Source organism: Xylaria bambusicola (assembly GCF_022495145.1).
Source record: "Xylaria bambusicola strain CBS 139988 unplaced genomic scaffold F5B22scaffold_14, whole genome shotgun sequence".
Lineage (NCBI taxonomy): Eukaryota > Fungi > Ascomycota > Sordariomycetes > Xylariales > Xylariaceae > Xylaria > Xylaria bambusicola.
The window spans coordinates 7,866-244,638 of record NW_025953567.1 but is presented as its reverse complement, the minus strand read 5'-3'; the positions used below and the strand labels follow the sequence as shown (position 1 = coordinate 244,638).

Below are 236,773 nucleotides of genomic sequence, written 5' to 3'. Positions count from 1 at the left end.
CCACAGCCCCCCCCCCCCCCCCCCCCCCCCCCCCCCCCCCCCCCCCCCCCCCCGCCCCCCCGCCCCCCCCCCCCCCCCCCCCCCCCCCCCGCCGCAACGTCGAATTTCAAGGACCACAGCTACCTAGCTGATAGTCTCCCTGAAGTTTATCGCGAAGAAACTGCGACGACGTAACGAATCATCTAGCAACGTCATAAAATAATACAATGGCGCAGCATGCGTAATGCGAAAGTAGATACGAAGTAGTAAAGACATAAAGGGGTGTCTCAACGACGAATCAAATAGCCAATGCCGCGAACGATGAGTCAGCGTCGTTGATACCTCGCCCCTATATGTTACATGTCTTAGGTAGGTATTATGCGAGACATTTGCACGATGTGGATTCATGTAAATACTTAGATATAGATATCACAAAGGCTGCCATCATACGAACAGAAGGTTGTCATTATAGATCTGCTTGACTTTAATGAGCAACGTTAACACCAGACTACCTACAGCATGACGAGAGAGATGTTGAGCCATCAATAGGCTTGACTACTGCGAGTGATGTAGACAGACTGGTATAATCTGAATAGACGTGGGGAGAGTGATAGGAATATGGCCCATAAGCTCTATAGTCCATTCTTCGGCCACCATATTGGCCAATTCTGGCAGTATGCGACACATTGAATTCGAAAGCATCACCAAACTTAGCTGTTTTAGCACGTGGTCACACAAAATGCACCCAAAACAGATCAGATGTGCTAGTATCCTGGTGTATTAAACCCCGACTTGAAAAGTGAATACAAATGCTCTTCTACGGTATCAAATATGACCTCGTAGATAGACTCGATTCAACGGCCATTGAACTTACAAAAGAACCAAAAGATTCCACTGAGCTTTACAAATGTCCTGGGAACGAGAGAGGTTGGGGAATGCACACGGCACACAATTCTGATAGCAGACGTTAATAGGACGCGATATTGGGTCCTTGAGCCCGATTGTTAGGCTCTTCTGTTAGCCTTCGCTTCTAAGTGAGTCTGAGGGTATCATAACCCATGTTTCCTATACCGTACGCCGAGCTGTTCACTAGCTAGCTATCATGTAGTACGCCAACGCCTTAAATGATCATGCTAAAATCTTGAGTTTTCGATAGAGTACCAAGACTCTTTGTTATTCCAAATATCACGCCAACAACAAATCCCACACGTCGGCGTCAGGGCCATGAGCGCCTCCCTTCTCAAGCGCCCTGTCGTTCAACTGGTCCTCAATTGTCAGGGAACTTAGCCCTTCGAGGACGCGTTCGGCCTTGTCTTTAGCGTCGCGGATCGCGTGTGTCTCAGCTCGTGTCCGGTCTAGTTGGGACTGCATCATGGAGATGAGGGACTCGCGTGCTTGGTGCGGCCGATACTCGTTAATGAGGTGGTGGAAATTAATGAATAAATCTCGAAGGTCCGTGATCTTGTCCTCTGCCTATAACCACCGTGTTAGAAATGGGATTCCACTATAGACTTTCTGTAACCTACGGCTTCAGGGCTCGTAGCTAACAAGCCAGTGAGCTCGAGGAAATTCAACAATAACGATTTGGCTAATCTTTTGAGAATGGTGGCGCGGTCGAAGTGCTTGCCATCCTGATCCCTCTCGTCAGGGTCTGGGAATAGCCGGCGAATCTCTCCATCTTCGAGATGTGGAAGTTCATCTTTCAACCTATACTTGTCGCCAAATACCCGCCATTCTCCATCCTCGGGCTCCGACGGCGGCTGGAGATTGCGCAGCTCACGGGGTAGGCTGGTGAGACGAGCATTCGATGAATCTTGCAGGCCAGAGTTCTCAGCAGCCTCTTTCCGTAGAGCATCAATTCGCAAGATGTTCTCGGGCGTAAAGGCTTTCCAGAAAGGAGGCGGTGGCGGCCAGGTAGAGGCGATTTGTTTTTCCTCGTCCATAGCGAGATTGGCGAACCGGTTTGTCGGAGGGAGTGCGGGATCACCCGTCCTTTGCCATCTTCGAGGGTGGCGATCGAGGAAGACATGGAATGGCCCCGTCGTGGGAAAAGCGTGGAGGCTACTTACTTAGGTAGGTACCCTGGCTAAGGACCTGATAGGTATCTGGGCAGGGCGGCATGGCTGACATGTACCTGACAGACCCTGTAAGAAAGTACCTGCCAGATACCTGCCTAGTCCAATTTACAGGCTACAGGGGACTTAGCGCGGGGCATTTCTCCGAAGCCCCAGGCAGTACCAGGTCAACCCAACTGTGGCTGATGGAAGACCTCACCAAGTTCCGTCACCTCTCTTTGAGCTTCCATGACAACAGCAACAGCAACAGCAACAGTGTAGCCTATCCCCATCAACGTCCAGTTCGACAGTGGCATCTGACTCTGGAATTCCTTTGCCGCCGGGAAAATATCATACATATCTACGTTACCGGTCGCAATGGCTGACGCCCGTGCTCTGCTACGCGCCCATCGCGCTGAGAACCGTATCAAGCACCCCCATGCCGCCTACTCAGATGCCGGGAAACTGCTCTGCAAGGTGTGCCACGATGCAATAAAGACCGAATCGTTATGGGATACACATATCCGTAGCCAACCTCATAAGCAAAGGTTACAAACTCTCCAGCGACAACAACAACAACAACCCAGTCCTCCTTCCCAACCTACGGAGGAGACACAGAAGCGTAAACGAAATGAAGATGACGATGAACACATGTCCGATAATGATGAGGAGGAAAACGAAACAATACGTGCGAAGCGGAGCAAGACTGATCCTGCCGTCAGCCAAGCGTCGGCGCCCAATGGTGCTGGGACTGGCGTAGAAGGCAATAATAAGGAGAAGACACAGACCCCCCCAGGCTTGGCACGCAGAACATCCGGGACGCCCGTGCACGGCGTTGAAATCGCCATACCGTCGCGGCCTGCGACACCTCTCGCCGGCTCTAATTCTACCGTCTCAACGCCCAAGGCCATATCGATGACACGATCTCCTCTCGCCGGCTCAGACAGGAGTTCCGTATCCGGAGCCTCAGCAGCAGCGGCGTCAATACCCATATCCACCGATACGCTCACTGTACCGGCACAAACTGCAATGCAGGCGCCATCCACCAGGAGCGATGCCCCCACAGCACAAGCCTCCTCGGGTGCTGTGAACGAGGAGGAATGGGCTGCCTTTGAAGCAGAAATGTCGGCCCTCGATGCCCCAGCACCGCCAACAGCCGTGAACGGCGCCAGTGCGCCGAGCCACCTCTACGCCGACGCGACCATCTCCGCACCGGCGCTGAGCGCCGCACAGGTCGCTGCCAAGTCGGAGGAGGAAGAGCACGAGCGTCGGAAACACGCTCTGGAAGCCGAGATCGCCGACGAGCGCGAGGACGCAACCCGCGCTCTCGAGGCCGAATTCGAAGAAATGGAAGAGCTCGAGGGCCGCGTCCGCAGGCTCAAGGAGCGCCGCGAGGAGCTGCGCAAAGAGAGCGTGATGAACCTCCGGGGGACTGCTGCCACACAGAAGGCGGGTGCTGCGGAGGGGAAAGAGAACTCGCCAAATGGCGATCTCGATGAGAAAGACGAGGAAGAAGAAGACGACGATGACGAGGAGGAGGATGACTGGGATGGCTTTCGATTCCGCGTGTAAAACGGCGGGGCGAAGGATTACGTCCCCATCTTCATCGTCATACGAGATAGTAAGTGCCAAGGTACCTACTATCTCCATTACTTGTAATACCACACACCAAAATAGCATCGAGGCGGGCATCATGCATTTAGCGAGAGTTAGGAGTCAAACTACAATTCGCCATCCTGGTCTCGAGTTAGATCCTGGAATCTCAGGTGCGAAGAATATGCATTCTATAATCGGTTGAAAAAGGGGACTGGAATGCTCAAATATATAGCCCTGGTGGGCATTGTACATAATAGCATGGCATTGGTCTTCTTAGCCTTGGAGCCGGGCGGGACTTGTATAATACAAAGAACGTAAAATGATCACTATGGATGCCGTGGCTGTTCTGTTCTCTTGATCAATGCCATAAATGTCTCTGGGTAGGTGTACGTATGTTCTAGTTATGGGTTATCAAATCACTGTGGTGAGGTCACCTAGATAAGTAGAATAGGTTCATCACGGACTATCGCAGGATGTAGAAAACTAAGATTTAAATGTAGATAGGATGTAAGCCTTTGGGACTATGAGGTTAGCAGATGGAACTATCGAAGAGATGTGGCATTGTAGAGCCACGGTGTCAAGTCGAAGCTGATCGGGCACTACCTAGGTAGTTTATATCCATATAAAATGCCAACGGTTAAGTGCCATTCATACAACGAAGCCATGTTGCCGCATCCAATACAGGAGGCGAGTTTGAGCAGCACAACTTGTACATTGTGTTTTAAATTACATAGCAATACAATTTACTTGACATCTAGCCCAAGCAAGCTTCATTATCATGTTCCATGCGTCCATTATCGCTGCCCCTGGCAGCCATTAACAAGTCCCATGCATATTCCAGATACACATGACCATCATCCACGTCCCATGGCCCAGCACCATCAACTAGTTATCCAACAACTGTGGAGAACGGGGGAATCCAAGACGCCGAGCAGATACAATCATGAAACAAATGAACAAAAAAAAAACAAAAAAACACGTCGTGTACATATGGGTCGCCCGAGCTCGAGTCAGACCTCGTCAAATTTACCTCGGCACGATTACTTATGCAGCGCCCTGACCAACGCGTTCCCAGAAGCGACGAAGTCGCCAGACTCTCCCAACGCCGGCACGTTCCTCCCACTTCTTCACGCCCTCGCTACGTTCCTTGACCTCGCCGCGCCAGGCACCGCCAACCCAGCGTCGAAGGCCATCCTTGAGCTTCTCCTTCTCAACCGCACGTCTCTTGGCCACGAGAGCCGGGGCAATCGGCCCGCGGCCCCAACTGGACACACATTCCGCGGGCAGTACGCCGCGTTGCACAAGGGTCTCGGCCGAGGGACGCTGAGGCAGACGGCGGGACAGGCGGATGGCCACGAGGTTTCGGGCAAGCCGGCGTGAGATCAGCGTTGTGGGCGTGAGGAAGATGTGCCGGGCTATAAGTTGTGCAAGCGTAGGCCGCGAAGGCGAAGTCAGCAGTGGTGGGAGAAGAATGCGAGCGCGCTGTAACCGGTAAGTGTGCAGGATCGGGGCCAGCGAGAGGGTCCGGAAATGGTGGTTGATCTAGGTAGTCGTGTTAGTTACCACAAAAGATCTAAACAAGCAGGTTTCGACGGGCGCTTAGTGTTGTGATGAGAGAATGAAAAGATATGTGAAAATATTCCTGTACTCTGATACGGCATGATGTTCTATGAGTGCACCTCATGACTCAGAGTTTCTTATTTGCGCTGGTGGCAAGCTATGTATAGAAACTCGAGGTGAAGAACGAGCACCCAAGCCCGAAAAGAGAAGGGGATGAAGAGGTCTCGGTAAATTCTAGGCTCTTCTTTTTTGAGCCTCAGGTTGTGAGGAGCCTTATCGCTTAATAGAGGCAACTATACACCAGACTTACCCTAGACGTTGTGAGAAGGTCGCATACGTCCAAAAAGCCGAGAATTTGCATCAATATCTCATTTGGGAGACAGTCCAAGCTGATCCCGTCCAGCCCCCACCGCAATAGTGGTAATGAGGTGTCCACGGCGATGACCTGCAAGGAGCTTTCTCCACTCAGTTGCGCTGTTGGCATGCGAGTGTTATCTGAAGGTGAAGCTAGCTCAAGGTCTGCGAAAATTACCTCGGCAGAAGCGGCTGTCGTATTAGCAGTATCAACCGATGTCGAACGGGAGAAACTATGTGGAGTCCCTGAACTCTGTGCCTGGCACATTTCTTGAGCGTGAACCGCCCGTGTCACGGTTAATTGGGCATCAATTGCCGTGGTGGCCGTTTCTGGGGCCAGCTCACCACGACCGCTCGTGGGTGAGGTGGTACTACCGCATTCGGCAAGCGGTGGTGTTGAAGGAGGGTAGCCGAATAACGCGGCCATGCTAGTCGCTGCCAGGGCGAGGTGAACTACTCTGTACTCACAGCTGCTGAACTCAGGTCATAAGGCTGGCCCCCAGTAAGCTGCATTAGGAGGCTTGACTCCGCGCTCACTGACCGAGAAGATCGGCCCACCGCACAAAGCTGGCTGCAGGAGAAGAAAGGTGAAAGTGGTGACGACCGGCGGGGGGTTATGGGTAGGTCAGGACTAGAACCAGCGTACGGCGTAACAGTCCAGACTGGCTCGGTTAGCCTATTCGGTGCCCACCTGGGAAGAGAGAAGCAGCCGCGTGCATATGAAGGTTGAAGTATCCAGCAGGGCAATCATTCACTAGCGGCTAGAGACAAGATGAGAAGGATGCTATGCTATGGTGAGTGTGCGATGTCCCATGTCCACAAGCGCTATTCTCCGAGTGGTCCACGGCACGGCTGAGCAAGGGTGCGTGAGTGGCCTACTGCGATGTACTATCAGGAGGATTCACCTCGCGATGGAAAGGAAGTTAACGTGCGTCTCTGCAACAACAAGAATCGGCAACGCTTGGGGCAGAACGAGGAGGGGTTAGAAGGCGCCGTGAGAGCCGGGAAAGCCGTGAGAGATGGTTTTGTGGGAGTGATAAGAACGGTACCAATGATACCAGTGACGCCCGGGGTACGTAAGAGTCGTGGTTCAATAAGATAGACGAGGGGCCCCGCGGTAGCCAAGGAAGCGGTTCGGGGGGTGGTTCGTCTGCGCGTCAACGCCTGCGCTACGGCACAAAATATGGGACGCGCCTAGGTGGTAGCGGAGTGGGAAGAATGAAATGGTCCTAACAGAGTACCTAGCTGAAGCGTCGCGTCGCGTAAAATGCGATGCTGTCGGTCAGGAGAGTGTGTACATCCAGTACGGTGGACATGGGCTCGTAGGCGGAGTCCGGAGGACTTGAGATGTGGGCGGGCTATGAGACGTCATGCGGGATGGCTGCCCCTTGCAAGCCGGGGTGCTACCCCAGGCAGCACTGAGACAAGACACGCTACCGACAGCGATGCAGTACTTACCAAATGACTTCCTATGGAGGTAAGTAGATAGCTAAGTGAGGCGGGCTGGATTGCGCGATCAACACAGCCAAGAGAAACCGACGAGGGGCATATACTAGGTACTACCGGTATGTAGTTGGGATAAGTGCCCCCCAAGTCCTGGCTGTCGGTTACATTCGTGAAGCACAGAGGCCCAGTCCACGTAGGACAGACACATGTATATCTCCCATAGGAAAGGTGAGGCAGGGTACGATAAGCCAAAGGCAGCGTAAATCGACCTTCTACATGTTGTATGTATGTAGGTCATGATTCATCGTGAATCAAACTTGCGACCCTCTACTGTACAGTATGCGGGTCACATAGCGATACCCTTGGTAACATGTAACAGAAGCATATTACCAAAAGTATATTAACAGAACTTGGAAGTATATTCACCTGAGAATAACATCCTACTGTAGGCAGGTAGGTAGCAATGGAAAGGTATGGATGCTAAACATTGACAACGCAACAATTACTACATGCATTAAGTATATATAGCATACCTCCGATAGCATATAATTACTTCAGTAAGCATGTACTATGTATGTATCTCGGAGGAATTTCCGAAGCCACGTGAAACATGTGGCCAAGGTCACATGTAGGATACTGTAGGGGATTGCCTGCCTACATCACGCAGTGTCCACGGCCCGGGAGTTCTCTCTACCTATGGACCCTATGGACTCGATGGGCTCAATATGTAGCACATGTGAATACCTAGGTATCTCAGATCCTTCTATCAATACATCGGACGAGATTACCAGCTATGTAGCTCCGTGATGTGCCGTTGAAGCGATCCAGGGTCTCATGACCTCATTGCACCTCACAGTAGCACTACTGTACGTTCCACTGTACGGGCTCATGTAGCTCTCCGTTGTCCGGCGAGGCTCTCGTCTCTCTCTCTCTCCAATTCCGCCAGGCAACGAATATCCTGATAATGCCATTGGCGGCCTACAGATAAAGCGTCTGCCCGTTTATGGCTAACATGAATTGCAAAAAGGTAGCTTTTACTTCCGACATACCAACAGATACTACCCCGCAGGTAACAGCCAAGAACAGAAAGGAACCCCAGGGCTCTCTTGAAGCCCGCAAGCTCGGAGCATGGTACGATGCTGTTGTGGATAGGTACGCATCAATTGTGGTCAGCAGGTTGGTCGAAAGTACCGTTTATGCCGATATATGCGTGTAAAGATGTAGATTAGGTAGGTACATATGTAGTCAACACGAAGAGTGGTATAAGCGATTAAACCCAAGTACCTTGGTAGGTGCGGGCTGCTCTGGCTGTTCCTGCCAAATTCAAGTCCCGGGCATTTGGGGTAGGTGAAGCCCTTTAGCCCGTCCAAGTTTCGTGGCCTAAATATTTTTAACCAGGTATTCTGGCAATGTGGCACAACAATGATGTGTCCATGCATTTCTAGGCCTCAAATCTGGTTCTCATGAGTGCCTAATCATCGTCTAAATCTACTTGTCTACCCATGGTATGCAGGTTCGCCCGCACGTCACCTCAAGCTGTGACATATCACATTTTCTCTCTCCGGCTGAACGCTGAGACTCGAGATAAGGCCCGCTTCCGTTTGTACGAAGTACGTTAGCTGTACCTGGCAGGTTCCAAACCGCGGGGACTACAGGGCATACACAGTCGAGTCGCTGTACGTTGGCTGTTAGCCATGAGCTGTCGGGTTGGCCGTGAGATGTGAGCTGCTGCGTATCTATTGTGGCTGTTAGTTGTGCCATATCAACAGCATCACCTGGACTCCATGGCTTCGTGCAGCTCGGCTACAGAACACGGCAATCATGTGGTTCACCATGTATACTACATACCTGCATGTACCATCTAGTCGGGCAGCATGTCAAAGCGTTAGAAACCCCAACTCTCTGTAATATGGGGTATAGAGCACCTCGGGAGGACGGTGTAGTAGGCGACGAGAAACATGGTGGCGAAAGCTCTCTCTAGCCCATCGGTTGACGTTACGTTGGATGTGCGTCCACGTACTGATGTGCGCGGATGAAGGCGAGAGAAGCACAAAGTCGTATGTAGTGTTCGCCAACCGACGAAAACAGTTCGCCATGAGACACGGCGTTTGGCTTTACCTGCGTTGACCGGTGGCCGCAATTTTGGGCCGGGCACCCCCGTCAACTAGGCCGTAGTCCCGGCCGCTGAATATCGACATACAGTCTTTTGTTGTTGCGACCCTTGATTAGTGCCCAATGACTCGCGCAACCAACTCTTTAAATCGCCCTACTGGCCAATCTCGCCCTTGGGCTCCAGTGCGCAAGGTGGTGCAACAACCAAATTCAGTCATTGATGCAGTTGCATATGCGGACAAGGCGTTCAAATCATGACAAGGCTGCCAGACCCCGCGAATCGCTGTAGCTGGTCCTGGTCCTAGCTGCGCAAGGCTACAGCGTAATGTTGAGCCACGCCTCAGATTGCTACCGTCATTAGGTGGTTGCGGGTCGCCAAGCTGTGATAATGCAGTAAGCAGCTGAAGTTGAACCTTTAAGACAAGGACGCTCGATCCTAGTTATTGTTCTGATTACATATCGCAAATGGGGAACAATGCCCTGGGACCAAGCTTACCTACCCAATTATAGCAGCCATGCCTTACCATATCGCAATTAGAAGGACTAAAACCCCTGCCAATGTATCGCCTGTTCGACTCGAGGCGATTTAACAGGGAATAATAACCGGGAGATTGAACAGCAGCCCATTCGCAACCGGCTCGGTCGGCTCGGTATTAAGGAAAGACGGTGAGGACGACGGAGAAATAGGGCTTGCAGGGTTTCGTTATTGATGCAAGGCAGCGATCCTGAATATGGTTGGTTCGTTCGAAAGCGCCCATCAGTTTCACGGCAGCTTAGGAGACTCCTGGAACCCAGCTGCAAATTCCATTGTGTCAGCCTCTGCGTCACCGTCTCCCAGGCTCCGTCACTTGGGTACCACTGCCTATTGTTTGCTAATACTCTGGAGAAATAATGACGTGCGACACCTGCATAGAAGCAGGAGGGTCGCCAAATAGGTCAGTGGTAGGTTCCGAAATGGTGGCCCTTTTACTACTACCCTCATCCAATAACCTGGCAAGACTACAACTGTTGCGGCTTAGGATGAAGCGTCTCTACTCGCAGACGCTTGGGATCAATTCCTACCTGTTTGTGATGTTGTTACATACCGGCAAGGATTAAGGTCTGCTTATTGGGTAGTACTCCCCACCTTCATCAGCATGTTGCCACATACCGGGACGGAGGTAAAGTCAATCTCCATGATGGGGAGGTAGTATCGGGTTGGATTAAAGGCACGGTACTTTAAAGTTATTATCTGACTGCGTAGTCTACGCATATTGTTGATAACACATGACTCCTTATGATGTGGCTAGGGTATTATTCCTCGGTAAAGTGCCTAACATTGGAGGGGCTTACTAGATTGGGGGTTGCGAACATTCCGAAGTAGCAGCATCCCTTAGTTCTGAAAGAAGGGCTTAGTCGTGTGTATGGCGTTTCTAGATGGTTACTCGAACGAGACCCACGAAGATCAATATGTACGTAAGGGGACCGTAGGTGTGACGGCACGGGCCGAGTGTGTCATAACCAGACGTCTCCGGCACGATTATTTGCAGGCATGCAAACTCCTGGCCTCCATAAACGGCCTGTCTGTGACGACCAAGACCTGCTGAACTGCAAAAAGGAGAACGATATACTACCCTCTACGTTAATTGTCATAAAAACAAAACCAACCACAAGAATGGCATCCAGCTTTCGTCAACCTTCTTTTTGAGGGGCAGAGACGACGCGCAGTGCTACCTTGAAATTTTCATTGAATCGGATTTTAAGGATCAACCAAGATACGCTCGGTCTTTATGCAATGATTTTCGACTGCAGCCCTCATGCAGAGAAGCTCTATTTGGTCGGTATGTTTTTTGTGGACTCGACGAGGCACGCATTGATGTCGTAATAACATTGCTCTGGCAAAAGAATATAGGTGGCTATCTGTTGACACACAAATAGCGACGTAGCACTATATATCTTCTGGGCCGAAAGAAGGAGGAGCAGGAAGCTTTCTGCCCAGAGACCAGTCAGTTAAGTCAGCGATGTTCCCTCTAATTCTGTAGAGTTGAAGTGAAGATTGAGCGAAACCCTAGTTATGAAGTGATGGATCCCCTGTATATTAGTTTATTCCATCGTCAAGTTAATTAACAATCTTGAGTTTCATCTTGTGACTTCTTTTGTCCCATGGACGTTGAAACGGCCAGCGATGTTGCGGCTAAAGCCGCAGCCAACTTCTGAACCGCCCCGAGCGAGGGGAAATTAAAAAAACAAAAAACAAATCCGAAACACAAATACAAACAACACGAATAAGTATAGAAGTATCTCTGATGGTTGCCCGACTCAAGCTCTTGTGTGCTAGGGTTGAGCTCGTGGCGGTGGGCCAAAGCCGGCCATAAAAACATTGCCACGTCGCGCCTAAGCCGCGGGCCCAACCATCCTTGGTAAGGAAAGTATCCATGGCCTGCGCCTTATGCTGTATATTGTGTCGGGCTGGGAGAAGCTTCGATACAAGCTTGATATCTTCTAGCGTTAGCAGATACCTGGTGGTGACCTTTGGCCCCTCGTTTCCAGGACCCTGCGGCATGATAGCATAGCTGCGACAGAATCAACTACCTACATCAACAAATTAAAGCCAACACTCGCGCCTTGGCTACATCTCTCGCCATTGTCCAACCGTCGGTTTATATGTGGATCGATACGTACGGCCACCACGCAGAACCAGTCAAAGCCCTCCGGAACTGCTACTGCCGCCTGTGTCGAAGAGGAGAGGCCCAGGTAGTCGAACCATAAGTCATGTTTCCACCGTTGGCTGCGGCTTTAAGTCTCGGTCTGGTCCAGACGGCATTACCCTTTGACGACGTGGCTTGCTGATCGGGATCGTACAATGGTATGACGTGAGTCTGGTTAGTTAGACCTCTCTTTGTGAGGGGATAATTCTCTTGCTTGTTTTCTTTCCCCTACTGATGCAAAAGACGTGCAACAGCACAGAGACATGCTGGCACTCATGTGATCTGGCGCCTTCTTCGCATAATGAGGCAACTCGTGGCTTTCACAAGTAGCAGCACAGTGGCCGGGAAACACCTGATTATCCTGTTCTCTCGTCATCGTGTCATTGGCTCCCCGAGCAATTCACTGAAATTTAACCCTCAAGATACCCACGCAAGTCCAATGAACCCCCAACTCCGGTACCAGCCGACGCACTACATTTAGAAATGACTGGGCATAGCATTTAACACGACCGCAGTGAGGATATGTAGTGCTACAATGCCAGTTTGCATGGACTGTCGGTAGAAATTATAGCATGAAGACACTTTCCAACTCGCCAGGGCCAAGCAAGACCCTTGGGCACACATCCCCCTCATGTTTACGGGTACATTGCGCATCCAAGCCGTGGGCTCTACGAAACTGTCGACCGCAACCGCGTGTCATCTTACAGTCCTCGAAAACATAGAATTCTGATATAGATGGCCATATGCCATTATATGCCTGGGAGCTTCCCTGGATTATGTAGTAAGGGAACGTCATCCGGAATAAAGCCGTGAAGCCGTAATCCTATCCTCGTTGCCAAGAGAACGAGACGGGCTTCTGACTGGCTTCGGGTCGACTTCTAATCCTGGTCTAAACATTGAATCACGTTCCAGTGATCGTCCGAATATGCCAGTCTCGAAGAGTAGGTGGCCCGAAACGGCAAAGATTGGTACCTAGCCGTGGTGGGCTAGATGTGGCCTGCATATCGGGTCGAGTGGGTAAGCCCATCCCGGCTGCATGCGGGAAACGATCGAATGCCAGGTGGGACGGATAGGAAGAGGGAAAGAACAAAATAAAATTCTTGCAGGGTCTTTCCGTTAGGTAGTCGAGGCTGAATAGTTCCCCTTCCCATGCATGTTGGTAGCGTCCGCGAGGGTTTGTTATCCCTCCTCCTCCCGTGCCTCCCTCCCCTCCCCTCCCCCTCCCCCTCCCCCCTTGCCCCCCTTGCCCCCCTTAGGACGTCATGGAATCGAGCCAATGGGGAGGCGGCGGGAGCCAGAAGAGAACGATGTTGGCTTCTCGTGCTAGGCCACGCCTTGTTAGGTAGAGGGAAAAACGCTCGACGTCAACGGGTTGTTTAAGGGGCGACCGTCCATACCCTGGTGGGGAAACCGGCGTAGGTAGAACCGTAGCCAACGTGGCACTCATACAGCGCCAGAACAAGCGTTTCTAAAAGGGAATGATGCGAGCTGGCATGCAACCTCAATCAGTAGAGAGGGCCTGAGTTGTCATTCACGACTGTTTGGTGGCTATTTGTGTTGGTTTGGGTATATTGGACGCCAATATGACCTGACACAGCTTGCTCGATGGATAGTTAGGACTATAAATATCTTTTTACCACCTCATGACACTGCTGGAATTCCGAAGAGACTTCACATAGCAAGAGAATTGACACCAGACAATATCATCGCATGATTCTTTCACGATAGAGAACAACTAGTGATCATTTGAATCTAGTCGCCTCGAAGTCCAGAATCCAGTATATTGAATCAAACCAGTGACTGGCGGACGACAAATTCGGTGTTAAACGGATTCTTTGTCGCCAATCCTCGTCGATTGTTTCAACATTATAGTCACCATCAATTCATTCCTCGTTAGCACTCTTGATTATATTTTCAGGAGGAAGGCCCTTCGCCACTGGCCAGCTCCCAAGCACTACGCTTGACACCTTTTCTCGTGGCCTTGTGCTGCCACCCAACAATTTTCTTTTCTCGCCTCCATACCGCGGCCACCACCAACAGACATCAGGAACCATGTGCTTCTTCGATCAGACACGCTGGGCTTGTGGGTATTGGAGGTGGGGTCACTTTCGAGAGCAGTGTAACAAGGAATACCGGACGGGAGAGACATGTGGTCTCAAATTCGTCTACAATACGATCCGGGACGACGAGGTCTGCAAGCTATGCAAGGATATCGAGAAGAAGCAACGCAAATACAACAAGTTGAGCAGCGATATCATGCGATGGTCGAGAGAAACGAACCGCAGTGCCTCGATAGAGAAGGCCGAGAGGGACATTATGGAAGTCTGCCAGGCCATCAACAACATGACGGAGCAACACCAGACACGAGCATGGGCTACGGTATAGGATTACTGAGCCCGTGGGATCGGGCCATGATAGAGAAAGGAAGAGAGTGGGACAGTCAGGAGCTTTTGAGAAAGAAGAAGGGAGAAAGAGAACGCACGAGAAATCTTATCTTACAGAAGAATTGTGCGGGCTTAGAACAATTGTCCCAAAAAGAGCGGGTATTTTTCTTGGACCATTTTCTTATGTCGACAAAACTGGTTTTAAATGGGGGTTACTGGACTTTCAAAGATGGGGTTTCTAAAGCGCTCGAAATCCAAATTAGGAAACCGTTCATTTTGTATCTTTTCTGAGGAGCTTTCATTTTTCTGTTGTCGAATTTTTTTTTTTTTCCCTTCCTGTTATCTTTTCCCTCCCCTTGTCTGATCGGTGTCGAAACACGATCGTTTCAGGGTTTCCACAGAACACACACAAATCACGCATCCCGTCGCATTAGGCATGGTCGAGTTGATGGTGAACGAGAGAAACAGAGAGAGAGAGACAAAAGAGAAGAAAGGGGAAAGAGGAAAGAAACGCTACATTTGCCACAGCATCATAGGTTGGACCCTTGGTAGAAATTCGGAGACATGACCCGGCAAAGTCACAGAACATTTCGCAATATATCGTAGCTAGACCAATCGTGTAGACAAACCGGGAAAACCAAGATGGGGGAAGAGAGAGAAACGAATGACATGGGGGCTCGAATGCCTAGTTCAAATGCGCGCGTTGCTTCTTCAAATTTCCTACACTACTGTGCCTCGTTCCATTAGGTAGAGAGACCCATCTCCAATGACTTACTATATATGTAAGTATTTGCGTGAAAGAGTGGGGGATGGAGACTGATGTAGTCTTAACTAGTAGCGACTGACGATACGAAAGAAGACGATAAAAAGAGGAGGGAGGCAAGACGGATAATATTACTCCTAGTTCGAAGACCAGCCGAGAGGAGATAATTTACGTAGTAGGAACAGCGGGATGGGTCGACCCTTGCGCGTCCCCATACGGCCCCATGCTTTCTGACTGGCTCTATTCTGCGCGGTCTTGGGATCTTCGCGAACCTGAGAAGCGTATCCATCGACGTACAGAGCGCATATTTTCATGTGGGTATACAATAGCGCCAACTTAGGTCGGTGCCGAGACGGTACAACCGTATGCAGGCCGAGACGGGGCTGGGCTTGGTTCTAGTTGTATATAATTGGCACGAGGTTGCTTTAACCCACGAGTACCATGAAATCGTAATGAGGTGGGACTCGTGGAAATTGTTTTTGTCTTCAGCTTATTTCCTTGCTTCCCGAATGACATGACCTTACTGTCGTGCTAACTGAGATGCCGATGAAGCGTAAGTTGTGCCGATTCTTGCTAAGCACACGAGTGCTTCACGAGCTGGCTGCTGTGATATATCGGTTTATTAGCTAATACGGTTCTCAAGCTTTTCACAAATGTTGAAAGCGGTAGAGTGCCTAGTCTTTGGTTCTATTCATATAACTAACTGATTGGGTATTATAAACAAACCAGAATCCTACACCAAAGTGGATTCTTCGAACATAGTGGAGAGCGAAGCGAAGAACTTCTCATGTCTTGGCCGCGCTATTCATATCGCGCCATATCCCGATTGAAGTTCCCCGGAAGGTGACAAATGGTATAGTGTTAGCATAACCTAATGCAATATTGTTTCGGTGTTGCGTTTGGAACATGAGTCCCTATGACGGCACCGCAAATCATTCGCAGTGCTTCCATAATCTAATCATTCGTTAATCGCAGACTCATGCAACTGCAGCAACTGCATCGGCGAAAGTGCCGACCAAGGGACCAGAAGCACCCTCTTTAATGGTAATTTTCTGCTCGGGTACATCGGGGGTATCTTCCTCGTTCAATAACCACTCAACAGATCCTTGATTGCCACCTGCCGCGGCCACCCCTTCATCAGAGGACAACTTAGATAGTATGTTTTGGTACCGGGTGAGACGAGCGTCTTGCTCGGAAAATAGCCCTGGATGCGCCCGTTGTGATTCTTGCGGGACGATCTCGAATACATCCACGAGATTGCTGAAAAGCTGATTAGCATTTGGGTAGATCAATGGGTTAGAAAGTTGGACGGCATACTTGGATGTCCGCGCGACGATCCTTTGTAAAGCCTCGACTTCGCGCTGCGACTCGAGGGGATCGGCTTGAGAGTTTAGGTTGTGGTCGCCAAAAGTATTGTACTGTATGTGATTGGGGTCATCGAAAAGCAGGCGAGAAACGTCATCCTGTAGGATGCACACAATTAGTGTGCGGATAGAGGAGAGGGAGTCAGAGCGACAGTCTGTGCGTAGCATACCTCGTCAATGGAGTCGTTTCGTCGACGGCCCAGACACGAGGCGCAGACACCCATGACGACGAGAGCAGCGCTGGTGTAGCAAGGAACAGAAGATGCGAATGGCTGACGCTGGAACAGGAAGGACGAATGTCCCGTGTGAAAGGCGAGGCAGTTCAAGTCATAGGGTAAAGACTGTATAATCTGCCTGGCCGGAGCTGGCGAGAGTTAGAAGGATGTTTGCTATGCCCTGAGGCTGGCGGCACGGATGAAGTTAGATGAACAAGCCGAAGCGGAAGCATGTCTTAAAATCAAGTTGTTACCTACATGGATATGTATCTAGAGTACATGGTACCTACCTATATACCTGTTTACTACATATGACTGCATCCTGGGAAGTAACAGGCTACATGTAATGAGTACCTTGGTAGGTACTTATTTCTGCTTGGTACCTGCCAGGGCAGAACTTGAGGCGACTATATCAGCACATGTAGCATTATGCGCCGCCCTTGAGCTCGTACCTGTACTTTCTAGATAGATACCCTCTACCTGGATGGAACACCCCCCTGCTTGCATACATGCAACGGCTAGTTGGATATCTGATGAAGGACATTTTCCAAAAAGTTTAAGCGTTGAAGCGACCCGACAAGACCCGCCTGTCAGGCTCGAGCCGCGTCGCGCGACTGGAGAAAGAGCTGATTGATGACTGACTGGCAGATCGATCGGCTTGGAATTGCGCCTGTGCGGGTGGCTTCAGACACCCAACTCGAAACCGCCGGCCACCAAGAACAACCACTTTCTTCTGCTGCTCGACCATCCTAGACCTGCGTATCGGTATCGGTATTAGTATCTCGCGCGCGGGTTGCTGTCGCTGCTTACTCCCAACAGTTGGATTCAAACGTGTCGGCGAACACCTTTTACCTCATCCCGCACCTCCTACAGACTGCTTCATGTCGACATGCCAATTATAAGCCTGGACTTTAAGTCACCATGCGCATCATCAAGCCATCATGGCTGAGCCATAAAGGTGCGACTGCGCCATCACGAAACACCTGGAGAAGAACGCGACCAGCTAATCTTGTGAACAGGCGAACAGAAAGACTTCGAGGTGTATAGCTGTCATGTGTCGCCAGATGGGAAGCGCCTTGTGACCGCGGGCGGTGGTATGTGCCCTCTCCCCATCCGCATTGATTATGTATATAGTCCATTCTTTTCTGACTACTCATAATTAGATGGCCACGTTCGAATCTGGTCAACCGAAGCCATCTATCGCGCCGATGATCCTTCTTATACCGGTCCCCGGCAGCTTTGCCATATGAGCCACCACCTGGGCACCATTCACTCCGTGCGCTTCTCCCCTAATGGTCGATATCTGGCTTCCGGCGCCGACGATAAACTTATATGTATATATCAACTTGAGAATGGTCCTCCAGCTATTGCGCCCTTTGGCACAAGCGGCCCGCCGCCCGTTGAGAATTGGAAGACGTCTAAGCGGTTGATAGGACACGAGAATGATGTTCAGGATTTGGCATGGTCCCATGACGGCTCCATCCTGGTGTCTGTTGGGCTCGACTCTAAGGTAGTTGTCTGGTCCGGACATACCTTCGAAAAACTCAAGATACTTTCTTTGCACCAGAGTCATGTTAAAGGTATCACCTTTGATCCCGCCAACAAGTTCTTTGCCACTGCAAGCGACGACCGCTCTATCAAGATCTTCCGATTTACTTCGCCAGCGCCCAATGCCACTCAGCATGACATGGTTAATAACTTTCAGCTTGAGACGACTATCAGCGCGCCTTTTAAATCTTCTCCCTTAACAACATATTTCAGACGGTGTTCTTGGTCACCAGATGGTAACCACATTGCTGCGGCCAATGCTGTTAATGGCCCTGTTAGTTCCGTAGCTATCATTGAACGCTCTAGGTGGGACAGCGAGATTAACCTCGTTGGACATGAAGGCCCAACCGAGGTCTGCATGTTCTCGCCCCGGTTGTTCCACACCAAAAAGCCCGTTGAGAGTGGCACCACCAATGGCCAGTCATCTGGCGGTGCGCTTGTTACGGTCATTGCATCTGCCGGCCAGGATAAAACCCTGAGCATTTGGAACACTAATACTTCTAGACCCGTAGTGATATTGCAAGACTTGGCTTCAAAATCTATATCTGACCTTGCTTGGACACCCGATGGGCAAACTATATTCGCAGCGAGCCTTGATGGAAGCATTGTCACTGCAAAGTTCGAGACTGGTGAACTAGGATGGGTCGCAAACCTTGAAGAAACGGATAAAGCGCTGTCAAAGTACGGCGCATCCCGCAAAGCTATGGGTATCGCTGAGGATGTTGAAGGCCTGCACCTGGAAAATCATAGTAAAGAAGGAGAACGGAAAGGTGCCGAATCCAGGATGGGCGCTCTGATGGGTGATTTTCAACCACTTCCCAAGGCTGCATCAACTACCAATGGCGTGAAGACCGGGACTGCTACACCCACCGCGCCGCCATCTACGACCGGGCAAGCCGAAGTTGAGCCTGAAAAAGAAAAGGATCAAACCGCAGCAACGCAAGAAGCAGCTGATAAAACCGCCCAGCGAATCAACGTACTCAAATCCCGAGTTACAATCACGAAGGATGGTAAAAAAAGGGTGGCACCGATGCTGATATCCTCCTCCGGCACCGGCCAGTCCTCTCTTCCCCAGACACAGCTGGTTGGTTCCAGCACTTCTAAAACGACACAAAACGACACACCGCAGACTATATTAGACCTTTCCAAGCCATACGACGGACTTCCTGAAGGTGGCCTGGCTGCCATGCTCCTCGGTAACAAGAGAAAAGCTATCGCGGTCGAGGGAGAGGACGATGAAGAGAACCCAAGTAAACGGCCATCCACCGGGCCCAGGCTTATCCAACGTAACGGCGTCGACGGTCTCGAGAATGCAGCACTCGAGCCACCTAGACATGGGCTAGCCCCTACGCCAGAATTCCTTCGACCTGCAGTGCTGAGTCCTGTCATAGCCATATCACAGGTTCGACTTGCGGTGCCTAAAGTGAGGAGCCATATTCTTCGACCCCTAGAACGAGGAATTCTCCTCGAGGATGCCACGCTAGAAGAAGCATCGAAGATTCCAGAAAACATCATTCTGGAGGCTCGAAATCCGATATCACTGCGAGATCCGTCACACATTACAGCAACCAAACGTGGGAAACTACTATGGCAAGACTATCTTCCAAGGGCGGTTCTTCTAGTGACAGGCAGCAAAAAGTTCTGGGCCGCTGCGTGTGAAGACGGCAGTCTCTATACATGGACGCCCGCGGGCCGCCGTCTGATCAATGCTATGGTGCTCGAGTCCCAACCGGTCGTTCTTGAATGCCGCGGTTGGTGGCTACTGTGCATTACAGCAGTTGGTATGTGTTATGTTTGGAACATCCAAACCCTCTCCTCGCCTCACCCTCCCGTCTCTCTAGGACCTATCCTCGAGATCGCCACTAGTTCCCTTCAACCCCACGGCGCTATGCCCGCCCCAGGGGTTACCTCGGCGCACTTGAATTCTCTTGGCCGGATAGTTGTAACTTTAACCAATGGAGATGGCTACCACTACTGCCCCGCAATGCATATTTGGCAACGCCTCTCGGAGTCTTGGTGGGCTGTTGGGAGCCAATACTGGAACAGCAACGATTCTTCTGTTGGGTCGCTTCAGACCACAGCTGTTGGCTCTACAACACCCAAAGATGATAAAGGGGATGAGAATATTGTCTCAGCTGGCATTATTCCCTTCTTAGAAAGACATACTACCAATGAATTCCTGTTGAAGGGTCGAGCCTACACGCTCCAGCGACTCATCAAAGCACTGTTATCCAAGGACGGGTTTGAGAGCTTCGAATCCAGTGTAAGCATTGCTCACTTGGAAAATCGTATTGCCGGGGCGCTTCAGCTTGGGTCGAAAGAAGAGTTTCGACTATATCTACTCATGTATGCGAAGCGTATCGGGGCAGAAGGCCACCGTGGGAAAGTCGAAGAGCTCCTGAACAGCCTCCTCGGTGGTGTCTTACAAGACAAGGTCGGTGAGGGGGACGACAAGGGCCAAGGTTGGAACAGCAAAGAAATAGATATTTGCGGGTGGGACAGAAAAGACTTGCTCAAGGGGGTAGTAATGATCCTAGGTATGTTTGTAATGGACCCGGTCCTACGGTTTCAGTGGGGACTGACGAGATTACACAGGAAAATTCCGGGAACTACAGCGACTTACTGTGCAGTATGCGCGTGTGCTAGACCTCACGCTCGAGGAAGATCCGGCAGCAGAAGATGCTATGGTTCTTGAAGAGGCATAGAGGGCAATGGCGACAGTGCCATGACATGTTCCGGCGTTGGGTTAGGACAAGTATTTTTACATTGGGGTTTATCGCTCTCTCTCACATAGCTAGCGGGTTGGTGATTGGGGCTTGACTCGAGGAAGCTGATATCAATGTATTATTATAGGCCAGAGAATTGGCTCTGTGATTGTACAATTCGGGGGTAACGTATCCTGGTTCAATGGATATACGTTTGACAGTCGATAATCCATAACAAAGCATGCTTAGAGTGGCAGTCCGTGTCATTATGTCAGTTTCATGTGGGATTCCCACATCTACCGGGTTCAGATGTAATTTTGGCGGTGTGAGTGTTATTTGATACACAGCAGCATGATTGCCTCTCAAGATTGCCCATGCTACACGAGCATGGGCTGCTGGCTCCCAGCTTCGGGTTGGACTTCAACCCATGGATGCCTATATGGTATGTACCTAATATCCATTAAAGGGGACGGACCAGCTGTTATAGCTGAGTAATGGCCCAGACAGCATGGCGGCAAATGGCCTACCGAGGACAGGCGAAGAACTGAGGCCATTGGGCGGTGCAGAAAGTGAGGACGTAAGAGATTTGACTTGGACAGACATGACGTTGTTCCACCTACTTACTTGGGCATGTGATGAGGCTGTTTTGGTGGTTATGGTGCCGTGACGGCTTATCAATCAGCGCTGATGGGCGTCGTGTTTGCCATTGTCGCCTTCTGTGAAGACCTCTACGGATGATCCGTGCCCCCTAGCCCTCTGACGCAGGTCCCGACTTCCTGTCAATGGAGATACCAGATGTATTCACCATGTATCTCCCATGTATTCAATGTGACGGGACCGTCCATTATGACACCTACCAAGCACTGCCTGGACCTTGCTCTGCCCACTATTGAAACCCACCTCGGACACCAAGTGACTTAGAGTTTGGAGGAGGCTCTCATATCCCCTTATCGCCAACATCAACCGCCAGCACATCTTTCCCCCCCTCCCCGACTTCACCCTCTTCCACCTCACACACCTATTTTACATCACCTCTCTCTGCATAGCAACGCTCTCCCCCTCTTCACGCTGCCTCCACATCGCACAGCACGACACACCGCATCAGCAATATCACCTCACCAAGCTTTGGTTCTCTTTAGGCAATCGCTCATAGAACCGGCCCGTTCCTTTCTTTACCCCTCAGTCTTGCGTTTCTCGCTGCTTCTCACGCGTCGCAATCGTTTCTGGTAGAGGCTTGAGACTCCGTTTGGCAAAGAGCCCGCCTCAATATTTGTTGGAACTATCGTGATTGCTTCCTGAACAACCCCAGCATTAAGCCCGAACACCAAACTGACCGTACATTACTCGGAACATGTAGGTTTCTTCAGTACTTCTTCCTTCAGCTCTCTCGCTTGCGTGTCAAGCTTTGTCCCTTTTGGACTTCCGTCACTGCCTCTCTCCAGCCTTCTCTCTTTCCTCGCCTCATGAACTTTCCACGCTGCTGACAAGGCCATCAACAGTCCTGCAGGCAGAAAGCAATGCCTGCACCCTACCATCGTCATGCAGCTATTACAGCGAGCACTGCAACGGGATCGGGTGCGCACGTTGCTCATCGGCCAGGTGTGAATCGCGGTCACGTTTCTACATGGTCAACTTCAAGCAACGACGATCCTACCGTCAAGCCCATGAGTCTCGCTACTCCAGATGACGACTTCTCCAACCCAGCAAGCACTACGACTTCCTTACTGGATGACTCTCACACCAAGCAGCAAGGACCCAGCTGGTCTTTTCTTACACGCCGCGTTCGGTGAGTCGGCTTCTCCGCATTAAAGTAGCGTCTCCCCAGTCTTGCCTATATTAATGATACTGGACTCGATAATAGGCCCTTCTCAATTCGGAAATTCTTCGTTCTCCTATGCCTAGTCTTCATCCTGTTTGGTAGTGCCTGGGTCATTCGTAGAGACCATGCGAGACGAATGGCCCAAGAAGCCGCCACTATCGACGTGTACCTCCCTCCGATCGCAAAGCTCTCCGGCCCGGAAACCTCGGCGCGACCCGACCCATTACGCTGGCTGCGTCAGAATACCATTGCTGACGTAGATGGGATGCCCCAGCAGTACCAAGAATCGCTGTTGGAATCACGTCCCAAAGCAGCCTTTATTGCCCTAGTTCGGAATTCCGAGGTCGAAGAGATGGTGTACAGCATGATTCAGCTCGAAGCTCGGTTCAACAATCGCTCGACCCATCAGTACGACTGGATCTTCTTCAACGATGAAGAATTTAGTAGTGAATTCATGTCAGCAGTTCGAGACGCGACTAACTCGCAGTGCTATTTCGAGATCATTCCCGAAGAACACTGGAGCGTCCCTTCCTGGATTGATACTACTCGATTCGACGTTGGTCGCCAATTCATGGGAAGTATCGGGGTCGGAAAGGCATGGCTTCAAAGCTATCACCATATGTGTCGATGGAATGCCGGCCTATTTGCTCGAGAGAAGCGTCTTGCCTTCTACGAATTTTTCTGGAGAGTCGAGCCTGGAGTAAGTCTGGTGTTGAGACTGCTGTATCCTTGCAATCTAACGACGTTATCGCAGGTTGATTTTAGCTGCAACATTAACTACGATGTGTTTCGCTTTATGCGTGACAACAACATGGCGTACGGGTTCAACATGGCCATTCTTGATGACGCACGGTCTTTTCCTTCACTATGGGACAGGACGAAGATGTTCATCAAGAACAACAAGAATATGATCCATGAAGATGCCGACTATGACTGGTTACTCCAAGAGCCTTTCCATGGAAACGGTATTTCGCGGCCCACCATTGACGATGACACAAGGGATTTCGACCGTCTTGAGTACAACAACTGCCAGTTCTATTCCAACTTTGAGGTTGGATCTCTTGCTTTCTTCCGCAGCGAGGAGCATAGAGCTTACTTTGAACATCTTGACAGAACAGGAGGATTCTACTACGAACGCTTTGGCGATGCTCCTATTCATACTCTCAGTGTTAGCTTGTTCCTCCCGAAAAGCCGCATCTGGTACTTCCGCGACATCGGATATGCCCACGGCCTATGCGAGCAATGCCCCCCTCATCAGGTCAGACTCACTGCTGATCCAGAATCACAACAGCAACCTCAGGCGCGTGCGGTATTCATTAACGAAAGCCTCTCAAAGAAACACCGTCGATGGGAGGCCATGTCCCAAGACGTTATTCGCCAGGGAGGCATACCCGGTCTGGCCTGCGGCTGCACGGTTAGCGCCATTGATCATAACAATGCCAAACTCGTGCCTTTTGAGTCGAAACAACAGAAGCCGGAGCACCCGTGCATACGGCTGTACCTTGGCGGTAAATGGCTCGAGAAAAGGGCTGACTGGGACCCAGAAGCCGAGATTGCAGCTGGTCGGGATGGTTCAGGAGGCTACCTGCTCGACGGCCTAGAGAGCAACCCTTTCTTGCGCAGCGACTCCAATGAGCCAAAGTGAAGGGAGAGTGCAACAGCATACCCATCTCCGCGGCGTTACTCTTCCGTATCGTCATCCAAAACAGGCTGACTGTTAGTAGGCAAAGTTATCTGCGAAACCCAATCCTGCCCCAAGATTCCGAGTTGAGCTCATATACCTAGGACGACTTGAAGGTACCCGGCGTAGAGTCCTTGCCAGCTGAGATGAACTATGTGAAGGGTGTCTCAATTAAAGAATTCAGTAAAGAAGCAGCATAGAACAGAGGGCAGCGAGTGCTTGCCATGGTGACTCAACAGCCCGATTTTATGATGTGTATTGTTGTCTTTTGCTGGGGCAAGGTCAGGATCATTTCATGAGGACGTAGGTTCTTTGATTAGCATTTCTTACATGAACCTAGGTACCACAATTGACGATCCTATTTCCTCCGGGCTAGGTGCGCTGTACTCTAGTGAATCTTCTCAGAGACTATGGTGACATCCTTCAGTATCACTTGTGAACTACTGAATGGCGGTAACGATGTGAGCGTTCCTAAGCATGAGTGATACAATGCGCCGCCGAAACAGGGGGGCATCTAGTGGAGCGAATCTCGCAGGTCATGTCTGCTGATGATCTGTGGCTGGCAATTAGCTGAGGTTGAGCCTCGAGTCATATCGTGATACTGCCCCCCGAGGGCCCCGGTGTTCATGGCACGGTGAGTTTCGGCGTTCGTACTCAGTACTTACGCATCTAAAGCCAAGCCGTCGGCAAATCAGAATGGATGCGTTTGTATGTCAGCTTGTTTAGGAAAGTGATGCTAATCTGCTAAATACGGGAGAGACATGGCTATTCCCACTTTAGCTACCCCAGATTCACTAATTACCCCATGCCAGCCCATGTCTTAGGTTCTCAGCCTATGATGTCCCAGCGTCTCAATAATGCTGGATTTCCTCCCCACGTCATAATAGCCCCCTTTTAGGGAATCGGCGTCGAATATCATCGCGCATCCCCGCAATCCGGGGTCATGTCGACCAACGCAGGCGCAAGGGAAGAAAGATGAGCGCGCGGCTCTGAGGAGAATATTCTTCCTATATTTTTGCTGATTTATTCTTGTACTCATATTAGGCGTTCGCAATTCGCTTTTAATAGGTAGCCTGTTATTCGCTAGTACTTCAATTGGTTTAGACCAGCCATTTATCAACTACCTAACAAACACGCGACGAGACAAGCTTTCCGCCGTCATGCGCTTCTCCGTCACGGCCGTCACAGCGGCACTCCTGTTCGCATCATCAGGTCCCCTGGCACTTGTCAGCGCCAGTGCCGACGCCGAGCCTAAGCCCGATACGACGCCCGACTCAACGCCGACGAAGACAACACAACAACAAATCAAGCCACGCGAAACGACGCCGAATCTCCTCTCCGCACTATACCAGATAGCGACTGAATTCGGCCTGCGCGCGTGCATACCCCAGGCCCTACCCCTCGTCACCACACTGCCTAAGATTCCGCCGGGACTCCTGGTGGGAGGCGCCGTGTCGCAGGCGTTGACGCAGAGCACGCGGGAATTGGAGGATGTGTGCGAATTCTCTGTTACAGGGTCTGTGGGGGATACCTTCACGAGCTTTCTGCCGACCTGGTATGAGTGGTATAATAAGTACTCGGATCGTATCCAGAGCGTGGTGACGAGGTGTCCGAAGGCGGCGAAGCTCGTGAGTACGGTCGAGGCATATCAGACGTGTCCGCAGGTTTTGGCGCAGATTACGGCGGCGGATACTAGCACGGCTACTACTGCTGGTGATGGTGGTAATGGTGAATTATCGGAGACGGCAACGGAGACGGAGACAACGGGCGCGGCGCATGAGACCGGGATTCTGGGGGCTGCGGCTGGTGTTGCGGCGGGATTGTTGGGAATTGCTGCTGTGCTGTGAGGTAAGTGGTGTCGGTGTACATGTGTATATACGAGAAATTGACGCTCTGTAGGATAATGATTATTTGATGGCTTCAAAAAGTCGCAGCTTCTATTTGATGTATATAACCTAATTTGAAGTTTTGGTGCGAAAGCCCTGACTATAATGGAGGCATGGGTACTAAAATTAATGAGACGGTGAAACCAGGAAAGCGTATTTTACACCCGTTCTTCCGTACCACCACACCCCGCCCAGCCTGCAACTTTTATACTTCCAGACAGAGCTATTCGTGTGTACGTATTGTGTATATATTGAGAAGATCTACGTATTTAGTTCATAGACAGCATGTCTACTCCGGAATTTACTGTATGATGCTGCTAAAATTAGTGCATGTGTGATGTATACGTGGGTTACTAAAATTTCCCAGAAGGCTTATTCACGAACGCGGGCGTCGTGAAGATAAATAAAACTATGCTGCCCATGTCACTTCTCTCAACCCTCCTGATCAGTGAATACTCCGTATTCAAGCTAAGTAATCGACAGTCCGGGATATCTATACCCGGCTGGAGGTTACTTTTAGAATCCGAATAAGGGAACTTCTCCTAAGTTTGTGTATCTTCAAGCCATGGTCCAGTATCCTCACTCAGCCGAATCGAGCCGCATACCCCGCACACGGCAGTTACATGGTTCGTCCGTAGCCAAGCTGCTTGTATGCATATGACTTGTGGTATAGGTAGTTATGTACTGAATAAAGACACGATGAATGGTGAACTGGACTATTCTGCAGAAAGCTCGCTTCAGGCCGTCGTGGTGAAGATAGGTAAACTCCTCACGTCTACGACAATAACTCAGCGAAAAGGGGTTATCTAGTTATCTTCGATACTAAGTATAGCCCTCACTACGAATCCAATCAATTCGTGATTGGTGGAATATATCGATTAAAGCGAAGAAAAGGGACGTAGCGCGAAAATGCCGGGTCTTCTGGAAGAACAGACGTTCAAGACTATCGAGATCAAGGAGCTACATCCGACTTTCGGGGCTGAGGTCTTGGGCGTGAACTTCGAAGATGTATCTGAAGAGCAGTTTTCGGAGATTATGGCTGCGATGACGAAGGTAAAGACACTTCAAATTTGGCTTCTTAATTCCTTTCTCGCTGTGTTTCTTTTTCAGCGATGATTTTTAATACACTATATCCATCACCAACATCCCCTATCTTCACGCCCTCGAGAGATACGAGCTATCGTCCTCGCGCTAAGAATGTTAACGAACGTACCTAACACTCACAGTACGGCGTCTGCGTATTCCGCAACACGGGGCTCACGGATGAATCACACGTGGCCTTCTCGCGGCGCTTCGGCGAGCTTGACACCATCCGTCGATACATGCCGCCGGGCCGCCGGCCGCGGTACGGCTTCTACGAATTATTCGACGCGGGCAACGTGTCGACGGAACCTACAGGGTCCCTCAACCACAACGGCGACGGCGAGGAGACCGCGCCGCGCCCGTTGGATCCATCAAGTTTGCGCGCCCACACGAGTCGCGGCAACGGCCTCTTCCATGCCGACTCGTCGTTCAATCCGCAGCGCGCCTCGTTCTCGCTCTTACGAGCGGCGGAGTTGCCGCCGAAAGGCACCGGGGCGGATACCCTTTTCGCGGACTCGAGGACTGCAGCTGAGGAGTTGAGCGAGGAATTACTTCAGATTCTCTCTGGGGGGATGAAGGCGGATAAAAATAATGACGAGGAAGGAAACGAAAGAGAAAAAATGGACGACGGAGGTAGGGATGGAGCAGGGAAAGGCTTGATAGGCGTGCATTCCATAGCGCACTCGCGCAAACTCGGGTCGCCCGAGTTCTTCGCGGACCTCGACCCGACGCCCTTGCCAATGTCGCGCCACCGGATCCTGCAGCGCCACGAGCCCAGCGGGCGGATGAACCTGTACGTCGGGGCGCATCTGCACCACATCGAGCACGACGAAGACGGGGGGTCCGGCAAGGAGATACCCGATTCCTGGGCCCTCGTGCAGAAGCTCAATGCCCACGCCTCGCAGGACAAATACGTCATATCGGTGCCGTGGAACGACCCCGGGGACCTGGTCATCTGGGATAACCGCGCCGTGCTGCATCGTGTCGGGGAGGGGTCGTTTGAGGGGAAGTATATACGTGATTTACGACGGACTACGGTCCATGATGATTCACCGACGGCTTGGGGGTTTAATATTGTTGGTGCGGCGTTTCCCTCGTCTCTTACTGGTCCGAATGGAGAACCGCGGTGATAGGGGTTGGGATGAGTTGTGAGGATTCATGGGTGGGTATTTAAGGGGTCGTTGATTCAGCTTGGGTTGTATTTTCCTTGATCGGGATATTACTGGGTGTACTGTAGGCAGTGAGAGGAGGCAGGGTGCGTGCGCCCGCTGTATTTCTCATCAATATATCTTTTATTTAGTGCTATTTGAAAGCTAAGTAAAGTATCTCATCTACTTCTTGATTGCACTGCAACCCCTATAAAAACCTTTATGAACCCTTGAGGAAATAATCTCGACTTAAGGAGAATTTTAATACTAAACTATATACTTGAAGCTATATACGATCTTGATTGAGTACGGCGAGTAATATTTTCAATGCTATTCTTTTTTTCACAAGCACTGGAAATAGTAGTCATTTTGAGCGGTGCATGTGTAGGGGGACACGCACGTCTTTGGTCCGCTGTAGCCAAGTCCTCCACATTGCTGTTAAAAGAAGCGTTAGCATAGATATCAGCATTTACCAATTTGGATTCTAAGATGTCATGGGGGAGAAGGTATATTCTCCTCGGGGTAATGTTTTACTTACGCCGTAATGCTAGAGAAAGGAGGTGTGAGCTGATGCTTCAAGTTCTGTAAGAGTAGTTGGAAGATTGTAAAGAATCACTTACAAGTACAGTTCCAGTTGGCGTCGCGGTGCTTGAAGTGTTAGTCTTACTAGTGGTAGTTGTCGTCGGCGTCTTAGTCGTAGTCGTGCTCTTTGTTGTTGCCGTTGAAGCTTTTGTTGTGGTTGATAGAGTTGTCGAGGATCTAGTTGTAGTCGTCGAGCCACCACTGCCACCACTTAAGGACCCGGATGCGTAGAAGACACCACGGCCGTTTGTACCGACAAATACCTGGTCAGCAGTGTTACCGCTACCAGCGAGCTTGCAGCTGTCGATAGCTCCGAAGCCCTGTGTTGCACCCTGGATATCAGTCCACGTAGCTCCGGTATCACCACTCGCATAAAGTCGAGCACCTGCGGAGCCCGTGCCGAACGCGTACACGTTCCACGTGCTGCCTGACCCGAGACCAAGCGCAATCTGGTAAGTGTTAGTGAGAGCTGTTGGGACCTTGGTAAACGTGGCGCCGTAGTCTGTGGAGCGGAAGATTCCAACGTTGGTCGAAACCCACACCTCGCCAGCTATCTTGGGATGCGCCGCAATATCACGGACGGAGGTAGCGCCTGTTAAAGTGCCACCAGCTGCAAACGTCGTCCCTGTGTCCTTACTCACATAAAAGGTAGCAGCGGATCCGGCGTAAAAGTATGCGTTCTTCTGCTTGTCGGCTGCGATGATGGTAGAGGCAGGCAATGAAGATACGCGAGAGAAAGAGCTTGAGTGCTGGGAGCGCTGTACACCATTTGCTGAAGTCGACCATAGAATAGTGTCAGCATCAGCTGAATACGCGACAGAACCGCCTGACATGCTCGTGTCGGCGCCCGCGTACGCATACCAGCTCGCGCCGCCATCGTTTGACAAAGCCATCTGCTGCGTACCAGCTGTGCCGCCCACGCGCACCACACTCTTCACGTTGGCACCGGCGTAGTCGACGCCAACAGACCCGGAGAACATCGGGTCATTCCATGGCTTCTGGGGAGATGTCTTGAGGACGCTGGAGGATGCAAAGGTGAAGCCGCTGTCGTCGCCGACTCCTACAAGGAGCTCGCTTCCCCCGGGAGCCGAGGCGAGATCTTGCACGGAGAACTCCTCAATGCCATCAGCTAGCACTTGGATCGTGATGTTATGAGTTGAATCCCAGTTGGTGAGATCGTGTCCGCCGAAGACGGTGAGACCCGTCGAGTAAAGCCAGTGGTCGCTATCCAGGGGGTCGATGACAAGCGATTCGATCATCCAGCCCAAATCCTTCGTGTCGACATCTAAAAATCCAGCCTTAATCCATGGGGCTTTTGTAGCCTTGTAATGTAACAGTCAGAACTGAGTTTTCTTCTTTTTTTTCTCCTTTTTCTTTTGGAAGCACATTCAACTCACCGACTGGCTGTAATACAGATTCATATCGGGATAGCTGGCCCATTCCCAGAGTTTGGACCAGGTGGCACCGCTGTCTGTAGAACGAAAAATCTGTGCGTCGGGCCACCAGGAGTTCAAGCTGGCTACTACAATGGTTCCAGGGCTTTGCATGTCGACGCCCATACCGCCAAACCCGAAATAGATATCGCTACCTGAAACGGGTGTAATATTTGTCCAGGTGCCGGCTGTTATGTTGTACCGATATACAGCTCCTAGGGTGCCATCGTACGGACCCGTGCCATCGCTGTAGGTGAGATACAAGACTTTCTGGGTTGGTTGCAGTACAGCCTTGTGTGGGAAGTATGTCCCGGGCTGACCGGCGGCTGCGGTCCACTGTGGTTTATCAGCCTTTAATCCACTTAGATATTGCCTATGAAACAATGCGTACCGTTCTCCCAGAATCCTCGGTGACCCAAACACTGGATGTAGTGTTGTCTGCCGTACCAACAAATATTCTCGAGGTAGCACCACTTGTAGTTCCGCTTGTTGAGTCGAAAGTCACAAATGCAACTCCTTGCGGGTCGCTGTTGTAGCCGGTAGTATCAGTCGGGTTGGGAACGAATGATCCCTTGGCAGTGAAACTTGAGACCTTGGTGAATGTCACTCCGGCATCAGTACTCTTCCATAGTCCATTACCACTGCGAGCTCCGAAATAAATAATCTTGGAGTTGGCAGGGTCGACAGCAAGACGTTCGCCCATACCGCGGCCGGGCATGTTGCCGCCAACCTTGAAGGGTAGAGTCGTCGACAACCAGGTCGCGCCCTGATCGCTGCTGCGAATAATGGCGCCATTGTTGGGGTCCCTATAGATATGTTAACCGGGTTAATTCAGTATGGACATGCAGCCGTGGATCCAACCAGTTATTTGTGTATGCGCCTACGGCAGCATATACTTTGGTATCATCCTGAGGATCGAGCGCCAATGCATCAACACCCCATTTGCCCCAGTTGGCATTGTCGGCAAGGCTATCTGTCACAGCAGTCCAGGAATCGTCGCTATTGAGCCGGTAGATACCACCAATATCCGTTCGCGCGTACGCGACGCCCTTGGTGTTGGGATGGAATACGAAGCTCGGCACGAAGCCACCACCACCTCCGATTTTGACATTCTGCCAAGTAAAGGCAGCCTGAGTAGGAACTGCAACCGCTAGGAGAAGCTCAGTTATTGTGAACAGCTTCATCGCCAAGACTTGTCGTTAACTGCGATGACTGGAGGCTCAGGGGTGATCAGCACTCGCCTGTTGCTGATCGCCTCCTCAGAGGGCATGTTTACTTTATATGTGTTTCCAAGAAACCGCCAAATGCAGGCTAAGTCCACATTGCGACGTCAGCATTGACTGATTTAACACTGCGTAGGGGTGTCTCTTCCTCTACGGTCGTAGAAGTTCCTTGGCCGCCGGATGCCATCCCTAGTGCCCCCAAATTGCGTGATGCGGTGGGTTTGGTGGAGGATGTTCAGAGAATTTCCCGCGAATAAAACATTTGAGTGAGCACCGTATTGACCCCGATCGGGCAACACGGGTGAGTCTCCGTTGGCCTATAGGGCCGGGGTCCCCAGTCCAGCTTAGCAGAATGCTCTCAAGCTCCGTGCACTCCTAACTTGCGCCGATTAAGATGTCAAGGCCTTGACTTTTTAGAAGCTTTTTGTGAGTGTTTATTTGAAAGTCCGGTAGGGTCTAGGGTCACCCGTGGTACGCCGTTTTCTCGCCACTAATATTTTGGGCATACAGACAAGTTTGCACAGGGATACTACCCTATAGTCTGTCTTCACGTACATTCTCCTTTCTCAAACGCGAGCCCCAGCTTTTTCTTCACTGTAAACTCTGCCAGTCTGTCATTGCAATATCCTATCATAGAAGCTACATCCGATGTACTGAAACTTGGCCAACGCAAATCGGCGTGAATTTGATGAGCTTCCTAACCCAGCTGAATAAGCGCGCCGAGCTTCCTCTTGCAATTCAACTTCCATTTGGCTGCTTGTACATGTGGTTTGGATATGTCGCGTGGTAGTGGTAAGGATAAGGGCGGTTGAGATTATACTCAACTCTTTACCTTTTTGTATATCCCCTGTTTGATTCCATCGTCATGGATTGAGCCCAGATGGTGTTACATCACCAATCTGCTGGTTTCGATGAGTATAATCACAAATGTCCTTATATAAAATTGGGCTATTTTAAGAAATGGCTTTCCATGTTTTCAGAACATAATTTACTACATGAAAAGCATCATGTAGCTTATAATCCACAACATCTACTCCATGAGCGCAAGTAATAATGACTTACCAACTTCTCATCTATTTACTTGAGCGATGTAAAGATAATGAAATTTTTTTCCAGCGCAAGGTCTTAAATTCGATTCTGGACTCATATCAAAGACGCACAAGCAGGCGCCTACGAATCTAAGTGGCCCTGCTTCTCATCTTCATGCATAGTCTTACACGTGATGAAATGAGTTTCCATATAAGAGAGCGATGTAGTCCTCCATATGCATAAATTTCATTCTTTACAAATTCCGCAGATTACAGGCTTTTCTGATTTTATCCGAATGAAAGCCTGCCCAATTACAACCGGACAGATGTTATGTGATGAGTTTTGTCTGTTGAAGTAGATAGTGGTACCAAGGTAATCGAATTCAAAATCATGTTTACATACATATAGGCATGGTAAATGAGCTTATAACCATATCACTGAGAATGCTTCGCGTTAGCCCTGCTTCTTCGCTTGTGTCTCGTGCAAGGTTGTTCTTTGACAGAAGGCTTCCAAAGGCAATTCGGCTCAGTGTCATTTCAATTAGAAACTTCTGGTCAATGCTAGCGGACAAAGTGCCATGACGCATTTGATTCTGATGCTGAACGGAGAGTTCTATCATCAATAGGTCAATTTTCGTGCCTTGCTCACTTCATGGGTCAATGACTTTTGGTTATCTAGATCTTCCCGCTCTTTATGCTAACGCTGTGGAACATGTCAGTGTGAATAGCAGAATATCCACAGGCATAAAAGGGCGCTCAAGGACTTTTTGCCACACCTTTGAACACAGACATGTCTAAAGCAATAAGTTGTATTATCGGAAATAAAACTCACCAAGTTGTATATGGTGTTGTTCTAGGTTTTCCCTATGCGACAATCCATCTCTATCCCATGTCGTTCCGGCTCTCTCCATCTCATCAGAGCTCAATGGAACCTAGTGACTTCAGTGCAATATGTTTGGACCAGTGCCTATCACAATGTGCAACTCACTATGCAACGTCGTATACACTGGTGTGCTTATCGCCTCATGCGTTGGAATAATGTTGCTCTATCTCTCCCCATCTCTCAGACTTCTAGCAGCTGGTCTCTGTCGTCGGAGTCTTTCCAGTCTGACCAGAATCAGTGAACACATACTTGAATATCGATGGAAACAGCAATTGGTTGAGCGTGGCGTTCAAACCTCCGATTGCGAGAATTGTGTCTGTTTTTAAGAGCGAATCACTCGTCTAGAAGCTGATATACAGAAGACACAAGACAATGAAGAGGCCATTGCTACCATGGCGCGCCGGGAGTTATTCAACGATAACCTCAAGCTCCAGAGCGAGGTCAAGAAAACCCGGAAAGAGCTCAAGCGGATCATGAACCTCCTCAACATCGCTAACGACCAAGCAAATCAGAGCCGTGCCAAAATCCGTTCCCTCGAAGATGAGAATCGACGTCTCATAATAAGTAATCTTCAGCAAAAGAGCAACGCATTGTCGCAGCAACGACGGGCAGCGAGGGCCGAAAGGGACTGTGAGTTCAATGGGGACCGGGCCAGAACTCTAGAGAATTCGCTAGCGAATAATCAAAGGGAATTACAAGCGACGAAGACGGCAAAGACAGCTTGTTCATCAGACGAGGAGAGCCGATCAACAGCGAGAGGCGCGGGTACGTTTAGGGGTTGAAAACCAGGAACTTCGACGAGCGAGACCGGTTGTGCAACGGGAACGGGAGACCATTTCACTTGATTTGGTTGATACAATGCATACTTGAACAGCTATGGTTCCTTTAGCATGTGGATCAAGTTCAAATAAAATTGGAAAGCGTATTCCTCTGGAAAGTTGGTGTTAAAGCCTAGAAGTAAAGTTTGCATACCGATGACGACAAGTTTGGGCCACTGGTGTCTCTGTACTTTATTAACAAGTCTGACATGCTATACAAGTCCACCCCTGAATATTCATGGCGCGTACTAAATCCTTTTTCAAGACGCAGTCATGTAACGTCCGTTGATATCATGCACATGAATAGGAGGATACTGTGATACTTGGAGTCGGGTTTTGCGAGATGCAATAACTAGTAGCAACCCGAATTAACTCGGTTTCTTCACTATTTACATATTTCCTCTGAATCACTATCAATGGTGTTAGGCGGGCGGGTAATGAAATCGATGAGAGTAATCAGAATGATTGGTCTGCGTGCTGGGACCTATTCAGCCGGCAAAGATGCGATATGACCTCGATTACGGACGGCACTTTTCGACCTACGCTCGGAGGACGCAGGCACCGGAATAGGCTTTGTGGAGGTAACAGATATAATGGCTAACCGGCCTTGAACTGCGCACGTCTGGAGAAGAAGCCCGTGACGATCTGGACAACTCTTATTAACTTTTGGAATTTTGAGAGCATCATCTCCATCGCCGTCATCGCCACCGTGATACTCAAAAATGTTGCTCAAATGGTACCAAGGGCTATCATTAGCCTCATTCTTCGCTCCGGGATCTGCACTGTTGCGGTTCTCCTGTTCCCAGCTTGTGACCGAGCGTCTGGATCCGTTGGTTAACCCAGGAGTAGTTGGCTCGCCGCATTTACACCAAATCATCGGGGGCGTTAGTCATCCCGTACTCTCACTTCAGCTACTATAGAGAAAGCAGCTGTGGACTCACTTGACTAACATGTCAATACTAGAATACCTTCAATGCAACCATGGACCCCAAGACGTTGAGCATACCCGACGCCGCGACCTGCACGACATGTACATTCGCAGAGGACTTCAGCAACTACTGGACTGCAGTCCTCTTCTTCCGCGCACGAAACGGCACATACAAACGTGTGCCGCAGAAAGGCAACGTTTACTTCGAAGAGTCAACCGGGGGCATGACTATTTACTACATCCCGAGCTACCAGAACACCAAGGTCACGGCGTTCAAGCCCGTGAGTTCTACCAGAAGGATCCGGAGGAAAGGCTTAGTATGGTCTTGAGAGGTATATGCTAAGACGATATGTGTGCGTGTCTAGGGTTTTCGAATGATCACCGGTAACCCGACGATTCGAACGCAAGAGGAGGCGGCAAAATATAGACAACTCACTTAGTAAGTCACCCCTTGATGAAATCACAAACTACGCACGTCTTGGCTCTCGCAGTTTTGTAGCGGTTAAGAAGATGCCCATAGAAAATCAAAGCTTACAAACGATTTCTACACCTAGTACTTGCCTCCAAAACTCAATGACGCGCACAGGCGAAACTCTCGACATGCCCAAGAAGCCTTGTCCAGCAGGGATAATGGCCAACCTGCGCTTCCCAACGTAAGCGGCCTTTTTTCTTCCTTTTTCTTTCCCTTCATACACCCCCTTTTTCTATCACTCGCGATGTATTAACATAATTCCCGTACTTAACAGCTGCTGGGATGGTGTCAACCTCGACAGCGCAGACCACAGCAGCCACGTCTCATACCCACAAGGCGGGACTTTCGAGAACGGCGCTCCCTGCCCTACCACGCACCCGGTTAAGATCCCGCAGCTATTCTACGAAATCGTGTGGGACACGACGGCCTTCAACAACCCGAAGGACTGGCCCGAGGACGGCTCGCAGCCGTTCGTCTGGAGTTACGGGGACGCGACGGGGTTCGGCAACCACGGGGACTACGTCTTTGGATGGAAGGGAAGCGCGCTACAGAAGGCCATGGATACGAATTGCAATGGGGATAAGTGCAATGGGCTCTCGTATCAGGCTAGTAAGTCACCTATTTTTGCTTCGACGGTGTGCTTCCGAGCATGTTGAGAGTAAGCGCGCATGTGTGGCGATGATGGCTGACAACAGAATTTTCGTAGTCAAGAATGGTAATGCTTGCACGAAGAAGCCATCAGTGAACGAGGACCTGAGCGGCTGTACGTAACCTATCCCTTATCTTCCCATTCCACCTGTTTCCCTCCTCTTTCTCTACAATGTCGAGCATGTACTAACCAATCTTCATCATCAGGGCTACGAGAGCTACCTGGCGGGATGCCCGTGACTGATAGCAGCGGCAAGGTGATTTTCTAGGCGAGATTCTACCTCACTGGTTGACTTGTAGGGTTATCACGTCGGGACCATCCACTCTGTCACATGCCTACCACGGCGGCTATGAATAAGACAGCGGCGGGGGGCCGGGAACAGTGTAGGTATTCGTTAATATCAGATCTTTCAGATTGAAGACAGACATGGCGTTGGTCTTTCACGCGTGACTTCGCCAATACTGCGGTACGGTTACAGAATCTAGATAATGGCATTCACTCCCACTCCTTCACGGCCACTTAGCATTTGATTCATATCAGACACTCATGAGATGCCACTCACGGTAGAACGTAACTATCGAACTGAATATTCCATGGTCAGACAAATGATATCACAACGACTTACGTGTAATCACAAGCAAACGTGGAAACAAACACTGAGCGAAGTACACATGGGCCCCATAGAATTGTACAAATACACAGCCTACAAACCGAATACACTAGCAGCAAATCGCTCATCTGTAATAATAAGATTGCGTCTGTGCAGACAAAAGAGAGAATTATGCATATAACATTAACGCCAGCAGATCTGATGAAGACGAGTTGTAGAGGGGTATCCTCGACTCTTCCTTTTCTTGTCCCCCACCTCGCCTCTGAAAGTAGCAAAGGATATTTTGTTTCCGTACAAAGCCACAAATGAACTAGTGTACAACGAGTTAATGACATAACCTATGAGTATGGATAGAGTCGCTGTTCGCGATCGTTCTATGAAGCAGGACCACCGCCTCGTGGCCTCTTTGTTCCGTTGCCAACTTCTGAGTCCCCTCTAGGCCGTTTTGCGCCGGGCTGAAAATTGTCAACCGACGGGTTGAGACTTGTACGTCCTTGATGGCCGCCGCCACGTCCCCGATACTGGTTTGCTCCACCACGTGCACCTCCACGAGGTATCTGTTGGCCGCTTGGTTTCCGTGCCCCACCAGGAAGGGGAAGGTTAGACGCTTTAGGAATCTGTGATACAGACGGCTGCGTAGGCTGTGGTATCCCTGTGGATGCAGTCTGTTGAGGCGTTGGTAGACTGGATGGTGCAAATGGATTAGCTGCTGGCATCTGATCTTGTGCAGCAGTGGCGAATGGGTTGATGACTGCTGGTTGAGGAATAAAAGGAGCTGCGGGTTTGGGGGGGATGGTCGTGGGTGGTGTAGGCTTGGCTTCCTGGGGAGCGGGTTTGGATGGCGTGGACTGGTTCGTTGGCGCTGGTTTGCTAATTAGCTTAGGCTATCATAGTTGAACAAAAGAACATACCTGTGGTGGCATTGGAACTCGTGGGTGTCGCCGAGGGGGCTGTTTGCTTAGGGGGCATCGGTGGTGGTTTTGCATTTTTAGCAATCTCCCATACCTCCCCAACAGGCCGTTGAGGCGTTTCCGTCGCTGCAGTTTCGACTACCTCAATCTTGGCATTTGCCATTCGAGCCCGATTTTCCGTCATATTCAACTTGAGGTTCATCTTGGACGTAGCGAGTTGTTGAGCTGAATCTTTCGCTTGAAGAATCTTCAGTTCCCACTCCGCCTTGGTAGATGCTTCGTACTCTTCCTTCATCTTCTTGGCCTCAGCCGCGAGCTTGTTCTTAATATTGTTCTGTACAATGCTTCGAATAGTAGCATTCTTAGAAACTAGCTCGCGAATTTCCTGGTCACCAAGATTATTGATATCCGGAGCAGAAGTGTTGGGTGTGGAGACTGGTGCCTCTGGCTTCGGTTGTTGGGGTGTGCTGGGTGGCTTTACGTCGTTCTGTAGGCTGGCTTGTTCCGTTTCCCAGATTTTTCTTTCTTGCTCCATACGTAACTTAAAGTCAGCATCCAGTCTCTCCTTGTCTTGCTGGAGCTGAGCTCGTTCGCTCTCCATGGATGCTTTGAATTCACTGAGACGCTTATTGAGTGCTTCCTTCATCTTGTCACTTCGGTGCTTAACAATAGTATCTTGATTTTGCTCAAGCTCTCTGGCCTTCGCTTCCCACTCGGCAGCCCGAGCTTCCGCGGCAGCGATTTGCTCTTCAAGCTTCTTGCGCTCGTCATCTGACAATGGCTGAGTTCCTACTGTGTTTTCAGTTGAGCCATTCTGGTGTGTCGAAGCATCATTTTCCATTGCCGAGTCACCGTTAGTTTGCGTATGAGCTTCAGCAACATCTTGTTCTTTTTCGGCAGTAACTGAACTCAACTGATCGCGGGTGCTTTGAAGCTCTAGCTCAATCCTGACCTTTTGTGACGTGATCTGCTCTATTTCTGATAGTGCCGCAAGAAGCTGGCCTTGAAGTTTAGACAAGGCATCCTGCGACTCTTGAGGCTCTGAGGATGGTGCGGGGGTGGCAGGAGTAGCCGCCTTCTGAGACTCGGCCCGTAATGATTCGACTTGTCGCTTAAACTCTAAGACATGTTCCTCCAGCTCGGATTTGGCCTTCTTAAACGTTTCCAGTTCTTCCTTGGTGCTGGCAAGCTCACTAGCAGCTTCTTCAAATTTCTGTTGAACCTGCTCTTTCTCGGCCACTACCTGATTCTTAGCTGTTGTAAGCTGTCGGGATCGTTCTTTGGCAGAGTTGATTAATCTTTCACGGGTTATTGCCCATTCGGCTTCCTTCGTGGCTATTGAGTTCTCTAGTTCTGTAATCTTCTCTCGGAGTGGACCCTCGGCTTCTTGTAACACACTACGTTCACTTTCGAGACTGGCAACCTTCTGCTTCAATTCTTCGACCTCGGCTGGATCAGCCCGGCCATGTTTTGATAAAATATCCTCAGTGCGTTTCTGCCAACGGTCACGATCTTCTTGTAACTGCTTCATCTCAGCCTCTTTGAATGTTTGCTGACTCTGGAGCTCCTCGATTTGAGCTTCCAGTGGCTGGATGGTTGACTCTAGCTCCGTGATCCTAGCGATCCTTTCTGTCAGCTGTGCCTGAGCTTGGCGCGCTTCAGTTCGCAAAGCAGCATTGCTTTCACGGAACAAGTTCAGTTCTTCTAGCTTGCTCATAAGATCTTTATGAGCCATCGTGTTTCGATCGTTGTCTCCGTGAGAGCTACGTTCTTGCTCAAGCTTGAGCCTGGCGTCGTCAAGCTGAGATTGAGTATATTCCAATTGCTGCTGTAGTCTCTTGGCATCTTGTACCTTGAGGTCATATTGTACCTCGAGAATTTCCTTCTCACTTCGAAGATAGTTGCTTAGCTCTCGATATTTGTCGGCATCTGCGCCACTTGGTTGGGCTGATATTGTCTCAAGTGACTCGTCGCTTGAAGCGCGGCTCTGCTGCAGCGCTGAGATTTGTGCAGTTACATTCTCGAGCTGCTGGTGCAAAAGCTTATTTTGCGCATTTGCATCCTCCCAACGGCTACGAATCTCCGAAATCTCTTGCTCAAATTTCTGTCGACGTTCATCCCAAGAACTCTCGCTCTGCAAGAGAGTAGCCTTAGCTGACTCAGCTTCGGCCTTGTATTTTGCCACCGAGGTCTTGAGCTGATTGTATTCGTTTCGGACATTGGACAATGCCTTCGCAGTTTCACCGTGTTTCATAACCTCATTTTCGTATGCCTGTTGTGCACTAGCCGCGATTTCGGCTTGAGCCCGAAGATCTTGTTGATGGAACTGAGACGATGATCTATAGTGCTCCTCGTCACCCTTGAGTCGCTTCACTTCTTCTTCGAGAATACCTTTCTCTTCTTCGAATCGGCGGGTAACGTCTGCCTGAGAGTCACGTAGGGCAGAGAGTTCACTGTTTGATCTGCTCAACTCAGAAGATAGGTCTTCTATGCGCTGCTCTAATTCCTTGATGGTGGCTTCCTTGGTGGATAGTGTGCTATCCATCTCTTGAGTATACTGCTCCTGGGCAGCGTTCAATCTTTCGAGTTCCTCTTCAGAAGCCTGACTGAGTTCCTTGTATCTCTCAACTTGTCCTTGAGCATTCTCCAATTGGGATCTTGCCATCTCCAGATCTCGTTTTAAGTCTGTTGCCTCGTGAATTAGTTCCTGGATGCGTTCATCGCCGTCTTGCTGCGTGGCAGATTCGTCGAAAATCGAGACCATTGAGCCTGGTCGCGGAGTTGGCCTAGGTTGAAGTCGTTCTGCGCGTTCGTCTGCGCTACGTAGTTGAATCGTCAACTCATCAACTCTACTCTGCAGATGATCTCTACTTGTCTTTACCGCCACTAGCTCTTCACGAATTTGACCAAGGTTAGTAGTGAGTTCGTCGATTCGTTTCTGTGATTGTTGGGCGTCGAATTCTTTTCGGAGCTGTGCTTTCTTAGCCTCCTCAACCTCTTCGGCCAGTTTCCGCTTCGTGCTAGCCACGTCTGCTTCTAAGTTGTCGATAGTGGCTTGAAGACGACGTTTCGTTTCACCATCAGCGAGTTCTCGCTCATTTTGCAACGTCTGATGTGTCGCAAGCAGACCATTCAGGCGGGATTTTTCCTGCACCAAGTTCTCGTTATCCCGGTTAAGTCGATCCTGGATGTCCTGCCAAAGGTTCTTCTCAGCCCGTAGATTTGCATTCTCACTGCGCATGCTCTCGACCATGGCCCTAGCTTCAACAAGTTCCTCGGCCACATTCTGTGTTCTGATGTCCTGCTTTGCAGCAGACTCGGACAGGGAGTTATTTCTCTTTTGCAGCTCTTTGTTTTCGTTGTCGAGAGCAGCATAGTTAGACTTAAGCATATCAAACCGTTCTGATGCGAGCGATAGCTGGCTAGTTATCCTGGATACCTCACTTTGTAACCTGGTTCGGTCTGCTGATAGTTTCTCAATCTGCTCCTTCAGCGTCTTTCGGTCAGTGGTTTGTTCCTTGCGGTAATCCTCAAACTCCTTCCGGATATCCTCGAGTAGAGTTGGATAATCACCATCAGCAGGGAGGTTTTGTTCAATGCTAGTGAGAACACCGTCTCGTGCAGGATGGCCTAGCGCAGATGCCATCTCATCTGCCGACGCACGGGATTCAACTATGCGGCGGAACATATCTCTTTCTTTAGTGATACTCTCGGTCTTTATCTTGAAGCCTCTCAGGGTATCTCTGAACACTTCTAACTCTTCTTGAAGTCGGATGCGCTCTTTATGATCCTCGACAGCTTGATTCTTAGCAGCGATCGCCTCCTCACTTTCCATATTCTGACCAAGTTCATGCGTGACTTGGAGAAGCTTCTCGTTCTTTTCTTGAAGCTCCTGGATATCTTTGAACACGACCAGACGTTGAAGAATCATGCCATTGATGTTATCCGCATTACCCTCAACCTGGCCTCTTTCCAGCTTTTGGAAATGTAAAGTTTCCTCGATTGATAGCTCATCAAGACCCTTCTCTTGGCAATGCATATTGAATAAAAGCATTTGAATTTGGGCACCGAGATCTCTGAGTTGGTTCCGTAAAATGGCGATTTCAGCCTGAGCTTGTGAGGCAGCGCTTTCCGCTTTCCGCGCTGCCTTCTTAGCTGTGTCACGCTCACGGAAACTTTCGTCAGAGAGGTGTGACATATTTTGAATTTCGGACTGGAGACGCTCATTTTCGGCATACAATTCCTCAAGTTCAGGTGCCTTGGCCTGCAATTGTTCAAGCACATCCTCGAGATCCTTGGCAAGATTGTTGGCCCGTTGCTTCTCAACGTTTAGTTGCCCTTTCACTTTGTAATACTCGTCCAAGGCCTGCGTAGTAGATATTGACTTGCGCATCGATCCCGGCGTTGTGAACGGTGAGCTAGGGCGATATATAGACCCGTTCAAGGGTCGAGGCGTCTGGGGCGCAGATCCCGGTTGTCCAGGCGGCGAACCTCCAGAACCACTGGCAATCATAGCCTCTAAGCGGCCGACCTCAGCTTGTAATGATTCATTGGCTTGAGCAAGTTCTTCCTTATCCATGTTAAGGCTTGCTATTTCTTTACTAATCTGTTGGACCTTTTCTTCGCACTCTCGCTTCACATGACTCTCTCGCTCCTCCATAGTGCGCAATCGATTCTTCTGGGTTGCATTTTGCTGCTCCGTCAACTCATGAAGTCGTTGTAGTCGATCGACCTGCTGCTGGAAGTCTTCTTCTCGACGGGCAGCAGCTTCTTCTAACTGTTGGACCTTGGCGAGAGCGTCATCAGCTTTTCTCTGGGCGTCCTGAAGGCGTTGTCGTAGCTGCTGCTCGCCACGCTTGAGCGAATCGACCATAGATGCAGCATCGTCATTCTGACGCTGGAGTTCGGCAATGCGCGCGCCCTTCTCTTTCCGGTAGTTGAGGGCGTCGGCGCTCACTTTCTTCAGCTCTTGATCGGTCCATTCAATATCGCGCCTGGCTGCCTCCAGCTGCCGCTGTAAGCCTTGCTCTCGAATTTTAGACGAGCTGGCTGCCGCATTAGCAGTCTGAACGGCTTGCTGTAACGCCGTAACTTCGCGGTTGAGCTCCAGTGTTTTTTGGTGTTGAGCCTGCAATTCTTGGGACAGCGCTTCACTCGTTGCATTTTTGGTGTCGATGATTGCGAGAGATTCCCGGTTCGAGGTTTCGAGAGACGCGATACGCGCACGCAGGGAGTCAATGTCGGATTGTGAGGTCGAGCTAGAAGATTTGAGTGTTTGTAATTCGTTCTCGAGGGTTTGCCGCCGTGTTTCTGATCGAGTGTGAGAATTTATCCAGAGAACAAAGAATATTTTTTGAAATGTCGAGAGGTCACGATACCTTCTTGGTTGAGTTTCTGACGGATTTCCTCTACGTCCTTAAGGGCCTTTTTCGCAGTCTCATTGCTAGCATCGCGTTGGGCTTCAGCGCTTCTAACAGATGTCTCAAGCTCGACCTCGAGCTGAAGCTTCTGGGAGAACAAGGTGTCGAACTCGTGGGCCTTGGTTGCTACAGCGGCAAGAATAGCGCTGACCAAATCGGCGGTGGGATCAGAGATGGCACCCGAGATATTGGTCTCCGGCATACCCAGATGGGTAGCGAGATAGCCTACGTCTACCCCCGCAGCCGCCATCTTGTTAGGTAGAAGCCGGTAGGTGCAGCCTCATGGGGGTCTATCGATGGTCGAGCCGCTTTTGGGTTCGTACGACGGAGTAGAGCAGGATTGGTTGATGAGGTAGAGTCACAGATGTCGGTATTATAACGGTTATCGATGGTGGCGGGTGTTGACTCTCCTCCCTGGCTTCGGTTGCTTTGTCTGCTTTGTCTCGGAATGATGGTGAATGAAATTTACTGGGAGCTGAGAAACAGTCGCCGCGTCGCGAAGAGCATTTGCAGTTGACTAAACCAACAGCTAGGAAATAAATCAATAGTGGCAGTGTGCAAGAACACAAACACGATATCAATATGCAACGGTCAAAGGATGGCGGTGAAGAGTTGGTGAAATGGCGCCGACTTGGGCTTCAGACGGCGTTTCTTTCACAATCAACCTTCAACCGAATGAAAGTTGCAGGAAACTAGGGAAGGCATAGCACTGCTTTCGGTGAAGGCGCGACAAGGCTGGCTCTCTCGGGCAACCACGCTACTTAAAAGGAGCTTGGACCATTTGGTTATCGAATGGCCCCACTTTGTTATCCATGCAATGCCTCTGGGCAGTTGCATCATGGATAGGTACTTATAATACGTACCTAAGTACTTATGTTCCTAGGTACCTAACCACAACCCGTCTTGTACTTTGTAAAAGATAGCTGGAGATGTTCAATTCGCGAAAAGGAATCACAACTAGACGTGCCATGATCTTTGACAGATGGAATCACTTCACTAAAGTCATTCATCCTTCAGTTGAGTAGGTAATAGATAGCTATCATAATAAAATGAAGCTGTGTTATTTATTTCATTGCATGCCTGCAGTGACAAGAGCTCAATATTTCACCACCTTCTTCCAGATGGGCACGTCCTCAATACTGTGCAAATTCCAACGGACTATGCGACTCTCATCAAGCCACGCACCTTCATCACTAGCTCTCAACCCAAACTCCTCGGTCTCGCCAACTTCAACCTTGCTTGCGCCCGCAGGATCACGGGGCATCCAGATCACCGGCGCCGGCGAGGTCAGAGCCGGATGCAGATAAGCCCGTGTCAACTCTTCCTCGGTATAGTCCGGGATTTCCAAATCTTCGTGGTCGAGAACTTTTTCCTCGCGGACCCAAGACTTCATGAAGTTATAAGGCATGAAGACAGGAAGTTCGGAGGCCGTTGATGACGAGGTAAATGTGCCTTGGCCCTCCTCTATGCTCGAAAGAAGCGGTAGTGATTCCTCTTCTCTCCCTTTTGAAGAGGCTAAATCAAATGGAAATCGCTTCTCGAGAGGTGAGATGTATCTATTCATCAGCACACTGTAAACGATGGTGAAAATGAAGAGCACCCCTGTGATAACGCTGGGTCCATTGGCTTTATGCAGACCGAAAAAGCCCATCAGCGCTAGCTCCGCGATGTAGACACCGATGAGTAGATGTCGAAGCGCAAGCGTATATGCTTGGCCCTGGGTATCTATCAGGGGTTTGATGACGTAAAATAGGTTATATCGGTACGATAAGTAGTATAGGGAAAGTCCTGCTGCGGCAAACCCAAGAACTAGCGGTGCGATGCACGAATAAGCGATTGCTAAATGGTACGTTAGCAAGCGCTGATTTCTCGAGGTTATAAGACCTTACCAATGACAACAAAGTTGGTGAACTGTTACAGGACGTTAGATTAGCCCTTTCTCAAAAAAAAAAACAGTGAAGATCTTACCTTCGGGAACACTTGACCCCAAGCAATGTCTTTCATGCTTGTATGTCGTTTAAACTTTTGGCGCGGCGTCTCATCGACCAGATATTCCAAAGAGAGGTGGTTAAGCAATTCCGAATAGTTTAAGAGGTTATCTGCCGCAGATGTGATTCCCTGGACAATGAAATATGTAAGATAGTAGTTGGACGATTTTGGAAGCTGTGTTGCCAGCAATCTTGGTATAGCCGTCATATCTCGCAGGTTTTCAGAAAGTTGCGAAACTACCGTTGCCGCTCCTGAGAATACAGCTGTTACTAGGAAGACCTATGCAACACATGTTAGCTAGGCAAGTAGTTAGATTCAAGGTTCAGCTGGTTTTTACCTGCGTAACCTGGAAAATGTGTCCCCATCTTTGAACATTCAGTTCATTTACTGTTTGTGTAGGCCCACCACAAGATGTGAATATGTCTACAATATGATATGATGATTAGTTATTAAGTGAATACACTGGGAAGGTTTACTTACTTCTAAACAAAAGCGGCACGTCTTTGATTAGATAACTAGTCAAGAGCGGCGGAACGAGGCCCGTAAGCAGATCATTGAGAGGTCCAGGCAGATCGTTGAGGAAACCCAACGACTCGAAGTTTTCCGCAAGAGAGTCAATATTTGACACGAGGCCAACGAGTCCGCTAGGGACAGACCAGAACACGATGGTCGAAGCAACCATGGCGAGGGCAACGCCTGACTGCGATATTCGCCGGATAGGAGGAATGTTCAGGTTCTTCCAAATGATCTCGTTCGGTTTTACACCAGCATATCTCGGCGTCAATGTCAAAGCATCCGGCGACTTAACATGTTCGCAGGATTGCTGGGCTTCGGCCTGTGTTTTGAATTCAACAAAGACAGCTGCTGTGCCATGAGGCTCCTCATCATCGTAACGTCTGGTGGTCTCACAAATAAGCTCCTCTTTCTGCTTTATTAGGTCCCGAAGCGACTGTATTGTATCCACCTCTTCACCTTGCGCAAGTCCAACATAGGAGCCGAAGAGAACTTTTTTAGGCTGAGATCGCAGGCGCATTCCCATTTTCACTAAGTCAGGAATATCAGAATAGCTTAGCATATACCTCGTCTTCCCGTCAGCACCCCTATGAGCGCTCAGCGAGCTAGCCTTATGAATCAGAACGGCTTCTGCAGATTCAAGCTTCTCTACTAAGTCGTCTCGTTCCAAAATCAGTGTCTGCAACTCTTCCAGCGTGTCTGACTTAGTCACAGGCCAGATACGCACGGCTCCGTCGCCAAAGAATTGTTTCATATTGTTCTCGTCCAGGGCATCTGCAGGGGCCGAAAGAAAAAGCACGGTTTTAGAAGAGAGGCGCTTAGCGTTCGGCGTTGAAAGAGCCCACGCCTGACGAAGGTTGATAAGCCAGAGCCGCTCTCTAGTGATAGTGAACAATACGAAGCCGAGAAACACCCAGGCCATGACTGCGTGCGCGTACAGGTGATTTGTCTTAGTGACATTACTGATGGTGATTCTGTCGAGTTCGGTGGACGATCCGCCGCCTGTCGCATTCACTGGCATTAAGATAGGCCATGTCAGGCCAACGCAGATGAATATTATTGTCCGTAGAAAGCGAAGATAGAGATAGGTATCTAAGGACTCATGGTATAGAAGGAATTTATCGGGAAGTTCTCGCATATTACGCAGCCAGTCAATGCCATATCCGACCGAGGGTGTTCTGTCACTGCTTCTGATTAGGCCACGGCACCAGATCCAATAACGAAACTTACTTTTCCGGTATGGTTCCTAAGAACGTACGGGGTGCATATAGGATTGGAAATCTCCGCCGGACTAAGAAGAATACTCCCACAAGTGACAACCCTGCAATCTAACTTCATAAGTTCCAATATGACAATGGTATCGTGTTGCTATGAACTCACTGAGGTTGGGACAAGAGCAGCGACAACCGCTTCGAGAGAGGAGGAACCGCCTGACTACATTGAAAACGTTTATTGTTAGTATCTTAACATATCGTTGGATAAATAAATCCGTTGATATGATTGATAGCATGATTAATCCTCATGCAATGGATCAGGCTTGAGAGATACTATACCTCAGGATCCATGATTGTAGGCTTGTCTCCCAGATCACCAAAACCCTCTGTGAAATTGACTCGCGATGTTCAATAGTGCCGTGCCTAAATCACAGTTCTCACTCAAAGTTAGAGTATCATAAAGCCAAGGGATAGTTTCTGACTGCAAGAGTGCCCAAAGTATAACAGCAAACTCTCGTGGACTGCCATTGAGAGGTATCAACCCCCGGATCTCGGCTCCACTGTCCATATGCAATCATGGTGTTGCGGTGAATACTGTTCATCACATATCGTACCGGTGAAACCTGTGTTGTATCCCGAAATTGCGTGTTTGAGTACGACATGTCACTATCCCTAACTGGAACGGCACTATTGAATGGTACCGCCCGATATTTCTTTTTAGATGGATTCACTTCCCGATATGGTGTTAGGGAGTTTTAAGCTCAGCTGGCGTCTGCCAATCTGTCTTGCCCAGATCCCCCGAGTGTCTATCTCTGATACGGGCATTCTATTACTGTATGTATGTACATGTTCCGAATCACCAAACCGACGAAACAAACCAAGAATATCTTACGAATTAATCATAACTTTGATTCACCGTTCAAGCCGTGCTACCGTGGCTGCTGGTTCCTGATATCGCTGCCGTCCATCTCGTAGGCCTGTGGTATAGGCCCAGACTGCCATCCCATGCCTTGGAGCTCAGACATTGGTTGGCCATGTGCCTCGGATATCACCGGTCGAGTCTGTCCCGGCGCTTCGTATACCTGCTGGCTGTAGGCCTCGTAGGCAGTTCGCTGTGTCTCTCGTCCCAGTAGTTCCGGCGTCGGAGGAGGCTGGTTGTGTAGTTCTGGCATCGGTGGTGGCGCGTAAGGACTAGATACCGCGGAAACGGGGGATACATCTTCCATGCGGCCTTTCATTATACTAGGGCTAGGACTGCCGGTCGGTGGCTGAGTAACAGACGTGCTATCGAGTTCCGGTTTTCCAGTATCCGACACAGTCGGGGCAGCAACGTTCGCCTGCTTTGCTTTTTTCGAGCGACGGTACAGCAAGAATGCTACGAGGGCGATGAGTGCTGTGCCCGCTACGGCACCAACCACAGCTCCGGCTATTAGACCAGTGTTTGGCATTGCATTATTGGTGGTCGTCAAGGTGGAATCGTTATTATTGTTGCTATTAGCACCATTTCCGGAGCCGGATGCGTTAGTCTCCTGTGCTCCGTTTGAACGAGTTTCGGACTGAGCGGTGGAGGAGGCGCCTTTCTGTGATACTATGGTATGTTAGTCTCCATATGTCCCTAAGTCATGTGAACACAGCCTCGTTGACTCACCAGTCTCAGTAATGCCGGCAGGTGTTGTCAATCCTTTCGCAGCACTGCAGTAAACATCCCAGACATCGAGAGCTGATGAAATATCGTCAGCAGCGGTCGAGTCACAGTAATATCGGGCATCCGAAGTAATCAAGCTGCTGATGCTTCCAGTCATCTCGCTTCTTAAACACAAGCACGAGGCCAATGCCTTAGGTCCAGAAGGACAGAGACTCGACATTTGCTAACATTTTTACGTTAGTCTCATCCTCAGCAGATCTAGACTCCATAACTCACGGCTTGGACATTGTATGAGACAGCGGACTGGGCGCAGGATGCTAGAGCCTTGTACTGTGGTAGAGCCGTGATATAGTAATTCACTATTAAACAATATCTGTTAGTCCTCGTGAAAATGCCGAGGTGACAAATCACAAACCGTCTCCTGGAGGATCAGTAGTCTCGGGGAATTCACTCGTCCCATCCACCAGACCACAGTAACCCGAAAAGACACCCTGAGCCGAAACAACATCTTTGGTGTGGCTGTCGCACCAATACTTGACAGACGAGTCGATTTGCGCGCTGGCCCATGCGGAATTCTGGTTCTTTTCACAGGCGCACGTTGCGAGAAGACTGGCATCCTCTTGGCATCGATCCCAGGTCTTATTGCGAAGTTAGACAAAATCTCCTATATATGTGACAGATCAAACTCACCATACCCCTGAGACAGTCAGCGTTTTCTTACACAAGGAATCGGATATATACACTGAGATTCAAACTTACAAGACCACTCCCGCAAGACCACTTTGAGCACACGGTGCGAGATCATGGTAGGCCGATAAATCCACGATATAATCATTGACAATATGGCTCGGTTCTGGAAAGGGTGTTATCGCAGCCTGGTTACAGTATCCGGCAAGCACAGTGGAGGCACTGGCGTGATCATCAGTTGCTGTCGAACCGCATGCTGTTAAGAGGTGTCAATAGTCTCTCTCTATCACTAAAGGCGGATACATTCGAAGGATCAAGGCACGAGTCCTTTTGCTTCCTGTCCTAGGAAGCGATAAGGTCACATACTATGTCAAGATGTTAGCTACAGCCCTGTCGAAGTTCTCACCAACGAAGATCCAAGACCACGGAATAAGTGTTCTGGTACACACCTGTAGTCAATAGATTCAGAGATGGCGCTCGATATTGATTTTAAGTTGCCGCCGTTGTTTTTCGAACAGATGCATGACTGTAGCGCACTCGCTCCCGAGGGACAGTGAGAGACCGTTTCGTAGTCTATGACTCCTGAGACGGCAGCCTGCGCGCAGGGTGCCTACACCGATCTGTTAGACGACTTGCGATATAGAGTCACTTCATCTGTACGTATTCAATGCCCACAGACAACCTATAGCCAATCAAACTGTCTTTCACATTGAACATGCAGCCAACGAAAACAGTCTCATGAGCGCTGTGGCTCAACCAGAGGGTAGAAAAACACTGCGATATCCTCCATGTAGCGGCGCATTAACTGCTTTCCTCTGTGGCAGAAGACTAGACAATTCCGTCGAAAGAAAATGGACCTACCAGCACCGTAAAAATCGATAAATCCGTCACGAATACAACCTCAGTAGCAGCGGCAGCCGACACGCTCCAACCAACTAGCGCCAAGAAAGCGCGTGAACCGAGCATATTTGCGAAGTGAAGTCGCAACAGCGACTGAAAAATGAGCGACACGAAGCAAAAAAGAGCGGACAGCGTTTGTGCAAATTGAGATGGTCAACACGAACACCAACAAAAAGAGTGGAATGAGCGACGAGGAGGAGAAGTTTGCCTACTTGCCGCGCCCGTTCCTCTCACCGTGGGATTTCTTCCCCATCGCAAACTCGGCTGGGAATGCCTATCCTCAGAAGGGTGGTCATGATGCAGGGGTCATGCCATCGTGAAATGCTAACCGCTTGGCAGCTGAAAAGCACGTTGAACGTTTGAGCGTTCGCTTGACCAACTACGGAAAGGTTTAGCACCGATGCTGCAAGCTATCATTTAGTGTAGGCGTACTCCTAAATTAAAGTAGAACTAAAAAGGGTCTCTTCCAGATTCCTATATTATTCACGTGGTTCCTGCGTTAAGATCACTTTTCATATCAATCCTAAGGTATGCAATCATTTGCAAATGTTGCGTCTATTACCTGGCTGTAATTGAAAACATCACTCGCGTTTGGGGCGCAAGCTATCGTGGCAGGAATCCTCCAGCTTCACCAAGAGCTGAAAGCAGCTGTGGACCCCTGACTTTCTCTTTCGGGATATAAAATGCCGATCTCTTTCAAGATAATTAAAGTCTTGGACACTTTCGCAGTCCGGCGCGTCCTAGAGGATGCACGTGTTGGCGTATCTATATCAACAACCATTGATTCTTAATCGCATGGTAGTATGAGGTGTAGGCCGAATACCCTTATGCTTAACACAGGGTTATCAGGTAGGACTTGGGTTAATCTAGCTTGAGCTGAGAACTTGAAACGTTCTCATACAAGCACTAATTGGTTATCAAAGTGCAACTTATCCATACAATCTAGTTGGACGGGGATGAAATAATGTGAGCTTAATCTGCTATATAAATATCTAACCTACTAACTCATTAAATGCTACCTAGGTAAAGCTTGTCCTCTGCTAACGCATGCAAGCATGAGGGTTACGTAGTATTGCGATGTCAAACCCACATATCTTTGAGTAACTACTTGCCGATGTATGCAAATCGCAATTCTTATTGGCGCCAGACGGACGGCTTTCAAGACGTAGCCTCGTTTGAAACGACTTAACCTTAGGTACTCTAAGAAGCAACAGCGTCGGCATACGAGTCTCAGAGGGCCCGGAGTCGAGGAAACTAGGCGACGTCATGGTCATCGTCTAATGCACTAGCTTTCTTGACAAAGCAGTATAGCTTTCCGTCCTTGAACTTCATGTTAGTGGTCGGGACTTCGACATGCAAATGTGGTACTGCATTTGCTTTGACAATACAGTCCGGCTTCACACCAATTATAACAAGGGCAGAGATCTGGGCTTAGAACGTTGATGCTATTCACAATATAATGATCAACTAGGGCTACATGAGTCATTGACCAACCAATTCCCTCCTGGCCTCGGTGGCTTGACTCGACTCTATATACAACTGGTCTGTCAGCCCTGACCGCCTAGGTCTTACTGGCTTGTTTCACGAAGTGAAGTCTGAATAACCTCACTTTTCCAAAATGGCCCAATATTCCCTGCATGTCTTATAAAGACCATGAACAGCCTGCAATGATCCTTCGTATGGCCGAAGTACAGGGCAAACTGCATGTTCCGCTTGTACGCGTGTAACGCCAATAAAAGTAACATAGACTAAGTGTAACCTGCACACTAGCTATTGCTTTAGACAGTCTGGATTTTTGTAGACTAATATCTAGTCACGGTTAGTTCATTGCTCATCGCATCTAACAGCAGCTTAATACCAAGTCGTGCTTGCAGTTGTACACCATCACGTGAGACTAAACACATCAACCTTACCCTTCATGAACACGTTGAAACTAACGTCTTCCTTTTTAGGCATTAGGTAGAGCGGGGTTGCCGAGACATGTGGCAGTGAAGCTCATAAGTCCACTGACCGTCATCCAGCATACGGTGAAAAGACGTATCGCCCCGTCTTTCGTGGGGATGACTGGGACACTCGGTGTGCATACCCGCCCTTTCAGGCGTGGCTTTTGGCGAATTAAGGGCTGGAAATGTATGAATTTTGATTGAATAGGCTATCAAGACGGGACGCTTGCAGAGTGCCGTTGCTGACAAGCATGAGACACCAATCATAGGGTATGCCTACTTATCCCAGTCATCATATATTTCGGACTAGGTAATCGGGTAGTACGAAGAGGGGAAGGTCAAGTTATAGTATAAATACGAGCTCTACAACTACTTAACGCTCTAGTCCCTCGGATTGAAGCCGCTATAGGCACAGCAACACTGAAAAACACCAACAAAAAACAATCGAGCCAAGGAGAATGGCAAGCGATCCTGTGGACAACACAAAGCCTGGTATCGTTCTGGTAGCCGGCGCTTGGCACGTGCCACTACACTTCGAGGTCCTCCGGGTCGCCCTCGAGGAGCAAGGATACGAGACTTACGTTCCCAGACTTCCTACTCTCGGCCGCACGGGGTTGACATGGAAAGACGACGCTGAAGCGATACAGAAGGCGGTTGAGAAGCGCATGGACGACGGCAAGGAGTTCGTAGTAGCAGGACACTCGTACGGTGGCATCCCCGGCTGCGGTGCAGTGAAGGGTTTTACCGTCCACGAGCGGGCCGCAGCTGGGAAAAGGGGCGGTTTCCGAGCGATTTTGTTCATCGCAGCCTTTGCAATTCCTCAGCCTGGTCTCGATCTCCTGACGGCCTTCGGCGGCAAGTACCCTACCTGGGGCGATTACGGGACTCCGTACGCTGGCGTATGTACAACGTGAAGAGAGATGCTCAAAGAATCGATGGAAATATATTCACTGACGCTATTGCCCTTAGAATGCTTCGGCTTTTGTGTATCCGATTGCAAAACACGCCTTCTACAACGATGTCCCGGAAGATGATGCTGAGAGATACTTTGCGCTCCTTGAGAGGCAATCCCAGGACGCATATGAGACACCGGTGGATTGTGTTCCCTCGAACTGCGGCATTCCACATACGTTTCTAGTCTGCGAAAATGATCAGGCCCTGCCTTTGGCATTCCAGGAGATGCTTATTTCCAAGATTCCGACGTTTAAAGTCGAGAGAGTTTCTTCGGGACATAGTCCGTTTATTACGCACCCGCAAAGAGTGATCGAAGTATTGTCTGCCATGTGAGCAGATATAAGAGATATATGTATCAGCTTGGTACAGATACCGGCCATCTCAGTTCAATCCCAAAGAAATTAAGAAGTTAGCTTGTCATCGATGTAGTGATAAAGCAGCATCGAATATGACCAGAAATTTGGTTTAGGAGTGTAGAATGACACAACCAAGTGGCAAATATTCATTGACGATTCAATCCAGTTAAGCTTGTTCAGCGTCAAATAGTAGATCGCACAGAATATCAAATAATTGACTCCAGAATTTGGAAGATGCCTAACACCTAATATTTGGACATAATCAGCGATAGGAGGTTATTGAAGATGTGGGGTGACCGATCTCGGGCCATAGAACAAACATCTCACAACCACGACCCCAAGCCCTTTGAATCTTTGACTTGTATAGGCCTACCTAGACAGAGGTTTCAACAACAAATTCGAATTATCGTGAAGTTGAAACAGGGAGGGACAATGAGTTATCTTGCAGGTCGCCGTAGGCCCGTAGCCAGTAGGCTATCAAAAGCCTGGTTGCGAGGAGCATGCATCCCGTACACAGCACGTCGCGCATTTAGCGTACAAGTGACAGGGAGTCGAACTACAGATATCGAAGCATTGAAAGTGAACCAACAAAGGCTGATGGAAACACTGCATCACACCTGTTCATGGGGTACAGGAAAGCGATGGGGGAGGTACGCAACAACCCCGCACGCGACGATCAAGCTACGGTAGTCCATCTCGCTGATGTTAGAATGAGCCTACAGCGGTTCAAATGATACTGGTATGTCCAGGCTCGCTCTGAGCGACACAGACAAGCAAGCCCGAGACTGGTTCGTCGAGACCACCTCGTCGCTAGGCTGCGATGTTAAAGTCGACGCCATGGGTAACATCTTCGCGGTGCGACCCGGCCGCCGAGAAGGTCTAGCTACATTTGCCGGGTCTCACCTCGACACGCAACCCAGCGGTGGTCGATACGACGGCATATTAGGCATCTTGGCCGGAGTCGAGATGTTGAAGACGCTGAAGGACCACCATGCGGAAACGGAATTTCCAGTAGGCGTCGTCAACTGGACTAAGTATGGATTCCCCTCTAAACAAGTGATTCACGAACTAACAACATTATTATTTCTACAGCGAAGAAGGCGCGCGCTTCCCAATAAGCATGTGCTCCTCCGGCGTCTGGGCTGGAGATATCCCTCTGGAGACAGCCTACAATCTTCGTGAAGTCGGCGGCGGAAACGCCACGATGAGATCAGAGCTCGAGCGCATAGGATACCTAGGCTCGATTCCCGCAAGCCACAAGAGCACACCGATGGCTGCGCATTTCGAGCTGCACATCGAGCAAGGCCCCCTATTAGAAGCCGAGAAGCAGAAGATCGGCGTCGTCCACGGCGTCCAGGCGTATCGCTGGTTCACGGTAGAGGTAGCCGGCCGAGACGCGCATACAGGCTCAACACCCCTCGGGAACCGCGCTGACGCAATGCTTCTCGCCGCGCGGCTCATCACGCACTCGCATCGACTGGCGACGAAGCACTCCGCGCTCGCATCAACAGGGATCCTCAGTCTCACGCCAGGCAGCACGAACACGATCCCAGGCTACGTGAGCTTCACGCTCGACGTGCGCGCACCAGCTGACTCGACGGTGGAAGCCATGGAGGCGGATATGAAGCGCGACTTCGCGGCTCTCGCCGCCGGCGAGAATATCCAGGGTCTTCTGGACGGGGCAACACCCAGTCGTCCCCTCGAGGTGTCGTGGCGAACCGACAGCGTCTCCCCGGCCACTCTATTCCATCCGGATTGCATCGCGGCCGTGCGCGCATCGGCAGAAGCTGTGACGGGCGACGAGAGCCTTGTGCGCGATATGACGAGCGGCGCCGGCCATGATACCGTGTACGCTAGTCGTCGTTGTCCTGCGAGCATGATCTTCGTGCCTTCGAAGAATGGCGTCAGCCACAACCCTGAGGAGTACACGAGTCCTGAGGACTGCGCGCTTGGTGCTCAGGTTCTCATGCAGAGTGTGTTAAGATTCGATCGCATGAGGGCCACGAATTAGTGAGCCTGAAAAGAGAAAGTATAACTATCCGATTATTAAAAGTAATAGTCACATAACATGAAGTATGAAGAGCCGCATGTATGAATTGAACACAACTTGTATGGCATGGCAGCTCAAAGTTTCGCATATTGACATGGAGTTACTTAATTGATTCAATTGTCTTCACATGAGGATCAAGATGGAGTTTGCAAATGATATGGATCATTAGCATTTAAATCATTTTTATTTTGAATCTTTACTTGACCTGCCGTACATTGACATTAATTCGCTTATTTCGCATCCATCCTCTCCAACTCTCGAATTTTCCATCCTCAGCAGGCCAATCTTCCAGGAAGTCTGGACAAGTGCCTTTCAGGACCTTGGGCACACCATGCCAGGCATAACGAGATTCTTGAGTCATATATATAGCATCGCCAGACCGCAGTCGCAGGAGGAGATACTGTTTCTTTGGAGCGTTCCCATCTTCGTTTTCTTCACCTGCTCCTAGTTTCCCATAATCATTGGGAGCAATCATGAAAAGTGCGTCACAGCCGAAGCTGAGGCTGACTAGGCCTTTATCTGTCTGTTCACTCACGTCCCGGTGCATCATCATATTATCTCCGGGTGAGTAGAAGTTGACGATAGCTGCCTGGGCTAGTGTCGCTGGAAACAGTGTGTGGAGGAAGCCTGCGATATCCCTTGGGAACTCTGGGGGTAATTGACTGGGATACTCCCTCTCCGTCCAATTGTACTGCCCGCCCAGGGTGACCCAGGAGAGACGCCGTTGAAGTACTTGCTCGATAGTCAGGGGTTTGTGCGCCTCTGGGTTTTTGGGTGTAATATTAGCAGGCGTATCAGGGCCATATGAGAAGAAAGAGCGTGAGCCAACGTCATCTCCCTCTCTATAAGGAAGATTAAAGTGAAGGTGCATGTTGGTTTGGTGAGCTGGGTTGGATAAATCTCGGTGTATCACTTTAGACAAGAGTGACTTCTGTACATCAGGGGGTATCAATGCAGGTAGAATTAATAATCCTGTTACCTCGTTAACGTCTTTTCAATATTTGGTGTTTCAACCGGAGATGGGGAAAAGTACCAGGCAGCAGTGGATGAAAGTATATTGGGACATCATTTGGTGTCCCTGGTGCATTTTCATCGTCGCCTTGGAGGATGCGGAAAGACTCTTTCAGTTTTTCCCCAGGAATATTTCCATAAAGTTGAAATTCCCCTGGATTGGATACATCTAGCTCATCTATATCTGGGTGGTTGGCGAATTCGGCGTGGTCTGTCAGTTTAATTGCCTTCCAACGCGCCCTCAGCTCATCTGAAGGTTGCTCATGGGCATCTAATGTGGTCAAATCGAGTGTCATCTTATGTGTCAACAAGTAGTATATGAAGATGAGGCTAACAAGCCACTAGTGGTGATGTGAATGGCTTATCCGATGAGATACCTAGATTATTTATTGTACGAATCTCCTATGATGATACTTTTGGGATGCCTTCAATGGAGGGGCACTTTTTTTCTGGTGGAGGGGTAATGCTTGGGCACCTGTCTTTGGCTGTGATCAGTGGCATAATAGAAGTACCTACAGCTGGATTAGCGTACCTAATGGGATCCTTTGGTTTAACGAAGCACCGAAAAGGTACACAGCTGACACTGTACCTAGTCTGGTACCTAATGCTGCGCTGAAAGACATGTCTAGTACAATGTCGAGGCCCTGTAGGCACCTCATTGGCAAGTACTATGTAGGTAGCATCAGCCACATGCACACAGCTGCAGGTGTAGGTTGACAGCCCGTGTTGATTTACTCGATTCACGCGTCAACTGTTTACTACCCAAAAAAACAAAGACGAATTACTACCTGGACAACCATATATTGATCAATTTGTCACCCAGGCGCTTAGGCAATGTGCGAGGTCCTGTCCCGAGTCTGAAACAGGTCTATCACGATAATCTTTCCCCCAATCTCTCAATTGGCGTTTTCGTGAAGCCTGTAGTCGCACCGCTTCGTTTATTGTTGTACCCATAGTCAAACAAAATCCTTGGCCCTCGCTCTGACCACCAGGGGTCAAGAACCACCCCGCCAAACGCCAACGATCCGACCGACCACCGATACCAAGAACATTCAACCACGGATCTTCAAGTGACCTGTCAAATTCTACCATAGAAGTTTGGCGATCACAGTCAGTCAGTTAGTAGCAGTTTCAACATAACCTCTACGAAACGCTAAAGAGCAAGGCAAGATGGAGAACTATCAGAAGCTGGAGAAGATCGGTGAAGGTACAAAACACCTACCTAGTCCTGCTTTATGCGGCCCATCATGCATGCGACGGTTTGAATATCGCATTCACCAAACGCTTGCCCCATCTGGTCATTCTCGCTAAGCAGATGCCTGTGTCTAGGTACCTACGGTGTTGTTTACAAGGCCAGAGATCTCCAGAACAGCGGCCGTATTGTGGCCCTCAAGAAGATTCGCCTCGAGGCTGAAGATGAAGGAGTCCCTAGCACCGCCATCCGCGAGATCTCCCTCCTCAAAGAAATGCGCGACCCCAACATCGTCCGGCTCTTCAACATCGTGCACGCCGACGGCCATAAGCTATACCTCGTGTTTGAGTTTCTCGATCTGGATCTGAAGAAGTACATGGAGGCGCTACCCGTCAGTGATGGCGGCCGCGGCAAGGCACTGCCGGAGGGTACTGGCGTCGAACTGGGACGCCTGGGCTTGGGCGATATGATGGTCAAGAAGTTCATGAGTCAACTGTGCGAAGGCGTTCGCTACTGCCATAGTCACCGAGTTCTTCATCGCGATCTCAAGCCCCAGAATCTGCTCATCGATCGGGATGGCAACCTCAAGCTGGCTGATTTTGGCTTGGCCCGCGCTTTCGGTGTCCCGCTCCGAACTTATACCCATGAAGTCGTGACGCTTTGGTACCGTGCCCCGGAAATTCTCCTCGGTGGTCGGCAATACTCGACCGGTGTGGATATGTGGTCAGTGGGTTGCATCTTTGCTGAGATGTGCACCCGGAAGCCTCTCTTCCCAGGTGATTCTGAGATCGATCAAATATTCAAGACATTCCGGTGAGTGATCTCTCTACCTTGTGTCGTAGAAATGTTTCACAGAACTAATATCTTTCGCGATTTAGTCTCTTGGGAACCCCCACAGAATATGTTTGGCCTGGTGTCACTTCGTACCCCGACTTTAAAGCCTCATTCCCCAAGTGGATTCGCGATACGTCGCAGCCATTGTGCTCAAATCTTGATGATCAAGGTCTAGACCTGCTTGAAGCCATGCTTGTCTACGACCCAGCCGGCCGCATATCAGCGAAGCAGGCTTGTGTCCACCCTTACTTCCGCGACTTCGCCAAACCTCAGAGCAACTATAGTTCCACTGGTTATGCCTAGATGGCACAAGTGGTTACTCATTAGATACGCATCGAGGCTATGTGGAAGTATGTGGAAGAGCCTGCCAACGCTAAGTACTTTACTTTGGCTATCTGAATATTGCTATTTGTGGCCTGGCCGCCGGACTCCGATATTCCCTACGCTTCATTGGCTGCTTGAGCGTTCCTATAGCATGCTTTGCTTGCGATTGCGCCTCGCATATACACATGATATGAGCGGTTCGTTCATGGAATTTGAGCCCAGTTTATAGGTATTGAAAGGGATATGAGCAATAGACTGGAACTCGTGGGCTGAGCTGGCTTTTCCGAGGGCATAGACGAGGCAGGATTCCTGCTTCGCGGAAGGGTTGGCAGCCTCGGGTTTGATGATATGATGATAACGCTTATGCGGTTAGAGTAGTGGTAATTCTGTTTGTGTATAGTTTTTTTTTCTTCTTCTTTCCCTTTGCCGGACAAGTTGATTATGTGGATTGCGCCGCGAGACGTACCAAGATACCAAGATACCAATTCAGGCTCTTTGCCTTGCAATCAATACTGAAACTAAAGGGTCAATTATACCTGTACCGCCTACTTTATTGCCGTGTATCACAGATATTGATATGTGTGAACCCGAATCTCCAAACCGGAATCCATGAATGCCTGGGAAGATCGCGGGTACGCGGTGCCATAATTGTGCAATCTTCTTGCATCATATCCTACCTGGGGTGTTCGCGAAAACTCGGCGCGTTACACAATACGAAACATATTGCCGTCGAAATAAGACTTTTCGCTTTCCGTAGCATTTGCGGCCGGTACTTTGTAGTAGGATTTTTTTTTTTTTTTTTTTTGCGACCGTCCATTTTACGGATACCTACCTACCTACCTACCTACTCGATCATTTATTCAGCCAGGCCTTTATTAAGCCATGTACATACATACATACATACATACATACATACAGACCTACAAAATGCTACCTAGGGTAAAGGAAATACTACGGTCGGTCGGTTGGTACGGTAGGGTAGCTTGCATGACGCCGCCACAGACGGCTTGCTCGGCGATGTTCTCTTCCACGTTTTGGATAAACGCCGTTCGAGAGTTTCTCCCTTTTCTAAATCCGTCCGACCCGTCATCATGAGAAAAAAAGTAAACAAAGTGGAAGAACCAGTTAGCCGCGCGGAGCTCGGCAGAGCTGTCTGTGCCTCGCGGTGAGAAATCCTAATACTTACTTCAGGCCCCATATGGTCTGTAAGTAGTGTAGGTGGTTCAGATGATTTAACCGCCGAGGCATATCGGAAGTGAAAAGGTAGGTAGCGCGCGCGGCTATCACACATATGGCTCTACATATGATGTTGTCGGTGCGCCGCATACCTACCTAATCCATCTATCCATCTATCTAACCTTAGCATACCACGGCACAGCGGTGTAACTACATATGTATGTATCTACATGCCATGTACGGAAACTTTCATGTACGCTGTGACGCCGCTTGGACGTGGGGGACTAACTACACATACCTACATATCTAGGGTCTGGAAGGTAGGGATTGTAGCAAATAGGCGCGGCCTGGGGCGGGCGGGATCGACGTGTGATTGGCCTTAGAGCCGCAGATCTAAATCGGAAACGGGGCCAATCTTCAAAAACAGCGTCTAAACAGACATGCGGCTTCTCATTGGCGAGCGAGCAAGCAAGCCAAACCCGTTTATGTAAGCCGCAGATTTGTTTTGTTGGAGGACGCACGAACGGCGACCAGGCCAGGCCATGTTTACTTAGGCGCGCAATGTTGGGTTGGTTCCGCATACCTACCTAGGAATCCTGGGGGATTTCGCTCGGAAGCAACCGAGGGCTGAACAATTACGGTTATGTGATTATTTTGTGACGTGGTATTGGATCCAATGGCTCAGGTATGTAAGTACCTAGGTACCCTTACCTGCGCTACCCACACCAGTGTAAAAGGATGGAGGCGAGAAGAAGAATTAAACGAAGCGGAGAGATTGCAAGCGCGGGTTCCTCCTGGCGCTTCCAGAAATTACAAGCACTACAATAATACCTTAGGTATGTATGCACTACCAGTATGTTCTACTACTACTACTACTACTACTACTACTACTATGACTACTAAGTAGGTATGTAGGTATGTAGGTATGAGAGAGGGCGCGCGCGCACGCACGCATTGTGCAGCACGCAAGCACACAGACACCTGAAACGAACCTATCTGTTCTCGCCTCTGTCTCCTTGTTGCTCGGCATCCGGGATAAGAATAATTGAAAAAACGTGTCTCTAATGAAATCGTGCCATACGTGCATACATACATACAAATTACATGCATCTAAGATTTCACAATAAGGTTAGGTACTCTATCCTAGGTCTGGTATGGGAGATTAAACGAATGTGTTGTTGCTGTTGTCGCGCATTCTGGAGATTGGACAAGACAAAGGCCGCATGTTTGAACGGGCTTTATTTGCTTTTGGCCCCCATCACATTATTTTGAGGTAACTCGAGAAGATTTTGTTGTTGATTTGAATTATGCCCGTCTGTTGTGTCTCCCTGGATGCATGGCGCGCGCCGTACTACGTACAGCGACAGCGATTATAGTCGCAGGATGCGATCGTGGCGTATTACAGCCATTCGGCAACGCGGTCGCCCGGGGCCGGGGGTTTGTTCACTAATCGAGCTGCCATACTGAGGATTTTCCGTCTTAGATTGTTAGTTTTCCCTCCTGTTTGTCCTGGCGCATGCGGCATAGTTTTAGAATCTATGCGGGGGGCAGAGGATTCTGCTGTTGTGGTACCGTGTGACACCGGATGGTTATGATGGCGGCCGCGGATGCTGCGAGCGATCAGTGGATTGTTACAATCGGCTGTTTCTTCCTATGTAACTAGTTGCATCCAAAGGCTGGCTCATCGCGGTCTGCTAAAAGGACAGCCTGGCGAACAACTCTTCGTGAAGCATTGTGATAGTCGCTATACATGTCCCGAAATAGCTTCCTTGGGCAGAGTCGAATCTGCTGTAAACCTGATATGCTGTTGCCTTAAGATGAATGTCGTATTGTTTACAAGGCATGCTTATGGTTACTGGAGGCCACCTTCGGCGATTCGCGAGACATGCATATCCTCTCCGGCCGAGTGCATTGCAACAATCATTTCGCCAGCGGGGTTTGCTTTGCCAATCACGAGGCACATAACCAGTGTACTTCAACCCCCCCTCGGTGCATAGAGTCCTTGTGAGGCGTGCTGTTGGGCACCTCTTGATTATTTTTGTATCTCTCCTATGTTCCTGAATGGCTCGATGCTGCTGCTGCTGCTGCTGGCTGTGTGCCTCAGGGGCAGACACAGGCAAGATTATCCGAAAAGCCAATTAATAGGAGCAATACGTAGAGGGGTCATGTCAGAATTTAGTAGATGCTCGGAAAAACTGCAGATGGCGGATTCGCTGTGCTGCAGGCCTGGCCTATCATCGATTCTGGGATGGTTGTGACTACATATGCGCGTTCTTGATTAAGGCAGGTTGACAACTCGACAAGCCGGCCACACCGCAAGGCAGAGCTTGGGCGATCTTTCATACAACACCGCAGTTCTGGCCATAGGTATAATGTTCTACGAGGTGCTACATCTTTCTGATGGCCTCAACAGCCAAGATGCTAACTTAGGCGTAGGATTAACGGGTGTGCCGGTCCCTAGTGGCTCGCTGGAGCGAAGTAGTGTAGTAAGATGCGCCAGTACGGTGTGAATGGGTTCATTCACTCTGGTCCCGTTCAGAGCTCCTTAAAACCTGTTTAGGGCCGGCAAGGCCTCCGGGGCCCTCGGCATATTGGCACATGAGGTTACTTCGTTGAAGATTTTTGGCCACGGCGGGTTGAGTTGTGCAAATACCTACCAAAATGGATGATCCAAGTGTTCAAAATTGGCAGAGCCATGTTGCACTCTGGCAAATTTGCATCATCGGTGACCATCAAAGTGCGACACGCATTCAAGCGGGTTCGTATCCGCACCTCGGAGGGTCAGCAGAGTCCGGTTCTGTGGGAAACGGGACCTCGGAGTGGCCAGCGCGGGGTTTGAGTGAGACATGTGTGGTGATATCGAAGTTGCTAAGCCACGCAGTCAACTGCCAAGATAGCGAAGGCGAGTGAAGCTACAGGCTCTGAGGGCTTTTGAGGATTTTGTTGAGAAGCTCCTGTGGCTGAGATGTAACCACACTCTGCCACACTAACCTAAGAGGTTCAACTAGATCTGGCGAGATGTGGCTTTCAGCACCTTCGAATGGGCGGGGAGAGTCAAGCCACACCCAACCCAAGTCCCACTTACCGAGATTCTCTAACCGGCAGCCGAGGCCTTGTGATCATCGGTCTTGGCGTCGATGGCAATCCGCCGGTGGCCTCTCCCATTGGCCTTGTTGACACCCATGATCAACCCTAGGATGTTTATTCTCGCGGCCGGAAGCGGTCATTTGATGGGCGTAAACATCCAGATCGGTACCCAGATCAATGCGCATACCACGTTATGACTCACTCAAATAATCAAGGTGTTTTATTGCGGTGTGTTGTCAACCGCTGATTGATATGTGTTCATCGTCCACGAGGTCTAGTCGATCTAGCAAATTCTTTGCCAACTGGGCATCAAAGAAGGTTACTGTCGCATTCGTATGATACCTAGCCCGCTAGCCTTAATATAAGAGTCCAGTCCAATCATGTAAAAATAACGTGGTTGAAGAGGTAGGTTGGCATTGCACATCCACAGCATCTAACCAGCTCTAGCCACACCAAGACACTGACTCTGGGATTTCCCCTCCCTTACCGGAAGTACAAGTGCGCAGTACATGTACTATGTAGTCATGGATGGATTAAGGGTCTTGCATACTATCATGTATGTACTCACATATCCAAATACCTACTACGCATCTACCCAACGCTAACCAGGTACCTCCTGCCTAGTACTTTATGAGTATGGCGAGCATGGCAAGGGAAACTACTGCAAGGAAACTACCTAGGTAGTCTCTAGATTCCTGGTAGTATTCGATCATGCAAGTTCATTGGATCTCGCCAGACTCTGGGCATAGTCTGAGAGCGTTTTGTTTCAGGATACCCCGGCACCAATGACGGCAGTCACTGCTGAACTGGTTCGGGGTATCCCCGACACAGGACCGTGCTAAGCGTCACCGCTTCGGGTAGGATGTTGATTTGTACGTTTCTCTATGTCTGGGTCGAAAGTTCGACCTAGATGGCATGCATGATTATGCAGACGTGAGAACCTCAAAGGAGTCATACACATACTACGTATGCACATCTAGAAGGAGCCGGGACAGCGGTGTAGAATTGGTAGGACTTGTCTTCCCTTTGCCTGTATCTCTTACCAACATTAGTGGGATCGAACAATAATGCGCGACGGCGTTAGCTGGGTCCTCGATGCCGTATGGCGGCACAGTGAATAACCGCTTTCCGCTTCTGTAGAATGCGCATGAATAATTGTAAGGTGTTGTTAACAGCAACTGCCAATTAGGATTCTGTGATTTGTTATGTGTACTTGGATGACTCCAGCCTCCCCAACTTCTCTTGGCCGAGACAAATTGGTCGAGGCCAAGAAACCAGCCCCAGGGCGCCGCGTAAACAAGAACTAGCAGGCATCAGTATTTTGAAGTATTATGAATTGCGAACTACAGTAGATCTCTCCCCCGCGTCTTCTCGCGCCACATCGTGCCTCTGCCTGGCGTGAAAATGACGATGGGTGGCTGTGACATTCAGCAGGTCAAGCATTAGGAGCGAGGTTAAGCTTGATACATCTACGCAAGCTCCTCCACAAAATAACGGGGTTCCCAGCAATTCCAAGCCGGTCGCACAGCTCTGTCCCACTGGGGTGGCGATGGTCTACATTCCAACCATTTCTTCGTGCGATGGAACTCGCGGACAGATCATCGCTAACAATACGGTCTGTTGAATTACTGTTGCCGGTCATCGTTGGACAGAGCAGAGACAAAGAGCACCGAATCCAGGAGGTAGCTAATGAAGATAGGCAGGAGATGGGCAAACCCGAATCATCGGGGAAATTCTGAAACGCCTGCTTTTGCTATGTAAGACCTGGACTCCAGATTCTGTCCAGATTAGGCAATACGCTGACTCTTGTTTTCCAACAACAGTACTGTCGGTAGGTCGCCAAGGCCTGAATAGATAGCGTATGCTCCCCAGTACCCATTGCGATCATACGTAGATTATGTGTACCGCTCTTTTGCCATCGTACTTAGCGACTTACTATGAGATATTTGTGTCTTATTCCACCCTTGGATCTGCCGTACGTAGGAACTGAGTAGTGATCGGAGACCGGACGTGGAGAACAATATTGATAAGGGGCAGCGCTATGCGGCCATTAGAAGATGCTACGCCTTGGAACAGACTCGGGTCTGCTCGGGCGAATACCTTGGAACAAGCAAGTGGTGAAGAGAGTTATGGTTACATGGGGAAAGTCATTGTCTCTCCTACCTCAAGCAGACTCAAGCTTCGGTGATATTATTTAATAATTTAATATAACGTAACATTACAACTAAGCTCAAACAACCTAACAATCTATAGTAGTATATATCGTGAAGACGTTATGTGCCGCTCGCCTACATTGATAAGGATAACCTTTAAAAAATTAAGAGCCCCCAAATCTGGTTCGTATTATAATGTATACGCCTGCTTGAAACAACGGGATGGTTCAAGCTGGCGCATATTGAGCAGGTCATTACGACGACGATGGGGGACACCGAGAAACGAACGAGCGTTTCGTTTCAACAATACTCACTATCGGACGACAATCCCTGATTCACGTACTTACTACACAGGCGGTAAGAGTAGGGATGGTGTATGATACTTGGCACGGAAGACCAGAGGCCGGAGACCCAATAGAATGTAACCCTATAAGGACTCCGGCGGCCCCTCGAATATCTCCGTGGAATTCACGAGTGCTTTATTTTATAATTATCTGCTCTGGCAGACACTTTTGGTATTTTAAGACCGGGAATTCATGCATTTTCAATCCTATTGTCAACATTCATGCAGGGTCGATTGACGGGGAGCTGGAGGAGGATATAAATGGTAAGATAGAGCTACCGTTCTACCCGGTGGCTCTACACCTATGCCCAGCAGCTAGGTAGTTGAAAATTGAAGTCAGTTAGGTAGGTATCAACAAAGAACAGGTCCCGACGGGCCGGCCGCCGTCGCGATTCCGTCCGATATCTCGATCATGTCCTAGGCCGACTCGGAGGGTGAATACATACTTAGTATACAGACTCTGGACAAATATGCGCTTATCATGTGGTCGCGATAAATGCGGCCAGCTAAACAATCCAATTCGACGGCTTTGGATCCTTATGCTAGATAGCTGCTGAGTTGTTTTCGCAGTGAATTGGGAGGTTCTGGTGTTGGCATGTGGTGATTGGACGGCTTGCCATGTTAAGCCAGCCACCGAATTTAGAGCTTCCAACTAACACTGACAAAATGTGCAGCATTTGGCTGAAATAGTAATGTCGCAGCAAACGTGCATCGTTAGCAGCGGCTCGAGGGAAGTGAAATAAGACTCATTCATAGGACTGGGCAGAGGACTGGGCCATGTCAACTGGCAGCTGTAGGAAATTCCCAAGCGATACGGTAGGTACATACATGGTCACTTACAGATAGTGCATTCACTTAGGTAGCTAACCGTGGTAGCGGTGGATGAGTTGGGCGTCTGGCGCCCAGTAATCCAGTAATCCAGTTGGGTAGTGGGCTGAGGATCCACTACCTGGCGCGCCCATCAGCGCCCATCACAACTAAAAGAGAAATCTGATAGGCGTCTGTCTGTCTGTCCACTGCACACTGCACTCTCAGGTAGGGCAAGTATGTAAGTACCGGTACTGTAGGTACCTAGGCACTGTCCTGATACTAGAACGAGGACATGCAGCAGCACGCTGCAGCAACAAGCAGAGCTTGGCTGTCGCTCAACGACCAGTGCCCAGGACAGTCCAGGACAGCCCAGGACCCCCCTCGTCGCTCGCTTGTTTCATGTCTTGACGACTCAGGACCACTTGCGCTCTCCAATGACTGGCCGGCGTTTGTCGTCTTCCCGCCAGCACGCAGCGCGTGTGTCCTTGTCTGTCCTGAGCAGACAAGGACGGACGAGGACGGACATGGGCACACATGGGCACACATGGGCCTCTCATCACCGCGCGGCCATTCACGGCCACTCGTTTGCCTCGCACGCTGCTATTTTGGGGGGACTACTACGATGACCAGGCCGCCTCATGGTTTGAGGAACCGCGGTGTGCAAACCGCCGTGGTAATTTGTGGTGGTCTGCTGCCCAGAACCGCAGGGATCGAATAGATCGTTGATTCATGTTGACATAGTCGACACCATAGTCTGCTACCTGTACCTGTGTAGTCGTCCAGGGAAGTGTGCGCAGGTATAATAGATATACGGAATCCAGGAGTCAATGTGTCTGAATCCCCCAGTTCCCTTCATCTATATACCTCCCATCACCATCACCACCATCATCATCTCATCCCTTCGTCGCCTTAGACACACAGACAGACAGCCTTCCGGTCGGGAATGAGAACTTGTGTCTTTTCGATTCTATTGTCCAAGGGAAGCCCAAATAGATCCTGTACAGGTCTTGTCTAATTAGCCATTGCGACTTGACCCCACCACCGACGTCCACGACGGGTAATACGAGGTTCACGACAGCAACGATTTTCATTATCCATTCTGCTTTTAGTAGTTCGATAGACTCTGGCTAGTCTACGATTTGGTCAATATTCCTTCAATACTGCAACAAACCCCCAAACACGCCCTCGAGCACTCTAATACTTGCACATACCTTATCAAAATCCCTTCTCGAGTCTTTTAATTTGTTATCAAGTTTCACCCGCCGCCGCCGCCGCCGCTTTGGAAGGACTCCAGAGGATTCTATATCAGGTCGCACATCCCAGCAGGTTCTTGGGTCATTAATACACTCCACCAACACGCAGCGACAGACAGCACACAAGACACAACACACCTCGGTCACACTGGTTACACCGCTCGCCTCGGCACCTCATTGGAACACTCTGGTTGCAAGTCCTTTCCTACGTGCTCGTGTGACGCAGTCTTCGAGCATCATCTCGCCAAATCCTGTGATCCTCACCTTCCCTGGTCGCATTTGAAATATAATCTAGACCCCGGATCACCGTGCCTCCAGAACCCCAGGAGACCTTCAAATACCCAGCGCCAACCGCAATCGTCAATCCTTTCGGCACATATACGCACACTTTCGCCTGGTCGACTTCACACACTCTCTTTCCGTTTACAGATCACCACCCCACCATCCCACTAACACGGGGTAACATCTAGAGTGACAAGTAGAGCCAAGCTGACCCAGCTGACTTATGCGCACCCACGGCTGCATTATAACTGATACTACTTTGGCATTGTCTTCGGCTTTATTTATCAGGCACAGATCCTGAGGTTTCTTGACCGCATCCAGTCCGTAGTATTGTCCAAAACAGGCACCGTTCTTTTATTTCGCTGAGCACCGACGCCGGCGTGAAAAGTAGCCAAACCAAGGGCAAACGAATGAAAAGACGTTGACCAAGGCCTCGAGTCCAGCCAGCTCATTATCTCACTCGCCATCTCGGATCTTTCGCGACTATTGTCCAGTCGCGAGTCAGTCAATTTTTTTCTTCTCTGCTACGGAGAGAGCGAGAGGCACGAATTGTCATCTCTATCCATTCAGCTGCAGCAAACCGCACTACTCACCTGCACTACGCCGAGTCTCCGACCTCCATCCAACCTTTCTCCTACGCGTGACAGGTGTCAACGACTATTTGCCTGCCTTAGCACGAAGCATTGGCAACAAGCTGCACAACCAAGCAAACCAAGCAGGGCAAACGGAGCACCATTTCCCATCACCAAGGCCCCCAACCCCTGCATTCCCTTGGCAAAGGTACGTACAACGCTACAGGCATCGGGTACCCGGGTACATACCTAGGTAGTACTTTGGTACTTTGATCCCAACCGACCGCTGGTGGCTGGACCCGCTCTCGCCCTCCTCCCCTCCTCCTCCTCCTACTCTCTCCTCTTCTTTTGCTGACCGTCCTTTTAAGCCAGCCCATTAGCCACCTTGGAGAAACAAGACCAGTTTAACCCTGCATCGCCGTCGATTCCAGCCCAGCCCAGGCACTTCGTGTCAGCCGTCCGACCCAACGCCCGCGCCGATCACGAACCCCTTGTTCCCACCAGCCCTCTTGTCGTGTACACCAGTACATCGTACCCACACACACTAACTCACTCATCCTGGTCCATCGCCAAAGCGAAAGGGAGCTGGCTCAGCCTCGACTATATCACGTCACGTACTTACGCACCCTGTTTAGTATTTGTTTATTATACATACTGCTGGTACCTCTTCACTCTTGACTGCGCCTGCCGAGTCTCTAGGTATTTAGGTATTTGATTCTTAGAAAGGGAGTTTGCCTCGGGGTACATCTCGTTGCTTATTATTCCTCTCTACTTATCTACACCAACACTCACTACACTGGTACTCACTCACTTATACATACATACATCCTCTCTCTACGTTCATATATACCAGAGTCCCCTCCCACCATCATCGACCTCTACCCCGGACTCTTGACTTCTTAGTCTATCAAGCACTAAGGAGCTTATTCATCAACAACATCGTGGTGTTCGACTCGAGGTTCTTGTCACATCCACGCACTCACTCCCACATATTCCATAACATGTCTTCGAGGTCGATATTAGGTATGGACGAGCTCAATGCCGCCGCCTTGGATCACTTCATCCGCCTCCCAGTCAGTCATGCCATGATTTATCATTTGGCAGACGCCGCATCAAAAGTTATTCAATGCGATCCAACTATGATGCCCCCGCCACCTCAGCATGAGACGAAGTATCCCACGCCGCCCAGGACACCGTCGCCTAAGGCGATTCGATGCGATGACAGTGGTCTTCCGTCTTTGGAAGAGTTCATCACACAATTGGTTGTGTCATCAAACGTGCAGGTCTCTACTCTGATGTCGACTTTAGTCTACCTGACCAGGCTCAAGTCCCGCCTCCAGCCCATGGCCAAGGGTTTGCGATGCACGACCCACCGCATCTTCCTAGCTGCACTAATCCTTTCTGCCAAGTACCTGAATGACAGTTCCCCCAAGAACAAACACTGGGCCAATTACAGCCACATTCAGTGTGATGGCTACAGCTTCGGTTTTAGCCGCACTGAAGTGAACCTGATGGAGAAGCAGTTGTTGTTCCTATTGGACTGGGACCTGAGGATCACCGAGGAGGATCTCTACCGCGAACTTGATGTATTCCTGGCGCCGATTCGTGATGACTTTGAGGCGAGGTATATCCGACGCATGCAACGCAGGAAGCAGAGGCAGGAGGAGGCACGCGCCTGGGCTGAGGCTGCTGCGCTCCCCACGCCCCCGACGTCTCGCGGCAGTTCACGATCGCGGTCACGGCAGCGATTGGCGTCGCCACCTAAAGACACGACTATCCGCATGGTGCACGACAACGTGTCGGAGTCCACGCCACCTCCCGAACTGGCCTACAGCTACAGCTCGTCTGGTAGCAGCTCGGGCAGTTCATATGCCTCTTCTCTCTCTTCCCGTCAGCACTCGAGGTCTTCAACCCCTCTTTCGGACCTTGAGACAGACCCCTACGTTGCGTACATGGATGGTTCTCTCCACGAGTCTCCGATTGAGATTGTACTCGACATGCCGGAGCCGGCTATGGTACCGATGCATAAGGCCGCCTACCGCAGGAAACAGCTACTACCCTATGAGATTAGCGCCGATGAACTTCGCGAGCTGCAGGACGGCACTGCGAACGCCAAGCGGGCACGAACTAATCGTGGAATGTGGCATCGTATGTTTGGGGCTCAGGCATAAATGCATCTAACTACTTCCACGCCTTCTTTTCCTTTTGTCTTCGGAAGCATTGGGCCGGATATACGTGACACGAGACGACCTTTCTCAGCATTTTTCAGTGGCATATAACGGCGTCTTTTATCGGCATTGCTCAGCATCACTAGCAAGGAGTTTTGGTGAGGGGATTCAGGCGAATTCAATCAATATTCAGATTGATGCATGGAGCCCCTTATGATTTATTCAAAAAGTCTGATTTATTCTACAATGATGTTGATACTGGGGATGACTTTGCTTTCTGCTATGGGTTTTTTTGCGAGGCGTGAACGGGTCTCAGGGTAGATCCCCCTTGCCTGGGTTGCTATAAACAGTGATTTTCCAGCTTTATTCTACATGATATTAAGAAGCATTAATCTGGTGTTCAGTGGTAGGGGAAGGGGAATGGTAGGCCGGATAATTGCATGGCATGAAACTGGCCCGGTATAAGGAAGCAAAGCCTCCTTCAAATTGGGTGGCAGTGAATGGATGGATGAACGGGTCAGCATGAACCTAGATAGGTACCCAATACTCATAATGATGCATGCATCAAATCAATTTTTTAAAAAATGAACCAGATTCATATCCACTTCCGCCTGCGACATTCTCGCTCTCTCTCATGCATTCAATTTGTGCCTACATAGTAAGCCGTGGCAAGTGACATTTGTGTTCTTGTTCAAGGCTCTTAGGATTATTGCAGATTTGACCCTTTTTTTTTTTTTTGCGCCTTGGCCGTTCTGCCCATATCCCGCTTGCTTGCAGGCTCCTTGGTTGGATTTGGATCTGCCTAACTGGGAGCCCAACAAGCGCCAAGACATGCGTTAACACGTGCACTTATGCTTAAACCACGCACGGGCTGACAGATTCTTTGATGTGTGAGTGATAGATAGCCAATGGGAATTAAATGCCTCTAGCCTGCTTTCCTTTCCTTTTATTATTTTTTTTATCCCCCGATCATAGCGTTGCAGTCCATTGATTCTTATCTTGACCGCAATATTGGAATTAAACGGACGGTTGTGGGGGTTTAACTTGCGCAATACCTAGGTATGTATGTAGGTTGCGAGGTAAGTATGTAAGGAGGTAGGTAGGTGACTCAACTTACTTAGGTAATCCGGGATCGGGGTTTTCGTAACCAACCGAATTCCCCCTCTACCGCATTATATTGTCTGTATTATTATTCCTCAGCCATCGGCTAGCTAGCTAAGCTATCAGCCTCCCATCATCGTCATCGTCACCATCAGCAATCGTATATTTAATTTGGTTGCCTATATCTCACATCATCTGTCATCCCATCATTTCACTATTCCGGCGATAACGGGAATGACTGGGGTGACGAAGCTTAGTCTTTTTTTTTTTTCACCTTCTTACAATTGTTGCTTAGGTTCAATTCCTAAAATCCCCGAAAAAAAAGAGTTGGTAGGTATTTGGGTACATGCTGCACCCCAGAATTTAGTAATGTGCGCCTCCCTCATCCTTCCTTGTAAGACCTAATTTAGATTTCTTCTTGGGGGGGTTTTTTTTTTTTTTGAAAAAATCCTGACTGGGCCCGCGTTGACTAACATGACATAACACGGCAACCCATTGTGAATGCCTACACTAACTAGAATCGATTCCTACATCCTGCTATGCCCTGGTACTTGGAAGAAAGTGCCTGAATGGATTCAGTTGGTAGGAAGAAGGTGGTGTTTGATACATACATGATGTAGGTGGGCAGGGAGGTTTAAGTGGGTGAGTGCGTATCTCATGCGACCAACTCACGAGCACTAATGAAGAAATTACTGTGCTTATGGTTTTGCTTTTTTTATTTACTATTGTGTCTTTTCGTTTCATGTGTGATGATGTGCCTTGCCCGGGCGCGTATGTTGTGTTCGTGCATATGTGCACTTATTCTGCTTATCATGTCCACCTCGCGTAGGTTGTGTAGCCTAGGCACTTTGCCCCATCGCCAGGCAGGATAGCAGCTCAGTCTAGCCTCGTAGCGGCTTAAATGATACTATTCACGGACTCCGGAAGAGAGCGGCCACGTACATACTAGAGAGAGCGTGACCCAACGGTGTGGCACGGGTAAGGGCTTATGTAAAGTCGAACTAGTTGGTAAGAGAGAGTATGACGATGCGCTAAGTGGAAATATTCCCAACTGACGTTATCAAGCCCATCTTTATCCGCCGCATCGGGACCGACGTAACACGGTACGGGAAGTATCGTGGGAAATTGATTGCGCTCTGCCAAGTACCAAGATATCAACGTTATCTGCTTGGCTGTCCGAGGTGCACGGCGTAGGGAAACTAACAGTGAACACGGGAAAAGACCACATGGCCTGGTGCGGCTGATACCTATCTTTGTCTAGTGATGCCGTGCTAGCATCGCTTAGGCATGCGTTCCGCCCTGCCTGCCGAGGTGTCAATGATCGCTTGCGCTACCTACCATGGGCAGACCTGTTAGTTTACTGTAGGTTAGGGACGTCTACGACGTACAATGTAGGGCTCGGTACTCGGGCAACGTGGAGATATACGAACGCCTCCTCGGTCTGAGGTTCAGCTTGGCAGTTCAGCCGTGATATCTTATCAGTTGACTCCCCTTGCAAGCTGTAAGAAAAGAGGGGCCACTATTAATGCAATCGAAATAGCTGCGACGCGCCAGGATTTTAATGAACCCCATCATCAAGAGGAGGCTATCTGCAATTAGTGACGATCCTAGGTTCGCGGCATTGATGGTTCGGATCGAAATAGTATACTACGATGGATCACCTAATGCGTAGTCAATACATCACATAGTACCAGTTCCTTGTTATGAGCATGACTAAGGCGTGTGGGTGTTTTGTGATTCTCGAAATATTGAAGGGATCCTTCACGTTTCGAAACGGGCGATCTCGACATGCTGATAGGCTGGATATGGCAGTTGGACCGGGAGAGATGCGCGTGAGCGTCTTCCAGAAGGAAAGAAACGGAGGCAGAAGGCCACGAGGAGCCAACCACAGCTTAGCATCTTCCGTGGTACTGGTACGGAGCATTTTACCCTGGGCTGTGGAATGGGGATGACAAGACCTGCGATGTTGGATTCGAGGCGCAAGACTAGGAACTAGTAGTTAGTTGGGCTTATGCTACCTACACTAAGACGTTCGTTGGATGTTGGCACCAGTGCACGGCGCTTTTTCGAGGGATGGGTCCTTTCTACCTTGGCTTAGGAATGGAATGTGTCGTGTTCAATCCTGAATGTAGTAATGTGCATAGCAGAAGCAAACCCGGGATGAGGTTGAAAGGGAGGGAGGATTGAGATGCAAGCCGTCTCGGGGCGGCTTCGGGCTACCGAGTCTCACGGCTTATTACCTATCACCTGCAGGCATGGCGCGGGGTCCAGTACAACTACACATCTGTATGTAAGACAAGGCATAGCAAGAGGCACAAAAAGATCAGAGCGTTTCTGCAAGGCTAATGCCGGCGCAGAGAACGCCCGTCACTCTCACACTCCCATCGCCGGGCAGGACACTCACTCACAGGAGACTTGTCGCCAACGGTCTTTGAGGCTGACCATGAGCTTGTTCCGGATACCTACCTAGGTAGTCTACTGTCTACCTTTGCTGACGAATCATGAAGACTGGGAAAACGAAACCGAGGGCAGAGGAAAAAGAATTGTGGCGCGGCGTGGCGGGGGGTTGTGCGACATAGCCCACTACCTGTACCAGGCAGTCGGAATATCAACGGCACTCAAGGGAGAGGAAGCGAGGAGCGAGGATGAATCATTCAATGATCTGCTCCACCGCCTCCATTATGACAGATGCTTCGAGCCCTCGGCTTTGATTCACATGTGAGTACCTACTTGGTAAGGATTTGTTTTTTTTTTCAGGTACGGCGCGGGTTTACCCGGCTACGACCGTATGCGGTACTACACGACGCCATGTCTTGGCTGTATCGGTAAATGAGTGAAGCATCGTGAGTTGCGTTGAAAAGAAGAGGCAATGCTACCTCGCCAGGTTACCTAGCTGCTTGCTTACCTATTGTACATACCTATGAAGGTACCTAGGTAAGTACCTACACACTGTAGATGTGCCCTAGAGGAACAAAGCATCAGCTGCCTACGGACGACTCGTCAGTGGAGATTAGCAATCTATTTTCAGCCCTACCCCAGATTAAACCCAGCCCATAGCGCATAGCGGCCATCGTCACCAGAGCTAAGGCAGGTACTTGCACAATACTAATCAATCTATCTGTGCTCAGCCCTTGAAGCTATCGGGTCCAGAACCACAACTGACTCTTCAATGGTGCACGATAGTTTCATCTCTAACTTCCTCGCTTCTAACCATAGAAGCGTTCGTCCAATATTACCTAGTGCCGGTACTAATGAACGTCTTCATACCTACGTAAGTTTGTATCGCTTTCGGACTTTCGGATCGTGCTTGCTCGCTTGTGGCTACAGCCCCTCGATCCCGACCTTGCTTACTACTTGCTGTTGTACTTGTCCAAATACAACGACTGGATTGTATATCCAAGTATGTATGCAGGTACTTCACTGATGAGCCTTCAAATCGAGAACATGGTAAGCAAGTAGGAACACAACGACTGTCTGAATACTCGTTGCACCCGTCTCCTGTTTAAGCCAACAGCTGGCCGTCTTCGGGCCACATAAGTCTATCTCAGCGGATGCTGGCCAGGCAGTCAGTAGCGTATGCTCCAACCGGCGAACCCGTGACAAAAATGACTGTCTTCTCCTTTGAGCCCGTGCCAGGAACCACAATCCTTCAAAATCGCCTATGCCGCTCGGATAGTTCACCATCTAGGCAGGTGTTATCAAATGGTCTTGCCGTTGGTGCCTCTGCCTTCGCCTGAAGGAATTGCCAACACATGATCAATATATTAATCGTTTATCTCTACGTCTCCTTTCTCGAGACTTCGGGTGGAGCTGACAATGCTTGACTGTCCCTATGGCATGATATCAACCCGATCAGCTTTAGTGTTACGGCTGTGTAATTATGCGTACCAACCCGATGAACCGGCTGTACTCGAGACACGCTGTAAGAAAGAAAAGTATCTCTGCTCAAGGTACTATGTTCCTACTCGGTCAAGTTGTCGGCCTCGTTCAAAGCCTTGCAGAACGAGCCTGCGACTCCTAATGAGGGTAGCCCAATCTTTAAAAGCCCCCCGTATGGCATCATCTACTCCGGCTTATAAGCGGTGGTCACATTTCCAAATGGATTTGCTATGGTGTGTGCCGTATAATAGCAATGCCTGGAGCGAAATACGCGCCCGCTGAATTCTGTGCCTTACCACCGTCGCGATAACCGGCTTGGCGCTCTGTTATGAGATTGTTGACTCTTGCGCCGGCGTTGCCGCTGACAGCCAGCAGTTAAACCAATAACGCATCGCGCGTATACTAATACGGTTACGACGTGGTAGATAGGAGCCGGCGTGCATGAAAATCATCCTTTGGACTGACTGTTTGTATATTGGTGTCCAGATGCAAAGCAACACGCCAAACCAACAATCCTTTCTTTACTGTCTTTAGGAGATAGGCGCTGGTCTACCAGAGAAGCCTGCGTCTTACATGTGCTGTAGTGGTACACTGAAGGCGTGTACCATTAAGGACTTCATCGTTGAGGCGCTGGCGATAGCATTTCGGTCTCTCTCAACAAGCATCCTAAACATACGAGCACCAAGGACTCTTATCGTCATAAGTACATGTAACTGCAAGTAACATGACGTTTATTTCGGATCTCTTCTCGGGAATTGTAGATCATTGGAAATCCTGAAGATCACTCACATCATAGCTCCTACTCTGTTCGGAGATATCCTATTTCATGTATTCTGATATTCGAATGTCTGGTAAAGGGGCTGCATTACTCTGAACCGCCTAACTACCCCTTTCCCCTCTATGGCTGACTCCTGCCAGGCGCATTTCCCTCAGCCATATTGTCTGTGCTGGTACCTTTCTTCACTTCCTCCCGCCAAGTTCGTCGCTCAACTGTCGACACCCCAGGACCCTTGTACACGCTCCCATACAACCCTGAAGCCCAGTTGCTCGCATCATCCGTAGATTTGTTACTGCTAGCACCCTTTGCCGTGTACTTGCGTCTGTACCACTTCCCGTACGCCAGCAGGTAGTAAAGCCGGAAACAAAGAAACGAGAAACGATCGTGCTCTAAATCCTCGGGATACTCGGCGCCGAGGTCGACGGCGGCAGCGATACCCGACATGACGGCGACTTCGTGCGCGTTGACGAGTGTCCAGGAGGCCGCGAACCGCGTGTGCTTGCGCGCCTGCAAGAACATCATCCACGGCACCACGAACAAGTAGTGCGTGTAGCTGTGACATAGCTGGTGCCACCAGTCCTGACGAATGATGCGATCCTTGCGAATCTCGCCGTCGGACCACAGGGGGCGGTCCCGGTCTTTGTTCAGGTATATCGTTTGAAATACATGTTGCTCGAATGGCACGTTCTCGGGGAACTGGCTCTGGTAATTCGTGCAGTCGAAACACATCTCGAGCTTCTTCTTGTCTTGCGGGTACATCTTGATGTAGTACATCGGGCGGAAGTTACTCGCTGCGTTGTTGAGCCGCGAGGTCTGGTCGACACCGCTTGTGTTGGCCACGGCTAGGTCTTCCCTGTAGAAATTCTCGTAGTGCTTCTTCATGTAATCCGAGTCGTTGTGCGTGATGGTGATGTCGTCGCTGAACTTGGCAGAACCTAGGACCCGCTTCTCTCGCCACGACGCTGTACGTCCCAATACCTCCTTTGCTTTATCTGCAAGAGTGCACAGAACAATTTCGTCGTATGTCTCCTGGCTGACCGGCGCGTCTAGGTCTGCGTCGTTAGGATTATGATGATCCAGCACGGGCGTACGTGGTTTCACTCTAACTACGACCCCGTGATTATCCCGTTGTATAATCTCTGTCAGCTCCGTCGAGAGGCGAACCTTGACACCCTTGGAGACGAGGTCCTTCCGCCACGTCTCGTAAAATTCGGAGAAGTTCGGGAAAACGACCATCGGCGGCTGGTTCTTGACGACCGTGTGCCTGTCAGTCTTATACCACATGCCGTATGTCGGGGACGTGCAAAGCCGCTCGAACATGATGGCAGGGACCTCGGGCGTGGCGTTTCCAGTACCCAGGAACAGAGCCGTCATGGGCAAAACAACGCAGTTGGTAAACTCCTCGGAGAACATAAAAATCTTCATCACGAGCCGAAGCGGCAGCAGCGCAAAGAAGACCTCGAACCAGCGCATGAGCTTCAGCACCGTCGTCAGTCGCGATATTTCCTTCTGATGTCGCGCTATCAACTCCGTCGGAAACATATTCGTCCAGAAAGTATCGTCCTTCCCGAAGGATACCTGTAGCTTCACAGGGTCGGCCCGGTACCCCTGGCGCGCGAACATCGTCATCGTATGGTGGAAGATGTACGATCCGCCCTGCACACCTTGATTGCACCATGACGCACCGTACCGGTCCTTGTCGAGCGGGATTGAGAACGCTTGTCCGCCGCAGTAGTCCACTGCGTCGATGAGCGTTACGTCGAACTTCTCCGGGTGCTGCGCGAGGTGATGGGCTGTGGACATGCCTGCTGCACCGGCGCCAACAACGAGGACGCGCTTGCGCCCGTTGGACGGAAACCTGCGCGTATTGCTGGACATTGTGTTTGCGCTCTCGTGCTCGATGTCGCGCGTGCAAGTGTCGCTAGCCATTCCTTGCTAGCTAACTCAGATTATGCGCACCAAAATTGCGAAGAAAAAAAAAAACTACTTCCTTGGATAGCAAGCGGGCGCCATCGTGTAATTTATTCACAAAGATACATGCGGATTTGTAGGTTCATCCTACCGTATTTTACATTCCCACGCAATTCTATGTCTCATCGCGCGGCACTGATGATGGCCATATATTGCGCTACGACGTCATTGATCTAAAGAGGCGTCAATGATTTCTCGCGCTAATGCGAGATGAAGCGGCGTCCACGCCGTTGCTCGATCTGGGTGTTTGGGCTTCGCGGGGAAAATCGATCCAGATTGTTGACTTTAGCATGGTTTGTCGAAATGAGATTCACAATCTTTGTTGCGATGGCTAGCGGGAAGATAGGTGGAGTTGATCTGGGAACTATTTATGTACGACTTTGCGATCATAACTCTACTGGGAAAGAAAGCCCTTTAGAAGAGTTCAGCCATTTTGAATTGAATTTATTTAGGACTTTTTTGTATATTTTCTCTGTATTTTATCGAATCTGCCCACTTCTAATGAGATTTTCTAAGGTGGAGTTCATGGGATTTATAACCTGCGAGCCCGAATTGCGCAACTGAGAACAGCGTTATACTAAGTCTCGCATGTGTTATGTGAGAAAGGGTCAGATCAATTATCAAATCACCATACAATGGATGTAAATTTCTCGTGCGGTGGCTAAAGTAGTTGAGCATGGGATCCGCGGCTTATTCATCGGATAAAAGCGAGAGTGACCTTACAATTAGAATAAGAGAGGGATGAAGCCTAATAACAGTCATAGCAGAATACTATCGCAACCAACGCTAAATGATTGAAAGCAAAATACGACATCTAGGAGTGTCTTTAGTCCTCGTGAGAAACGGATTGAACAAAAGCAATCACCAAACAAACCATCATCACGTCCTGCGTCAAGAGAAGTATCTAACTACCCCTTATGCACTCATCTCACACTACACCCCCGATGGTCTTTCGAAGAGGAGAACATGAACATCTTTCGCACAACTCAGATTCCATTACCTCATTCCTCAATCCTACACAAGCCCCTGACTTTCAACCATGGCACCATACGGCCAAGCTCAAAACACACTCCTCATCAACTCCCACATTAAGTCTGAAGCAGCTAAACCCTCTCCGACAATTGAGCGAAAAAGCCTGTCCTCGAGCACTCTGTGGAAAAGCTGATATCACGACGCCATCTGTCGCATACTCCGCTTATCTATATGGGGCTTTCATAGAAGTATTCGGTTCGCCGACGCCGTCTCGCTCAACACCGCGTAACTCAATAACTCCTTTCTAATTCCCCTCCCGTCTTTCACGACTCGACATCATCGTCGCAACAGCGTCTCTTCATTTTCATATGCGCTGATCTCCTACTTGCCTCGTCAACCTCGTATGTAAAATATACATCCGTCCCTTCTTCGCGCCACACCGGTGCATTTCTTCCGGATGATGTGAATCACGGGCGTACTACCTGCTGTATTCCTCCTCGGGTAGCGTTCGCGGTACAATGGGCATTTATTTATTTGAGAAGTATGTTCCTTTGTGCTCAGGCGGAAAAAGTAAGATCTGGTCTGCCGTTGTGTCGGACCGTGTTACGCGAACGGCGGGATATGCAGTTCGCCTACGGCTACGGAGGGAATGCGGTCTGGTCATGTCATTCAAGAGGATTAGGCAAGTGATATCGAATGTGAGGTTATACAAACCTCGCTTCATGAAACGGGTCAATGGGATCTAATTAGCCGGTTGGGACTGGCGGGGAAATGCGTCCTTAGAAGAATCAACTCAAGCTACTGAGGCTGGGAAGGAATTAGTTGGCCGAGGAGCTTCGCAGCCTTTGTAGATCGTTAGACTGCAGATAAGCTTCGGCTGTAAGTCTAGTTGCTTGTCCTTGTTATACTCTCGGATCGTGTTACGATGGGGATGCGTTAGTGCTGTTGATATGAGTGGGGTGTCTGAGTTGAGACGAGGAGTAGATGATGCTGGTAAGGATTCATTGCGATGCGAACTAGATGGGTATGAGTAAGTTATACGCTTTGGGGAGATGATCGAGTTGAAGCGTTTAAGAATAGAGAGAATTGGTGATATCTAATAAGAGAAAATTTTATCATCTATTGAGTGAGCCCCTTAAGTGTCTTTATAGGGAGTGCGGTATAGAGCTGAATATAAGGTATGTAGTACGTTTATATAGCCGTGAGACGTGCTCTTCTACTGAGGCATTACGGTGGCAGGTAGCTCGTAAACGAGTAATCTAGACATTTTCTGGTCGATTCATACAGGGTCCCGAAGTGTATATACAAAACACACGCCTTCTAGTCAAAACCGTAACGTAACGCCTTCTTCGTTCTAGTCAATCCACGTCTTACAATGAATTTCCAATTCCAGCAACACACTCCTTTCCAACTTCACCTCAGCTTGAACTAGGCCGACACTCCGCGATCGCTGTACATAGCGATGTGCTCAGACTCTTTCAGTTTCCAGCCGCGTCAAATACTCGTCATTGTCATCGAGTTCGATATCCATTTCATCATAGCTCGACTCACCAGCCTTACCGTCGGGCCCAGACCATTTCCATTTATAGGCGTGTAAGATGATTTCCCCCTCCTCATCGTCGTCGGCATCGATATCCATTTCATCAGGATACGGCACACACAATTCCCCAATCTTAAATAACCGCAACATTTCTTCGTCCGGACGAGCCGTCGTCTCCGTGCGTACGAACTCCGTGCCCGTCTTCGTTAAGATATCCGCGAACTCCATTTCCCCGCGCACGGACTCATACGCCTGGAAAAGATTGTGGCGTGCCGTCAGACGGTGGCTGATTTCGAAAGCCTGTTATACTCAAATTGTCATCAATGGTGTTTATTCCATCATGATTAGGCGTAGTGTGAGAAGTTTGCACTCTATCCCCGGGTACTGTGATGGAGTGAGTGAGTGAGTAGCGACAATACACTTACGCATTCCCAAAACGACACCCACGGGTCCACGCACAGGTCGTAGCTCGAAGGATGCTGGTATATATCCTCCATTGACTCTCTGTTATCTCCCCATCTATACGGCCGGCGGGTTTCCTGTTCGCCCTCGGACGAAAAGAACCGGCTAGAGGAGTGGGAATCCGAATCAGACGTAAGTTCCAGCGCCTCCTGTTCTGTGGCCTCCTGCAGCTGGGGTTGAGGGACAACGAGAGCACTCGCATGAGTCTGTTGGGCTTCGGCCCTCTCGGGAGATTTCTCGTATACGTCGGATGGGGTGGATTTTTCGTAAAATGATGAGTTGCTTGTGCTTGATCCGGGGTGAGAATTCATGTTGAGTGCTTAAAGGTTCCTTGGATGTTGTGGATAGCTCGAGAGAAGATTTTGATACAGTAATTTACTACTGATGCCTTGACCTGTAAGTTGAGTTATGGCGAGTGTAACTTGTTAATGATAGATAGTGGTAGAGTACTGTGTTGATTTCCTTACGCCATAGATAGTAGAGGACATCAGCAACTGCTTAATTTGTTTTTCTTCGGCAGGGCAGCGCTCCACCCTCGGGAAGTGCCAGAGGAGAATGGGAATGGGAATGAGTGATCAGCTGGATGATACAGCCTTCTTTTGTGATTTTGGCATCAGGTTTGGATGGAGCTCGGATAGTAGAATCGCTAAATGAGTCCTTCCTTGTGGAAGCTTGGGGGAAGCATAATCTCAAGCTTGCGAACCTTGCTTGAAATGGGGATCGTAGCTTCCCCTGAACGGCTTGGAACCTGCACTGAACTTCATATAACTTCGGATGTAGGTGCTCTCTAATTATGTGCTTCTCACATCTCGGTTATCTCAGCTGTCTGTCGCGTGCTGCGACAGCTTTTTGACCTGGTGATATTCTCGCATATCTTGTTTGTCAGCCTTGTGCCTCCTGCAAATGCCGGGTTTTGGTATTCGTTCGCTTTCGTGTTGTTGGGCTTGGTGTCGCAATCCCATCATCTCATCTGTCTACGGTGAGAAGCTAGGCACGCACGAGTGTACCGGGGAGGAAACTACTCGGGAAGACATTGAAGCAGCTACCACTTTTGTCAGTGTTATCAGAACCAAGAAACTTTCGATATCGTCACGTAAAATTAGAAATATCAAAACAAAAGAGGCTGTATACAATTCATTATGAACATTGAAAACCACCCTGTGAATTAGGACCAGAAAGGGGTCATTTTATGAACCTATAAACATCGCGCAGTGGCCTCATTAATACAAACATCATACGATTCCGTCGCCAACTTTCCCCAACGCCTAACAGTACTGAGCCCCGCCTCATCAACAATACTTTTTGCTGCCAAGTTCGTCTTCGTCGCTTCTTGTGCGGATAGACTGATGGATGCACTCGCACGCGTCACGCGCAGCAACAAGAAATTTCAATAAGACCATGCATTGTAAACACACAAGAAGCAGCCGCCATCGCCCCGAGATGAGACTATCGTGAGGGATTAAGAATTCTTTTGTATCAGAAACACCCACTCCAAAGGATATTCGCCTTCAGATAGACATGAACATCCCCTCGACAAGGGCTCATCATAGTAACGACATTTACTTAGCAGCTACGGCAGGAGCAGGAGTCGGGGTAGTCTTGGTTGGGGCGGCTTTTGGCTTGGGGGCGGCAGCCTGAAAGGGATGTCAGATATAGACTCGTAGGAGAAGAGTAATGTAGATAGTGATGGAAATGGCTTTTGTCTTCATTACCTTCTTTGCCTTGGCCTCGACTTTCTTAACAGCAGCCTTGACCTGAGACATGCATGCGTTAGCGGGGATTCATGCTACGATAGTGATGCGACTGCGAAGTTGGACTAAAAAACACATGGAGAAACATAGAGATACGAATTTGCATGTGGTAAAACACGATAGCTGGGGAAAAGACGTGATAGCGCGAGATGAGTAGAACCAAGAGTGGAAGATTAGATGACGTCTCAGCTGCACCCGGAGCATAACGGGTGGCGAAGACCCAATGGCGCGGGGATGTTGTATTTCGACCTACCTTTGCAACGGCACCATCCTTCTTAGGAGCGACCTTCTTCTTGGTGACGCCGACGGGCTTCGCAGGCTTCACAGCAGGCTCGGCAGCGGGCTTCTTGGCCTTGGGCTTGGAAGTGCGCTTGATGGCGGGAGCGGTGTCGACCGACTGGAAGACGCGCGGACGTGAATTGCCGGTGGCCGACCGGGTACCTTCGCGAGGCATCTTGGACGCGACTACGGGAGGATTGGGCAGCGAAAGCTATATGGAGGATTAGCAGACAACGTAGTCGAGGGAACGGGGCAGGGTGGCATGTCTTGCGACGCTCGAGGCAGACGCGAGCGGGAATGCGACACGGGGGCATAGACGGACGGGGTAGAACTGCCATGGACAACTTACAGGTTGGGGTGTGTTGCGACAGGTTCCGGTGTGTGGTTGTCTGGATGTTTTGTCCGTTTTGGGAAACTGACTTGGGATGGATTGGGGGTGCGTGGAAGAGGGCGAATCTGGAGGAGAATAAGACGTATAAAGCTGGGAGAGACAGCGAATCTCGCGAGACGAAAACGACGTCTAATGGGTCTTGGAGAGATGTGGGAAGAGATGTTGGGGAGAAGAGAAGAAACAAAGAGAGGAGAGAGAGAGAGAGAGGGAGAGGGAGGGAGGTGGCCGTGTTGATTTGGATGTGTGATGTGATGTGTGTGTAGTGTGTGGTGTGGTGTGGTGCCGCCTGTGCTATGTATGTGTGCTATGTAGGTATGCTAATACTTGCTTGCTACCTACCTACCTTACTTGCTACCTTGGATGTGTGTTCCATCTGTTGTGTGCTGTAATCTGTAAATTATGTGCTGTATGTGTGCTGTATATGTGCTGTATATATGTGCTGTATATATGTGCTGTATATATGTGCTGTATATATGTGTGCGCTTGCTTGCTTGCTGTGATGATCTTGTCGCGCCTACTTAACTTTGGGTGCGCTACCTCGAAGTAAGTATCTACCCCCTCCTCTCTCTCTCCTCTCTCCTCTCTGCCCCTACTTACATACCTATACATACCTACCTAGTATCCGAGCAATATACTTTAGGTAGTAGGCAGGTAAAGCTGGGCAAAGTTTCATGGCCTGTACCTGTCTTCTTGATATCGCTGTAAGGAGCTGTAAGTGCTGTCGTTATAGCATTACATGACTGCTATAATGGCTTGTGAAACGGGTTAGACTATTAGTCCTCGCCCGTCTGCCGATCGCCCAACATTCGCTCCTACTTAGTAGTAGACCTACCTAGATTCAACCACGTCAGCTGAGATACGACACTCTCACACAATTCGAACACTTTGGGCATTGGATCAATGGACAACAACAGAGTGAGGGAAACATACTTCGTACTATAGGTCGGTGGCCGGGGCGGATATTCACGAGGTTGGATCATCTCATTTGCCCGAGCCCGTCGTGCAAGAGCAGGTGTTGACGTTGCATCGGCCCCTTGACTTCTGACCCAACCCAAACAAAACAAAGCAGAGCAGAGCAAAGCAAAGCAAAGCAAAGCAAACTGCATCGCCGAACATCCCTCCCCCGTTCGTTACCTTTCCCATCTCTCGAATAGTGCTCTCGAATAGTGATATTGTTGTTTGTTCATTTCGATTGGAGACTCGTTGTCCTGCGCCTAATTCAGCTCTCTTCATCAGGGTATCCTCGAATGAAGGAAGAAGAGACTGATTGCAAAGGCCAATGAATGGGAGCACTGCAATCCCGCCCATCCAGGTGCACCACGTTCTTCCCTGTTAGTGGCACGCGCACGAGAATGGTGCCGCGCGCTTCCAGACTCGTGGTGGGCGGAGGCACAGGCGAACCGAAGTGTTACGTGTTCGGCTCGCACATGCATTGTATCCATCTGTCTGTCTGTGATGGAGGTGAAATCATCGTGCGTTCGTACCCATCTGCGTCTCATGCTCGCTCACTCACTCGCTCGCTACACTCCCATGTCAGAGCAGCCAAATAGGGAGACTCGGTAAGTGAGATCGCCCGTCATTATCGTGGCAAAGATGCAGGCCGAGCTAGCTTCAAACATGGCTCCTAGATCAAGCGCCCGTCATTGGTTATTTGGATTCAGCATTCACTCTTCACCTTTATGCTTGCTTACCCCGCGAAGACGGGCTTGCGTCAGCTCTGGCCGGACTTCGGAATGCTGTTTGGCTCAATGCTAGGCACTACTAGCATCAGTATGAGAATGCATTCGCCTTGGAAAGAGGCGCTATCTTGAGCCATCCATAATCTTCACGTTGCGAATGGGTGCCCGCAGTTCGCGATAGATCGTGTTCTTGATGGCTAAGGGGCCCTGGGGAGCGGTGTCACAGACCTGGAGCATGGGTGCTTCCAATATCCATCTGTGCACACTAGTCTTCTGCATCCTTCAATTCTGTTTATGAACACTATATGATATCTTTTCAGAACTGAGGTCGGCGGAACATACTCATGCCCTTTAATATGAGCTTAGGAAAAACAGGACTAACAAGGTATCCCTCAACTGAACAACGACCTCGCCCGCAATGCGCGTATAGATCTCATCGACCTTATTGTTGAGGTAATGCGTTGAACAGGGGAATGTTGTGGCCGAAGGCGCAAAGGACGCCGGTCTCATGTAAAACGTCGTTGGTTTAGTGTGAAAGCTAAGACTGAGGAAGATGAACCGATTCAATTCACCTCAAGCTTGCGCACGGGAAGTGCCGAGAACAAATCGACGCCGGGATGTGGATGCGGAGCGGGCCGAGACATACGCAGTAGTCCCGAGCACCTGGTCCCTCGCAACTTGAGGGGAATTGATCGCACACCCTTGGAGTGAGTAGGTTGTTTGACTCATGCATAGAACAAGTCATGCTCAAGGCTTTCTCACTCGAGGCGTATCTTTCAACTTCTCGATCAATCCATGACAAGCGTGATGTTTGTGCCTACCACAGTGAATAACTAGGAATCGCTCTACATATTCGATGGTCCCAAGAGTTTCAATCAAATCGGATGCATTTCGACAAAGGTTCAAGCTCATGGTTCGATGTGACACTCCGCGTGCGCTCTCCGGACAGCTCTGCCTCTCCCAATATCCGTCAAGAAAGGTATGGTGGAATCATCTCTCGAACAACTTGATGCGCGATGAAAAAGTCTTGGCGGATATAGGTCAATCAACCAAGCATGGTCCTATTTGCACCAGGCTGTGAAACAAGATACGAGGAGAAAAGCACCGTCTCTCATTTGGGACGATACTATATATTCGGACAATTGAACGGCAACAAATACGCGGGATGTATTGGGGCACATCTCACGAAAATGAGTTGTGAGTATTGTGAGGTGCTGAGACAAGATTCCTCGCCTAACACCTCGATGCACAGTCATGCTCGGAGGAAGTGATTCCCCAATGAGAAGTGCTGCTTCAGAAGACTTCGACGAGTAGGCCTAAAGTGCGCATTACCGCTATGAGAACCTTTTAAAAGAAGAACGTTTCGATATTTAGTACCCATATGAGAATACAGCTCTGGGAATGTCTTGAGCTTGCATTGACAATACCCCCAATATGAGAGACGAAAGACATCCAGTACGGTGAACGGGGGTCATAGCTGCACTTGACAGCACAGTATGTTCGAAGACCTTTGAGGTAAAGCCCGAGAATTATCTAACTCATCACTGTATAATGCTGCAACCTAGGTAACCCATCGGGCAAGAAGACCTAGTCACAATGAAAGTATTGTTTTACTGATGGGACACACCAGATGAAGCGGCAATGTAATGGTATCACATGCACCGAGTAGAGACAGGCTGATTAAGATATATCAAACAGTTGGGAGATGATACCGAATGGGCTCGGTTGTAACATGTCAAGATCCCATACAACTGTAACGTATGCATGCGGTTGGGAGGATCAAGGCTCACAGTAGCATGCTGTGTATGGATCTGATAACAACTGCCATGGTTTACAACTGCTACCCAAGAGGCCAAGAGTCGTGACAAGTAGGTGATGAGTCGACGCCCAAGATCTCTTTGCCTTGAGACATGCATAGTCCTTGAAATACTAATCGCGCATGTCTTGAGCTCAGGCAAAACAACAATAACAAGTTTCTAGCCTCGGCGCGGCTAAGCAATCCTTCAGCAATCATAACGGCAGCTGGTTTTCATCGATCATGCCATCAAAGCTATGTTTTCTTTTGAAGAGGAAAGTGGCAATATCGTGAGATTTCGGAAGAGAGGCACTAGGCCAAAGTCGTAGCATCACGAAGTGCCACAATAGGGAACAATAGTGGATAGATGTGAGTGGTACATCCAGCCCCAGAGCTCACCAGCCCCTGACCTGCCTGAAATAGCAATGAGATTGCCGATCGGGTTTTTACCTGTCAAGGTCGCCCTTACATGGCATTTCTGGGCAGCAAGTCTACGGTGACCTATGTAGGCATCTCCAGCATGTTGTCTTGTCGTCAATTATTCCCGACTGGGAAAGTCAAAGTGCATACATACCCGGCAGTGGGCAGATAATCCCTGCCACACAAGCCCATCTAACTCGGGTCTAACTCTGTGTCGGAACCGAGTGAATGCAGTCCAAAGCAGCCAGGCTCAGGAACGAAAGATGGACGTGGCTGATCCGCAGATCGGCTCGAGAGCCTCAATCGTCGTCGACTTGCGCTGTGTGTTACTTCACTGTCTCGGGTTGGCCTATCTCCGTCTGATTCACCTAGGCGACCTGATTGCAGCTACCTAGCATTCCGAAAGGCGGGTTTCTCGTTCTTCACCGGCGCGCTTCTAGCCATCGCTGAGCTTTTTACCCAGCTCTTAGTCTAAGACATGGCGTTCAACACATGAGTCTTACCTGGGGACGGCACGGCTTATCGGGGTCTGGAGCCTAGGGGCCCTGGTCACCACCGCCCCATCGCAAATCCGGCAGACTACCGAGCTTCCTCCCAGCTTGAGGTTGCTGTCAGATCCGTCTTCGGACCGACTCCCTGTTGGCAAACTAAGTAGGTAGATAGCTTGGGAAGCCGGGGGGTGGGAAGAGCCAGAGCTACAGCTACCACGACTACGTTTGTGTTGAAACGCCACATGCTGCAACCCACGCCTTTGGGTTCGCTTATTAAGGGGGAGATAGGATAACAACTTCATTATGACGAGCGTGGTGTATAGTCGATACTACGTCACGCTGCCGAGGTTCATGAGACTCTATCTTGAGGACACCTACGATAGCATTCTCTTGCCGACAACTTCGGTGCTGCTCTCCTCATGGGCTATTGCAGTATGCACCGAACGCCGCTTCGATCACATTTCACGAGACTAGAACGGCGATATACACGTAGAGAAGCACTTCACTCAGTCCGGAGTCGCTCGCGCCGGTGGGCTTTCATCTCATCACAGCAATCGGTAACGTTGCAAAGGAAGCCCGGGGGCCATTTGATGCAACCGCGACTTAACCCAAGAGCGTGCGATAACTAGGTTACCTTTTTTTTGTCTGGGAAACTACCTAGCTATCGTATGTATGTAGTAGATGTGCGTGTATCTTCTGGGAAAAGGAGAAGGTGTGCGTTCCCCTTGGACTTTTCGCGCGAAGCGTGACCTTCCTTGGACGCAGCCGCTCATTTTCCCGGCCGGTAGTTCATTGGTCTGGACGGGAAACAGTCTGAATGAGGAAACACCTTATCAAACCGGGTATGGTGAGGATGAAATAGCCACCAAGTCTACTACTTGCGATGCGGGGGATTGGATGGGGCGCGACACCTTTGGCGTCTTGGTATGGATGGAGCTCCTGAGAAGATGAGCTCCTTCGATGTTCGGCCAGTCATCTGATCTTGCGCTTATTTGCGTTCCTACGGTCGGCTTCCTGGCGGCGAAATTTCGTGGGCTATTGCTATGGTTATATACCTAAATTTATCGCAACCGCGCGACTGAAGTAATTAAACACGCGAGCAGGATCGTCGAAGGTGCATGAGCGGTAGAGATAGATGAGATGAACTTGCTTCCTCATATGATATGATAACGCAAGCTGATGGTTGGCGCGGGACCCCAAACCAAGTCAAATGATGGTGGGGGTGTGAGGGTCGGAGATGAAGCTTCAATGCAACCTTGCCTTCAGCCATTGGCTCAACACTATGGGTAGGGCGTCTTCGCGTGAGCAGAGCATGCGACAGCGCTCTACTAGAAGGCCAGCGTCCTGATTGGCGATGGCCGTGAGATTCCCCTGAGCAAAAGTAGGCTGTTTCGTTTGCCGAGGCGTCTTGGTCTGCGCATGCAAGATACATTGATAATGCCCACCTTCCAACTGCGGACTAGACAAGCAAGAGTTACAGTGGCCCTCACCGGCGTGCCGTGGACGCGTTGGTCGAGCGGCGGATGAGGTTCATTTGCCATCGCAGCGCCAGGTAACCAATGCCGATGCAGCGATCGCGCGTGCAATATTGGCGGGAAGGATGAATGTGCTCTGTTCACCAGCCTATTCGACTCGCACGCATGGTGTGCTAGCAACGTTGCGACCTTGGTCCAGTCGCCCGGCTGGATGGAGGCGTCTGTCTAGCTGTTCCCTGGTTTGAGGTCGCCACGAGCAAGAATAGGAGCCAGCATTCCAAGGACCGGCCAGCCTATATGCCGTGTCTCACGTTCGCTTTCAACCACGTGAATAACCATCCACCAGGCCGTTCTGGGAGCATCAGATAGGAGTCGCGCAAAAGTATATATATCCCGAGGTTTGCTGATCGTCCTACATTCTAGCAGGATCAAGCATCTCTCATCAACGCTCCTTTCTATATTTTCCACTTTCTTCTCGAGAGATAAGCCAAAATGGTCTCCTTCCGAAATCTCGCCTCCCTGCTGCTTTCAGCATCGTTGGCGGCGTCTAGCCCTATCTCGGAGATCACTGAGCGGGCGGCCAACTTCAAGAACGTCGTGTACTTCACGAACTGGTAAGAACCGTAACGGTCTACATATACTTGAAAGTCGGGCTAACGAGGTCTAGGGGTATCTATGGCAGAAACTACCAGCCGGCTCAGCTGCCAGCGTCTCAGCTAAACCAGGTTCTGTATTCGTTCGCCAACTTCAGGAGCGACGGTACTGTGTAAGTACCTACTCTCTTCATTGCTGTAACTAAAAGGCCTCATAACTAACTGCGCACATAGCTACACCTCTGACAGCTATGCTGATCTCGAGAAACACTATGATGGTGACTGTAAGTTCCCTTGGCCACCTTCTTTCGGACGAATAGTGTTGACTAACAAACCTCGCAGCTTGGAATGATGTCGGTACCAATGCTTATGGTTGCGTTAAGCAGCTCTATAAGCTGAAGCAGGCAAACCGCCAGCTCAAGGTACTCCTCAGTATCGGTGGGTGGACCTACTCACCTGGCTTCGCTGCTATGGCCGCCTCAGATGCATCACGCCAAAACTTCGCCAAGACGGCAGTTGAGCTCATCAAGGACTGGGGATTCGACGGCATCGACATCGACTGGGAGTGGCCCGCCAGCGCGACCGAGGCGAGCAACATGGTTTCGCTGCTCAGCGCCATCCGCAAGGAGCTCGACAGCTACTCGTCCAAATACGCAAGTGGCTACCACTTCCTCCTCAGCGTGTGTCTGCCTGCCGGCCCGGACAACTATAACAAGCTGAAGCTCGCTGATATGAACTCGGCCGGTGTCGATCAGTTCAACATGCTCGCCTACGACTACGCCGGCTCCTGGGACACCACCTCCGGCCACCAGGCTAACCTATACTCCGACCCCGCCAACCCCAAGAACACTCCTTTCTCTACTGATGCTGCCATCAAGGCTTACCTCGCAGCCGGTGTTCCTGCCAACAAGATCACCCTGGGTCTCCCGCTGTACGGCCGCGCTTTCGAGAGCACCGCCGGTCTCGGCCAGAGCTACTCCGGCGTCGGCTCGGGATCCTGGGAGAACGGCATCTGGGACTACAAGGTGCTCCCGCGCTCCGGCAGCGAGACGTACGACGCCACGGCCGGCGCCTCCTACTCGTACGACAGCGCCACCAAGGAGCTGGTCTCGTACGACAACGTCCAGTCCATCCAGAAGAAGGTCAGCTACGTCCAGAGCAAGGGCCTCGGCGGCACCATGTTCTGGGAGGCCTCGGGGGACAAGACCGGCAGCGGCAGCCTGATCGCCGCGGCGTACAACTCCCAGGGCGGCGCCGGCTCCCTCGACAAGTCGCAGAACTTGCTCTCGTACCCCAACTCCAAGTACGACAACATCAAGAAGAACCTCGCTGCTTAAGTTCGAGCCGGTAGCACTTGGCGAGCGGTCGTCTGCTAGTCAGACGCACGGAGAGATTGCTTCGTGGTGATCATTGATTGATTGATTGATTGAGAGCACTTCGCATGTTGGTTGGATGGTTTGCATCGGCGGGGCGCACAGGATCGGGTTGGATTTGAGGACAGACCTTACTTACGCTCGCTTCATTTTTGGGATACCCTGCTTACTCTCGCTTTTCACACGAACGGGGGCTGCTTGGTGCGGTATGATCCACATGTATATATTCTTCGCTTCTGGTATATATTGACACTTGCCCGTTTTGATCACTTATTCCGTGCTCTGCATAGTTCGAATGTTACACCTTTGTCGCCGTGTGAAATGCTTGATGGTCCTCATCGGCCTAGCGCCAGTCAAACTGGCCTATGCTGAGATGATTTGAGACAACGTGCTACCGAACAAGCGTGATTTGGCGACTGTTTCGCTACACGAGTATTGAAATTTTCAGCGGTACTACAAGATACCTACCTAGGTAGCCAAGCAAGGAGGTGTCAGTGGATGCGGGGTTTTCTGTGAAAGGTGAGAGTATCACGCGCTCTGCAAATCTCATCTTACATACGGAATAGAGTAAGATTTGCCATTCAATTATTCAGACGCCCAGACAAGTCAAGAAGGAAAACGATATAGTGCAGCCAATCATTCATCGCATTGTCCAACGTCTAATTGTATGTCCAGACCTATTATCCCGCCCGTGAAAACCCTTTTTGCGTCTTATGCATAGTTTGTGTATGTGCCTATATACATCAGAAGTGAGCCGCGAAGCCGAGGGTGTTGTCCCCGCCGTTGAACACGACGAAGTTGCTCTTGAAGAAGATGTCGCCGTAGACTTGCAGACCGCCTGACTCGCCGGCCTGTAGACCACCGAAGCATGCTGTAGCGAATAAAGTTAGCTTGTATTATCCATTGAGGTTAATGTAGGTAAGACGGGGCAAAGAAAGGAAGAGAAAAGGTCAGGGCGGGATTGAAGATATTGTACTTACTCTGTCCAGTTGCATCGACGGGGGCGAAGCTCAAGTCTGCTCCCTTGACAGTAGCCATGGCGTTACCAACAGAGAGCTGAAGATCAGGCAGCTTGGCGTTGCAGGGGATAGTGAAGCCACCTTGCTGCTGATCGCTCACGGCGCCATCAACCTTCGAGTAGTACCCCTCGGCAACAGCAGGGTCAGCGAGGAGAAGCGTAGTGCCGGTGTCTGCGATAGCCTGGTTACCCTTGACTGAGGTCTGAGCATTACCACCATCGACCGCGAAAGAGTCGCTGGTGAACTGCCAGAAGCCCTGTGAGTTGTCGATGTCGACAAAGGTCATCTTGCCCGTGAACTTGGTCGTGTCGATGCGGCCGAACTCGTACGCTCCGTTCTCGCCGGCGCGGAGATCGGCGGTGAACAGGGGCTCCGCCAGCGAGGACTTGACGTTGTCAAAGAACGTCTTCTGCTGCTGGGGCTGGACGGTGTTGATCGAGCTGAATGCGAGGCCGAGTAATCCATCTGTGGCAATGTCGTTGACGAAGGATTGGGTCACGGCGGTGGCTAGCTCGACGGCTTGCGCCTGGACTTCGGCGCCACCGATGTTGACGACATCTGTACCGACAATGCCCTCGGCACCTGAGCCGTCACCGTACTGGATCTGGAATTGAGCATTCTTGATGAGCTTGAAGTTGGCGGAGCTAGCGGGATCATAGAGTGCGTGGCCCTGAGTGGCGGCGGAGCTCAGCTGTGTGTTGAAAACCCAAAGGTCGGACGAGCCGGTGTCGAAGTCGAGGTTCACGACCTGTCCGCCGATGTTGACGGGTGACAAGTACTCAACGTCGTTGGCCTCGGGCACGTTCTCCACGATACCTGTGCCGTTGCTGTTTGCTACAGCCCCCTGTTGCGGAGCGGTACCGGCGCCCTTACCGTTACCCTTTCCTTTGCGGCCATGGCCTTTACCTTTCCGGCCTTCGGCGGTGGCGCTGAAGCCTCCTGCATTGGGGCCATTGCCCATCCCCTTTTGTATTCTCGGCTCTCGCTTTGAGATAAGCTCTTCCTGCTTCTCAACAGCGTTGAGGAGCGAGGCCGGTACGGGCATACGGTATTTCCGCAGGGTTTTCAGGAGAGCTCGAGGCCCGTTCCTAGGAGCTGCGTTCAGATTTCGGACACGTTCGACTTTATAGACACCTCGCTTCTCAATCGGGTTGGTCGGCGAGGCAGCGGCAATGGCCAAAAGGCCATATGCCAAGAGTAAGACGGTAGAGAGAGAATGCATGATGAAGGTGAATGCAAAATGATTTCTTGAAAAGGATGACCACTCCAGGCAGTGAAGAAGAGAAGGTGAAGGAAAGTGCTCAAGTCGCTATGATGAAAGTCGTGGGGACGTGTTCAACAATGTACAAGAAAGGAAATGCTATGATGGCGATGCAATGGAAAAGGGAATATGGAAAGGGAAAGAAACGGCCAGCCAGATAGTACGAAGAGAAAGAAACACAAGAAGCCTTGCCAAGAGAAAAATGAGTTGGGTGAGAGGCCGAGACGGTATGATATATATACCAACGAACACCAGCACGAACTTACCACATAGCCGCGAAGGGAGGCCCGCCTCAGGCCCCAGGCTCCGCGGCCCATCACATCATTCCCCTGGCTGTGGGATGATGCCCGAATACCTCAAACCTGGTAATACAGTAGATCGCGCCATTGATGGGGATGGCGTCCCTGGTATGGGTTTCGTCGATCCACTTTCCGAATCCAGAGCGATCGGGTTCTGACAAGCTTTTCGTTAAGCTTTTTCCAAGCTTAGCCAAGGCCCATCATAAGATGCAGGAATCCGGGGTGACAGCAGCGACCAGGGTGCTCGGGGATGGGCGAAGAACAGAGGCTTCTCAAGCAGAATTGAAACATGCTGTTGTTACAAAACCCCTAGCGATACTGGTTGGCTTCGTCATCATATCCATGTTCTGCTGATCACATCCACTCACTCATGCATTCTGGAATTGTGACACTACGTATATCATGCTGCTATAGTTATAACACTGCGGGATATGTTCGTGCTTTGGCTTCTGTTGATTCACTTAGCTTGCTTCTATAGGTATTCTGCTGTGTGTGATTTAGCGACTCTAGTATGAGCCAAGGAAGAAGTGTACTCCTAGTTACTGGTAACAGTGGTAAGTAAGCAGGTAGGTGATTTCACACTACGGAAATACTGTAAACGGTCTGAACCTCGGAGCGTTTATTCCCACAAGCAAGCGTCAGCCAACCATAAGGACACAACAGGGGCGGCTCCCAGGTCCCGCCTTGGTTTGTCCAATAGGTTAAGCCGCCAAAATCAACTTGGAACAGACAATGGCTAAACAAGGAGTCGAGACTCGTTTCAGCCCCTAGGACGCGACACCTACAGGGCTGTATTTGGCCTGGATAGGTCGATGATCTGAACATTAATCAAAACAGTTATATTTGAATAGACGATGCAAGATGTATCGAGGATGGTGTATGGTTTACTGTAATGATGACTTTTAATTACACATACTGAGTCTAAGATTAACTCTGCATAGCCCCAAATGATGCCTCTATTTGTCGCTACGCCAATTCATTTTGAGCACACATCGTAAGAACCAATCAATACGTCAACATTCTATCGGGCAGCACCAAAGTGTAACCAAGAGCCAACACGGTATAGTTTAAACCCGAGCATTTCATCCAATCCTAAAACACAAAAAATCCGAAGATGGACAGTGTCGGTCTTGATCATTGCCTGTCATGTCATCGCCATAAGGGTAAGACGCTTCCGAGTACTTCGCGATCGCAGGTGAGTTCACGGCTGTGAAGCCTGCACGAAGCAATATATAGTGATACGTCGATAGCACTCACAACCGATTCTAGTTACCTCGATGCCAAAGAGTTACATAGTCGCAGGACTTCTCTTTGAAACTTGAAACGCAGTACACGGGAGAATTTCTGATACGCTAGATTTGCTCTGCGCACTACCTAATATAGATAGATGTGCACAAGGAGATACCCTTCCATTCCCGGAATAATTGTCAGGTGTCATCATCATACGTTCCGGCTTTGTTTCTCGACCAGCGATCCATTGAGTCCACGAGTAATAGATTACACTAGAAGCCTCATCTACAAAATCCTTTTGATCGTGTGATCCTAATCGTCGGCGCTGTCACGGAACCAAAGAAGCCTAATTTCCAATATACAGCACGGACCAAGGAACATTATATATAACGCTAAAAAAGGGAATAAGAGGCGAAAACTAGAACTTCCCTCCTTATACAATAACAAAATAAATATATAAAACTATAGCTAAGCAATACTATAATAGTTTATTATACTTAAAAAATAGGTAATATCCTTCTTTAAGGATTAACTTATATAAATACTTTAAATTTACCTTTGGAATATTATAAAGTTAGGACCTTTAACCCTTAACATTTCTACCCTAACGGAATTTTTTATATATAAATATATAATTACTAATATTATTAATAGCTACTTAATAATTATAATAGCTTTATAAAATTTAAACTTAAATGCTATAACTTTAAGGGATATATTATAAGGATTTATAAATACTTTAAAATAGTTTTAATAGCTCTTTTAATAATTATTACTTTATATAATAGATATAATACCTTAAATTATTACCTTAAAGGAAAATATAAATATATTAATAAAGGAATTTAAATAAAAAGATATTAAATATAAAGTATATTAAAATTTAATATAATAATAAATAAATATAATAAAATAAACCTATATTAAAGTTTTAACTTTAAAAATTATATTAATAAATAAATTCTAAATAATAAAAAATATTAAAGGAAACTTATAATAATAAATAATAATTAATAAGCTACTATTTTATAAATGCTTTAAACCTTATTTAAAGGAATTTAATTAATAATAATTTAAACTTTAATATTAATTATAATCCTTTTAACTCTATTAAACCCTTTTCCTTTATTATTAGCCTTTTAAATAAATTTAAAAATTATATTAAGTTTATCTATTATATAAAGATTTAATATTATAATATTAATATTAAATTATTAATAATATATTATTAAATATAAAAAGAATTAAAAAGGGAAACCCTTAATATTTAATAAATTAAAACTAAATTTAAATAAATAATAAGTTAAATATATAATTTAATAATTAAAAATATAATTAAAACTAATATTAAATTAAAAAGTATTTTTTAATAAATTTAATAATAGGTTAAAAAAGTAATAAATAATTAAGGAAAATTTAAAAAATAAATATAAATAATATATAATAACCTATTTAAAACGTTAAATAATTTATATATTATTATTAATATATATATAAAAATAATATAAAAATTTAAAAGTTTAAAATAAAAGGATGTATTTTATATTAACTTTATTTTTAAATTTATTAAATTAATAAAAAAAAGTAAATAATTAAATAAATAATAAATAAAAGGGTTAAAAGTTAAAATTAATATTAAATTATAAAAAGCTTTTATTTTATAAATAAATTAATTAAAAGGAAATAATATAATAAAATAAATATAATTATTATATAACCTTTTTAATAATTTAATAAACTTTAAGTTTTAAAAGAAACGCCCCTTTTATTTAATATAAATAAATTATTTAATATATACCTTAATAGCATTAATTAAATAGGATATAAATAACCTAATATAGTCACGGCTCCTAGCCTTTGGGCTAGCCGTACGGATGACGTACGGTTACGTACGGGTGATAGTTCTATTCTGTAGCCTAGTCAATAGCCCTGCCGGACCTCCGGAAGCCTATTCAGCCTACCGTAGCGTATATAGCCTAGTTGACGAAGGTCATGACCTAGTAAGTCATCCTTTACTTCGTCACCTTACAATTAATAGTGTGTTTCCAGTATTCACCGACGACACTGCACATCGCGCCCGTCGTGACAAATATAATTAAATAAAATTTATATTAAGCAATTTAAACTACCCTTAATAAATAAAAAAAAGATAAAAAAATAATTATTAAAGCTATATTTATATTATAAAAGTATAAAATATTTTACTTTATTTTATTTATTAATAATAAAGGTAAAGTAAAATTATAAATAAATACTACTATTTAAATACTTAAATAGAAATAAAGTAAAAAATATATAACCTTTAATAAAAGTTATAATTAAAGGTATAATAAAAAAAAAACTAAAAATAAATAAATAAATCTATATATTAAATTAATAAGCTTTAATATATTCCTTTATTTTAATACTTTAATTAAACTATATAATAAAATAATAATTAAATATTAAACCTTTATTAATTTAAAATGTTTATTATAAAGCTTTATAAATATAAAATATATATAAACCTATAAAATATTAATTATAACTATAATATAATTAAAAGTATTATACTTTATAAATAATATTAAAATAAAAATAATCTTTAAATAATATATAATATAATATATATTAAGAAACTTTATAAAAACCTTAATATTATATATATAATTATTAAATAAGCTAAATATTATATCACGGGTAGGTTAAATCTCAAAGGTCAGGTACAATGTCATAAGTCTCTTCAGTCTCATAGTAGGTATTCAACAAGACTAAAGCTTAAAGAAGGGAAGAATCTCCTTCGAAGCGTGTACGGGAAGGGTACGTGATATATGCGAAGTACAGGTACTCCAAGAGCCTTAGGATACCGTGGTATAACATATTATTTTAAAATTACTATAGCTTTAATACTATAACCTATAAATTAATTAATAATTAAATATATTAAAAATATATAAAATAAAAATATAAAAATAAAAATATAAAAATAAAAATATAATAAAACGTTATTATTATAATAAAAAGATATATTTAAACTTATAAACTAATTTAAAAAAAACCTATAATTAGGACCTATATTATAAATAATTATTATATTAATAATAAAAACCTATTAAAAAAATAATTAAATAAAGATATAAATTTTTATAATATTAAACTTTTTACTTTTATATAAAGTAAAAAGTATTATAATTTAATTTATACCTATAGTAAAGTTTTATATATTAATTAACTTATTTAAAAAGGTAAAATAATAAAAGGCGGAAATAAAAAATAATTATTTAATTAAAGATATTATATTAAATACCTTTATTAAAATACTATAAAGCATTTTAATAGGAAAAATAAATAAAAATAATAAAGTATTACTAAATTACCTTTAAACCTATTAATAATAGGTTAATAAAGCATTATAGCTATAATAAATAATAAATTAAAATATTTTTAAATATTTAAAAAATAAGAAATCCCTTATAAAAAAGAATATCTTTATTAAACTATTAAAAAAATATTATAATTTAATTAAAGCTTTTTTACTTTAAAATATAAATTAATTATTATTATATTAACTATTTAACTATAGGATAAATATAATATTAAAGAAATCATTATTTAATATAATAATAAAATTAATATCCCCTTTAAAACTTTTAATAATTTAAAAATATTTAAATGATTATTTAATAAAAAAGTTTATATAAATTAATATATTATTAATAATAATACTTATTTTCCTTATTTAAAAGTTAAAAAGGGAAATAAAGGTATATATAAATTATTAAAGATTAAATAATATAATAGTCCAAAATCGGTACCCTATTTTATTAATTTATAAAATGTTAAATATATTATATTATATTAAAATTTATATTAAAGTAAATATTATAATAGCTTTTAATTACTTTTAAATTATTTTTAAAAATAAATAAAAAACTACTTTTATTATTAAGTTTAATTTATTTAAATATTTAATAATTAACTTTAATATAATAAATATATTAAGCTTATTTTAATATTATATTAATAATATTTTATTTAATATCTTTAATAAATATATTATAATATATTTAAATAATATCCTAATTTATAATAATTAAAAGTAAAGTATAAATAATATATTTATAAAGTATTAAATAAACTTATTAAAGCTAGGTTAATTATTAACATTATAAAGTATAAATTTAATATTATTAAAATAAAGTACTTAAGCTTTATTATTTTTATAAAAGATATTATAATAAATTTTAATAAAGTATAAATAATTTTAAATTAAAAGTTATTTAAAATATTAAAGGAATTATAATAATTTATAAGCTTTATAAACTATTATTAATATTTTATTTAAAGCTTTTTATAAATAGTAAAACTATTTATAAACTTTATATTTAAAAGTAAATAAATTACCTCTTTAAACAATAATATAATAAAAGTATTTTAAACTTTAAAAAAAGCTTTTATAATAATATTAATATTATTTTATTATAATTCTTTAAAAAAGATAATAATAAAAGTAAATGCTTTAAATTAAGCATTAAAAGGGGTACTTTTTTTAAATTAATAAAGTAGGTTAATAATACCTAATTACCTTTTTTTTAGTAAAATATTCCCTAATTAAATATAATTATAAAATCTATAATAAAAAGTTATTAATAATAATAAAGGCATTTAAAAAATAATAATTAAAGCTATAAAGCTATAAAGATATAATTAAAGTTATTATAAATTATAAAACCCTTTAATACTTTATTATTATAAAGCTATTAAATTAATAGTAAATCTATTAATTAAAATTTTTAAACAACTTTAAGTTTTAAATAGTTTATAGATTAAAAAAGTATATTATAATCCTAAATATACTATTTTAAAAGTAAAGCTATATATTAAAAAATAAATAGGATATAATAAATAAAAGAGTAATATATTAATATAAAGCTCTTCTTTTATTAAATAAATAAATAAAATAAAAGTATAATAATATTATTTTAATATAATTATTTTTCTTTAATAATAATAAATTAATAAATATTATTATAAACTAAATATATTAAAATTCTTTATTAATAATAAAGCTAATTAATATAATAAAAAATTTAAAAGTTTAACACTTCCTTAATAAAATAAAGGTAAAATTTAAAGTATTTATAAATAATTATATAATAAAATAAAATTATATTTATATAAAAAAATATTTAAATATTTTTAAAAATATAATAATAAAGTTAAAAATTATATATAAAATATTTAAATTAATATAAAAGTTAAAACCTTTTAAAATACTTTTATTTTTAATTAAGGATATTTTAAAATGTAGCTACTTTTATTAAAAGATATTACTTATATTAATAAATTAAGAATTTTAAAGTAATATTAATTAAGTTATTTAACCCTCTTTTAATATTATATAAATTATAAATAAATATATTAATAAATTAAATAAACCCCTTATTATTATATACTTAAAACAATATAAAATATAAATTAATTCTAATTATAATAAATAAATTTATAAAAATAAAATACTTTATTTTAATAATAAATATAATAATAAATATATTAATAAAGGTTTTTATAATATAAATATATTATTTATATAATATATTAGAAATAATTATATTAAATAAGGGCTTATAATTTATATCCTACTTTTAAAAAGAATTAAATTACTATTTAAGTATATAGTTATATACCTTAATAATATATTATTTAAAAACTAATAAGTAAATAAAAATTATTAATATTATAATAAAATAATATTTAAAAGCTTATTATAATTATTATTAAAATAATTAAATAAATTAGCTACTTTTAATTAAATTTATAATAAATAATTAAATATTTAAAACTATAAAATTAACCCCCTTTTTTATAAATTATAATTAATACCTTATTATAAAAATTAAATTAATAGGGGACTTAATTAAAATTAAAATAAAAGCTTAATAAAATAAATTCTTAACTATATTAAATATAATTAATAAAATTTAAAAAATAATACAAAAAGTTAAAATATTAATAATTATATTTTAAAAATATTATATTAAAAATATAAATATATATTAATTAAATACCTTAAATTATATAATAGGAAATAAAGTTTAAATTAATATAAAAAATATTAAAATAAGTTAATTTATATTAAAATTAAAAAATAAATAAATAAACCCCTTTAAAGTAATAAAAATATACTAATAAACTATAACTATATAATTACTTTAATAATATAAAATATTTTTAATATTTTATATATTATTAATATATTTAATAAAAAAAGGCTTTTTAAAATAATAATAGGATTAAAAAAATAAAATAATTATTTAAAAAAATCCTAAATAGTAAAAAAAAAAGAAGTATAAAATTTAAATATAAAATTAAATAGCTAGCTTTTTATTAATTAATTTAAAAATTAATAATAAACTTTAAAGGCTATAAAAATAAACTAATAATATTTTATTACTTTAACCTCTTTAAATTAAAATTATTATATTAATTAAAAATAATTTAAGTAAAATAATTATTAAAAATTATATATTTATTAAAGTAAAGGTATAAATAACGAAATATAGGTTATATATAAAAAGAAATATAAGGAAAAACTATAAATTTATATAAAGAAAAGAAGAATTATTTTAAAAATTTATTAAAAAAAAGATTAAAAATTTACTATTATAATAAAGGTAAATTAAAAAGCTATAAATAATAAAAATAAAGCAGTTAAATATTAAAGTACTACTTAAATTAAAATTAAACTAAATTAAACTAAATTAAATAAAAAAAAAACTAAAGCAAAATGAAATAGGTATAAAAAAGTTAAAAAAAATAATAAAGGTTAATAAGATTAAAACTTATATTATTAAATTAAACTTATACTTTTTTTAATTATAGCTATATTAATTTAAAATTAAATTATTTAAAAAGTAAAAGGGAAAAAGTTAAAAATTTTAATAACTTTATTATTATTAAGCTTTATAGCTATAAAGTTAAATAATAAAAAGTTTTAAATTAAAATATTAATATTATTATAATAAAAAAATAATGAAAATAAAAAATAAAAAAATAGAAATAAAAATTTATTAAAAGAAAATTGCAAAAATTTTCCTTAATAAAATATTAAGTTATAATAATTATATTTTTAAATTAAAAATAAAATAATTAAAAGTTCTTTTAAATATAAACTTCTTTTTTATTATTAAAATAAGGATATAATTATAAAGTAAGGATAAATTAATAATAATAGTTAAAATAAATATTATAAATAATATAATCCTTTTAAAAAATAAAAAAAAAATATTAATAAATATTAAAAAAATAATTATATAAAGGTAATATATACTATTTTTATTTTTTTAATACTTATAAATATATATATTTTATATATTTCCTTTTTTATATTTTTAAATATAAAAGTAAAATTAATAATTAAAGTAATAACTTTATAATATAATATTAATAAATATATATATTAATATAATATAATTAAATTAATAATAATAATAATAATAATATTAATAATATATTAAAAATTAATATATTAAAATAAAAGTAAATTTAAATTATAAATATTTCTAATTATTAAAAGCATTATTTATTTAAAAAATATAATTAAAAATTAAAAATAATAAAAAAAATTATAAAATAAAAATAAAATATTAATAAAATATAATTAATATATTAATTTATATAAATTATAGCATTTATTATATTAAATATAATAGATTAAAGAAATATTACCTTTAAATATATATATAAAGTAAAATAATATTACCTTTTAAATAGTATTACCCTTTTTATAATATATATTAAGGTTAATTTAAAGGTAATAAAGGTAAAACTTTTTACCTATAAAAATAAATATATATATTAATATAATAGTAATAATAATAAATAAAAGAAAATAAAAAAAGGTATAAATAAGGTATTTAAAAAAACCTTTTTTAAAAAATTAAAAATAAAGCTAAGTATTATAATTATAAAAAGGTAATAAAATAAATATAAAAAAGGAAAAAAAAATAAAGAAGTATATAAGGTAAATAATTAATTAATATAATAAAAAATTCTACTATAAAGCTATAAAGCATTATTATACTACCTTAAAAAAAATACAACTTAAAATAAATAATATAATATATATATTATATAATTATATTATAAATAAATTTAAATTTATATAATTAAAGTTAATTATATTTAAAAAAGGGGAATATTATTATAAAATTAAAGAAGTTTAATTTTTAATATATAATATAAATTAAAAAATATTATATATAACGTTAAAAAAGGAAATAAGGGGTAAAAATTAAAACTTCCCTCCTTATATAATAATAAAATAAATATATAAAACTATAGCTAGGTAATACTATAATAGTACTATTACAGTACAGTATTATATAATAAGTGTAAAGATGTTAAGCCTTTAACTTAATAACTTGTCGTTACCTTTTGGTGGCGTAGTAGCATAATACTACACTCCTTATATTATTCCGTAACAGTTTATTAAATCATACGGTTATATATTCGATTCTATAATTAGGCAGCTATATTTTATTTATAGAGGGATTAGGGACCCCTTATATAAATAACCTTTAGCGTAATTTTTAAAGGTAGAGAACTTAGCTCGTTTATATAATTGGAAAACTACTATAGGGGTTTTTAGGTATTAACTATATATATTACCTTTGGATATGCACTTCTTTATATGCAATCGGGTCGATTACATTTAAAGTAAGGGGTACTGTCATAGTATAGTATTATATAATGAATACAGAGACATCAAACCTTCGACTTGATAACTCGTCGTTACCTTTTAGTGGCGTAGTGGCATAGTACTGCACTCCTTATGTCATTCCGTGACAGGCGCTTTCTCTGCCCGGTGAGACGAGATTCAGATCTGTCTCTGCCCCGAAGCGTCGCGCGTCAGCACTCACCATCTGTCCTACCTCGCTTCTTATATCTAGCAGCATCTACTGCTCTTCCATCCCCAAGACAGTACATAAATGCGACTGTGGCGGCCTCAATTGCGTCATCTGGGCGTTTGCCGAACACCTGCGCCACGGATCGGAAACATGATTTCCACTCACAGCCCCCAGATCTGCCAAGACGTGACCCGCATCAACCCGCATCGTCATGGAGTGCCGAAGGGATCAACCACGGTTCCTAAGTATATCATCTCTGTGTCAGCTCTCAGGTACATGCACCTTCCTATTCGTCTATGGTTAACTATCATAAGATCCTCCAAGGACTATGTCCAACTTCTTGATACTGAATAGCTGTAGTTCTATTAGCTGGATAACTTGCTTAAAATGATGCAATGTGCCCTGAGAACTCTTTGATCAAAGAACACGATATGCAATATATGCTCGAATAAAACAACAGCGGCGAGCCATAGAGCTGCAGCCGGTCTGACAGCGTTCGCAAGCGCCAATATATGGATACAGTGAGTAGGGCCACCTCCTATTTGATTAAGTCTTCATTCAAAATTTCTTGCTCAGCTCAGCACGCCGAACCCACTTGGGCAAGCTTGTTCGCTAACGGATACCTTGAGAGTGACTACGAACATGGTGTCACGGAACGAGTATAGGAATGTAGTGCTGTACTCGCTACGCTACCAAAAGGTAAACGTTGCTTTCAGTTCGAGACCCTGCGTCTCTATGGTACTGTGGCACATAATTCCGCCATTGCCGTAGATGAGTGTAGTTGTCAATGCTTACGGTCACCCACACCTAAAGAGATAGATAGCATCTATACTTCAATAGGCATTTATACAGCTTTCGTTACTGGGAGTCTTCACAATCGAAGAAATCAACGCATTGTATCCATGGAAAATATAGTAAAGTAACACAGGTATCCCCTTAGAAAAATATGTAACGATACTCAACATCCTATGGGCGTCGCATCGTTAAGAGGATTAGTGCGAGGATTCAGGGTAGAGTTTCGAATGACTATGTGCCGTGTATTGCTCTGTTGTGGTGAATCTAGGGTGGCACTGTGTATTTATCATGGGGGTGGTCGTCGGAAGAGTACTCCCCAACGTCTAACCCCAAGAACTAGATATGTACCTAGATTGAATCATGAAGTAAGGACTGACTAAATACGTAGGAAATCGTTCATACCTATAACAAATATACCTTCCTTGCCTTTATTATCATGCAGCTTACACTACTCGTTTGCCTCACCTCTTCGAGCCCTCCACGCCTCATGAGCTCAGCTTTGTCCAGATCACCTGACTTGAGAGAAACAGCTACATAATATAATAAAACGCAGTCTAGATCACAATATTGCTTCTTGTGTGGCGAAAGACCTATATATGTTCAGGCCAAGTTGTATCGTGTAAGCACAATACATGGCTATTGCATCAGATTCCCTACTACTACAACGCCAGTGCGCAAGACCGGCGAAATAATGGAAAGAGGTTCTCACAAGATTCCAGAGCATGTTTTTTGATAACGTAATCGATGGCCATGACTTAGACAATATTTTATCAGGTCCTCATTCCCCCTGATCATGATCGCTTGCATTATACTAGCAATTTTTGTAAAACTTTTTGTTTTTGTAAGACCCTCAGACGCTACGTGGGGGGGACTTAGGCTTGTTACAGTGAACTATCCCGAACCATACCAGCACAGCTCCCTCCGTGGGACACGGTGCTCCAAGCATGTAAATAGTCTAGTGTGCCAATAGAAGTCAAAGGTCAACATAAAGCCTAATGCTTCTGAATCCTGGCCACTTAGTCGACTGGAGAGCCTCAAAAGCCATGTCTGTGCGTGTTAGACGTGTAACCTCTGTACGAAGCTGAATATGCAGTTCGCCTTGCACTTCGGCCGTACGAAGGACCTGTTCATGATCTTTCAAGACATGCAGGCAATATTGGGCAATATTGGAAAATGAGGTTATACAGACTTCGCTTCTTGAAACAGACCCCAGAGACCTAGGCGGTCTGGGCTGGCAGACCAATTGTATATAGAGTTAAGTCAAGCCACCAACAGCCGAGAGATGTTGGTTGGTCAAGGACTCATGCAGCCCTAGTTGTTCATTGTAATCTGAATTGCCTAGATTCCAAGCCCAGTATTCCTGCCCTTGTTATAGTGCGGATAAGTGTTGACAAAGGTTCCCATGGAGGTTAATGAGAAATGCAAATTAAATCCTAGCTTTACAAAGCCTTTCACACTAATACTTATACAGAGAGCTTTGGATACGAGTAGATACGCATAGCGCTCCATGTAAGATTAGTAGTATAAGATTTGAACAGAGTGAGATCTGCTAAGTTATTGAGCGGAGCGTGTCAGCGCATTAGGATATTAGCGTATCTGGGAGAACTTATAATGATCTCTGTAGGGTAGTTAGGCTTTTATCGATCTTTTCAAGATCTGCAGTCTTTCCAGTCTTTCTGTTCCTTAATGACCGTCAACGGTTACTGCTAGAACCATTCTATTCAAGTCATTTCACTTAAGAAACCTTGTGTTGCGTTGCCGCCAAAGATAATACAAGTCCCTAGACGACAGTCCCGCCTTCAGATACCTAGCCCGCAAGTCTGGAAAGCTTTGGTGTTTCACGAGCCTATCCTCAAGTTTGAGAGTATCATCGCCTTGTTGTGAAAACAGTTTACTCTGGACTAGCTAAAGAAACGCCTAGAGTATAATCTTGTATCGCGATTCTCTTAGCTAATCGTAAATTTCATTAGCGTAGGTGGGAATATCCTCCGTAGCTCCAGAGAAAGAAAAGGTTTCCTGGTTATCTTTTCCCTCTAGCATCTCTGGACCTCACGAAACTGGCGACGGCTAGTAGGAAATATTCCGCGGTATATGAATTTTTGCTCCTATGATATAATACAAGTCCTAACGGCGTGGGGAACGAATTGAGAAGGCTGCGGTGGCTGCGAGAGAATGAAGAGAAGTTAGATGACATCGACGGGAGATTGAATTTCTAGTCTGACTGCCACCAATGTTCTCAGGCGCAGTGGCTATGTTACATACCATCCAATAATCCCGCTTGAAACGCCAGCCAGGACATGGCATACGTAGATAGGCTCACTTTTAGGCACAAAGTGACATATATCTCAGCTACTCCAATTAAAAGACTTGTGGTAGCAGGGTGCCAGAGGGAATACCGCCAGTTGGCCATCAATTTGGCCTAATTATCTCATTTGCTGGGGAGTGGTACTTCAAACGCTAGGAAATAACATCACTAGTATTCATAGATTAATTAACTAATCTAGATAGCTATACTCCAGATGAACGTCGCCGCACAACATGGTCATACATTATGGAAGATCTTAGAATATCCCTTTCCAAATATTAAACAATCGTAGTACACCAACAAGGGAGATATGAATTCTGCTTTTGATCACTTTGGCCGAGTCGTGGATGCTCAATATTATTGCTCTGGTGGCAAATTACGGTGGGAATCGCAGTGCTTTCTGTACCTACGATCAAAGCGAATCCCATCATCCCTCAGCATCGTTTCTCGAAGCTCATGGCCTTTTATGTCCTTCCGTTTGTGGTAACCTAGGTAGGCTGCGCTAACGTCACCATGACCATCAGCACCCCTTGAGGTTACCAGTTTTAGTTTATATCACTTGTACGATATTTCGAAGGCGCTGTGCTTACTGATGGCAACAGGTTCGAGCACGATCCGCGTATACAGCTGCACCTTGATGCCAGTCCACAGTCTCCCAAGGATCGCCTTCATAGATACCGGGACTGGCGTTTCGAGTTCTATTCGTCTGCTTGGTGGCTGTGTTGAAGTAGGCTTTATAATCTATCGCAGCCGCCTTGGCCGCACGGTCCATATCGTGATACTCATTGCAACGCCTCACATATTCGCTGTTGAGAGGGGGGCCGTGTCTGTTCGTCTTTACCTCTAAAACGTCTCTGTAGTAATCGTTGGCAACACTCGCAGGTGCGCTTCCTTGGTAGCGGCCTGCTTCGAACCGAGGAGGAAACCCAGTTTTGAACCTCTTGTTTAAGTCGCTAGGAGAAGGTGTTCGAGGTTCGGTCCGGTTTCTCGAAGGAAATCTATGGGATTCGAACCTCGAGGAGACTGTGCGCGCAATCGTACGATCAGAGCCACTCTTTGAGAACGGGTTGGTCCGACTCGAAGTGCCCCAAACAGGCTGTCCATTGATCAAATAGTAACAGTGGCCATCTTCATCGAAATGAGGCCCGCTGTTAGATGACATGGTACTGATGATCTCTCGAGCGTTTCTATGAGTAGTGAATAGACGAAAAGGGTAGCTTTGTTTGAGACGAAAGCCCAAGAACAGTTCAATGGGAGGAAATATAAGCTCTTATACTCAGCTCGGGTAGCATCTCCATGATGGTTGCCATCTATCCAACGCCTGTCACGTCATATTCGGCCGACAAGAAGACAGGGAGAGCCCCTATATTCTGGAGGTCCAAAGAGACCAGGTCTCCTGACCGATAAAAGGGAGTCTCAGGCGGCTGACTGCTAAACACAAATGTAACAAGCGAGCTGGTGGCTACAGTGTCTAGGGAGCAGACATTGTGCATTGTCTGCTATGAAGCAGGAATGCTTGGGTGAAGACCCAAATCGTGCCACCGCACGGAGAAGCAAGGGATAGTCAAGTCGATGTTCGTTGATGGAGATGAAGAGTGAAAATGTGTGATGGAGCTAATGACATAGAAATTCATGTAATTGTAGCATATCCTAGTTTACGACGGTTATTTCTGGCTATTGCGTACATACGTACAGGGCTCAACAACATCACTACGGCGGCCGCGTATGCCTGCTCCTTATTCCACCAGCCTTCGGTCACATGTAATATGAAGGAATCAACCTGCCACGCCGGTGTTCTACAATTGAGGGGCCCGAGCACACTTCACCGCCTATCTCGTCATACCGAATGACCTCAGAGGGCCAGATACCGAGTATCGTAGTACATGACAGGTAACCTTAGGTGATACTTCAAATGCATTTCATCGTGTAGCTGTGATGACTCCTCATTTATTTCCCCGACCCCCTGAAGCTCTCCTTCTTCACCTGAACTCATACCAACTGCGTAGAGAGATCTACAATCTTTCCTCTCAACTGATTTACAGGCTATGCGGAAATACTCACCCCGAGGATGACTCAAGGTGATGGGCTTCAGCCAAGCCCCATAAATGGGCTGCCAGTCGAACTACTAAGAGAAATACTGGAATCTCTTCCGGTTGTCTCGTCATTACATGCAGCTGTCTTGTCATGTTCATTGTTCTACTGCGTATTTTTAGATGTCGAGGAGGCAATCACTACTAGAGTTTTATCAAACCAGATAAGTGCCGATGTGCTTCCCGAGGCCACGGCGGCGTTCGAGTCTGCGCAGCTACACCCACATAACCCAGACTCTAAGTGCTTTCAAGCTATCTTAGACTTTGTCGCTCAATACCTTCACCAGCGATCAGTACATCCTAGGCTATGGTCATTACAAAATGCGCTCCGGCTTAGTCGATTACATTCCTGCGTAGACGCAATTGCCGACGACTTCTTGATCGTCGCCCTGTCACACGGTCCGCTCAAGCGGTTGAACTTACCCCCAACGCTTCAGGAGCGTTGCCGTATAGAGCGAGCACTATATCAATTCGAGATTCACTGCAACCTATTCCGCGAAATTCCAGGAAAGAGGTCCTCAAACATAAAATCAACTGTATACAGCGAGCGGAAACGGCTGTTCTTCGCGAAATTTGCCCCCTAACGAGCAGCTTGGCTGCATTCACGATTTTCTGGTAAGAACCGTTTCACCATGTAAGTTCCCCTTATTCCAAGTAGTCAAAGAAAGGAGTTAAGGCTTACTTCAATAAACTAGCGTTTAACGATGTCGCGGAACACGACGTTGACTGGGGTTCCGCGAATGTAGAGTATGACAATCAAATCGACAACTCCTTCATCCAATTTGTTTTATCGCTAGGGCTGGAGAAAATACACGAGATTTCCCGCGCAGAAACCTATGAGGAACGATATCGGGCCCTAGACGCTAACAATTGTCCGAACTTCAACAGTGACTTCCTTTATGCGGGATTGGAAGAAGAAGCAAATGAGCAACATCCTGATGGTGTTGAGTTAGGAGAAATAACGCCAGAGAACGAAAAGTTTTATATAAAGCAGCCGTTCTACAACGACCTGAATTCTGGCCCGAAGAATGCCTGGAGGTGGGCACACATAGAGGAGCTTCAATCACATTGGGTTTATCAAGAGGATCGTGCAGAGCTTCGCGAGTGGGGATATGTGATGTGGGACCAAGTTCGCCTGGACATGACCGGTGTCTTGCAAGGGCCCTGGGAAAATACCCTTGAAAAAGATCCGGTGCTGGAGGAGCAAGAAGCCGGGAGGGAACGAGGGTATATGCAGAATTCATGGGAACAGAGGGAATGGGTTTCAAAGATGGGTGGGAGTGGCTGGTGGAGTTGGGGAGATCGGAGCAAGTTGAAATGGAATAAGTCTAAGAAGACTCCTTGGGACTGATCCAAGAGCTCTTATGCGACCATAGATCTTACACCGCAGTCGCTTCAGGAGGTTTGAGAGAGGATACGTTTGATAATACTGTCGCTAGTGGACAAGGTATATTAGTGCTTCTGAACAGATGTATTGGGAAACGGACATTGTCGCCTTCTTAGTTGATCACTCATGGGGTTTAAAGTTAAAGAGTCATCTATAGATAATAACGTTACGTATGTAATATCATGGTGTTCAAGTATGTTTCCAAACTACACCTGCTTACTGCTCACGCATCCATATTTCCTTCTTAGCGTAAGCTTCCCAAGGGTGATCTCTGGTATATCACATACGCCACCGCCGCAACGCTTGTCGAAGCAACTAGCCAGCTGCCAACGCCAAGCGACTTTGGTGCAATAACAGCAGCGGTGGGCTGCGAGGTAGAAAACTCGAAGTCGCGCCAGGGAATAAATATACTTCGGAGCCAGTACTTGAACTGGAAATCAGGGTACATTGTCGTGTTGCGTCCGTTCTTAGGGTCCAATGCCCAGGAGCTGCATCCAGATGACCAAACTAGATTCTTCAACCTTTCTTGTGTAGTGTTGATGTCGGCTACTTCGGCCTCGGGCTTCAACCTCACTACATCCGTCTTCTGCCCAATCACAGGAAGTCGAGACCGCTGCGCCCTAAGCGCATTCAAGATGGGCTTGATAACTCGGAGGGTGAAGCCGATCTGACACTCAGTGGTGTATGTTACGCTTCCATGACCAGAGGCCGTATTAGGGCCCATCATAATGAAGAAATTAGGGAATCCGGACAGACAGGTGCCGAAGTACGCCGATGCCGACCCTTCACTGACTTTATCCCACTAGTAACCGACTTATTAGTGGTAACCTCTTGTCGGATCGAGCTGAACTTACATGATCCGCAACAGTGAGACCATTTTCTCCGCATATGTTGAGGGCCACCAAGGGCCGGAGAACCTGAAAGCCGTTCGCGAGGACAATGGCGTCTGCAGTCACGACTCTACCGGACTTCGTGCGCACTCCGGTTTCAAAAATCTCGGCGATAGGATCTTTGTACACTAGTTCAACATTGTCACGGTGTAGAGAGTCTAGGTAATCTGTATCCATGACGCGGCGTTTACATCCGATTTCGATCTTCGGAAGAAGAAACTCATGGTACTTCTCAGGAGACGTTCTCCGAATATACGCCTCGAAATATTTCTTATACAAGTCCCGAATCGGCGCACCACTCTCGATAGGGAAGCTCTTGAAGTCACATTCTGTATAGTAGTTCTGTACGAAGCGGTAAGTGCGCATGGCTAAGGGAACCCATCTCATAGTCCACTGAAAGAGACTTGAATGAGCTGGATTAGGGCGCTCCAAAACCCATTGTGACGAGCGTGCGAATTGTGTTACTTTCTTTACAGCTCCGTCGCCTTGGCTTATGGTTGGGATAACTTGAGTCGCGCTGCATCCGTTACCTTCCCATCGTTAGTCCATAAGCGTACCGATATGCAAATAAAGAGAACACAAACCGATGATGACGACTTCTTTATCCTTGTAGTCGAATGAATGGTCCCAGTCGACGGTGTGGAAGATCGGGCCATGGAAGGATGCGACCCCAGGGATACCACTCGGATTTGGCACCGACAGGAAACCGACGGCGGAAACAAGGATCTTGCACCTGTGGTTATATGTGTCTGAGGTCTCCAAGTTCTTGACAGATACCAGCCATGTGCCGGACGACTCATCCCAACGTGCTGATGTTACGATGGACTGGAATCTGATATGTTTCCCAATGGAGTACTTATCCGCGACATCCTCGTAGTATTGGAGAATCTCGGGCTGCAGCGGATACTTGACGGACCAGTTCGGATTCAAGGCAAATGAATATTGGTAGTAGTGCCCAGCAACCTTGTCGCAATATCAATTTAGAACAATTGTCATCCTCAACATGAAGTCACCGAAAGAAAAAGGGGGGAAATTACATCTACGCCACACCCGGGGTACGTATTCGCCGACCACGTGCCGCCGATCCGACTTGATTTCTCGATGACTTCGAAGTTCCGGTGCCCGTATTGCCGCACAAGCTGAACGGCGAAAGCGAGGCCGGACATGCCGGCGCCGACAATGATGATATCTGTATCGAGATCCATTCTGAAACGTAGAGACTGAGTTAAAAGCCACGTTCTCGGACTTCACACTTTCCAAGATTTGTGAGAAGATTAGATATTCAGGAAGAATCTCCGATTCCGCTCACGGCCTCCGCAGAACCAGCTAATATGGGAGCTAAGCGAGCCCGGAGGAACAGGGTGAATACTACTCTACCTAAGGCTGAAGGAGGGGTGTCTTGGCTTTTCATCGCCTGAAACGTATCTGAAGGGAATAAGTTTTAAGATGGAAAATATGAACTGAATTGCTATTTTGATTGGATTTTCTTCCCCGCGGGAGAGATGCTGCGGGAAGACAATAAACTTTAAGCTTTATTCCCGCTCACCCCCCACACACTTGCTGATTTTAGAGGTAATAATCTGCGAACCCCCATTTTTCCTTCAGCGCACTGCCAGCACCTGCGTGATAGTCGAAGGAGGAAATACTTACGGTAGTATGTTGATGAGTGCTGAATGCAGTATCCGTTACGCTGTGCATACGTCACTACCTTGCGTGGTTAGTAGGTATCCTAACTAGGCAGTTAACGCCATAGTAATTTCTCAGCTTTATAATAAATGCGGTATTTCCCGTTTGGTAACAATGATTCCACATCTTGCTTGTTTCTGATGAAAATCATTTCTTAACAGACCCCTGTCTACGTATATGTTGAACGTAGGTAGGGCTACATAATAACCGTTAAACTGCTCGAACGTCCGAGAGTATAAATGTTCATCCTACTCAACACACGGTTATAGTTAGGACTAAGCATGACCAAGCATAATACATCCGTGGGGATAGATTTTCGGTGAGCTCCCGGCGCCGGCCCCGGAATGGAGCGGCAGGTAATTAAGAGACAAACTAACCTAGCTTAACCCAACCTCATCCGAGATCATCTGTGGCTCACCACCAAAGCGCCTCATGCATGTTGCATAAGCAAAGAGTCATGGTCATCCAATTAAGGCATGGCCATTAAACTAGAGCATCAAGTCTGCCATAGCAGGCAACACATATGATAACTAGCAATATATTGTAGGTAGGTGAAGAGACCTTCTAACAAGTTGACTAGGAGCAGAGGTAAGATCCTAAGCAAGTAACTGATGAATATTCCAAGTGTCCCCAGCTGTTTGGCTGCAATGGTTGGCCTCCAGCAGGGCATAGAAGACATAAGGTCTAGAGTAAAACTTCGTAGCATACTAACGAGACCCTACAAAGTCACAAGACCTTCCCTTGCCGAGCGAACGGTGAATCCATCGCTTCATCGGGTAACTAGTGCTCACAGAAATTATAAGAACAGTGGATCAATTGGTTATTTGCCGAATCCACAAAAGCCGTGCGTTCCTCCATGAGCTTCAGCCGATGAGCCCTTGCATCTTCGGTGCTCATCAGCAGCGATGACTCATCGAAATACCTACGCACTATGTCCAAAAGCTCGACGGGAAGTCTCCCTTGCATATTGGCTAGCTGCGTCTTTCCGATTGACCCCTTTTCTTCCATCAGCTGCACGAGCTCTGCCGGGAGCTTGGCGAGTGCTGCTTGTTGCGACTCTGGAGTTCGTCCAAACGCTGACTCTATCCACCAGTCTTGCTGTTGTGGCGGGACGTTGGCCGTGGAGATAACGCGTATATTCGGGTCAACTAGCCACAAGGCGATGAAGCGACGATGGCCCGGTTTCGTTTTATCGACTAGCTCAAACGGTGATACAGCGTGTTGACTGTGGATTGTGAGTAAAGAATTGGTGATTGCGTGAAGCTAGTATGTAAGGGATAACTCACAGGCTGTTAGGAAATGCAAGGAGACGGCCCTGGAGGGTCTCGATGTTCCCAAAATTTTGAACACAGGCCCCCCAAGACGGCCCCATATTAGTCCCATGTACCAATTCTAGCCAATGGTACTGGTCTTGGCCGAGGTTTGTCCATGGTTCTTTGTCATGTAAGAAATCATCGGTTTGCATCCGGAAGGAGAGGTTGCTCGTGGTAACGTTCTCAGTGTCGAGATAATAAAGAGCAGTGCCACATATATGCTCGTTTATCTGCCCTTCGACCTGCGAGTTTTCAATTAGCGTGAATGGTATTGGAGACCGAGAGACAAGCACCTACGTGCCAGGAACCGTGAGGGTAAGTGGGGTTTTCCGGCGTCAGCTCGATAGAGACCATCTTAACGATAATCTGAAGCCCAGTGTCTTTGAAGTTCTCGAAAAGACGGCTGTGGGGAGAGTATTCAACCTCCTCGAAAGGATTGGGCTCCGGTATCACTGGCTGGCGGGTCTCCCGCCACGTTTCCTGCAACTCGTCTTCCAGAGCCCATTCGGCTTCTTGGCGTTCCTCTTCAGTCTTGGTGTTGTCGTCCAGATTGGGCGCGGTTGGCATCAGAGCTACCCACGACGGAGGGATCCAAAGCTCCTCATTATCATCTCTACCTGACGATTAACAAGGCGACAGGGTTTCTTTAGTGATAGGAGCACTTACGACGGGTAAGTAGGAAGGGAGAAACGAGGAGTAAGTCGGCCTGGGTGGGTGCTCCCTTCGTAGTCTAGCTGGGTCCAAAGACACTGATCCCACATGGGCAATGCCTTCGTGACAAGGTGCTCAATAGCAGAATAGATCTCGGGATATTTGGTAGGGTGTAGGTTATTAATGTAGCTTGTAAACTTCACAGAGCCGTCATCATGCAGAGCCAGGTTGGATGGAAGCCATTGGTAGTTCTCTGACCAGCATTCAGAAGACGCAAAATCCGGAGCCTCGCTCCCCGCTTCATCATTGCAGATGATGGTGCCTTTCCCTGCCCATCTGTCAATAGCATCGGCAACGCCGACGACCTCATCCCGGAACACTTTGGTCGACTTATACACAAGCGGATACATGGATGGATGGACAAGGTTCAAGACCTTTCCATCAGTTCCCGGGTGCCAGTCTGGAGTATTTGATTGATCCTTCTTTAATCTGTCAAAACCTTGGTGAAGCATTTCCCTCAAGTCAGGCTGGACGAGTTTGTCCGATTTAGCAGCGGTCGCGATGCTGGAGTCCAGCGTAGGGACAATGCCAGTATCAGCAAAGTACTTGGCTTTGCCTCGAAGTTCTTCGATGCACTTTCAATTCGTTAGCACAAGAAATGTAGTAGCCCCTATCATTGGTATTCTCGTTTTTTATAGGGCTACACTTACGTAGTCGAACATTCTCTCAGTCATAATGCCTTTAAATTGGTTTCTCGAACTAGACGCATGAGTCGCGGCTAGCTTCCACAGGACATCATCCGGGTAGGCGATGGCTTCTGCGCGCCAACGAGCGACAATCTCGTCATTGAAGACTTTCTTGTCCCAATCGGGCTTATCCGTGAGCCTGTCCATGACATGCATCATGGCCACCTCTCGGACGTGCAGAGGGGGCGGCTTCTCAATAAGACACTGTTCATGATGGCCGGTCGGATAGATGTCGCCAAACTCTTGGGGATGATGCCGTAGCCGTAGACCGAAGCCGGGATACTCGGGCATCGTGACTACACTTCACACTTTGGATCGGCGCAGCAACGACGCTCGTAATCTGGGGTTGGAAGAGTCCAGTGTGAAGGTGTGTGAAGGTTGAAGGGCCGCAGAAACTAGTGCTGACAGACGTCAAGAGACCTTGTCCAAAGCCATGCGGTCGTAGCACCGATGCGATAGCAGCACCATGGCAGAAGGCTCATATTTATGCTGTTTGCTGTTGGGTGCTGTTGGTGGCGCAAAGAGGCAACATGTTGCGACGGAGATAGCGGTGTGTGCTATCTAGGGAATGCTTACCTAGTTGGTCCCAGGCAGCAGAGGGGATGCCTGGAGTTAGTTGGCCTGGACAGCGCTCTGTTGAGAACCCACCCTACACTAGGCAGACGACGGCCGTCAGCAACTTATAGTGTGCAGTTATGGCCTCTGTTCACTCGCGGTCGACAATCTCTATAATGAAATAAAGTAAAGGAGAGAAACAATGCAAGGGTCTATCTAGACCAATCAGCTAAGGGCGTGACTATCTTGACATGATAAGCTGGTACAGAACAAGCCTTGGACGCATAGAGCGATTGGGGGTGAGAACTCATATATACTAACGAGGTTCAAAGTCTAGGAGAAGTTGTTGAAACGTTTGCGAAACATTTCAACTACCTTTAAGTTACTGTGCGTCCGCATTGATCAGAGGTGAAACAACTTAAAAATATTGCCGCTGGACTCCGATGAAGGCAAGCCATCTGATACCGTGTGCCCAGGCCAAGTCGCCGTACATTGTATGCTTCAGCTAGGATCCATGAGGCGACGAGTGACGTAAATGTAAATAGATCTGTCCGTTGAAACCGAGGTTGCTGTCATTTTCCTCGAAGGGGAAGTCAATGAATATTCATCTAATCAACCGTCTACTGCGAAATTATACCATCTATGTGTTGTAGTGCTTCCCGACCTCCAAGGTGGTGAAATCGAATTCCATCGGCCTGTGAAAGGTTTTTAGATATCTCAACGATGATTCGCATGGGATGGGTCTCTGCGGTCTAGTATTAAATTTCAATATCTAGCATCATTATTGTTAGATTTCCGATGCAGAATATACATGGGTACGGAACCGAGGAGAAGATAACAAGACTCGCACATGTTGGGAACACCATTAGACTATCGAGCGTCTAATGCGCAACATCTGGATTTGTAAAAACCACATTGGGGGAGTACAGCATGACTGCCATAACTTCGGCGCGTTCGGTTTCCATGTAATCATCGGCCCGGTGCCGTAGTGCAGCGTCTAGTTTACGAGCTGTGTAGAATTTGGCGGCTGCGTCTTGCTGCCCGACGGATGGGATTTCGGTTCGAACGCTTCTTGCTACGTTAGCTACGTCTTCCTCTACAAAGTCCAGATGGGTACCAACGTCGACTTGGACCAATTTCCCAGATCTGAATCGACTTGGCTGAATGGAGGGTACAGGAGATTTGAAAGTGCGTTTTAATATTGCATGTTAGCGGGAGTTGGAATCGCAATATTAAGACAGTGAGAAAATCGTTAGTTGATTAGCGTCAAAGTGAAGCTATGATATATATCCACAGATACATCCAGAAATGGTGTTTCGTCGTGAGTACTATCTACTGATGGGGAATATAAATGGCTATCGACTAGAGAAGCAGTGTGTTTGTGAGACATGACTGCCTAGGCACAACTCAGTACTCAGGTACATGAAGTTTATGTACCCAATCTTTCTAACAATTTCTTACCCGCGGTCCGCATGATAACCATACATGGAAGAACAAGTCTTGGACTGATCACAGCCAGACATTTAGTAGGAAAGCCTTGGGAGGGTGAGGCATATCCTAGAGTTTTTACCGTTTTTAAGTAATCATAACTGACCTATTAACACAGACTTAAGTCTGCAGATAGGGGTAAAAGTGCATGCTTCAAAAGTTTGTTTCCTTGAAAACTACAATTCCCGTGTGACTTAGCTGAATAGAAACAAAAACTGCTCGTCTAAGAAGACAGCGGTGACCTCTGCATATTGAACCGGACTAAACGTAGATAATCCTTTGACCATCGCGTTGGGCGGCCCTTCCAGTAGAGATTTATTGATTGATTGATTGGTTGATCTGTTTAACGTCATGGGGAGTAATAGCCTCTGGCTGAAGCTACCCTATCGCTGAACCTCTCTAGGGGTATCATGGCGTGGTACGCCTTTTTATTATATAATAGGGCTAGACTATGCCTTTATGGACTTATACCATTTGGTCTATTACTCGGAATTTGTACGACCAAATCTTGAAGCTTTCTTTCGATATATGCACCCTACCCTGTCCACTTTATTGTCCTCCCTGTCTGCTTTAGTAGTTAACCTTTTCCTGTTTCGCTTAGCTAATCCTAAAGATAATTGTTATTTTATTCAAGACCCTCCGTATTTATACCGGTAGAAGCTTGTAAGGAATACCTATCAGTGACTTGAATGGGTGCTAATAAGACTTCCTGGATCCGGTTCAAATTCAAATGGTATTGGGAGGGGTGGGGGGACGCCTGACGTATGTCTGGTTGCGTTCGAGTTTTGTACTTGTGAATATACGATGTGCTAGTGCACTTACGTTAATAACAAGCGGCGAACATCTATTCAATCCCTAAATGTTAGAGCATAGCCTGTTATCGACTGTGCTAAAGCTGGAACTCTTTCGAGACTCCTATATGGCAGTTCCACTTCTTGCACTAATAGTAGGTGCTAGGAAATGCATTGGAAGGAGGGAAGTTGCCCGTCCAGTAGAGGAGAATCCTAAACAAGCAGTGTGAAGTCGAAAACTGCCTTAACACGAGCAGTTGTAATGCTGAGATGATGACCCCTATAGACCCGGCCGGCGAATGGATTTAAGCTTGCTGAAATCAACATGCTTCGAGCGCTCGATAGTAAAAAGAAGACTCGCATAAGAAGAGAACAGAGCGAAGCAGTCATCCTACCACCAGTACTCCTTGGTTACAATTCTGGATGCAATACGGCCAATGGTCGCAATGATCACGAGAACTATCAAGACGATGCATAGCGTAACCAGGCCCGGTCTACAGTCGGGACTTTCATCTAGCACGTCTAGCGCCATGATCATACTGAAACCTTTTCCCAATGGCTGGATATTAGGAGATGCCATTCAAGTGGTAGTAGAATAAATAGGTAACAGTTGCAGACACCAAACAGAGTTCATTTGATAGCTCGATTGAGGAATTGAACCGTGCAGGGGAGTAAGAGGTAACCTGAGACGTGCGAGGCAGTGAGCATTGAATCTTTTTGGGAATCTTTTAGAATTGTTGCTCGAATTAGTAGTGCTGTTGGACTCTTGCAGCCAGGATCGCGGACTATGACTAGCTACAAGCGCTGCATCACCAACATTGTCCACAAGTAGACCTACGCCGTCTAATAGCGTAGGTAGGATAACTGTTATATTTTCGGTCTAACGAAGCTTACGTGAATCCTATAATTAGGATGTGATCTACATGGCCCTTCGCGCTAGCTTCTCAGGAAAGTGTGCGTGTCCCTTCCTATAAGCATACGCACTTTGTATGATGTCAGAGCCACAAGCATACACACACACACACACAGAGAGAGAGAGAGAGAGAGAGAGAGAGAGAGAGAACAAGACCACTTCATCACTCGAGGACCAAAGTCACAATGTCGTGGACTAAGGTGTCAGATAGACGCTGGGAGCGCCCAGTAGATGGCCTCGAGGGCTACTTTGTCGTTATGGCCAACATTACCGCAGACTTATGTAGTGGAAAAGAACACTACACTCTCTTTTCTAAGATCGAGCTTGAACTAACGCATTCAGATGCACCAGCAGCCCTCAAGCGTGCCTGGGAGCAGATACGTTACGAGCAGCCTCAGATTGCGACCACTGTTGAAGGAATGAAAAAGGTGTATGAAGTTCCAGATGCTAAAGCTTTGGAAGACTGGCTTGCAGCAACTTTCATCGTTTCACCAGCATCTGACGCTGAGGAACTTTATCAGTCTGTGGAGCCCATCAAGCAGGCCACGCTGTACTATCTTCCAAAGTCCTCGGAACTTGTATTCCGAGGCCATCATCACACTGTCGATGGCATGGGAATCATGTTGTTCTGGCACAACTACCTTGAAGCCCTTCAGAATCCCGCCACGGACATCAAATTTGGCGATGAGCCAGCTCGCCTTGCCCCTGCCATGGAGAAGGTGCTCGGCTACTCTGAGCAGCCGACTCAAGAGCTCAGTGATAAAGCTACGGCGCTCTTCATGAGCTGGGCCGGCAGCATCCCCGGAATCGGGCCTGTTTCGCAGTTGGGCGCGGCCGCTTCTGGCAATTGCCATAATACTGAACTGGTTTTCCCCATGGATGTCACAGCTGCACTAGTCACGGCATGCAAGAACAAGGGCGTCAGCGTGTCTGCTGCTGTCCATGCCGCTTATATCAAGGCCATCGAGAAGTACGCTGATCCCAACTCCAAGCTATCGGAATATGTGACAGCCACCCAGTTCAACCTTCGTCCATACCTGCCGGCGCCATATAACTCAAGCAAATATGCAGCTTCGGTTTACTACACCCCCTTGCCATACAAAATCAACCTCCCAACCACGTATTGGGACCTCGTTCGATCTCTAACCGAGTATTACGCGACGTCGGTTAAAGGTCACCCCGAGCTGCTCGAGTTGAAGGGTCATTTCGTGCGGGTGTTGTGCGGAGCTGTGCAGACGCCCGAGTTCCTCGCGAACCCCGTACCTAAGGATGCCCTTGTGAGTAGCCTCGGCGTTGCTGAGCGTCACCTGCAGCGCGAATACGGCAATGCAATCAAAGTCAAAGACCTCAAGTTTGGCGTTGATGTTGTGATGGGCATGAGTATGTTCTTCTTTTACACCTTCCAGGACCAGTTGAGACTAGTATATAGTTTCAACGACGGATTTGAGAAGCCAGAGGACATCCAGAAATACTTGGAAGAGATCAAGGCCATCCTTGGTCAGGAACTACTTGTAGGCGCCCACTAGAAACAGACAGCCCGCAAGGGGCTAATTAATGGGTTTCCGACCGACATGCTAGGGTAGTCTTTTGCTGATTAACTTGCAATTGGCTTCTGACAAACTCGTTGTGACAGCATTCTCATGCGGTGCAAAAATTAAAGACAAATTACACGTCGTTCCAATCTAGATGTCTAAGCTGTTTTTGTCGGAGGTGGTCATGCGTCTTCGGCACCTCTAGCAGAGATTTGCTAGGCACCTGCTAAGACGCTTACCTTCGGGCTATACCCCTTCAGCTTACTTATGAATAATACCTTTAACACCTACTGATCTTTAACGCCTTTGATACAGTAATGCCTAGATTGAGAAGATATATATATATAAGTTAGCTAAAGGTGTTGATGTCAAGTTGGAAAATAAGTTCTACGCATCACTGTTGGCATTGTTGGTCCACCGTCCCCAGGCTACGCCTTATAAAAATGCCTGCCTAGTAGCAACATGCTAAATGTTCATAATTCTCCAAATATTAGCTTATCTACCTAGGTAAGCATGTGAGTGGAACGTGAAGGTAGCCAGCGTCCGCCCGCAGCTTATTCTTCAACCGGGAATCTGGAATATGATGTCAGCGGCACATTGGGAAGCAATAATTTCTGCCTTACAAGGCATAGAGTTATTTGGCCTAGACCCAAATGAGGTGCCGAGGAGAAGATGGGACTATCGTTTACGGCGAAGCTGACAGTGGCGAGTTTCAATGCGTGCGGCTGAAGCCGACGTGACCTTGTTCGAGACGCCTAGGTATACCAATTGTCTGTATAAATGGGCTTCAGCTTTCGTCCCAATCATGCATATCCGTGGTATCGTTATCATTCTTTTCCGCTATTCTTCATTTCACGATGGAACCCGCCCTTCCCTCTTCGTCGGAATCGGAATCGCACCCAAACAGCACCAGACTGTCTAGGGCAGAAGCTATTCATATTTTAACATCGGAAACTTTCCGTGAAGTCCTGCAGGAGGTACCGGCTGGCATCGATCGTTCGAAACGACTCCGCGTCGTTGCTAAGGTGTTATTCGACGACGCCCAGCGCTCAAAATCTTTGAGCTCTCTCAATCATGCTATTCAGTACGCCCGAGAAGCGTTAGAGGAACTGCCGCTTGGTCATGCGGAGATACCCAGCTTAGCGGATACGTTTATCTTCTATGCGCAGACCAAGGCCATTTTCTCACCTAGTGTCGAGTCAACAGAAGAGTATATTGTTGCTATACAGGCCGTGATCGAGGCTACACGAGACAGTGGAGTCCACACTTTATATGTACAACGTCTAGGCTGGGCTTACTGGGCGCGATTTGAGCTTAGCAAAAGCGACGACGACTTGGAAGCCACCATCACTTACATCACCACCAAGGTGAAGGTCTTAGATGATGTTCTGCCTAACTCGAACTTAGTCCTAGGACTAGCGCTACATACTCGCTTCACACGCAGCCAGGTGGTCGGCGATCTCCATGAAGCAATCAACTTACTCGAGACTACTCTCAAAGATCCCACCGCAGCCGGGGAGGGTAGACATATTTTCTTAATGAATCTCGTACAGTATTCCGTTGAAGGTATCAAACATGGCGATGCAGCTACTGGTCTCGCTCGGCTTATCGCCAACGCTAAGCTTGCACTTCCCGATCTTCCAGATGGGGCGAAGAAGGTCTATGTTCAAGAGACATTGGCCAAAGCAGAGAATTTGTTGGAGATGATGCAGCAGCGGCCAGCATTGGTTTCCATATTCAAAGAATTGGGAATATCGAACCTCGATGCAGATACTGCGCCCGCTGTGATTGGCAAGACGCATGTTCCTTCTGAGTTGTACGCAGCCTGCCCGGTCGGGAAGGATCTCATCCGAACGCTGGAGTTACTTCCCGGAAAAGGTGATGATGAAATCATTTGTAATATAAAGCCAGAGAAGTTAGACGGAAATGCCCAATTCGAAGTATGCTATACATTTATTCAATTTACTCGCAGATTGCAAATGGTCGCTAACTCCTTGTATTAGGCGCTTTCGTACACCTGGGGAGATCTAAATCAAGTGACTGAAATCACTATTGGGAGATCTAAATGTCAAGTTACAACGAATCTATCAAATGCTCTTCGTCATTTGCGTTCTCCAGATATGCCACGAATACTCTGGGTCGATGCCGTCTGTATCAACCAAAAGGACACCGATGAGAAAGCCCAGCAAGTAGCAATGATGGGTGATATTTACCAGGCAGCTTCCCAAGTTTTAGTTTGGATAGGAGCGCCTCCAGCTGATAGCGAGGGTGTCCCAAGCGTAGCCAATGGATCATTCGGAGCTCTACTGCATTCCGAAAAGTTGGAGTGGTACACTGACAATGACATTTCCCTGATGAGACAATTTTTCACCAACGGGCATGACTTCTCGGACTGGCCTGTGATAGGGGCTCTGTCAACGCTGACGCTACTCGCCCGCAGCGCCCATTTGAATACGCTACCGTTCTTCCAAGACCCGCGCTACTCGGATTTCAACATCGGAATATACCCTTCAGACCTGTGGCAGAAGAGCACGAAGGCTTTGGATGCTCTGCTGAAGAGTCCATATTGGAGCCGAGTCTGGGTTTTTCAGGAGATGGTCCTAGGTCGCCGTGTGCTGATTCATTATGGCAGACATATTCTCCCTCTTGAACTTTTCATTGATGCGGAGAAGGCTATGCGCGAGCATTATTATGGCTGTTGTTATGAGCACTGTGCTGCGCAGTCTAATAACAAGTGGTCGGCCTTGTACAGCATTCTGAAGAACTTAGCTACAATCCGCAGCATTGGCAAGATGAAGTCCTCTCGTGCGATGGGCAATGAACTGTCGTTGTTCGATACTATGCTAGGAGGCGTTGATTTTAGAAAGGCGACAGATCCGAGAGATCAAGTGTACGGGCTTCTAGGTCTCGTCAGTGGACACACAGAAGACACCTTACTTCGACCAGACTATTCTCTCCCAGTACCCAATGTCTATTCCCGTGCAACGTGCAAAATAATGCAAAACGACAGGAGTTTGCGTCTTCTTTCATATGCAGATAGGCAGAATTCTGTCGATGATCTGCCATCTTGGTGCCACGACTTCAACGGAAGCTCTCCGTTCAATCCCAACCCTTATTTCTGGGATCTTTTCAGTGCATACAGCGGCGAAAGGCTCAGCGTCGAGCTTCACCAGGATGCTCAACTGCGTGTCATTGGGTATCACCTCGACGTCATAGCAGACAGCACAGAAGCTCGAACCCCTGAGAGTATATCCATCACGTCTTTACTGCGGTGGATAGATGGCGGCCTAAAGCTTACATTGGAGAAATGTGCAACGGATGAAGAAGAAGCATATCTTCATAAGCAAGACATCCATGTTAACGAAGCCTTTGGTAGAACACTCATTGGAGACACAATTACATGCAGTGACGGCTCAACTCGCCGCGCTGTTTTCGAAGATATTACAAACCTTTTCACATGGATTGAATGGGCCCGCCGTGATATTCCTTCAGGAACAAGAGACTGGGCTGCTCGTGAATGCCCACTCGTGTTTCAGGAGATTAGTAAAAGCTTTCTTGACCGGACGCAATCGCGGAAGTTGTTCACCACGAAGGAAGGAAGAATGGGCACGGGGGTTGCGACTGTGTTTGGGCAGGAGAAAGAGGTCTCAGTTGGAGACCATGTGTTTCTGCTACAAGGCTCCAACGTCCCTGTCATCCTTCGATCGCTTACGCCGGAATCTGGAGCTGTCACCGGTCATGACTCAGGTGCTGCAGCAACGGCCTCGGTCGAGCCACTCTATGCCTTCGTCGGGACTGCTTACGTCCATGGTGTTATGGATGGTGAAGCCTGTCCACCAGATGACTCGTTTCGCGGAGTTCTTCTCAGCCACTACCCGAAGCCGCCTCCAGCTAAGAACGAATTGATGAGAGACGCACTCCGGATGTCCCTCCTGCTTGGTCATGGATCCGCGGACTCGAGTTTAGGGCAAACAGCATATGCACCAAGCTTACAAGAAAACCAAAACCAAGACCAAATTCACGAGACATGCGGCAAGACCGTCGCCATCAATGCAGAAGCTCTAGTTTTCCCAGACGGCCGACAGTGGGACGAGTCATTTAAGCGCATTCCCGCTCATAGAGTGCTTCTCAGCACCTTGTTTCAAAACACGCCCACGACAGAGGAAGGATGGCAACAGCTTGAGAATGAAATGGCCACGAAGATGAAAGAGAAGCAAGAGGGAAAAGAAGGGGCCGAAGAAACCCAGGATGATTCAGCGCCTGTTGAAGCAGATGATAAACAGCCAACCTAGGCAATTCGGCACGTGCTCGCTGTAGGCGGAAGAGGACGGCCGCCTCCACATCTGACCCTAGCTGTCCGGCGCACGTCCTAAAGTCACCGGTCTCGAGGTACTTATCTTCTCGAAGATCACGTTGCTCAATATTTGTATGTAAAACGATTGTCTAGTGAGGGGAGTTTGAGTTCTTGAGTAAGCAGCTTTCGATGGGGATATCATCGCCCACGGGGGAAATGACAACCATTTGCCTCACACAGCTCAACGGCCAAGGAGCGGATATGAAGATGTCGATCGCGATGATCCCTTGCTCTGCCCTTGACTATGCACTCAGCTAAGCCTCGCGATCTGATCAGGCCGCACGCAGTGATAGAATAGTTGGAAAGTTGGCCTAGGCTCGCTAGGACAGATAGGGACAAAAACCCCGGATCGTACCCTTGGAGCTGAGGTTGAGTTATCAGAGCTATCACGAAAGCAGATAAGAGACGTGTAGCTGCGACCCGGACATCTGGGTCCGCGCAGGTACTCTAGGGCCTAGGAATCCACTATAACCCCCTACCTAGTAGCCTCTGTTAGTTATCTGTAGCAGTGCTGCAGGGTCCTACCAGCTGGCCAGGCGAGCGAACAGCAGCGTACCAGAGGCCCTATCTAGCCGTCCTAGCCAGCTAGTAGCCAGCTAGAAGCCCCAGGCTAGGCACAGACGGCTAACCAGAATAGTCAGGTCGAACGACCGAGGCAATCTCCAACCCCGTCTCCGACCCCGTCGAGGCCATCGTCTCACTCGGGAATTCCACGCTCAACTTCTTCTTCAGGACAAAGCTCGATCCCCATTCTCTGGGTTTGCCACCGTCTCTGACCGTCCTAGCTGCGTGCAATGCCTGGACGTGCATCTTCGAGGCTCGCGCTGGGTCGGTCTAGTGCCAATGGAGAATTTTCCCGTATTGGTCTCGCATGGTGATAAGCACCCGCGCCGTTGGCCGGCCGCGATGGGCTGCGCTGTATTTATAAATACGTAATTTCCCTTCTCACCGACCTTGTTTCTCTTCCTGCGACTTGCGATCGAGGCGAGGTTCTGCTATCTGATCCACTCCGCAACGAGGTACACTTGGTCGATTCATGATGCGCGCCTTTAAGATCGCAGCTCTTGCCGGCATCTTCGCCGCGCCGTCTCTCGCCTGGAACACCGATGGTAAGGAAAAAGAACCCGACCATTCGTCAAGATATGTCGTCTAGTCGAGTGATGCTGGGGCTCTCTCGCTAACCCAGATGGTCAACGCAGTGCACCAACAAATCGCTTTCGCCGCCGAGGAGTTCCTAACTCCTCTCACCCGCATCATCCTCAGGCAACTGCTAGAGCCTGAGTATAAAGGCAGTCTTGGTCAGGTAGCGGCCTGGCCAGATCGGTATCGCAAAACCCCAGAGGGTGCCTACACTGAGACGTGGCACTACATCGATCCCGCGGACGACCCACCGGCCTACTGCAATGGTATGTTACTATCATATGAAGCAAATGAATTGAGTTGCTGACCTGAATCCAAGTTTATCCCAACCGTGATAACACGTTGAAGGGCAGTATCGTCAGTGCCTATACGAATCAGACCCAGATTTTGAAAGACTGCATTCGAAAGGCTAAGTTCGGCAAGATCCGCCACGGTGAGGACGCGACTTGCGCCGCAGCAGTCAAGTTCATCGCGCACTTCACCGGCGACATGGCACAGCCGTTGCATGTTAGCGGCATTGCTGCCGGTGGAAACTTCTTTCCCGTTAACTTCAATGGAGCTACAACGAATTTGCACGCGGTATGTACTCCCTTTACCTCATGCACCGCTTCATTCTTCCGCCCTCGATGACGAGCTTCTGGATTGCCAAGCTGACTACCTATTTGGTGGCAATCAGGTCTGGGATGGCGCCATCATCTACCAGCTCGCTGGCGTTAAGTCTTTTAACAACGATACTATTCAGCCTTTCTTCAAGAAAGTTGTGTCGCGTATCCGACAAGACAACTTCTTCGTCCCAACTGCCGATTGGGTGTCTTGCAGCGACCCCGGAAGGCCAGAGGGATGCGCCTTGACGTGGGCCCGCGACACTAATGAGTGGACCTGCGACTACGTCTACTCTCAATACTTCAACGCTACCGATATCGCCACAAGCGGTTATGCTGAGGGTGCTTATCCCATTGTTGAGATCCAGGTCGCTAAGGCTGCGCTGCGAATGGCCACTTGGTTCAACAGGCTCGTTGATGGTCTATACAAGGAGCGTGAAGTCATTACTCGGCTCAACCCTAGCTGGATTGGTGGTCCCGCTGCCGGCGCATAAGTGTTGGATGGAAGCCGTGGCAGAAAAGAGCTTGAAAACGCTTGAATGTGTAATACCTAGATAATGATATCATATGGCTTACGAGTCGACGAACATGCAATTTAATGAATGCACTGCACCACTTTGAAGCAGGCCGTACTTCAACGGACCCCCGGATAGTGGGACATGTGACAGAGCTGAGAACCACACTTACAATACGACTCTCATGAGCTCACCTAGTACTACGTATCTACACAAGAGCTGATAATGAACGATTTATTAACGAGTTTAGTCTCATATTGATTGAGCTGCAAATCTTATGGTTGATTTGATCTCTAAAGGAGAGTTGCGGTAAATATCACAAACAAAACTTGATCGGTTATTGCAGTTGGATGAAACTCCTCACTAGCATTCCAAGCCATGCTGCGCTAGGTATGTTTGTAAAGCTCATCGTGCCCCTATTCTTCACGTCTCTTTGTTCTTTGTAGGGTGTTCCGATTCTGACAGTGGTCAATTTAGGATTTTCAAAATGGGATTAAGATGAGGAATATGGTCTCATTAGATATGCTATTGCACCATTGCTACACGGCAACCGCCAATTGGATGTTCTCATATCATGGTCAAATGGCGTGCATCGTTCATCCCAACGGGCAACATATCTTCTCCTATGAAATTCCTTTCTAATAACCTTATATAGGCTACATCAGTAAGGGCAGACACATGAGAAATGTGAGGTGGGTGTGTGCTAGCGTGGATTTGTACAGGGCCCCTATGAGGATTTCCATCATGTGAATAAGCGAAACAAAAAGCAGGAGACGAGATTTAATATTACCCAGATGACAGCCGACTCAACCAAGGCTGGGGCATGCTTCTAGTACCTCAGACCACTCCAGTAAAGTCTATAGCCACCCCTTCTTCATTGCAGACGCCCTGTGATAGTCAGAAACACTCGCTCGTGAGCTCTAACAGCTCAAGGCGAGGCGAGGATCAATGTTCTCATTCTCTTGTAGAGGAATATCTTACTGTAAGCTTTGTTGAGTTCTCTTGTGTGCGTGAATACTTCACTCTTAACTGCATTTTAGTTAATCTAGTATTCACTTATTTTGCCTACATCTGCTAATATATAAGACTTAGGTAATCGCAATGCATTATAATGTTAAGGCCAAGCCGTCTACCACATGCGCAATATAGTGACCATTTTCGTAAGGGTTAAAGTTGCTCTAGGTCACATCAATTAGCAACAATCGGAGGTTGTTAAGCTACAAGATGTGCTACTGTAGACTCGAGCGCCCCCTCCCCTGCTTTGACCTATTGGGTTTCTGCGGATAAATGCGTGGTCCTGCGACGAGTCTTGGCAATGCGATGATAGCTATATGTCTCCGTCAAGATGATGCTTGAGGTGGGCTGGAAGCGGAAATCGTCATCCTTGAATATCATGCCTATGATATTAAAGCCCTGACGAGCTCGTGTAATCTGATCCCACGATAACAAGAAGTCGGCATAGTCGTCTGCCATATCAGTTCCCTACACCAACACCTGCACAGCTTTCCATCATGCCCCTAGTGACAAATCCCATCCTCCCCGGTTTCAACGCCGACCCTTCGATCCTCCGGGTCGGCGAGGACTACTACATCGCCACGTCGACGTTCGAGTGGTACCCCGGAGTTCAGATCCACCATTCCCGGGACTTGGCAAACTGGACGCTGGTCACCCGTCCGCTCAACCGGAAGAGCCAGCTGGACATTCGCGGCAATCCGGACAGCTGCGGAGTTTGGGCCCCTTGCCTGACTCACGATGGCGAGAAGTTCTGGCTCGTGTACACCGATGTGAAACGCAAAGACGGCTCATTCAAGGACACTCACAACTATATTGTCTCTTCTCCCAGCATAGAGGGCCCCTGGTCCGATCCCGTCTTTGCTAATTCGTCTGGTTTCGACCCGTCTCTGTTCCACGATGACGACGGAAGGAAATGGTTCGTCAACATGCTAGCAGACTATCGCGGTCGACCTCGGACGTTCGCCGGAATCGTATTGCAAGAGTTCGACCCCGCCGCCGGGAAACTGATCGGGCCACGGAAAAACATCTTCTTTGGCACAGACTTAGATTTAGTAGAGGGGCCTCACCTTTACAAGAGACATGACTGGTATTACTTGCTTACCGCAGAGGGAGGTACAGGGTATTACCATGCCTGCACACTCGCCCGTTCGCGTGACATTTGGGGTCCCTATACCGTACACCCTGATAAACACATATTGTCCTCGAAGAATCACCCGCATGCCGCCTTGCAGAGAGCTGGCCATGGCGACATCGTTGAGACGCTGGATGGCAAGACATATTTAGTCCATCTAACTGGTCGTCCGACAACCCAAGAGCGCCGCTGCGTATTAGGTCGTGAGACGGCGATTCAAGAGGCATATTGGGAGGATGACTGGCTCTATGTCAAGAACGGACCGGTTCCTTCGTTACATGTAGAGTTACCAGGTGCACGGGACGAGAAACAGTACTGGGCCGAGCGAAAATACGCATTCGGCGATGAATTGCACAAGGATTTCCAATGGCTCCGGACGCCAGAACCGGAGCGCATATTTGCTCTCGAGGATGGTAAACTTACTTTATTCGGGCGCGAGTCCATCGGCTCGTGGTTCGAGCAGTCTCTGGTAGCTCGGCGACAAGAACATTTCTCCTATGATGCCGAGACCGTTGTAGACTTTTCGCCCGAAGATGAGCGGCAGTTCGCCGGACTCACGGCCTACTACAGCCGATTCAACTTTTTCTACCTGACCGTGACGGCGCACTCAGACGGACAGCGCGAGCTCCTCATCATGTCGTCCGAAGCGTCCTGGCCGCTTGGGAAACTCAAGCTCCCTTTCTCCGAGCCTAGGAGAATCCCTAACGAGGGGAAAGTCAAGTTAGCCGTCACGGTCCGCGGCCGCGATTTGCAATTCTGGTACGCTCTTGAGAGTGATCCGGAACTGCAGAAAATCGGACCTGTGTTCGATGCATCGATTGTCTCCGACGAATGTGGCGGGCACCAGGTCCATGGCAGTTTTACGGGTGCGTTTGCAGGTGTCGCCTGTTCTGACTTGAATGGAACCGCACTAGCCGCTAAGTTTGACTACTTCGTCTATCGACCTGTCACGCATCATACAGACAGATATACCATTTAAACTTTCATTACTACTAGCGGAGAAATAAATCCTGGGTGGACAAGGCCAGTACGACACCCCAAAAAAATAATGATTTGTTCTATGGGACAAATGACAGGGTCATGTTGCATTACCCCTTTTTCAACAGTAATGAACCCAAAATGTGCGTGATGTAGAAAACCGGCAATCTAATAACTATATTATCGTTTCATTGCCTTATAAGGGCGGCCGTGTCTTTCGCGATGTGTTTGCTCTTGAGAAAAAAGAAATCAAATGAACATATGTTACCAAGATAAATCGAGGATACCGATAACGCGCAATCGTATGAGCAGAGCAGAAAGTGATCATGGCTGTGAAGGCGGTATATCACTTTCTGACAAATCTTAGAGTCGAGGGGAAAGAACCCTTTCCATGATGATGAATTCAAGACTTGAACACAGGCAAAGTGTCCCCGTCTCGATCTTTAACGTCTAAATATTCAGATACTCGATAGACGCGATCGATAAAACATTCTGATGATCTCCTTTGCTTTTGGGAACGCATGGCTTCGTTTTGTAACATGCTTGCGGCATTGAATACGGCAAGTCCGCTCCCGACTGCGCAGTAAGAGTCAGTAATTCTTGAGGATACACGTGTACATCGGTAGTTCAATCAGGTGAGCTGAAAGCAGACGACAGCCATATGACGGAGCATTTAACACCGATGGGGAATCACTGGACCTGGACTTACATGATCCTAGCAGCATCGTATAGGCATCTTGTGCAGCGTCGCTCGTGAGTATGACTCGAACGAGGTCAATAACGCTGTCAACGTGAAGGCCGATTTCCCCGAGGTGGGACAAGAATGATGGAATGAAGAACCATACATTGACTAGAGACAGATCTAGCAAGAGAACGCAGGCAAAGATGAGAGATGCCACACAAGCAGTGTAGCTTTGTCGAACGAAGGCGATGGTGGTGCTGACGGCGTACAGGAAGAGTATCACCCAAACACCTCTGTACACGACCTGATCAAATGTATCCATCTTGGGGAACCTGTCTTAAGATCGGGAGTTTCTGGTACTTGGATAGTAAAAGGACTGGCACGGCTGGTGGAATATGATGAGAGACTCGTTAAACCCGGGTGCGTGCTTGAAAGGCAGTACGCTAGAACGCCGTGCGGATATGCGTTGGTAGGTTAGATTATGGGTATGAAAAAGCGTGCCGTATATATTGACAGTTTTGGTGTGGCGTGTGTCCCGCCTCTTGATGCTATCTAACGCTTTCCTCGAGGTCTCATCGCGAACAGGCCTAGCAAAAGGTCTCAGGAAGACCCCACCTCGCTGGTCAATGAGGATTATAAAAAGGGAGATCAAGGATAGCGAGCCTCAAGGGGGGATTTATGTACATATGAGTTTCCTCGCACCTTTATCAAACTAATACATGTCGGCTTGTGACCGATTGACGTAACGCGTCGTCCTGCAAAGTGTCACGGCAGCAGGTTTCTCATTGATGCCGCTGCGTCTCCAAAGCTAATGGGCGAAGTGACAACTAGGGCCTGCGAGATAGAAAAGGAGTTCCGACCATGCAATTGGCCCACTTAGGACTTTCGCTCGAATCAGTAATTATATGGCGATGTCGACGATAGCTATTATATTTGAGCATAATCCTATTCACATGGTTTACAACCCCCAAACGATGAATTCTTTGTAAATAGTTTCATCAGAAAGTTGTGATTTGCCCAATGAGGATGGACCTTGGAGCATTTCTTTGCTCAGTGTCGACGCGTCGAATCTGAACTCATAGATTGATCTTTGTCCGGGAGCAAGATACTGAGAAGCTTTACTTCAAGCGATGGATAAAGTTGGGTCATTGTATAGGCGCAGCTACGATCAGGGGCTATCCCGCCCCATTCACCTTGATGGCTGCCGTTTGGGGGAGCTGGCTAAGATGAATATTGCCGGAGTCATCGGTTGACACGAAGCAACCCTGGGTTTCAAAATGGACGAAGCCTCACTATCCACAGAACAGCCAAGTTTCTGCCCCCTAACTCCAGGTGTATTCAATTATAAGAAGAGTAGGAGAAGATAGTCATAGGACCTAGAAAACCGGGGGTCCTCCGAGCATTGGCCAATGTACATACTCGTTAATACGAGACATTGTGTCCGAATAGAGCCGAAACTTCACCCAGGGCGTAATGCAGCTCGCCGGCCGCCGTCCGTTGTCATTCGAGTATGAGCCGAAGAAGAATGTTCAGTCGAAGGGTTGAGACCGGGCACTTGCCTGCCTGTTACGTGGCTCGCAAACTTGTCACGTATGACATGCATCTTCATAACATGTATGTTCATGATGTGTACTGCATCGCGGCTAGCATCGGAGAAGATCATGCTCACGTCTCATGATACTATAGGTGACGGTCGTATAATAATAATAATACTATCCACTCGTCTTTGGTCGTTTCCAACAGCTCGGGTGAAGTATGAAGTATGGTGGACGACAAGGAGGCCCATCTTGGCAGGCTATTGTTGAGTTTAGCCTGCTGGCCGCGGTACATGTGCCTCCAGGGCCTGCCCAACGCGGACCTTTAGGGGAATTTAGGGGGCGATCCCGCTAGAGCGCCCCCCGTGTCTCGCCTACGGAAGGCGTTCTAGCGATGGCTAGGCTCTCGTCCAGATGAGCCAAGAGTCGCCCAGTGGCCCGAGACCACTAAAATTAGCAACTGTATATATTGCCTACCCTTCCAACTTTTAATTGACTGCAGCTACAATATCTGCTTCACCTATCTCCCTACCTCCTTACCTACTTACATATGTACCTACCTAGGTACACACAACGTTTTGTTCAACCTATTTTTACAAGGGGAGGAGAAAAGGTTGGCTTCGGATGAATCTTCGCCTGGACCAAAGGGAAAAGTGTCCTTTTCTCGCTGGCACCCCCAGGCATGCAAATGGACCGCGTGGTGGTAATTGAGGTCTGAGACTGATACGCCAGGCCTCCCTTGATTCGGACGGCGGCCCTGAACGACCACCATAAGTCGCACCGGCTTGAATCGTTGATTTTAAGAGTCATCTTGGCGTCTCCTGTTGTTGGCGTATGCTTTGTAGTGAAGCGTGACAAGTGAAGGATGCGTGTAACACCAATTTGAGGAATACCGTTTCTACCCCGCGCACGCCTCGTATTGTTCATCCTAGAGATGATGCTCTCTTCTCCAGTCTCGGCAAGGTTCGAGGGCAAGGTGTCACCGTGCTGTCTGCTTGTTTCCATTTCTGGTTCCCCTTGCCAATGCGGAATGGCATGCCGTCATCGTCGTGCTTGACAAGACAAGAAGAGCCTTCCAAGTCCTATATGCAACCCTACCTACCATTTCAATTACAGGCGAGAAAGGGAATAACACAATTTCGCCGCTGCCCCATTTAACTCTGCAGTATGATGAACTGATTAACGGAGCACTTTCCATGAGATCAGTGTTGGGCTGGCTACGGGAAGGCCATCGCCTGGTTTCACAGAGAAGCAAGCTGCCTCTCACTTAGCATAAATAGCCTCCCTTTATTCCGGCCATATTCTGCATTCCTGGCCCGTCTACCATCCTCAGCATACTGCCATCTCGATCCCATTTATCCTCGAAAAAGAAAAGCATAGAATAAATTCACTCTCTTCCTCAAGCACGCGTACTTACCTGTTGTACCAAGATGAAGTGGGCTATCAGTATCATATCTCTTGGCTTCATTGCCAGCAGCTTAGCTGCCCCAACTGACGGCCTGGACCTCTTCAAGCTCAAAATCAGCTCGTGAGTACATCACACATGTACCTAAGAAAAAACTTGAGGGTCGAGCAAGCCCTAACCTTTGTACCTAGTCCCGTAAAAGCCATCGACGACCGGTACCTGTCGTCAAATGCTTCGACCATTGGCGTCTACGATATCGACGACACCGCCGCCATCAGAGTCTACCGAACTAGCAGCAAAAAGGCGGGCTGCAGCCAGCTGCACACATATCCCGTTGGCATCGTTGACCATGCCCTTGCTCTCGTTGGATCGAACGGCCTCATGACCCTCACCGACATGGTTAATCCTTCCGGCGCGAAACCTGCGGACGGATTGGTTATGGAGTGGGATGCGTTCCGGGTCTCCAATGGCAAGCTCACCAACGATGGTCAGGGCAGATGGGTTGCTTTCCCGGGGGCCAAGGATAGCTGGGGCGTGAAGTGGACGGATGGTAAGCCCTTCCTCTCCGAGTCCAATAACCGATCCCGATCCGGATTGATACGCATGGACTAACACGGATATGATATGACACAGGTTCTGCGTTCATGACGGCGGATTACATGCCAGTTGAAATCGTTATGGAGGCAGCAGGCGAGGGTCGCTACAATTCGGAATAGATTGGCGGGCGCGAGCGGTTGAAGACGGCTGTTGACGTGGGCCAAGGAAAAAAGGAAAATTGAGATGCCTGTTTGGTTGGTTGAATGCTCAGTCTACGGTGTGCAACGGTCCTAATGAATGGTAATCTCTATCGTGACTCATGTGTATTGCTCCCATTGCGTGTTCCATGCGTACCTATTGTCTTGGGTTTGCGTGTCTTGTAAGCGTCAGCTTCCTAAGTGTCGCTGGGCTGATATCGCTGCTTGGCGGATGAAATCTGACATTAACCGGCCGGTGCTGACTGATCGCAGCACCCCGCGACGTGATGAGGGAGAAACGGAGAAATAGTTCAAGCCACAATTCTCACACCTCTTGCAATTCCTCAAGCGGGCCAGTCTGGGTGTTTGGCTTGGCCGGGGAGTGTTGGAAAGATGACAATTAGTATTGCGAGTTCGGGGATTGGTTGTCTGTGTCTCGTCAAAGGCTTTCTCACCGTAACTTGCTAATGCTCAGAGCTAAACGGAGGAGGCATCTCGCAAACGAAAGCCTGGTCACGGATCGTAGAGAAAAGACATAAGCGATCGTCTAAATATATAGATATACCTATACCTATATATATATATATCTACGTATATATGCGAATTATGTGATCAATTGCTGTTCACAATTGGCAGTACCATACCAGGTTAAGGGATCCTGCTGTGCGGTGCACTGTTCTGAGCAGCGCAATTGGCTGGCTCGGACTTTGCCCCATATCTTGGGACTTAATGTTTAGTAAGCCTCAGCGCGATACCTGCTGCCTTGCCGTTGGGATAGAGAAGAACTCACGAGCTTCGCACCAAATGCGGCGGACGTGTAGGTGTAGGTCGGCGTGCCTCGAAAGACAATTGGAATCGCATATGAACTGTGGTCAAGAGGACAATATATCTATGCGCTGTGTCATGCTTCCATTCATCTCAGCTAATTCCCAGGTCCACCAACACCATTGAAAGCTCCCTCTGCCTACCTAACCATCTATCTAACCCACTGCTCGCATTGGTTCGGTCGGACTGTCTCCATTCACCACCTTCCATTCCCTGCCTAACTAGCCATTGGCTTTGGAGATCCTGCATTGATCATGCCTCGTAAAGGAAACGTCAAGGTCCGAACAGGCTGTCTGACCTGCAAGTTGGGTTCTCCCATCTCCGTCGCCCAGGCCCCTCCCGCTTGTCCGATCTAGTGGCTGACCAGACCTTTCCCGGCTCTTAGGATCCGAAAAGTGAAATGTGACGAAGAAAAGCCGTCCTGCAGACGTGTAAGTGTAGACTTCCTACCCGTATCATTCAGCCCAAGTAGACTCGAGTATAAGGCTATTCCGCCTTTCCGCGGCCGCCCGGCCCCAAAGGGGAATACTTGCAACAATACCCGCTGACCAGGTTGTGTCATTCGTTCTTCTTTCAGTGTACTAGTACGAAACGGAAATGCGATGGCTACGCACCAGTCTCACCATCTTCGGCCGTATCATGGTATCGACCGCGTCACTTGTTCCCAAATGTGCATGATAGTTCCGAACGGCGGTCCTTGCAGTTCTTCGTCGAGGTTGCCGCCCCGGTCCTGTCCGGTCCGCTGGACCCCTATTTTTGGACACACCTGGTTCTTCAGTTCAGCCAAATGGAGCCAGCTGTCAGACACTCCGTCGTCGCTTTGGCTTCGCTCTATGAGCAGGTGGACAGTCATCGGGACAGCACAACGCCGTTGCCTGATGATAACCTGGTTCTCTTACATTACAATTCCGCTATCCAGCATCTCAAAACTATGAAAAATGAATCGCTAGTCTTGCTCGTTTGCGTCCTCTTCGTCTGCATAGAATTCCTTCGTGGGAACCGAGCCGGCGCCACCTTACATAGCCAGCACGGGGTTTCCATTCTAAAACGGGTCGAAGAGACCTATCCGTGGGCCAGAGAGCATTTGTCTCCCATTTTTCGGCGTTTGAGCGTGCTACCTTTCTTCTTCCGCAATCCTGAGGATTCAGGGCCTGTCCTATTGTGTCTAGATGATGCTATCCCGTCTTTCTCCTCTTTCAGTGACGCCCAGTTTTACCTCGATGGAATACTTGGTCGCACTATCCGGCTGATCCGACGTTGTGACGTCTACCGTCTTGGCCATATGAGACACAAGGACGCTCCTCCTAGTATCCTCGCCGAGCAAGATCTTACCCGTACATTGCTTGAGACATGGCACTCAAATTTTGTGCAACTAGAGCACAAATCACCTGAGTCAGGGCTGGCCCATATACATCGATGCAACATGCTCATGAAGTATCACTTGTACTGTGTGTGGACGGAGAATTGCTTCGAGACCGATGAAACCTCATACGACAGATGGCTCGATACTTTCCGCGCTATGGTAGTATTACTCACCACTGTAGAACCTTCCGACTCCAGAACAGTCAAGTTCACTTTTGAAATGGGCTTCATACCGTTGTTGTACTTTGTGACGATGAAGTGCCGCTGCCTCGAGACGAGATTGCGAGCATTATCGTTGATGAAGCAACTATCAGCGGTGAAGGAGAGTCTGTGGGAATTGGTAGCAATGTTCGCCTCAGCGAAACGTCTCATCGAAATCGAGCACGGCGCAATTCTAACTGATGATGGATGCTTATCCGGCGAACCTTCTTGTCCTGGCCTCCCCCCAGACGAGATGAGGGTAAGGGATATTTCGACCGGACCCTACTCTGTCGTACAGACAATTAACGGAGCGGAGGTGGTCGGTAGACCAGGTGGCTTCTTCATGCGGACTGTCGAGGGTCGTATTTATGTTCGGTCCGAGTTTCTTCCTCAGCCTTCCTGGATACCAGAGACCCCTCAAGCCATCAGTACTCTTGCTGCCTTCGGCACTCGGCAATGAGTAACAGACTGAACGGTCCTATCCAAGAGCTAAGCTTCTCGCACACCAATTAGACGCTGTTCGACCTTCGTAGGTTACCCGTCTGTCTTTCGGGCACTGACACAAGAAGATGGGCGGTTTCCCCCCATCACAGTGGTCTCATCAGTCCCCCGGAAATACGTTCTACTTACCCCAAGATCTATTCGTAAGTGAGTTTCAATCGGTCCGGGACATTGCTCCAAAGAGCTGACCGTTGCTAGATTATCTGTACCACTGATTACATTGAAAATCCGGATCCCAACTGCTTTGGCCACACTTGAATAATATGCTCTTCGCTATCAAGTGCCCAATGCCTGACTCGTTATAGAACTATCGAAATCCCGAACCATGCTGGTATCATTGGCTCTCGTGGTCTTTCGTTGTCCTCGTTCAAACACAACTCATTTTCATGAGCAGAGACCGCCACATTTGCTAATGAGCGCAGACACTATCGGGTAGACACGAGTTCCAGCATAGCTGATATACGAAGGTGGATCATGCTTTCAGGTTTTCTATTGAATCCATGCGCAATAAGTCTTCGAAATAAGCATGGTGTTTCGGATGCCAATGTAGCGATATTTGAGATGAAGAAATCGGATAAAATGGTTGAGGCACTAGGCGGGAGACAGAGCATATGCCTACATTAGATCAGGCCTCTATTATTGCAGATTGGTAACCTCACCCTGGTTGACCTTGCTGGAGTAGGCACTCCCTAGACATGCTATTTCACACAGAGCATGCCTATCATTATCTATCCAGCTACTTCAAAAATAGAACACCCGAAATTCCCCCATTGTCACTTACTCAACTTTCACGTGAGGACACGCTAATTCATAATGGTACCGATAATTCTGCGGTTCACTCTATTGCAAAAGATACATTTTCAATTGCAAGTCATGTGCGTAAAACAAAACAAAACAAAAAGGCAGTCGGGGTACAATTTGTACAATATGTATATCAATACCGTGCACCAATCTAAACACAAAATGGAATCGGCCCATTACAGGGCACTTTGGCGGAGTGGTTAACGCGCAGGACTGCTAATCCTGTTCCTTCGGGAGCCCGAGTTCGAATCTCGGAGGTGTCGACATTTTTTTATTTAGCAATCAATCATTTTCACCCCGATCAGATTTTTGCAAGTCCCACATAGCAATTTCTAATTCATTCATTGGGTTGCTATATATATATATGTATATATATACCTACTCGATCTAATCAGCTGCACACCTACAGAAGCAAATTGACCCAAAGTGGCGCTATTGCCACTACTGAATACCCAGGATTCCGACTCGTCAATATCTCACGCTGACTCCTTTATTAGAACAAGAATATCGCCTGCGTCCACGACGCTTCCCGCTCCTTTCAAAATTGCATGAACTTGACCTCGCGCTTCTTTCGGGGCAATGACGTTGATCTCCATCTTCATGGCTTCTAGAACTGCAACCACTTGCCCAGGCAGAATGGTATCTCCAACTTGAACTTCCATCTTCCACACGTTTGCGGCCATCGGCGACGAGATAGGAACATTGCTTCCTTCTTCAATCACTAGGTTCGCGACCTTTTCAGCCGCTGCATTAGCCGCAGTCCATTCCGAGTAGAGAACCGCCTCGATCTTCTCTTGCTCCTCTAGCGCTTGGGATTGTCTTCTCTTGAAATCTACGACATCTGGATCATTTTGAGCCTCGAGGAAACTCTCGTAAGTCTTGCGGACATCGAATGTTGACTCTGTAATCTGCCAATCGTGTCTTCCAGCGAAGTAGTCTCGAGCAAGGAGATCGTATTCTTCAATGCTGACTTCGTAGAACTTGATCTTGTCGAAAGGATTCAAGAGCCATGGCCGTTCGGGCGTGAATCCAGGCTTGGTACCGAAAACATCCCACATCTCCAAACTTCTCGCTGCCATCATGTAACCTCCAGGTTGTTCAATAGAATAGCCAGCCAGAAGCGAACCACCAAAGCCAATCGTGCCACCGGGTGTATTTGTTCTAGTGGGATTATACTTCTGGCAGGTCATGACCTTGGGGCTGAGAGGATAAAACATGGGCGTCCCGCACAAGAAGCCCACCGCTGGGACCATATATTCCGCTTGCAGTATCATGTCAAATACCTCCCGACGAGAAGAGAGGCCGTTGCACCGCCTAATGTACTCCAGGTTATCAGGTAGATAAACAGCCTTGCTCCTAACTGTTTCAATGTAGCGTTGGATACACATCTCTATATCCGGGTGGTCCATCACCAAAGGAAGCCGGATCTCGCGACATGGTATAATCATCTCCAGTGTATCTGTGATTTGTGCCTCAATTGCATCAATCTGGTTCAAGAGGTCGGCTTGAGATATCTCAAGAGGATCGTATTCAATCATCAGTGATGATATGTGGGGGGTAAAGAGCAATTTCGCCTTGATTTGAGACTGCAACTTCTCCATCAGGACCTTGAGTCGAGCAATGATACTTACATTGGCTGATTGTTCACCCATTTCTATCAACAAGAATTTGTCTCCGCCCTGTGATAGAGTCAGACTCATGCGGCAAAAAAGGGGCTATGGTATATTCAATGCATACTTGTCGATAAGTCACGCGTGGTCGCAATGCAGGCTGATCCGATGGCACCACTGATTTTAGTACAGAAGACCTCGGTCCGATATCAGTGCGAGCAATTTTGTCTGGAAACTTGCCCGCAGTAAGCTGTTTCCCCTTGATGACATGTTCAATGGCCGATAGGTACTCATCCACTAGGCCGATCTGATTGACGGCATCTTTCAGAGATACGGGTGTCAGCCTAAAAGTGTCGCCAGGCTTGAGCTGTCCAAGCTTCCACAGGTCTGCAGAAATCACGGTTGATGAACAAATCAGCCCTCCAAAATTGGGGCTGTCTGCCGTGAATATGCAAGACGAATCTCCCCCCCAGTTCATTCCACCAGGGGAAGGATATCCATAGCTGCTTTTTAGTTAGCGATAGTCTTAGGGAAACTAATGTGGGTGACTCTTACTCCAGGTAGTTTGACGGATGCGAGCCCGCTTCACCTCCACCTCTTCGAGCCCAGTCTAGTTTTGGGCCCAACAATCGGATACCAGTCCTGCTAGAGTTGTGACCAACTTTCCACGCTGTGTTATAAAGCTTTACCCTGTCGTCTTCAGTCATAATATCTTCTGAGTCATGCGGGCCTTGAAGAGCATAGACCTCTTGATTTCTCATGTTGGGAATCATGTGAGGGGGCAGAGAAAATCCTTCCTCTGGTGAGACATTAGTCACGTCTGGGCTCTGTAGGTACAAGAAATCTCCTGTGCGTAGGGTCCTTCCCTGAAGTCCGCCGTATCTTAAGCTCGGTGTAGTCGATTTTGAGCCGAAAACGGATGGTATGTTAGGAAAGCCTCCTCGAACTGCCAGATACATCCGACATCCATTGCTTGTAGCGGAGCCAATCTTAAGTGTTTGGCCTGCTTGAACGAAGAAAGATGACCACAGTCTTCTTGTTTCCTCTCCTAAAGAGATTGAGCAATCCGCGCCACAAACTGCGACAATAGCTGAACAGGTGAATACGACTTCGGGACCGATTACTACAGATCTCTGGAGTCAGCAACTGCTCTTTTAGGGGAAACAGAAACATATTTTTGAGAGTCATGTATACTCCTAACCCATAGGAGTAGTTCTAATAAGAAATAATGGCCTTCACAAGCGCCTAGAATAGGAAGAAGCTAGCTCCAGGGGTAGCATACAGGTGATTTCGAGAACCTCAGTACCGACAGGATTTCCGACAAGGAGATTAGCAATACGTGAAGAGATGCTGTCCATGGGTCCACTTTTGGGGACTCCATATCCGATAGACGGGCGTGCCGGGAAGTCCTGAATGGTCGAGTATGTGCCACCTGAGATCACGTCAATCCCACACGGTACTGTAACGATAGTTAGCTCCATGAGGCAATAGATCTTTTTACCAGCATCGGGTCTCGAAACCCGACATAACAGGTTTGTATACGTACCGTAAGAGAAGTCAGTATCCAAGAATGTTGTTAATGTCCGCCCCTGGGCAAATGCATTGGACCTTATTATTGCTCCCACAAAGTCAAGGTTGGTGATGGGGCCTCGCAAAACAACGGCAGAAGAACAAACGCGGCTCATCTTATCCACGGCCTGCTGCCTTGTCGGTGCATGCACCATAACTTTAGCAAGTAGAGGATCTAGAATCAGGATATTGAGCATTAGGACTTCTCAACCATGAACAGTGTTCTAAGACATCAGTTGACATACCGTAGTGTGAACTGACATTTTGCCCTGACTGTATCCAAGTATCTACCCTAGTATCCTCTATTGAAGGCCATCGTACTTCTTGGAAAAAACCTGGACTAGGTGCAAAGTCGCGATATGGATCTTCTGCATAGATACGAGCTTCGATGGCAGAACCCGAGGGCCCAGACTTTTGCAGTGCCCATAGCTCATCAGATGTCAATCCACAAAGCCCACCCTTCTCGAGATCAGCTTGGCGCAGCATCAACGCTACGATGTCAACACCATAACACAGTTCTGTGATACCATGCTCAACTTGCAATCTTGTGTTCATCTCCAGGAAGAAGAAATCAGCAGTGTCGTCGTCGACGAGAAATTCGACAGTCCCAGCTGATTTGTATTTTAGTGTTGACGCATATCTCAATGCGCAAGTCGTCAGTTTCTGTCGAAGACCGGGATGGGCTTCAACAAATGGGCTCGGGCACTCTTCGATGACCTTCAAGACAAGTCAGTCAGATGCAGTTCCGAATAATCGTAACTGAAGCTAGATTTATAGTTACCTTCTGATGCCGTCTCTGAATGCTGCACTCTCGTTCTCCGAAGTGAATGATCTCGCTGCCATTGCCAAATATCTGAACTTCGATATGATGACTCCGGGGATAATACTTTTCTAGAAACACATCCGCATTGTTGAGCAGCTTCTTGCCACTGTCCTGGGCCATTTGAAAAGCACGGCGTATCTCGTCTGGAGAACGACATATATGTAAGCCCATCCCGCCGCCGCCACCTGTTGCCTTGAGCATTACCTGACGCTTTTACTTAGCAAAAAGAACATGGCAGGTTTCTTCTTAGGGCTGCATCTTACCGGGTAGCTCAAACGATCAGCTGCATTCAATGCTTCACCTTCTGAGCTTAACAAGCCTGTTCCCGGGATGATGGGTACCTTCGCAGTCCGTGCTATCTCCCTCGCCCGATGTTTCAAGCCCATTTCTGTGATAGACTGTGGCGTTGGGCCAACGAACACCAACCCCGCATCACGCACTTTCTGCGCAAAAGTGGCATTTTCACTTAAAAATCCATAACCGGGGATGACAGCGTCAGCAGAGCATTCAGCGCAAACTCGTAGAATGTCATCTCTGTAGAAGTTAGTTCAGCGTCTGGTCAATTGTACGTCTTAGGAGTGCTTAAGCCATGGGCCCAAATTCCTCAAACGTACATGTTCGAATAGCCCGATTTACCATCCCCAGCGAGCAATACGGCTTCATCGGCAAGCTTTACGTGGAGCGATGTAGCATCTGAGATAGTATAGATGGCGACGCTGGCCACTCCAAGGGATCGGGCAGCATTGATACACCGCACAGCTATCTCACCTCGGTTGGCGATCAATAGCTTGGAAATATTCTTCAATGAGGAGTCCATCACGATTGTCGTTGCCACAACATTGGCGTGGTCTTCGTCATGTGTCGATGATACAACTATACGAGCGTATGGTTGGTGCTTTTGAAATCCCGATGTTACCTGGTACTAGCCCTTCCGTTGATAGTCAAGGTAATAGATATTTGTAGGGTGATAACTTTTGACTTAGTAACACAACATAGATAACCCCCGACAGACGTACCTAATGACAGCCGTGGCTCGGACTGCTTTGTTGGGCATGGTCCACCTTATCTTGCCCTCGAGTCCTTACGGAACTCGAAGGGTCCTACGCATATCACCTCTGATGCAACCTGCTGCATGCGAGGGGTAATTAGAGACTGGGGTGGACGCCAGGCTTGGCTTTCTGAGTCTGGTGCGCGGATACCTATATTTGTTTGTACCGTTTCTAAGACTAGCATATGGTCCTAGACGGTTTCCTCCTGGTTGAACTGCACAAGTCATCACAGCCTGTTACCCTGATTTCTTTTTTGCTGCTTTTCCTGTGCTATGGCTATCCTATGCCCTCTTGAACCGCCCACACCAATTAAGGGTGAGTGCTTCTGGTTACACGGCAGGCTAACAGCAAAGCTAACATCATACTCCATATTGCGAGCGTACTGCGCTTACTGATGCTAATCTGGACAAGAAGACGCTATGTGAGGTAGAACATTGAGGGGCCACAATGCCTATGCAAGTACCAGAACGCTTGTATATCAAACATGCATATTTGGGCTGCCATTTGACCCCGTCTGCTTCCTGAGGCGGCCGAGCTGCCCTGGTGGCGGTGTCACATCCCGTTATACTACATGGTGTCTATCCCTGCCATGTCAATAGCCAAAGTAATGACTATATCGTGATACCCCATCTCCATTTTATGTGGCTGCCCTAGAGGAGATGACGCTGGAAGGGTATGATTGGGTGCGATGAAAGCACGCTGCTATAATGCTTGTGTAATTACCGTGATCGACCTAGGAGCCCAACTGATGTTCTTTACCAAAAAGACATGAGGGAAAGCAGAAACCAGAACATTACCGATCTCTCGGTGCCCATAGGTATTCCACCCCTACAAATGCCCTGTTAGACGCCAATTTTAAGATATGCTCGGCGCTATACATTAATACATCCCTTCAATTATGATTTGCAATTCCTGACCTCAATGACAACGTGCGATTAGGCCGGGACAAGTGTTCAAAGCGACAAGACAGTATCCTACCGCCTCAAAAAGCTTGCTACTAGGTAGTATACGAAGCTTCGATGTATTCCTAGCGATGGCTACCAACCTCTCTTAGCATTAATCTCATCAATCCCCTTTCGACAGGCCTTGGCGTTCTCGAGGGCAGATGGCATATCCGAATGAATGCAGAACAGGAAAGGTTCGCCGTTGAACCCAATCTTGAATATCGACCCCTCGTTGTCCGCCACAGTGTCTTCTAAGCCAATAGAAAGGGTTCTTGAGTAGACATCATCTACCGTTGCCATCTTGCTCTCGCTGGCTGGCATTAGTTTCTTGTCTTTGTTGTACTGGAGATCGGTGTAAGCTTCCTCGATGAAGAGAAGCCCGTATTTCTCGCACATGGCGGCTTGATGCTCTGTGCCCTTAGACCCAAAGACCGGTACACCGAAGACGGCACATGCGCGCAGGACGGCATCCATGATACTTAGGTCTCGTTGCATGTAGAAGAATAGCTCGCCGTGTGGTTTTATATGATTTAGGGGTACACCTTCTGCGTCCAGCATCGCTTTCAGTGCGCCTACTTGATAGAGTATCATGGCGTACATGTCGTCTGGGTGAACCTCTATCTTTCGCCGTCCAAAGCCGAGAAGGTCTGTCTTCTGTGTTTAGATATGAGAAGTACATATGAATCAGTCGAGATGTGCGATTCGTCACATGCACTCACCTTGTAGCCCCGGGTGAGCACCGATCTTGACCCCATGTGCCTTGGCTAGTCGGATAGTATTCAGCATGAGAGTCGGATCTCCAGCGTGAAAACCGCAGGCAATGTTTGCGTAATCTATGAGCTTAATGAGCTCGGCATCTGGACCCTACGGCAGAAACACGCCAACCGTGATTAGTGAGGGGTCAAGCAGCTATACTTGGAAGAATATACCATTTTCCACTTCCCAAATCCCTCGCCCATATCGCAATTAATACCAATCTTCTTCAAGTAGCCTGCCATTGTCATCGATTGCTTTGCTGAATCCCTGTTGTTCTGGCGAGTCTGTATTTTGCTTTTGTTCATAGACCTTGATGGCGCCGACGAGAAGAATCGGCACTTTTAAGCTATCGTCCAATGAACATTGAAGTTGTACATGTAAGAGTGCAAAGTAGCGTGCCCGGGTGTGTATGACGGGATACTTACTACCTACCCAACTCACCAACCTATGTTGCCTACGTAGTATCATGCTAGGTATCATTCATTGCAGCCCTCCCGACACGCGTGCATCTCCGCTGCCGTTTCGATAGGCTCGCTTGACTGGTTACAGCGCCAAGACCCGCTCGTCACATCGGTTCGACTAACTTGGGATGGGATTCGTAACCGAACAGTAGTCTATGGAAGTCAATTGTGACCACGTCCATCGCTAACTCCCACAATGGTTACGGCGCTTGTGGATTGATGTATTAGCTTGGACTCGGGAGAAAAGATATTGATGATCTAATTATAGTGATAGATGTAGTATAATTATCGACTATTGGAATAACACATTAGGGTATTTAGACTAATTAACTGATGCAAGCGGTATACTACAATTAACATCATAAGAATCTTTTTGTAGTTTTTGCTGCGTTGCCTATGATCTATGAGTAAATTGTTGCGTGGATGGACTTTTGGACAAGAGAAGAGCAGCAAACTATTTTAAACTATAGTAATATCTCTAACTAAACTCTTGTGGTATCACATATTACCCTCGCTGCCCATCTACCAATACAGGGAGAGAGCACACCTTCACATCACACTCTTTTCTTTCTTCAAAGAGGGGGTTGGGTATTTTAATAGGCTTCATGGTTTATAGTTTAATAGTATATACCCATAGTAGCCGCAGATCAATTACCATACAACAGGCAGCTCTATATGCACCAAAGGTTACATAAAGTTATAAGCTTAGTAATAACTCAACTTCGAACCAGATTGCAGAATGCAACCAAAATGAAATAGAGCTGGAAGCCAGCTTCCTGGTATTTCCATAGATACGCTAGGGTTACTAGAGTCTATCACTTGCGAAAGTAGAGCCCTAGACAGATCTTCCCTGCGGACAGTGTATGCACCAAAACACGGGATCGTATGTGCGAATGCCCATCCCCTAGGGAGTATCTAGAATCAATCCAAACTAGGGAGTCATTCTCGATATGTTTAGAATGATTAACAGTAGTTAAATTACAGCTAAGAAAGGTTTGGATTAGGGCCTACAATGATGCTCTTCACAGTATAATAACCTATGGTAGCTCCTAAGGTAAATGTGCAGCTAAGTATAATTAACTTTAATCAACCAACATGTTCCATATTAGCAGGGACTAAACAAAGTCATCTTAGATATGTAGCAACTGCTTTATCTTTACTACCAAAGGCTGTATACCAGGCGCGCATAGCACATATGATGCGTTTAGCTAGAAGATGTATTAATTGTGCGGTGATATATTTAAACTAGAACCCAATAGATCTCATCAAGTTAGTAAGCAAGGCACTTTGGCGGAGTGGTTAACGCGCAGGACTGCTAATCCTGTTCCTTCGGGAGCCCGAGTTCGAATCTCGGAGGTGTCGAGTTTTTGTTCTGACTGCGCTTCATCCATCACAACCTGGAAAAAAGAAATTTTTTGTTATTTCTTTTTATAAGAAGAATAAGACAAAGTAAAGTTGAAGGAATGAACTCGGGCTCCCGAAGGAATAGGATTAGCAGTCCGCCAAAGTGCGTAGACAACACTTGAAGTAGATCCTATTCACAGTGATCGATTGCCCTATTATACCTCGATGTCCCGCGGCCCAGCTTTGGCAAAGAAGTCATCATACTCCTTCCAGGTCATATAAGGAAACTCAGTAGGCCGAGTAATAGGCACAAAACTGACTTGTCTCCTCTCGAACTCCTCCAGTCTCGCTTTCGTTACTTCCTTGCTTTTGTTAACACTGTAAATCCTCACCCTATGAGCACTGCTCGTCACATGCAGTCCCCAATTCCAAGCATTTCGGACTTCTGTGGGTTGAGTGTCTACAACATGTTAGCTTGTCATGATGACTTGGGCCATTATCCCCCAGAAATGTTTCACGGTGGGCATGATTTTGTGACGTTTCTAGACCCGGTCTTCAAGATGTACTTACTGTGAGAGTGTTAGCCTCGAGCAGACACGAGGATGGTGATACGAGAGATACTTGAAAACATACCTTAGGCTGTTGTCCCAGCATCGGACTACGAGTTCGATCCACCCTTCTACGTCGCAAGGAACCTCCATTGTCCACGTTCTCCATGCAAACTTGTGCTTGGGACTCAGGTTCTCGACTGGTACCATATACCAAGAGAAACCCCCATCGGCACTAACTTCGACTCGCTCGGGCCACCGCCCACCACCAGAATATGCCCATCCTTTCACTGAGATCTTACCTTCGTGAATCACGACTTGTTTGTTCCAAGGCGACATCTAAGAAACAGGCAGTTAGACGAGTCCATTTAGATAATCAAAAGGTGCATGAGCGGCACTAAACACTAGCGAGGACACTTGTAAACCTCGAATTTGTGGCCTAAGAGGTGACTTACGATAGCACTGCTGACAGGCATTTCCTGGATCTGTATACCATCTGTCCATCTCTGGTTATGCTTTCCGACTTGCTGGTTAAAGTATAGATACTCCCTGCTTTGAACGGGGGCTCGGGTTGGCTCTTTCATTGCTGTAATTCGATACAACCACTTCACGCTTCTCGCGCCAATATAGCCCATGACAACTGCTCGAATCGGGGCGCCGTGGATCTTGGGTAGCTTCTGGCCATTCATTTCCCAGACGAGCATTACCTCGTTTGCGCGTACCTTTGAGTAGGGCACGCTGACGGCATAGTTCATCACTTCGTTCATTTTGAAGTACTGAATAGTTACGGTCAGCGGTGCCAATTTTGATCATGGTTTTGGGAATATAAATGCATCAAGAGTTTCCAGAATACAGAATCTACAAACTGAAGAACTACAACAACGAAGTTGCGCATAATGGATGATCACTTACAGTATCTGCACCAACAAGTTCGAGGTGTTTCGCCCCGTCGATGAGACCGCCACAGTACTTGATCACTTTCTTAAGCGAGATGCCGACATATCGTGCCGTACCAATAGCGCCTTCAGCCCATGGTGCGTTAATCACTACACTTAGAATTAGTAACTGAGACTAGAGTCATGTCACCCCTATGAAAGATAGTGATTTGAATGACTATGGGAATTCCTTACTCTCATCGCCTTCGCCAGCATAAAGCGAAATCTGCTCAATACGACGCGTCCCACTACATTGGATAGTCACTAGCCTCTCCATACGAGGGAATCGGGTTTCGTCTTGTAAGTCGGCCAACGTGAGTTTCTTAGGCTCTCGCACAAGACCCTCAAGCCTCAGAAACCAGGAGTCGGGATCTATAACAGGGATACTATTGACAATAAGTAAGGGCCAAGTGCCTCGCCATGCGTCAACGACTCACCCGCCATGATTCCGGATGAAGTGGAGAGGATTCGGTGTGATGGCTTGTGCGGTAACTAGTCTCTTCGGTGGCTCCCCGTTGTACGGGAACTGAAGAAGATGCAGCATGTTTGGGTCTTTCTCTTCGAGTACAATCTTCCACGATTCTTCAGGTACATCTTTGAGTCGGCCTCCAACTTTAGTCATCTAGAGTCAGCGTCTCTCCTCTGCGAAATCTGAGCTTCTGAAAAAGTAGGACAGGCTAGGAGAGAAGACTTATGGCCTTGTATCGTGATAAGGACATTAACGGAGCATAGTTTAGGGTTAATTACTTGCACGGTGCCATTGTTTCCATCGAATTCCTAGATTCGTAATTGTTAGTCGAATACTAGACGGTATTTCGATAAACTGACCTTCAAGTACCGGGTTGGTGCCGGGAATTGGCTCCAGCTGAAACTCAGGGGGGGGAGGGAACTCATGAGACATCAATATGTCGTGTGCAGTCTTCTTCTTCCCAGGATAGTCCTCCCACTCGACATACCTAAGTAGATGTTACGAGAAGGATTTTATGGCAGAGTGATGCGATTACTTACCCGCTCCAGCCTGGGATCTCATCTTTAGCTAGCTCATCATCGAACTTGGCCTCAACTGGCGGCGTAATCGGATGTTTAGAGACGGGAATCCGTGGTTGTTCTCCAGGCCCCTTAGTCTGATCAAGTAGGTAGAATTCTGCACCCGCTATTCCCTGCTCGACCCTCCACTCGTCTTCTGGCTTGTTATAAAATTAGTGGAAGATATTTGTATTCACAGTGATCACAAACCTGGATGCTATGGACCGGTTCTCGTAGAGGAATATCTCCCTGCATCTTCGCTGTTCTTACACTGGTTTCTGGGGTATTCTGGAACAATCTTCACTACTGACGGTTGAAAAGGAAGCGTTGAAGCTAGATGATGAGGGGGTGGAGGGTGCAAAGTCTATCATATATCTATCTTTACTGGCAGTGCGGGGTTCCTGATCTAGATGATGGAATTCATTTATGACGCTTTCAAGCGTAATGGTAGAGATGGGCCTGAGTAAGCCATCCCTGTTTCATGCCTGATTCATAGTCGAGCAAATGGAATGTGTTGCTAGAGACCATATACGTCCGAAGATACTACATCACACCCTCATTAATATTTTTTGGGGCCAATCCGCTTTGACACATCTGTCCGACCGCTAGGATTGAATCTAGTATATCTTCCAGTTCGGATGGTTGCAACCTTCTTGGTAGCCTACGACGTCCAGATAGCGTGCTACAGACATGCATATGCAGAAGATAGTGGTGACCCAATACAATATCACCGAGGGTAGCGCGGATAGTTCGGTATTCTGTTAACCTTGACTATGATTCCTTATCTCCACAACAAATCACTTACACCATGAAAATCTTCGGAGGAAAGGCAACTTGATGCTGGATTATATCCGCGGTCATTAACCAGGGATTGAAACTTTTATCAAAGATACGATTATGATCATTTCTTGTGAGGCACCATGGCATATGGCCCATGTCATGTGATGAAGAGTGCCAAGAGACTTTCCCATAATTATCTATATAGACTAACGTTGCCCGCATGCAGTTCTGGCCCTCCAGGAAATGTTACATTCTACCCTATCAAAAAACCCTAGTACCCTACCACTTCATCTTTCACGATACTCTATTTGCTAAAGATTGTTTGATACCACCACCGGGTGTTGTATTGCAGGCAAAGGTGACTTCAATGGCATAGAAAAGAATACACCACCCAACACGCATCGTTGTTGCTGCCCAATTTACGATTGCTTCATTACCGAGGCTTATCAACTACAACTTGTACTTTCCAATGAACGAGGGGGAGACTAGTATATTCAACATTGGTACTAGTCGGTGTCTTGGTGAATGTACTTAGTAAGCCAACTGCTTTACATGTACAACCCTTTGGAATTGGACTAGCAGGGTAGTATTCGGCATTCCAGTTGTAGAGAAACCTGTTAGGTATCTACTATGGAATGGAGTACGTTGATGTTAGCCGTGGAATCATAAGAGATCTTTCCACGGACTTCCCGGCCATGCATGAATCACAAAGTGAGTGCATAATTGACTCTACCTTATATCACTACTCTAAGAATCTCAAAAGGCCCTTACAATGATACCACGTGATATTAGCTAGCGTAGGCTTTTACCTATCATATGCGACGTAGAAGCGACCGCTTAGACCTGAATTTGCACAGGCTAGGGATGATTGATCAGTTCGTCCTCTTTGCTATGTGGTATAAGTTTCCCACCACCCTTCTAATCAAGCTATGCTGCAACCTACTGTTATCGTCCACTTATTTTCTATTGGTACCTATGTAGTTCTTAGGTGCAAAGGCCTGGAATTAAATAAAACGCATGCTAAACCGAATTCATTCATTAGCAATTATGGTATAAAAGCTCGCCTGCTACAAGGCTACTTACACTCCTGACTTTCTTCCTTGCTCGGCCAACCGGTTGAATAGGGACGGCTTCTTACTTAATGTAGCTTCCCAAAGCTGAAGAAATACTCTATCCCTCATCTTGATTCCTTCGCAATCGGGGTGTATCGGACTTTGCATCTTGGCATGCCTCAACACGCCATAGATGCGAGAAAAAGCCTCTAAAAGATCAGTAGGTTGTGGGAAAGGGTAGAGCTTAGGCTTAGACAAGGAAAGAGATGCCATCATAGTATCTAGCATTGCTCTCTCGCATTTCAATGCTTCCTAGCCACCTTTAGCGCAGAATCCATATGCTCTGTTGCGACTGTAGGGGTTGCGTAATTCTTCAAAGGCAAGCCTGTAGATTTCTAACGCCCTTTTGATATACTCTAATCGGAAAGCTCTCACGGTTTCTAGCAACGTTAGTGCGACGTCAACAACAAAAGCAATCTGGGGTAATGTGTATATACCATCGATTCCGGGCGGCTTTATTGTTAAGGTAAAATAGCCGCCGTAATTGACCGGTGTATTGTAATAGCACAAGTCGCCATTAGCAGCAATGGAGCAATGGTGAGCTAGGAGCTCGGCAGACTTTGTGAAGAGCTGGGGATCTCCCATCTCCCAAGCAATCCATGATAGGCGCTCGTGCTGGTATGTGCAAGGAACGGTTGATCCAGATTGACTCTGTCGTATAACAGAGCTTAACCAAGTGGTTGCCCAAGGCCGCAGAATTCCAGTGAGAAGATACTTATTGGTCAGAACTGTGAGTTGATAAAGTTGTTCTATACTGGTGGGCTGGTCGACGGGCGGTACTAGTTCAAAACGACAATGAATAATAGAGATGATAGTAGTCATGGCGGTTGGATTATCATCAGGCAGCTCTACCTTCTAATGCGAGGCTGATGAGCCCCAAGAAGGCCTTTTTTCAGTCCATTCGCCGCAAAGGAGAGCTTTCCAGACCGGAGATACTCTCGATAATGTCTTGGAGCAGACTACGAAGACGACTGGAAGCTCGTGTCTGTGGTTGAAACTCGGGTCGCATACGCCGAGTCCGTCGCTATCCAGCAAAGGATCTACACATTGCAGTTCCCCGACCTCAAGAGTGAGGTCGCCGTCAGGGTCCATGACTAACGGAGACTGATACGGAGGCACATACGAGCAAACGCTTTCAGAGAAGGCAGGGCTCGGTAGATCTGTGGGCGCAGCAGTATCGAAGCCCATGACTAATTCTAGCTATTATTTGTGTATAATGTCTATTCATACGTGAGGAGATTTGAGTGAATGCAGTGTGTGCGCGTCGCGCTAATAGTCGATAAACCGGTCACTATAGTGCCCGATGTAGAATTGTCTCATTCAATGTTGCGGCGAAGTCAAGATATCGACGGGAGGATGGAGATGGCCAAGTTGAGAGGGCCCACATGTATCTAAGTACCTACCTTACGGTCCTTACCTAATCTAACGTAGTACTATGTAGATACATAGCTCAGCTCATCAACCCCTCCAAGAGCCCCTCCATATACCTCTCGCTCGAGAAAATTTCCTTTCACGATACAATCAATCCATCACTGCAGTTGTTACTAGACTACGGACTACGGACTTCTCGGTTTCGACTGTCTCCGACCACACCAGGCTGAGACGTAGGAGAAAAGAAATATGCCGCCAAAGGCTGCGGGTGGATCACTCGACAGCCTCAAAACCCTCGTTCAGTCAACCATCAGCCTCATTACTCAGTTCGAAGGAAGCCTTCATGCCATCGCTCTCGACAAAGCCTTGCCAGGCTCCTCTTGCACACCTCTCTCCTCCCTCGCGCCCGATCCTTCCGGCCCCGTCGATGCGCTCTCCCTAGCCCACGACTCGGCGAGCCTGATAAAGGCACACACTACCAAATTGTCCCTCCTCATCATCAACGAACCGTTCACACCTTCTGCTATCGTCACCGTCTTGCGCGAGCTTGTTGCTGGCCCTATACCTGCTACTGCCACTGCCGTCCAGCTCTGCACCCCTGACACTTATACCGCCATCGTGCGCCAAGACCTTGCTTGGAGATGCTATCGCGTTCTTAAGGAGCTGAGAGGCTTGGTTGAAGCCATCCCTCTGAATGGCAGCGCCCTACCCGCCCATCGCAAGAACGGAGCCAACGGGGATAAAGGGAGTATCGTTACCACTGGCGTCATTTGGGCTGCGTGTGACGACCTTATTCTTCTCAAAAAAATTGGTATTGCAGGGCTCCTAATCAAGAAGGCCGAGGAATATAAGGACACACTACAGGACGTGTTGGAAGAGCTGAAAGAATGGAGCGAAGAGGTTGATGATGAAGACCAAGAGGAGGATGAGGATGAAGGGGACGGAAACCTGCAGCATATCACCGACGATCTACAAAACACTCACCTCTCGGCCCAGGAGATGATCGATAACCTCATGACATCTCAGCGCATACCCCGAGACGATCCAGATAGAATCCGCGAACGCTTGGACTCATGCCTGAAGCGGTTGCGACTCACCACCTTACTCTACTCGGCCATCATCCAGAGGCGGCTAAAGACTCTTCCTCCGTTGATAGCCGAGCAAGCACCGCCTCTCGCCCGACGTCTAGACGAAGTATATCCTCTCTTAAAGAGCTTGCCACATCGCTTTGGAGAGGTTGCCTGCGCGTTTTACGATCTGGACACTAGTGCGATAGACGAGGCAATGGATTCCTGCTTCTTTGATGCGTTTGCTGCGGCAGAAATGCTTAAAGTCCCTTGGACTGGCACTCAAGATAAATTTACGGAGTGGGCGGACAAATTCCAAGTGGGCATCAAGAAGCCCGACTAGAGCACCACAACCGCGGCTATCGAACGTACACTACCAATATATGAACGAACGAGACATCTTTGATTTCTCCTCAAACGAATTTCATGGTGTACCGGTCCCTTCACAGCGTCATGCCTTTACATCACCACTAACACCGGCATGAGAATTCATGTCATGGTTAGACCTGGATAGTAACAGCATTGAAGTTGACCTATTAAATGTCAGAATACGCTTCTATGTTGCTAGTACGATCGGAACGACTTACATGACCTGAAGACGGGCAGTTGTTTGTGATTTCAGGCCCCGTTGTCGACTTCCCATTGAGAGTGATAGTGACAGCACCAGTTCTTCCGTCGGTTGGGATGTTGTAGAACGAGGCTTTACCGACAGTGCTAGTGGCACTCACCGACCGACCTGCATCTCCGCTACCAATCTTGACATTGATATCAGTGGGCGCATTTGTCAACGCGATGATAGATACAACATCTTTAGTTCCCCCAGCGGCTGAAGCACTGCCTCCCTGGCCCCAGACGGTACCTATGAAGGTCGTTAATACGAAACAGACAAAATTGCGACCTTTCTGCATTTCAACATACCACCATCGCTGCATATGGTTGCTGGTGTTGTCCTGTACCACGCTACGGCCCCCTCGGCTGGAACGGCGACGTTCGCATTACCGGCCTTGTAGGCACTGATAAAGTATGGAAGCACAAATCGAAAAGCTGTGTGATCAAATCCGTTGACATATGCGGTGGCATCAGGAATAACTTGATGACTGATAGGAGCGTTGATGTAGCTCGACTCGCCATAGTCGTTCCCTGTGCAATTTGTTAGCCTAGGACATTTTGCACCGCCGAGGGTTACCCACATGTGATGATCTCGATGTATTCAGGCATGATATCAAAGACCTGCTTCCAACGATCAAACCAGAGCGAGTCGCTAGACGAGTACCAGTTTTTGGATGGTAGATCTGCGCCGTGTCTTATCAGCCTCAAAATATAAACTATAGGAAGACCTAGGTATAGATATTCTTACTAGTGTAGAAGTAGGGACTGACACCCATCATGTACGGCTTGCCCTGTAAAACTGATTTATATGCAACATCGTTGCCCGTCGACATAACCAACTGGTTCGCTTCGGGCCACGCGCCCCAATTGACTATGCTATGTTAAATGCATACACTTTCAGGTGATGGAAACAGCAACACTTACAAGCGCCATCAATGAGAGAAAGTTTGTCCCCAACACCCTGGGCACCGAGGGAAGCCCAGTCGGGCATAAGGAATATGCCACCAGTAGCGGACCGAACCCCAGGCCAAATGTCAGCTTGTGAGGGCCCCTCAAAAGTCGACACCACAGGGACTGCATTAATCCTCAGCTGGCTGCTAAAACCACTATAGGTGTTGATGTAGCTGCTGATCTGGTCGGCGTTCCATTGAGAAGCTTGCATGTCGAAGGACAAGAACATCGAGAAACCGTTGGAGGAAGCTACGTCATAGGCAAGATGGAGCTGCTCATCATTGTAGCTGTCCTGGGACCCTATATTGAGAGCAAAGCCATCGATTCCCGACGCTTTTGCCTGCGAGATGTCCAGCTGCCACTCATCCCTAGTCTGTCCAGATGTGAGGCCGACGATGTAGTGAGCGAAGACGAGTCGGTCAGCCGCTGCCAACTTGGCGAACAGCCCGGCCAGGCCAAGAAGGGAACGGAAAAGCATCTTGATCACAGCCACTTCAATTTCCTCTGTTTCGAGATTGAAGGTTTCGATAGAACGAGTGTGAAGGAAAGGGCTGTGCTGCCTCTGGCCTTTTATTGTGAGGTCACGAGAGTTGATGGCGCCAGCGCAAGGCTATATATGTACAAACACTCCCATCTGACGTGACGAACACCTGCACGAGGGAACATGATGATGGCAGCACTCTACTACTGTAATACTTCTGTCGTGCCCGCGCCGCGAATGGAAATTGGACGGATTGAGGAGTAGTACCAATGTAGAGTGCGCAGGAGCTGGTAGCCCCTGACTCAGCCTTATTCACTATTCGGTAGCACGTCCTTCCCGATTGGTACCGAAATGTGACCGACTACCATGCGGGCTAAAATCCATCCCAGCGATCCTGATGATGGTTGCGCATTGCACTACCCGGGCGGCCAGGGGCAGCGAGGATCAGCTAGCAAGCTAACCCCTAAAGGTTGACTTCACGTGTGTGCAAGCTGCAGTCATGCTATTCTGCATTACGTACATAGTAGAAGAACGACCAAATCGGTTGCTCCTCAAGACGCAAGGACCACTACTCGGGTACGGTAATAGTCTTTCAGGAGGATCTCGTCCGTCCCAATGATCTAGTACATCGTCTGAGTGGCCCAGGAGTACACATACCTAGTACACGGTCGGAAGCCCTTCAAAGAATCCTCAGCAACATCATAACTGTACTTGTATGAAATCGCACAAGCTCTTAGCGTAGCCCACCATACAAGAAAGGTGGGTGGACAGACCTCGGTGCTTGGATCCTGTACTGCAATTTAGTTAATTACTTACTATGGGTACTTACTGTGTATATGTTACCTACCTAGTTTGTCGTCGACTCAAAACGCCGATAATACCACTAAGGCATGCAGCAAGGCCAGCAGCTGGTTTCACGAATTGATGTGGCGGGAAATACTTGCTAGCGAGTGCGATGTCATTTGCAAGATGCAACCACATCTCTTTGTCGAGTCCTCACTTGTTCCGGTGTTCCGAGGGATCGCTCAATTTATAGTACAACATTCCTCATGAGATACCGCATACTACGACCAGACTACGACCATACATGCAGCTAGGATAGGTTGTTACTTATTAAGGTATGCTAGGGGTAAGCTATAATTAATCCTCTGCAGTAGCATGCCGGCATTATATATCCTTGTTCACGCTCGCTCCCACCGTTTCAGAAGCATTGGCAAGGGGATGATATGTTCATTATCGACGTCGATTCCCATTCCTAAAGCTCACTAGCATTGTGCAAAAATCGGTGATGCCTACCTACCTACCTAAATATATTTAGTGTCACGATCGCTTCGAATCCACTTTACTAAGTATATCTCGACGATTCAAGAGATGCGTGTCGGTGTCTCTCAACGCATCCTAGCTACCTACCGCGAACCACCACAGCTACGAGATCTTCTCAATCCCACGAGTGTTCGCTGGTGCCAATGCATCTTCTATGACCTCTGAAGTTATAAATATAGACAGCAGACGTCACCTATCGTTCTCAAAGTCTACATGTGCAGGATCGGCTCGGCCCGCTGAGGCGTAGTCTTATGAGGATAGCGCAGAAGCAAGCTCAAGCACATAGCTAGTAAGTAGATGCATAAGTATGTCCTTCTACCAATTAACAGTTGGCAGCAATCTGTTTTCCGCAAAAGCAGTGCTACCTTGTTTGGCATTCTGTCGGTTAGTAACATGTATATCCTATGTCCTACTTTTGGATATTTACTACTACTACTATAAAAGCTTAAGTAGAACTAAATTCCTACAAAGTTCGGATTAGTGATGACATCTAACAGCTCAATTAGACGCCGATACAATTAACCACGCACCTACCATCTAAGCAGTTGTAATTTCCTGTCACTTTCTTCGTGTATTCTGCTCTCGTGTCGTTGGCCGGCGATTTCGCCTTGGTGCAGGTCAATCACTTGTTTTTGTCAACTTACCGCTTCGTGTTAATGCCCTGTAGTAGGGCTATCATGTTATAGGTATCATTTCTCTGTGGACATCTTACACAATGAATTCTCATAAGCGCACCGGTCTGTCTGTTGCTTCTAAATACCTGACAAACTACCAACGAATGAACACTGTCGCGAAACAGCTATTGGTTCCTCAGTGTTGACGCTCAAAAAAGTGAAAATCGGATTTAAAAAAATCGCAAGCAAATTTATAGGGACCTATGATCTATATTTGTTCAGTCAGTTCTCACTCTCAAGTCTCTTTAGCCCCATCTCGCTCCAATATGCGCAAGGCGATGTTCCGTTTTGTCCATTCCCGTCCAAGTCTCTTAGCAGTCGCCGCATTCATAGCAACGCTTGTGCTTGTGCCTGAATTTCGTTAATCTACCTCATACATACCCGAGGCTAATACCCACCTCTCAAGGTCTCACTACAGCACTTTGACACCTCAAGTAATATATAATGAGATCATATCCAGGTTACCGCCTTTCTCGATCCGGGCTAACGGTTGCGCTGCGACCAATTGCGTCGAATATCGCCAGTCAATAGGAAGTAATAATAGTCAACCGCCATGTTGCTATCAGCGCTGCTGCTCTCCACACTCTGCTTTGCCTCATCAGTGTCAGCAGCCTTCGGTTTCACCAAGTCAGGCAGCAATTATGTTATCGACGCCGGATCTTCTGAGCCCTTAATCTTTACCGTCAGCGGCACCAGTTGCGATATCACGTCAATCAAGTACCGCAACGTGGAGCTCCAGGGTCGGAGCAAAGGCTCTCATATTTCTTCTGGGCTCGGTACCGCAACTGTCAGCGCGACACAAGTCAACGGAAGTGAGTGTTGAGGATCCTTATCCCACTCTTTGTTCATGCCCAAAGGAATGAAATAACCGCCTGCGCGTATAGAGTATGTCAAGGTGACATGCGCAACTTCGACCCTCACCCATTACCTGGTGGCGAAGAGCGGTGATTCCACCATCTACATGGCTACTTATATCACGGCGGAACCAAGCATAGGCGAGCTACGATTTATTGCTCGTTTACAATCATCAAGATTGCCTAACGAGTATCCGTACGGTGCCGTGTCAACAACTGCAGGCTCAAGCTCTACCGTCGAAGGCTCTGACGTCTTTCTTGTCAACGGTCAGACACGCTCGAAGTTCTACTCAAGTACTAGGTTCATCGACAAGGATGCGCAGTGCGTGTACGGCGGCTCAGACGAGATCCATGTTTGTATGCTTACCCCGCAACCTGAGTCTTCATCTGGCGGTCCATTCTTCCGCGATATCGAGACCAACAATGGCGGCGACGACACAAATCTCTACTGGTATATGAACAGTGGCCACGTCAAGACCGAGGAATGGCGGACGAATAATATCCTGCATGGGCCTTACATGATGGTTTTCTCAAGGTCCGGTGTCCCCTCGATCAAGAACGTCGACATCTCTTTCTTCTCCGAACTCGACGTCAAGGGTTTCGTGCCGAATTCGTCGCGTGGTTATGTATCGGGAACTGTCTCGGGTGTTCCTAGTAATCTTCAAGCCGTCGTGCACTGGTACAACTCAGCGGCACAGTACTGGACAATCGCGTCTTCGAACGGCGCTTTCAAGTCCCCGGCAATGAAAGCCGGATCTTACACGATGGTTCTCTACCAAGGCGAATACAAGGTCGCAACTACGACAGGCGTGAGCGTTAGCGCGGGTGGAACGACATCGAAGAACATCGCTAGTACGATGACGAGTCGCAACTCGCTGTGGAAGATTGGCGAGTACGACGGGCAGCCGACGGGGTTCCTCAACGCCGACAAGTTTTTGAGGATGCATCCGTCTGACAGCCGGATGACTTCCTGGAAACCCGTCACGTACACCGTCGGTTCCTCGTCGGTTGAGCAGTTCCCAATGGCCCTCTTCCAGAACGTGAATAACCCTGTAACTATCAAGTTCAACCTCGCATCTGCCCCTGGTGCGGCAACACTGTGCATCGCCACTACCTTGTCCTTCTCCGGCTCTCGGCCACAGGCGAAAGTAAATTCCTGGACTGGCCCTAGTCCCGCAGCACCTACTAAGATTGATAGTCGTGGGGTTACACGTGGCGCCTACCGCGGGTATGGCGAGGTGTATGATGTTAATATTCCCTCGGGAACTCTGGTGACTGGCTCCAATACCATTACTATCAGTTCTATCTCTGGAAGCAGTAGTACCAGCCCCTTCCTCAATCCGAACCTTGTAAGTAGTATAAAGCATTCATTCAGAAAATATGAAGACTGTCTTGCTAACTCGACTCAAACTTAGATCTTTGACTGCGTTGAGCTCTTCACCTAAGCAGGTGAAAACAACCAACAAGAGTGGATGTCACCAGAGCATATACCAATTTGATCTATCTGGGTAGAACTACTCATCTCTTAGATATGTTATAACAGTTAGCCATCTCGGCGATGAATACAATGCACTATAGTTATTCAGACTAAACCCATCACCAAATAATCCTTACTCAGGCTGGTATAACGGTTATCAAATGTCGTACTGTGCTTAACACGCCTGGAAACTATAGTCTATCCTAATAAGAGTTTACTATGTTGGGTACTGGTGTTGGCTTCGAGTTCAATGTACAAACTATATTTCGAATTCACTTTCTTTCTAAGCTCTACTTTCTAATAGGTGACACCATTTCACGACACTCAATTTCGCAGACGGCTTAAGCCTTATTGTTCTCTGCGACGTACGACCATACCAAGGCACACAGGGAAACGCCGACCAAAAACAACCACCATACAAGCCCAATCACCCCCTCTTCTACCCCAAGGGCAAACACATACCCTCCAACAGCCGGCCCAACTGCGCGGGCAAGACTAGCCAGCATATTTCCCGCCCCATGAATAGTTCCCAGCACCGTCCGAGCCGGAGCAGCCTCAGTAAGCAAGATCACCGTGCTAGGAATAGCCATCGTGCGAGCCATGATCTGCGCGCAGACAATGAACCCCAGGAACACCCACCTCGCCGCGTGATCCCCAGCCAGAAGCGAAAGATAGGGTGCTGCGAGGTAAGTCACCGGGAAAAGGAACAGCGCGATGCGGAACACCCCCTTAGTACCGATGCGCTTCTGAAGACGTGGGTAGATGAAGAGCTGTAGAAGGATGCCGCCTATGCCGAAGGCAGCGAGCCATACTCCGATGGTCGCAGATCGCAGCCCGAGACCGCCGGAGAATGCGAAGATTGTGGCCTCGGTGTTATCTGCCGGGGGACTGCTCAGGTATACTGGGAATATATGCATGAATGCTGAGTTGTGCAGTGGCAAGAGGCCAAATGATACAAGCGCCGAGATGACCTTTCGTGTCCAGATATTGCGAAAAGGCATCTTCACAGGATCGGTTATAGCGACTGACGACTCTATCTTTTCGGATTTAGGCTGGTTTTCGTTCAAGAACATACCATCCTCCGTATCTTGCATCATATCATATTGATGATAGTCCAGACCCCTATTCCATAAACGCGTCACAAATCGTCCAATTACAGATCCGACCCGAAGACCCCAGTCATTATGTTCTTCTTTTCCGGGAAGGGTCTCTTTCAGGCCCAGGATAGCGAGAAGAAGCGCCGTGCACAAAAAGAATGCGTTCAATAGTGCCGGTAGCGCGTACGGGTACTCCAGGGCCCATATTACGCCACCAGGGTTGCCACTTGCGTTGAAGATACCTTCGGGGCCAAACAATGCCGGCAGATTCACTACGGGCTCCGCGAGACAGCCGCCCAAGGCCAGACTCAACACCATCCCTGAATTGAACACGAGCGGGAGCAGGAGGAACGCCTTGGTTTGGTATTTCCGCTCCCTGACGACCTCGGCCGTCACCGTCCGCATGATGCTCACATTGCCATTGGCGAGACCCGCGAGTATCCGCCAGAACAACAGCGCACCGAAAGATCTGGATAGCCCGAACCCGATGTTCGCGATCACGGAGATGAAGAGCCCTCCTAGGATGGAGTATCTCCTCCCGTGCTTGTCGGACAAGCGACCCCATGGGAGACTAATAATGCACTGCGCCAGCGGAAACGCTGCCACGAGAACCCCTGAGTACTCGGATATGCGGGCGGCTGGGTTTTCGGTCGAAGTTTCGTCTTCCGAGGTGGGCAGCACGGAGCGGACGAGGTAGAAAATGTAGGGAAGGAGGCAGACGTTGGATAAGGGTTCGGATAGTCGACAGAGGGCTAGTATGAAGAGCTGGTCTTTATTAGGTAGATCTCTCCAGCGAACTTCGGAAGGCGTCTTGATCGCATTGTCGGCTTCCACAGGTCGGGACCCTTCCCACGCTGTATCCGCTGTGGGTGGTATGTTGGGAACCGGCGTCATGATATCTTAAGAGCATGAGTATCTCGTTAGTTCTCATATTGTTGTCATCGCTACCGCCCAACATGATACACCTGCACTTGAGCTTCGCTTACCATTTGACGAAGACGCTGTGTTTTCTGTCGCAGCTGTATGTCGAGTCATAGTGAGACTCTATAATGGTAAACTTCATCGACACAGTTCTGGTTCCTTTTAGCACTCAATCACCTAGCGGTCCAATTGTCTCAGCTCATAACGTTCTCGTACAAGAGAACCAGTCTATTAGCTTCGTTGCCAACCCTTCAGTGTATCGTGCAAATCTAAGTTGGTCTGAAAGCAGTGGCCAATACATAGTACAAGAGCATCCCCCAAATGCCCCTTCTATTGAGTATATGATTTTGTATGTTCCGTCGTTGCCACACTTGTCTATATGATGTCGAATTACATCTTCCGATTACCCATTCTCCGCAGAATAGATTGCAGCTTCATCCCGAGGACATCCAATGGAAGCACATATACCATAGGCACGGGCGAATAGAGCTATATTGGCTGCCATGCATTTAACCGGTAAACAGCGAGCAGTTTCGCTCTTATACTCAGGGATCTCCATCTTCACACCCAATCAACTCACTCTCCAGACATACGCACTCATATATGCCAGTAACCCCTGTTCATAAGATTTTATGTGGAGGGAGTAGAAAGAAGTTTACAATGGGTTTCTTCGGCGTCAGACGGCTGTTGGAGATGAATCGTTCCCATCACAGCAAGCACCAACGCAATCATCGTGCTGTTGCATGCGGGGGGTGGTACGATGGGACTTGATTAGGATGTTGGGGTCGATGATGAGGCGGGACAAGTGACCTCGCGGTGATATTACACGAGGGAGATCACTTCGGTCTATTTGTTATATCAGCTTGGCAACCCCAACACTGGGGGTTGACGAGAAACTCGAAAGTTTTCATAACTTCCCATGTGCTTGCGATAATTGTCCTAATTTGACACTTCATGGGTGTTCGGCTTTCATTTCATAAATTCTTACACATACTAGCCTACAAACCTTTGAGATGAAGACGCTGAGTAAAGCAGTCTTGAGACTGCACCTTCTATGCATCTTCTTTGCTATCGGGTCTTTCGTTTGGGGGTGAGTTTATCATTCACGTTTAGTCATCTTGCACACATAAAATCCTTCAAGCAGCGATATATTGAGGCTATAAGAAGATAGTGAAATTATCGAACCTAAATATGGAAAGGAGCAACTCTTCAACAGCGCCTCTTCTGCCATCCCTAACACCCCACGGAGCAAGCGTAGACTTTCTTATAATATCTAACGTCACGTCACTGACTTCATCTTATACACTCTAGATATCATATTGGTATACTGTCATCAGTCCTTGTGCATCCAGGTTTTAGACGTGCTATGGGTTATCCGACGGCGTCCGAAAAGGGTGTTATAACCGCTATATACTATCTAGGCACCTGGGTGAGCTACATATTCGTATCTCACCCGGTAAGCGACCGGTTAGGACGTCGATACGCGGCATTAACCGGCATCGTCGTTGTGGCTATAGCGACGGCAATCGAGGCTGGTGCTAGCGGCCCGGGAGCATACTCGATGATGATCGTGGGACGTGTCATTTCGGGTCTCGGTATCGGAATGATTTCTACTTCGGTACCGTTATACCAGAGGTAAAACTCCTCTTTATAAAGCTTCATCCCGTTTCTTCTTCATTTCTGCAGGATTAAGAAAGGGGCCGCGACAGGAGAGCTTCATTCGTTTCGCAATCCTTACTACTCACATGTGATACTACAACCCCAGAGCAAATGACATCAAACTTTTCAGCACAGGAAAATTACACTCCGTATTTTCGCTAACAATGAACTCCCTATAGTGAAGTAGCCCCTGCCGGCAAGCGAGGAAAATACGTCGTTTTAAATCATGTCGGATTCGTGGTTGGCTTAGCATCCGGCTTCTGGTAGGCAAAATACATCCCATCGCCCAACTCGACAGCCCACTAATTGACCATCTACCGCCAGGGTCGGATACGGCGTGACCTTCTGGAGCGACTCTGCCTACGGACAGTATGTCTCCTGGCGCTTTTCGCTCGCCATAAACCTCGTCCCAAGTTTGATCTTCGGCGTCGGCCTGCCTTTTCTTCCTGAGACGTAAGTCATGATCGTTATTTTTCTTTTCCCAGTCACCCTTCTTCGGGATTCTTTTCATCCAGACTCACTAACTATTTCATTTTCGGCGGCATAAGGCCTAGATGGCTCGTAGAACACGGGTATTATGATAGGGCCCTGAGATCCCTTCACTGGTTGCGCGAGGGGAGCTTCACGAACGAGCAGATCCACGCCGAGCTCGCGCGTATACGGGATGACGTGGAAGAGTACAAGGGCTACACGAGCTGGACTATGCTCTTCAGGGATCCGAATCTGTTTAGTCGGCTTTGGAGGGCTTCTCTGCTGCAGTTCATGGCACAGATGGTGAGTTCGCATTGTGAGCCCGAATCGAGGCGTTCGTGTTCTCTATAAAAGAACAACGTGGAATTATTGACCCCTAGGTGCTGATAGTTTGAGTTCACATAGTGTGGTGCCGCGGCGATGAAATACTATCTTCCCACGCTTCTCGAGAAACTTGGGCTATCTACGCGCGTAGCTCTGATGGCGGGTGGAATTGAGGTTAGTTCAGTTCCCAACAACAGCATGATTTACCTATGATCTTCCCCAACGCAGATTCTCTCACGCAAAAGATCAGGGGTTCTCTGACTGTATTACCTCACACGTGATGGGAAATTGTCCTTTCTGATGCTGTAACTATAGTCTACCCTGAAAATCGGCATGACGATCATCGAAATGCTGCTCATTGATCGTCTCGGGCGGCGAGTCACGCTGGTCTCGGGGACGCTCGCCATGGGGTTCGCACTACTGGTATGCATGCCCTCGCAATCTAAATCACTCGTACCGCTTCCGCTAACGACTCGTTCAAAACATGAAAGATCAACGGCGTCCTCGGCCAAGTGTACCCCTCAAATACGAATCGCGCCGCTGACATCGTCTGCGTGGTATTCATCTTCGTGTACGCGTTGGGGTATAGCATGGGCTTCGGGCCCGCAGCATGGGTATACGGATCAGAGGTAACATATATACAGTCTCTTCCAGCTCTAACCCCCAATAATCATGCGTATTTTTTCAAGCGATAACATCCAAAAATAAATATGAATTAAAAAAAGTTTGAAAAATAAAAAATGAAAAAAAGCTAAATAACTTCAACACTCAGATCTTCCCGACAGCAGTCCGCGCGCGAGGTCTCAATTTCTCGGCATCGGGTACCTCGATCGGGTCCATCGTGGCAGCGCAGGTCTGGCCCGTGGGCATCGAGACGATCGGTTCGAAGATATATTTCTTCTTCATGGCCATCAACTTTGCCTGCATTCCAGTACGTGTCTTATATCATTCTCTTCGACTACCCCTTCTCACTCCTCGCTTACACAACAACGATTTCTCTCCCCTCTCTCATGAACCATCTCTCATCCCCTTCCTACAACACTCAGCATAGGAAAGAAAGAAAAGGGGAAGAAAAGATGAAAGTATACCCTGTAAGACATAAATCCCTATATTAATCTACGTCAATAAACTAGATAATCCTCCTCTTCTACCCCGAGACCAAAGGCGTATCCCTCGAAGACATGGGCACCCTATTCAACAGCAGCCAACGACACCTCTCCACACACGACAACGACGGAGAAGGATGCAGCGAGCCCATCAGCGCTGCTGCTGTCCCCAAGCCTCCGGGAGAAGACAGCCATGCGACAGTGTAAACGCAAAGAAGAAAGCAAAAGAACAGGGAAGTAAGAAGCTGCGCATGCTGGGCAGGAAGAGTAGCCAGGTACCTTATATCCGGCCCAGAATAGCAAAAAAAAGAAATACGGCTATAGAGATGATTCACAGGCCAGAGAAAGATGGGACCATGCGCACCTTAGAAGATCTGCTCGAGCGTTGAATTTTCCATAAGCTGCATATTCATATATAATACCGACGAGGCCGGGGAAGGCGGCCGGGTGATTCTTCACATACAACCAACTTTACAAGAAGGTAATAGCGGCTGTTGAAGAAAAGGTAGAAAAATGTAAATAAGTGAGCAAGCAACCAATTGAAAATGGTATCTACCAAGACGCCAGTCACGCCTCCCCCAGTAACAAAATAAGAGCCCCATCCACAATGAATGTTTTTTTTTTCTCTTTTAACAAAAACCTTACCACTAATTGCCGTTTACCGCTTTATTCAAGACCCATCTGTGCGTCGTCGCCAATTCCCCACTGCCCCAGATCTCTCTGGTGACCGTGAATCTCAAGTTCCAACGCTGGATCCAGCGTACTATCATCCTCGTTCGACCGCACACTAGCGACCTCGCTTGTTCTCCTAGAGTGCTGAGTGCCACTTGTCGTACGGCGACGAAGGGAAGGCGTAGAAAACCGGAATCTCGCCGACTTGGAGGACGTGCTGAGGAGGGAAGCAGCGTCGTCCTCGCCTTTGGATTTATCCTCCGAGTTTGTGGCCTCGGGAGGGGACACTGATAATGCTGCGCTCGCGTCGGTAGTATCGGGGACGGAAGAGATCGTGGGTTGTGGGCGTGCTGGTAGAGCTGGTGGCGGCGGCGAAGGTGAAGGTAATTCATCTTCGGAAACCTCGACTAATTCTGCATCGCGGTACCACTTCCGTCTTCTCGTCCAGCGGCCCCAGCCATCAACCCCCCGGCGACCATTCTGCCACTATACAGAAGATGTTAGAGAGCATAAGGGATGTCTAAGTAAAATTCATGTCGCAACGTACCTTATTATCGTAAAAGATCCAGCCCATCCGCCCGCCTTCGCCATCATAGTCTCCCTCATCTAAATCTGGCACGCCGTCGACACGCCACTTAGTACCTTCCACCCACCTCCATTTGGCACGACCGTCCTCAACCTCCGGCAGCTCGAACTCGTCCTTGGGTGGGACTGGGTTGTTCTGCTCGTCGGTCCAGGCTGCTCGCTCGTAAGCAAACAAGCTATTCGTCCATCCTAAGCCGAGCCATCGCCTCTGATTCTCATAAAGTATGAAAGTGAAACGCACGCCGGAATCCTTGTCCTTAGCCCCCAACCGGCTACGTTTAAGAGCTTCGGTCAAGGCCGAGGAGGAGATCTTGGCCGCCTCATGCGCTCGCTTCGGCTTGGTTTTGCCATCAACGGCATGGCCATTGAGGTTTTCTTTCTGTTCCAGTCTCACAGGCCTTTCGAATTCTAGGCCAGTTATCCATTGGGCCACTTTCCGTATTGTTGCGCTCCTCCATAATAATGTCCGTGTCACCCTGCAGACTTTGGAATGCCAGCTTAACACTAAAGTACCAAATACAAAGACAACTCTCTTCGTTGTGATGATACGAAGGGGCGGCAGGGTCAAAAGAATCCAGATCGGAGTGACAGCAAGGATGCGTACGAACAAAGTAGTAAGCGCTGGCCGAGTGGTTGCACTGGTGGCGGTTCGTTGAGTGGACAAGAAATCCGTCATCTCAAGCAGCGGCTCGAGTAAAATGTTGCATCGAGATGTGAAGACTCTTAAAGTATCGACAATCTCGTCGAGAGTTTTCTGGTGGCGCGTAGTGGTCACTTCACTAGCATTTCGCTGATGCCCTTGGCCGGGTTGACTGCCGCTGGAGGAGGCATTGTTCCCCTTTTTCTTGTCTTTGCTATTAGCCAGGCTGGGATGCTCGGCCCAACCGCTACTTGAGAGGGGACTATAGCGGCGGGCATACATGCCAGCAATGATGCCGAAGACGGTAACAATTGGGCCGGCGAACCGCACGATATTGTCGCCGTACTGGACGACGACCCAGTAGACAACGAGCAACAGGAAGCTCTCCCAGGGGTCGCCGGTGGTCCATGTCAGAAGGCCGGCGAGCTTATTCAAGGGAAGCAGGAAAGGGTGGCTATAGGCGAGGGCTCGAGTGATCTGGGGAGGTGTGGCGAGGAGTAGGGGGGACTTCTGGTGGACGAGGATGGTAGAAGTGCGCTTGGCGGCGGCGGCGGTAGAGGATAGGTTCGTGGGCGAAAAGGAGGCATAAGTCGGGGGAGCGTACGACGGCGAATTGAAGCTGGGAGCCGAGGTGGAAGAAGCGGCGGCGGGAGTGGCAGGGCCGGAGGGATTGGCGACACTGTCGACGTCGATGTCGGCGCGAGGCGTAGTAGACCTGGGAGTCGACATGTGCGTCATCCAGGGTATGTCCTACGGTGCGCAGCAAGAAGAGGTTGCATGTCAGCCTATGGAACCCGATGGGATGGCAGGGTGAGTTGGTAACGGAGGGCTGCTAAGTGTTCGCAGCTGTAGTACAGTGGTGATGGTGGTGGTGATGAGAATGATGGTGGTGTTGTTGTGGTGGTCTGGTGCAAGTACCTAACGATGACGATGGCTGGTTCTGTCGCTGACGTCGCTCATCGCCCGTCGCTGCACTGCGCTGCACTGCCGCGTACACTGCTAAGATACTAATCTAGCTAACCAGCGCGCGCGCTCTGCCCACGGACTCGGTGGAGGTACATAAGTGGCAGGGGTGTGGGGGTTTTAATTGATCGGAATTGACTGGAGTTGATTGGAGTAGGAATGAACGGCATAACAAGAGAACAAGATATGGCAAGGGAGCCTGGAATTAAAGAGAAGCAAGGAAAGAAACCACAACGTCTCCGTGTGGTCCCGTCGAGTTGACTTACAAGAGCAGCCATCAAAGCATCAAGGCATCAAGCACACCACAAGTGAACAGGACAAGTCGAGCGCAAAGGGGAGTTGGGAGAGCTGGGGATGGTTGCAGAGCAGGCACCAAAATAGCAGCATTCCAGGCAGCTACCTAACCTAGGTAGGTACGGTATCTATGCAGACCTATGGATGTACACATATAGAATAGGTAGAGAATCCTATATGGTAGGGATTCATACAATATGGTATATAGGTGGATGGCGTGGTCTGCTGCTGTACACTACAAAGCGAATGGAATGGATTAGGCAACCGAAGCAGCATTATACAGGCATCATCATGCAAATACCTTGAACAAGATAGGTCGCTAAGACGCTGCTGCTGGGATGGGACAGCTCATTATCGCCCAATTATATCAGGCACCTTGGCAGAGAGAATCCGTATACGATACTGCAGATATATACAGTATATATAGTATATATGTCCAAAGTTGATGTTGTAAGAACTAAAAGAGGAGAAGAAAGAGAGAATCTCAAGGCAGTCGCGGGTTTGATGGAGATCCACGGAAGAAGGCTGACCTTCATTATGGAGGAAAAGAAGAATGTAAGTGCTAAGAGGCAGGCTGACAATGATAGATACCTTCCTACAATTGCGGGGTGAGAGTGAGAGTGTGCCCCATATCGTCGGCACTGGCTGCGTGCTGGACGGGCTTGGCACTTTCACATGCCATCACCCCATCCGCGTCCTTGGAGTTTTGTCCATCTTTTCTTACCTGCTTCAAGTAACTACCGGTAGCCCAATTCATAAATCAGATAATGTGCCTACATAGCTATATAGGCACTCTATCATAAGTAGATAGATACAGTTCTTGACCTAACGGCTTGCTTGCTTGCTTGCTTGCTACGTGTGGTAAATCCCGAGCTGAGTCTTCCTACTACAGCCTACTACATCTAAGTCGGCCTCCCTCGCTTCATGAACACAATGCGATGCTTGTCAATAAACACACTGCATGTTCACTTGCTAGTGACTGAATCGCCTTACTTCTAATGCCATTGATTACAATTTGGCTTTTCCATTGACGGCACAAGCCTCGATAAATCACCCATGCCTCCAACCACAGACCCATATGCATTCCCTAACCATCAAGTCACTTCCTAATACAACCCATGAAAATAAGCGCCTTACAATGGCACGCAGATATCCCCTCGCTTCATACTCCTAGACGCCTTTTGATTTCGCCCACCATACTTGCCCAATAACAAAAGCCCCACGAGGGGCTCGCCTAGCTCTAGACATACCTACTTATTGGGCACGTTGCAGTTGAGGGTAGGTAGGGAAGGAACTACGTCTCGAAGCCAGAATGTGAACCTCCTCACTTGGGTTTTACCAATCTCTTTCCTGCTTCCCTCTGCGCGGTTGAAGACAACTGTAACCGGGTCATCAGTTACATCTGAAGGAAATACCGTTAAGAGGCTGTTGCCCTTAGACCCAGGGATTTCCTCTTTAGCAAAGCCTCGTAAGGTTGTCGGGTCGATGACAATCTCCAGGTGAGCATTCACCGTGGCGACTCTTTTTTTGTCTTCTTGGAAATGAAGTTCCAGGCAAGGCCCTCCACTCACCCATGAGATTGGCCCTTTGCGGTACGAGGAAATCTCAAATATGCAGAGCAAGGTAGGATGTACAGTGGGAGCAGACGGTTTAGATATTGGTTGTTGCACTGCTGACGTCCTCGCCTGATTGTTTGGGGGTTCCGTTTCCATCCTAGCCTTTTTTACGTTGTCTGGTCCAGCCGTGGTGATACCAATGCCGCTCATCTCCTCGGATCTCGCCCGCTTCGGCCGTTCTCCTATTACTATTAGCTCCGGCGATACCGAAGGTGACGGTGCACTTTTGAAGCACGTCTCGGAGCGTGCAATAGGTTCAGAGCTATTCTTCTTGGAATTGATATCATCAGCTTGAGAAGTGCAGGCTGCTTCCTTGGAAGCAGCCTGGCTGACTATCGACATGATATTTAGGTCTGGCGGCGGTGTGCTTCTCGAAGTCTTTGCGTCGCGCTCTGTCTCCATAACTCCTTCAATATATATGTCTTGAAATGTTGGTTCAAGAGTGGGGGCGCCTTCTCCTGAGGAACCATTTCCTTGATTGTAGACCAACTTATGATTCTCATGGGTTGATAGCTGGGCATTGGTATTGCCCGATGCATGATCTGATTTCCGTAGGTGGTAGAATGCCCATGGCCTTCCGTCGGCTTCGGGCTGTTCCCATTCATTCTCGTTGCTCAATGTACTGCCCGCATCTGAACCCGAGTAATCATCATCACCATCTATTTCACCAGCAGTTTCCTGCATTTCCCGTAGCTCTTTTTCGGTAACATTCGAGATCGAGGACTGCATAGACTCATCGGTATCCGAATCATCGTTAGAATCGTCAACATCCGTGAGCGGCGAAACTATTGGCGTCGTAACAGCGTCAAATTTTACTCCTATATGGGTATTTAGTTATCAAGACCCGTCTGTTGAGGAATCCTAGCCTACCTCCAGCATTTGCCTTTTGAGCTGCTTCGAAAGCTTCCCAAGAACCATACCCATCCCTTTTAGCAATGTAACTACGCGCAGCCTTATAATATTCGTTTTCCCTCTTGGGCTGGTCTTGTTGATAGAGCGGAAATTTGCTTAAATCTTTCGCAGCAACCCAGCTAACGTTCGACTTATTATCACTATGAGAGAACACAAATCTCAATCAGTATATTGTATCGATAGGAGGCTGCGAACGTGGAAGGTGACGAATTGAATTCCAGGAGGACTATGCCTTGGAAAAAGAAGAGGGGGTATGGATGTGTTATGCTTAAAACATACAAAAACATGACAGGGAACTTTCTTCGTTTAATGTTCGGCCCACCATCTTCGAATCCTTGAGACCAGCCAATAATGGCACCATTTGTGGTGCTGTCAACGTCTTTATAAACGTAACACCCTGGTACGTTAGACTTCTTCCTGTCCAGGAGTCCAGTGCCGGCGAGGTTATATTCGAGCCCTCCCGGTGTCTGGTCGTTCCACCCCAGAATCATGACAGGGTAGAGGCATCGCTCTGGCCTCCAGAAGCAATTATAGACATGAAAAGGCTTCGGGTTCGTAATGATCTCTTCTGAGGTCTTCAAGGCATTTTTGCGTGCTTTTAGTGGACTCGCCCCTTGGGGTATGGTATTAGTCTCTCTCTCGCGATTGGGATTATCCGACTTTTTCTGTGGTGTTTTCCCAGCACCCTCTGTGCTTTTTCTTGTTCGTGATTTTTTGTTTTCCTTTGATAATGTTAATTCCCGCATCATGTGGAAGCTATGGTGGGAGTTGACTGACAGGATTGATGAGGCTTATTGGTTTATAGCCATTTCTGAAAGCCTCGTTCACAACTTCATTATTTTGCCTGGCTAGCTGCTCATTGCAATCAACCACTCTATAACCAAGAGTCTTGATAGCCAGAACATAACTCCTCTCTAAACCTCCGTGCAAGCGACCGCTTAAATGCTTCGCAGCTCCGGCTATAGGCAACTTGTTGCTGAACCTTACGGAATGTTCTTCACATTTAAGAATGTACCACTGGTTCCTACCAGGTGGAAACTCTACAATAGTATCCTTACTAAAAGATACACAGGTTAGATGTGTTAAGCACTTTAGGTGCAATAGGACCCGGAAATCTAACGAAAAAAGGAAAGAATTAAAACATACTGCTTAGCTTGCCCATTTTGATATACCTCGTCAAAGGTAATGGTTCTCACAGGGGCAGTCTCGTTGGTGGTAGTCAAGTTCGTGGAGACAGGTGTTTGTATCGACTCCATTGCGTTAGGTTCGGAGGTTGATTGCTTCGCTTTAATGGCTCCTTGTAACGCTTTGCGATTCTTAGTCTTAAACCGAAAGATGTGCTGCTCCCTTCCTTCGGCAGTAAACTCACGTTGGACGGTAGCAGAGAAGCCTTTATCAGGCGGTGCTGATTGACTTGATTCCCGGGAGGCCACAGGCGTGGGAACCATATCTTGAATAGGAGACATCCGGTTGTCAGAGGCACTGACAGATTGCACTTTTGGCGTTTGTACTGTCGAAATCGCGTCTCCAGAGATTGGCGTTGGTAAATTACCGTCCGTTTCCCCGATGACTGTAGTGTCCACGGTATTCGCAGGTGTGACTACGGACGATTGAACAGGTGAAGTACTGTCGATAAGTGATGATCTGTCAGCAAGGGCTTGTGCATATGCCTTCCTGTGATGCTCGTGCTCTTTCGATTGGCTTTCTTTAATTATGTTCATACGTTCAGCATAATAATCGTCGATACTTCTTAACGCAGCGCCGCGTTGCTCTTTTATCTGCCGGATCTGGTTGTAGAGATCGGTAGGATCGCGCGTGCTGTTGCGTAAATCGCCTATTTGAACTTGGGCACTATCGTGGGTTTGTTTCTTCTGCTCGTTGGCCTCACTATCACAGCTCGTAATCTCCTCGCCATGTTGGTCTTCCATCATGATCATTCGATTATTCCACCATTTATTAAAGCTCTTGAGCTGTAGGGAATCCATGGTGTCTTCTGCTTGGCCCTAACACTGTGCGGATAGAGGTGATAGGTTGTATCAGTCGGCAAGCTTGTGATGCATACCGGTACTCATTCTGGACTTGGGTCAAGATATAAGAAACGGCATGGAGACAAGTTCTCTACCATTCGCAGTCAAGCAGGGTAGAACAGCTATGTTCCCGCCAGTGCGGCGAATACTTGAAGGGCGTTTGCGTGTGTTCAGTGCCGTGGAAAAGTTCCCAGAAAACACCGAGAGCTATGAGGACAGGACATAAAGATCCTGAAGGTGAGATGGGATGAAGCAGGGATAGAGGGTTGAAGGAAGTATGGAGGAATGTACTTAGGTGGCGAGGGTTGGCGGCGAGGGTTGGCAACGAGGTAATTACTACCTTCCACTCTTTCTGATGTGCCTGCCTTCTGCCTGGTATTGCTAACACCTCCAGATTAAAACAGGCAAGTACGTCAAGTACTACCTGGTAGGTGCAATGATGACAGGTAGTGTGTGGTAGGGACTTAGGCAGGTACCAGATAAGTACCAACTCAAGTATGGGGTACAGATAGATTGTAGCACTTACCAAGTTATACTGTTCAGTTAAGTGCAAGATTCAATAACAGAATGTATGGGGTTGGAGGTAGGAAGAAGTGACCAACATACAATTGGATAGCCCTGCTATAGCTTTTATGCCTAATTAGGTATTTATTGCTAGTGTTGAGTGGATGACAGTGTAAACGTCAAGATATGTACTTCAGTAGTACGTTGGGTATGATGAGTGTCGAGATGCAGGCCACGCTCGCTGAACATAGAAGTTAGATATTAACTATCGTGGATGGATAATAGAGAAAGAAGCTGCCACCATTCGAATGGAAGCAATATATTTGAGATCCCATGAGAGGGATTTTAACTAGTCCTTGTAGACTACCTAATAGCCTGAGGTGCATGGGGACGGGGTATAGTATGTTGGTTGGCCCATTAACTTAATTGCATGTGATAGAAATTATGGGGCTCTCCTTTATCACGCCGGCAAACTCCATGTAATATCGTGAATGCTGTACACTAGATACTATATAGCTAATCACCTATCTACATTATCATCAAACCAGCATTCGGCATACCTGAATAGAGTCCGCTGTAGTCTTAGATGCTCGAGGGAATGTATAGATTAAGGACCAACCCAGATACACAAAGTCTTGAGCACATTGCTACCTAGGTCGATACTAAATGACTAGGTTAAAGGCTATTATTTCAAGCCTCTGGACGTTGTTAGCTTGCTGGGTACAGATACAAATTTGGCACCAGGGTAGGTAAGCAGTTTGGTCCGCATTGGGTAGTTATCGACCAGGGGGGCTATCTCAATATATGCAATGCACCAACAGGAAAAGGGGTTGGTTCGACCCGCAATGATCCAACACATTGGAACCGCCCTCTTCTGTCCCATCTATCCACATCTACTACGCTGTCCAAGCAACAGGTATACCTATATGAATGTAGTGACCCATATACGTAGTAGCCCATATATATATAAGTTTTAATTATTTTATAATATTAGTCCTTTCTTATATTTGCTTTTTATATTTCATTTCTTATTGGTCATTTATGCATTAAGACCCCTGTGTTTATCCTAGGTACTGTGGTATGATTTTGCTCTGGAATCTGATATGTCACCTTCACTCAACATATATGGATAAGTAGCTCGTTCACACAGCCCCTTAAATCTACTCATTACATTCAGTAGTATTCTGTTAGCTATTTGCTTAGAAGTCTGTGAAAAAAATACATACACCGCTATTTTCCGAATACTTAAAGCATCACGCCATTGGATGGATCATACGTTCTGTCATTAAAGGCTAGGGCTTAACCCCTCTTCCAATAAATATTCAAAATTACATTCGTACAACAAAATCGAATGGCACTGGTCAATGATACTGGTAGTAGAGATCAACCGGGAGTTGCGCCTTTTGGAGTCCAACAGTAAGAAGCGACCTGCCATAAGATTCAAGACAGGACTACAAATCGCGACCGACGCTGAAGCTGGTAGAATGACGATACAATGACGCTGGCAACGAGTAGTAGCATGCGGCCTACCATTTCAAGTATGACTAAAGCCCCTTCGCCATTCTAGAGCTCATCATGCGTTATTCGTGGAAAATGTAAATCGACAGACACCCATCGGTCGTAACAGCCTATCACCCGAGTCAACCTGTTTCATCGCATAACACAGACCAGATAGACTCTCTTAACACGCCCATACGCGCTAGCAAGAACCCGGCTTTCTTTACTAGGTGTGCCTTTATCAGCCTTATTTGCAATCACACCGAATGTACTATTGCCAGTTCGTTCCAACTGTCCTACGGCCGGAGGAGATGGTTTCATTCATAGCTTGGTGTTATAATGCAAGATATGGGTTCAGTTTGCAAAGGGCCAGAATATATGACCATGCAGCCAACCAGACCATCCTAGGGTTGGGTGCTTAGAAGCCGGATCTTGTGTTTCACCCATTCTCGTTGCTTACAGCGATCGACATCATGCAAAGTAAGCCTCTCGACCCTAGCGGAGCTCACCCGAAGTTGTGGAAGTAGAGATGATGCAGCTGTATGCCCCTTGCATATGCTAAGTCCACAAGCCCTCTAGAATCTCATTGCCAGTTGATATTTAGCTTTGTGTATGCATCTATGCATTTTCAGTTTGACACGTCCTTTACTGTTCTAATTCTCCATGCCTCCAGCTTATCTGACTTGTCAAAAAACCAATTGGGCGTGATTAGCACACATAGGTATACCATACACATATCGCTCTGTATTTGTGACCTACCGCCCAGACATGCATATCGGATGTTGGAAACATAAGTTGCATTCCGTCTCACATACAGAGAAGCGAGTGAGATGGCAAAGATACTCCATGGCAGGCTGCAGTGTGGACGGATCTCAGCAAACAAATATGCATGGACCCCAAGCTGGAAAGGTTGTAATACATTGCCGGCGCCGAAGGGCACATCTTTCCAGTTCTAGACCACCAGCCATCTACCTTTTCGGTTCCTCTCAAATCCAGCGAGTGGGTAACTCATGTGCATGACGTGTGATGGTACAGTACCAAAGTCATCATGGGCTCGGCTCAACTAATGCACCCTTCGTTTCACAGTCATTGTGCCAAGCAGAGGTTGGTACAAACGTCGTTCAGAGAGTGAGAAGACAGAATATTCAGCAAGTATGCTTCATTGCTAACCATATTAGTAAGTATGGTGATATAGTAGGACGTGTCTTCTTAAAATATCAAGTAAACCAAGGAGGCTGAAGTGATTAGTTTATTCTTATATTTCTATAACTAATTAAGTTTGAAAAGGTAATAAAGTTTATATATCCTAAAGTCTATCAATAGGCAGCACATTAAAGACATCGCTGTGAATATGCTTTGGAATAAAGCATTGTAGAAAGTACATATATGGACCCTTGCTGGTAAGCCATTCACCAAGTACACAGAACCTGCCTTTCGCAACACCACAACCAAAGTACGGTATCATAGTCGCAGTTGCATCCTTTCTAGGTCCTATAGGGACCCTAGGTCTTTCCCGAACCAACCAAGAGCAAAATCTCTTCATCATGTAATGAAGGATCGTTCCGCGGACAGGATAGCCCCACAAGGCTGTGAGTAAATTTTTCAATTTTTCATCACTCCGGTAATTACCAACTACTACGAAAGTAGACACTCAAGGGAGGAAGCAACGTACGAACACTCAAGCATGGAACTGTTGCACTGGATTATTGCTACGACTGCATTATTAGAACCAAACCTCAACACAGTTGACACGAGTGTATATTTTACGGAATGATTATCGGATATTGCGAAGCACTGCGAGGAGCTGTGAAGTATTCCGAGGGCCTTAGCCCACCATGGTCACCACTCCTTCCCCCGAGACTGGAGGTCAAAGAGGGTGTGATTCCCAATAAATGTATTTCTCGGTAACTGCCCAGGTTCCATCCTCTATCGCACACCACTGTACGTATATCGTATATCCTCTCAGCGTGAATCAAACACGGCCTTCTCTCCGTAAACAATTTGTCTCAGCCACTAATGAACGGGGGCCTGTCTTCGTAAAAGCAGTACTACCACATCATCTCATTCACGGTTGAGTGAATCTTGCTGTCATTAGTATCTCAGCTTGTCCGAGCAGTGATCACGAGAAAGAACTAGTCACACATACTCCATTTGCGCGCGCATTCACCATGACATATACCATGGTTACTACTAGCAGCTTGGTCATCATTGAAGCTAACTAATGCAGTGATATCCAAGATCAATACCCTCCTCATGCTTGGGTTCAACATATGGGAGAAGAGCATAATATGACCTATCTACTACGGTATTAAAATAATGCTTTGATAGCAATAATAAAGGAAACATAGATATACATATATATACATTATGAAGTGCATATATGTTCTATAGCCATCTCTCTTACTACTTATATCGAAGTCCTCCTTATCCCCTTTATCATCTAGATGCATGCGTCCTATTTACTTGAATAGCTCACGGCACTCTTTCACGCCGCATTTGCTACAATCTCTGACGTATACATACATACATACATACATTCAAGTAAGTGGCAATATGGATATATCAAACTCCAACGTCTGTATACCAAGTACAGCGATGAACAATGTTGGCGACTTAAGCTGGATGAATTCTTAACTGTAAACGTATCCCCTAACGTGTGCCTTACTTAAGTAGCTCAGGAGCGACTTCCTAGGAAGTCGCTTAGAATAATACCATAGTTTTGAGAATTCTAGCGCTTGGCGGAACCACTTTTTACACAGCCATACCTCCTAAAGCCTAGCCAATCATGGGGAAAATGATCATGTAACCTAGCTTAGCGGTTGTTTTTACCGCTTAACAGCATCATTTAGATGATAAACCCGAGAATATGTATTAAACCTTATATTGATAGGCTGTGGATCTATAGGTCATGGGCGCTTAAAGCAATAAATAGTGGTTCCGCCAAGCGCCAGAATTCTCGAAACTACACGGTAGGTAAGCACGCAACAACGCTAAACCAGAAGTGGATAGATACCTACCCTATTACGGTGAAACCTTATCTTACATACAAACCATGGCACCGCAGCAGAAAGACGAACTATTTACTAGAAATTAGTTGCTGATAAGCTAGATGATGCTGAAGTACAAACTTGGAACTCGAAAAATCTACAACGAGCTTTCACTAGGATGAACAGAACCAGGAGCAGTTACACATCGCGACGGCAAGGACTTCAAGAACGAATCTCAATTCTAGATTCTATCGTTGTGCCATTAAAATGGACTACCCTTTGCATTAAACACGCCAATACTCACCTCGAGTTTTCGTAAAACAGGCTTCCACTTTCTAGAATTACCTGACCAGCCGTATTATAAAATAGTAAGAAGAAAAGCGCATGTCCGGAAGCCAATTAGAAAGCCAGGCGAATGCCGAGGTTCGCATACCTCCTCCCAGGCCCCTACATGAACGCCTTCTGCCAGGTCAATATAACAAAATCAACGCACATCCTTTCGAATCGCAGTCTCTAACATTCCTAATGACAAAAATTGCAGTGTCGGGTTTCGAGTCTTTCAATAATCGTAATTCATGATATGAAACAAGTCCTCGAATAAGACCAGTACTGTATCAACAGTAGCAAGTACTACCAGAAAGAACACCAACCGATATAATGCTGGCAGAGGTTCTCTAACTTCGTGGCCTCTAAAACAAGTTTGTTGACTTGAGCAACGACTTCTAACTCCTCGTTCGGTTTGAAATCGCGGCCCGTCAGCTTCTGGTTGACCCGATCGAGCACTTCAATGGCACGTGCGTTCTGGATCTCGGCCATGTCACCATCGAGCTGCGTCGAGCCATTGAAGAGGCTCGAGTTGGTGCGCGCACGGCCACGTACGGCTGGAGGGCCGCCTTGGTGCATCGAGTCGACAGCAAGTTGGGCAGCAAGCAGTTCTGACGGTGGGTGCTCCGCCTCCAAGATGCTGGGTCGACGAGTCCGCTGTGTGCCAGCCTCAAGCGCAGCCTCACGCTCTGAATGGAAATTAGGGCCATTTGCGGAAGCTGCGTTGGTCAAACGCCAAGTTAGGAGAGGGTCATGGATGAACTATGAGCGAAATCATTTAATTAGTATCGATGGAAAAGATTCAATGCAAGACGAAAGACGTGGAACTTACAGCTTCAAGAACGGCCATCACACTCTCTTTGTTTTCGCGAAGGACTCGCATAACATGCTCACAAGTAATCCGGAAACTTCCCTCAATATTGCTGACCTCCATCGCGTACGTGAGCATACGGGTGAGGCGGAATGGCACTCGTTCCGGGTACTTATCCCGTTTCATGGCCACTTCAAAGCAATCGCCGAAGTCAATGTGAATAATCTTGCCCGTGATGCGGTCGAGCATGAGATTGCTAGGGTGACGGTCACCTAGACCAAGGATGTAGCCGACCATGCTCATCACACCCAAACTACGAGTGTAATTGGTGCGCCGTTCTAACCATGCTTCGGAGCTCTTACTCTTCAACCAGAGAACACGATATAAATCTTGGCCAGTCGTGTTGTCTAAAGCATAGCCAAACACCTCAACCTTTTGCATGAGGGTAAGATTGTCATAATCCGGGGCCATTTGCAACATAATGCGATGTTCGATGTTAAGTAGGATCTTGCGGCTCTCACGGTACTCACGAATGAGAACATGCAAAGTATCGCTATTTGGCACCCACCCAAGGAGACCGGAGTTCTGGCTGAGCGGGATGGCTGGGTACCGCTGGATCCCGAGATGTCTCTTGTAGCATTCCGAATCATTTGCAAGTAAAGTGTTGCATAAACCGAAAAGCTGCATCACACGCTCATCTTGACGGATATCTTCATGCCCCTTCAGAAGGAAGGCGTATGGCTTGCCATCGCTACCTTGCGTGTTAAGCTTTCGAGGACGCTGCTTCGAATTGATCACACTGAATGTCTGCTCGAATGACATGATCCGTACCACTGGCGCGCCGCTGCGATACGTTCCGGGTACAGCAAGATCCAGGTTCCTGGCACTAAGCAGTTTGGGCGAACAGTAGGTCAATTCGAGTGATGTCACCTGCGGAAGCTGTCGGCCTATACGGCGGAACACTTGATAGTACAGATCCCACGCACTGTTCATATCATTGATATCGTGACTCTGTTCATATTGGCGACACCACTCTCGAGCCTCTGTGAGATCGCGCCCAAATGTTTGCGCAAAACTGATTTCGCGTAGCGTCTCGGGACCTCTTTCAAGTTGTTCATGTAAGGGGTTTAGAGTAGCGAACATGCCCTCTGGGTTGTGGTCACTAAACCACAACCGAGATGCCTCCTCGATACCTTCATGCCACAATTCATGCCATAATACCGCAACCCGGATGAGCTCATGGCTAACAACATCTGCCTGCTCGACAAGCTTGGCGCTATGGGCCCGCATGCTGTCCATAATAAGGGCCGCAGATTTGGACCTCCTAGTGTTCTGGGTCGATTTCATGGCAACAGTGAGCGGGTACACCAACGCCTGGGGATGGTTACGCCCCACATCAGCGAGTAGGTTATGGATCGACTGTCGCACCCGTGGATTTGGCTGATTGATGCGTGCAATTAACTGCGGAATGACCTCGAGCCACGTATCGACACTAACAGTACCGAAGCCCTGGGTGACCGCGCCGGTCACCTCGCTGCTACCACCGTGCGCAAACCAGAGTGTGAGAAGGCGGAGGGTGTCCTGCAAGGAACTACCCGACGATAGAGCGATTGATTTGAAGAATCCTGTGACAGCCGGAACTACATGGTTAATTACCAAATTTGGGTCCGGCCTTGGGGCTTTCCTATCGCCCGGAGAAGTCAAGGTCTGGACTATTTCGAAATTCGCCAGAGCCCAGGCATGCCACGCCTTGTACCACTTGGGGTTATACTGCGTAGCTTTAGAGTAAGATGCAAGGATGTCCTGGACGCTTGGGTGTTGCCAATCACTCTTGTTCAAAGTGACCTGCCACTCTCCTTGTCTGAGGAAACACTTCGCTAAAAGCACAGTCTGATCCTGGAATTCCTTCTGTGACCTCAGATGAGACATGCCAGATTCTACACCGTTATGATAACTATAGTCACCCATCACCTCCATACCATTAGGGACAGATTGCATGGAGGCTCGCGCCATCTCCAGGCGCTGCACTGTGTCGGCGGTGAACTTTCGGAGACAAAACAGCGTTTTTTCAGCATGCCCAGTCTGGCGCATATTTGCTTGTTGACCATACTCCCAATAGAATTTCAGAACAGCGTAGACTACCTGAGGCGGGATCCTCCAATTCGAAGACGTCTGGGGCGGCCCATTTTGGCTCCAGTAGGGAATGATGGTATCGAGAGCATGATCGCTACCAATGAGCTGTTTTAGAGACTTTTCGGCAAGTCCCATGCGCCCAGATTTCCTACAAAGGTTGGCAAACTTGATCCACATGTGCATATTTTCTTCCGGTGTAATGACAAGCGCACGTAGTCTAAGCATGCGCTGCCAAACCTCGACATTCCTTTGGCATCCTTTGAGTCGGGTCTCCCAGGTACGTCTCATTGTTGCCTGCTTCTTTTCATCTGCTTGCTTATAAACGATGAGTTCCTCGAGTTCTGCAAGCATTTGCACTCGTACAACAACCTGGTACGCACGATTATATGACTCGCTTACGAGGGCGCTGAGCTCCGTGTCTAGTCCCTCCCGTGCCTGTTGGATACTAGCTGTCGCTTCTCTAAACTGGTTGCGGTGAAGGGCAAGGATTGCTCCGAAGAATGAACGATCCGGGGAGTTTCGCCTCATTGATGACAGGTAAATTTCCATAGCGTCCCACTTGCCCAGGCTCCAAGCAGCAGCTGTTGCCAGAGGAGCAATACGTCGTTGGACATCTGGTGCTGAGTTGGCCCACGTATTGCCTGCGAGATTGGCGAGCGCATCCCACTCCGTAAGTGCATGTAGACATCGCATCTTGCCCATCACAATATCAATGGGGACGGGCTGGTCTTCAGGAATTTCTCGCTCCCTCTTGTTGTAGAAGTTTAGGGCCTCCTCCCAACGCTCTAACTTTTCAAACCAGGTTTCTCGAAGCTGAATTCCATCCTTGTATAATTGCGCCTTGCGAAGAATACCAATAGCTGCGTCATACTGTTGCAGTTGATTATTTATGACAATCAAAGCCTCCACAGCTGGTCCACTTTGGTCCTGTAAGAATTCTAACTCCTTGTAATGAAGTGCCTTAGCATAAGCATGGCAACGAGCGGCTTCCCGACCGAGGATTCTGATATCGATAGGCAAGGCTTTGTCATCATGTTCCATAAACTCAGCCAGGTTAAGAAGAAGACCGAGCAAGTCGGGGGGAACATTTTCGGATCGGATCGCATTCTCGATGTTTTGTATTAGTTCATCCTGAAACTGCTCATAAAGCTCACTCCAACACGAGACAAAAGCCGAATTAAACAATTCCCTCGCAAGGGGGAGGTAGACGCTGGCGAGAGACGCGCAGGCCCGCAAAGCGTGATTGGGAGACTCGGTCAGTAGCATAGTGCTAAATCTTCGTAGCCATTCTTGCCAGTCCTCCTTTGTGGACTTGCCCCTTGTGTCCCATGCAGTCTTAAGATGAATGGCGTTCATCTCCAGCTTCTTTGTAGCAAGTTCGGCGAAGTTAGACTCGTCGGTCTGGTCGTTGAATCGAGCTTCGGAGCTCAAATCTTGCGGCAATACCTCTCCTTTTTGCAACTTCGACAGAAGGAGATCGTAATTCTGGTGCTGGATTGGGCTACTCTGGAGCACCTTGTTGACTGTACCAGCAAAGTGCAAGTAGTCTCTGCCTAATTGCTGGATAAGAGCACAGAGCGTATCCAAGGCAGCTACACGCAAAGATATATCGCCAGATGCTAAGATTCTCGCCAAGGGATGAATGATTTTGGCGGCATAATCGTTCAGATTCACCTGACGCGAGATTTTGCCAATTGTCTCAATAGCGAGCTTTCTTAGAAAAGTTGGTTGTCCTTGCTTTTCAAAAGTACGCACAATAACTGGAATGATAAGGTGCATATACTCTTCGGCACTTGACCCGAAGACCAAAAGCGCGTGCAAGACCTTCTCTGAAGGTGTCCTCTTGACAGTAGAATCCTTCTCCAGAACACCAAGCATCATAGGTAGTAGGCCAGCTAGGTAAATCTTGAACTCTCCTTCCAATGATCTAGAGATTGCCTCTACTAGTGCCAGAATTGTGCTCTGAAGAGAGGGTGAAATCTCCCAATATTCCTGTAGGATCTCTACAATGGATGGTAGGTATGTTCTAATATGCTGGCGTACAATGCTGACCAATGTGGCCAGTTGGTTGAAGTATGATTCAAGGCGATTCTGAGGAGAGCTCCTGATGACTAAAAGGAACGCAGGAATAATGCGGTCTAAAAATGAGACGCATTCTAGGCCGAGGGTTCGAAAGATATTCATGATTGCCTCAACAACAGCAGCATGATGCTGTGCGAGTGAATGATCCTTGAGGATGTGTAGCAGAGAGTTAATGACGACGGTAGGGTAATACTCTTTGTTAGATGGAGTAAGGCCGGTCATCATTAGCGAAATATCGGTCATTCGGTTAGTGTCCACACTTCTCTTTGCATCTGGAGTGCGCTCTTCAACTTGCTGTTCAAAAAACACTCAAATTAGCAAAGTCAAGGTACAACAAGAATGTCTATAGGTCAGACGCAATATAGAATATTTGTCTTCAGCTTCTCAGCCAACACCTATAGACACGAAGGAGTTGTGAGATAACAATAGAAGGGGTTCACCATACCTGATGTCTATAAGGGTCTAGCGCGCCTAAAATCCCCATCAGCTTTATAGTCTCTTGTCTTAGAGGTCCACGTTGAGGTTCAGCTCGGATGATATTCTGTAACAGCTCCAGGAGCTGCGGGTATTCGAGATAGGGATCTATAACATATCCTGAGTTGCTGGCCAGTTGACCTAATGTATGCAGTGCAGCCTCGCGCTTTGCAATAGAACTCTGGTCTTGCAAAGCATCAATGACAATGGGCATCAACTTGTCTTTGTAAGGTAGCATATCCTCGCCGCCCACTGTTGCTAGCTCACCGATTGCTTTGAGAATAGTAGCAGCAACAGAGGGATTTGGCTCCTTTGCTTTAGGGAGAAGTACTGATATCATAGGGTCGACATATGGCTTAACCAATCCTTGTGCATTTTGTACCAGAAGGCTAAGTAACTTGGCACTCTCTTCTTTATTTCGTGGCACGTCTGAGAATTCAAGTTCTGTGAGCATTTGAATAAGAGTCTTTCGAAGTGAGGGGATGACATAGGCGGGATTATGTCTCGCCAGGCGCCCAATGATCGCAATAGCTACCTCTCGGATACTAAAGACCTCATCATTGAGGGCGAAGAAGAGTGTTCGAATGTTCTCTGCTTTAGCCAGGTGAGGATCAAATCGTTCATCTAAAGCAGCCAGCACAGTTCTTCGGATGTTCGATTGAGGATCGGATACACCAACTGTCAACAACTTTTCAATAACATCACCCACGACCTGAAGGGCGTGATGACTAGTCTGGTTGACAATGGGATCCCGCACATAGAGTTGACAGCATGTTAATGCAGCTGCTTCTCGGATTTCAGGATCGTCATCCTCAACGTATTTGATAGCAACATCGCGAACAAACTCGTTTAATATGTGACCTGAAAAGTCGAAGCTGCCTAGGGTATTCAAGGCTAGTTTGACTTCTGCTTTGCGATGCTCATACACTTGAGGATCTTTGGCATCCTTTGGGATGATTGGTACTGCGCTGAGGGTATTGGGGGTAGGAGCACCGAGGGGTTTGAACGGTTCTCCGCATAGCACCTTGCTAAGCATATCTAGCAACCGTTCTTGGATGGTAGCCTTGACAGGCGGGATGTAAAAGGCCATGTCAACAAGGGCCTGTGTAAGTTTGGGTGTCAACTCGCAGGCGAATATGGGGTCCAACAAGGCCTCCATATACTTGCTTAGTGTCTGGCCCACTGCTACGGCTAATCGACTGATACAGTCAAAGACAGGGTCAACAGAGCCTCGCTTGCGAGACTGAAGACTGAGGCCTTCTCGTACATATATCAAGACTCCATCTAAATATGGTGCAATCGCGCTTTTCACCGAGTTGGCTATGTTACCAATAGCCAAGAACGCCTCGTTGCGTTCTACGCCCTTTTTCAACATACCAGAGAGGAAAAGCATGAACTTGTGTAAATAAGTATGCGCAAACTGGGCTGGAGCGTAGTTGGCTAGGTCAGGTATGAGCATGACAACCGTCTTCCGAATCGTCGGGTCACGGTGATCTTTGTGTCGGAAAACAATCTCGCAGGCTTCTTCGTAATGGTCCTGCATGAACATGCCGCCTTGCTCTAAGAGCTCTCTTAGTACCAGCAGAGAGGCATGAACACTCTCGATGGTGTTCATCTTAAGGCCCACCAGAGTCTCAGCGTACATCTTACTCATCCATGTCTGTTTCATTTCTTGGTCACGCTCACGAATGATACGAAAACAAGCGCAGACGGTCTCTCCAGCCGTCGTTCGGATGAGGTTGCGCGGGTCCCGGAGACCAACCCATATGAGCTCGAAGATGAGACCAACATAGGCGTACATCAAAGTTGGGGCATTTCGGGCAAGTTCGCGGAGGACTAAAACAGCGCTGTATCTCTTCTCTTCAATCCTGTCAGACTGGAGCCATTCGAGAGCGGTCTTGACTTCAGATTCGACCAGCTCAGAGATGAGGGATCCGCCTGGTCTACACAACTTTCCCAGTGCAATAGCAGCCGGCTGCATAGGCACAATGTCCTTGCCCCTCAGTATGGTCTTGAGATTCGCGGGAAATCGGGTGTATTTGGCGGTAACGTCGACACCCTCAAAGTCAACGAGCGCGTCAAGGGCGTAAACGCCACCCAGTCGCTCAGATGAATCATTGCCGTGGAGGATGAGATTGGTAATTTTGTTATTGACGGAATTGTAGAATACTTGGAAGTTTTCGGCGGGAAAGTCTACAGGTGTGGACGTGCATGGTCAGTAACCACTACCAAGGATATGTAGGAGTCAAGTAGCTCACCTCGATAGCAGACAGCCACCAAATCCCTCAGCTGAGCAGCAGCTCGTCTTCGTACGTCATCACCGGCCCTATTCAGAGTAGAATGTTAGATGCCGTGAACAGCCTCGGCGTCGCAGACCAAGCGAGAGTAGGCAAATGAGAGAGAACATAGCAGCACTAAAGAGACTCACCTGGACTTGAGCTCCCTCGTGATGGAGTCGAGGGACTCGAGAGCCTGTTGTAATTGTTGCGCCATGATGGGCGAGATATGGACGCCCTCAGCCGCGCGCCAGACAGCTTCCGGATGGCGGTTTACACCTGCATGAAGGATGGGACGGATGGCTTGCGATGCTGGATCGCAAGTTTGTGTCGATGAACGGAGAGGAAGCGGAGAGGGGGAGGGGAGCCTTGCACAGGCTACAGTCAAAACCTATAAACACCGCAGGCGCTGGTGGCACGAAAAGCGAGGCGATGAGAATGTGGGGTCGGCGGTTTGTAGGAACCTTGAACGGTGAAATGTGATGCTGGATCGCGGTGTACTATATAAATGGTGGTGGCAGCAGACCGTGATGCACTGACGGTATTGAGTGGGTAAAAAGCTTGGACTGCCCAAGGTCCCGGATAGGTAGCGCTTGCTAGGGACTTAAAGGTCCAGGTACCGCAGTACAGAGTCAGTACGGAGTAGGTACGTATATGCCTTACTTCCAATAGGTAACCTTCCAAGTTCGCTCAGTCGAGTGGCCGTGCTGAACAGAAGATGAGGGAGGGAGAGTCTTGAAAAGCGGTAAGGGCAAGGGATTTTGCTTGCAACTTGTGATCTGTCAGTCTGGTGATCTCGTGTCTCGTTTCCATTTCCTGTGTACCTAAGTAAGTAAGTGGTATGTACAGTGATGCCTCCAACATGCTACCTATATGAATGTACCTACCTACCTACCTCACTTACATGTACCTACCTGTCTCAGCGCTACAATTAGGTAATTAGAGGCGGAATAGCATGCACCAGCACACTTACAGAAAGTAACTATTTACTGCGCTAGGTATGTGCGTAAGTACCCAAATTGGTCCCTTCTCGAGCAGAACTCGAGCTTCCTCGCTTCTCAAGGTGGGATCAGCATGAATATGCACTGTAACATGCTAGTGCACAATGCTGCAGCAAGGCTAGGTACCACTGCACCTAGCCTAGTGCACTAGGGGTGAGGTGGAGACCTTTGTTTCCAGCGCTACTCGAGAAAGTACGCTAGTGCTATTGAGCTTTCCATATCTTATCAAATGTGGCAAACATCCATTGAACTGGCTTCGACCTTCGCAAACCCTCCAAGTAGATACCTCAATTATAGTAGGTAGTTGTTTGTTTCCCTATCGCCTGCATCAGGCCTTAAAACTAGATACTCGACTCTTTAGGCTGTACAGCCCGCCATTGAAGACCCCAGTTTGCGCAACCGACACACACCCAGACATCCCGAACGTGCATTCTCAGAAGCCGTCCTCATGGGTAATGACGGTGGCTCAATCCCGAAGCGGCGCGAGCTCGTCAAAGAAGCCGCCCGCCTGCCCACGACATCCGAGCTCAAAGCCACAGCGCTCGAGTCCCTCACACACGCCTGGACGACATGTCCCATATCGTCGGAGCCGCTAGACCCCCACAACACCGTATCAGACTCGCGCGGGCGCCTATACAACTACGAAACGGTGCTGCGGTGTCTAATGCCCAGCGCCGACGCCAATGAGCCCGCAGCCGAGGAGAAGCAATCGCAGGAAGCAGCCGAGTTCGCGCGCTCAGGCATCCGCTCTCTAAAAGACGTCGTCAAGCTGCGCTTCAACATCCGGAAAGACGAGAAGCGCGGCGAGATTCGCACGTGTCCGTTAAGCATGAAGGAGTTGGGCCCTAGCACGCGCGCCGTGTACGTAGTGCCCTGCGGCCACGTGTTCACAGAGATAGTCGTGAGAGAACTCCTCGCGGCCGAGGAGAGTTCAGGTGCGGATGCGGCGCCAGAGAAGAGAAGTAACTGCCCAGAGTGCAGTGAAGCATTCCCGCTACGCGATTTGGTCCCCATACTGCCCGTAGACGAGGCCGACGTTGAAAAGTGCACAGCGCGCATAGAAGCGCTTCGAACCGCTGGTCTAGCGCATAATCTGAAGAAGGACAAGTCCGCAGGCGGCAAGAAGAAGCGCAAGGCAGCGGAAGAAGAAGATGGGAAAGCACATGAGAATGGTGCCAACGGAGACAAGCCGGTGCAAAAGGAGAAGAAACAAAAGAAAGATCGAGGCGACATCTCGAGTCGCATCAATAATTCCATGACTGCTACGCTTACGGCCAAGGTCCTCGCTGAACAGGACGAACGAAATAAACAGAGAAAGCTAGCAGCTGCGGTACGGTAAGCATCTGGTGTATTTATCCTTTGGCATATTGGCGTTGTGGCGACATCATTTGTATCTGAAAATCATAGCAAATCCACGAATTATGAGAAATGAAGAAGATTGTATTCATATAATAAGTCATCCGCTCTCTAAGTTTTAGCTGCGCCGAATCCATGCCTCTCTGTACAGTTGCCAACCACATTTCAATGAAGTATATCCATTGCATCGCCAATGTAGCAACTCGAGTCCTGCCTCGGACTAGCCGTATGTATGGATCTTTATGCCAGACTTATCACAACTCATCCTTCACATGACCCGGCTTGGCAGGCGCCTCACATGCCGCCGGCGTACCGACTTCCATTTTGTACACGCATTTCTCCTGCTCGCTCACCCGCCATAGCTCCTCAGTCTCGGCGCACGCGAGCCATACGTTCGTGCTGCGGGCAGGACCGTTCCAGCAGTGTTGACCGCCGGTGTACTCAAGGACCATGCGCTTTCCACGGCCGAGGCCCTTGCCGTCATGGCGCTCTTCTTCGTCCGATTCCTTGAAAGTGATCTTGTCGAAATTGCCCATGTTCGTGCGTGAGCCGCCCTTCTTGCTCTTCTGCGTCGTCTGCGTCATCCAGCACAGCTCATACTCGTACTCGCCGGCTTCAACTGACGTACATTTGCCATTGAGAACTCGGAAGATGTCGTCGGTGCCGAAGTCCTTCTCAAGATTCTGCTTCTCATCGTTCAAGGAATTCCGCTTAGTTTGTACATCCCTGGCTGCGGCGTCATGGGCTTCCCGAGCTGCCTTAACTAGCTGCGACTCTCCTTCTTTTGATATAGTGTCGGCCAGCATGCCATTTTCAATCAGCCATACCCGTAAGTTGGTGATTTTCCCGTGTAGGAAATCTCGGAGAGGTCCAGGAAGATAAGCCTCAAAACTGTACACTGCTGTATGTTAGCAAAAACAAACTACCCAGATGACGTTCTGGGAGATGAGTAGGGACACATACATATGTCAGTGTCGGTAGCTCCCTCATCTTCAAACTCATTCCAATTGATCCCAGAGGTCTCGCTATCCTCCTTCATCACTTCCTCGAGATCGAGTTCCTCCGCCGCTTCCTCTACTTTTCGAGCCGCATAGTCTTCCCAGGACCTAACAGCCTTCTTGACACCCTCATCGTTGAAATTGGGGTTGTACTCTTCCTTGAAGGCAGACAAGATACCCTCCAGTTCGGCCACTTTGCCTTGAAGATGCTGGCGTTCATCCACGACGTCGGACAAGGCGTCTCGAAGCTCGTTGATTCTTGCCTTAGCCAGACCCGCTAGCACGCCAAGTTTACCCGGACCCTCGTTTCGCACGACCTTGCCACGCTCTGACCGTTCAACCTCCTCGAACTTAGTCTTCAGCTCAGCCTCTTTCTTCTCCAGGTCTCTGATCTCGCCTTCGAGCTTGGTAACACGGGCTTCTACCTGACGTCGGAGCTCCTTAGCCTCTTTGATCATGGTTCGGCGCTTCTTGTTTGCCCGCTCGAGGTTTTCAGTGCGCTCTTTCTCAATGCGTCGCCACTCTTTGCCAATTTCTGCACACCTATTCTCGCACTTCACACCACCAGCCCGTCCATACTCCTCGCTACCATCGCAGCACAGGTCATAGTCGCAGACACCGTCATTGACAAACATGAAAGGCACATAGGCGCCAATGTGACCTTGATTATCGCACCAGAAGCCGGGCAAGGCGTTTGTTGTGTTGGTGGTTCCTGACAGAGACGCAGGAAGGGGTTGTATAGGCGATGCTCTGTCGAGAATGGCGCAGGCAGCGGTGCCTGGTTCATCTGAACCGTCAGGACAGTCGCAAGTGTTATCATTGACTTGCGAGGCCTTGATAACGACGGAGGGATGAGCTATGCAGGCGAAGGTCTCTTTGATCTCGTAAAATTTGGCAACTGCGGAGCTCAATTCGTTAGCACATGATCTCAATTATGCATTGCATGAACAATCAGTCCATTCAATCAATTGATTGCCAACGATGGGCAGGGTAGAAAAAGCGGCGGGTTTCGATGCTGTCCAAAAAAGACAGAGAGGCAGAGGCCGTCTGGCTTAGAACAAAGTGGCTTGCTTACATTCAGGACCAACGCCTCTCGGTAATGAAGAAGCTTTGGCAATCCCATTCTGGGCGATGATGCCCAAAAGCATCAAGGCCTGAGATTGCCGCATTTTGAAGCAGTGAAAATTCAAGGCGGAGATATTATGGGTGAAAAGGACATTTCAGCAAGATGACGATAATCAAGACTCAAGACAAGTTGATAGCTGAGGCCATGTGTTCAAGGTTGCTATTGGAGGAGACCCCCTTGCTCTAACCAAATAACCCCAGCGGGCACCCGGAGGAGCTCTCAGCCACAGTAGCTTTAGGCTCCGCAGCAACCCCGCCAAGATCTTCCCCCAGGGCATAAGCCACACGCGCAAATATCCTTTCGTCATCTATTTCACAATATTCTTGCCCATATCAAAAACACAACAATCAATACCGTAGAGTCGCAGTATTACATTTATCTAGAGCCTAATTATTGATGCTTTCAACCTAAAGCCCAATCCCCTCTATATAGTCAGGCTCAAGCCAGTCCAGCTACGTCTCCCCCCTCTTTTTTAGACTCGCTCTTAGCCTCGGGTGCCCCCTTTTTAGGCTCGTTTTTGGATCCTGGCTGATTTTCGTAATCACCACCATGTTTCTCATACTCCTTGGCTAACTTGTTCGCCTTTTACGACGGTGAGGTCAGCGATCGAGAAACCAACATGAAATAACAAATGGGACAAGTAGATAGACACAGAGATTGCGTACATACCTTCCAAGCGGACCACTCTCCCTCGCCACCTCCGGATTTATTGGGTTCCTGTTTGATTTCTGTCCACTGGCTCAGCAAATTCCTAGTTTTTCGATCACTGGTGATGCACTTACCCTCTTTGAGACCCTCTCGGAGCTCAGGATCGGTTGGTTTCCCTTTTGTTGACGGCATTGTATGTAGAATTCCTCACGAAAGACTTCACGACGGCAATTGAAAATATGCTACTTATGGAGTTGTTTTTGCGGCCAGTCAAGGTAATTTATATAAAATGCTCCTCAATCCATGACGAGGGCTTTGCAGAGACTACCACGGAGTATAGAGTTGCTCGATTAAGCTTAAATAGAGCCGAGTCGATCACAGGGAACATCTGGCGTAGTATTACATCACCACTCTCAGAATCGCTTTGTTTCACGTGTGTCTATACCAGATTCGCGAGAATGGCATGTCTTACGAGATATATGAAGCTTGTCATTCCTGTACCTTATAGTCGACCTATTTAGGTATCCTCAAGCACACAATGTTTCGACCCTGCTATATGGTTGCACGCGATCCATACCTTTCATCTCGTTCGCATAAATCGATGGTGGGGATGCGAAACCGCACACCATACCCGTACAACCATCTCTTCTCACCCCAGCACTAGAGTACACACCATCCTCACCAGATCCCAGCGTCATCAACTCTCTAGAAACGGCACTATAGTCGCCTAAGAACTCGTGAGCTCGAACATCACTCCCGCTGGTAATGCCGTGTCCAAGAGTGACGCCCCAGACGCCACCGACATATATAGCATGGGCGTCCACGTCTTCATGCGGCTCAAGCAGTACAGAGTAAACAGGTTCTGAGTAGGCCTCCGTTGACTTAACAACATCTATAGGAAATACCCACTCGGTACCGTGGATGTGTTCATTCTCAGACCTATCGACTTTAATGGGATGCCAGGGCGTCACGAGCAAGTTTTCAACGCGGCACATGGTAGCGCTAGAAGATGGCTGCGTCTTCAACAAGGCTCGCACACCACGAGCCCCCACCGGCGTCTTGACCAACATGCCTTGTCGTAGATTCGATATCGGCGTCTCGTAACCCTCCGCGAGCAGAACATGGCTCGAACCGGCAAAGCACGGGTTACCCTGGCTATGAAACTTGGCCATGGAGAAGATTTTCGGCGCCTTGGCTTTACGCTTTCGAGCGGTAGGTTTCGGAGGCGGGATGAGACTGAAGGTCGCGTCGAGGTTGTCGCGGTACTCGTTGAAGAGCTTGTTATCGTTGTACATGAGAGGACCCGGGTCCTTGAACGAGTTACAGCTATAATTGAGATTTTGCCATGTTAGTCTTTAACCCTTTTCTTGCCTCTGCGGGATTGTGGGACGTACAGCTGCTTCTCATGAGCGTTTCGCAAGCTAAAGAAGAAATGCCGGCCCCATCGATTGAAATAGGTCTCGCGCGACAGCGCCTCGCTGACCTGCCCGTTGAGATCCTGCATCAGCGATTTGTTGTATTTGTCCTTGTAATCCTTGGCCGGGATGCTATCGATAACTTTCTGGAGACGCCGTCGTTCATCTTGGACACTGTCGAGGCGCTTATCCACGTATTCGGAGTTCCAGATTGGGGCGAAGGATGAGAGCAAATCGCAAATCATCGAGCGACTCTGGTGGTATGCGATCACAGATGGTCCGAGATTCGAGGGCTCGGCAATATCTTGGTGTGCGAAAGTGACAAATTCAGCTGATCCCATCCGGGAGTATCTGAGCGTTGCATGCATTATCCCATCTTCCCCAGATCCTGTAAATGCGCTCTTTTGTCCTTTCTCGTCAACACTCTCCAGGTAAATGTCGCGAGACTGTCCGTATTGCAAGTTGTCAAGTTGAATCGTCAGCTTTCCCCTACCGACAGCCTCTTCCTCGTCTTGCTCCTCTGAAATACGCTTTCCCGTTGTTGTCCTCAAGAGCACGCCTTTGGTGGCGGTTATCTCTAATGTACAACGTGTTGCATACGTACTGATTAGATGTGCCACTGCATGTACAAATACTGTTCCCTATGGCCGATATTAGCGGCTAAGACAAAGAGCGTAGGGAAACGAATGCCTACTATCATGCCGGCGTCCGGGATAAACGCATAGTTTCCATTAGAAGTTTCTGCGATGGACTTGAGCAACCCCGATCGAATATCGTACCCAAAACCAAACGTGTTAATCGAGGCCGGTAGAGGGCCCATAGTTTGGAGTTTTCTAACGTAGCCTTGAGAGGGACATCTTTACGACTTGTTAGTTTGTTATACTTAGTAAAAGTGTCTTATAGTGAACTCACTGAGTGTTAGGTTGTCCATCAGTTAGAACCATAAGCGCCGGTACACGGCCGTTTGAACACCCAGGCTCAAATAGTTTAAGACCTTCTGTGATTCCTCCCCAAAGGTTGGTCGCACCATCTGTCCGCATGCTGTCGATGCTGACGTTCATTTGTGCCTTGTTCTCTTCCGTCATCGGAGTAAGATCCTGTATAATCTGTGTACCGAAAATATAAGCCCAACTCCTGGATAGTACTCGGTCTCTTTCGGGTTTCTACCTGTGGATTGTAACTGAAGGTCACGATCCCTAACCTATCACCTTCGTTGAGTGTTGACACTATAGTTCGAGCAGCATGCTTGGTAAGATCCAAAACTTCATTTCCGAGTGTTAGCGTTATTCCTTGCAACCTTGGATAAAAATGGAATATCCATCAAATACTTACTAGTCAGACCGAAATCCTCTTTGGCGGCGTTTCCTTGTTCATCGTACACTGCGGCTGGGGCGTTGTCGCTCATGCTTTGAGAGACATCGATGACGAGAACGATGTCGCACGGAACATGACCTGCGACGGGACTCAATGGCTTATCCGGTGGCTGAACTGTCACTATAACACCATCTTTGTTTTTAAGAGGATGGATGGTCGTGATTGGATCATCAGTAGAGGTCGGTGTAGAAGGCGAGTTAATAGAATCGCCACCCAAATCGCTTGGGTCAATGCATTTAGTCCTCATTATGAGATCTGACTCTGGTATGGTTCCTCCTAACAGGTTGTAAAAGAGCACGAATGAGCTGTTTGGCTGCGACAGAAAGGCCTTAATGATGCAGGAAAATATCGCTGTTGAAGTTGCCACTGATTGGTGTTGATGCCGTGTAGTATTGAACCAAATCTTTGGCCTAGAACTACGTGAGAGTTTATCGTCATTTATTTATATGCAAGCAATGTTTGCTCAGCGACATATTATGTATGTTTGCCGCAAGGCAGACTTCATCTAGCGTATCTCGTCCCAATACTCTGGCTGATAGAAAGTCCAAATTGGCTATCTCGGAGTGACTCTCGCGGGCTGACTCAAGATGCCCTGGGTTAGGTGAATATGCAAGCAAGGCAGAACTCCTAACAGCCGTAGTGCATCAGCCATACATGATCCCCACTTAGTTTTCAAAGTAGAAGAACACCCAATGCCCATAGTTGTGGTGTAAGAATAAAGAAAAGGAAATACCAGATACAGGTATCCTTAATAATCCAAGTATAATTTAGAGTTTAATTTAATCAATTTCTATAGGAAAGTCCATTAGTTGAATAGATGAAGCTGTACCGGTAACATGTTGTTGGAGTCAGCACCCCGTCATTACCTATGTGGTTGAATACACTACTGTAGTCCTAACGAGGCGCATAATGGAGGCGAACCATTTGTGGGGATAGCTTCAATTAGTCCAATTGGCCACCTGCCGCTTTTGAGGTAGGTGTGGATAGTACATTTCATAACAGTGCTGTCTTGTTCCAGATATCTGATGAGCCTATCCCTTCATGGCACTTAGAGTGGCGCAAGCAGGTAGCTGAGAAAAGATATACGGTATTTTGACCGCTTTTTGAATCTACGAACAAGTTCTTACACGTCAGAGCATGGGCCCTGCCGCAGAGTTCAATGTTATCCTGGATATTCTGGCATATCGACCAAGGCAGCCAACAGCAAGGGAGTCAACGCGAGTTACATATTGAGCTGACTGTCCAAAGTCGAAGTTTCATATCGGATTTTTGTTAATGTGTCTAAACTCTTGAAAAATCAAAAGACTAACAGAAGCGGCCGGTTCTCCTGTTAAGGCTGCTTTCCCCGTTTTCATCTCTCGTGTGCTTTTGTGCAGGTTAGTAGTTGATTCCTGCCTTGTCGTCTAGAACGAAGCGAATTAGGTAGATCTTCGATACCAATCACGCGTCAACTTGTCCTCTCGCGGGCCAGTCGAGAGACGTTACCCCCATTGAGCAGTGCCTATGCTGACCCGCGTAAAGCTGCCTAGGCTTACTGTGGAGACGACGAACCTCCGCAAAGAGGACGGATCCTGTTATTATGAATGCTCTTGGAAGGGGTCGGATGGCATGGCAGCAAGTAGGAATAAGTTTCTGGTAAACGACGACCAGGCAGCCTATCCTTGCTATGTTCTCGGATGCAGGCCGCATCCTGGAAGCAAAGGTGTTCCGGATCTTTCCATAGCTAACCCACAATTGCGCTTCCTCCCCCGTGTCCACATCGCTTAGTGTGTCCGCATTACAAGGCGTGGATGGTCGTGTACTACTGTATGTAAGCGTCGAATATCAGAAAAAGGACCTATCGGTTCCGAACCCTCAGACCTTCCATCGATGAAACGACCCCATAGCTAGTACGTGTGCCACGAAGGTGCACACTGGTGCATGTGAATGGGCTTGGCATCATGGTATGACGAACAGACCACCAACATTGAAACAAATGCGCCAACGTTGAGCTGTGTATGACTGCAGCTCGCTGACCGACTTGCGACCGGTATGTTTCCACGCCGAAGAATACTACACTAGCGGGAAACACTTATGTCTCGACTTGGTATGTGACATGTCGAATCTGACAGCCACTCGGAAAGTTGACGGTAGCGCAGAGCTAAAAAGGATACGATAATTCAAGCTGGATTGAAGAGAATATGAAGGGTATCTAAACGCTATCAACCATAGACCGTTTTGTTCATTCTCATACATCTCAACGCCTGGTAAACAACGCGCGAAGCAGGGCTTGAATCAAACTCCATATTGCACCGAGATTTCCGCCACAAATACACTGTTCATGTCTTTCCGCTCTCGATGTGAGGACGAACGCCTCACTTCCGCCTGCTCATACAAAAGGAGCCGTCGATAGGCACAATTCTCAGTGCGCAACAGTGGCCAACATCAATTTTTGTGGTTTCTCTCTGAGTTTTTTTTTCGTCGTATCTTCGTTCGGGGTATTAATGCGTTAAAACTAAGAGCCGTGTTAATAACGTTCAGCTCGTCATATCGAGGATGGGACGTACTGACATGTTATTCAACTTTTGCTCACCCTCTGAGAGTGTCAACTTGGAAGAATTAGGCGCATTTGGCGCACTCCTCGTGATTGCACCACGAGCAGCTCGTGTTGATGACAAACACGCCGCCGCACTGACAACAGTGTGAAGGATACATCGCTGGGAATGACCGTAGACGAAATAGGTTTGAAGATGTTCAATGCTTTTACAACGGTGATGTATCGTGGAAGAATGATGCAAATCGATTCCTGAGTGTAACTTGGCTTAAATGGTGCTAGACCTTTCTTGTGAGAGACAGTGAGAAGAAGCGTAGCAGGAGTAGAGGGAGCATATGTCCTATGAAGGGTCAGGCGATATCCTTCACTTTATATATGCCTCACTTTGTCGTGGGATGTGAGTGTTTGTATGTGGTGTTGTCCCCCCACTCACATTTGATTACCCTTTCCTCGCCGAGAGTCAGCCACGGTCGAATGTTCGGTTCGCCTGGCAAACATCGGAGTGAAATGGTTGGTTGACATTGATCCCGCCCTCCCCAGCCTGGGCTGTGGCTGTAGGAAGAGTAGACTTGTATCTGACTACTACTTTATCGGTATGTATCTAGGGATCTGCTGGTGACAGTTGTGCACCTACGTCAATCCATACTCTAGGGAGAAGTCTAACGGCAGCCTAGTGAGGCGCTTACCAGTACCACAGCCTCTGCACAGCTATCCTGTCTTGGAGATGCTGCACGGCTCAAAGGCGAAAATGAAGAAGCTTACCCCGCAGCCACCAGCCCGGGGAGGTGAGCTGGTGGTGTGTCACGACGCCGTTGCGTGAATCACACGAATCATAGCTGCAGAAGCACGAATCTAGGGGCACTACCCGGTCGACTTGGCGAAGGCTTGATGTGCCTGCCTACCTCATTCCATACTGGTGCTTGATCTCTCCCTGTGATCCTACTGGCGGCTTTGCTTTTCTATTAGACGATGAATACACCTAATAGAAAGATGTTATCAAGGCGAGGTCCTGAGCGATGCCGACCTCGCAGCCAATTGAACGCACGAAGGATCGGGATTTCGTCTTCGAAGGTCCTCAGCATTCTCTTCATTAGAATGGAAACAGAAGACTGGACAGATGACATCAAAATGCGCCTTCGAGGACGGTCGGTTCCGGCAGTATTGGAACGAGGCGGTTGACCCGATGCAATGTATAATCTGGAAAGTGATCAGGTGCAAGGCCCGACACTCGCTCGGCTACGAGCGGTTGTATTCACGCTGATTAACTGACCAACTGGGGACGACGGCAATAGGTACATCACTAGCACTAGCTTCTTGGGATTTGACCGGTGACGTCTGTCCCATCCGCGACGACAGTCGGAAACGAGAATACGATCCTGTAGCCCCAAGTGTATGGCTCTAGGTAATTTGCAAATTGAGGCAGACCAAAGTAGACCCAAGCTCGGTTCTGGGGCTGACTCTGGAAGACAATCTGCCTAGTCGCCACCATCGACCCCTCTGAAGGTCTGCGCTAGGTGCCGTACCCCGCGGGGAACCCGGTATATAATGGCGTTGTAAGGATGTACGAAGTACTCGGTGAAATTCACCGGCCAGAACCGGTCTTCCGGTCATCTCCCGTGCACTGTCTAAGTACATCGTACAGAATCGTAGATGTGCCATTCAAGAACGAAAAGAAAAAGAGAATGGCAGCACGATCAACATGCCATACACAGACCAGACCCAGGCCACGATGTTCAGAGTTGAAAAAAACTTACGATCTCCTGAACGCCGCTTCTTTTGGCTGTTGCCAGCAGCCACGCACGCGGTTTCTGTGGGTATCGCATACTCCCACCGTCACCTGAACGAAAAGGGTGCTGCTGGTGGATGCTGTCCGCGGGTATGGGTATGGCACCATAGAAGAGATGATATACCTAGGTAAGTAAGCATGGAGCGTGTACTAAAGAGTGTCTTTGCGCCCCTATCTCACGCCATGATGTATGAGGCTTTTGAATGCGCTACCTACTTACCTACACTAGAGCACATAGCCGCCCCTGCATCACTCTACCTACTTAAGTATGTGTAGACTGCGCGCGCTCGTATGCTGCCATACAGTCTGAAATTCTGCATTGTAACATGTGAAGAGCAGGCGAGGCAGGGTAGTAAGACAAACGCGCGATAAAGCACAACCGACTGCCTGTTTAGGTCACGTAGAGCCGCGTCGCCGACCATTACAAGCATGAGCAGTGTTCGTGCGCACTTTGCAAGGGTTCACGAGTTTGGACTCAAGCAACCTGATCAGGCATCTCAAGCCTAGTCTTTACCTCTACTGTGTAAGTAGATAGCCAACCTACTAATATTGTAGACTGTGTAGTATCAACGGTGTTTGTACACAGTATATACGAATTCATCGCTTCGTTTGTTGTTAGAATTGCTCTGGTATTGAGACATGCCCAACCTAAGTAGTAGAAGGAAGCTGTCTTTCATGATAATTTTCTTTTCTTTTCTGTAGATGCGCTCATCATGCGATTGTGCACCACCTATATCCATACCTACTATACGTACCTTGGGGAAGTGGGAATGTTCCTTGCTTTTGAGCTTATGGGCAGATCAGACGCTGGGTTACAGCACATAGTCACCGCACGAGAACCTAAGTTTAACCGCCAAGGTGACATTCTTACGAACTGCATATATGGCCGAAATGCGGTTGGCGGTTCTTGACTTATGACGACAATGCCACCACCATGTTAAACATGTGTCTCAACTCATCATTTCTGAGCTGCCAGATGCCATCTACACGGTACACCACAATAACCCAGCGTTGCGCAGAGTTGCGCTTAAATGACAACGGCCGCCCCGGTGGAACAACGGGAGTCAACATTGGCAATGTCGTCATCTTCCGTAAGCTCTGGTATTACGCGAGGTCGATCACCGTCTCGAGTTTGTCCCCAAGTAAGACAACGCTGTCCCCGCAAGATCGGGAGAGGATGCTATACTACTATGCCAGTAAGACAATTAATTTTGCATGAACCAACACGAATGCTGAGATGATGATAGGCCTCTTTCGTATGGGGCCTTGGGTACTGCTGCTTGTCTCATTCCACCGTGCCATATTACAACGCACTGCTCCAATAATGTACGCATTATTGTACACATTACCGTATTGTTTACATGTCTAGTGTACGCATTCATGTGCTGTAGATAGCTAGATATTTAATGTGGGCTATGCCAGGCTTAATGGCTCCGGTCTTTCGGTTCAAACAGGGCGAAGGAATTTTCTTTGCATGTTCGTCCCATAAGGCCGATGGATCACATGTGTTAGTGTACCGGTATTATATCCTCGCTTCGGTCGGGCTTTAAAGCTAAAGTCCATTTTAGGATCGGTTCGCGGCCGGGCCACGCGGGAAGGAAGACCTAAAATCTACTATGTATCATCTCGATCCTGGCGTGGACGTCTAGCACCTCTATTTACGGAGGAACTAACAGGAAATTCCATAGCTACAGGTCCTAGTGTGAAGGCTTTGGTGTGTCATGGAAAGCTGTTGCATAGCACCGGCGCGCCAATACCATAAGTATGTATCCTATGCTCTTAGTGTGGTATACTGTACTGAATGAAACCGGTGGAAAGCTGATGCGCAATGTCAACAGTCGAAAATATCGTTAATTTGATATGGGGCATGTCCCCACTCGCCTCGACATGGCATTATTGCTTTCCGAGGCTTCATGGCGTCTCGCCGGGAATTGGAGACCAGAACGAGGTCTCCGGTCAAGGCGTTTGCGACCATGATGCCTATTTGTAGCCTCTGTAGACGTGAAGACGACTTATATCAGCTGTTTGTAGGGTACCTAGATAGCCGAGGTGACAGTGACAGCATTAAGAGAACGCCCAGTAAGAGAAAGATTACATACTTAGTAAAGAGCAAGCTGACATTTGGTGAGCTTGTAGTGTACATAACATGCCTCTCCACTTCGGGACACTTTTTTTTTTCTTCCTCCTCTTGGTTCAGGGGTGTGGTTACTCACGATGAACGCTTTTGGCGCCGGGCTGCAGGCCTAGGGATAGACTAAGTGCCTAGGTAGGTAAAGCGCCAGGAACAGAGACATCATTGGCCCGCGGGTTTGCAGGCTGATCCGAGATGATGGAACTTGCAGACCAATAGGAACCGGGGCCCCTGCAGATATCTGCACACCCTTGCAAGGCAGGGGTGTGTGTGCAAACAAAGAAGAGGGGTACTTGAAGTCTTCGCACCGGGAGCACTGTATCCAAAACTGTGCTGCTCGCTCTACTCTACATAATTAGTACATAGTAAGAGACCGAGACACTGATGACTCTATTGAGAAGCCTGTCCTGTCTTGTACGCTACCTAGAAGTACTACCTATTGGCTGTTAGTGCTAGCCTGATGAGCTGGATCTGCCATCACGATACTCTTAAGTTACCTATCAGTAGGTTTGTAGTGTAGGAACCTGCATAGCAGGCCTCTGCTTAGGTACGCCCTGCAATTACATTCTCATGTCCGAAAGTGACTGTGGGATTGGACGAATTATTTTGTCATGAATCCTCCACGCGAAGGACAGCAGCTGACATGAAGAGGAAAAGCAAAGACAAGAGAAAGGGGAAGTGTTCGAACACACGATAACTGGCTTCTTGGCTTGATTCACGGCGTGACCAACAGCGTGATCGATGGCCTATGACGTCGCGAGATCGTGCTTCGCCCGCCATATTGGATTATTGCGACAAACAAGAGCTACTGTCGTGTAACAAGCAGCAGGGAACTAGGTTATTAAGTACAAGATGTCTCGGGGGCAAATTCAGTTTGAAGCTGGTTCAGCTTTCAGCGCAGCAGAATGGGGCAGAATGGAGATACTGACTTGACTGGCTGATATAACTTAGAGCGTCTGGAGTGACATGGACACCAACACACAAGACAGGAGAATTTATTCTCAGCCATGTCGTACTAGGTATATATATTGTCCGAGACGGCGTAGGTAGGTGGTGAGGTAGGTATCACGATGGTCTTGTCTTGTGCGCATTAGATGTGAGCCACAAGAATTTACATTACATTGTACAGGCAAGCGTCTCTCAATTGCTACCTCCACTACCTAGAGTACTACCTATGTTATGTGGGTACTGGTTAAATTGTCGTCCTAGGTAGGTAAAAAGAGGCCCCGAAATCCGTCAGCTGCACATGGTCGACAAGGACCGACGGAAGATCGTCTCGGGGAAGATTATTAGCCAACCATAGCTTTGGGAATGATGTTTCCCTCGCCAGTCGGTAATGGCAGCTGCCACGTTTATTGGAGTGGAACGTCTCCTTTGGTCCACTCTCTAGACTTTACGAAGTGGGCTTTGGGCGTGCCCAGAGGAAGACACTCCAACAGCTTTCATGGTCGATGTCCTCTAGGCTCTAGCGGAGCCTCAGCTCGGGGGAGTCCTCCGTACCTTAATTATAAGTAGGATCTTTCGATAACGAGTTGCGTCGAGGTCCCTACACTTTTTGTAGTGTACAGATGCAGTGTGTCGGTCCTTTTGGGCATCCTCCCTTTTGTTCATGTTTTACACAATGTCACATACTGGTACATGTACGTCCTATCACCTAAGACCTGAATACATACCTACCTACTATGTAGGTTATTAAGTATGCGTCCTCGACGGCAACTTGCATCATCTAGCTGGTACTCTGCTTGGTTAGGTAGATACCCGTGTGTACATAGTAGGTTCAAGATTTGATAGATCCTATACTACTGTGCGTCACGTAACTAGATATATACTTATGTTATAGCCGATGCTGTAGGTTATCGAGAGAGAGATCAATGTACGGGTAATTTAGATATATGTGTACCTAGGTAGGTATTGTAGGTGGACATTTGCAGCTGCCCCTATTATCTGGGGACACGCCCCCCCGGCCAAGGCGGAAGAGCGACCGACAGCTGGAGGAACGAGATACCGTGCGAGCTTTTAGCAGTGTATAGCACACGTAGGACTGTTCAACACCTACCGAGGTGCTTTGTACATAGGTAGTAGTGTAGATACCTCCACCTATGCTTGACCAAACGTTCACAGGAATAATCTGCAGTCCATGTACATGCCCTCAGAATCATATCAGGTACATGTATGTGTTTGTTGCAAATAGTGTCTCTCTCTAATATTGTCAGAACGTCCAAAGAAGTTTTCAAGAGTGGGAAATGGTGCTATCATTTCTAGGTCATGTACCTAAGTCCCCACGAAAGATACAGATGTAGATAACGGCGCTCCTCCAGATCCATCGATGACACTGCGCACTATCTAAGACATGGGCCCCAGACCCATGGGCGCCTTCATTTCCCCTGGTCGGGCGTTCCTTCTCCGTACTCATCACTACTATAGATGTACTATAGTATGTGCTTATGTATGTATGGTACGCAGAAAATCTACGTATCCTTAAGCAAAACACTGCATAAAGCATCTGTACGTCTTTATACATTGAGGTAGGTAAACATACCTACATGTAGGCATATCGATGATGTAGGTAGTAGGTACCTACTCAGCTGTGTGTTATGTTCAGGTGCTATGTGGTAGCGGTAGTGTACCTACATTAGGTATCTATCTTAGGTACTTCAAGTGCATCTGGTAGCGTAGATAACCCCTGGAAAATCCCTACTTAGGTACCTACTGATGTAAATATCTACCTAGGTACTTACCTACCTGCCTACAGAAGGTTTACACTACTGCACAGCACAGGCTGCACAGAACACTGCCTAGACTCGCCTACCCGCTAAGCAGGTACAGATTGGGTTAAGGATATTCTCGTCAATTGCTCCTGCACTGTCTGGCATGTCCTTATCCTGGGCTATCCTCCCCGTCTCTCTTCTCTTGCTCTTCTTTTCATATCGAGACCCGAGGATTTACTCGAGGACCATTCATTGCTTGTTGTCCACCGGCTGAAATCACGCTCTTTTCACCCCTTCAAACCGGCACAATCTTCTCACCTTGTTCTGACTCTAGTCGTTCACTCTACCGAGATAGCCTCTGCGCAACACAACTAGCGAACTCGCTCGCACATCCACAGCCAAATCAACACGGCCTTTCCGTCCATTCTTTTTCTTAGCCCCGAGCCACTTGATGTGCGCAAATCGAACGCCACTAGATTTGGCAGACCACGTACCATAGAACGAGAGAATAGTCTTCCAACAGTCGCGAGAAAGAGAATCGAATCTCCCTCCTGATCACTACACGCCGAGCCAGCTCTATAGCAACTCCCACATTTTTCAAGTCGAGCCCCAGGCCTCAGCTGGCACAGCATCGAATCACCGCATTTACCCATCTGCAGCCAGCCTATTGTGCAGGAACCGTTGACACCCCGTGCAATACGACCGGACCATAGCAAGCCCAATAAAAACGCTCGTCTACCATTCACGATACAAACCCGCGAGCTTATTTCTTCTTGTGGTCAATGACAATTAAATTATATCCGCATCCGTATGTTCTATCCAACCAACGCCTTCACATTCAAAATGTGAACCCGCCCTTCAAATCCCCTCGATTGTATGATCCCCGTTTGCACATTGCATTGCTTGGCTCTGTGGTTAGTGCCAACAACACTAACCTGGTTCTTTGCCTTTGAAACACACCCGGCACACAATCTGCACCGCATTCCTGGCTCAAGTGACGCTGCCTTTTGGCACGACCTTAATGCACCGAAACATAATTGGCGATCCCGTGCAAGCGGATCTGTTTGTCTTGCGGTAGCTCCGTCTTAATTGGGCGTCGGCTGTTGGGTCTTAACCCAACTTTCAATCCCAGGTCGCCACGCCCGGCTTCCTTGTCACAGACCCCCTGGCAACCCCTTAAGATCCCAGTCACTTCCACTTCTATGAGGATTATACTAACGAGAATTTCCCGTGCACGCAGAAATACCACAAACCAGCTCTGACTACCTTGGATGGGCATTGCCCTAAACTGGGGGTTTCGCTGTAAGGCTTGTGACAGCTGCTTGCTTTTTGTTTTATTTCCGACTCGTCGCATCAACACTTGAACTGCTTCACCTCACAGCGCGTTGTCACTCTCCGATCATTCTCTTGATGGCGAGCTGTAAATGGTAGCTCCTAGTACACCTCATCACCCTGTGTTGATTTTTTTTTCTCCCGTCGCCCATCACGATCGGAAGCAATTTACACGTTTAAGGATCAGATAAGGACATGATGAATCGGTTTAGAACTAAGAAGAAGGCTAAGGATGAGGATGGCGCTCCTCGTCCCTCACAAGACTCTGAATCTTCAATGCCTTTCCGCGGCTTTAGGAAAGGGAAGAAGTCGCAGGAAAACGAAAAGAAAGAAATCGATATAACGGCGGTACTACCCTCCAATGATGATTTTCGTACGAGTCTGCTTATGACTGGGCTTTCTGCACGATTTTCGATGTTGCGGGAGCAGGACGACCCGAATACAAAAATTGGCAAAGCAAGCGATGACAGTGTTCTGTTTCCTAAGCGACAGTCGAGGATGGATTTGTCTTCGTTCCGCGGCCTTGGAGACATTGCCGAAGTCGAATCAGTCAAGGCCATTCCGCCTTTCGCTCGGAAGGGTTCTTACAACTCGGACGACGCAGACTTGCTCAACGAAGGAAGTATAATGAGTCGCGCCAAACCTACCGAGGGTAACAACCTTTTTGGTGGACGTCAAAAGATATATAAAATTCCTGCTGGTGCTAGCTCATCCAAAGGCGTGGATGGTGGTATGGGTGGTCGCGCGCTGTACGATGATGATGTTGCACAATCAGCATTTCAAAAATGGAGGCGAGCCGAGAAGGAGCGGGAGCTGTCACAGGATGAGCACAATGAATCTGATGCACAGGACGAGCAGAGAAATTCCTCGTCTGACCTTGATCCCCCTCGCTCAGAATCGCCTATCTTTAGTAATTACAATCGAAAGCGGGAAACTTCGTCTACATTGTCGTCTACGCCATCTGTTGCTAGACATTCATCTGCCGCTACTTCAATCACGTCTTTTCAGCCCACACCGTCTGTGAAAGATTGGCAACCAGCGAGTGGTTATAGCTCCGGGCCTGAGCGAAGTGTGACTCGAACAAGGCGTCTTTACGAGACTGGTTTTTTCAACCAAGACGCGCAGGAGTCGGGGCCTGGCGGCTTATCGCGCATAGATACGATGAGTCGGCAACGACCATTTGGCACTCGAACACCCGAGTTGGGTCAACAATCACCCTCTGTGGGTTTCGCAAACCGGCTGAGCGGCGAGCGAAAACCTCTGGCTAAAGCTAGCGCACCTAACCTTCGTTCGATAAGTCCTCCTGCAAGTGCCTCGCCAACAGGACCCCCGAACCTCGGTATTCGAGTTCCAAGTACAGAAGGCAAACCCAACCACGGCGGTGCCCCACCTATAAGCCCTCCCATTAGCGAAACAGAAGAAAATACTCTAATGTCTATCAATCCGAATGATAGAGGCAAGGCTACCGCTCTTGGAGTATTTCAAAAACCTGCGCAGCCTTATGACGAATCAAGGTTTGCACAAAGGCAGTTACAACTGCAACGAGGACGAGAGACGCCAACACAGAAGGCTCGTGATAGTCCTAACCCACCCGCGCCTGAGCAAAAGTCCAGATCGCCTTCCCCGGTTCAACAAGAGATTGTTGACTCCCCGACTGCTCCTGTATTCACAGTAACGCAGTCACCTAAAAAGGATGTACCTCAACCCACCTCATTTTTGGTCGATTCGGATGGAAGCGATACATCGTCAATGATGTCACCCAAGCCCTTGCCATCCCCACAGATTCATCTCCGACGGCCTTCCGATAGAGAACATCCCGCCCTTCGGCGAGATTCTGGCGTGCCTACGCCTGCATCATCTTCTCTTACGACATCTCAAGATGAACCGTCTACTAACCCAGATATTCTAAACAAACTTGCAGTTGAATCAAAAGGCCCTTCTCCTACAGACTCGCCGACCCTCGGCCCCGTATCAAATGATTCCGGTCTAAGCCTTATGGTACGGCAACATCTCCGAGCTGACAGCAATGCCTCGTCAATTTACTCTGGCGTACCTCCCACAGCAGGCACAGAGTCCCGGTTTCCTACCGATACTGTCGGTTCGAAAGCTACGCCTGAGTATAGCCCAGGTTACAACCCCTGGCAGGGCGGAGATCAAAGTCGTGATTGGAACCTGGACCTAGACGTTGCCGAACCCCTTGCAGATACCGAGTCCCTGATGTCGGATTCTAGTAGGGCTGTTCAATCCAGGGTGGAGTTATCTTCACACAACGAGTCAAACAACCAGAACACGGACGAGTTCGCAAGCCGTCTCGCTGATGGTGCTCGCCGAATCCGCGAAAAATTAACTTCGTATGTTGAGACCGACAGTCGTTCCTCATCCCCACATAGGCTAGAAGAGCACAACGATGCGTCTGACTTAGCGCCACTTCCACGACCTAGTGGCCTCGGCGCCATCTTACGTCCTAGGAGTAGCAGAGGCTCCTTGGTTGATCGTGGCCGGGAACCAACCTCGACCAGGGCTTTCAAGATGATGGGTATCAGTCCTGGGGGCTCTAGAACAGCTAGCCCAGGAAGCGAGTCTCAAAAGGGGCAGAGTGATGCTGGGGGGCTAGCACAAGAGGGAGAGGACAAAGAATCCACCAGTGATAGCCAGCCACCTGGGCTCCGTCAATTTCGACAAGCCAGACGAGACCTGCAACGGCTCAAGGAGCTGGAGTCGCAATCTCGACATTACCCAGCACCTCAGGGCCCCCCGCCGGATATCCCATCTCCGCAACAAAGAGCCGCGAAAGAAGCTATGGAACAGAGGACGAGGACACCAAGCCGAGACCACAAGCCGCCTCCTGTCTATTATAAACAACGTATACCAAGCGACGAATTGTGGAATGGCGACTCCCCTGATAACTCACTTTATTATCGAAACGATCGACAACGCAGCGAGTCTGAATCTAGCTATGAGGCACGCTCCAACAATAGAATGACACGGTCTAGAGATACATTCACTGGACGGGAAACTACCCCCGCTCGCTTCTCTCAGTCGCCAATGCGCCCAACTGGGCTACCAGGGACTGATATTAAACGTTCACCAATTATGCCTCCACAGCCTCACCCTAATGTTTCACTGAGGATGAACACATCAAACCAGAACTCAGGCGGCAAACTATACGTGCCACGCACTTATGAATCTGACCAGCCTTCCCCTATCTCACCAGGAGCGTCGCCTTTGTTCAACTCAGCACCACCCACTCCTCGTAATTTATCTCCTAGGCCTCCGGTTGCCCAAAACCTAAGTTACGACAGTGTAACTGTGCCTAGTTCTGGTTTTCACGCGGCAGAAAATAACAAGTCATATATCAACACTCGAGATGCGCCCCCTCTTCCTCCTATCAACCCGAGACGGCGTCAGGATAGCACAAAAGCACGTCCGGCTCTGGAATCGTTTGTTTCTCGGGATCGAGACAACTTTGAGCGTAACGGTAGGGTGATGTCGCCAAATCATCTCAGCGAAAACACTAACGGCGTGGATCATCGAGGTGTCTCTACCAATGGCAACAGAGACGGTTACAGTGCCCACTCGAAACGACCTCAAAGAGCGATGACGGATGTTGCTGGCTCGAATGTGGGTTTCGGCAAGCCGCGAGGCAACAGCTCGCCTCTTAACAGTGTCCCACCCACATCTAGAATGACTGTGGGGCAGCTCAGAAATATGCCGCACAACACTGGTCTACCAGGTGGTATGATTTAATAGCTGAGTGAATATCTCGATCTGGGATATGAGGCGACCCCATGGCTGGACATCACGGCTGCCTGCTCAATGGCACTAAATGCTTCTTTTAGATCGCCTGCTTGGGAGTCATACAGCGCTAAGGGTATAATCACATTGTCGTGATTGAGCGTGGCAATTTCTTTTTCTTTATGTTCTAATTTTATCCCATTTTAATCCATAATCAGGATGGCTTAGGAGTTGATATTGGCGACAACGAATGCTTTGGGTTGGGTTGGCCGAAATATGAATATCACAAATGGAGCCAAGGTGTTTGTCTGATTTTGGAGAACCTATGGTTCGGAATAACATGTACAATGTACGCGTTCTGTGAAGGCACGCGAGATCGTTGGCTGCCTCTGGAGTCGGTCAAAATCTTGGTGCTGAAACTTATTGAAAGAGATAACGCAAACAATTGAGTACGGAATATACCTACTATTGTTACACTACTAAAATAAATGAATCCTCTGACCAATTCTTCCTGAATATTTACCATGCTCCAGCTGTCCGCCATGCATCGCTTGGATACGTTGCCTGCCTTGATTCTACTTATTGATCCAGAGTCTTGGTCGTGATTCTTTACATAGGCGGGACTAACGTCAGAGTCTGTTGATATCCCGTACCATGATAATATTATTGTCGCCTTCACTACCCTCAACCACGCGAAAGCCAACCTTTTCGTAGAAAGCCACAACCTTACTATTCTCGCCGGCCACGCCGATGTGCTCTCCCTCCCCGTAATCCTGGCCACTCTTCTGCACGCTCAGCACGAAGCTCTCAATCAGCTGCCGGCCCCAACCCCGCCCCTGCCACGCCGGCAACAGGTCGATGTGCATCGTCGCGCGCCATCGCCTCGTCACGGCCTCGTTGGACCCTAGGAGCATCCAGTCGGCGCGGTACGCGTTCTGCGCTAATGCGCGGGGGTTGATGATTACCGCGGAGGTGGTGGCGGCTGGCACGGTCCACGGCTCCCGGATGTCGAAGCCCGGACTCGCGACGTCGCGCGAGAGAATCGATGTCACGTAGCGCGAGTAATCTGCTACGAAGGCGTATACGTCTGGACAACCGACTGCGAGGCTGGTGGTTAGCGGGGTGTTGGTATCACTGCTTTGTTTGGTGTGTGGCGACTTGTCTTTATGAGATTGAGCTGAACTATGGAGCTGTCTCACTTGTCTGCCCCCCTTTATATGATATGTGTGTATGGGGAGTTACAGAGGAATAGTAGAGATTCGACATACTGCAATATCCCACGGCCGTCCCGGTCCCGTCGTCAAGCACGTAGCACGTAGAAGGGCTGAGGCATGTGTATGGGTGCGTCCAGAGGTACGGGGAGAGCTTGGCGGCTGCGGGGGAGGCCGCGAGAGATGGTGGGAGAGTCGCGATACACTAGGTATGTTAGGTCAGATTGTTGATGTCTTGTCAATTGTGTGCTTGTCTGCTTGTGTATGTTTATGGTTGCTGAGGTATGTGTAATGAATATCCCTCATTTGGAGTATGGGGTTTGCGATACTGAACTCGTATAATCGCGTGTATAAGGACATGGGTACTGCCAAGTAAGGAGTTTGGATGAGCTTCACCTACGATCTGCGCGCACGCTTCGAAGTCGGAGTCCTTGTAGAGCCGGATGAACGCCATCGTCACCTGTGACTGTTCGAAACACACGGATTACATGGAATTAGGTAGAATACGTACGTGTCTATGGCGTACCGAGGCGATATCCAAGGCCTTCTTTGCGAGATCAAGTTGACATAGGTGGCTAATCTAGGTATTTACCCATCTACCTGATGATCTATCTATCTACCTCGCAACTTCACACCGAGTTGCATGCGAGCTCTTGTGAGACCCCAATCCTCCACTTTCCCCTTTTGGCTAAACGACACTTATCGCTATGTACATCCTTAGCTGGGCGAATCGCTTTAAGATCTTCGGATTTTTCAATTGGTGAGGGGTTTGGTGTCCGGGTGTGTTTTTAAGGGGGTGAGACCAACTGCATTGTTGATATCCCGAGCGTGAGACGCGGAACGCAATTGCTCACCTCAGAAATCACGAGACTTATATGACTCTTAACTCTGCACAACGGCGTAGGTATATGCACACTTTGTCACGGACATCGAACAGCTAGATGTAAGATCGCCTCTATCCGGCCGGAAAAGCGGAAGAGCTTGAGGGCCTTAGCAACAACATATCGACCGAAATAGTCAGCCTAAGCTTAACATCTGAGTGTGTTGATACTAATACTCTCATAGCACACTGAATAATGAGAAACATCAAAACTCTGAGGTTGAGCTGCTGATTGAGGCTGTTCAGCTGGGGGTATGATGATAATAGGGCTTGAGCTTTGGTTTCATACCAGAGCGGCCACGCGTCAAATATTGTTTCATAATAATATATCAACAATAAAACTCGGTATATACGCATATAATGCCTACAATATTATGAGCAGTGTGGGAGGTTCGCCCTGTGTTGCAAAGCACTGCCTGGGTACTCATACGGGCCTATTAATTCCCTCGACTACAAAATTAATACCACTATCTTTAGCTAACGACTTGTATGTCAATGCGAGTTCGTGCAAGCTATGCACAGCGCATCTTAGTGACGTTAACTGGTGGTGCACTGCCACTTAGCACCTTTCTCAGCATTTCAGCCGCACCTAGAGGATCCTATGACCTCAGGAAGCTTCAGCTCGGAGGCCTGACGTTGATATATCAACAATGCATTTAAGGGCCAGTACCAGGCCTGGCTCTGAGGGTATGGGCTCATGACAGCTTCTTCAATGATGTGTCGCGAAAATCATAACAACATGCTTCCTAGTGCCGACTCTGCGCCGTTGTGCAAGCCAACGCTCTGTAACCGCTGTCGTAACCTCAACCTGACAGCGGCGGACTTCTTCGTTAACGAACAGGAGGCCAAGGAGACCCCAAACCCGCACGATGTCTATGACCCGATCACCAAAGATGTTCGGACTTGGCGGGATGTTGAGGAAGCGAGAGATTGTCCTCTCTGCCATGTAATCAAATGGGCCGTTGAAGATACTCGCGCTAGCTGGCTCTCACCCAACGGGCCTCATTCCTGCGAGCTCCAGTTGAAGAGGTTGTACGGGTCGCACAGCGTCGACCGCATGCCTAAAGATGTCCGCTATCTCGAGGTAACCGCGAGGTTTGACTGGAAAGCCTCGCGAGGAATTGCGCCGTCATCTCGAGTCTCCCCAGTTCCGAAAGATTCGTGAACATGTCCTCGTCTTTGACGTCGAACAACAGTGTTTAGTCCGTTTACCTACAGATGGCCGATACCTTGCTCTCAGCTACGTCTGGGGCACCGTCCAATCTCTCAGAACTCTCAAGGAAAATGTGCAGTCATTTATGGCTCCGAATGGGCTGCTTTCAATTATGGATCAACTGCCGAAAGTTATTCTTGACGCTGCTAGATTGACCGAACAATTGGGAGAGAGGTATCTCTGGGTGGATGCTCTTTGCATCATTCAGGATGATACTGCCTTCCAAGACCTGTTAATCAGTGCCATGAATACGATCTACGAAAACGCGTTCTTAACAATATTTGCAGCCACCGGTGCCGACTCTAATGCTGGTCTTCCGGGTGTGCGCCCGACACAACGAGGGAGATCTCAGCTCACTGCCGAGATAACCAAGGGGCTGAAACTGGTCCTCCCAATTCGCTATCAAAACATCAAGCAGTCGAAATGGGCCACTAGGGGATGGACGTATCAGGAATACTTCTTCTCCAAGAGACGATTGCTCTTCGTCGAAGGGCAAGTCATTTACAGATGCTCCAATATACGGTGGAGAGAGGACATAGCCCAGGAGCATCTCGCACAGGGCATCGTGCATTTCCAGGTGGACACGGCCGGCAGCCGTACCAACTGGGAACCTCCTAACGTACGGTTTCCAAATGCACCACGAGACAAATGGGACAGACATCATTTCAACACCTATGTGGAAACGTACCTTGATCGAAACCTGACGTTCGATTCTGACATTCTATCAGCCTTTGCTGGAATCATCAGCGGGGCGAACGACAGACAGTTACCGATCACCTGGGGTCTAACTGAGAAACACATCAGTTTGGATATACTCTGGCTCCCCTACAAATGGGTTACCCGACGCCCTGGGTTCCCAAGCTGGTCCTGGGCTGGGTGGAAAGGGCCGGTGATAAGCTATCGTGATTATCTCATCCTTGATGCGGAGATTTGGCAGCAGCGGAAATCTTGGATAGATTGGTACATCTTTGACAAAGCCTCCAGTATGTTTCGGTTGCTGTCAACAGGATACGCACCGCTGCAAGAAGCAGAAGTAACGCAGAAAGAAGAATCTGAGCGTCGTTGGAGGGAGCCTATGAAACAGAATAGAAGGGGGCAGCAGGGGGCTGATATTCCTGATGAAGAACAGGACAGCGATAGCTCAGGTAAACTTGCCTCTCTGCTCTGGAGACTAGGCGGCAATCAAGGCATGCAGGCACCCCCAATCCGGGGGCCCCCATACTCTCTTCAGGATTCGTCAGCGATCAATGAACAGACGCTGCACTTCAGAACGTTGACAGCGCACGTCTGGATCTCCTCGTTGAAGCCGAATAGGGAGCCTCCGCGTTCTCCGATAGATGATCAACTCATCCTCCCCTCTGCACCAACGCTGCATTTATACGCAGCCGACGGAACACACATCGGTTGCGCATGGGCGCATACACAGGAGCTCTTCGACAGCATCTCATCATACGACAGAGACGTACTCCTTAAAAACCCCTTGGCCCGCCGTCAACATGTTGAAATCGCACTCCTCGCGGGGCCACTCAAGGGAGACTGGCGCAGCCGCGTGGAGAAAGCAACTACCTACCAGTACACCCAAGCGTTGGTATCATATGGGCTGAACGTGGCAAGCGCCGTGTCTCGCTACGAGCAAAAGATGCTGTACGAGCAAGAGATTTGCAAGATCTACGTCGACATGGTGCGCGAGCGTCAGGCGGCTGAGCCCGACGTCCCAGGTGTTGAGAGCCGCCTGACGGTAGAATTCTGTGAGCAACTGGAAGACCGCGTGCTCTTGGCCGATCTGGGGAGCAGGTTCCCTGGTCACTGCGAGGAGACGATGAGGCCGGCTATCGACGGGCTCACGAGTGCGGGGTTTGGGATGCGGGCGAAGGAGGGTCAGCAATTCATCAAGGTCATGCTGATGGGAGATCTTACAGGTGAAGGAAGCGGTGGGTCGAGTGGTGCTATCAGTGAAAGGATCGGCATGGGAGAAATCCGCGACGATGCAATGGGGTTAATTCAGGGGCTGGCGTTCAGGGATGTGTTTTTGAAATGATACGGTCCTCTACAGGTAATACTGCTAGTGCTAGATAGTTCCTAATAAGTTTGAAAATATCTATAGGTTGGATTTATTCATTTATAGTAGCTTCCATAACTAATACAGCTATTACATTACATTTGGTTCAAGCTTGACGTTGGAAGAAGTTACCTGCCTGTAGGTACCAAGTGTTCCAACATGAGCGATTGAACTAGGGTATGAAGACTAATCTTCCCTTGCCTGCCAGCGACTTATCCCGCCAAGCCTCTTCGATATCCTTCAGAGGCACACTATGAGCCTCCAACAGATCCAACTTTGTGACCGCTGGCACAAGTTTCTTAACTTCCTGTAGCACAACGGGCATAGGGATAGCGCCGGGGCCGGACCCCCTGATCGTGATATCGCGCGACCTGAGGAGTCCAGGGGGAATGGCGACTTCCTTGCGCGACAGCACCCCAATGCTGATATACTGCAATGGCCTTTGGATATTGACCGTAGATAGTACGTGTAAGGCCAGATCTCCGTAGACATAATCTAGAACGACATCGCACACTACCTGGGAGAAATCCGTGTCGGTAATGGGATCCTTCTGCACGATATATTCGTCGAGACCCTCCATTTTGGCGAGCGCGGCCTCGTCTCGGGCGACGCCGATGACTTTCCCTGCACCGAGCGTCTTGGCCACGTGGACCGCTATCCTGCCGCTCGCGCTCGTGGCCCCGAGGATCAACACGGTGTACTTCTCGGGTAAGTTCGACGTGCGCTGAGTCAGCGCCAACCAGCTGCTCATGGCCGGGTTGACACTGCCTGCGAATGCGACAGGGTCGATGGTGTCTGGGAGAAGATGGACGACGGCCCTGGGCACGGTGATGACCTCGGCGAAGGTCCCGAACCTGGGCTTCATCCAGCTGCAGTAGTAGAGCTTGCCGGTGGCGACGTCCCGGCCGACGCAGTCTATGCCGACGTTGTGTGGCAGTGAGCCTGAGGAGGCGTGCTGGCCGGATGCGCGAGAGCGGACGACTTGGTGTAGCCCGGTTGCCAAGACGCGGAGCTGGATCTCATTGTCGGAGGGTGCTGGGGCATCATCGACGGTGATGTAGCGTGGTCCTTCGGACCAGTCGCGGACCTGGGCGATATGCATTATTTTGATTTTAGATGATATTTGATAGAGGTGGAAGTGAAATTCTCCTTTTGTTCAGTCGGATAGAAGAAAGTAGCGTTGAGTCAATATAGTGTGAGTTTGTTTGAGGTCTGCAATTCTGAGTTTGAGAGCCAAGCGGAAGAGCTGTGTCTTTATATACATGTCGAGGTCGTAGTATATCGCGCGCTTCTGACACACCGTCAGAGCGGATGATGATGAAGAATTGGACGCCATGGTTCACACACATACATAATCCCTCGTCCAAACAAGCATCTCGCTTCTGCAGAACGGATCCTGAGGAGCCGTGACGTACGGGTCAGTGGGCGGCGGATTCCAAGACGGGCCCGAAGGATCCTTGCCCACGCCAAGGATCGTGGGGCCCAGACCAACGCACTACATAGTCTAGTACTATACTACCTATGTAAAGAGCGCGCGCGTGCGCTGGCGTTGCCTTGATTGCCCTTTTAGGTTGTGTCAGCAGCGCGGTAGGGAATATGATTGGGCAGATGGATCTGACGGCGCCGACTCATCACTGATGTACACGTATTTTTTCAACCTTTTCCTCCCTCAAAATAGGTCTGGCAATTGGCAATTGGGTGTGGGATATAGGCACCGAGTGCAGTAGGCATGGAAGCCTAGCGTGGCTACATGTAATACCTAGGCTGACTCACGGCCGGTCACCTCGGCCGCGTATGCATTTATCAAGCCACCTGCAACTAAGCTAGGCTGCTAGATTATCAAAGGAAGAAAAAGAAAAAGGAAAAGGAAAAGGCCTACGCGACCCTCCCTTCCTTCTGGCAGCCGGGGGCTTTATCAAATGCGCCCGTTAACTGGCTATCCGTTCAGCCAGGTGCACATTGTATAAGGGACGATAGATGGGTTAACAACTCTGTAGGTGTCTTGGTAGTTTACTTGCCTTGTCACTCAGATGCGTAGCTGTACAGCTGATACTGGTGAGATAATTATGGTCCGCCCTAGTTCCTTTAACCATATCTATGGGAGAATGGCTATTATGACCAGCTGGGATAAGTTTGGTGAAAACGGGCGCAAGATGTTCTGCAAAAGGTAAATAATCGATGAAATATCTGTTCAGTTAACACCGAAATCTACCAAACACTGAAAAGGAAACCAGGAGATGGCAATACATCACAAGACCTTGGAAATGAAAGAAAAAAGGGACTATAAATATTGGGGTTTTATTTTTATTTATCTTTAAACAAGAGAAGAAGAAGAAGTCCCCATGTTTAAGCTTCTAGATATAATGTGCTTAGAAGCCGTTGCATACAGCTTCAAGCATAACGCCCTCGAAGAGTTCCACATTCAGATGCGGCAGATCAACTGGTTTCCTAAGAAACTGAGAATACCCGCCGGTCACGATTGAGGTCTACATATTTTACACTCACTAGCATAACTACGAGGATCAAGTACTAACTACAACAGTTGGTAGAATCTGAGATTCTGTCATGAAGGATTATAAGGGTTGTTCAGCATGTCAATACGAGTATGCAGTTGGCTTGAGAGTTGTCACACCGGAGCATCACAAAGCTTTCTTGTACACTCTGCCTGAACAGCGAATATTGTTTTGCAACATAACGAGATTCCTTAGTCTGTGTAGAAATCCTCGCGCTTCTTGTGTTCGCATGCTATTCGTTACTTCTTCTTGTGTTAATGGAGATGATACTAGACTATAAATTCTAGCTACTACGCTGGTCGCATTGACAGTCGTTATCGCCGCCGTCAGTGGTTTTTCAATAAGAACGTATATCCTAGACATATTTGATAGAAAATTCCAACTTGATACTGTGTTATAGTTAATACGAATATCTATACTCTAGCTAATTACTTTTTATAGAAACGTAGCAGGAGACATTGATGATGTTGTTTTCGAAATTTAGTCGTCAATGACTGTATATGATTCCAACGTGTAAAATTTCTACGAAAGTGATTAGGCATGAGTCAATGTTTGACTTTACGAATGATTTTGGAATGACAGGAACAAAGCTTGCAGGGGCGTGACGATCCTTGAGGTATATGGTCAAATCCTCTGTCCAACAGTAGGCTGGTGGCGAGAAGTGAGTGGAGGTGGGGCGCACCACTTTTCGACAAGCACGTGTGACGATGCGCGCATATTCGAACATCATCGAGCTAACAACCAACAGCAATAATTCCTCACCTGAGAATAGCAAGTCTGAAGCAAACTACCGACAACTGACGACCAACACGGCCCACAGCTGCATAGTAGAGGCTAAAGGTCACCAACAGTTACTATCCCATCGCCAACTCTTGGCGATCGCCCATTCCTCTGCCTATAGATCCCATTCTCCTACCTCCATATTGGCTGCAGCACTCTTCCGCTGCGCCGACTCCTTTGCCATGTCCGTTGCCAGTGACCAGGCACAATTTATCCGGCGCGTGGGTTTTCTCGAGTTGGTCCCTAGGATTAGAGAGCTGGTCTATCTCTATGCTGGGGTCATATCCAATGCAACCGTCCCTTTCGATAAAGAAAACTCAATCGAAAAGCGTGGACGAACAAAGAGGGTTAATGAGCTCCGAGGACCTCATCTAGATTGGACCACTACACTGGCCTTACTACAGACATGTCGACTGGTTTATAGTGAAGTGTCCTCGCTGATCTACTCAACAAATCGCTTTGTTACTCATACCCTGCTCCCTCTTCGCAATCTCACGTCATCAACACTTCACTCACTTTCAGTACTCAAGGTACACGTCCATGCGGGCACCTGCGAACCGGATCGCGACTATTGCGATCTTCTCTACTCGGGTTATCACACCGGCGAACAGCTGGATAGCTCTATCCCTGCTGACGCACGAATCCTGGATGAATGGGAAGCCACCGCATCCCATATTGGCGGCGGTATCCAGGCGGGAAAGCTCGAGCTATTGTTGATTTGCGATGTCAAAACCATTGAGACAGCTAACCTCGTGGTGGAGCCGCTACGACGATGGCCACAGTTGTCTCGTTGTAGCATTAGGCTTTGCAACAGGCCTGATAGTGTCCTTAGTAACCTGGCAAGCACCGTTTCAAGGACATTAATGGGTTCGCTGGATAATAATATGCCATTCATGTTTCCCCGTTACCAAGAGCTGCCTTTAGAGCTACGACTGAAAGTATTGCAATATACAGATCTCGTAACCCCGTGGACTGAGGGTAAGTCCAACAGCTCTGTTCATGCGGTAATTATCATGACAGGCTAATGTTAGATCGTGTCTAGTGTCGTGGGATCCTTCCTTGAAGTATCACGTCGGATCGCGTGCGTGTTGCACTGCTGGCACAAAAAGTTACCCGTTTTACGAATTCATAGATCCCGAATCTACTGCTGCCGATTGTGTTTCCAACTGGACCGTTTCCAACAAAGACTACCGCATGTTTGCTCACGCCTGGGACCCAAGGCACAGTATATGCCAGTTCCAACCCTGCAAGAGGATGACAATCTGGTATTCAGGGACTGGCTGCTTCTGTAAAAAGTACCACGCAGCATATACTCCAAGTTGCAGTTGCTGGCAACCGCCGACACGCCTGTTTCTCGTAAGCAAAGCGTTCCGCGAGGAGGCAGCCTTTACCTTCTTTTCTTCAAATCATTTCAATGTCAGGATGGGCAGTGGTAAGGATGCCGGACTTCACATTAGCAGAATGAGCTCTTTCCTCACAATTTTATCGTCCGCCAACGTGTTTCAATACATTAAATCTTTGAAGATCAAGTTTTCAGTTTTCATAAACTATTTGCGCCCGAAATCCCCCCTTTACTCCTATTCTGAGGCGCAGGCGGAATGGAAGCGTACAATCGCCTCAATCAGTTCCAATAGTAATTTACGGTACCTGGAGATCGAGACAGATACAATCGACTGTTCCACTGAGCTGTCAGGATGGCCGAACATACATACGGAGAAATTCTTTGAAATAGCCCGAAATAGCATCGACCCAAAATTCTGGGTTTTGCATGGGGATGGCCGCCCGCGAGGCACACGTCAGCTAATGGTGCGTATGTCTTGGTTTCTAAGTCCATACCAGTGGGCAAATGTCTACTATAATATCCGGCAGGAGCACGAACCCTTACCTCTGGAGGAAGAATACTGGGGAAATAAGGAGCATTATGGGCAAACTTATCGTGTCTCATCCTGCCGCTCGCTTGTGATAGAGGAAGCTAGCAGTCTCGCAAAATGGGTCGAGCAAATATGGGTTTTGGGTGATGAAGAGTTAGTCAACGATCCTTATGATGGTTTTTATTGAGTCTTCAGTTGTCAGAAGTGAGTGGTCAATATCTTCAGGGCGACATTGGATTATATCTAGTCACGGGAGTTGACACTTCATGCTGTTCATAGGTGGGTTTATTCCAAAGAAAGGTCTATTTATAGAATATAAGGCAATAAGCAACGAAGCAGAGATTAAAACAGAAACAGATATGCACACTCTAAGCCTAGAGTATGAACCTTTTGTGATCGTCGAATATTCCGAGGCTTTGCTAAGAACTGCGAGGAACTGCAAAGTTACGCAGTTAGTATATGTTACAGAACCAAATACTCATAAAATCTTTCTTGACAAGTAGTTAATAATAGCAACTTAAGTGCTAAATAATGAGATGCTATATACGTTAAGGCTTTCATAAAAGAGCGGCATGATTATACGTAAAATAAAATGCACTATAAGGACATGGGAAACATACGATCAAGAAATAACATGCATTAGATTCAGGAAATAGGTAAAGAAAGAAGCAACGCGTATATCCACCCAGTGCCCTCTATGGGATTCTCACTAGTTGATATTAATTACATAATATAACCTAAAGCTCCGAAATCAACGCCGATGAATCCGCCTCACTGCACTACTTCGATATACACGGACACAGCGAGCTACTAGACTTGTCCAAACTCAATGTTTCCCATCGATAAAAGATGAGGGAAAGCAAATCATGAACAGAACTAGACAAGGAGAATGAGGGCATTTGATTCCAGATGTTCATTCAATTATCATTCGTAATACTTGGAATAAATCGAATTCCCGTTAACGCCACCCAGTGCAGATAGATGCCAGGAAAGGCTAGCATGAAGAGGAACGGCTGCCCGACTACATCCCCTTGTTTCTATTTACAGGAAGAAGCTTGTCATACAATTCGGACCCGGGGCACCATGCCTATTATAGATACATCAACAATAATAAACGTACTTATGTCACATAGTCTGGGATGAAAGGGGCAATTTGTAGGTGGTGAAGAATAAATAACGTGTAGGAAAGAGGAGAAAGGATTAACGCAACCAAGCAAGAATTTTCCACCCCTCTTCTCTACCTCTTTCCGTCGCTTTCTATGTCTAAATGTATATATATGCAAGTATCCAAGTGGAATGGATGAATATCGGCGGAAGAAAGGAATAATATGAGAGTCTAACGTTGTGGCGTAGAAAAGGTATGGTGTCGGTAGGTAGTGGCTGTTTCCCCAGTCTAGTAATTAAAATAAGTTTACAAAGATTTTTAAGTTTAGTGTTTCTTTTCTTGATCGACAGTTGCTTTCTTTCTTTTATTCCTTCTTCGCTTTCTTCTTGCTCCAGTTCTTGGGCACGCGGGTGAGCCAGTAGAGGAAGAGCGCGCCGACAATGTTGAAGCCGATGTAGACGAAGAGAAGGCCGAAATTGCGCCACCGGTCCTCTGGAAAGTAAATGTTAGCGAGGATTCAGAAAAGTGTGGAATGAAAGGGGGGCTGTTTGTACGGCAGGACATACCGAAGATGACACTGGTCTGGGCGAGATAATCATTTGTCTTTTTAATAGAGCAAAATTGGCAATCTGCCGTGTTGTTCATCGTGGCCTCCTCTAGGTAACCACCATAGCTGATCTGCGTCGCCAGGTACTCCATGCAAGTTTGACCGGCCGGTGGATCAATGTGCAGCAACTCGTTGCTAGCGCACTGCACTTCTGTGTTTCCGACGCTGAAGGACAAGAGTGACGAGACCAGATACGTAAACGGACTAACGCGATACAAGAAGATCCAGAACTGCGGGAACTGGCCGGGTCGGGCGAGGACACCGCAGAAAATGAGGCATAGTGTGAAGAGCAAGTTGGCCATGTTACCGCCAGCCTCCGCTGTTTCGAAGGCCGCGATGATTAGGTGCGTGAACGTGCACGTGAAGAGCAGGAACAAGAGGATGAGTAGGAAAACTAGGGCGCCACGCTGTGTTGTCATGCCGTCATCGTAAGTGTTCCGATACAGACCGATGGGATAATACCACCCGAAGAACATGATGACGGCCATGAGGGTGTTCCAGGGAATCTCGGCAATGATCTGAGAGAGCATGAAGACCTGCCAGCTGTAGACTCCAGACGGGCGCTCGCGCACCTCATAAAGGGATCGCTGGACGACGAATTGCGGCATAGTCTGCTGAACCATCTGACCGAAAACAGTAAGGATCTGGAAGACGGCAAATGTCTGGTTCTGGAGACCCTGTATCGAATTGGGAGAGCGGAAGAAGACGAAACCGATGAAGAGTGAGACGAAGGTACAGAGAGCAGCTTTGGAATATATGTAAGTGGGATTGCGCCAGTACTGCTGGAAGACACGGTGCGTGACCTCCTTGAATTGGGCTGAGAACGGAGCGGCATGTTCGCGGAAGGACTGGTCGTCTTGCATGGGGCTGGAATCGGAAGCATTGTCTCTCAGTCGTTGCAGCTCAGCCTTCACGTCGCGGTATTCGGGGCTCTCGCGCCATGTCTCGAACCAGTCACGGTCGGTGTGGCTGCCGGGAGCGGCACCGATAGCGTCCAACATCCATTCAGCAGGGTTAGCAGTCGGGGGACAGGGTGGCGCGCCGTGACGTTCAAAGTAGCTTGTTAGAGTTTGAGAGTTTTCGCCGATCTCGCCAAAGTAGACAGTTTTGCCACCCTTGGCCAGGAAGAGCAGTCGGTCGAAACGTTGGAAAAGCATGGCGGACGGCTGGTGGATTGTACAAAGGACGGCTTGTCCTGCTTTGGTCAGTTTTTCTAGGAGATCCAAGATTGCCCAGGAGGTCTGCGAGTCTAGACCGGAAGTAGGCTCATCGACGAAGAGCAGCAGTGGTGGCTTAGCAGCAAGTTCGACACCGATTGTGAGGCGCTTGCGCTGTTCAACATTGAGACCTTCACCAAGAACACCGACAACTGCGTCAGCATACTCCTCCATGTCCAATAGCCTAATAACCTCATCGACGTACGCCAGCTTCTCCTCGCGTGGTACATCAGCCGGCTGGCGAAGAATGGCGGAGAAGTTCAATGCCTCGCGAACTGTCGTAGTAGCGAGATGGAGATCCTGTTGTTGCACGTAACCGGTCTTACGCTGGAAACTAGCATCACATGGTCGTCCATCAACAAGCATATCACCGGTGATTACACCCATGGTAATACGACTCGCCAGAGCATCTAGAAGTGTTGTCTTTCCTGCACCAGAAACACCCATCAAAGCTGTGAGAGTGCCGGGCTTGACCCAGCCGTCAACATGATCAAGGATACGTCTCGGTTCTCCCTTGATCTTGATATCGTAGCACACGTCATCCCAGTGGAAAACACTTGTCTGTTGTTCCAACATGCCGGCTTCCTTGTTGTTCGGAGCAGGACGGCTAGCGTTCGTAGCAACCGGACCGACACGGGGGCCTTCGCCTTCCTCAACGTCTCCTTTGCGCTCCTTGAATTGGGCAGGCTTATGACCACGTCGGAACACAAGAACCTCACCCTTGGACTTCTTCTCAGAAACAAGCTCGGCAAAAACCATGTACGTAAATAGGGAAAAGAGAGTGAAGGCGATGATGATACCCAGGTTTCGCCACTTGTGAGCAGGATAATATTGGAAAGCCGTGGTCAGATATCGATCTCCGTCCACCGTCGGTGAACCAGGAACGCTGCCCAAAGCGCTGCACACCTGGTTGGCAGGAGATGCATTAGCATATTCGGAGAGTTGCGGCGAAGGAATGATCTCGGTGCATCGGAATTCTCGTCCAGAAAATTCGTTTACCATCAATGACTCAAATGAGTAAGCGACAGGGTCGACATAGTTGAGCCATCGACACCAGCTCAACATATAGTTGACCGGAATGATGAAGCCAGTGAAGACAACGAGATCAAGAATGAGAATGGCAGCCGGGACTAGAGCCTGTGTAATAGTTCTGGACATCGAGGCAAGAGTGCGGAAAATCATACTCATAACCAGAGTCGTCACGAACGAGAAGAGCAGGAAGAAGAAGAATGCTCCCGGTTCACGGCGAAGATTCGTTAAGAAGTACAACGAAGTGTTGAAGATGATGTTATTCACGATCTTGTAGGGCAAATCGCACAACATGGAGGCGACTGCCTCAGCCGACGGGTGGTACAATGCGTAACGGTTGTGCTTCTCGACAATGGGACGTTGAGCGAATAGGGTCAGGATTTCCAGGGCGCTAGCAAAGGCATTCAGGAGACAGGAGAAAAAGATGAGGGAGCCTCTTTGGTAGAAGCTTTCTGTCGTAGGCTGAAGGTTGTAGAACACACTGCCGACGATGAGAGACATGGCGAAATTACCGATAAGAGCACCAAGGGTGATACTGGGGTCACCCTTGAGTCGAAGCCACCCACGCCAGAGACAGAGGCGCACTTGTTGGAGATAAGAGAGCGTGTATGGAGATTTTGCTCGCTGGCTCTTTGCCTGCTGAGCTCGCTTGGAAACGCGGAAGGCTTCAGCATCGGGTCCATTAATAGGGTGCTCCTTCTTGTATTCTTCAATCTCGGCTTGAAGAGCCTTATACTCGGGGCTATTCTTCCAGGCGGCGGCGAATTCATCTGGTGTCCGCGGTACCTTGCCCTCGAACCCTTTGCGGACGATGCGCTCAATTGGACTTGTCATGGAAGTCAAGAAGTCAGGAGTTGTTTGACGGGCAGGACACTCAAAACCGAGGTTGATGAAATATTGTTTAGCGTCTTCGGTACGACCAAAGTAGAGTTGCCGCCCTTCATATAAAACGGTGACCTTGTCGAAACAGTCATATCCATCTTGAGGAGACTGGTAAATGGACACACAGGCGGTGCTGCCAAATAATTCGGTCTGTGTTCTCAGCGTCTTGCAGAATTCGACAGCGTTGGCACTGTCCAGGCCTCGGGTGCTGTTATCCCAGCATTGCAGAGGAGCACGACTGAGAGTGGCCTCTGAGATTGTGACACGCTTACGTTCACCACCCGACACGCCACGGATATATTCATTACCCACTCTTGTGTTAATGGTATGTGAGATACCGAACATGGCCATGGTGACATCCCGCAAATGGTTTGCATATGTCATTCTATCTACACCCTCTGGAAGCTGGCGAGGAGCACGGGCTTGAGCCGCGAATCTGAGAGTCTCGCCCACTGTCAGCATGGGGAAATGGACATCTATCTCGGCGGTGTAGATGGCCTCGCCCCGGTGGTGCGTATGCATCTCCTTGGCAGAGATGCCTTGGTAGTTAAAGTAAGACTTGTCGTCGATGTAAATACCTGCGGTCTCGCCGGCGATGGCCTTGAGGAAGGTGGTGCATCCAGATCCAGGAGGTCCTAGGACTACTAACATTTCGCCTTTCCGAACGACACCATCAAAGTCTTGCAGGATGTCAATCTTGGTCCCCTTGTGGCCAAAGAGCCTGCGCCCCTGTGAGATGGCCTCGATCCAGACATTGCCGACATCCTTCTGGTAGTCAGTGGCGCTACCGTAACCGTGCACGTTCATATGCTGAAAGCAGACACCAGCGGTTCGGAACTCCTTTCCTTCGCTCGCGGTCATCTCAACCATGGCTTTGGCCCAGTCCCGGGCCCGAAAATTAGGCGAATGTGGGTTAATTGTTGAGTCCTCGTTTGTATCCAAGTAAGGATTGGTACCGGGAGTCCAGTGAGCCTGGGATTGGGACGTGTATTTGCGCGCGAGCTCTTGGACGATTGACTCGCGGCGCTTCAACTCGACGGCGTCGTCATCGGTGGATTCGCCGCTTGATGCCGGATCATTGCTTTCCATGTTCTCCTGGCCAGTTTCCGAGTTGGCCCTTGACCGCGACCCTGATGCCTTCTCGCCTAAGCCATGACCGTCGGCTCCTAGTCCCTTGTACGCCGGCGAGGTAATCCTCGGTGAGGCTGTAGCTTGGGCGGTGCGGTCATAATTCGAGAATCCACCACCGGTCCACGACATGTTGTCCCGCCTTCCCTGACCTTGGACCAAGCGGCGCGCAAATTGTCGACGTTCTATGAGTGATGACGCCCACAGTCTGTGTAAGAAACAATATGGGTGGTTTATGGGGATGGTAGCGCGCGTCGATAGTGTGAAGAAAAAGGAGTAATTACAAGTTATTACTGAAGAACGAGAGGAATGTTAATGAGCAAACAAGCAACTAGCGACGTGGATGCCAGAATGCCAGGGGAGGGGGGCAAGCGTGATTAATATTTTATACGTTGGCCTTCAGTATCTCGTTTCTTTCGTTTCAGTTGTTCGCAACCCAGTCGTAGTGTACCGTAAGTACGGAGTAGTGTAAGTGTGTATAGTAGGTAGGTAGCGGGAAGTCGGGTCAGGAATCGGTAGCGAACCGAGCACGCGAAGGCGCTAGGATGGCTTTCAACTGCGCTATGATTATGTAGTATGGGTAGTACCCTTGGCGAATTTATGAAAGAAGGCTTGAGAGAGAAAAAAAGGTATCCGTGCTGTCCGTTCATTGCGTCAGGGAATGTCTGCATATGGCGAGTTTTCCGGGGTGTTCTGTCGGGCGATGAGGGTGCATTAGTAAGTATCTACTGCACAGTACTTCTCATAAACGTACATACACGTATAGATTGTCCATGACAGATCCATGAGCATACATACTTAGACCGCCGCATCGTACTTACAGCAGTGACCCAGGTCCATAGTAAAATGTGCGTGTCGGTCCGGTCGCTCGCTTGAAAGGGCCCTTCGCACCGACTAGTCACTATCGTGGCTCCCCGTCGGACTTTTCATAAAACCCGACACCCCGCCATGGATCGCCCTTCTCTGCCTCTGTCTGCCCCTTCATATCAGGACTGTTGTTTTTCTTCCATATACTTTAAGTAATTAGTACCTACACAGTAGTTATGCCGAGCCTTCTCCCGTCTTCTCCGCATACCTAAGTGTGTGCAAATTCGTGTCTGTAAGTACGTACGTAGTATATACAAGTACGGGGAGATGGAGATGGAGATGGTCGACGTACGCCAAGAACAATACACTAAAATCCCGTCTAGTGACTTTTGTGTCTCCAGAGGTCTCTCCATCGGTTCCATGCTGTCGGAACTGCACGTGCAGGAACGGATGCTACCGATGCGAGTCATGATCCATCGTGCTCCTTTCTTTTTCCTCCTACTACTACATAGTATATGTACTTATACAGTAGGTAACCCAGATACTAGAAGACGCCATCTCCACAATGTCTACTAGTATCGACGAGATTGAGGACCGACATGCTAGTACAGAGTCTGCACAATTCATTCTTCATATCTATTCGTGTTCTATGCAAGTTGTGCACAAACTTTTACTTAGTATCTTGAGTAGCCTTGAGCCGATGATCTGAGACCATGTGGGGGGGTTTTACATCGAAATCTTTCAACATCTAAATCATCATCGACACATACTTAATACCTACCGTATCTATTTGTGTGGTGACACATGATCGTCAGCAAAACACAGCTACAAGCTGCCCATGTAACCAACCATACATCGACCATGCCGAGCACGCTATGATCACATGTGCTGACTTCATACCTACCTACCCTACCGCTAGGTAGTGAGAGAGTGGCTTGGCTAACGTGCTCGCATTCACTTTGCTTGCGATACTTACCTACGCACAATAATATCGGCAAGGCAGTCGAAGCAGGACTTGTTCGTTTTCATCTGCCAACGGGTTTTAAAGTAGGTACCTATCAGATCTCTTTTGTTCTGTTTTTATGCTCAGGCTTTCCGGATATAGGGTCCTCCGGTATGAAACCCTAGGCCCAGACATGACGCTATCCAGCGTTAGCGCACGCCACTTTCCTTTCTTTATTTCACCCAACCCACCAATGCCTGGACGTGGACACGTACATACACTTGGCATCTCCTGCTGCAGAGATCATTTATCCCCTTACTTAACTTCCAGCTCAACTCCGTGACACTTTTAATCGGGTCTTAAGTATCTTTTAACTTTGCTAACAGATCTACATGTAAAAGCTTAAAACTACTTAGCTTTTCCCGATGGTATATACGTATTTAGTGTAGCGATAGGTATTTTCGATACTAAAGCCACTATACTACGTAGTACATATGTTATATGCCTTAATTGGCTATGTCGAATTTTAGCAGCCTGCGGAGTTGAGCTGGAAGTTTAAGTCATATACACTAGTATTCTGTTAAATGTTCTTTCATCTCCTTTGCCATCAGGGGATCCATTTTATCGGGTTGTGTCAAATGTCCGGCACCCCGCCCTTTGAACAGATTGTACTCTTCAACAAGTCCTCGACTCATCTGGATGGGTTATTATCATCGGCCGACACCCCGCGCCGCTAGCCAGCACATCGCATCGCATTACATGGTACAATAGCGCGGCGTGTTGGTCTTAAAATCTCAATTCCAGATCCGGCGGATACTGTCATTCTACGTCCGCATGATAAGTAAATCCATGCAATGCGCCAGTTCTCTGCTGCTAGATGAAATAATCGCAATGTCTTAAAAGAGAATTGAGAGTAGCACCTTATCATCAAAATTTAAAGCAACGGTATAGACAAGTCTAAGTTTGTTTCAACTTCAAACAATATAAAGTTGATTTGTTCATCAGTGAAAGTGGCGGTATTTAGTGAGAAACTGGTGCAAGAGTGCACGTACACTGGGTATATATCCGGGTGAGACACACACAACTAGACTAAGCCGGGCTCACGTAAGCACGGACATCTTCATCGGCTCTTACATGTAATCAATCTGATACTGACATCTACCTATCCATGTATGTAGTCCCCGCGCGGTTCCCTTTCAACCGCAGTCAGCTCTATTCCGACAGTTGGCGAGGGTTCATAACACAAGACGAGGTTCAACGGTAGATGCCTACTATGTCACTTCTAGAACTCCGAATCAAGTCCGCTGCAAATAGCCCTGCTTGCGCTTCAAGTTTCTGCCTTATGAAGCATTCACAATCTGCCAGCAATCAACTAACGGTTTACTCCTATCACCTTGTATATCTCCTTTTTAGAAATTTTCGAAAGGGTGTATGAAATCCTTCTAAGATTATCCGTCATATATTCCCCTTAAGTTATACAAGTATCCTCCTCGGGGTTTTGTGGTTTTGAGTATGTAATGAGTGCACGGCGAGTCAATATTGCTGCTGCCGTCTTTCAGAACCGAAAGAGCTTTCGCGTGTTTATTTGCTCTTGCGAGGTGGATGGGCCGGAATCATATTTCCTCGCTTTCAGTTGGTATATAGATGTCGGCATCATAGGCCGGCCATCCATTCTTGCAGACACGCAGCATGATCACCGAGAGCAGCGAAATAAGCGGCCGGCAGTTCAGGCTCCTGTGGTTGTAGCGTTGGGGTTAACACCAGCTTCAAGTAGCACTTTGGCAATGTAAGCATGTCCTAAATGATATGCTGCATGTAAGATGTTCATGCCGTTACTATCTCCCTTCATCAGCAGAGACGCCGCAGCATCCTGCGTAAGATTCTCGACTTCCGGGGCTGATCCAACGCATACTGCATGTCAAAGAGCCCATCGAGATACTTCCATAGACAATCAAATTGGCGTTCGTATGACAAGAAGTTTTCTATTATGTATGTATTGGCTGGGAATTGAGTTGGCCCACTTGCAGCCAGCCGATGTAATGGTGTTTCTCCTGCAAAGTTACCAAGGGTCCAGAAAGGAGAACCGCGAAGGTTTTCGAGAATTTCCATAAATGGGAGTAGTTCTTTTACAGAAACCCAAGAAACGTGAGTCACAACGATGTAGAGGGGATTTTCCAACAACACGTTGCTCTTGCCATTGGACATGGACTCGTCCTTGTATGAAGATCCATGTTTCTCAATGGCGTAATCAATCAACCACTTCATTGCTACAAAGCCGCCAAACATACGTAGCGGCATGATGGACCGGGGTCCAGCCTTGGGTTGTTCTGGCGTGAAAAATTTTTCCCCTTATCAAGAAGTGCACGGATGGTTTCCGTATGCCCACCTACTACTGCTCAGTCGATGGGTTGAAACCCGCCAAACTTGTTCAAAAGATCTCCGGATTGAATAAGTCAGGGGTAGCAGGTGAACAAGTGACACATTGAAGGTGATAGTGTGCTAAATCCTAATCCTCTAGGCTTTGCCCGCCTTTACAGGCGCGTAGCAGTTCCGTGTCCTTTTCTCCAGCTCCATATATTGCATCGAGACTTCGCAGATCCTCAGCTGGAGGATAGGTCCAATGTATACGGATCTTTGATCGCCGTTCGCTTACGGAGGCTAGATTTTCAGGACCAATATAGTAATCGAGAGAGTTCGGGATTGATAAATCTCCAAATAAATCTTCAATTCGTAGTGGTGTTTACGTCAGGCTAAGTCAGTAGTGAGTCTAGGATGGGATTCAATTCCTCTGAGCTGGATTCCCGAAACCGGATTTGGGATACCAGCGGCACTCAGTTTACGGACATGTCTGGTTCCATCCCAACTGAACTCGTACGAACCATCATCGAGCCGATCTGGCACTGCAGGAGACCCCTGTTCCGGGTCTGAAAACTCCACAGCCGGGGAGTTGTAAATAGTAGATTTTGTAGAGGCCTTGACGAAATTATATATTCTTCCGTAAACTTTCATCCCTCGAACTTGAATCTGGATGTCTTGGCCCTCTCCTTTTTCTTTCCATGGGTTTGCTAACCAATCTGATGACTGCGCTGCTTGCTTCTGGCTTTTCGAAGCCAAGTATTCGTTCGCAGATAGTGCTGTCTGGTGAAGGGGTTTCCCAGTGGACAGCCGTTGCAAGTGCCATGCAAACCAGGAGCCTCCATTTATTCTCCTCAAACCAACAGCAAAATCCACGGTAGCATTGTATGAGGGAGCGAAGAATCTAAATAACCCAATGATACGATTGGAAGGAGACGGGACTGTAAGAAGGATGGCAGCCTCTCCGTCCCAGTATTTCTCCGGCCATACTCCAATAACGTGACATAGTGGACAAGAGTCTGATCCCTCTGACTCTGAGAACTAGCAGATATTACTGAAAGATACCATAAAATCAGGAACCATGTAAACAGGTTTCTGCTTCACAAATACTGTTTCATACGAGCCGTTGCCCTCGCTTAACTCGGAAAAAGGAGTCATCACGGAGTTGACGAGCTGAGGGTCAACCCGGCCGAATTGGTCACCGTAAAGCCGCCTCATACGAATCGCTGGACTCTGGTATGCCTCATCGCTGCGTCGTAACGCGCACTCCAGAATAGCATAGTAGTCATCCTGGCTTTCACTATCACGTGAATCATAACAAGGGAGTAGGAAGAGGGATAATCGCAAACCCTGGTTCGTCGTGCTCCATGTGGCGCTCCCCCGAGAAGCTGATGGGGGCATTGGCCGGTAATTGCCCACGTCGGCGAAGTATTGAGATGTTTCAGCAAGAAGTCCAGTGAGAGCCTCATTGGAACCTGTTTCTGGCGCCTTCCATGCGAACATGGAGTGATCACTCGAACTCTTCAGAATTTCTTCTTGCAGTCTTATAAAAGTTTTTGTGCCCTCTCCGTATATCAAGGGCATGTTGACGTCGAAAAGTCCCATTAAACAGTAGGCGGCGTCCTCTATTCGAGTTGTCTCTCGCTGCGACGCCCATTTCATCCGCGAAGCGATGCTTATCTCACTGGGCTGGATAATTCCTTCAAGCACTCTGACGTCGATCCCAGTGATTTGCGCAAGTGAAACGCGTATGTACCCGTCATGCGCTTTGCTCCCTAAGTATCCCCCCAGTCCGCCCCATAGAACATGACATCTTCTGGTGCAATGAGCTCTTGCAAAGTCCAACCCCGAGTAAACCAGCGGCTATTCCGACAGAGTAAAGAGAAAAGGCCCCCTTTCCTATCATGATAGCCATGTTTGACATCCTCCATGTAAGCATAGCAAATTGATGCCTGCCTATACCACCTGAACATTGAATTGATAGCTTCAGATAGCTCGGCGCTGCTGGTTTTGTCTATGCAACATGTATCTACCCATACATGATTGTATCCGTGATCAGCCGCTATAGCCGCCGCTCTACGAATCTTGATAAAGCCCTTTTTCTTTTGAATTGTCATTGCAGTTTGAGAGACTGCTCGAGACCATTCTCTACGGCTCAACTCTTGGATATCCTGAAATGTTATTTCTTCCTTGCCCCAAGTATGGGACAAGATCGCATATCTTGGTGCTGATTCTTCGGGAACTTGTACCAGTTTCGGTCTGTCGAGTTTGTCGGTATTAAGCAACCACATGATTATATATACCTCCCAGTCTGATTGAATGTCGTACCAAATTACTTGAAGGCTAGGTAGGCTGAAATATGACCAGAATGGAAGGTTGAAAACAGCAAAGGGTAAAATGTAACGAAGAGATAAAGTACTCCTACAGCCTCGCCCCCAATAAGTCAGCATTCTCGCAGCTACATCTCACATAGAGGGCGGGGTCAGAGGCTAAGTCTAAAACGTATAATTCGCGCTGGATAAACGTTGACGCACGAGTGAACATTGAACATTGCCCAACTACGCTACACTATAATGCTTATTGGCTTAAATAGCGTTGCTTAGGTAGTATATTTAGGCAGCCCCCCTTGTTTCTATACCTGTGAGACGCAATGCTTACCTGAACCTATCTGACATGGATTCCCCAACTGCAAGAGCTACGAGGTGCCTATGCAGTTAATATATTGTTCTCTTGTTATAACGGGAAATGGACAGGCGATTCCCCTTTCGGGGCCTAGGTTTGTATTCATTGACATCCTTAACTATCTGATTGGTTTCCTTGGGGTAGGTCGGCCATATGGCTTTTCAAGTTCGAGCCATGGTTGAGAACATCGCAGTAACTACACCTCGGTCTTTGGCCATGATACTAATCTCCCAGGGGTATGGAAAGTAAGAAGGATATAGATATCCAAATATTGATTAATCCTTCGTTGGGGTTGTCAGCTTCGGTCAAAAATTTCACGCCTGATGGGAAAGCCTTGGTCTGGGGGGTGGTACATAGTCTCCTCTAAGCGTGTGAAGCTAACAAGGTTGCTGATTGGTTTTGGTGGAAGTAGCAAATGCCACAATCAACCCCCAAAAAAGCCAAGTTGATTCTCATACTACTGCTAGGGTAGATGATAGCGAGCCGAAGCTTCGATATTTAATTTCTTCAATAACGGTAGGGGTGTGTCTGTCGACAAGATCTAAGACTGAGGCTTCAATAGCAGCCCCAGGATACACGATTAGCCCTTCTGTAGTTATAGTGGATAAGCGCTAGAGCTATAGTGGGCTTGGTGGCTCACCGTCGAGGACAGCATTGCCGATAATGGTAAGTACATTTTACATTCAATTCATCACAACCTCCACGTCTCAAATCCGCCTGGCAATGGATAATATAACATATCTCACCCCAAGTCAGCTCGAAGCATATGCATATCGAAAGCAGAGAATTGTCGACTACATTTTGGACGATGCCAATCTTGAAACTCGGTGTCCTCTTGACAATGGACGACATCTCATTCCACCACAGGATTCGTTGGGGCAACTAGACATGCTTCCCCTGGAACTTCTTACATGCATACTTATGGTACTTGATCTACCGTCGTTGACCATCTTTCGCCGCGTGAATCGCCGCGCAATGGGTGTCGTTGATTCACTGCATCAGTACCAAATGGTGTTGAAGCATTGTCCCAATGTTCTCCGTGCCATCATCAGCATCGACGCTCGCTACTTTGATTGCCAAACTCTATACAGGACACTCTCTACCACCAAGTGCGAAGCCTGCGATCGCTTCGGCAGCTATCTTTACCTCATCACCTGCAAACGCGTATGCTACTTTTGCTTCACGGGGCATCCCGATTATTTTCCCGTGTCAGCTACACGTGCGGCCAAGTATCTCAGCCTCCCAAGGAAAGACATCAAGCACCTGCCCCATATCCTCAGCCTCCCTGGAAAGTACACCACATTCTGCAAGTTGTCAAGAAATAGAATTACGTTATTTGACCGGCAAGCTATACTTAAGAGTGCATTGAAGACTTCCACTTTAACAACTGATGCCAGTATCCGACAGCAAGACCTAACCACGAGAGAGCCTCTAAGACATATGTCAATCATTTCTGCTCCCTGCTTCGGCTCTTCGGGTCTGTCAGCTGATTGGGGCTTCTATTGCACTGGCTGCAGAGAAAGTAAGGAGCTCGGGAAGAATCTCAGGAATAAGTACACAGCAAATGGCATCGTTGATCACATCCGACGGTATGGAGCAGTAACGGTGGTGGACCAGCACCCGAAACATGTATAATACTACGCTAAGTCGTGCTTCAACTTCTTACAATTTCCACCTCAACCCCTGACAACCTGAACCTTATCCTTCCCTTTCCGCCTAAACATCAGCAGAAACAGCGATGCGCAGATGAAATGGCAGTACCAGGGCCTCTGACTGTTCATACGTCCTGTGTGGCCTTGGAAGCTAAATGAGCGCCATCCTCTTCAGCGGCGGCTCATCTCATCCTTGCCTGGCTTCACCATGTGTCTCTTGCACATGTGAAGCCTATGGAATTGCAGTGTTAAATGTGTTGGTGAAGCATGTGCCTCGATTCGAGGCCCAGCCTTTAGTACCCGGCCAGGAAGTAATTATCTGGTGATTCAACAGCTCCCGAAGAATAGCTGCCCTTGACAATTACAAAACACTTACGCAGCATATCACACGCCATTTCTCCCTTCCATCCTCCTACTCTATCAGGTCTGCTCGCCTAGGTATCCAGTTGGTAAGTCTGCCACCTACGCCGCCTAACTCCGAGGCGGGATGAGTTGGCTGAGCAGCCAGCTGACGAACTAGTGGATCCGGTAGGAGTGGGAGATAGGTATGAATGTAGGCGAAATGGCTGTACACTGTAGGTTTCTGGGTTGTTAGTTGAACGTTCGGCAATCCCATAAAGTTTCAGGTACTGAAATAGGTCTTTATGGAAAGGCGCATTGCAATCGAACCCTTGGCAAGGGGGTCCATGAGCCGAATACCCTGATACTAGGTAACCTAGACGTTGCGCAGGCCATCCACCAACATGCTAATATATTTGACTAAGTATAGATAGACATGTGAATACTTAGAAGTTTAGATACATATGTTTACGCGCGCGCGTGCTTACCCCACTGAGGGCGCGGCGGATACCTTCCAACTGATCTAACATCACATTTACGCCACAAAACCACACTGTTTGTACCAAATACGTTTCTATCTCGTCTTCATACTTAATGTCCTCAACTTACATGAGAACTTCGATCTTCTCACAAAAGTCACACCCTCGTTCATTCCCTGTCTATCCATTTCCACCTAATTTATAGAGCTACGAGCTACAGTTTAGTAGCTTTCTCTTGAGACTAGGAGAGCTTGTTATGGACCATTCTTTCGATATTAGTCACCATGATGGCAACCGAAACGAATAGCAACGTTCGTCTCTTAGCAGCCCTTGTTGACTCCAATGATGAAGAGGAGAGCGAATATCGCTTTTTGGTCGATCAGAAGCATGTCAAGTATGTTACCGTCGACCCAGCTGTATTTCCAAAGAACGATCGAACCTTTGCACCCGTACTCATTCCTATGCTACCACCTTTCCCCCCTGGTAACTGGAACGAGGGTCACATCTCTAAGGATCCAGTTACACGGCGCCCAGTTTTCTCTCGTGTCACTCATAGCGACCTCCCTGGAATCCGAAATACCTGGCACGACAGGCGGATCGACCATCTCGATCTAACAAAGCTGAATCGAGTGCGACAAAACATCCACCACGTTACATGCCCAGCTTTCGACTTTCCGGTCCTCGTTAAGTTTGCCGAGTTCCCTTGGCAGATGCCGTTCTTTGAGGCTGAAACCACCGCATACGAATGGATTGAGGGTAAAGGGATTGGTCCCAAATTCCTTGGCCACTTAACAGAGGCCGGCAGGGTCTTCGGATTCGTCTTGGAAAACATCGACGGCGCAAGGACGGCGGAACCCCAAGATTTGGCAGCCTGTCAACGCGTTCTAGCGAAGCTACACGCGCTTGGAATAAAGCATGGCGACATTAATAAGCATAACTTCCTCGTGAGGAACGGAGAGGCGGTCCTTGTTGACTTTGAGACGGCGCAGAAATGCAGTGAGAAAGCGGAGCTTGAGTCAGAGTTTAAACACTTGGAGTTGTCGTTAAGAGATCCTTCTCGCAGAGGTGGGGTAGGAATCGGGGTGGTAAGCGATCGTATTCCTAGCTAGCTGACTTCCCCTTGAGTACCGAGTAGATAAACATTGACACGCTGCTTTATTTATTCATTAAAACTTTTTTTTTTTTTTTTTAAAGAAAGAAAAAACAAATTATTTTCCGTTTAAGCTCTTTATACCAACATGCTTCCAAAAAGTTAGCGTTCTATTGTCACATATTTATTGCATTATTAACATGCTAGAATGCATCCACACCCATATTAGCAATGACGTAAGGTTGATCTCGTTCACTACCCTCGTAGCGGATAACCCACCCC

The 236,773-nt window shown here is 47.8% G+C and overlaps 60 protein-coding genes and 2 non-coding genes across 62 annotated transcripts; 30 read left to right on the top strand and 32 right to left on the bottom strand.

Moving 5' to 3' along the window:
• Positions 1–429: 429 nt before the first annotated feature.
• On the bottom strand, positions 430–2,233 carry F5B22DRAFT_601211 (mediator complex, subunit Med7). Its single transcript, XM_047974588.1, has 2 exons — positions 1,506–2,233; positions 430–1,452 (listed from the first exon to the last, which is right to left on the bottom strand). The coding sequence occupies exons 1-2, from the start codon at positions 1,920–1,922 to the stop codon at positions 1,165–1,167; spliced, it is 705 nt and encodes a 234-aa protein (XP_047832064.1). The 5' UTR covers positions 1,923–2,233; the 3' UTR covers positions 430–1,164.
• On the top strand, positions 2,167–4,139 carry F5B22DRAFT_85528 (uncharacterized protein). The gene has a single exon (XM_047980630.1). It carries the CDS (start codon positions 2,412–2,414, stop codon positions 3,603–3,605), a length of 1,194 nt encoding a protein of 397 aa, XP_047832063.1. The 5' UTR covers positions 2,167–2,411; the 3' UTR covers positions 3,606–4,139.
• F5B22DRAFT_85573 (uncharacterized protein) lies at positions 4,140–6,152 on the bottom strand. The gene is made up of 2 exons (XM_047980631.1): positions 5,500–6,152; positions 4,140–5,171 (listed from the first exon to the last, which is right to left on the bottom strand). The coding sequence occupies exons 1-2, from the start codon at positions 5,968–5,970 to the stop codon at positions 4,674–4,676; spliced, it is 969 nt and encodes a 322-aa protein (XP_047832062.1). The 5' UTR covers positions 5,971–6,152; the 3' UTR covers positions 4,140–4,673.
• A 7,688-nt stretch (positions 6,153–13,840) lies between these two features.
• Positions 13,841–14,173, top strand: F5B22DRAFT_645205 (uncharacterized protein; the record flags this gene model as incomplete). Its single annotated transcript, XM_047978547.1, has 1 exon — positions 13,841–14,173. The coding sequence occupies one exon, from the start codon at positions 13,841–13,843 to the stop codon at positions 14,171–14,173; it is 333 nt and encodes a 110-aa protein (XP_047832061.1).
• Positions 14,174–15,912: 1,739 nt separating this feature from the next.
• Positions 15,913–16,523, bottom strand: F5B22DRAFT_645204 (late endosomal/lysosomal adaptor and MAPK and MTOR activator-domain-containing protein; the record flags this gene model as incomplete). The annotated part of the gene is made up of 3 exons (XM_047978546.1): positions 15,913–16,195; positions 16,253–16,398; positions 16,470–16,523. 3 exons carry the CDS (start codon positions 16,521–16,523, stop codon positions 15,913–15,915), a joined length of 483 nt encoding a protein of 160 aa, XP_047832060.1.
• Positions 16,524–17,292: 769 nt separating this feature from the next.
• Positions 17,293–20,943, top strand: F5B22DRAFT_85344 (protein hir-1). Its single transcript, XM_047980628.1, has 4 exons — positions 17,293–17,472; positions 17,534–17,608; positions 17,678–20,599; positions 20,658–20,943. Exons 1-4 carry the CDS (start codon positions 17,436–17,438, stop codon positions 20,765–20,767), a joined length of 3,144 nt encoding a protein of 1,047 aa, XP_047832059.1. The 5' UTR covers positions 17,293–17,435; the 3' UTR covers positions 20,768–20,943.
• Positions 20,944–22,722: 1,779 nt separating this feature from the next.
• On the top strand, positions 22,723–24,231 carry F5B22DRAFT_635467 (glycolipid 2-alpha-mannosyltransferase-domain-containing protein; the record flags this gene model as incomplete). Its single annotated transcript, XM_047977148.1, has 2 exons — positions 22,723–23,286; positions 23,341–24,231. 2 exons carry the CDS (start codon positions 22,723–22,725, stop codon positions 24,229–24,231), a joined length of 1,455 nt encoding a protein of 484 aa, XP_047832058.1.
• Positions 24,232–24,936: 705 nt separating this feature from the next.
• F5B22DRAFT_85391 (uncharacterized protein) lies at positions 24,937–26,825 on the top strand. Its single transcript, XM_047980629.1, has one exon. The coding sequence runs from the start codon at positions 25,428–25,430 to the stop codon at positions 26,112–26,114; it is 687 nt and encodes a 228-aa protein (XP_047832057.1). The 5' UTR covers positions 24,937–25,427; the 3' UTR covers positions 26,115–26,825.
• Positions 26,826–27,062: 237 nt separating this feature from the next.
• F5B22DRAFT_635466 (alpha-ketoglutarate-dependent 2,4-dichlorophenoxyacetate dioxygenase) lies at positions 27,063–28,366 on the top strand (the record flags this gene model as incomplete). The annotated part of the gene is made up of 2 exons (XM_047977147.1): positions 27,063–27,206; positions 27,380–28,366. 2 exons carry the CDS (start codon positions 27,063–27,065, stop codon positions 28,364–28,366), a joined length of 1,131 nt encoding a protein of 376 aa, XP_047832056.1.
• A 142-nt stretch (positions 28,367–28,508) lies between these two features.
• F5B22DRAFT_601159 (glycoside hydrolase family 74 protein) lies at positions 28,509–31,847 on the bottom strand. The gene is made up of 6 exons (XM_047974587.1): positions 31,261–31,847; positions 30,791–31,205; positions 30,364–30,735; positions 29,005–30,288; positions 28,923–28,931; positions 28,509–28,819 (listed from the first exon to the last, which is right to left on the bottom strand). The coding sequence occupies exons 1-6, from the start codon at positions 31,581–31,583 to the stop codon at positions 28,727–28,729; spliced, it is 2,496 nt and encodes an 831-aa protein (XP_047832055.1). The 5' UTR covers positions 31,584–31,847; the 3' UTR covers positions 28,509–28,726.
• A 3,149-nt stretch (positions 31,848–34,996) lies between these two features.
• Positions 34,997–36,668, top strand: F5B22DRAFT_654279 (uncharacterized protein; the record flags this gene model as incomplete). The annotated part of the gene is made up of 7 exons (XM_047979790.1): positions 34,997–35,235; positions 35,315–35,560; positions 35,645–35,718; positions 35,834–35,932; positions 36,026–36,360; positions 36,458–36,514; positions 36,607–36,668. Exons 1-7 carry the CDS (start codon positions 35,074–35,076, stop codon positions 36,666–36,668), a joined length of 1,035 nt encoding a protein of 344 aa, XP_047832054.1. The 5' UTR covers positions 34,997–35,073.
• A 595-nt stretch (positions 36,669–37,263) lies between these two features.
• F5B22DRAFT_85205 (uncharacterized protein) lies at positions 37,264–38,157 on the bottom strand. The gene is made up of 2 exons (XM_047980626.1): positions 37,922–38,157; positions 37,264–37,872 (listed from the first exon to the last, which is right to left on the bottom strand). Exons 1-2 carry the CDS (start codon positions 37,994–37,996, stop codon positions 37,336–37,338), a joined length of 612 nt encoding a protein of 203 aa, XP_047832053.1. The 5' UTR covers positions 37,997–38,157; the 3' UTR covers positions 37,264–37,335.
• Positions 38,158–44,307: 6,150 nt separating this feature from the next.
• F5B22DRAFT_84893 (uncharacterized protein) lies at positions 44,308–47,652 on the bottom strand. Its single transcript, XM_047980623.1, has 8 exons — positions 47,397–47,652; positions 47,224–47,277; positions 47,074–47,171; positions 45,811–47,027; positions 45,668–45,753; positions 45,310–45,609; positions 45,231–45,252; positions 44,308–45,180 (listed from the first exon to the last, which is right to left on the bottom strand). Exons 1-8 carry the CDS (start codon positions 47,406–47,408, stop codon positions 44,438–44,440), a joined length of 2,532 nt encoding a protein of 843 aa, XP_047832052.1. The 5' UTR covers positions 47,409–47,652; the 3' UTR covers positions 44,308–44,437.
• Positions 47,653–47,986: 334 nt separating this feature from the next.
• Positions 47,987–50,355, bottom strand: F5B22DRAFT_635461 (uncharacterized protein; the record flags this gene model as incomplete). The annotated part of the gene is made up of 8 exons (XM_047977146.1): positions 47,987–48,645; positions 48,706–48,925; positions 48,979–49,061; positions 49,118–49,340; positions 49,393–49,399; positions 49,462–49,645; positions 49,837–49,999; positions 50,251–50,355. 8 exons carry the CDS (start codon positions 50,353–50,355, stop codon positions 47,987–47,989), a joined length of 1,644 nt encoding a protein of 547 aa, XP_047832051.1.
• A 2,240-nt stretch (positions 50,356–52,595) lies between these two features.
• F5B22DRAFT_85128 (alpha/beta-hydrolase) lies at positions 52,596–54,023 on the top strand. The gene is made up of 2 exons (XM_047980625.1): positions 52,596–53,131; positions 53,202–54,023. The coding sequence occupies exons 1-2, from the start codon at positions 52,691–52,693 to the stop codon at positions 53,517–53,519; spliced, it is 759 nt and encodes a 252-aa protein (XP_047832050.1). The 5' UTR covers positions 52,596–52,690; the 3' UTR covers positions 53,520–54,023.
• F5B22DRAFT_635459 (uncharacterized protein) lies at positions 53,975–55,553 on the top strand (the record flags this gene model as incomplete). The annotated part of the gene is made up of 3 exons (XM_047977145.1): positions 53,975–54,192; positions 54,265–54,576; positions 54,635–55,553. 3 exons carry the CDS (start codon positions 53,975–53,977, stop codon positions 55,551–55,553), a joined length of 1,449 nt encoding a protein of 482 aa, XP_047832049.1.
• Positions 55,554–55,670: 117 nt separating this feature from the next.
• F5B22DRAFT_85084 (uncharacterized protein) lies at positions 55,671–57,084 on the bottom strand. Its single transcript, XM_047980624.1, has 2 exons — positions 56,626–57,084; positions 55,671–56,564 (listed from the first exon to the last, which is right to left on the bottom strand). Exons 1-2 carry the CDS (start codon positions 56,897–56,899, stop codon positions 55,789–55,791), a joined length of 1,050 nt encoding a protein of 349 aa, XP_047832048.1. The 5' UTR covers positions 56,900–57,084; the 3' UTR covers positions 55,671–55,788.
• Positions 57,085–57,356: 272 nt separating this feature from the next.
• Positions 57,357–59,565, top strand: F5B22DRAFT_601141 (kinase-like domain-containing protein). Its single transcript, XM_047974586.1, has 4 exons — positions 57,357–57,721; positions 57,774–57,810; positions 57,933–58,608; positions 58,674–59,565. Exons 2-4 carry the CDS (start codon positions 57,774–57,776, stop codon positions 58,930–58,932), a joined length of 972 nt encoding a protein of 323 aa, XP_047832047.1. The 5' UTR covers positions 57,357–57,721; the 3' UTR covers positions 58,933–59,565.
• A 9,753-nt stretch (positions 59,566–69,318) lies between these two features.
• Positions 69,319–71,115, top strand: F5B22DRAFT_84780 (uncharacterized protein). The gene has a single exon (XM_047980622.1). The coding sequence runs from the start codon at positions 69,631–69,633 to the stop codon at positions 70,798–70,800; it is 1,170 nt and encodes a 389-aa protein (XP_047832046.1). The 5' UTR covers positions 69,319–69,630; the 3' UTR covers positions 70,801–71,115.
• Positions 71,116–76,675: 5,560 nt separating this feature from the next.
• Positions 76,676–78,433, bottom strand: F5B22DRAFT_635455 (FAD dependent oxidoreductase; the record flags this gene model as incomplete). Its single annotated transcript, XM_047977144.1, has 1 exon — positions 76,676–78,433. The coding sequence occupies one exon, from the start codon at positions 78,431–78,433 to the stop codon at positions 76,676–76,678; it is 1,758 nt and encodes a 585-aa protein (XP_047832045.1).
• A 2,430-nt stretch (positions 78,434–80,863) lies between these two features.
• On the bottom strand, positions 80,864–82,150 carry F5B22DRAFT_84663 (uncharacterized protein). Its single transcript, XM_047980620.1, has 3 exons — positions 81,968–82,150; positions 81,464–81,881; positions 80,864–81,338 (listed from the first exon to the last, which is right to left on the bottom strand). Exons 2-3 carry the CDS (start codon positions 81,809–81,811, stop codon positions 80,967–80,969), a joined length of 720 nt encoding a protein of 239 aa, XP_047832044.1. The 5' UTR covers positions 81,812–81,881; positions 81,968–82,150; the 3' UTR covers positions 80,864–80,966.
• A 680-nt stretch (positions 82,151–82,830) lies between these two features.
• Positions 82,831–84,110, bottom strand: F5B22DRAFT_84332 (uncharacterized protein). Its single transcript, XM_047980619.1, has 4 exons — positions 83,880–84,110; positions 83,505–83,741; positions 83,213–83,254; positions 82,831–83,134 (listed from the first exon to the last, which is right to left on the bottom strand). Exons 2-4 carry the CDS (start codon positions 83,703–83,705, stop codon positions 83,060–83,062), a joined length of 318 nt encoding a protein of 105 aa, XP_047832043.1. The 5' UTR covers positions 83,706–83,741; positions 83,880–84,110; the 3' UTR covers positions 82,831–83,059.
• A 5,950-nt stretch (positions 84,111–90,060) lies between these two features.
• Positions 90,061–92,206, top strand: F5B22DRAFT_84291 (endochitinase). Its single transcript, XM_047980618.1, has 4 exons — positions 90,061–90,395; positions 90,449–90,547; positions 90,609–90,658; positions 90,717–92,206. Exons 1-4 carry the CDS (start codon positions 90,274–90,276, stop codon positions 91,709–91,711), a joined length of 1,266 nt encoding a protein of 421 aa, XP_047832042.1. The 5' UTR covers positions 90,061–90,273; the 3' UTR covers positions 91,712–92,206.
• Positions 92,207–92,267: 61 nt separating this feature from the next.
• On the bottom strand, positions 92,268–94,917 carry F5B22DRAFT_601094 (aspartic peptidase domain-containing protein). Its single transcript, XM_047974585.1, has 4 exons — positions 94,695–94,917; positions 94,294–94,635; positions 92,728–93,854; positions 92,268–92,618 (listed from the first exon to the last, which is right to left on the bottom strand). The coding sequence occupies exons 2-4, from the start codon at positions 94,296–94,298 to the stop codon at positions 92,491–92,493; spliced, it is 1,260 nt and encodes a 419-aa protein (XP_047832041.1). The 5' UTR covers positions 94,299–94,635; positions 94,695–94,917; the 3' UTR covers positions 92,268–92,490.
• A 14,228-nt stretch (positions 94,918–109,145) lies between these two features.
• F5B22DRAFT_654276 (uncharacterized protein) lies at positions 109,146–110,985 on the top strand (the record flags this gene model as incomplete). Its single annotated transcript, XM_047979789.1, has 4 exons — positions 109,146–109,267; positions 109,804–110,170; positions 110,223–110,268; positions 110,330–110,985. 4 exons carry the CDS (start codon positions 109,146–109,148, stop codon positions 110,983–110,985), a joined length of 1,191 nt encoding a protein of 396 aa, XP_047832040.1.
• F5B22DRAFT_84157 (putative monooxygenase) lies at positions 110,975–113,682 on the bottom strand. Its single transcript, XM_047980617.1, has 4 exons — positions 112,949–113,682; positions 112,496–112,874; positions 111,876–112,441; positions 110,975–111,823 (listed from the first exon to the last, which is right to left on the bottom strand). The coding sequence occupies exons 1-4, from the start codon at positions 113,114–113,116 to the stop codon at positions 111,266–111,268; spliced, it is 1,671 nt and encodes a 556-aa protein (XP_047832039.1). The 5' UTR covers positions 113,117–113,682; the 3' UTR covers positions 110,975–111,265.
• Positions 113,683–114,377: 695 nt separating this feature from the next.
• Positions 114,378–116,598, bottom strand: F5B22DRAFT_645180 (uncharacterized protein; the record flags this gene model as incomplete). The annotated part of the gene is made up of 5 exons (XM_047978545.1): positions 114,378–114,822; positions 114,884–115,152; positions 115,208–115,523; positions 115,577–116,196; positions 116,272–116,598. 5 exons carry the CDS (start codon positions 116,596–116,598, stop codon positions 114,378–114,380), a joined length of 1,977 nt encoding a protein of 658 aa, XP_047832038.1.
• A 3,262-nt stretch (positions 116,599–119,860) lies between these two features.
• Positions 119,861–121,840, top strand: F5B22DRAFT_601080 (uncharacterized protein). The gene has a single exon (XM_047974584.1). It carries the CDS (start codon positions 120,240–120,242, stop codon positions 121,578–121,580), a length of 1,341 nt encoding a protein of 446 aa, XP_047832037.1. The 5' UTR covers positions 119,861–120,239; the 3' UTR covers positions 121,581–121,840.
• A 204-nt stretch (positions 121,841–122,044) lies between these two features.
• Positions 122,045–126,502, top strand: F5B22DRAFT_84137 (heterokaryon incompatibility protein-domain-containing protein). Its single transcript, XM_047980616.1, has 2 exons — positions 122,045–123,526; positions 123,590–126,502. The coding sequence occupies exons 1-2, from the start codon at positions 122,444–122,446 to the stop codon at positions 125,876–125,878; spliced, it is 3,372 nt and encodes a 1,123-aa protein (XP_047832036.1). The 5' UTR covers positions 122,045–122,443; the 3' UTR covers positions 125,879–126,502.
• F5B22DRAFT_84129 (nuclease P1) lies at positions 126,428–128,313 on the top strand. The gene is made up of 4 exons (XM_047980615.1): positions 126,428–127,049; positions 127,140–127,346; positions 127,400–127,659; positions 127,757–128,313. Exons 1-4 carry the CDS (start codon positions 126,977–126,979, stop codon positions 128,174–128,176), a joined length of 960 nt encoding a protein of 319 aa, XP_047832035.1. The 5' UTR covers positions 126,428–126,976; the 3' UTR covers positions 128,177–128,313.
• A 1,206-nt stretch (positions 128,314–129,519) lies between these two features.
• F5B22DRAFT_84047 (glycoside hydrolase family 43 protein) lies at positions 129,520–131,617 on the top strand. Its single transcript, XM_047980613.1, has one exon. The coding sequence runs from the start codon at positions 129,709–129,711 to the stop codon at positions 131,320–131,322; it is 1,614 nt and encodes a 537-aa protein (XP_047832034.1). The 5' UTR covers positions 129,520–129,708; the 3' UTR covers positions 131,323–131,617.
• Positions 131,524–132,960, bottom strand: F5B22DRAFT_84067 (uncharacterized protein). The gene is made up of 2 exons (XM_047980614.1): positions 132,031–132,960; positions 131,524–131,897 (listed from the first exon to the last, which is right to left on the bottom strand). Exons 1-2 carry the CDS (start codon positions 132,323–132,325, stop codon positions 131,725–131,727), a joined length of 468 nt encoding a protein of 155 aa, XP_047832033.1. The 5' UTR covers positions 132,326–132,960; the 3' UTR covers positions 131,524–131,724.
• A 2,008-nt stretch (positions 132,961–134,968) lies between these two features.
• F5B22DRAFT_645173 (uncharacterized protein) lies at positions 134,969–135,659 on the top strand (the record flags this gene model as incomplete). Its single annotated transcript, XM_047978544.1, has 3 exons — positions 134,969–135,066; positions 135,135–135,493; positions 135,577–135,659. The coding sequence occupies 3 exons, from the start codon at positions 134,969–134,971 to the stop codon at positions 135,657–135,659; spliced, it is 540 nt and encodes a 179-aa protein (XP_047832032.1).
• A 1,097-nt stretch (positions 135,660–136,756) lies between these two features.
• F5B22DRAFT_635445 (uncharacterized protein) lies at positions 136,757–138,525 on the top strand (the record flags this gene model as incomplete). The annotated part of the gene is made up of 3 exons (XM_047977143.1): positions 136,757–136,806; positions 136,888–136,933; positions 137,080–138,525. The coding sequence occupies 3 exons, from the start codon at positions 136,757–136,759 to the stop codon at positions 138,523–138,525; spliced, it is 1,542 nt and encodes a 513-aa protein (XP_047832031.1).
• Positions 138,526–139,531: 1,006 nt separating this feature from the next.
• Positions 139,532–144,544, bottom strand: F5B22DRAFT_601064 (urea carboxylase). Its single transcript, XM_047974583.1, has 9 exons — positions 143,984–144,544; positions 143,633–143,903; positions 143,328–143,573; positions 142,792–143,263; positions 142,524–142,721; positions 142,260–142,436; positions 141,533–142,100; positions 141,105–141,480; positions 139,532–141,046 (listed from the first exon to the last, which is right to left on the bottom strand). The coding sequence occupies exons 1-9, from the start codon at positions 144,184–144,186 to the stop codon at positions 139,844–139,846; spliced, it is 3,714 nt and encodes a 1,237-aa protein (XP_047832030.1). The 5' UTR covers positions 144,187–144,544; the 3' UTR covers positions 139,532–139,843.
• Positions 139,550–139,630, top strand: F5B22DRAFT_t89. Its single transcript has one exon. It is a non-coding gene; the product is annotated as a tRNA-Ser (tRNA).
• A 911-nt stretch (positions 144,545–145,455) lies between the features above and the next one.
• Positions 145,456–146,360, bottom strand: F5B22DRAFT_635443 (LamB/YcsF; the record flags this gene model as incomplete). The annotated part of the gene is made up of 3 exons (XM_047977142.1): positions 145,456–146,009; positions 146,082–146,226; positions 146,292–146,360. The coding sequence occupies 3 exons, from the start codon at positions 146,358–146,360 to the stop codon at positions 145,456–145,458; spliced, it is 768 nt and encodes a 255-aa protein (XP_047832029.1).
• Positions 146,361–147,860: 1,500 nt separating this feature from the next.
• On the top strand, positions 147,861–147,941 carry F5B22DRAFT_t90. Its single transcript has one exon. It is a non-coding gene; the product is annotated as a tRNA-Ser (tRNA).
• Positions 147,929–151,054, bottom strand: F5B22DRAFT_601054 (sulfite oxidase). The gene is made up of 10 exons (XM_047974582.1): positions 150,643–151,054; positions 150,415–150,593; positions 150,235–150,362; positions 150,154–150,183; positions 149,844–150,018; positions 149,602–149,792; positions 149,384–149,517; positions 148,927–149,247; positions 148,558–148,810; positions 147,929–148,383 (listed from the first exon to the last, which is right to left on the bottom strand). Exons 1-10 carry the CDS (start codon positions 150,685–150,687, stop codon positions 148,139–148,141), a joined length of 1,701 nt encoding a protein of 566 aa, XP_047832028.1. The 5' UTR covers positions 150,688–151,054; the 3' UTR covers positions 147,929–148,138.
• An 875-nt stretch (positions 151,055–151,929) lies between these two features.
• On the bottom strand, positions 151,930–153,675 carry F5B22DRAFT_601049 (uncharacterized protein). Its single transcript, XM_047974581.1, has 3 exons — positions 152,762–153,675; positions 152,296–152,704; positions 151,930–152,232 (listed from the first exon to the last, which is right to left on the bottom strand). Exons 1-2 carry the CDS (start codon positions 153,144–153,146, stop codon positions 152,577–152,579), a joined length of 513 nt encoding a protein of 170 aa, XP_047832027.1. The 5' UTR covers positions 153,147–153,675; the 3' UTR covers positions 151,930–152,232; positions 152,296–152,576.
• A 269-nt stretch (positions 153,676–153,944) lies between these two features.
• F5B22DRAFT_645167 (uncharacterized protein) lies at positions 153,945–155,105 on the top strand (the record flags this gene model as incomplete). Its single annotated transcript, XM_047978543.1, has 1 exon — positions 153,945–155,105. The coding sequence occupies one exon, from the start codon at positions 153,945–153,947 to the stop codon at positions 155,103–155,105; it is 1,161 nt and encodes a 386-aa protein (XP_047832026.1).
• A 78-nt stretch (positions 155,106–155,183) lies between these two features.
• On the bottom strand, positions 155,184–157,168 carry F5B22DRAFT_83834 (glycoside hydrolase family 71 protein). The gene is made up of 6 exons (XM_047980612.1): positions 156,296–157,168; positions 156,120–156,242; positions 155,953–156,054; positions 155,681–155,902; positions 155,350–155,621; positions 155,184–155,295 (listed from the first exon to the last, which is right to left on the bottom strand). Exons 1-6 carry the CDS (start codon positions 156,798–156,800, stop codon positions 155,263–155,265), a joined length of 1,257 nt encoding a protein of 418 aa, XP_047832025.1. The 5' UTR covers positions 156,801–157,168; the 3' UTR covers positions 155,184–155,262.
• Positions 157,169–158,888: 1,720 nt separating this feature from the next.
• On the top strand, positions 158,889–161,286 carry F5B22DRAFT_83826 (polysaccharide lyase family 4 protein). Its single transcript, XM_047980611.1, has 4 exons — positions 158,889–159,021; positions 159,207–159,612; positions 159,685–161,003; positions 161,070–161,286. The coding sequence occupies exons 2-4, from the start codon at positions 159,354–159,356 to the stop codon at positions 161,097–161,099; spliced, it is 1,608 nt and encodes a 535-aa protein (XP_047832024.1). The 5' UTR covers positions 158,889–159,021; positions 159,207–159,353; the 3' UTR covers positions 161,100–161,286.
• A 186-nt stretch (positions 161,287–161,472) lies between these two features.
• Positions 161,473–163,263, bottom strand: F5B22DRAFT_635438 (MFS general substrate transporter; the record flags this gene model as incomplete). Its single annotated transcript, XM_047977141.1, has 3 exons — positions 161,473–161,478; positions 161,509–163,091; positions 163,215–163,263. The coding sequence occupies 3 exons, from the start codon at positions 163,261–163,263 to the stop codon at positions 161,473–161,475; spliced, it is 1,638 nt and encodes a 545-aa protein (XP_047832023.1).
• An 899-nt stretch (positions 163,264–164,162) lies between these two features.
• On the top strand, positions 164,163–166,916 carry F5B22DRAFT_635437 (general substrate transporter; the record flags this gene model as incomplete). The annotated part of the gene is made up of 10 exons (XM_047977140.1): positions 164,163–164,239; positions 164,461–164,784; positions 164,988–165,071; positions 165,133–165,261; positions 165,357–165,582; positions 165,685–165,777; positions 165,919–166,026; positions 166,095–166,232; positions 166,376–166,534; positions 166,737–166,916. 10 exons carry the CDS (start codon positions 164,163–164,165, stop codon positions 166,914–166,916), a joined length of 1,518 nt encoding a protein of 505 aa, XP_047832022.1.
• A 320-nt stretch (positions 166,917–167,236) lies between these two features.
• Positions 167,237–169,997, bottom strand: F5B22DRAFT_83723 (integral peroxisomal membrane peroxin-domain-containing protein). Its single transcript, XM_047980610.1, has 3 exons — positions 169,836–169,997; positions 167,929–169,356; positions 167,237–167,867 (listed from the first exon to the last, which is right to left on the bottom strand). Exons 1-3 carry the CDS (start codon positions 169,845–169,847, stop codon positions 167,376–167,378), a joined length of 1,932 nt encoding a protein of 643 aa, XP_047832021.1. The 5' UTR covers positions 169,848–169,997; the 3' UTR covers positions 167,237–167,375.
• Positions 169,998–171,113: 1,116 nt separating this feature from the next.
• On the bottom strand, positions 171,114–174,376 carry F5B22DRAFT_645161 (uncharacterized protein; the record flags this gene model as incomplete). Its single annotated transcript, XM_047978542.1, has 5 exons — positions 171,114–172,297; positions 172,350–172,531; positions 172,587–173,113; positions 173,169–173,448; positions 173,538–174,376. The coding sequence occupies 5 exons, from the start codon at positions 174,374–174,376 to the stop codon at positions 171,114–171,116; spliced, it is 3,012 nt and encodes a 1,003-aa protein (XP_047832020.1).
• A 5,634-nt stretch (positions 174,377–180,010) lies between these two features.
• Positions 180,011–187,959, bottom strand: F5B22DRAFT_83578 (TOR kinase). Its single transcript, XM_047980607.1, has 5 exons — positions 187,659–187,959; positions 187,489–187,556; positions 185,202–187,423; positions 180,563–185,050; positions 180,011–180,492 (listed from the first exon to the last, which is right to left on the bottom strand). The coding sequence occupies exons 1-5, from the start codon at positions 187,721–187,723 to the stop codon at positions 180,037–180,039; spliced, it is 7,299 nt and encodes a 2,432-aa protein (XP_047832019.1). The 5' UTR covers positions 187,724–187,959; the 3' UTR covers positions 180,011–180,036.
• A 756-nt stretch (positions 187,960–188,715) lies between these two features.
• F5B22DRAFT_601006 (Rtf2 RING-finger-domain-containing protein) lies at positions 188,716–189,942 on the top strand. The gene has a single exon (XM_047974580.1). The coding sequence runs from the start codon at positions 188,956–188,958 to the stop codon at positions 189,844–189,846; it is 891 nt and encodes a 296-aa protein (XP_047832018.1). The 5' UTR covers positions 188,716–188,955; the 3' UTR covers positions 189,847–189,942.
• Positions 189,943–192,167, bottom strand: F5B22DRAFT_601004 (glucosidase II beta subunit-like protein-domain-containing protein). The gene is made up of 3 exons (XM_047974579.1): positions 191,937–192,167; positions 190,827–191,759; positions 189,943–190,761 (listed from the first exon to the last, which is right to left on the bottom strand). Exons 1-3 carry the CDS (start codon positions 192,028–192,030, stop codon positions 190,118–190,120), a joined length of 1,671 nt encoding a protein of 556 aa, XP_047832017.1. The 5' UTR covers positions 192,031–192,167; the 3' UTR covers positions 189,943–190,117.
• Positions 192,168–192,425: 258 nt separating this feature from the next.
• Positions 192,426–192,827, bottom strand: F5B22DRAFT_645157 (uncharacterized protein; the record flags this gene model as incomplete). The annotated part of the gene is made up of 3 exons (XM_047978541.1): positions 192,426–192,569; positions 192,657–192,715; positions 192,770–192,827. 3 exons carry the CDS (start codon positions 192,825–192,827, stop codon positions 192,426–192,428), a joined length of 261 nt encoding a protein of 86 aa, XP_047832016.1.
• A 335-nt stretch (positions 192,828–193,162) lies between these two features.
• Positions 193,163–195,671, bottom strand: F5B22DRAFT_635432 (hint-domain-containing protein; the record flags this gene model as incomplete). Its single annotated transcript, XM_047977139.1, has 6 exons — positions 193,163–193,961; positions 194,030–194,691; positions 194,745–194,907; positions 194,963–195,200; positions 195,232–195,312; positions 195,383–195,671. 6 exons carry the CDS (start codon positions 195,669–195,671, stop codon positions 193,163–193,165), a joined length of 2,232 nt encoding a protein of 743 aa, XP_047832015.1.
• Positions 195,672–205,888: 10,217 nt separating this feature from the next.
• F5B22DRAFT_83364 (uncharacterized protein) lies at positions 205,889–209,745 on the top strand. The gene has a single exon (XM_047980606.1). It carries the CDS (start codon positions 206,110–206,112, stop codon positions 209,659–209,661), a length of 3,552 nt encoding a protein of 1,183 aa, XP_047832014.1. The 5' UTR covers positions 205,889–206,109; the 3' UTR covers positions 209,662–209,745.
• A 363-nt stretch (positions 209,746–210,108) lies between these two features.
• F5B22DRAFT_600984 (uncharacterized protein) lies at positions 210,109–211,519 on the bottom strand. The gene is made up of 4 exons (XM_047974578.1): positions 211,372–211,519; positions 211,261–211,320; positions 210,918–211,065; positions 210,109–210,748 (listed from the first exon to the last, which is right to left on the bottom strand). Exons 2-4 carry the CDS (start codon positions 211,312–211,314, stop codon positions 210,279–210,281), a joined length of 672 nt encoding a protein of 223 aa, XP_047832013.1. The 5' UTR covers positions 211,315–211,320; positions 211,372–211,519; the 3' UTR covers positions 210,109–210,278.
• A 960-nt stretch (positions 211,520–212,479) lies between these two features.
• On the top strand, positions 212,480–214,991 carry F5B22DRAFT_645152 (heterokaryon incompatibility protein-domain-containing protein; the record flags this gene model as incomplete). Its single annotated transcript, XM_047978540.1, has 2 exons — positions 212,480–212,824; positions 212,889–214,991. The coding sequence occupies 2 exons, from the start codon at positions 212,480–212,482 to the stop codon at positions 214,989–214,991; spliced, it is 2,448 nt and encodes an 815-aa protein (XP_047832012.1).
• Positions 214,992–215,058: 67 nt separating this feature from the next.
• On the bottom strand, positions 215,059–216,419 carry F5B22DRAFT_600978 (uncharacterized protein). Its single transcript, XM_047974577.1, has one exon. The coding sequence runs from the start codon at positions 216,112–216,114 to the stop codon at positions 215,185–215,187; it is 930 nt and encodes a 309-aa protein (XP_047832011.1). The 5' UTR covers positions 216,115–216,419; the 3' UTR covers positions 215,059–215,184.
• Positions 216,420–218,252: 1,833 nt separating this feature from the next.
• Positions 218,253–220,673, top strand: F5B22DRAFT_600977 (uncharacterized protein). The gene is made up of 2 exons (XM_047974576.1): positions 218,253–219,283; positions 219,348–220,673. Exons 1-2 carry the CDS (start codon positions 218,488–218,490, stop codon positions 220,361–220,363), a joined length of 1,812 nt encoding a protein of 603 aa, XP_047832010.1. The 5' UTR covers positions 218,253–218,487; the 3' UTR covers positions 220,364–220,673.
• An 809-nt stretch (positions 220,674–221,482) lies between these two features.
• F5B22DRAFT_83114 (ABC-2 type transporter-domain-containing protein) lies at positions 221,483–226,398 on the bottom strand. The gene is made up of 2 exons (XM_047980605.1): positions 221,848–226,398; positions 221,483–221,773 (listed from the first exon to the last, which is right to left on the bottom strand). The coding sequence occupies exons 1-2, from the start codon at positions 226,274–226,276 to the stop codon at positions 221,646–221,648; spliced, it is 4,557 nt and encodes a 1,518-aa protein (XP_047832009.1). The 5' UTR covers positions 226,277–226,398; the 3' UTR covers positions 221,483–221,645.
• Positions 226,399–229,222: 2,824 nt separating this feature from the next.
• F5B22DRAFT_654243 (uncharacterized protein) lies at positions 229,223–230,192 on the bottom strand (the record flags this gene model as incomplete). Its single annotated transcript, XM_047979788.1, has 2 exons — positions 229,223–229,729; positions 229,807–230,192. 2 exons carry the CDS (start codon positions 230,190–230,192, stop codon positions 229,621–229,623), a joined length of 495 nt encoding a protein of 164 aa, XP_047832008.1. The 3' UTR covers positions 229,223–229,620.
• Positions 230,193–231,463: 1,271 nt separating this feature from the next.
• On the bottom strand, positions 231,464–232,540 carry F5B22DRAFT_635428 (HET-domain-containing protein; the record flags this gene model as incomplete). The annotated part of the gene is made up of 3 exons (XM_047977138.1): positions 231,464–231,549; positions 231,599–232,020; positions 232,056–232,540. 3 exons carry the CDS (start codon positions 232,538–232,540, stop codon positions 231,464–231,466), a joined length of 993 nt encoding a protein of 330 aa, XP_047832007.1.
• Positions 232,541–233,636: 1,096 nt separating this feature from the next.
• F5B22DRAFT_600968 (uncharacterized protein) lies at positions 233,637–235,315 on the top strand. Its single transcript, XM_047974575.1, has 2 exons — positions 233,637–235,032; positions 235,104–235,315. The coding sequence occupies exon 1, from the start codon at positions 233,655–233,657 to the stop codon at positions 234,564–234,566; it is 912 nt and encodes a 303-aa protein (XP_047832006.1). The 5' UTR covers positions 233,637–233,654; the 3' UTR covers positions 234,567–235,032; positions 235,104–235,315.
• Positions 235,316–235,333: 18 nt separating this feature from the next.
• Positions 235,334–236,683, top strand: F5B22DRAFT_83081 (uncharacterized protein). The gene has a single exon (XM_047980604.1). It carries the CDS (start codon positions 235,686–235,688, stop codon positions 236,508–236,510), a length of 825 nt encoding a protein of 274 aa, XP_047832005.1. The 5' UTR covers positions 235,334–235,685; the 3' UTR covers positions 236,511–236,683.
• Positions 236,684–236,773: the final 90 nt, after the last annotated feature.

Excerpts from the sequence above, each read along its gene's own strand:
- F5B22DRAFT_84663 (XM_047980620.1), bottom strand. The coding sequence starts at position 81,811 with ATGAATTCTCACCCCGGATCAAGCACAAGCAACTCATCATTTTACGAA. Across the intron at positions 81,339-81,463 it reads GGGTGTCGTTTTGGGAATGC|GCTTTCGAAATCAGCCACCG; the intron begins GTAAGTGTATTG and ends TGAGTATAACAG.
- F5B22DRAFT_84129 (XM_047980615.1), top strand. The coding sequence starts at position 126,977 with ATGATGCGCGCCTTTAAGATCGCAGCTCTTGCCGGCATCTTCGCCGCG. Across the intron at positions 127,347-127,399 it reads CCCACCGGCCTACTGCAATG|TTTATCCCAACCGTGATAAC; the intron begins GTATGTTACTAT and ends CCTGAATCCAAG. Across the intron at positions 127,660-127,756 it reads CTACAACGAATTTGCACGCG|GTCTGGGATGGCGCCATCAT; the intron begins GTATGTACTCCC and ends GGTGGCAATCAG.
- F5B22DRAFT_84157 (XM_047980617.1), bottom strand. The coding sequence starts at position 113,116 with ATGGATCTCGATACAGATATCATCATTGTCGGCGCCGGCATGTCCGGC. Across the intron at positions 112,875-112,948 it reads ACCCCGGGTGTGGCGTAGAT|GTTGCTGGGCACTACTACCA; the intron begins GTAATTTCCCCC and ends TATTGCGACAAG. Across the intron at positions 112,442-112,495 it reads TAAAGAAGTCGTCATCATCG|GTAACGGATGCAGCGCGACT; the intron begins GTTTGTGTTCTC and ends AACGATGGGAAG.
- F5B22DRAFT_83834 (XM_047980612.1), bottom strand. The coding sequence starts at position 156,800 with ATGCTTTTCCGTTCCCTTCTTGGCCTGGCCGGGCTGTTCGCCAAGTTG. Across the intron at positions 155,622-155,680 it reads AACCATATGCAGCGATGGTG|GTACCGTCTGGGGCCAGGGA; the intron begins GTATGTTGAAAT and ends CGACCTTCATAG. Across the intron at positions 155,296-155,349 it reads ACTGCCCGTCTTCAGGTCAT|GTCAACTTCAATGCTGTTAC; the intron begins GTAAGTCGTTCC and ends GACATTTAATAG.
- F5B22DRAFT_84047 (XM_047980613.1), top strand. The coding sequence starts at position 129,709 with ATGCCCCTAGTGACAAATCCCATCCTCCCCGGTTTCAACGCCGACCCT.
- F5B22DRAFT_600977 (XM_047974576.1), top strand. The coding sequence starts at position 218,488 with ATGTCCGTTGCCAGTGACCAGGCACAATTTATCCGGCGCGTGGGTTTT. Across the intron at positions 219,284-219,347 it reads CGTAACCCCGTGGACTGAGG|TGTCGTGGGATCCTTCCTTG; the intron begins GTAAGTCCAACA and ends GATCGTGTCTAG.
- F5B22DRAFT_601141 (XM_047974586.1), top strand. The coding sequence starts at position 57,774 with ATGGAGAACTATCAGAAGCTGGAGAAGATCGGTGAAG. Across the intron at positions 57,811-57,932 it reads GCTGGAGAAGATCGGTGAAG|GTACCTACGGTGTTGTTTAC; the intron begins GTACAAAACACC and ends GCCTGTGTCTAG. Across the intron at positions 58,609-58,673 it reads CAAATATTCAAGACATTCCG|TCTCTTGGGAACCCCCACAG; the intron begins GTGAGTGATCTC and ends TTCGCGATTTAG.
- F5B22DRAFT_85573 (XM_047980631.1), bottom strand. The coding sequence starts at position 5,970 with ATGGCCGCGTTATTCGGCTACCCTCCTTCAACACCACCGCTTGCCGAA. Across the intron at positions 5,172-5,499 it reads ACCTTCTCACAACGTCTAGG|ATCAACCACCATTTCCGGAC; the intron begins GTAAGTCTGGTG and ends ACGACTACCTAG.
- F5B22DRAFT_601054 (XM_047974582.1), bottom strand. The coding sequence starts at position 150,687 with ATGCAGGGAGATATTCCTCTACGAGAACCGGTCCATAGCATCCAG. Across the intron at positions 149,518-149,601 it reads TGCTGGCGAAGGCGATGAGA|TGATTAACGCACCATGGGCT; the intron begins GTAAGGAATTCC and ends TTCTAAGTGTAG. Across the intron at positions 148,384-148,557 it reads ATGCTGGGACAACAGCCTAA|ACACTCAACCCACAGAAGTC; the intron begins GGTATGTTTTCA and ends AACATGTTGTAG.
- F5B22DRAFT_85528 (XM_047980630.1), top strand. The coding sequence starts at position 2,412 with ATGGCTGACGCCCGTGCTCTGCTACGCGCCCATCGCGCTGAGAACCGT.
- F5B22DRAFT_83723 (XM_047980610.1), bottom strand. Across the intron at positions 167,868-167,928 it reads GGATCTTTTACGATAATAAG|TGGCAGAATGGTCGCCGGGG; the intron begins GTACGTTGCGAC and ends TCTTCTGTATAG.
- F5B22DRAFT_83081 (XM_047980604.1), top strand. The coding sequence starts at position 235,686 with ATGATGGCAACCGAAACGAATAGCAACGTTCGTCTCTTAGCAGCCCTT.
- F5B22DRAFT_85344 (XM_047980628.1), top strand. The coding sequence starts at position 17,436 with ATGCGCATCATCAAGCCATCATGGCTGAGCCATAAAG. Across the intron at positions 17,473-17,533 it reads ATCATGGCTGAGCCATAAAG|GCGAACAGAAAGACTTCGAG; the intron begins GTGCGACTGCGC and ends TCTTGTGAACAG. Across the intron at positions 20,600-20,657 it reads GGGGGTAGTAATGATCCTAG|GAAAATTCCGGGAACTACAG; the intron begins GTATGTTTGTAA and ends GAGATTACACAG.
- F5B22DRAFT_84291 (XM_047980618.1), top strand. The coding sequence starts at position 90,274 with ATGGTCTCCTTCCGAAATCTCGCCTCCCTGCTGCTTTCAGCATCGTTG. Across the intron at positions 90,548-90,608 it reads TTCAGGAGCGACGGTACTGT|CTACACCTCTGACAGCTATG; the intron begins GTAAGTACCTAC and ends CTGCGCACATAG. Across the intron at positions 90,659-90,716 it reads GAAACACTATGATGGTGACT|CTTGGAATGATGTCGGTACC; the intron begins GTAAGTTCCCTT and ends CAAACCTCGCAG.
- F5B22DRAFT_83578 (XM_047980607.1), bottom strand. The coding sequence starts at position 187,723 with ATGGCGCAACAATTACAACAGGCTCTCGAGTCCCTCGACTCCATCACG. Across the intron at positions 187,557-187,658 it reads ACGAGGGAGCTCAAGTCCAG|GGCCGGTGATGACGTACGAA; the intron begins GTGAGTCTCTTT and ends TACTCTGAATAG. Across the intron at positions 187,424-187,488 it reads GGTGGCTGTCTGCTATCGAG|ACTTTCCCGCCGAAAACTTC; the intron begins GTGAGCTACTTG and ends CCACACCTGTAG.
- F5B22DRAFT_84332 (XM_047980619.1), bottom strand. The coding sequence starts at position 83,705 with ATGCCTCGCGAAGGTACCCGGTCGGCCACCGGCAATTCACGTCCGCGC. Across the intron at positions 83,255-83,504 it reads AGGATGGTGCCGTTGCAAAG|GTCAAGGCTGCTGTTAAGAA; the intron begins GTAGGTCGAAAT and ends TGCATGTCTCAG. Across the intron at positions 83,135-83,212 it reads TCGAGGCCAAGGCAAAGAAG|GCTGCCGCCCCCAAGCCAAA; the intron begins GTAATGAAGACA and ends CATCCCTTTCAG.
- F5B22DRAFT_83364 (XM_047980606.1), top strand. The coding sequence starts at position 206,110 with ATGATGAATCGGTTTAGAACTAAGAAGAAGGCTAAGGATGAGGATGGC.
- F5B22DRAFT_84780 (XM_047980622.1), top strand. The coding sequence starts at position 69,631 with ATGTCTTCGAGGTCGATATTAGGTATGGACGAGCTCAATGCCGCCGCC.
- F5B22DRAFT_600984 (XM_047974578.1), bottom strand. The coding sequence starts at position 211,314 with ATGGCGTTCATCCGGCTCTACAAGGACTCCGACTTCGAAGCGTGCGCG. Across the intron at positions 211,066-211,260 it reads TCGAAGCGTGCGCGCAGATC|TGTATCGCGACTCTCCCACC; the intron begins GTAGGTGAAGCT and ends TAACATACCTAG. Across the intron at positions 210,749-210,917 it reads GACGGCCGTGGGATATTGCA|TCGGTTGTCCAGACGTATAC; the intron begins GTATGTCGAATC and ends CCAGCCTCGCAG.
- F5B22DRAFT_601064 (XM_047974583.1), bottom strand. The coding sequence starts at position 144,186 with ATGGACTCCTCATTGAAGAATATTTCCAAGCTATTGATCGCCAACCGA. Across the intron at positions 143,574-143,632 it reads CTGATCGTTTGAGCTACCCG|GTAATGCTCAAGGCAACAGG; the intron begins GTAAGATGCAGC and ends TAAAAGCGTCAG. Across the intron at positions 142,101-142,259 it reads TGAGGTTCTCGAAATCACCT|TAATCGGTCCCGAAGTCGTA; the intron begins GTATGCTACCCC and ends AGAGATCTGTAG.
- F5B22DRAFT_84067 (XM_047980614.1), bottom strand. The coding sequence starts at position 132,325 with ATGGATACATTTGATCAGGTCGTGTACAGAGGTGTTTGGGTGATACTC. Across the intron at positions 131,898-132,030 it reads TACGATGCTGCTAGGATCAT|TCGGGAGCGGACTTGCCGTA; the intron begins GTAAGTCCAGGT and ends CTTACTGCGCAG.
- F5B22DRAFT_601159 (XM_047974587.1), bottom strand. The coding sequence starts at position 31,583 with ATGAAGCTGTTCACAATAACTGAGCTTCTCCTAGCGGTTGCAGTTCCT. Across the intron at positions 31,206-31,260 it reads GGCGCATACACAAATAACTG|GGACCCCAACAATGGCGCCA; the intron begins GTTGGATCCACG and ends ACATATCTATAG. Across the intron at positions 30,289-30,363 it reads ATCTGTATTACAGCCAGTCG|GCTACAAAAGCCCCATGGAT; the intron begins GTGAGTTGAATG and ends TTACATTACAAG.
- F5B22DRAFT_600978 (XM_047974577.1), bottom strand. The coding sequence starts at position 216,114 with ATGCATATCGCCCAGGTCCGCGACTGGTCCGAAGGACCACGCTACATC.
- F5B22DRAFT_601094 (XM_047974585.1), bottom strand. Across the intron at positions 92,619-92,727 it reads CGTCGATGCAACTGGACAGA|CATGCTTCGGTGGTCTACAG; the intron begins GTAAGTACAATA and ends TATTCGCTACAG.
- F5B22DRAFT_85128 (XM_047980625.1), top strand. The coding sequence starts at position 52,691 with ATGGCAAGCGATCCTGTGGACAACACAAAGCCTGGTATCGTTCTGGTA. Across the intron at positions 53,132-53,201 it reads ACGGGACTCCGTACGCTGGC|AATGCTTCGGCTTTTGTGTA; the intron begins GTATGTACAACG and ends TATTGCCCTTAG.
- F5B22DRAFT_85084 (XM_047980624.1), bottom strand. The coding sequence starts at position 56,899 with ATGACACTCGATTTGACCACATTAGATGCCCATGAGCAACCTTCAGAT. Across the intron at positions 56,565-56,625 it reads CTTTCATCCACTGCTGCCTG|GATTATTAATTCTACCTGCA; the intron begins GTACTTTTCCCC and ends ACGAGGTAACAG.
- F5B22DRAFT_85391 (XM_047980629.1), top strand. The coding sequence starts at position 25,428 with ATGCGCTTCTCCGTCACGGCCGTCACAGCGGCACTCCTGTTCGCATCA.
- F5B22DRAFT_84893 (XM_047980623.1), bottom strand. Across the intron at positions 45,754-45,810 it reads CGTGCCGCTTTTGTTTAGAA|ACATATTCACATCTTGTGGT; the intron begins GTAAGTAAACCT and ends ATCATATTGTAG. Across the intron at positions 45,181-45,230 it reads CACCAACTTTGTTGTCATTG|CAATCGCTTATTCGTGCATC; the intron begins GTAAGGTCTTAT and ends CGTACCATTTAG.
- F5B22DRAFT_84137 (XM_047980616.1), top strand. The coding sequence starts at position 122,444 with ATGGAACCCGCCCTTCCCTCTTCGTCGGAATCGGAATCGCACCCAAAC. Across the intron at positions 123,527-123,589 it reads ACGGAAATGCCCAATTCGAA|GCGCTTTCGTACACCTGGGG; the intron begins GTATGCTATACA and ends TCCTTGTATTAG.
- F5B22DRAFT_83826 (XM_047980611.1), top strand. The coding sequence starts at position 159,354 with ATGTTGCTATCAGCGCTGCTGCTCTCCACACTCTGCTTTGCCTCATCA. Across the intron at positions 159,613-159,684 it reads CGCGACACAAGTCAACGGAA|AGTATGTCAAGGTGACATGC; the intron begins GTGAGTGTTGAG and ends CTGCGCGTATAG. Across the intron at positions 161,004-161,069 it reads CCTTCCTCAATCCGAACCTT|ATCTTTGACTGCGTTGAGCT; the intron begins GTAAGTAGTATA and ends ACTCAAACTTAG.
- F5B22DRAFT_83114 (XM_047980605.1), bottom strand. The coding sequence starts at position 226,276 with ATGTCGTGGACCGGTGGTGGATTCTCGAATTATGACCGCACCGCCCAA. Across the intron at positions 221,774-221,847 it reads CCAGACCAGTGTCATCTTCG|AGGACCGGTGGCGCAATTTC; the intron begins GTATGTCCTGCC and ends TTTACTTTCCAG.
- F5B22DRAFT_601080 (XM_047974584.1), top strand. The coding sequence starts at position 120,240 with ATGTCGTGGACTAAGGTGTCAGATAGACGCTGGGAGCGCCCAGTAGAT.
- F5B22DRAFT_601211 (XM_047974588.1), bottom strand. The coding sequence starts at position 1,922 with ATGGACGAGGAAAAACAAATCGCCTCTACCTGGCCGCCACCGCCTCCT. Across the intron at positions 1,453-1,505 it reads TAGCTACGAGCCCTGAAGCC|GCAGAGGACAAGATCACGGA; the intron begins GTAGGTTACAGA and ends CGGTGGTTATAG.
- F5B22DRAFT_85205 (XM_047980626.1), bottom strand. The coding sequence starts at position 37,996 with ATGCAAAACCACCACCGATGCCCCCTAAGCAAACAGCCCCCTCGGCGA. Across the intron at positions 37,873-37,921 it reads GAGTTCCAATGCCACCACAG|CGCCAACGAACCAGTCCACG; the intron begins GTATGTTCTTTT and ends TTAGCAAACCAG.
- F5B22DRAFT_601049 (XM_047974581.1), bottom strand. The coding sequence starts at position 153,146 with ATGACTACTATCATCTCTATTATTCATTGTCGTTTTGAACTAGTACCG. Across the intron at positions 152,705-152,761 it reads AAAGCCGCCCGGAATCGATG|AAACCGTGAGAGCTTTCCGA; the intron begins GTATATACACAT and ends TAACGTTGCTAG.
- F5B22DRAFT_601006 (XM_047974580.1), top strand. The coding sequence starts at position 188,956 with ATGGGTAATGACGGTGGCTCAATCCCGAAGCGGCGCGAGCTCGTCAAA.
- F5B22DRAFT_600968 (XM_047974575.1), top strand. The coding sequence starts at position 233,655 with ATGGATAATATAACATATCTCACCCCAAGTCAGCTCGAAGCATATGCA.
- F5B22DRAFT_601004 (XM_047974579.1), bottom strand. The coding sequence starts at position 192,030 with ATGCGGCAATCTCAGGCCTTGATGCTTTTGGGCATCATCGCCCAGAAT. Across the intron at positions 191,760-191,936 it reads GAGAGGCGTTGGTCCTGAAT|TTGCCAAATTTTACGAGATC; the intron begins GTAAGCAAGCCA and ends TGAGCTCCGCAG. Across the intron at positions 190,762-190,826 it reads AGCTACCGACACTGACATAT|TGTACAGTTTTGAGGCTTAT; the intron begins GTATGTGTCCCT and ends AACATACAGCAG.